This window comes from Mesocricetus auratus, unplaced genomic scaffold, assembly GCF_017639785.1.
Source record: "Mesocricetus auratus isolate SY011 unplaced genomic scaffold, BCM_Maur_2.0 Super-Scaffold_6730, whole genome shotgun sequence".
NCBI lineage: Eukaryota > Metazoa > Chordata > Mammalia > Rodentia > Cricetidae > Mesocricetus > Mesocricetus auratus.
This window is the reverse complement of record NW_024429184.1, coordinates 32,932,481-33,188,654: the sequence shown is the minus strand read 5'-3', so window position 1 is coordinate 33,188,654 and position 256,174 is coordinate 32,932,481. Positions and strand designations below refer to the sequence as shown.

Here is a 256,174-nt window from a genome sequence, read left to right as displayed (position 1 = left end):
TAGGATAGTCTTTTTATTTACTTAGAAACCTAAGACCCTTCCTAAATTCTAAGTCAATAAATGTGAGGGGAGATTCCTTTATGCAAGTTTGACATTAGAAGAAATGTTGATTCCTGGTAAAACTCATAAGGGATATGAGGCATCCATGAGAAAGGGGAAAACACATTAGCAGTTAGGTTTGGTACGTTCGTTTTAAAACCAGGTTGCTTTAAATTTTATGTCTGTACTAGGTTTTAGAGCACACGGCACACCAAAATGCTCTTTAAAGATAGCACGGTAAGTATACATTCTTTCAAAACTGTACTTTATTTAGGGAATAAATTTTTCCAGTATCTTTAACATGAATGGCATTTGATTCTGTTCGGTTGAAGCTTGAAATAGAAGAGGAGTAAAATAAAATTTGCTTCTTTTCAGGAAATCTTATCTTGAGTTTAAAGGGTCCTTGCCTCCTTCTCGATTAGCACCCATACTGGCCTTCATCCTCCAGCTCTTCAAGGACACTAGCATGGGTGTTTGCGACCTTGAGCTACTCCTTCCTGCCATCTTAAAATGTCTGGTGTTGGTCAGTGAGCTCCAAGGTTAGTCTTGGTTTTGTCAGCATTTTCTGCAGCTGTCCTTTCCCTTGGATTAATCTCATAGCTGTACATGGTGCATGGTTCCTCGTGGCTAAGGAATCAAATAGCAAACAGTAGCTGGGGTGAGGTAGGGAAAATGGTCAAATTCTGACAAATTTCAGTCTATTTTAGTTCAGGGCATTTTGGTTTTGCACCTCCTACCCCCCTTGAGGCAAGTAGTTTATTTATGGGGTAGTTTCTTTTATTAGGCTTTTTTAGTGTCTCACATGAGACTTGTCAAGTATCAGGAGATGGGAAGATTCCAGAGTGGTCACTCCTCTTATTTTCTGCTAGAATATCTAGCCATCTGGGACAGACCTCGGAGGCTTCTCTGTTTCAGTCTCATGGGCTGAGCTCCCCTTGACCGATCCCTGTGAAGTGTGATCTGCAGTCTCCACTGCAATGGGCTTTAGTAAGCTGTAGGGAATGCAGAGCAGGAGGCTGGGTTCTGTCTTGACTCCACCGTAGGCAGTCGGCGCTTTGTTCTTTGCTTTTGTGCAGAAGGGTGGGTGGGGGTGGATGGGTGGGGGCATGTGAGGGAGGGGCAGGGGTGAGTTGTTGGGAGGTGGGCTGTGTATGTGGGTAGGTAGGGTGGTGGGTAGGTGGGTGTGGGGTGGGCATGTGTATTTGGGTGGGTGGGTGGGGATGAGTCTGGGTGTTTGGGGGTAGGGATATGGGTGGATGTGTGCATGTGGGGGTGGGTGGGTTGTGTGTCTGTGTTATAACATGATTGCCTTTTAACTGCTGAATGTGGAGAGGAATCTGAGGTCAATGTCCAAAGTGGTGGTGGATAGCTCAGGTGATCTCTGGCATGTGTCTTTTCTCAGAAATGTATGCTATTTTCTAATCGACCTTTATTTCCGTGTTTGAGTCTGGGAAGAGCGATCTGTTCCATTTCCGTATCCCACTTTCACTTGGCAGGAGGACGCCCTGTGGTGGTCCAGAGAGAACGGCTCTTTAGGAACATTGCCCTTGTTACACTTGCACATGTTGAAGCGCAGAGAAAGCCTTGCATTTCATCGTTCCAGATTCCAGATTTCCTCACCCAGAGCATGGAGTTGTCATGTAGCCATGGTTTAATTATTAGAGCAGGTCAACAACTCTAAATGGGAAATTCTAGAAGTTATAGTTCATAAGTTTTCATTGTATACCATTCTGAGTAGCTTTATCCTGATTGGATTCCACCAGCTCTCAGAAAACTTGTATCTAAGGCAGAAGCAGATAAGCTCCCTTACCTATGGCAAAGCAGGTGATAGTGTTGATTATACCTGCACAGCTCTGACAATACTAAGAATCCCTGCACCGTATGAGTCATGTAAACTGAGACAGTCAAGGTGTTAGTTTAAAACGAATGTGATTACTCAGTTTCCAGACACTGCATTTAGTGGGTCCCAAACAAGAGTCACACAGCGTCAGGATCATGCTAAGTTTTCCACATGCGTTGTGCAGGTCCGTGCTGGTCAGCTTCACATTACCTTAACAAACCAGCTGAAAGTGCAAGCAGCTTGCTTGCCTCCGTTTCATAAGCTTCGTTACACGATCAGTTGACCTCCCCACTTCCCCGACATAAGTTTGTGCTGAGCTGATGATCACGGTGGGAACACCTGCAGGCAGAAACTGCTGGCCTGCGGCAGTGGGAGCCGTGGAGGAAGAGGCACGCCCTCCTCCATAGCATCCTGGGCTGGCAACCCAGCACGTAACACAGGAGCCTGCGGCACATTTAAAAACCAAGTCACAGCAGTGCTTTGGTACTGCATCTGCAAACGTGCTGCCTTAAGAATTTGGTTAAACAAATAATTAATACAAATATTTGGCTAGTTTTAAGCAAAGGAACATCATTGATTGGTCTGATTTGCTGCTTAAAGATTTATAAGGGGTGGAAGGTATGTGCCTATGAATTTAAAATCAATATACCTGTTTACAAATCCATGTCTTTAAAAAGGATCTCTTGTCTGTTTGTAATATTAGAGTGGAATGGATTTTGAATATGGACACCTTTCTGAAGGCAAAATGTATCTTCATATGTAGTAGCTCAGCTTTGAGATTCAATAGATTTTTAAACTTCTTAGGTATTCTTTAGAACAAAACAAACTCATAACTATTTCATTTTGAAAACTTACAAAAAGCATGTGCGTACTTGAAAAAAAACACCGTATTTTTCTAAATCAAGTGTGTGAGAAATAAGGATCCAGATGGTCAGTTCAGACTCACTGTGTAATGCTATCATTTCCTCCTAGTTAAAAAGCTGGCCACAGAGAACCTGCAATGCATGATAAAAACCTGCCAAGTGGGGTCAGAAGGAGAACTTGCCACCCAGCTGACTTCTCTGTTGAGGTAACTGGAAAACATGCCAACTGGCAAGGAGAGGGTTGCCAGCCATTTGACAGCCAACATGCCTTTTAAATAACTAATTATCCAAAACATAATGTGTTACTACTTGTTTACAGTGTTTCAATTATAGTGTTTGGGGCAGTGGTTTTGTTACATTGTGTTGCTTTATTGAAAAATAAAAGTGCCAAGGAAGAGTAAGTTAGCTGACTTGAAATTAATTGTGTCTTAATTGAGAAAGAATCTTGAATGTGGTTAAGAAGAAAAAGTGAGAGGCGTAAGTCCTGAAAACAGGTGTACAGACTTTGGAAATTTGCTTAGATCTGCCTTCAGGATGCTCAACTTGACCCTGGGCTTTCAACACTGAAGCTTTGGGGCACTTGGTTGGGAAACATGGACTCTGTAGAGTAGAAGATGCGCCCAGCCACACTCCCCCGCTCCGCTTTGTCCTTGTAGAGTCTTATAGGGCAGTTTCTTGTGCCACCTTTTTCTCGGGGTCTTCCCAACGTGCTTTCACTTCACACACCCCCACCTTGCCACCATTCAGTGTGTGACTTGAGGAATGTTTCTTTTATTCTGTGTTGTGTCTTCCCTCTCATCACATAATTGGCACTTGTCTGCTGTTTCCAGTTTCTTTCAGTGTATGCTAACATGCTCATGAAAATTCCAAAACCTTGGGAGGAAACATCGAATCTTTGTTACATATCATTTACTAAGTTACGTGGCTTTTATTATACTGATTGGGGAGTGTGGAAATTTTAGTGGTAAAATATATGTTTTTATTTACAAAGAATTCCTATTCATGGTGTCCCTTGTTCATTTAAAACATGTAAATATGTTATGAATAACTTTCTGTCCTGATAGCTGTATTGACTAACACAGACACATGATGCACTCAACAGTGACTAGGAAACGTGATCTTGTGTGCTGGCCTTCACTCCTCCAGCTCCAGTCTAAAGTGGACAATACCATGAGAAGCCCTTGAAATTAGATTTTTTTTTTCCTCCCACCTGGCTCTCCCTCCAATGATTTGTCTGCTGTCTGAGTGTCACCAATCTGGGCATGATGGTACACGCCTGTATTCCCAGCATTGTAGGTAGCTGAGGCAAGAACATAGGAAGTTCCAGGCCAAGCCAGACGACTCCAAAAGTTAAAAGTGGTTATAATTATATAACTGGCCCAAGAAGTTGCCTCACATTGGTTTTCTTAAGCTGCCTGTTTGACTTCCAGGCAGTTTATCCAGGACTATGGTATGCAGTACAGTTATCAAGTGTATAGCATCCTCGAGACAGTAGCAACACTGAATCAGCACATTGTCATCCACTTGATTCCTACTCTCACTCAGTCTCTGGAGGACTCAGAGCGGAAATGGGGCCTTGGCAAAAATATTGCCCAAAGGTATGTTTGATAATTGTACTATTGTGAGTATCATACAGTCAATGTTTTCTCTTTATTACAATGGCTTATTTCCCATTTAGGAAAATAGGGTATTTTCTCTTGAGATGAATAATGCTTCGGTGCTTTGACTATTGTCAGTTGTGTAATGCCTGCCCGAGTGGACAGTAGAGTAACTTTGCAGGGGGCACCCATCATTTCCATGTTCCTGCAGACATGGCCACCTCAGAGCTGCACCCCTCAGTGGTGCTGATCTTTGCAAAGCAGCGTCCTTAAGCAGAGATGGATTTCAGAGCTTCGGGTGACTTGTCATGTAAAGCCCATATTGATTATGACGTTAGCTAACTCGTAGAGTCCACCTTTGCAGTGTAGTAAATGAAAAGGCATACTCTTGCAAACACTGCTGACTTAGCTTCCGAGCACTTTTCATGGAAAGATTGGAGTCTCTTGTGGACTCCACCCAGTGACCACTGGGCAGCATGTGCTAACGTGCTAATTTTTGTGGCCATGCATGTTCACAAAGGATTGGTTCTAGAGAGTCACAATCCCGTCCGTATTTAGACTAATGAAAGAGGGTCATGGCAGAATATTTCTTAAGGCATTTCAAATGCCAAGTACTTTGTTAATGAACCATAAATTTTATTCACTGTAGACCCTGCCTCAGCCTTCCCTCTCTTCTTGCCTTGTTGGAGCCAGGCCCCAGGACTAGCATGACTTACCTGTTTCTCTACCCACATAAACCTTCTCCTTTCTGTAAAGAAAAAAATAAATCTCAAATACCACAAGTACAGAATATTAGAAACAGCATTGCATTTTCAAGCTGCTATTCCAGTAAGAAGAAGGTAAAGAAGAAACAGGGCATGTGCTGATAGTGTGGCACTGCTCTCTGTTCTGTCCGTAACACTTACTGTTCCGTGTTTTTGTCGGTGAAACATCTCCCTATTGTAATCATGCCTCCATTATCCTTAGGCAGGATGCCTTGGCACATTTGTTATAGGTGCACATTATTTCAGATGGTTAATAAGCTCTCACATAATTTAACCTTCTTCATTTTGTGTGTATGAGTCATACTAAGGACTCAATGAATTCTAGCACCTGAGTTTACTCTGTAGATGCATGAAGCACTATTTAAGTGTTGTACCAAATCTGCTAGATGGGTTAATAGACATTTACAAATACTCAAGTGAATTTTTTTTTCTTAAACAGGGAAGCATATAGCAAACTTCTGTCTCACCTCGGCCAGGTGGGACAGGATGAGAAGCAGAGACTGGGAACTGACAAAACGTGACGCTGCACTAGCTTCATGTGTGCGACGTCTGGAAAGCTGCTTTGCACCTCCCCAGCTGGGGCTGTAATTAATTGTGTAATGTCGTATCACAAATAATTTCCTTTTTACCTGTGTGTATAAAGTGTATAAATAAGGAATGAAAGCTAATTAGTAGCTATATAACAGGATCCTGGAATGTTGTAAAACTCTGCTCTATCTTGAAGAGATTTTTAACTAAATTAAAGACTTTTCAAACCAGAACAGCTTTCTGTGAATGAGTCTTCTTACCCTGTTCATACTGGTACCCTGTTTAGTTGTTGGTTTGTTCTGTTAACTTTCACACCTTTATTAGTGTTTTTGTTCATACTCCTTTTTTCCCCTCAAGTTATCTTACTGGCCTGTTCTGTTTTACTGTTCAAGGGAAAGTGAGTATCAGGATATGGGCTGTGTGTTTTCATTGTTACAAAGCAATATTAGCAAGTAAAACCTTTACAGCAGTTCTTTGTAGTAAATAAAGCTATACATAACTCTTAGGACTCATCACTGGGTCTGATTGGAGGATTAACCCATCACTTATTTTAAAGTTTTAAAAGGATGTCAACAGAAGTTATGAGGACATTCTGTAGATGGCTACATTTTTCTTTCTCTATTCATCTTCCAGAATTAAAAGGCTTATCAAGGGGGAGGAAATACAGACACTTTAGAGAAATAATTAATACTCTGGAAGCATTTGAAAACTACTAGTAAAAGAAGTCTGGTCTCTTTCTCCTCTTCTGTGTTCTCTGCCTGTCTCTCCGTCCGTCTGTCTGTCTGTCTGCCTGCCTCTCTCATGTCCCGCTCCAACACAGCCTTTTGCTCCCTCGACACCCCCAATAAACGTCTTTAAAAAGAAAGAAGTTCTCCTTGTTATTGTGACTTAGTATCTTATGACAGCTGCACACTTCACCTGATGGGCTTTGTCCTTCGTTGGCTCCTCTGTTTTCTGTCTCAGTGAGGTTGCACACTGCTTGACCTTCTGGGCCTGGTCAGGACTCATTTCTGTGGTGAACATCAGTAAACACAAGGAGTTACATCCAGTCCTGCAGTTAAAGATGTGCATTCGGTAACCCGAAGGTTTCCTAACTTCATGGACAAACAAGGTTAGAAATCGATGGGTAGTGCACGTAAAAGTGTCTGAGTAGTTTTACTTTACAGACCAGGTTACTGTGTGTTCATAACTTGAAAGAGAAGTATGTGCGGTGGTTTGACAATGTCCCCTCGGTGCTCATGTATTTGAACACTTGATCCCCAGTTGGGAGGTTTAGGAGATGTGGTCTTGATGGAGAAAGTATGTCCCTGGAAGGGGCTTTGGGGTTTAAAGATTTGCACCACCTCAGTAAGGGTTCCCTGCTTCCTCAGCGTCCTGCTCTCCTTCCATGCCTCCCCTTCACAGGCTCAGCCCTCTGGAACCATAATCCAAAATAAACTCTCTTCCTTAAGCTGCCCTTTCTCATGGTATTCACCACAGCAACAGAGAAACAGCCAATACTGTGTGCCTTTAATGTTGCTTTTTTTTTAAGTTAGAAATTATAAAAGGGATTCCAAGGTACCCCTCCCCCACCCACAAAGCTTTGTTGTTTACATGTTTTAAGTGATTTGTTTCCTTTTGGGAATTGTGGATTATTATTGTTCTAGCGTCCCCTTAGGGAAACACTTCATCCTTCTAACTCCAAAGGAAATACTGAGGCTGTAGCTCAGTTGTAGAATACTTGGCCATCACGCAGCAGGGTCCCCAGTATGTAAAAACAAAAAAGAAATGCTTTAAAAAAAAATAAAAAGTTTTTTACAATGTAGTCAGCATTGTATAGTGCTTTCCCAGTTCTAATCTGTGAAATCCAAATATGTGTTACCTTTCTAATTGGCAAATGGTGACTTTTCTCCCTAAATTAATTGTCATTACCTCCGACAAATGGCTTCATAGCAAGGGACGTCCTTTCAGTGTGTTAGTGACAGTGACTAACTGGGTACTGTCTGCTTCAGCAGCTAAAAAGCACTTTGACTTCTTGTCTTGGTTGTGAACCTAAGCTTTAAGCTCAGCCATCCTTACAGCCCAAGAGTCCTCTAAGGCAACTGAAAAAATGCTTTTAAAGGGGTTTGGTAATATAGCTCAATGCAAGAATGGTTTATGTGAGGCTGTGTGTGTCATAATATAATGTAGCATAAATTAACATGGCATATCAGAGAGAGACCAAGAGAGGTCTCCTTTTCCCAAGGTAATTTGCAAAGGTATTTTACAGATAAGGTGTCACCAGTGGCTCAGGCCTATAATTACAGAAATGGGGAAGCATGTTCGGGAGGGTCGTCACTAGTTCTCAACCAGTCTGAGCTAGAGTGAGAACCTGCCTCAAAGAGAAAAGGCAATGGAGTATGTTTTAGAGTGTGTGGTTTAGAGTCAGAAACCTGGGGAAGGGGGACATGAGAAGCTGCTACTTAGTTACATATTTAAAGCACAGGTGCTAAAAAGAATTCAGATTTGTTTTTGAAACTAACAAGTGGTGACTCCAGGTAGAGTGCTCATCCCTCAGGCATGGGGCCCTGAGTAAGAGTGTAGCCTGGGACAAGGAAGTGTGTGTGGTGTGTGTGTGTGTGTGTGTGTGTGTGTGTGTGTGTGTGTGTGTGTGTGTGTGTGTGTGTTGGGGGTGCACAGGGATGGGATGGAATCCCTGGAGCTCAGTAGCTGTAGGTACAATGAGAGACTCAAAAATGAAGGTGGAGAGCTATGTTGAAAAACGTGCCCACCTGCCTCTGGTCTTCGCACACAGATGCTATGGGAACGCAACACCATACACATGAAATGTTTCACATTTTAACAAATTTAGGTTTGTTTCAAGACACTTTTCTTCCCCTGCTGAGGATGGGGCTTTGTTTATACAGACTTATGTCTCATATTAGGTGCTTTTCTTCACTGTCCTCGCCTGTAAGATATTCAGTGACAATTCCTCACTTAGTGTTACACTCATACCTTCATCATTCCTGAGGTTTACTTGATACCTGCTTCCCCAAAGCCTGTGGAGGCTTAATGAGAATGGCCCCATGGGCTCCTTCCTGTGTTTGAACACTGGGTTCCCATCTAATGGAACTGTTTGGGAAGGACTAGGAGGGGTAGATTTTTTGGAGGAACTGTGTCACTGTGGATGGGCTCTGATGTCAGGCCCATTTTGCTTGCAGTCACATTTCCTGTGGGGATGGTCATGGATGAAGCTTCTGAAACTGGAAGGAAGCCCCCAGTTAAAGATTCATTTCAAAAGTTGCCTTGTTAATATTATCTCCTCACAGGAATAGAACAGTAATTAAGTCCGTTTTCCTTGAGGCTGCTTCCTCCACCACTCAAGGAAGCCATTCTTCTATTGTGTCCAAAGAGTTTTTCATTATCTTTGGCCTCTATGACATTTGAATCTTCCTTTCTCTTCAGTGCCCTCTCCAAGAATGCTTCCTTTTCTATATACACTGTATCTTGAGAGCATCTGCTGGACCAGCCTGACTCTATCTTAGTGTTAGAAACATTCTTACAGACTCAAAATAAGTTCACTCCTGTCTTCTGCAAAACTCAAATTTGGCCATGTCTTGACCCATTTTCTGGAATTTGACATATTCCACACCCTATTCCCTGACCTCCACCTGATAAAATGTTCTGCCAAATAATTTTGATATTAAGTTCCTAAATAATCAAAAATAATCCCCTACACTTGGAAGCCCCCTCGCCATGCAGTTTGGGGGCCAATGTAAACCACATTTTATCCTGTGTTCAATGCTTTTTTTTTTTCCCATCCTTACTTTAGGGAGACAGCCCTGTCTGACAGAAAACAAAGCTTGCTTAATTTGAGTAAAAGAATCTGGGTAATGGTCTTTACTCTGATTCAGTGGGGTTAACTCAATTTCAGGGTTATCTTTCTCTGATCTGAGTGGTAAGCTCTGATCCCTTGCTGTCTGGGCATTCTTTTAGTGGTGAACTGATCCCATGGACTCATCACCTTGTCCCTTAAATTTATGTGTAGCAGTAAGTTTTTCTCAACCTCTTTAATTCAGTGCTTTGAAATTCCAGGACAGCATGACAAGCTGCTCATGTCATCAGGGAAATGCAAATCAAAACCACTCTGAGATTGCATCTTACACTGATCAGAATGGCTAAGATCAAAAACACCAATGACAGCTTATGCTGGAGAGGATGTAGAGAAAAGAGAACACTCCTCCATTACTGGTGGGAGTGCAATCTTGTACAGCCTCTGGAAATCAGTATGACGATTTCTCAGAAAATTAGGGATCAACCTACCTCAAGACCCTGCAATTCCACTGTTAGGCATACAACCTAAAGAGGCACATTCACACCACAAAGACATTTGCTCAGCTGTGTTCATAGCAACATTATTTGTAATAGCCAGAACCGGGAAACAGCCTAGATGTCTCTCAACTGAAGAGTGGATAAAGAAAATGGTATCTTTATACAGTGGAGTACTACTCAGCGGTAAGAAACAATGACATCCTAAAATTCAGAAGAAAATGGACAGAACTAGAAAAAAACATCCTAAGTGAGGTAACCCAAAACCAGAAAGACAAAAATAGTATTTATCCACTCATAAGTGGATACCAGACATAAAGCAAAAGATACACAGCCTATAATCCATAACCCCAGAGAAGCTCTAAAAACAGATGCAAGCAGATGTAGAAATTCACAACTAACCAATGGGCCAAGCTCCTAGAGTACAATTGAAGTGAGGGAGGAGCGATAATATGAACAAAGGAGTCAAGACCATGATGGGGAAACCCGCAGAATCAGTTGACCCGAGCTAGTGAGAGGTCACTGACTCAAGTCTGACAAATGGGGAACCTGCATAAGACTGAACTATTCCCCCTTAATATAAGTAACAATGGTGTGACTGGGACAATATATGAGGCCTCTGGCAGTGGGTCCAAGATCTAACTCTAATGCACAAACTGACTTAGTGGAGCCCATTCTATATGGAGAGATAACTTGCCCAGCCTAGACACAGGGGTGTGGGGGTGGACAGGTGCCTTCGTCCTGCCTCAACTAGATGATGGGACAGATTTAGACTTCCTAGGCGAGGTCTTACCCTCTCCATGGAGCAGATGGGGAGGGGAGTAGGAGGAGAGGAAGGAGGGGGAACTAGGATTGGAATGTAAACAATAATAAAGTGTTAAAAAAAAAAAAGCAAGATGAGCAAGTCAGTAAACTGTGTTACTCCATGGCCTCTACTTGAGTTTTGCCTTGGGCTCCTGCCTTTCCCTTACCAAATAGACTACAACTATAAGCTGAAACAAACCTTTTCCCTCCCAGGTTGTTTTTGGTCATGGTGTACATCACAGCAGTAAAAAACAAACTCAGCCAGCCATGAAACTGACAGTTTCTTTCAAGTTTTTTTCTCCAGACTCAGGCCCATTCAGCTGGCCAGTGTGGTGAGTCACCCTTTTGATGAAGCTGAAAATTAATAAATTCCATCTCTATAGAAACTTAAAACAGTCAAACAGGAAGAAAAATGAGCATACTAGATATGTGAGCATTCCAGTCAAATGCCTACAAAGCATCAGATTGGGTGGGTATAAAAAATGATTGAAGGGCAATGCAGTGATGAAAATGTTTCATGAGACATTAAGATTTTGTTTCGATTTAAACTTCAATTTAATTAGCATCTAACTAGATAGTTTCCATGAGTAAGAAAAACCTGGAGAATCATCTGCAAAAAAAAAATATTGAGTTCATTTTCACTGGAAGGATTTCATAATTTTGAACATTTTTGTATCATTGTTTTCTTAAGTAAAATCAGTGGTACATGATAGTTCAGTGATGGGACTCACCAAAGTAATCCCATGAGATTATGGCAGATCTACAACGTCCCTAACCTTAAGTTCATAGCTATTGTAATATCACAGTGTAATATAGTCAGCACAAGTCATAACACTGGGACAGGTGAGCCCACCACCCTGCCAGACACAGAACTATCTATAGCACATACAACTATGCACAGTACATACTACTCCATGATAGATGACTTGGTGCTTTTTGTATTTATCCACCCCTCAGTGTTTTAGACTATATGCTTACTGAATAAAAGTTCTCAGGAAAAATTATTGTAAAACAGTGCTTTGTGACACCAGCGCCACATATATGGATGGCGTTCAGAGGCCACAAGTAGTGACTGACTACCAACCATTGTGTCAGTGATCTGCCTAAGGATGCATTTCTCAGCATACTTCCCAGTCGTTAAGTGAAGGATGATCTATTTTACTTGGTTCTCTATCTCAGCGTTTAAGAAAATAGCATGTAGCCTCATCTTGCCTGTGACCCAGTAACAGTAGCCACACCCCTTTGGGCGTGGCTTCAAGTGCAGACTGCCACAGAAAGAGGAAGGCATGAGGCATGGTCTCTCATGCTCTCTCTCTCTTGGGTCTTGGATCTGATCAGAAGGGCAAAGAAAAGGCTGCGGAGGTTCTTTATTATTTTCTGTGTAAGTTGTTCCCTAATAAAACACCCATTTATCATTTATCTTGGGTCTAGTGAACTCTTTACACCCACGCCTTCAATAGTATTTTTATGTCTCAGACTGATGTTTATTATCCTGTAGCTTCTATCAGGCCTTTCCTCAAGTTTGGTGGGTTTTGTTTAGTAGTTTTTGTTTTCTTGGTGATTTTGTTTTGTTGAGATGGGTGCTCACTGGGTGAGTTCTGGCTCACTGTGTAGCTCAGGCCTCACTTCAACTGAAAAACCCTTGCCTTAGGCACCTCCGTGGTAGGATTACAGGGTGTTCTGCACTAACTTCACCTTTTAAAATTAAGATTTCTTTTACCTTTTTTGTTGTTATACGTATGTATGTGTGTGTGTACATACATTAAATCAGAGGATAACTTGGCAGGGTCTGTTCTCTTTGTTCATGTGGGTCCCAGGGAACTAATGCAGATCTTCAAGCATGGTAAGCCTCTTTCTATTTTTAAGACATTTTGTTTTTAAATAATATGTGGACTTATTTTCATGTATTCTCACAATACTGTCTCTTTTTTTTCTCTCTTGTTAGATTTTGTTGTTGTTTCTTTTCTTGTTTGATTGTCTTGCTATGTATACCTGGGCCAGCCTTAAACATAAAATCCTCCTGCTTCAGCCCCCCCCCCCCTGGAGTGATGGACTAACAGTTGTACATCAGAATAACCACACTCAGTTTTCACAAGGTCTTTGGCAGTTAAGATTTTATATAAAACTGATATGTTTCTGTATTTTGGGAAACTCCTGAGGAAATCTGCTTTTTTCTATGTCCTACATATTCTGCACTGAGTAAAACCAAATATCTACCTTCTTGGAGTCAACTATATTGCCTAGTCAAGCAAGAGTGTGAAATGCCAGTAAAAACTATGTATTTTATTTGGTTAAAACAATCAGTCTAGGATTCTAGCAAAACAGCATATTCTTTTCTATGTTGATTAAATAAAAGAGCTGTGTTTTTACTGTGATCACCTGTATGGTGAGCTTACCTAATTTGGTACCAGATGATTATAACTGACCCATTTTATTATTTTATTTATGCGTTTGTCAAAGACAGGGTCAGAATCTGTTTCAGGCTGGCTTCTGTGAAGTCTCTTGAGAGCCAAGAGTGACCTTGAATTGTGATCCTCTGACTTTCACTTCCCAAGCAAAGTGGGATGCAAAGCATGAGCCCCACAGCTGCAATACTGCAAAAGGAACCCCAAGTCTCCTGTAAGCCAGACACACACTCTACCAACTGGGCTACAAACTCAGGCCTTACTTAGAACTGTGTCGTGCGGATAGTTACCCAGTTTGTTAGGTATTATAGATATTATTTTATATGCAGTTTATAGGTTGTTTGCATATGATAAAGGTAAAAGACAGGTGTATAAATTTTAACATATGCATTTGGCTTACATTCTGTCAGTGATTATACAATGAAAATAAAGATGAGCCACGTTACCTGGAGACAGAGTATCTGTTTTGTTCCTATTGCATTTATAATTTGTGGACAATGAAGGTTTCCATTCCACTTTTGCAGTAGCTGAAGGGGATGCTACACATATACTTTAGGCGTGAAGAAACAAGAGTATAGGAGAAACTACTGGCCAGTCCACCAAGCCGCAGCTGCCCAGGTCAGCCTGCATGACCATGCTCAGCAGGCACTTCCTCCCTGAGCCAAGCCTGCCTCTACCCCCAGAGACTGCTGACAGGGAGAGACACCTGGCCCAGAGACACCAGTGAGGAAAGGACAACACAGCAGAGTCAGCCACCTGAGCCAATGGGACCAATGGGACCTTGGGAGGGGGCATAAAGGCAGGTCTAACTTCCTTAGTAACCGAGTCTGCAGCATGCTCTGCTACTCACTGACTCCCAGTGCCTGAGTGGCTGGTGCCGCCTCTTCTCACCCCCTCCCCCAAGGGGTGTTTGAGCAGGGTAACCCACAACACAGGAAAGTACGAAAAGTGCCATAATTACAATTGAGGTGGCATTGTATTTTTAAAGATTGGGGGATTTATGGTGTCTTCCATTCTAAATGGAGAGCCATGTCCTTGCTAGCTTTTCCTTTCACAACAGAATGGTGTTGAAACTTGTTTTATGTTTTAAAGTAAAATCCTCAAGTGATGCTTAAATGCTTCAAAGTCTTTTGGTCTTATATGGAAAATAAAATACGGCCTCTAATTTGGAGGATTGAAAAATAGAAGACAAATTACTATTCAATGCTACAACTGAGTAGTACCTAGGTATATAGTTGAGTATTTTGGATGAGATTTGCTTATAATATACATGAAATATAATCTCAGATTTTTTTCCTCATTGCAGATGATTTCGAGGAAATGGATTCAATTGTGCAATCTCGTTCCTTTTTCTTTTTAGTGAAGCAGTATAATAGTTTTGATGTTGTTCTTGATTATGAAGAATATGTCCACACTCACTCTGCAAAAAGTGTACCATGAAGGCCATCAAGGAGAAACTGGTAGTTTATGCTGAATCGTTAGAAATGAATACATAAAGTCTAAGGTGTTTCAGTTGGGTAAGTTCATTTTTAAGCCATTTCCCTTCATTCAGGGTATAGGACCTGGGAACCTAACTATTTGTTTGTTGACTTATTTATTACAACATGATTTATTTAGTGGTTTCACAAGGCAAAACTGCTAGGGAGAAGATTCATATACCAACTAAAATGGTCAGTAAGTCTGAAACACTTGTTATTTGGGTCTGTGTTGCAAGAATTCAGCAGGACAGGAACGTACTTTCCTGACAGAACTTGTAAGTTTATTTCTGAAGATGCATAGGCAGGTTTTAGAAGTGTTCGCACCCCCTCTCTGCACCGACTGTTGCTGCTATCTGGAGTTGTGTTTGTTAATGTCCCTCTTCACCCTTTCTATCACTCCCTGTCCTTTAACCCAGTGACCAGGTCGTTCATGTTTTTAGAACAGTGCTTTAGGTATCTTACAACTGTGCTTAAAGTTGGCGAATTTGCTAATGTAAACAGATGGCTTTATTTGGGAGGATCATGAGTTGGAAGCCACCATCACTACAGGGCCAATGGAAGCCACCTTGAACAAAAGGAAAAGGGTTACTTTTTCCATTTGCTTCTGATGATTTAAAAAAATGCAGTTACATGAGTAGAAGAGACAATTTCTATGACATAAGCACTGCTAAAATGGCTGAACAGCCTTTTAATACAAATGACCTCAAGTCTTGGCCAAGATTAGAAAAAACAAATATGTTGCATTTATGCTAAAGTATGATTATTAAGATGATTTGTTTTATTTTTAGTCGTAAATAAAGCAACCCCCAAAACTCTAGACCAAAAAGAAACTGCATTATTAAAAGTAGTGGCAGTAAGCCAGGTTGGTTGGAACTCTAACTTTTCCAAGCCCGTTGCTCCTATCACCTCGAATAAAGTATGGCACTTGGAGCTCATGATGCTGGCCGGCCTACCCTCTTCTGAGGAACGGCAAGCTTTGAAAAATGGTACTGTGATGTTCCAGTCATAAAAGGCCAAAGTACAGGAAGGTTATGAGAAAACCGATGGCACCTGTGAAAGGTGCCTTACTAACAGTGTCACGTGATCCTGCACGGCTCTGATCAGCACAAGGATGTTTTAAAGACCCACGAAACAATACTGCCAGTAGGATGGCAGTAAGGTGCACCGCAACAAGAGTTACACATATTGTGTGTTAACATACACCGAAAAGAAGTGACGAATTCTCGACAGCTTTAGAAAATTGTTCTTTTTTTTTTTTTTTTTTTTTTTGCTAGAATTTATCACAAGTTTAGACCTGTAAAACACGACGGGGGAAGCACTGAGCACTGAGGAGGTTCCAGCCCTGTACCCAGATGCCAAGTTCTCATCTGGGCTCCTGCTGATGCTGTCAAACAGCACTGGCTTTTCAGATCGTGCCGATCCTGTGGTGAGGCACCTGAAGAGTCTGAAGGTTCGGGCATGTGAAATACGGAGCCGGAAGGAAGCAGGCTGCTATCCCATTCGAAGCAAAGGGAAGGGTAGGTCCATAGAACACCTCCTCTTTGCCTTCTCTGCTTACGTCCAATACCTACAACAAAAGAGGGCAGGGGTTACTCGAAAATCCCATATGCACAAGCAAAGACAGCCCCGGAGGCATTACTGTTTTTCTCACTGTGCACATTTGTTACTTTTCTGTTGCTGTGATAAAGTATGACCAAAAGAAATCATGCCACACAGGTGTGCCTAGAAACCAGGCTTACGGAGATATTTTCTCAATTGTGAGTCCTCGTCTAAGACAACGGTAGCTTGTGTCACGTTAACGGAAAAAAAGCGAAACAAAACAGAATAACTGACCCCTTTTCAAGTTGGCATACAAGCATAGCACTATTTAACTATATTACTTCGTTGTCAATCCTCCAGATGGCATGTTAAAACCAGTATCCTCAATATAAAACACATTCCAAACTTAGAGAGTCCTGCAGTCTTTAAAAATTCAAACACTCTAAACGTTTAGTCTCTAGGTCACAAGGAGAGTTCCTGCGGGGACATCCAGATTCTCCAGGGGAAGGGGAAATGAAAGAGATTTTGTGAGTAAACTGAGGGCAGATGGGGATGGGAACATGAGCCATCAGTTTGGGGGTCACAGGGGCTGTTGAGGGGGCCTGTTGAGGGCGCATTTCGGGGTTGGGTGGAAGCCCGGCACAGGAGGATCGATGGGGAGGACTCTAGCTTAGACTCCTAGCAATAGTGGATAAGCAGCCTGAACTGGCCATCTCCTGTGACCAGATTAGTGCCTGGCCCAATTGTCATCAGAGAGGCATCATTCAGTCACTGATGGAGGCAGATGCAGAGACCCACAGCTAAACACTGGGTGGAGTTCAGGAATCCTGCAGAGAAAGAGAGAGGAGCATAGGAGCCAGAGTGGTCAAGGACACCACAGGAAGGTGCACATAATCAGCTATAACTCAGGCTCATAGGGGCTCACAGAGACCAAACCAACAACCAGAGAGCCTGCATGAGACGGACCTAGACACTCGGCACATATGTTACAGTTCTGTAGCTTGTTCCTCTTTTGGGCTCCTAACAGTGGGAACAGGACTATCTCCAACTCTTTTACTGACTTTTGGGATCCTACTCCTCATATTGGGTTGCCTTGCCCAGCCTTAATCCGTGGGGAGGTACTTAGTCTTTCTGCACCTTGATATGCTGTGTTTCATTGATACTCATAGGAGGTCTGCCCTTTCTTGGGTGGAGATAGAAGAAGAAGGGATTGGGAGGCATGAGGGAGGGAATGGGGGAGAGGGATTAGGAGAGCAGGATGTGGGATAGGTAGAGGCTGTGATCAGCACGAAAATAAATGAATTTTAAAAATTCGTCTCAAAAAAAAATCTCACAGTTCAAAGTCTTTAAAATATCCAAAGCTTCTAAACTAGGCTCCTGTGAAACCAAAGCACAAGTTGAATACTTTCTTACTCCATGAGGGAAGAACCAGGGTGCAGCCACATTCAAATCATAGCAAGACCAAAGCCCAGCAGTGTAAACAGCTTAATGTCCGACATCTAGGACTGAAATCTTCTGGGCTCTAAATGTCTCCATTTCTCTAGCTCTGATATTTGTAGTACACACAACTTGTCTTATGGGCCCAGGCTGGCTCCATCCTACAGCTGCTGCTGTCCTTAGCAGTCACCTCATGGTACTAGCATCTCCAAAATGCTGGGGTCTCCACTGTAACTGGGCTGTAGCCTCGTCTGTGCTCTCTTAAGGGACCCTGACTCTGCCACATGGTGCTAGGCTTCACCAGTCACTTACCCCTCCAGGCCTGGGGATTCTTCTGCAACTGAGGCTGCACCTTCGCCAATGTCCTATCCTGTCCTGTCACAGGCAAAACCTCAGCTGCTCTCGATGGCCCCTTCATGCCTTCAAAACCAGTATACCACCTGAGAAACTTTTAGACATGACCCAGTTCAGCTGCCGCTATGCGATAAGCCTTCCCCTCCCCACTCTGGACCTCAGCTTCTGTTCCACCTGAGAAACTTTTAGACATGACCCAGTTCAGCTGCCGCTATGCGATAAGCCTTCCCCTCCCCACTCTGGATCTCAGCTTCTGTTTGCTGATTCTGAGGAAATCTTCAGAAGACATCATCTTGACGGTGTTGATGCTGCTCTCTTCTTAAATCAGTGTTCATTCCTCAGCTCCAGCTAAGCAGAATCAGTTTTTCTCAAAAAGCAAAGGTTCAGTTTCCTGGTTCTTGTCTTTTGTTAATCTTCATCCCCCCCTCTGCACCTGGAACAATCTCTGTCTTAGGGTTTCTACTGCTGTGATAACACACCATGACCAAAAGCAAGCTGGGGAGGGAAAGGTTGATTTCAGCTTACAACTCTTAGGTCAGACTCCATTACTGAGAGAATTAGGCCAGGGAACTGAAGCACACTAGTCATGGAGGAATGCTTGTTGCTAACTTGCTTGCTCCTATGGCTTGCTTGGCCTGCTTTCTTATGTACACCCAGACCACTAGCCCAGAGGTGAAACCACCCAGAATAGCCCGGGCTCTCCCACATCAATCAATAATTAAGAAAATACTCAATGGGCTTGCCTGCAGGCCAGTCCTACAGAGGTGTTTTCTCAATGGAGGCTCCCTCTTCTCAGATAACTGTAGCTTGTGTCAACTTGGCAAAGCAAAATGCCTTCTCATACCTCTTCTGTCTACAACTCCTTGGGTTCTCCCCTCACCCTCTGGAATGCTAACTTACCTCCTGGACTTAGACAATTGATCATATGAAAGTATGAGCTCCTTCCCAATAACCAAACCATGATTGCTATCCCTTTGCCTCCAGTGCCCTTGTTGGTTTCAACTGCTCATCCTGAAGGATCCCCTCACCTACTCCCTCTCCTTGAAGACTTGGTTATTTTTTCTGCCATCAATACAGACATAGCTGGCATGCCCTCCTCCAGCCTGCTTGCAGCCGCTTTTTAAGGATTTCAGATAGCCTAGATGAAAATAGCCACCTATTGCCTAGCATTTTCCTCCAGGGGCAAAGCCTTCCATCTTGGAAGGAAACTTCGTAGGACGTAACAGGGAAGTAAAACAACAGGATATCTTATGACAGGATAGATCCATGGAGGTGAGACAATGGGATGTTCTGTGAGAGGTGAAAACACTTTCGTCCTGAAGGGGAAGCTCTTTAAAACAGGAAGTAATCAACTCCAAATGACTTCAGGGAGGTATAGAAATGTCAAAGACTGCAGAGAGTCGCTGTCTGGCAAGCCAAGATTCAGAGATGCTCACACAAGCTGAGATGCTTAGGACTCAACCCCAGCAGCCTGGAAAAAAGAGACACACCACCCAAAATGCCTGGAAGAGTCGCAGACCAACTGAGGCACCAGCCTGTAGAGGCTGTGCAGAGAGCTCCAGGTTCCCAGCTTTTGGGAGCTGTTGCCCATGCTGGGGAGGCTTTGGCCATTTCTGTTCCTGTAAGTAACCCCTCACCACATTCCTGTAAGTAACCCTGATAAAACTAACTGGTTCACCAAGTTTGACATTGGAGTTATCCATAGTTTGGTCTGTCATTGGTTCCCTGTGTGGGGTGAGTAGATGTTTGCTCCCATTTCCTTGGAAATAGGAGATGTGAGCAACAATTACAACCCTGTTAAACCAAATAGACTCATTTGTGGGTGTCCCCTAAAACTGCAGAATTCTGAATCTCCTTATTGCCAAGAAAGGAGGAACCTTTCTTCCTCTGGGAAGAGTGCTACTTCTATATAAACCAGTCTGGAGTTGTCTGAAATACAGCTAACTATCCCCAAGCCTGAGAATCATCTGAGCTCTGCTGACATTCAAACTCTAGGGGACAGTACCCACACCGGGATGCTGGCTGCCTCATTCCTCTCCCTGATAGTCTTTGGGCCCTGCCTTCTTAGTTTCCTAGTCTAGTTTGTATACAAGAAACTGAACTCCTCTACCAAGGACACCATCAAAAGACATGGCAACAGCATCCTCCAAAGTTTCTGATACCAAAGACTGCCTCAAAAGCCTCTGCTCGGTGAGGCCCTTGTCCAGCAATGAGTAGCCACGAGCAACAACTATGCCTCCCTTTTTGCCTATCTCTGAAATGTTAACTATAGCCATGTGGTTTTGTGACATTCTACCATTTGGGTTAAACAATGACAATTCATTAAGTAAAATCATTTGTTTAGATTCTAGCACTCCCTGACCTACCGGATCCCCAGAAATAGCTGGCTACCAGAGATGTATTAGTCCCCTAATCTCCTATAAGCCACCAGGGGCTGAATGTGGAACCATTTCAGTCCTCTTTCCCTTTTGTTCCCTACAAGTAGCCCAGCCTGGAAGTGGGTTGCTGGCTCTGGTTCCTACTCTAGAGCCCCCTCTGTAGGCCTTTTCCTGAATAATGCCTGTGCTGTTCTTGAATGGCTCATTCCCTTTACGGTTCAGTTCCTTCTTGCCAAGTATTTATCAAAACCATACAAGGTTAAGTACTGCCTTCAATTTACAGAGAAGAAAACAAAAAAATTAAGGGAATTTTTTTCTCAAGGTAACTTGGTTGTACGTGCTAGCCAGTATTTTCATCCAGGGATGTAGCTCAGAAGAGGAAGGACTTAGTGCTTTTCCCCAAATGAATACATTTTTAGAAGTGAAAATGACAGTGAGGTAATCACCCTGAGAGCTTCTGGTGGTTCCCAGGGCCAACAGCGACTGCGTGTGTTAAGCAGATGTAATGTATTTAATCTGGAAAGGAGAAAGAAAGCTTTTTGGCAGATTCTCTCCAAAGCACGCCCCTGTAAACCGGCAGAAAGAAGACATGTGGGAGACGGCGGTGCCAGATTGGCAGCATATCCTCCAGCCACAAGGAAGTGAGAGTAAAGGAGGACAACAGTAGAATAATCTGGAAACAGACGAATCACCTGCCTCCTCACAGCTGCCCATATGTACTAGTCACCCCAGGTACACCAGATCAGAGTCAGGCGGCATGCCAGACACCCACCCCCATGCCCACAAAATTAATAAGAGGCCTTCTCTTTTGTATTTTGCAGGGTCTATATCCAGTGATTGTATTACTCCGGCTTCTCCACATGAATATTTAGACAGATTTATCATAAGCATCTCAGCTTCCCTCCGTCTGCACTGTCCTTATAGTGAACAGAATAGCATATTCTAACTTGGTAGTAGTTGAAATGGCTTCTCAGGTGGGTCACCTCAGGTGGGTGACCCCCACAAATGACTGCTAAATGAACCTGGATTAGAGGTCAGAGGACAGTCTGCCGAGACAAGAGTATTGACTGGTATTTTTAAAGAAAAAAAATACTTCTGAGTATTAATGAGAGAATCTCTGAACTATTTAACTATAATCTTCAGTAAATCAGTCCTGCTATTAGACTACTGGTTTATAAATTCATCTTTGATTATGAGTTATTGTGGCTTGTGACAAAAATTTAAACTTTGATAGTTTTAGAGTAGAGGATTGTCACCACCACTCTGTAATTTTCAACATGTTCTATAATTAGGAACTTAAAGTGTTTAACCAACATTTTCTCACGGTCACCATTCCTGTCTGCTATTGTCTTCCTTTCTATAGGTTATTATTCTTCCAGAAGGTACTAATAATGCTAGGGGAGTGGCCTGCTTTTAAACACTTAGCTGATACATGAAAATAAACATATCTGCAGTCAGCAGCAAAGCAGAAATATTTGAGCCTTAGTTAAGATGAGAAGGTACTCAGCAATTAGTTGCCAATAGCTGGAATGCAAGATACAGGATAGAGAAAGCTATCATGGGGGCTGGAGAGATGACTCAGAGGTTAAGAGTGCACATTGCCCTTGCAGAAGACCAGAGTTCAGTTCCCAGCATTCATATTGGGGAACTCCTATCTGTAATTCCAGATTCAAATGGATCAATGCCTCTAGCTTCTGGGAACATATGCACCCACATGCTCAGAGGCAAATATACATGCATACATATATACACATGCACAATGCACACAGTTTAAAAATAAATCTTTTAAAATGCTATTATCTGTGAAGACTTTGTTTAAAAACATCGAAGTGATAAACTGATATGGACACATCTATTAATTGTGAGGGGGTTCTTAAAACAGTCTATTGGGCTGGAGACATGGCTCAGTAGATAAAGGGCTTACCCTGCAAACACGAAGACCCATGTTAAATTCAGACTGGTGTGAAGCCAGCTGTAATTTCCGCACTTGGAAGGCAGAGATGGGATCCACCGGCATGCTGGTTTGCTAGCTAGAGTAGTCATAATTGGAGTGCCAAGCTTAGTGAGAGACCATGTCTCAATAAAGAAAGTCAAATACAATGGAGGGAGACGCCTGTGGGCAACTATAGACCTCCATACTTCACACATGCAAGTGTACCCATACATACATGTGCCTATACACATGGGAACATGTATACGCATGCACATCCACACCACACCCACACACAACAACCCACATGGTAAATGAGAATCAACTCTGCAGGTTGTCATCTGACCTCCCCATGTATACCATGGCTGCCAGGTGAATGTGCCTCCAACATACGTATGTAAATGTAAAAAGACATTAAAGAAAGAGAAAACTTTTTCTCAAAATTTTCTAATACTTTGTAGAAATAGTATGCTAGCCACAGGGATAGAGTTGCCCAGAGACTAGATTCTGTTTATCAGTATGGCTACTGAAATACAGAATGGCCTGTATTTTTTTAAGGCATGTGCTAATCTATTTCATTACATAATCTTAAAAGTAAAATGTATTCCATTAACACAAGCACTTATTAAAACTTTTAAAAATCTGTTCTTTTTTGTATTACCTTAATACTGGGGGAACTTTGGAATGTCATGTAAGTAGCTTAAAATATACGTGCACACCATCATTTCTTGAATGAGGTTTGTACGGGAATAACCAGACATTACTAATAATGAATCAGTGGATAAGCAGGATAGAGAGATGGCTCCATGTTGACTTCCAGAGCACTTGCTGCTCTTGCAGAAGACCCAGGTTTACTTCCCAGAGGGGATATGATGCCCTCTTCTGGCCTTTGTTGGAACAGCATGCATGTCGTACGAAGCCATACAAGCAGGCAAAACATGCAAAACACTCGTGCATGCAAATAAATAAAAAGTTTTGAAAAGTTTAGTGTACAAGGTAAGTGAGTCAATTCAGAAAAAACTGCTTGGGGATAAAGACAAATTATGTCACTATGAAGTGTTTCCTTGTTTTGTTTTCAAAATGTTCTGTCTTACACATTAACTTGCCAAAACAGAGGACTTGAAAAAGTTGTGAAGTATGACCACATTCTGCTCTCCTAAAACTGACATGTTGGAAGTGCTTCTTATTTTTCTCTTAGAGTTTTATCTCTTATTCATAGAACCAATCCAACATTAATGTTAGTAGCAATATACTCATGACTACGTCTTGACTTTTGCAGCTGAATGAAATTGCAAACTTAACCCCACTGTAAAAGTAATCTAATGAAGTCTTGTAGGCCACTTACAAAATAGCAGTCTGGCACCGTGGAACACTGCTGCCCAATTCAATGCTTCTCAGTTCTGAAAAGTGGGAAAGGAAACCCAAAGGGCTGAAAACTGACAAAAATGTGCCTGGGTAAAGACGAGCCACTCCTCAGGAGAAGGCGATACTTGTTGGTTATGTCCACGTGATTTGGGGACTCGCATTTTTCTACTGTGTTATTGTTTACTAGTTTTTACCGTGTTCTCTTTATTATCTTCTACTTTGGGTTTATATAAAATTCATTTCCTAGCTTGTTAAGCCATATTTGTCCCACATTCTGCTACATACTGCTTGCGTTATTATAACCCTCTGAGGCTCTTTGTTTCACTATGACTTTCAGGCCATTTATATGGCAGTATGTTTCATTATTTACAGTTATGGAGAGTTTGAAGTTTGAATTTTGTTAAGTCCAATTTACTTTCACTGTATTAGCAGTCCATAAAATAATTTTTTTAGCTCTCCCCCCCTGAACTTTATGTAAAGCATGACTGAGTTTTATGAACATAGCCTGAGTGCTAAGAAAAATGAATTCTAGCTATTCAATGTAAAGCTCGAGTCTATTCAACCAAAGATGGCAAATACAATTTTCATATCTATGTGATCTCTGAATAACAGAAATATGTAAGATCCCCAGGAAAAGCTGTGGTGAGACAAACCAAGAGGAGAACAGATGAATGACAACATGAAAATAAAGGAAAGCTATAACTAACATGATAAGCAAGTAGACATTAGCAATCTTGGAAGCAGACAACATGGATGAGATGCAGGGGAATATCCCCTTTGAGCTATAACTGAAAAATAAAAAGTTGGATTTGCCAGGTATGGTGCTGCACACCTTTAATCCCAGCACTCTGGTGGCCGACAGGCAGATCTTTAGAGTTTGAGGCCACCCTGGTCTATGTAATGAGTAGGCAAGCCAGTGCTGTAGAGTGAAACTGTATACTGTCTCAAAATAATAGTGTTAGTAATAATGATGATGGCGACGCTAGAATCATTCTGCAACTATTACAAATACTAAAACAGTCTTCAAAAGTCTTCCCACAAAGATTAGGTTAAAAATATGAATTGTGCCAGGGGGTGGTAGTGTACACCTTTAATCCCAGATGCAGAGGCAGGCGGATCTCTGCGAGTTTGAAGCCAGCCTGGTTTATAGATCAAGTGCCAGGACAGGCTCCAAAGCTGCTGCTACTACTACTATTACTACTACTACTGCTACTACTACAACACACACACGCGCACACACACACACACACACACACACACACACACACAGATATGTTAGATAAGTCAAGGCTAAGACATGTCAAAATTTTACCAGACAACACGTGGAAAAGAAAACGGGCAAGAATTACCAAGAACAGTAGGAGCTACTTATAACAACAAACTGTATCTGCTCTGAGACACCTAGCTGGCATCTTGCCAAGGCCAGGGGCCTGGTTCACTTGTGAAATGCTCGGGCTATTCTTTGGGTTGGAAACTGTCCCTTCACACTATCCATAGACTACCATTACTAGAAACCTCTGCCAGGAAGGAAGAATGCCTCTGCAGGTGACAGTTCTGAAAAGAAAATGTAATATACAAAATGCATGAAGATGGGACATTTTTAAAACAACCAGAGTGCAAAGTGGATATGGCCAAAGTTTCGTTTCTTTTTAAGTATTAAAAAAAGGGGTAAGCAATCCAAATTTCTTTATTTCTGGAATATTTTACAGATGTTTTAAAGTTTGCTCCCATCTTAGTATTTTAAAAGATTTTGATGACCATTTGGTAGGCATCATTTCTAGGATACTGGATACAGGCTGGAACTCTACACAAAGAGAGGGTCCTTGAGCCTCTTCCTGTACATTAAATATCTCCTTCTGCAGACGAATTGCAAAACATAACCTCGCTGAACCGCTTGCATAAACTTCAAAAGGAACTTCAACCACTCACCTGGATACAAGCCAGAGGCTCATTTGTCCAAATTGAATATCCACCAACTAAATATATTCTCCCATTGTGGACAGCAACTCCAGATTCATTCTGGCCTAAAGTAAAGAGAATTGAATAAAAAGAAAAAAATCCATTTCTTACATGTTTTAATTAACCCTTTTGCCACTGAGGGATACCATTTTCCCCTGTGGCATATTTGTATACACCGCAGGAATTTTGCAGCAATTAATAACTGTCTCCAGAACTAAAATGAATTAGCCGCTATTTCTCAAAGAGTGAACCTGTGTTTAGTTAGGACCAGGCCAAAATATCTCTTAACCAACACCTTACAAAATGTAGCACTACATACAGTAAGAGTAAGTTATGTAGAACCATTATTCTATATGCCGTTCGTTTATGGCAGTGGAAATTAGGGATATTTTAGATATGTAAAACATCCATTGTGTGCCGTATAGCACTTGTGCTGACAAATATAGACAAGTGCTTAACTTTAAAAAAAGGTAACAACTGCACCCTAAGGTGTGGCAGCCATGCCCTCACCCCATGTGTCAAAGGAAGACAAACAACAGCAGATGAAAGCAGAGGGAGCTGCGAGCCTTCTTCTTTACACAGTTAACGGTTTTAAGATTATAGAAGTTCCCTCAATGAGAGCAGCCTGCACAGTCCCTAGATACTGACAGGCCAAAACGATGAAAGGGTTCCCCTCCCCTCTCAAGCAGGAAGACAGGATAACTCACTACCACACATCCTTCCCTGCAGGCAAGCAGAGAGTGAGAGCCTCTTTTTTATTGATGAGCTGACACAGGATTGACTGGAGTAATAAATAAGTCGGAGGCAGAATCACAGATCCAGGGATCTAGGATCTAAGATGCCACTCTACCTGAGAGATCAGAACTTACAATAGGCCTACAAATCATTTCATTAGAAGGGGGGAGCTTGATACAAAGCCTCTAAATCCCTTGTTGTGTTCCCGGCGTGGCCTCCCAGCAGCATCTGTGAGTGGCTGAATGCCCACTCTGCATGTTAAATGTCTTCAAGAACTCCTCTAACCCGCAATTTACAGTTTGTGATTTTCCTGACCTAAAGCATCCCTGGAAGGGATGCTGCCATTGGTGGATGTTAGTCATAGGAGTTGACCAGAGAGCCAATTTCCAGCTCCATCTAGGACATCAGGGTAAGTGTGCGATTACTACACTCATTCCATCCCTTTCTGCGATGAGTAGGCTTCGATTGCTCTGCAGAGATGCACAGGGGGGATGTGTGGCCGGGAAGGCTCTAAGACACAAAGCTGTTCTAAAGTCTAATTTCTAGACTTCACACAGACACAAAATACAGCAGTGACAAATAATGACCGCCTGATCTCCCAAGAGACAAAAGAGGACAAGGTATTGAGAAGCTGAACTTGTTGGGGCTGGGGATACGGCTTAGTTGGGAGAGTGCTTGCCTAGCATACATGAAACTTTAGGTTCTGTTCCCAGCACTACATACAACTGGACATGGGAGGACAGATGAAACCCAAGTAAAAGGGAGGTGGAGGGGGGAGGATCAGAAGTTCTCTGAAGCCTTTCTGATGTACATGAGACCCTGACTTTTAAAAAGGGGGGAAAACCCTATTAACCCTTTCCCCTGCTACATGTATCAAAGTTCTCACATGAATATCAATTGACAGAAAGTGAGTTAATAAACTTCTCTTGGTCATTTGAGAACACACACAAAGGCAAAATAGAAACTAGATTTCCAGTCATCTTAAGGATCCCCATCTGTAGCAATAAATCATGCATGTCTTCCTGGGTGAAAGAAAGAGTTTGCATGATCCACTGTTCACATAATATTTAAAGATGTACTCTGGATGTCCAAGAAACAAATCTGGGGATGTTTTGAATCTCTATTCTATTTTTCATTTTATTTTTTATGTGGTTTTTGTCTGTGTGTATAGCTGTGTACTTACTACGTGTGTTCCTGGTACCCTTGGGGGGAAAGGGGGGGCTTAAGATCCCCTGGGACTTGAATTATAGCCAGTTCTGAGCTGCTACCAGGGTACTGGGTATCAAACCTGGGTCCTACAGTATTCTTAACCATCTGGTCATCTCTCCAGGCCCTATTTTTGTTTTTAAATTGCTTAACCAGAGATACTTGCCAGTCAGCAAGTTGAAATTACAGCGTGTCCACTGGTCAGTGTCAATGTTGTAAGAATCTATATGGCGCACAAGAATCCGGTCGTTATTGTAGTCTAGGTCATTGCCTCCAAGAACATAAAGCTTCCTCTGGACAGCAGCCATGGAGTGGTAGACCCTTCTCTGTAGCATGGGGCTACGGCTTATCCACTTATTCTGAAAAACAAAACAAAACAACGAACATTCAGGTACGCTTGGGTTCAAAAGACCTCACAAATAACAAAGGCAGTGTGGTGCCTCATGAGCCCTAACAATACTAATGTCTACCACATCTTATTTGCATAGTATTTATGTGGTGAAAGGTATGGGTTTCACACATGAAAACAAGAAAGAATTACATAATCCTATAATTTTCAGTAGGTTTGCATTTTAACAGGCATCTTGCATTTTATAATGCAATTTTAAAATTTCATGATACTTAGCTCATAGAAATTCCTTAAGTTTAAGCACATGGCCAGGTACAGTGTGGAAGATGGTATAATAATCAAAGCTATCTCAATTGAGACTATATAAGTAAAAATTCATGTGCAGTCTTAAGAAATCCACTGGCCACCCCACCCTCCCCACCTCCTCATCTACACAACGGGGAGGGGATAATGAAACCTGCAGGACATTCAGCTATGATTTAGAAAATGCCTCGCATGTCTAGTACATGCTCACTGTTTTAAAAATACAGAGTTTGAGGACATTAAAGGTGCACGCTTTTAATTCCAGCACTCAGGAGGTAGATGCAGGCAGATCTCTGTGAGTTCAAAGCCAACCTGGTCTACATACATACTGAATTTCAGGACAGACAGAACTACATAGTGAGATCGTGTCTCAATAAAAAGTGGGGGAGGGTAGCATATAAGCATTGAGTAATCAGGGTCCCACATAAGTTAGGGTGAAGGTAACTTTCCCATTCTTTCCAAAATTAACCTGAGATCAGAAGACAAGCTAAGATTTGGCTCAGCAACAAACTGTTTCCTTTGTATCTAAGCCCTCTCACACTTTCACACACTTAAAATGATGTCTTTTCCTAATAGGATAGCTAGGTCTAGATATATTTACTTATATTGGTAGGAGGGCAAGCTTTACATGATCATATTAAGGAATGGAGACATCTTTCATGTTTGGCTCTAGATCATCCTCAATAATAGGAATTCTAAGATCAGCCCCTCTTAACATAAGATTCCTATCTAAAATGCAATACAAATTTTAAAATTATCTGAAAAGCAACCATGGCTTTACATTTAAATCCCAACTAACCAATTGACAGACAAGTACGCCACCCAACAGATCAATAAATAAACCTAACCACTTCCTTTCTCAAAGACACTCAGCATATAGGAAGAACCTCATTTCCTTTTTGCCAAGACAAAATTGGATTTGGACCAGAAAAATCATATGATGTTTTGCATGCACAGAATTTCACCAGTTCACAAAGCTGTAAAGAAAAAGCAGACTACAAGCACAAACATGCATGTATAAACATTGGCATATAGACTATAGGCACTTGTCACTACAGGCACACACACTGTGACATCTATTCACTATAGGCACACACTGTGACATCTATTCACGACAGACACTGTGATATCTAATCACTACAGACACACTGTGATATCTACTCACTATAGACACACACTGTGACATCTATTCACGACAGACACACACTGTGACATCTATTCACGACAGACACACACTGTGACATCTATTCACGACAGACACACACTGTGACATCTACTCACTATAGACACACACTGTGACATCTATTCACGACAGACACACACTGTGACATCTATTCACGACAGACACACACTGTGACATCTACTCACCACAGGCACACACTGTGACATCTACTCACTACAGAACACACTGTGACATCTACTCACTACAGACACACTGTGACATCTAATCACCACAGGCACACACTGTGACATCTACTCACTACAGAACACACTGTGACATCTATTCACGACAGACACACACTGTGACATCTACTCACCACAGGCACACACTGTGACATCTACTCACTACAGACACACACTGTGACATCTATTCACAACAGACACACACTGTGATATCTATTCACGACAGACACACACTGTGACATCTACTCACTACAGACACACACTGTGACATCTACTCACCACAGGCACACACTGTGACATCTACTCACTACAGACACACACTGTGACATCTACTCACTACAGACACACTGTGACATCTAATCACCACAGGCACACACTGTGACATCTAATCACCACAGGCACATACTGTGACATCTATCACTATAAGCATATATTTGCTCATTTCTAATTTCTCGGGATAAACTGCAGAAAAAAGAAGTTGTTTTGTTTGAGAGGCTTATACGGTCTGGTCCCTCTGAACAATCTCCTCCATCAAATACAGTCTTTAATGCACAGCCAAAGCTAGATTTTGGACATTTTGCTAAGAAATATCTTTAGTGCATTATGCTTGGGTGAATTTTAAAATTCTGACGATGCTTATCTTGGGTGCTGTCTATTCAATAACCTATTACAGTATTAGGAATCAGTGTTTGCATTAGCAGTCCAGTCCCCTGCCACAAGACTGTAGATGCCATCTGGTTTGCAGAGCCTGCCTACATCCCCTGATTATATCCTTAGCTTCCTTCACTGCAGTGCCTTCCAGGTGAGCCGCTACCCGCTGCAAAGGCAAAGAAGCAGAGAGGCCTGGTGGGGGCATTCCTAATAAGCTGGCGTGTGAATACTAATCAGTGGTGGAGAAGCAGAGGTCACCCCAGCCTGCCTGTTGGCAGGTAGCGATGTGCTCTGTGGCAGATGGCAGGCATTATCGACTCTCCACAAAGGCCTAGAAGAGAAATAAGCACCAGGGCTGAATGATAGAGTTATTGAGATTCCGAGCAAGATGCAAGCAGATGTGATGTTTGCCAGTACCCACCGTAAACAATATGCCGGCAGAATTTTTAAAAAAGAGCATGTGTGTACAAACATGAAAGGGAACTCATTTAAGCAATGCTAATGCCGTCTTCCTCCTTAACCATGTGTGCACCAAACTCAGGCTTCTGCAATTAGTGATCCCTCCTGAGACAGCTGACCCGTGAGCATTCAGTCTCTGCAATCTACAACTTCTCATAATATCAGGAGACGCGCTTGTAAAAAGAGAAAGGCCTTCCTCAGTCAAGCCATTGTTAAAAACACAGCAGAAACTCGGGGGACACTATGCACATGCTTGTTGTGGTACCTAACCAGAGGCAGCCTACCGAAGTCAACCTGTTGTTTCATAACCAGATATTGCTATCTGGTGGATATTAAACCTCCGTGTCACACCATTTTGGGATACTGTCACAATCAAGAAATGCTTAGATATCTAAGACATGGAAATGGCAAATTTTATAATATTTTGCCCATTTGAAGATAATTTGGTAGTAGGAAAAGAGAATAAAAGCATGTCTCATTTTAGGGGAGAAGGAATTAAGTGTGCACCAGAATTGCACAGAAAGGGCCCATCTGTTAGAGGCACACCACTCCCAGACTCTTTTAGACACTTTTAATTTGTGCTTGTCCTGGGTACTATTCTAGAACACAGTTGACTATGGGAGTCAAATGACTTTATTTGATTTGAGAATAACAAGGCCATTGCTATGTTCCTTGCCCAAAATGACATCCATTCCAGAAGAACATACCTATAATCAAAATCTTCTCTACAGAATGCAACGCTCTGTGTCATTACATATAGCATGAAACTACAGGAAGTGAACTTCTGCAGAAATAATGAGAAATCAAAGGCATTCCCCTAGATACTTTCTTTTCCCAATGGATCTTAAGGTGCATTTGGGTGGCATTCCAATTAATCCTTCCCATGGAAAGCTTTCATAAGTGCATCTTAATTAAGGTGATAACTTCTTATCAAGTTCTTACCTGGTTGGGTTCATAAACCATCAGTCTGTTCTGATACTGTGCCGTGTTAGTTACTCCACCTGTAATGGAGCAGCACACGTTAGAACTTTCCAAAGTAAGTATGAACTATATTAGAGATTAGAGGACAATTAGCTACCACTGAGCATCTTTGTATGCTATCAAAGTGAAATCATGACATAATTAAGAAATTTATTATAGGGTGTGGGGGATGGAAGGAGAGTGTGGGGAGAGATGGCGGGAATTGGGGGCATGAGGAGTGATGTGGAAACCTGATGCAGTAGAAACTCCCTGGAATCTATGTAGGAGTGAACCCCACAAAGCTATCCGCCCTCGATAATACAAGTAGAAAATCTCACATGTGGCCTCAGGTGAGATGCCACAGTAAAAAGACAGGACCACCAAAAATTGGTATGAAGTTATCTTCAGATTCTGTGTATAAGGTTAAATGAATTTTATGTTTAGAAATGGTTGGCATCCCTAAGACATCTGATCCTAAATATACAACTACCTGGAAATCTAGAAATCTGAATGTGGCCCAACCCTTATAGTTGCAAGCACTGGGGACAAGGGACACTCAGCTCTTACATGCTTCTTTAATGTTTGTACTGTAAATTTTTCATTCTAGTATAAGTCTTATGATTACTCAGGAAACCTCTTAAGCAGCAGCACATAAACAAAAAGTGAGATATTTCTAAGCCATGTGATAACAGGACCATGAGGACTCAAATCCTATCTTTCTAAATACCACCCAGAGGTAGTTCCAGGTACTAGTGTAAAAGGGTTTTCTTAATAAGAATCAGAAAGACATGGTTCTTAAATATGGATTCACAATTGGATTGGCTGGAAACCTGTGGGGTTTTTCTAATTCAGAAGACACAGATAGCTGTAAGACTGACCATACAGGCTTTAGCATTTTCTTTTCTTTTTTTTTTTTTTTTTGGTTTTTCGAGACAGGGTTTCTCTGTATTGTTTTGGAGGCTATCGGTCCAGCCCAGCCTCGAACTCACAGAGATCCGCCTGCCTCTGCCTCCCGAGTGCTGGGATTAAAGGCGTGCGCCACCACCGCCCGGCTAGGCTTTAGCATTTTCTTAACTTCAGCTGCTTTCAGATGCTAGGACCTCCACTTTATTCTTAAAAATCATTTACTTTAGGTTAGGTACAGTTGTAATGACTTTCTCTGACTCTTTGAAATGTCACTTATTTTAAGACACTTGCCACTTTTAGGAAACAAGAATATCTTTTTTAAGAACCTAGATCTCTTTGAAATATCATCGAGGAAAATGATGCCCTTGTCCTCAGTTCCTAGGAGAACAGAGTCTAGTTTTGACAGACACCAACAGCAAATGCCAATGGCCTAATTACAGGGGAAAAGGTTGCAAACTGAGGAAGCTGCATGCGCTTGCCAAATCTGCCAAATCCTCTAAAGTCCTCCATTTGTTGAATCTGTGTTTCCACAGAACCGATTCTCAATGCTCATCTCCGTTGTCTTTAACTATCTTATGTCACCTAGCAATTTGTTTTTTGTTTTGACAGTCCAAATGTGTGGAGTAGGTCTCTAACATCAACTCTGTCACCAAGAATTAAGTGAACCAGAATCCATGGGATTAAAGGACAATCAGTTAATACCAACACTACTAGATACATAAGAGACTGTCATCAATCCAGGTCAATCATTTCCCTAAGCATGGCAAAAGGGATGGATCCTCAATGAATGGTGGCTAGTGTTAACTGGATAGTTACCTTTTTTAAAAAATTATGTAGCCTTCATTCATCTTTTAAAATACATATTAGTTGTACAAAATAATACACCACTTTTACAATCAACAACAGCATCACCCTCCCAGAAACAGAGAGGTGGAGATCCCTGTTCTTGACGAAAGCTTTCTCTATATTTATTGGATGTCTTATTTCTAAAATGGAGTCAAAGGAAAAGAAACCACATTCAAGAAACATGAAGTTGAAATCCCAACATAGAGTCAACTTGTACATCAAATCAGAGAACTGAATTCCCTTTTACTCCTGATCCTTGCTTCCTTTCTGATTGAAAACAATGTTGATAAATTCTCCTTTGTCATAACCACATAAGAATAAATGAATTCATTGAGACCACACATGTGCTCGAGGTCAGAACCATTGCCGGTGGTTAGGGCCATACCTACCAGATTAATGTCCAAGTCACCTCTGATCATTTCTCTAACTGACAGAAAGCAGGAAATCAAGCTCCCTCTCTCTCTCTCTCTGTCTCTCTCTCTGTCTGCCTCTCTGTCTCTCTGCCTTTGTCTCTCTCTCTGTCTCTCTGTCTCTGTCTCTGTCTCTGTCTCTGTCTCTGTCTCTGTCTCTCTCTCTCTCTCTCTTTCTCTCTCTTTTGAGACAGGGTTTCTCTGTATTGTTTTGGAGACTGTCCTAGAACTTGCTCTGCAGACCAGGCTGACCTCGAACTCACAGAGATCCACATGCCTCTGCCTCCCGAGTGCTGAGATTAAAGGCATGCCTGACCAATGCCTGGTTCTTTTTTTTTTAACAAGCTTGTTTTACATGTCAATCCCAGTTCCCTCTCCCTCTCCTCCTCTCCTGGTCCCCACTGGTCCCCTATCCCATATCCTTTCTGCTCCCCAGGGAGGGTGAGGCCTTCCATGGAGAATCTTCAACGTCTGTCATATCATTTGGAGCAGGGCCTAGACCCTGGCCCTTGTGTCTATGCTGAGAGAGTATCCCCCTGTGTGGAGTGGGCTTCCAAAGTAAAGCATCTCCACTTGTACGGATCAGAATTAAGATCTACTGCAGTAAACTCCCTACTTTGTGACTATTGGATACGTCTGTAGTACTATGTATATCAGAGTCTGCCTATCACAGACTAAATGTACCATCGGTGAACTACAATGTGGCTACCACACCTGCTCAGCTACATGGGGTACACAACTGATCACCACGCTCTTCAGAATTATTGTGCAGAAGCGTTGTTTATCCACTACCACAGATGCATTTCAACATGATTTTATTAGTCTGCACTCAATAATTAGGCGTCTTAGCATCACACAAAAATTTTCACTCACATGAAACTGTTTAGAAATGAGATATTGGATCACTAGTTGGGAATAAAAAATGAAAGTCCCAGCTAGTTATCTGCATGATTACCTCTAGGATGCGAAGACACAGGAGGTGCCTGACGAACTAGGGCTGTAACTTTTCCAAGTCAGGATTGCAAAGCGAAACCGGGGAACTGCCTCTATTGCTTTTCCTTTCGAAGTAATTTACAAATGAGCATATAAACAAATCCATTTCTTCGCAGTACAAAAAAATTTTTACAGGAAGCATCCAAGTTTTCAGCCCACATTTATTCCAAAGAGTTTCATCATTACATTCCCTTCACATTCCACTCTTCACTTTAGATTAATCTGCTAAAATGAGATGCTAAGGATTTGCATACAGATTTGACTATACAAAAATAGATATGAAATTAATAACAGTCTCTATATGTTTTAATTTCTCCTGCTCTGGAGTACCCTTGCCTGCAGCGGTATTCCTGCCTTTGAAAGTCATCAAGCTGATTTGTCTGCTCTTGGTTATGATGCCACACGCTGCTGCACTGTCCCCTGCAATCAAAGCACTCGCAAAGATAGATCCCATGCCTTCTTCTAGCCAGTATATTTTATAGATTGGCAGTTTGATCTCTCTCCCCCACCCCAGGAGGGATAATCTGCATCTTAACAGCTTTCCATAGATATTGCTGTCATTAAATATGCCATCACATATCAGCATCCATTTTTTAAAACCAAGTTTTCTCTAACTTTGAAGTGTCACCGTCAAAGTTAAGACTTCTCAGCCAAAATTGAAAATGAGCAACCTTGCCTCATACTTTTGAACTGTACCTTAAAGATATACTGCAGGTTCCCCAAAGTCAAATAAGTCTTTAAAAGCTGCCAGGAGAAATGAAAAGTTACTACACAGGCTACCACAAGTAAGAAGCGCATTCTATCATCAAGACAAGAGGAAAGCATTTTTCTTACACTTTCCTGTGCCGCTTTCCACACAACTTGTGTCAAATGGATGAATGCATACCCGAGAGGATGACAAGTGACTGCCAAACAGCCTTTGTCTCTGCTACCAAGAAATGCTAAACATTCACACAGTGTGCAGGGCAACAATAGCTTGATACTGACAGCTTCTACAAAGCAGTGGGCTTGCAAAGCTCTTCTCATGCTTTGGTTATAGTAGGTCCTTGTTTGATGCTATTTTTTTTCTTTTTCAAATAGCATTTATTTATTGGTTGATTGGGGAGAGAGGCATGAATGTGTGCTAGGGTGTGCACATGGAGATCAGAGGACCATCTGTTGAAGTAGGTTCTCTCCATCCACCATGTGAGGGCTCAGTGACCAAACTTGAGTCATTAGGCTTGGTCAGGCACCTTTACCAACTGAGTCATGTCATGGACCCTGCTTTTTTTTTCAAAACGAGAAAATATGTCTTTGATGAGTAGATGGTCCTATGCTTAAATTCGAGGAAGCCAGGCCCGTAGTTCCTAACACAGACAACGCTATGGCGCAACCGAGAACAAAATGCAAAGAGCTGTCCCTCTCCACGTTCCAAGGATGGAAAATTCTGCCTACAAACTGAGGATTGAGGGGGGAACTAGCTTGAGTTTTCTGACACGTTCCTGCTCACTCATAGTGCCACCTCCACACCAATCTAGGGGAAGAGCAGCAAGAACAGGAAAAAGATTCTATCTTTGGGAAGCCATATACCACAGTCATCCTCAGGTTCCCCACAGGCAAAATGAAGATTCTGATCTCCCTCAGAAGCTGAGATGGCTAGCATGTAAGGCATAAAAGCAGCACAGAGAGGGACATTTGCTATAATTCTGTAGCCACTGTATTAAAATTTCTTACGATTTCCATGTAAAAGACATTAAATTATTGAATGCATGTTGCAGTCTGAATGCAATTGCCTGGAATATCATTTGTTTTCCTTTGTATGCATATGTGTATACATGCTAAGTGTATGTTTGTGTGTGAAGACATGCTTTCACAAGTGTGTGGAAGCCAGGTTGTCCTCAGGTACTACCCCCTTTATTTTTACTTATTTGTCTATTTAATTTTGGTTATTCAAGACAGCCTTTCTCTGTGTAACAGCTCTGGCTGTCCTGGAACTGGCTTTGTAGACCAGGCTGGCCTGGAACTCACAGAAATCTGCCTGCGTCTGCCTCCCATGTGCTGAGTTCTGGGATTAAAGGTGTGTGCCACTATAGCCTGGAGATTGTTTTGTTTTGTTTTGTTTTGTTTTTACATAGATTCTCTGCATGACTTGAGGCACACCAAACAGGCTAGGGTCTGGCCAGCAACACCAAGGATCTGCTCAACACTGGGATGACAAATGCCTGCCTGACTCGACCTGGCTTAGTTTTCCTTGGATTCTGAGGATGGAACTCAAGTCCTCCCAAGCATTTTTCCTGCTGAGTTATCTCCCCAGTCCCATAGTTATTTTTTTTAAATAAGCAGAGTAATTGGCTACTGTACTTGGCCCATTTTCTTCTTATTTAAACACATTCCAATTTCATCCTCATAGTTTAATTACCCCGAAAATGGCGACATTAAGTATGAGCCCATATTAATCATTTTTGTAGAACTAAACTCACTATTGTCTCTTGAGAAAAGTGATACAATGGGAATAGGTACAAATAAGTTCAAAAAATCTTTTATTTTGAGACAGGATTTCATTCTGTAACCCAAGCTAACCTAGAAAATACTATGTGGCTGAGGTTGACCTTGAACTCATAGCAGCTTTTTAAGATAATCCTCATATGTGCAAATGTTGGGGTTACAGACATGACACTCACTCCATACCCAGCTAAAACAATACATTTCTATTATCTATTTTTACAAGCTACAAAACAGTCTATATTCTCATGATGCACATAATACTGTATAAAGAATTATAACTAGGCATCTTTATACTATATTGGCATGTTGAATAACATATTTAACCATGTATTAAATCAAAACTAGTGCCCCTATAGTTTCTGTCACACTGAAGAAGCTCACACAACTGGATGTACAGCGAATACACTAAAGCTTTTAAGGAGAGTCTCAAACTTACAAAGTATCTATAAAAGATGTCTGCCCTTCAAAATGTAAATGGTGTTTATGTCATCTAGAGTGAACAAGGACAAATTTACAACCTAGAAATAGGTAAACTGCCTACCATATGTTGTTTTAAATATGTGAAATCTACAAAAAATGCTATGTCAACTAGGGGAACCTGCCATTTAAAATCTCATGAAAAATTCACTGTAACACCCATTGCTCAATCTGTTCAAAGTCAGAATCCTGCCTCCAAAGAATCTGCACATTGTCAGGGGGGTTACACTCTCTAGTCAAAACCTCCATGCAACAATCTCCGGTGGCTTTGATGGTCATTTACTGGCTCTTTAATTGCCCTATCATCACCCAGATTCTTCAGCTACTCACTGTAGCTCGAAGTGTTTTACATCTCTCATGTTCTTAGAGCATGTTCTTAGGGAGTCCCACCCACCTTCCTTCACTAGTTCAGTCTCTCTGTGGTAGAGACACAAGAGATCATAAAACCAAAGGCTGCTCTTTCTGTGAGAAAAACTCTGGATTTTAGACAATGGACAGCAACAAATATTGACATTTCCGGGTACCAGCACTTTGTGTTTCATTTACTTTTAGGGATATGCCATGGAGAAGTTCTATTTATAATTTAACTGTGAAGCTAGATTCTAATACAACGCAGATTTAATTCTTATTGGCTATTCCAGCTCACTGGGAACTTTCAAGCTGACATACAAGTTATGAAGTTCCAACCTATGTGGCTTGTTGTGGGACAGATACTTCCTGGAATCCAGGGTAACAAGCCCTGCACCAGACTGGACTAGCTGGGGTGCTGGCTGCTAAGCTCTTTCCTGAAGGAACCCTTGAGCTATTCCTAGCCTGGGAACCTTTTGTCATCAGTAAATACAAAGGTATGCCTTTTCCATTTCTCTGTTCACACTACCAAAACAGAACAAAACTTCCCAACTTGGTATAGGTTTTGAAAGCTCCATGTTTAAAAGCCTGTCAGTTTCCTGATTTTTTCTCAGAACTTTTCCCAAGGCACTCTTCTTGAGCTCTCCACCCAGGCTTGGACAAGGCACAATCTCAGCAGAAGTTCTCATCAAAATCTCACTTGAATCTATCAACAAGGAAACTCCTGGTTTCTGTTCCTCACCACTGGTACTCAACTCACACCCATCATCTCTCTGAACTGGTACCTGGGCCCATCGCTATCATCTCCCTCCACTGGAACCCAGAAAGCACATCCATCATATCTCTGAAATGGTACCCGAGACCATAGATATCATCTTCCTCCATTGGTACCCAGACCTAACACCCATCATTTTCCGTTTTTGATCTTAGAGAATCTCTGTCTTCTTCATTGTCCCAGTTCCTCCTGCCCGTTCAGGACTCTATATCTGTTATGCTTTCCTTCCTTTAAACCACTCAATTTTTTTAAGCACTGGAGAATTGGTACTGGGGAATTGCTGTCAGGTTTTCCCAACCAAATGGAGCTCTCTCTTTCCTACATCTCTCCTTATTAACAAGCTTATTTAATGCACTTATATCCTTTTTAAAAAGAAAAGTCCCTCCATTGATCTGGGTTTTCTTTTTTAGCTACACTCTTTTTTTCTGAAAAAGTTTCTTTTTCCTTTCCTTTTTATCTTTCTAATCTCCTTTTCACTTCTTAAAGTCAAAAGCCATCTATAATGAAAGGAAATAAAATGTTGCTGTCGCAAGGACTGAATTATGTATGCCCCTAGAAACCATACAGTCTCTTCCCATAGGTACAAGTATAGAGCAATCCAGACAATAACTGGACTCTGACTCAGAGGTGAAATTTCAATGATACAGCGTTTGTGGGAATCACAGTGAAGCAGCCAGTGTAGCTTGTACCTGTAGTTTCTTCCTCCTCACTATAGGACCCTGTCTGCTTCTTCCCTTCATCTGAAATATCTTCCACTGACATAGTTGCCATAGAAAAATGTAGGGCAAATACTTTGGACTGTGGTACTTCTGTAGTACTGGACAAGTCTCACTCATTGTGGGCTTCTGTTAGAGCTCTTGTTGCTTCAAGATCCTCTCCTTTGCTGACCCTGGGTACCTCATACCTTAGAGGGCCCACCCAGTATCCTCCTTACTAGTGTTTCCTAACATGATACTCTTGGGCCCTTCCTAGACCATGCCTTGCTGACTGCCCATTTGTCTCCTCACGGTATTCATCACACAGTCTGTGATCTTGCATTTGCTTTGAAAAACAGAAAAATGGGTACTCTATCTAAGTCAGAGGGTCTTAAGGAATGCAGGCAAGTTCAAGTCAGTGAAGGAGAGTAGGAAAGAGGGCTACCAGGGAACAAATAGCTGAGAAGTGTCATATGCCTGGAGAATGGAACTGTGCTTGTACCAGACATACACAGATTTTCATGTCATTGTTGTTTAAACAATACACTATACTAACTATTCGCTTATTGTCTATACTGTGGTATGTGGGATAATGTGCACAGGCTTTTTGAAAATATTATGCCATCTTAAATAAGGAACGTGAACATATGAGGGATCCCCATTTCCCATTTTTCTTTTATTTTTGAGATTATAACATAATTACATAATTTCCTCCTTCTATTTCTTCCCTGACCCTCCACCCCAATCTGAAAACTTTTCTGTTGGCAGTGTGTATAACTGTGTGCATGTGTGTATGTTCTTGAGCCAATCTCCTGTGGTTACCGAAGGACAATTACACAAGAAAAGCAGAAATCTAGGTGTGTCCAGTACTGTGTCCTCGTCCTAAAAGACAAGAGGATGGATTGCTGAAGAGATTATAGGATGATGTTCAAGTGGAAAGTCATGGAGGAGGAATGAATGACAGAAAGCAGCAGGAGCTGGGCCAGTTGGGTCCAAGATGCTACTTTGATGCCCCCTTGAAATTAGTTCCTGATGTTTATATTACTTTTTGATGGGGATGTCTTCTGTACATATGCTTCTCTTATTGGCTGAGAAATAAAGCACTGTGGCCAATGAGGCAGGATGATAGGCAGGGCTAGGAGACAAAGAGAATTCTTGGAGGTGTAGAAAGAGGGCAGTCACCATGTAGGATGCCAGAGGAGTAACAAGTCCCTGGACCTTTCCCTGGTAAGATAAGACCACGTGGAAATACTTAGATTAATAGAAATGGGTCAGTAATTAAGACAGAGATAGCCAATAAGAAGCCCTAGTCATTGGCCAACAGTATTATAATTAATATAGCATCTGAGTGTTTATTTGGGGGCTCCAGGGCAGCTGTGGAATTGGGCAGGAAATTCCATAATAACTTTTGTTCCCTGGAAAGACTCCCAGCACCACTTCACCACACACTGCAACTGCCTACTAGACCCAGCATGAGGCCAATATGGTACATAGAGAAGCCAGGAACCTTGCTTCACATCTCATGATTGATAAGTTACTTCACACCAGTGAATAACTCTACACCATTGTGTTAATGTTTCACACCCCAACCACAACCCTGTCTATTCTTCACAATATTTTAAATGCAAACAAAATGATATCTGTTGCAGGTAGAGAAACACCAACATTACTTAAAAATTACCTTGTTCTAATTTTAGCAGTTAATAGAAAACCCAAAGTTCTTTCAGTAGACTTGAATAAATTAAAATGGGACAACACAGGCTTCATATAAACCCAAAGAAGGTAAAAAAACAAGCACAGTTGTTAGGAAATTAAAGAAGTGTCAACAAAGCTTCTTTTGTTGATGATACATTTAAAAGCAAACAAACTAAAGACAAAGACAGAAATTGTCTGCTCCTAGAGGGCAGCAGGTACATTTACTGAAGTAATTATTTATCTATGGCATAGCCTCACAGTATTTAGAATACTGAGTAACTGCAGTACCATTTGTCTTGCTTTCTAGTTTTAAAGTACTCATTTCATGGCTAGCTAGCATCTCACTACCTTGGTGCCATTTGATAAAAATAAACAGTTAAGTTCTGCAAGATGGGCTCAGTTCCATTTTCCTTCACACACACACCCAAAAGAATCTGCTTAGTAGTTCACATGCTATCCTGTACAACAGAGGGGACGTGTTTTAACAGAGCCACAAGATATTTAATGCTTATTTTACTTCACAAATGTGGCTTTCCAATTGAAATGGGATAGAGCATTTGTGAACTGGGTCACAGGGGCAAATGCTACAGAAGCCTTTAAAATTTGACTGTCTCTAACATCTTAAATTAAATGCTAATGAGCATATCCATCCAATCTAGCTTTCTGAATTCTCTGGTTGTCATGTTGACAAGCCATGGCCAGTTTTCAAAATACCTTGACCCCCATATGGGCAGAACAGGAAGGGGATAGAGAGGGGGCAAGCATGCTACAAATAGCAAGTCTCTGAAAACACATTCATTCTGTGTTCTGTGGAATAGAACTAAGCCTTTAAGATCCACACTCTATAATCCACACCACCCCTACCTCAGATAAAACTTGCAAAGTACCAGGGTAATGCCAGACACTCAACCCTCTTATCATTTGAAAATACTTACTTATTTGGTCAACATTAAATAATAGCTTCACACATTTTCATCTGTTCCAAGAAACCAAGCTAACATTTCCAAATAAGAGTCAGGAAGATGAAATATTCCTGTCTTCTTTTAAAGGGGCCCATAAGCAAATCCAATCAGCCCTCCCCATTCATGGTTAAATTCACAATTGATTTATTATAATCTGGGCCTGAGGAGAGAGGCAGATGACTGGCGGTATTAGGGATATCGCCGATGATTTCCTGTTCTTCCTAATTAAAGGTACCATACTCCACACAGGAAAGTGAGCTTCTCATCTCAAGTGCACAGTAGGGAGAAACAGACCTGAGAAAATTCTGATTGTTTTCATTAAATACGGTTAACACAGGCAGCATTTGTCAGTACATGGAATAAAGAAAAGGTATTTCCTTCCACAGTAGGAGTTAAGCAAAGTGAGACGGTGATAAGATACACAGTAAAGTGATGGATTTTTTTAAAAAATGGGAAGGGGAAACACATACACTTTCGCTTGATCCCAGGATGCTACATCTGGCCAGGTGTTTGAGCTTCATGAAAGGGGCATAGAGCAGTCAAGGCTTTATGACTATGTGAGGGAAAGTCAAGGATATTTTAAAAGCTAGTTTTGCAGTGCCAAGTATGACATACTTATTAAAATATTTATGTGAAATTCATACAAAATTTAGAAAGTACATTGCAAAATTTAAGAATATACTGCATTAAAAACACGTGAAACCAATTTATCAATGGAAGAGATGTAAATTGGGAGAAAATACAAACTGCATTGATTTCATAAGCCCATCCTCACTCTGTGTCCAGGGAAGTCCACACCTATTCCTGTTATTAACAAAGACTCAGTGCAGTCATTTTGAAGTTTCTTCAGCAAAGCCAGCCATAGTCCCAGTGGCTCTTTTAGTAGTTGAAATACATATTTAATGCAAAGGAAAGTCACTAATAAGTAAGACTATAAATGCATCTACACATATGCTAATTTCTAATGTTTTTACTTTGTATATAGGATGTAGATACTGGTTCTCATATATTCTCTTTGTATATTCTCAGTCCATATTTCATGCATTAGTTCATCAATTACTTCAACTCCAATATAAGACAGGCTACATCAGTGAAAAAAACTGAAGCCTCAGTCAGAGAAGCTGAGACTGCCTGTTTCCTGGGTTATCGAAGACGGTAGAGGGAAAACTGAGCAGGGCCAAAACTGACTTAATCTATGGATAATTTTGTCAAAATTGATGTTTGAAAACTGGAAATGGCTACTGGGGAAATCCAAGAGCCTTCAATTCCTAATGCAGCTGTCTCTTCTAAGTCAGAATATCGGGATTGCCCTTCAATATTTCACCTAAGGATCTTTCTATCATTGTCACATGTCTGCTGTGACACAGAAATCCAACTTCTATTTGGGTTACAAAATGGTAGCCTCCAACTGAGAGACAAGGCAACTTCTCCCCCTGAGAACAGAAAACATAGGTTGACACTATGAGACTGACAACACAGGCCATAGAGACTTCTGGACAAACACCATGACTGCCAGGAGGGAACTGGAAAAAGTCAGGATAAAAAGACTATCCATGAGTGACTGGTGGCTGAAGCTTTGTTTTGGTATACCCCGTTCACTATAGTAGTTCCTCTACTTTTTCCTTAAGCATAAGTGAACAGAGTAAAGTTAAATAGACCTTAAACTTCCTTCACAAATGGTAGGTAAGAATGGGAGAGTAAGCGGGAATGGATGACACCACTAACACAGATAACATTAATTTAATTCCTTTCTCCAATACACAGCATAGCTTATCCCTGACTGAGAGTTTATTAGGATTTTATTTCTCCTGCTTCTAACAAAATGGCTCCCAGTTGGGCAGCCAAGAGTGTAAGGAAAAGTAAAAGTCTTGGGTAAAACACTAGATGTGCAATTCACCCCACAGGTAACCAAGAGCTGACAATGCAAACAATAGAAGACTTGGTAGAAAAACAGGTGTGACGATCTCGTTAACTTTCATCCTGAATTTTTATATAACTCGTCACTCAGAAAAATCACGAGAGGTCAATTAGTTCCAATTAGTTACATTGTTCTGTATCGAGTAGGTGCTCGATAAACGATGGCTAATTAGCTAAAATAGCATCCTGAGCTCAATCGTTTGATTACTTAGGGCTACTCTCAAGGAGAGGACTTTCAAATTTAAGTCACAGCGAAAGCGCTTTTCAATAAACGCAACACAGGAGGCACGCTCTACCTGATATCCAAAGAAGACCATCAGCCACATATCCAGCGTGACACGAAAGGGATCGGTCAAAGGACTGCACAAAAGTCCATTTGTTCTTCTTGGGGCAGTACCGTTCGACCGTGGGCAGAACCTGGCGCAGTTCATTTCTGCCCCCGACTGCATAGAGGTATTCATCTATGGCGCCCAGCACAAAATGCTCTCGGCAGTTTTTCATGGGTGCTATCTCTGCCCAGGAATTACTGCGAGGGTCATAGCGACAGGCAGTCCTCACTGCACACGTCCGGCCACTGGCATGCTCCACTTCCCCTCCTGCTACAAACAGGAAGTCCCCCATGACTGCCACGCAGTGGTGACTCCTTCCCACGGGCATGGGAGCCAGCTCACTCCAGTTGGCGATGGCAGCTATGAGGGCGTTCTCCTGGTCCACCGGGTTGAAGTACCGAAGTTCCTTGACTTTACAGACCTCACGCTTCTTCCCACCAATGATATAGAGTGTGTCTGACTGGAACCGCGGTTTGGTCCTGCGGGTCTGCCACACGGGCTGTGCATAGATGCTTTGGTGGTATTCCAGGGCCTCATTGACAAGGGCAGTTGCGGTCTCGCTGGCCTGGACCAGGGGGTGGGATAGGGCAACCGTGTGGAGAGTATCCACATCCATGAGGCCAAAGCGGATGTACTGCAGGAGCTCGTCCAAATGCTGGTAATGGCAGTTGTGCTCCAGCCACCTCACAGCTAGCTGAAACAGAAGGAAGTGGCGTAAGAGAAGGGGATACCAAGCGAGGAAGAGTGGACGACAGCAACCGCACATGGCAAGTCACTGCTGTTCTTTCGGACAGCAATCAAAGCGTCTCCCACACAGCATAACACTGGAATAGGTTGGTGCCTAGGTGAGGATTTTTTTTTTCTCTACCAGCAAAGACACGGAATTCAAGGCAGTGCTGGTGGAGTGAGAGAGAGTATGTGTGTTAAGCAGCACACTCAGGGCTTATGACATCTTTTAGGATGAACAATAATTACTTTTCAAAGAACAAAAATATTGTGAAACAGCATGTCCTCTTCATCTGCACTGAAGCCCCGTCACCCAACCACCAGGAAAAACACATGGTGGGAAGAGTGATTTAGGAAAAAAAAGGCCTCCCTCCACCACTTGGTAGGTATATCAATCAGGAGGAGGCAAGACCAGATAAAGCAGCAATGCAACTTACATCGTTTTTGCCCCTGACTCTTAAATTTCACCATGAAGACTGTTGTCATTTGCAATGTAAGATTCTGGTGGTTGGTTAAGAGCCATTTCCACAAAGAGGAGATAGAAGAATTAATCTTTGTATTATGGGGACAATAGCAGAAAGCATTGCTAACTTCCTAACTAATGTGACTTGATATTTGAGTGTGTTAAACCATCCCATACACTAACATTAAACAGTATACTTAGTATATCCAGTTGACATAAATGACATTAGTAAATCCTAGCAGTATCCATATGAAACCAAGTTTCCTAGATAGTACTAAAGTGGCAGGGGAAAGGTGTTATGGGATTTCCTGGCCAGTTCTGCAGCCTCTTTTCCCCAAATGAACACTCAGAGACTTATATTATGAAACTATTGGCTGGTGGCTTGGGTTTCTTATTGGCTAGCTCTGTATTAATTATTAACCCATATGTATATATACATACACAGTCTTATCTTATGGGAGGCCTGATTCGTGTCCTATCTTCCCAGGCTTACATGATGACTTCTCTCTGCCTATACCTCCCAGAATCCTCTTCATCTGGTAGCCCCACCTTCATGCCTGGCCACTAGCCACACAGTGTTTTATTCATCAACCAATAAGACAAACATATACAGAATAGCATCTCCCATCAGAAAGGAATGATTTTGAATACTTTATTCAACTGCTTATTTGCTTTCTGTCTCATGGAACTGCAGTTGGAGTCTTTCCTCTTAGATGATGCTCAATCTGTGGAAAGACAAAGGAGGAGGTGTGCCACCCTTAGACCATTACTCCCTGGTGACATGAGCTGGGTTGGGCCTGGTATAAAGAATCCTCACAAAGTTTCTAAGGCACTGAATGATTCCAGACTGCTAGGGTTTCTCCATTCATTTGACAAACGGTTCCAAAAGGCAAAGTGCATTGTCCTCTCACCTGGAAAAAGTAAGTAGAGGGGGTGAAGCTACTTCTGTTATGCAGTGAGTACCTCTCTTAATTAACTACTGTGTAGCTAATGAAACAAACAAGCAAAAAGAAGCATGGGGTACCAATGAGGCAGAGACCACCAAGGGAAGAGAAGTAACATTTTATAGACTTTGTTAAAAATAGAAGAGTGCATTTTTATTTAAATAAGACATTAACCTGATGAAGGAAAGGCATCTTTGTATGGTAACGTTGTCAGTAATGGAAGCTGCAAGAGAAACACATCCCCTGTCTTTCACCCAGTCTGTGCCAGTCTGAAGAGCATTCTCACATGTGGCATCCTATTTCCTCTCTGTCTCAATTTTAGAGGGTTTTGAGAGATGGGGCCTCCAATTATCCCCATATGGAGGTAACTGAGTAACTCAATAAATGGCTTTTCAAAGGCTTTCAAAAGTTCTCATTAATAAAGTTACCCTACTACAAGTTGTTTATCAGGCACCAATTCTGCTACTGCTCCTAATATTAGTAGCTGCAGTAGATAGGGTTTTGGGGTGCAACAGTTTCTCAGCATTCATGCAGCTCTGCATGCCCCATGTAGAAACTACAGGAGACAGCACTGAGTAAACACAAGATAAATGCTCATGTCTCCAAAAGCCTCATTTTTAGCATGGCATGGCCTACTTAATTAGTTCTTCCTCTCTCTCCATAAATCAGTTGTTCCTAAGCCACAACCAGTCTCCCCTATCACCTCCAAACACACATTGTCTTTCTCTTCCTAGGACATTATGTCACTGTTGGGGTGAGACCTACACAAGCCTCAGCTCTGTTTGGCTTCTAGGAACTCTCAATTCAAAATGGCAAAGAACCAGTAGTCACTGGCTTTCCCTTCTCCTGCCATGGTACATAACTTTTGAAGCTTTCAATTTATCTCCCCAACACTATAAATTAATACTATACACTAGTCTGTGTACCTGTGTTAGTTTGGTTTTGAGATGATTTTTATTTCTGGATATCATTTTTATACTTTTATGATTCATTGACATTTTCAGAACTTGCAAGCATGCTATACATGAGTTTATCTAGATCAACAGGAAATGCAATATACAATAACTGCACTGATGCCAACTTCAGACCTCACTTGCATATCAGTTACCCCGTGTTCTGGTTCAGATGTAGATTCTGTCTTACTAGAGTGGTGGAGTCAGGCATCTATCTTTCTAACAAACCCAAGATGCTACACAAGCCAACAAAGTGTTCAGATATATTGTTTTTGATTTGATAAAGCTTGCCTGGGGATCAGAATGAAAAGATAGCCACACTAGTTAGCCATAGACATCAGGCAGTGGTGGCACACACCTTTAATCCCAGAACTCAGGAGACAGATACAGATGGATCTCTGTGAGCCCAAAACCACCCTGGGCTACACTGAGAGTGAGTCAGTCTAAATGAGAAGCAGAGCTCACACCTTTAATACCAGCACTCGAGAAGTATATAAGGAAGAAGCAAAGGGTCTCATTGGAGGTTCAGTTTCCAGCCACAGGGAAGACAGGATCTCCATTTCAGCCTTGGTAGAGGTAAGAGCTATTGGCTGGTTGCTTTGCTTTTCAGATCTTCTGCTTGAACCCCAATATCTCTCTGGGTTTTTATTATTCATTCTTTCCTAGCTATGCTGCATATTTTACAGATTCTATGTAGAAAAGGTTATCCTGGAAACGGGCACTTTCAAGATGGCATGACATTAAGGAAGCATACCTCATGGTGGGCTAGAACCCTACTATTTCTTCTAGCCTGCCAACATCCTATAACTTCTAGTATTTAAGTGAGAAGAAAATATAGTGTATAACCATAATCGTATCTCTCATCTTTTTGTTGAGAAAAACAGCATATACAAAAGATTGCAATTTACTTTAGGAACTCACTATCAATAATGCTTAGGAAAAATGACCAATGGGCAAGATTTTGCCCAAACCTTATGACATCATACATCATCATATTCAGGAATAACAGGGGATTCTCCTGTATGCATTCTACCTACCTCAGTTCAAACAACTCCATTAGGAACTGTCCCTTCCTAAACCACGGGAGCTTAATTCAACCTCAGCCAATATGTCTCAGCCTTGGATCTTTGATAAGGACATTGCCTGGTCCACGGTGCTATGAATATTTGCTAGATGGACAGAATTTTATTTACAGATGTTCTTAGTCTGTTTCTTCTAGTTTTCTTAGTCATCATCAGTCCTTTATTCCTTTATATTTATCTATCTACCACAGGCTCCCATTGATATATTATTATTTCTTTGTTGTTTTTTGGTTTTTTTTTTTTTTGGTTTTTACGAGACAGGGTTTCTCTGTATTGTTTCGGAGGCTATCGGTACAGCCCGGCCTCGAACTCACAGAGATCCGCCTGCCTCTGCCTCCCGAATGCTGGGATTAAAGGCATGTGCCACCACCGCCCGGCGATATATTATTATTTCATGTTTATAGCTTTCCTATAGGTGTTTATACTCTCTCCAAATCCCACATTACAGCACATTTTGGATGTATATAGCCTTTGTCTAGCCCCTTCCATGCTTGATGCTGAACACTGATATTTAAGGTTCTTGACAGAGCAAAGAAAACTATAGTCTTTTAAACTTTCAAATTAATAATGAAACTTTCATACAAGAATAAACTTTTGGTTTAAACGTCTTAATTTTACAGGTATAAACTGAATCCAGACAGGTATAAGCTAAAGCCATCTAAATTCATAGCACAAACGTTGCAACTAGAAACCCACTGTTCAAATTATACAATGTGTCTCCCTATTATACCAACTTGCCATTACTTTCTCATCAATAACCTTAAAATAGAACCCAAACAAACATACATATGGTATGTAATTTGAATAACTGCAAATGCTCCAGACAAGAAAATAAAGTATGCTTGTAAAATAAGTAGACTTTGCTCCAGACTAAGCTAGCAATATTTTTTAGCAAATCTCATGAGTCCCTTTCAAAAATAAACAGCATAAACTTAAAGACAACAAATTAAGATTTTGTGGGCAAACACTCAGGGATAGGACATGCTTTGTGTCTTTACTGATCCATGTTCTAACAGATATACCAAGTTATTCCTTATAAACTCAACTGGGATCAAAGATATATGGAAATGGAATCCTTCCCTTTGTTTTCCTCAGCATCTCTGAGATGAGCGTGCTAGTTTAGGGAGGAGAATATAGGACATGTCCACACACAATGCTGAATTCAATAACATGTAATCCTAAATTCTACATATATTGTTTTAAATAAACACATATGGTTTGCTCACATACACTTCAGAAGTATATCACATGAACAAATGTTGCATTCCTAACATCAAGTCCTTGAGTTATGTCTTTATAGATCCTGTTGGACACACTCAGAAGCTGCTGTGTTGAAATCTAAAATTCTTGGTCCTTTTTATGAAAAAGCAGATGTTTTGAAGCCCAACTCTACTTGTATATGTAGAATGTGTATGCACTATACAATTTTATACCAAAGCAATAAAAAGGTACAAATTCTTAGCCTCAGAAGTCTAGAAAATGTATTAATTATAAAGTTATCCTTAGCTCCAAAAGATACATCAGTGTGTTCATGTACAGAGAGAAGTATCTTTGCACGAAACAGGTGTGTGGGACACATGCCCTTAAAATGAAGGTTCTTGGGAGGGTGTTCATGAGGTCCTCCCCTCCCTAAGTTGCTACTGGCAGTTAATGGCAGCTAGGGGAGGAGGAGGCATTTTTCCCAGTGGTGTAGCCACTAGTAAGTTGCCAATGTCCCTGTAGATAAGTCCTCATTCACGCTCGTGCAAGGAACCCTGATTAAATGAACTGGATCACACACAAGACAAGAAGAAATGAAACTAGAAGAAGAGCAAGAAGATTAATTGACTGGAAAAGTGATAAGATGGAATAACTGGGTGAATATAATCAGCAAATGTTATTTTTTATTTTTTATTTAGAAACAATCATTTTACATATCAATCCCCCTGTTCCTTCTCCCTCCCATGCTCCTATACTCCCTATGAATCCCCCCAACCCATCACCCACCTGATTGCCAAGGACAGTGAGGCCTTCCATGGGGGATCATCAAAATCTGTCACATTATTTGGGAGGGCCTAAGCCCTCCTCATGTGTCTGGGCTGAAATAGTATCCCTCCATAGGTAATGGGCTCCTGAAGTCCATTTATGTACTAGGTATAAATACTGTTTCCACTGTTAGAGGTCCCATAGACTGCCCAGGCCTCCTAACTGGCACCTTTATCCAGAGGGTTTGATTCATTCCAATGCTGGTTCCCCAGTTTTATGACTGGAGTCTGTGTGCTCTCACTAGGTCAGGTCAGCTGGTTCTGTAGGTTTCTGCAGCATAGTCTTGACTCCTTTGCTTATCCCTCCTCCCTCTCTACAACTGGATTCCAGGAGTATGGTTCAGTGCTTAGCTGTGGGTGCCTGCTTCTCTTTCCACCAGCTACTGGATAAAGGTTCTAGGATGGCAATTAAGGTAGTCATCAATTGCATTATAGGGGAAGGGCATCAAAGGCGGCCTCTCCACTGTTGCCTAGATTCTTAGCTGGAGTCATCTTTGTGGATCTCTGGACATTTCCCTAGTGCCAGATTTCCCTTTAAACCTATACAGGCTCCTTCTATTAAGGTATCTCCTTCTTGTCCTCTTCTGTTCCTCCCCTGTCTCAGTCTTCCTGATCCCTCTTGTTCTCCTCCCCCCATCTCTTCTCTCTCTGTTTTTTTTTCCTCTTTCCCTTCCCTTTCCCCCTGTGCTCCCAATTTGCTCAGGAGTTCTTATCCCTTTCCCCTTCTTCGGATGAACATGTATTTTTCTCTTAGGGTCCTCCCTGTTTCCTGGTTTTCTATTTATGGATGAAAATATAATGAAACTTTTGGTATGTAAATAATACATGATGAAAACTTTTTTAAGATGTGAAAAAGCAGGTTGTCATGAGACGAGTGATCAAATCTTTAACAGTAAAGAGAGATAAGATCATGTCACAACATCTGAAATGATAGCCATTTGGTCTTGATCCACACATACTCTTCTCACTGAGAAAGGTATTCTTATCAGAGGAGTCAGCCATCCTCCAGCACCTACTTTGTTTTCAGCATTTGTCCTGCCCTGGCCTAAACTTGGCTGTAGATAGCCTCCTTTTTCACTGTCCATGCTGTCAGGGCACGTGACTGTGTCCTTTCCATTCAGACAGATCAGAGCACCTGGCTCTCCTTGGAGCCCAAGAGTTATCATAAAGCACACTGTGCTACCTCAGAAAGAAGTATGGAAGAACACAAGAGCCAACCCAGATGCTGACATTCACGAACCTCCCATGTTCATGGGTACATTAAAGGGCAGACCTGGCTAGTGAGTGAGAAGAGAGAACAGCTCATGCTGAACGAACAGCAATGCACTCTTTAATCATGACCACAGGAGAGAGCTCAGTGATTGTGACTGCATTAAAGCACGTTACTTTAGACACCATTTTAATGGGACTTTATTTCTGGAAAACACAGATCCTTAGTGTAACCAAATTTTAATATCGGTATAGTTTATACAGGTTAAAAATGTGGAAAGTTTCTGCAATGAAAGTAAGCCTGCATCTAGATTTTCCATACTGTATTACACAGAAGCCACCTCCTTCACATGAGTCACGTAAGGTCCACAGAGTGGCATATTAAATCACAGTAGTGACTGTCACAGAGAATGCTTATATTAATAAATAAACACAACAAACCCCGAGTTACATCTTTTTCTTTAAGACCAAATGAAAAATTGCAACTAAGAAAAAGACAGCATTCCCGTAAAACCCCAAAGCACTGGAAACTAGGGATGCCAGATCAGTGTGTTTCCTCTATTAGAACAGTGACAATGTTACCATGGAGGAGTATTAAAAATTACAACACTGCTCACTCGAGTGCTATAATTAAAACTGTGTCAACATTTTGCTTGTAAACCAGATTTTTCAAGGAAGGTTGCACATTAACCATTATAGCTGACTGCAGACACATGATGCATAGGCGATTTTTCCATCTAAGAAACATATTTCAATGGAATCAAATCTTATGAGGCCCCAGGATCATGTGCTGAAGGAAGGAGAACTCCAGCAAGTTTAAAACAAAGACTCGGCTTAGCAGATGTGATGATAATACATTCCTTCATTGTTCACTTAAAATTTTATGAAGTTGGGACATTGATAAATGCTATTATTTTCACCTTTCGCATAAAATATGTGTTCTACTAAGCATCTTTATACATACACTAGGGCTCCAAAAGCAACACCCCCTGACACAAAACATGAAACTTACCTATAGAGGAAGAAGGTACAGATCCATGCTACAGAGGCTGCAAGGGAAACCACCTCAGGCTTTCCCCAAGGCCCACACACCCACAGTTCACACAGTCAGGAGTACAAACCCCAAGTATACAAGTTGCTCTTTGGTTTAGACCCATAATACAGTAGGATATTTTAAAAAGTACTTTGTATACAGAGACAAAGAGAAAATTCAAATGAGAAAATCAACATTTAGTATTTATTGATACAGAACTGGCTACCATTTTGAGTTGATTTTTTTGAAAAGCCAATTGTAAAGAGCATCATAAATGCTGTGCCTGGCTGTAATTGTGTGACTTAAATCCAGCTCCTTTATTACATTCCTCTGATATCCGAGTCTGTTTTTTGGGGGTGGTATCATGCTGTTTTTATTAGTGTGGTTCTGTAGTACAACTAGAGATTGAGTATGTTGATGCTTCTGGCATTGCTCCTCTTGCTCAGGATTGCCTATCAATGATATTTTTGTAATTCTGTAAAGCCCAGATTAGCAATTTGAGTTAGGAGTGCAATGAATCTGTAAGTTGCTTTTGGTAGGATAGGCATGGAGGTAAGACTCCATCTTCAACCACTCATGCTGGAAAGCTGGTAACCAGATAGATAGATAGATAGATAGATAGATAGATAGATAGATAGATAGATAGAACTTTATCTATCAGCCAACACAAACATCAGTTCCAAATAGATAAAAGACCTCAGCATAAAACCTGAAATTGCTACAAGAGAAGGTAGAGAGTATACTACAACATTTACACATAAGTAAGTACTTTCTAAATTGGGACTCTGGTTGCCAGGGAAATGAGGCCAACAACTGGCAAACTGGGCGCCGTGAAACTAAAAAGTTTCTGTACAGCCATGGGAACAAGACTGCCTACCGAATGGAAGATGTCTTTGCTACCTATCTATCTGACAGAATATTATTCCCTAGAATGCACAAAAATTTCAGAAAACAAAATAAGAAAGCAAAAAAACTCTTTCAAAAGTAGACTATGGATCTTAATTTACAAAAGAAGAAACATGAATGGCTTTTAAAAGGGTTCAATATCATTAGCCATCGGAGAAAACTATAAAACATGAGATTCCACCTCACCACTGCCAGAATGTCTACTATTGGGAAATTAAATGACAACAAAGGCTGCACAGGATGTGGGGAAAGAGTAACCACTGTTGGCGAGAGTACAAAATAGTGTAGTCACTATGGAAATCAGGGTGGAGATTCAACAAAAAGTGAGAAATAAATCTAGCATACAATCCAACTATATTCCAATTCCTGGGCATACTTCCAAAGGACTCTACATCCTACTTGCTCACCTGTGTTCGTTGCTGTGACAATCATTATAGCCAGGAAATGGAATCAGATTAGATGTCCATCAACTAATAATGGATAATGAATATGTAGTACATATACACAGTGCAAATTTATTCAGCCATAAATAAAACTGAAGTTTTTAAATAGGAAAATACAGGAAACTAGGGGAAAGATATATCCAGTGAGACAAAGGATGGGAGAGAGCTAACTAAAATGAAGTGGGTATGAAAAAGTCATATTGAATCTGGTATCCTGTAATCAAGTTAAAAATATAATGTATGAAAGAAAAGAGCTGCAGCTGACACTGGGTCAGCCATTTCTCCTCATTTAGAAATGAATAAGTTGGTAATAGTATTTTATTCTTATGGGTAACTATCTCCTATGTATCAAAAATATTTTACAACAGAACTCCCCATATGTGGGATAGGCAACTAAACTTAACTGCTATACATGGTATTCACGCCATGGGTTTCCAAAGCATGAATAGTTTTCATTGATTTGTTTTCATAAAAAAAAAACTTGAGACTCTTAATTACATAATCCTGTACTCAGCAAGACATCTGAATGTGTCCCAGTATATTTCTGTTACTGTGATAAGACACTGTCCAAACTTGGGAGAAGAAAGGGTTTGCTTGGTGTATAGGTTACATCCCATCATCACAGGAAGCCAAGGCAGGAGCTAAGCAGAGACCATGGAGGAAATCTGCTTAAAGGGTTACTTCCCCTGGCTTATTTACTATCTATTTTTAATTAATTTTTATTTAAATTAAAAACAGTTGTATTTTACATACCAATGCCAGTTCCCTCTCCCTCCTGTCCTTCCATTCCACCCACCATCCCCCTACCCTACTCCCCCATTCCACTCCTCAGAGAGGGTGAGGCTTCCCATGGGAGATCATCAGAGTCTGTCATATCATTTGGGGCAAGACCTAGGGCCTCCCCTGTGTAGCTAGGCTGAGAGAGAATCCCTCCATAGAAAATGGAATTCGAAAGCACACATGCACTAGGGATAAATACTGGTTCTACTGCCAGAGGTCCCATAGACTTCCCAAGGCCCACAACTGACACCCACATTCAGGGGGTCTAGTTCAGTTTTATGCAGGTTCCCCAGCTGCCAGTCTGGAGTCCATGAGTTCCCCCTTGTTCAGGTCAGCTGTTTCTGTGGGTTTCTTCAACATTGTCTTGACCCCTTTATTCATCCCTTCTCCCTCTCTACAACTGGAATCTAGGAGTTCAGCTCAGTGCTTAGCTATGAATCTGCTTCTGCTTCCATCAGCTACAGGGTGAACGCTCTAGGATGGCATTTAAGGTAGTCATCAATCTCATTATAGGGGAAGGACATTAAAGGTAGCCTCTGCACTATAGCTTAGATTCTTAGTTGAGGTCATCTTTGTGGAATCCTGGAGATTTCCCTAATGCTAGGTTCTTGTTAAGCCCATAAGAGCTCCCTCTATTAAGGTATCTCTTTCCTTGGTCTTCTCTGTTCTTCTGTCAACTTCCTGACCCCTCATATGCCCATCAATGAGACCACCCACAATCAAGAAAATGCCTCATAGGCATGCCTGCAGGCCAATCTGATGGAGACAATTCTCCAACTTGTCCCCCCCCCAGGTAACCCGAGTTTGTGTCAGGTCAACAAAAACTAACCCGTCTAGCATATATACGTGTGAAGGCATAGGTATATAGGAGCCCACATGTAGAAACTGGTTTATAACATGGTTTTGTGAGGATTTTCAATCCCTTCCAAGAGCTTGGATCCAAATATATTAATGTATTAATAGTTACATCTCTTATATAAATTAAATTATCTTTGACTGAAGAACCAAAGACATTTTAAAATTTCAAGGTGATTACTTCAAAATGATACTTAAATAGAATTCAAGAATCAGATATTATATTTAAGGAAAATATTTAGTATGCTTTGCACATAAACTTTGCCTCCAGACTGACAAACTTCTTTGATAGTAAGACAATAAAATACAGCCAACATCACTCATGCCAGCATCACCAATATAATACTCAAAAATAAAACTTGTTCTTGCTCATCTCACATTTGACCAAAACAAATGCATAATTATTGAAGTAACATCTATAATTGACCTTCAGTATTTTTATGACAGCAAGCAGAAAGACAATAGGCATCCATCAGTCAATGAGACTGGGGAGGGCATTCTATGATACCAACTGATGACATAGTTATGTCTAAATAAGATGCTACTGTATGTCAGTATAGCATATCCCATTGGATTTAAAGGAACTTTGTGTATGGTCAATCACTAATAAGCTGTTGGAATAACCTTGAAAAATGACAGAAACCCTACTATGTCCCACAGGAAAACAATGAATGGAGAATCCTGTGTGGTCCGTCATTTACATTCTCTCCCAAGCATGCAGTGAGGACATTATCAGGGTAACATCACAGGGAATCATGGTTTTTCCCCCTTTATCACTATTTGGCACATACCCTGTGAGGTAAATGTGGCAAGATATAAAGGAATAAGGACATACAGAACAAAAACCCATTTCCAGGATGAGACTGTAGTACTTCAGGCAGATTGGAGCTTATTTTGTATATGTGAGGATTAGAGCCCCACTCCCCCTTGGGAAAAAAAACCCGACAACACAGTTTCAGCATCTGCACACTAGGATGATACCTCACATGTCACCAGGTTCTCAAGATTACAAGTGAGATAACATGTGAAAACGCTTGGTAAATTGTAACCTTTACACAATATATATATAATGCGTGCCATGGCAACCAAGGGATAGAGATATTAATGTAAATATTATTTTAAGTTCAAGACAAAGATCATCACATTCCTACTATCTTTTACATGACATAATATTGTATGATGTTGACATAAACTTTTAGGATAATTGTAGATTATAAGTGTTTCCCACGTTGTAAAGCAATATTAAATGCATGACAGTGCAACAGATGAGATACCCCTTTTGATGGTCCTATGTCACAAATGACCCAGAAATTCCATTGCAGTATTTTAAGTCACGTGGCTTTGTTGAATTATGGCCATAAAAGCATGAGTAAACAGATAACTAAAAAGCAGGAGAGAGAAAAATACTTGATTCTAGTGGTTTCTAAATAATATTTTCCCCTTTGGTTTGGGAAATATTTGAACTCTTATCCATGAGTTCTCAATCTCCTTCAATCTCATCTCATTTAACCTAGGGATAAACAAAAAACACATACAGGCCAGCTCAAGAGTTGCTGAAAACTAAAACAATAACAGCAGCAACAACAACAACAAAACAAAAACAAAAACAAAAAAAAGTTGATTGTCTGAGCTGACTACAGATTTTTGTTGTTCTGTGGATAAATGACATAATGATATAACCATGAATCTTTCCTTCAGTTTTTTTTAACTCATCGATTCCTCAGTTTCTTGAGAGGAGAAACTATGTAAGGAGAATGGACTCAATGAGAAAGATTCTGACCAGTATACATACACGAATTCTTACTTACCAATCAATTCCATGTCTACTAGTACCACACCAAGCCAAGTACCCCAAGTCTCTGCATGATATACTCATGCAACTGGAATAAAAGTGGAAAACCTTAAAGATGTGGAAGTTAGACTGTTTGGAGACAGAGATCCAGCTGCATGTATGGACCATCTTTCTATGCTGCCATTTCATTGATGTTTTAATGTTGCTGGAAAACATATATGTTATGGCTAACAAAACTGTTTAATTTGTGAACATGCCTGAGAGTGTCAAGCCTTTGAATCCCTCTTTGTGAACTGGTTCATGAACAATGATCCAACAGAAGATTCACTGGATACTTATACTCCCCAATTAAAATCAAAGTCAAATGACTCGGGGTCCATGGTCAAATGTGTGGGAACTCACAAGTGACTCAGTTTCCACCTGGAGTCTATTCTGACTTATAAGACATTAGAGTTTAACCTTGTTTGTTTTAGTCTCCTTGAAAACTGTGAGAAAGTTTTAAGCCCATGGAAAGGAACATATTATCTAACTAACAAGCTTCTGATGCCAGCCAACAGGCACATAAAGATAGGGAATGAGGCTGCTTGCTGCTAGTAGGACTCACCCAATAGACAGTGAACCTGGCTGCTCCTCGATTCAGTGCAGGGAGCTGGTTAACTGTGTTGCTCTTTGTTCTGCTTTGCCTCTGGTCTGTATGAAAGCAGGGTCTAAATTAAACTTGGAGCTGTCCAGTGTTCTGAAAGGCATGGACCAGGCAATCCTCCCGAATCTATCCTGTGTTTCGTCTGTGTTTCCTTTATCTGCCTTTTCTCAATCCTCATGCCCCTGCTCAGGTAGCCCAGCTGACTCATTGGACCAGGCACAAACACAAATGAACCTCACAGGCTCTAGCATCCAACCAAAGTCATGAGCAAAGAGATAGTCAACTCCCTCAAGTAGTGATGCTATGATGAAATGGTGCACAGAGGGTGACCAAGTTGCATGGGACTATGCACTGTGAGGAGCCAGCAAATACTCTAAAGGGGTTGGGTCAGGGAACAGGCTCCATAACATCAGATGGGAAGGGGAGACAAGACCTAAGCTGCCAATGTGTTACAAAGGCCACCCAGTGACTGCCTTCACATCTTGAATTTCAGATTCAGTATTAATGTTTAAACAGCATTATTTCACATTATTCTCTAATTTATCATTGTAGGGGAAGATAAATCCCTGTTTCAAACCTTATAACACTTGTATTATATAAAGTGATATGGTTTCATCACTATAATTATCATTGTTTTTTAAAAATACAATTTCAGAGAAGATTTGATTCAACAAATAGTTGCTCAAATAAAGGGGCTTAAGGGTGCTGAATGGAAGCTTAAAACAAGTGAATGCCAAACAAGTCTCAAATTAGGATTCAAGTGTGCAAGAATCATAATGGTTATATATATATTTTTTTTTTTGGTTTTTCGAGACAGGGTTTCTCTGTATTGTTTTGGAGCCTGTCCTGGAACTCACTCTGTAGACCAGGCTGGCCTCGAACTCACAGAGATCCGCCTGCCTCTGCTTCCTGAGTGCTGGGATTAAAGGCGTGCACCACCAACACCCAGCTATAATTTTACTTCAGAGAAAATGGCTAAGTTTAGGTGGAGATGGCCCTGAGGTGGTCCATCTGCAGTGCTCATGTGAGGAAGATGGGATATGAAAAGATGAGAGCCACTAGCTCGATGCTTTCTGAAGATCTGTGATGGAAAGGGGACTGAAGTGACTGAGTGAGTGAATATATGACAGTGACTATTCCAAGTGCTCATCTATAGGATTTGTGAGATAGGGCTATACTTAATTCCAGGGGAAACCCATGGGTGTTTGTCAAACGAGAGAACAAGGAGTCACTCTGGACATCACAGATCTATGCCTTCTCCATAAAGTCAAAATGAAGAGTACTAAATGAGGGGTATGAGTGGAAGGACACAGTCTGAGCGGGCTAAGTCAGCTTGTGGGCACAGTGGTAGGCATTTGTGGAGGGCTTCTGAGAATGTAAGTAATAATGCGTCCTAAAATCGAGACAAGTTTTCCACATTTCAATATAAAGAGGACAAAGTTTTGGGGATGTTCAGAACCCAGGAGGTCTTGGGCTAATACCAATATGAAATCATGATTTCCATTTCTTGTCAAAATAAATGGTTATGGAGCTGGACGGCAGTGGCCCACACCTTTTATCCCAGCACTTTGGAGACAGAGCCAGGCAGATTTCTGTGAGTTTGAGGCCAGCCTGGTCTATAGAGTGAGTTCTAGGACAGCCAAGGTTACACAGAAACAACTCCATCTTTAAAAAAATGGTTATGACTTGAGTCTTATTAACTTGCAGACACAGAGACTATATGTGGAGCTTTGAATGATAAATGTTCCTCATAGTCTTTGGCATTTGAATGCCTGATCCCCAGTTAGTGGCTGTTCAGGGAGGCTTAGAAAGTTGGCCTTGCTGGAGGAATCGTGTCCCTGGAGGCATGCTTTGATGTTTCAAAGGCCAAATGCCATTTCCATTGCACTCACTCTGCTGACGCTTGTAGTTGAAGATAGTGAACGTTCACTCACTCCCACTGCCATGCCCAATGTGTGACACAAAGCTTCCTCACAGTGACTGTGATAGATTCTTATTCTTTTGCAACCAGAAGCCCCAAATAAATTTGTCACAGCCACAGAAAAGTAACTAAGGCAGTCTACAAAATAAAAAGTCTCCTTTTCACAGACACCACAAAGTAACACTACAATTAAACCTCATCCCACTTTTCATAATACAAAAAAAAGCAAAAAAGTATTGATGTACTTCTGGTTGATGTACTTCTCTCCTAATTATCTTTTGTTTTCTATTGCTTAAAAGTAAGACATAACTAATCAATAATTTTGTGACACATCCCTGAGGGCTATTCTATCCATGTATTTCACTGAATGAAAGAAAAGTAATCCTTTGTTTGAATGTGATGAAGAATTTGGTAAGACCACATATATGCACGATCCTTTTCTCGTCTCCTTAAACACATGTTCTGAGCAACACTGATGCTTAAGTAAGGGCCACATTCAAATCAGAAGAGGGTTCAAAGTCTGTCTTCACTTTAGAACCTCAGATGAGACTGAATTAGTATCTAAGGATCTTCTTTACCTTTCGAACTCAGGCCCACAATATCTAACACAATCAAAATATATTTTACAAAATTCTGAGATAACTTAATGTATGACATATGTCATAGAGCTCATTAATGGAAAAATAAATTTGATTTCTGTAATAGTTATTTGCTTAAAGGAAATAAATACATAAAATCCAGAAGTAAATATTGTGAAAAGAGAATGTCTGAACTGAAGTTATAACCACTATGGTGCAGATATCTTAACATATATGTAATTGCTTTATCATCATCACCTTAGGAAATAATGTTCGGGGCTAAGTATAAATATGGCTGAGCTTGGGTACTCGGGAGATGTGCCCACACAAGATCCAGACCATAAGATTATCTGAGAGACCTGCTATGTCAGGAACCCAAGGGCAGCCTAGAAATAGAAGTAGAGGGCTTTCTCCCCCCTTTTTTGTTTGCCTCCTCTATTTTTCTTTGTAAAGGGTCTGCATAAAGCTCATTATGATATGAGCTGCCATCATATCATAATGCCTATATTTATGTACTGGACATCAACCAGGCACAAGAGCTATACAAATGAAAAAGTGAGATAGCTCAGCTGGTCAACAGCTTGCCTGGCACACAAACCTGAGGACCCCGAGGTCAATTCCTAGAACCTCTGTAAAGTAACTCAACATGGTGGCACATACTTGCTGTATCCGTGCTGGGGAGGTGCAGACAGTGGATCTCTGGACACTGGTCAGCCTGACCCAGTCAGTGAGAAGCTCTCTTGAAAATGGAGGATAGTACCTGAGGAAGAGCACTCAAGGTTGTTCTCCGGTCTCCCTCCTCTCTCTTTCTCTCTCTCTTTCCCCTTGCTCTCTCTCTCTCTCTCTCTCTCTCTCTCTCTCTCTCTCTCTCTCTCTCTCTCTCTCTCTCTCTGTCTCTGTCTCTGTCTCTGTCTCTCTCCATATACACACACATATACACACAGCTTTCTGCCCCCCCTCTCTACACATACACAGAGGTTTCTGACCTCTCTACACACACACACACACACACACACACACACACACTCACAGAGAGAGAGAGAACATTTTCTGGCCCCCCCTCTCTCTCTACACACACACACACACACACACACACACACACACACACAGAGAGAGAGAGAGAGAGAGAGAGAGAAAGAGAGAGAGAGAACATTTTCTGGCCTCTCTCTACACACACACACACACACACACACACACACACACACACAGAGAGAGAGAGAGTAAATCAGCTTTTTAATAACCTTAGCGATTCTATCTTCCTGTGTTAAACCCTCCCCATGCTTCCCAGGAAGGAGAAAGAGTAAGACGCAGGCTTCGGAGCAGGGATCTGACAAACCAGTGTGAGACAGGCCGTTGAGGGAACTGTGAAGAAAATGGAGACTTCAGCTCCAGTTCTGCTACCATTTTGACTTCATGGCATTCACTACTTCTTGTACAGGATGTGGAACTGCACAGACCACTGAGAACCAGTCCGAGCATACCCACCGCTCTGAGTTCCCCTCTGCACAATCAGAACGGAAACATTTGCTCTATTGGAAGGGAGTGATAAGGATGGATTTTAAAGTTTCCATTTTTAAGTGAAAATGAAAGAAAACTGCTTTTCTAGATGTGTTGTGCCTTTGAGCTCCATTTGAAAAAAGGGGGAAAAAGGCAGAGAATGCGGCTGTGAAGGTCACTGAGTAAAAGAACTTCCTCAGGGCACAGAATAAATTAAATCCCAAGGAAAAAATAAAATGTGATTTCCAGAGTGTGAGGCACAAACTCCAAATGACAATGATTGACAGCCAAACTATATCCGTGCAATATCCAAGACTGCACGTTCTCATTTACCTCAGTGTAGCCAGCAAGCGCCCATTAAACATCCGTCTGATGCCCAAATTAACCTTCTTGGCAAACTGAAAGAGGCACAAACTATCATAATCAACCTTTCATTATCACAGCAGCCTCTAGTTAAAGGGTCAGAATAATTGTGCCATCAGAGCCTTGATTGTTTTCAATCAACAGCCGGCTGGAGTGACAGCTCCGTGATGGAGGAGTCTGATGAAACCGCACCAGTCCTAATCAGGGCAGATGAAAGGAAGGCATGATTGGTGCAAATGAACAGTCGTGCCTCTCCTTTTCATTTACAATCTGAAATTACTCTTAAATTTGTGAGGTTTTTTTTTCCCTCCCTTATGAGCCCCACTGAAAGAATGTTTGACTTATTATGAGCTCTGACAGTGCAGAGTTATAAAACACAGGTAGGGTTATCAGCTGAGGCTTTAAGTGGGTATTCAGCATAATTCTAACAAATTCACTCTTGAAAAGCACAAAATGACTAAAAAGGCTTCCAATGACCTAACCTCTCAGTGCAGTTTGATAAAGACCCGTCTGCTCTGCTGGCATTGCAAATGCTCAGGAGAGAGGGCTGAGACCGCGCATGCTCCATCCATGTTTCTATCAGCTGCACGGCACTGGTTATTCTGCCCCAATCCTTTTTGTTCTCTGAGAACAGGAAAGAATATTAAGATCTGAAAAGACTTCATGCACCAGGGGTGTGCATCACATAGAATCCGCTGCAGTTAAGGACCTGGAGCTCCCCCTCTGGCAGCCACAAGTGGCATAGAAGAAACCAGAACTGCAAATCCAAAACTGACACCAAAAAGATATCCTGAAAAGACCGGAAGTTGTATGAAAGGGCCAGCGAAACTGGGCATTAAACAGATTTGGCGAAAACTAAACAGTATAAAGTTGCAGTTATACATGTTTCTTGTACTAACGTTCTTTAAATTTTAGTGACGAATGGAATAGCAAAAAGAAGCCTCTAGCTTCTATTTTCATCCTCGAGTTTTGCAATTAACTAGTGACTAATCATGGGAATGCTGTTTTAAGCTAAAGCTACAAAACAAAGGAAAATCTTTTAGATGGAAAATCTGTGTGTATTATTTGAACGTGCACAAGTGCACATATACACGCATGTGTGTGTGTGTGTGGTATAGATTTTGGAGGATTTTAGTTTTTTAGGATTTCAGCATCCAGGACGCTGCCCCTCTAGACTGGGATTAGCAATACTGTAAGTTGAGAGAGGAAGTTGGGGCGCTGCTTTGTGGTTAGTTTTTAACATCTCAACAAAGTAGTTTTATGCAGCACTTAGACGATTTTGTTGGCCAAACCATTCATTGCGACAACAGCATAAAAGCAAGCAATTCACAAAGTAAAAGAGAGAGTGATTAGAACAAAAGACTTGACTTTTCCATGCAAAAATTAGCAAAAAAAAAATTTCATGAGATCTAGACAGACATTATTTTGAGGTCAGCTACTATCTACAAATGTACCCTGAATATAAAAAATTCACCAAATTCTACCTTTATGTGGAAAGACTTCAAGGAAAAAAGCCCCAATCTTAGGATATCTCGATGCTTTATCCTGCTTTGGTGTTTTGAAGATAAGTTTCAAAGGAACATATCTAGCTAGTAATAGTTTAAAAATGTATTTTTCAAACTCATCCTTATTCCCACACACTTTCTTGGGGGCTCAGCGTCTTTGGCATGTCCCTACACTTGGGCACACAGGCACCACAGTGAGTGAGTTTTAGCAAAGCTAAAGGAGTTTGTTCTCTTGGTGTGTGATTGGTTTTTTAAGCCACAAACAGAAGTCATTTCGTGTACAGGCCAAATAAGGGTAATTTGGGGACAATGATTCATATCAGGTGGAAACTAGCACTTCCTTGTAGGTTCAAAAAGCATGTAGATGAAAGACAAGTCAATTTGACTAAGTACATTTCTAAGCCTCAGAACCCAAGGAATGATCCTAAAACATTACACAACCCCTTTACAGCATCCAAATCTTACACAGGATGAGGAATGCAAAGTGTATTCTTCAAGAGCCCGTTAAAATATGGTGAATCAACTCCTTTATTTAGTCTGTTGTTGGCTATGCATTAACTTCCTTCCAAAGAGTATGGACAGTGGGCAGAATGAGGGATCCCTTCCAGTTCTCATATCAAGCATCCATCTCATACCCAAGGAGAACAACATTTACTTGTGTTGACCTCTTACCTAAGCCACAACCTTTAAGAATGCAAGGTTTAGTTTTACTTTCAGCTGGAAGTGATTTCCCATTGTGATTGGATGGCTTATAGTCAATTTAGGATAATTAATGCCAAATTACATTGTAATTCACATCGAATTACAAATTAAAAGCTATATTAAGAGCAAATGAATTAATCAAAATTAATGATATTATGCTCACTTGTTTTAAAGTGTTAAAAAGATGGGTTTTCCTAAAACATTTAAATTTTAGCATACCATCCATCACTCCTTTAATTATCTGATTTCCTTGTGTTGCTAGAGAAGGTAGTGTGTGGGCATTTCAAAACAACAGGAACACACACTAAGAAGACATATATATATTCAGCCTCCAGTGAGAAGGGCTTTATTTTAGCTTGTCCTTGAACATAATGTCAGTAACTCTTATCAATACTGACTTGCAATGTTTTTTATAAACAAATGGGGAGAACGTTAGATAATTCTAATACCTACCTTTAGAAAATATAAATATCCTTTTAATTCTCCCTAATATGGAACATTTTTCTGATTATGCTTTCCTACCAGGATATTGGGATTTACTTGCAGTCCATATTATGACACTCTCATAACACAGTAGAGGTGGTTGAACCAAGATGAGGAATATTACCACAGAGACTGCACAACCCCACATGATGGACATAAAGGGAAGCTAAGAATTCTCTCTCTATATGGGTTCTTACTCTGACTGTAATCTCAGAATATTCAGTTTTCCGGGTATGTTGAGTCCAAATGTTCTCCTTCCTACACTGTAGAGATGGAATACAGAGCTCATGCAATCTAGCTAAGTACTCACCACTGACCGCACTATAACTCAATCCAAATCTCAGTCTTCATTTTAACTTTAATCAACAGTCACAGGGACAGGGGTGAAGGAAGTAGCCTATAAAGGTATTAGTATTAAAAGCAAATGCCAAGGCCCTTTCAGTCATCTCATTTAATATTCCCGAGGTTCTAGGCTACTCTACAGAGATGTTTATATGTACTCCCTCAGAATGCCAGGACCAGGAAACCACAATGGTCTGGCATGGCCAACCATCATGAATTTCATAGCCACTCAAGTGGCCTGATATAATAGATATTGTAGGAGAAGGGCCCATGAGTTCATGTATGTTGGAAAGAGACTAACACTGGTCAATACTGATAAATTAGTATGTCCTACTTCTCTTAAGCCCTGTATCTAAGCTGTCATCCAACTGTCAATTTCTGTCACATAAATGTCTGACATTTCAGTATGCTGAGCACTAAATGAAGACATCATGATTCATTATTTTCATTCCTTCCATACAGTTTCTAGTCTCAGGTAGAAACCACAGCCGGCAGACTTCTCCCAGTGTCCACTGTCACAGCAGAAATAATGGAACTTGGAGTTCTATTACTCTTCAATTTCCTCTAGGATCTCCAGTGACTCCTCCTTACCTTCTGTTCCCTCCTGCACTGCATTTCATCACTTCATATTGTGAAGAATGTAAGGGACTTCTTCACGTATCTGGAATTCTCTGTCTATTCTTCTTACCGGACCCTTCTCCAGACTCCGTTCTCTGGCAAGACCCTCAGCAACGCTTTCCTTTACCACTTTTATCAGAGTCACCTTTTGATGCTTTCCACAAAGTTGTTCAAGAAGTAGAAAGGAAAGCTGGCCAGTTACTACAGATACCTACAGCTGACTTCATTCATTATAGAGCGTGATTTGACATGGCGGATAAGACACGGAAGATGGAGGAGCTACTTTGAGGTTCTTTTTTGGTGGTGGCAGGGGACTTGGTGTATTTCAAGAGAACACAGTGAGATCTCCATTCAAACAAACTGTAAAGTGAGGTAGTTAACCACTGAACCTCATGCTTAAACTTTGGTTTACCTACTAGCTAAAATTTGGATAAAACTTGCCTCATCTACCATAACAAGTCTAAGGAGAGATCCAAACGAAATTATGTGTAAAAATTCATTAAAATATGAAGCTCTCTAGGCCTGTAAGAATTATTATTGTTGTTATTATTGATGGACTTCTGTGCCTGCCCTCAGGGTTTCTACCTCATATGAGCTTATGGTTGGGTTTTATTTTTAAATCCCTGATAACCCAGGTAGCAGCGATATTACTGCAGGCCACCAATGCATAAGTAATATTCTTCAGTCATCTTTTTCTTTCTCATAGCAGCAACAAAAACATCAGTCTGGAAACAACATGAATCACAATGAAAATTAGAAGCAGAAAACATAAATATGTCATATCTCATAAATCAACTTCTTGTTCTGTTTTGCTCAAATCTTTAAAAAAAAGAAAGAAGGAAAAAGAAAAAGAAACCATTAACTCATGGGACCAGTAGCACATGAATATAAGCAGGCTTTCTTGTAATTTCTGATAATCACCTACCCCTTACAGCTACTTGACAACACACAGCTCTGGTGCTGGGAATTAGCTGCAGTAAAGTTCCTCTGAAACGGTGGTGTCATGTGTCTCACAAAGGCAGAAAGCCCAGACAAACAACAGCAAAGTCACTAGTCAAGCTACTGGGGATGAATCCTCACAGAGAATTAGCAGCATGTAGATCAGGAGGAATGACTAAAATACACAGTAGCATCTTCAAGCACCAAGCCTGAAAACATCAGCACTACTCAGTGTCCAGCTGGGGGACCATAAAAGAAGAAGCATCCTCAGGGCTGCACTACTTGGGATGCAGAGGAGCTGCTGTTTATTTCTTTACTAACATTTAATAGAATGTAGATGACTGTATGTGGCTGGATGGAACAGTAAGCCGTTTCAGGAAGAAAATTGAGAAGGAGTGCAAATTTGATTAGCTAAGGGATTGGTGAATAAAAATACATATGAAAATCAATGTGTGAATATACCCTGCAAATGTCTAGCTGGGAAAAATATAGAAATATTATAATACTACAACTTATGCACAAGGATGCACAGGGATGCAATGAAAGATTATACTTTGGGGGTAAAATTCTCAGACTTCAGAATCTGACTCCGTTTTGATTTACCAAAATATATGTGTTTAAAATGTGAACTCTACCTGAGGAATTTTTGGACTGTATTGTCACATACACATACAACCCGACTTGTTTGATTAGGATGGTACCAGAGACCAGCAGATCTTTTCAAAGCTGTATGAGTGTAAGCAGGAGTAAGAAATGAACAAGTCATTGGGGTAACAGCAAAAGAACACTGGATGGTGTGGAATGTCCAAATAATAGCACTTCATGTTCTCCTGAAGCCAGATCATTTCAACACGCCCCAAGTGACAAGCAGTAGCGTCCACACCAGACCCAACAGTACCCAGGAAAGCAGGGCCACACTACAGCAGGCAATAAGAGTGCCCAATAGGAATTAGCCTAGCACATCTGGTCCCCAGTACCTAAGGATGAGTGAGGTATATGTCACAGAACACAGAAGAAGAATCAGCAAGATGACAGTCACAGGGCAGGAGGAGCAGCCATTCTCCTTGAACTGGGGGCATTGCTACACAGAGAACTGGAGTGGCCAACAATTTCTTCTTATCGTGTTTTTATTGCCTTAGTACTTGAGATTGGATACAGAGCCCCATGCATAACAGCAAGAATGCTACCATTGCATTAATCCAAGTTTTCCTATTGTTTAAAGCAAAGGGAAAATTTGGTGAATCTTTGTGTTTGTTACTCCTTAGTAACTTTAGGCTACTGGCCAAAATGACTAGAGTCCAAAAGTTAGAGGACATGGATTTGCAGATGTGTGCTGCAAATTTCCCATCATTGGATCCCCTGCCCCCCAAAAGCAGTAAATAAATGCTAAAGCATTCTCAAAACCGTGACTCATCATGTAAATGAGAAGCATGGTAATGTATTGTTTCACCTGTTGCTGTGTTTGAGGTCCTTACTTATCCCCGACTAGAAGTATATTTGGGTCATTTATCATCTAACAGACACAAGATGAGGCCTGTGAAAGTCATTCACACCCTCCACTATCCAACTGTGAAAGGGTAGTAGGTTTACCTTTTGGGATTACTTTTAAGGAAAATTATTAAAATGAAATGCAACGCATTGGTTCTGCGGTACAGATAAAAGCTGAATAAGAGCTTGTCAAACAAAAACCAATAAAACCCCAGCACTGCTTTTAAGGCTGCTGACCACCCTTAAAATAAAATATAATACAAAGAAATATGGGTTTTTAAGAGACCAAATTCATTTTCGATAACATGTTTTCTAAAATAAGTACAGCTTTACATAGGACTAGAAGCGTATCTTACCATCCATTCAATTTTTATATGAAGGCTTTGCTTTATTGTCATTATTCATTATTTATGGGATGCAAGAGAACAACAGGACATATACAATGTGAATATTGCAGGCACAGCCTCTGGGAGTATATAATCCCAGACAGGTGCAAACAGGATTATGGCCAGCCTCAAAGGGCTAATATGGACCTTTTAGGAGTAGGTAGGAAGTGCCTCCAACACAATGTCAATAAAGGAAGGGATAAAAGTACTATCATTAGAGAACATATAGGAAGTGTTAAAGGAAAATAAAAATCCTTCAAATGTAAAGATCACAATGAAATAAGTATTTTGAGAACTTTGAGACATAAGCACACAAAATTTTACACAAATTCTGTTTTGGGGGTGGTGTCTAATTCCTAACACTATGTCTAACACATAACAGGTGTCAAAAACATTTATTTCCCCAAGCTATCATGATCAATCTAAAAGATAGCCTTTTTTGTTTCTACTATTTTGGAGATGAAGTCCTAATTCTAAGAGCTGTGTTTATAGTTTAAAACAGTAAAAGTCCTTCCCATTGAGCGTAAGGCCTGGGGAGACTAATAGAGTTAGCAAATCTGGGCCCTGTCCTCCATGTTGAGTGACCTCAGAGGTCACAGCTGCTCAGTCAGTCTATGCTGAGGAGACCACATTCCTGGTCAGCATGGAGAGGACTGTCGAGAGAGATTTTACGAAGCCGTAAGTGCTGACCACTCCCGTGTGGGTGTGTTCATGGGTACATAGAATGTCTGAGGGATAACTAGAGCTGGGGGAGGAGACTCTCTCTCTTTGGGTTTTGGTTTCAACCTGGAGAGCAGCGTATGGACCTTTGGTTCAAGGCTTTGTTGGCTTTTTTATTGATTTCTCTTTCAATAAAGTATCATAGGACATACCTATTTTGTGTAGCTTAATATTTCTACATTATCTGGTATCAGTAATTAAGATCACCGACCCTTCCATTCCTCTGCCTCTATCCCAACTGGATGCCAGCCATCATGTGGAACTTTTCCTATCAACTGTCCTACAGAACGGATTCACATCACTCTCACCTAAGGAAAGCCAGTATGTGGCTGACCAATCAGGAAGTGTATCTTTCTGAGAAGAAAGAGAGTAAGTAACTCTTCTGGAGGAAGGGCATAGAATTATTTCACTCTAAGCTGCTCTTTTTCATATTTTTTATTACTGAAAATAGATTTTTTTATCTAATATATTTTGATTATAGTTACCCTCCCACCAACTTCCCACCCTCCCAAATCCACACCATTATTATTTGTTGTGGTTTTTGCTCTCTCTTATTGGAAAAGAAATGGGTTTCCATGTTTGACTCATTGACTTACTTTGACAATTAGGTATTGGGCATATTAAAAGTTGGCAACATGGTGAACTGACACATACAAACGTTTCATAGTAATTACTATAGTCTAACTGGCACATTCATTGCCAGCTATGTAGGACGTTCAATCCTCAGAATTTGTCTGTGAGAAGTTTTGAACCTTCTAACCAGCAGCTTCTTTGGCCAGACCTAAAGCAGAGACTTTAGGACTCTTCAGGTAGAGCTCAGCAAGAGATATTCAACAGTAACCTACTGAAACAAAGTCCAGAGTTAGTGCTAAAAGCTCTGACTTCCCTGAAAGCAAAGTAAGATGGTAAGAGATCTGCCACGTAATGCAGTGAGACCCACCGAGCTCCTAGATCCTTTGTGTTCACTTGCTCATTTTGGCCGCTGTCTTCCCTCTGTCTTTGACGCTAGTAATTTGGTGACTTTCATTTGGAACTTGAGAAAGCATACTCCTCAAAACACAAAACCAAATTGTTGAGCTATACTAAGGAGAATTTCAAACAATATACATTTAAAGGACGTTTAGGTCATAAAACATCTGAGATATGACTGTGGTTCAAATATCTCTTTCCTCTGAAAACACAATGAAGTTAACCAACTGACCAAGTAATGATTGGCTAAAGGAAGAAAATCTTTCTGGGACAGATTAAGAAATCCTGTGCAAAAGAAGAGACTTAAAGTTTAACAAGATCAAGCAGTCCGAGTATTGCAGTGAATACCTTTAATCTGTATATTTTGGAGCTCAGCAAGCGGATCTGTGAGGTCAAGGCTAGCCCCATCTATAAAGTGAGCTCCAGGCCAGCTGGGGATACATAGTCCCTACCTCCACCACGCACATCAAATGGACAAAGAAAACACAGAAACAAAGAATAATTTTGCGGAGATTTAGGAGGACCATGGATTCACAAAATGTTCACTGCAGGTTGGAGCATACTTTATCAAGGGCAGGGACAGAAAAAGAAAAAGGTAAATAAATTAGTTTTTACGGTGGGAATAATCTAATGCTTCTTATGACAGGCCTTCAGAGCCAAACTGGTAAATAATGAAAAGTAGACCTTCCTCTGAAGAACGGATTGTCCCAGATTACATTATCAGTATGTAGTGAAACAGCCACCTGGGTAAACCCATGTGTTGACTATGTCTCACCTAAACTATGTTGCACATATTAATCAAACGGCACTACCCCTCATGCGTGTTTCCATTACCCACCCTACTTTGTGCCTATTTCCTTTCTCTTCCTCAGCACCCCTTCTTCACTGTTCTTTAAGACATGGGATGGGGATTTGTCAAAGTCAATGAGCACTTTATTACAGTGAGAACGTTCTGTAATGAACAATTCAGCAGTTTAATGAGATTCTGTAGATCTGTCTCCAGCCTGTCCGTCAAGTTTCACTCCTATAAAGCACCCTGACAGTAATCCTCTGGCAGACCCAATCTTTACCCTGGGCTGAATATTAGATTCTTCCATAGTATATTGCATTACTAGTATAACCTCAGCAAAAAAAGATGAACTTAACTCTACTTGAGGCACTATAGTTGGTCTGATTTGATTTTTCTCTATTGAGTATGAGGGAATTACTTATTTACTAAGATAAAGCAAAAACAATTTCTTATTGCCCACTGAATGCCTGGATTGATAATATTTATGGGAGTCTTTTAATTCCTTTTTGGTGATCAAGTTTAAAAAGCTATCGTATTGCCTGCAGCAACCAGTTTCTAAAATTCTGTTTCATAATGCTAGTAGCCTTTAGAGAGGAAATTGTGATAGTTTCTAAGAAGACAGAATGGAATTGTCCTGGTGTTCGGATTACTGTGTTGATCTCTGGCAGTGCCTTCAACCATGCCACAATAACAGAAAGATGCCACAAGAATGGGTGGCCTCGAATCTCAATCTTGGTAGAAAAAAAAAGTACAGAATCTAGTCTGTTTCTTTTTCCTTTAATGAAGTAAAGGGATTTGGTTACCTCACGCTCTGAGCTGGCCATAGTAAATCCTGATGCTTTATATGATAGGGGAGAGCTGTGGATTATTGCAATCCCTGTACTTGCAACCACTGTCTGAATAAACATTCCCAGGGATGGCCAGGAAGCAGCAAACACGAGCACCTTCTTTTTAAATGAAGACTGTGGACTAGTGGAGGGATTTGGTTGGTATCAACAGACTTAGATTTGAAGGTGGCTCTGCTCTGTAAACTGGAGCCAAGTACAGAGCCTTCACCCTGCTTGTCAGAAGATGGAAATGGTGACAATCTCTCCTCAGGCCTCTTGTTCTGGTAAGTCAATAAGGTTTCAAATATCTGCGACCCGACTGGCCCTTGTCTCTTACTGTTTGTAATGAAAAGGACAGCTGCTGATTACAGTTCAAAGAAGAAAGCCAGGTATCAGGAACATTATACATCAGTAGAATCAGGTATTCGATGTCTCATCTAACCAGTGGTAAAACAAACAATCAAACAAAAACTAAACATAACTCCCTGAATATGCCTGGTATGTTCGGAGCTTATGGTCTCATCCACCAATGGAGCACTGAACTTTTGCTAGTATTTGTGCAAGATAGTCACTTTTCATATCATCCTTCAGGCATAGCATTCCAAGTATCAAGATGTGTAGACAATACTGTAGAATGAGATAGACAGTGAAGGGAGGAGGGGAAACAGGCTGTCTGTGCCAAAGCCTTCAGGTGCAGTATCCAAGGACAGTCACTAGGGATGAGCAGAAGAGGATTTAAATGGAATAATCAACTTTCAAACAAAAACCATCCTGCCTGCCCCCTAGACAAAACAGTGACAGGATGTGAAAAGATTCTATAGTCAGGGGAAAAGGAAGGGCTTGTAAAAGCTGCAGTGAATGCATAATGAACTAAAGAGGGAGATTTTCTTCCTCTTACTATAGTATAGGAAGAACTTTGCTTCATTTGAGTTCTAAACATCCATCTATTGCAATAAGGCAATGTTTCTCAAAGCAAAAAGGCATATTGTTGTTTTAGGGGTTGAGGGAGCAATAGAAAGGGGAATAGCAAGCAGGGAATACGTGATCTGATCTGGGAAATGGGAAACGGGGACACTAATCGGGGAATGGAAAAGGATATAAATGCAAAGGAAGGAGGGGGAAAATACCATAAGGAATCAGAAAAAGTCATAAGGAATCATACTATTAGTTCTGTCTTAAAAAACAATACAGCACATAAGTCAAGACACACACACACGTATAGTTTTAAAGTAATTTTCTCATCTGGGCTGACAATGCCCCCTCTAAGAACCAAAGAACATCTAGCAAAAGCCATGATACCAGGCATAAGAAGCCCTCTTTGGAGTGGTTGATTGAAATTGTCCAAAAGACTCCCAAAACTTATAGGACTTTTCTACTGCCCTTGGTTGCCTCCCCAGATGTGGAAGGTTAAGGCCCCTAATGCTAAAGACACCATGAACTACAAACACAGAAACTAGAGGCCCCTCAGTGGGAACTGACCTGAATACCTCCTCCTTAAGAACAAACTTTCATGGCACCGGAAGGCACTATGCACATTTCCAAAGGAGAGAAGCAACCAACAGTACTGCCCAGATACGATATTTATGAAGCACACAATGACCAGTGTGGTAAGTTAATCTTAAGGGTGCAGTTATTTATGGACACATACCTTGGTAGTAGCCAAGAACTCTCTAATAATATGTAAGATTTACTCAACAACAAGAAAATCATGCCTGGTACTGGAAACCAACACAAGGCTAGGAAAGTCACGAATCTTAAGGTGAACCTATCACCACCATTTTACTAAACCAACATAATCCCTAACTACACACTAAATATTTCTCCTTATACCTACAGATAAGTGTTTTCCTTACCCCTCATCAAGGAAACTTGTCTTCACACAAGATGGAGACCACTATAGAAAACTACAACCAATCAAAATGCAGAGTGGAGTATCCCAGTCTTGATGGATATACATTTACCAAATATTCATACACTTAATGCTCAGGGAACATTTTGGAAGAGGAGGCAGTAAGATTGTAAGAGCCACAGGATTAGGAAGCTTTTGGTAAAATGATGTCTCCTAGTAACATCAGAAGCTACATCCATATAGTCTCACCAACATGGCCACCCAGACAAGGATGACAACACACATTCCAGAGTGGAGGGAGGGGGAAAACCCACAAGGCCTCAACCCTACAAAACATGCAATCAAGGAATGCTGAGAGCAGGAAAAATTGTCTCCCCTAGGGAAGAGCACACCAAATGGTTATCCAATACCAAATGGTCAGTCCTGAAAACAAGCATACAAGTGACATTATACAGAGCAAGTGAATTGCATTTAGGAATATATATGTATATACATATACTTATATGCATGTAACCACAATTAATGGGGATAAAGCCACAGATTAGAAAGAACAAAGGGTATATGGGAGGGTGTGGGGATGGAAAAGGGAAGGGGGAAATTATGTATTTATATTATACTCTTAAAAATAAAAGAAACAAATTTCAAAAAAGTTCCAAATTCCCTAAACATGCACACTATATGCTCTTAGCAATTTTTGGAATGGATTCCAAGCCAAGTATTTTAAAAATCCCAAAGATTCCAGAATACAACAATGTTTGAACACCTGTGTTTACCCATGATCACTTATATTAATTTACCTGTTCCTTCATATCACTGACTTGTAGACAAGTCCTTCACCCAAACCAAAAACATTAAAGTTAGCAACTTTAAAACTCATTAACTAATAAGGTATCTACAAATTAGCTAAAAACTCTAGTGAAAAAGTTTATTTGAACTACTAACAACTATTTCTAAGTTTTTCTCATTAAAATATTTTTCAAAGAAATACTTAAGACTGTTTTTCCCCAAAACCCCAAATTCCTTTTGTTTCAATGGCTTAGAAATGCATTAAATTGTTTCACAATGCCTTCTTCTCATATTCAGCTTAAGACACGTTTTTGATTTCAAGAGAAGATCCCTCCCCTTTCTGCCTTACCCAGGTTTGAAGAAGCCATAGTGTTGGTCTCATCCCAAGATGAACCACAGACTGGTGGCTGTCAACCAATGACTTGCCCACCAAGGGAGCAGAACTTCAACACATCCAACAGCTAAGCCTCATCAAATAATGGTTGGTGCACCTAAGTCCTTCCCTTTCTAATCGTATCATGCTTCTCCAAGGTCAGGCAGTGTGCCCTTACCTGCCAGATCTGCTCCTCGCTCAGGGAAGTCAGGCGGTCACTCTTCAGCACCTCCTGAAGCAGGCAGTAGGGCAGCGTGAGGACATCCTCTGGGCGGCTCTTCAGGAGCTCTGAGAGATGCTTCACTAGGAAATCAATCACCGCCTTCTCCAACAAAGTGAGGTGAAAGAGGTCAGCGAGTCTGTACAGATCCAAGTAATTAAAGCTATTTAGTTCCTGGGTGCCAAAAAACATAAAAAACAAAACAAAAAAATCTCTTAGGAATCCACATAGAACATGCAAGAAATTAGGTTCACTCACTACCATTTTCATAATAGGTATGTGTTGGGGGGGGGATAGGGCCGTTAATATTAGGATCATCCTCCTATCACATGAGTTATAAGGTTCTAGGTTTTTATTCCTCCCCCAAACCCATATTCTTTTTAAAATAACTACTTTTATTTTATGTGCATTGGTGTTTTGTCTGCATGTATGTCTGTATGAGAGATCTCTCGGAACTGGAATTGCAGACAATTCTGAGCTGCCATGAATTGAACCCTGACCCTCTGGAAGAGCAGCCAGGGGTCTTAACTGCTAAGCCATCTCTCCAGGACCTAAACCCATATTCTTTTTTTTTTGTTTTGTTTTGCTTTTACGAGACAGGGTTTCTCTGTATTGTTTTGGAGGCTATCAGTCCAGCCCGGCCTCGAACTCACAGAGATCCGCCTGCCTCTGCCTCCCGAGTGCTGGGATTAAAGGCGTGCGCCACCACTGCCTGGCCCTAAACCCATATTCTTAAAGACATCTTTCAAAGGGGATTTCCTGAAAGGGTGTCCTGGTTTTTGCTGGCTGAAATGCTACTTTGCAACTTTTTGGAAGCATTTGGAAGTCTTTACCAATAAAGACTTCAATGGCTATTCTTTTTTTTTTTCAAGTCATGATGTGGATATTATTAATTATGAATGCTGTGCCTTACTTTTTTATGCTTGTCCCGCTATCTCTTTTTTTGGTAACCTTGTTCTTTTTATTTAAATTAGAAACATGCATGCTTCAAATGTCAATCCCAGCTCCCCCACTTCTCCCTCCCACCCCCACCCCCCCAACCTCCAGTCCAATCCCCACATCTTTCCCCAGGGAGGGTGAGACCTTCCTTAGGGGGATCTCCAGAGTCTGTCATTTCATCCAGGGCAGAACCTAGGCCCTTCCCCATGTGTCCAGGTTGAGAGAGCATCCCTCCATGTAGAATGGGCTCCTAAAGTTCATTTGTATGCCATGGTGAACACTAATCTACTACCCAAGGACCCAGAGATTTCTGAGGCCTCCTCACTGATACTACATTCATGGAGTCTGGATCAGTCCCCTGTTGGCCTTGTAGCCATCAGTCTGGGGTTCAAGAGCTCCCCCCTTGTCCAGTCAGCTATCTTTGTGGGTTTCACCAGCATGGTCTTGACCCCTTTGCTCATCACTCCTCCATCTCTGTCACTGGGTTCCTGTGGGTCAGTTCAGTGTTTAGCTGTGAGTATCTGTCTCTGCTTCCATCAGTCACTGGATGAAGGTTCTAGGATGTCATATAAGGTAGTCATCAACCTTATCATCAGGTAGGGGCTATTACTTAGTTTTCCAGTTGGTGTTATCCTTGTAGATCTCTGGAAATCTCACTGGTATCAGCTCTCTCCTCAAAGCTATAATGACTCCAACTATTATAGTATCTCTTATCCTAGTCTCCTCTATTCTTACCCCGACTCAACCTTCCTGCTCCCCCATGTCTTCTTCTACCCTCCTTTTATCCCCCTCTCTTTTTCCTGGTTCCATGGGGGGGGGAGAGGGAATCAATGGCTATTGTTGGTTGTCAACTTGACTACATCTGGGATTACCTAAATAGCTATGCTGCTGGACACACCTGTGAGGAATTATTAGTTAATCTGAGGTTGGAAAACCTACCTTAAATCTGAGCCCCAGCTTCTCACAGCAGCCTTCATGAAGAACAAGAAAGAAAGAAGTTTTTGCTTTCTCCCTGCTTGCCCTCACTCTCTCTCTACCCTTCATTGGCATTAGAACCCACTTCTTCAGGATTCTGTTGTATACTGAAGACCAGCTGAGACATCTAGCCTCATGGAGTGAACAACTAGTGAAATCTGGGTCTTTCTGTTGATAAATAGCCACATGGGATTTGTTGGACCACAGCATATAAGTCATTCTAATAACACACACACACACACACACACACATACACACACACACACACACACACACACACATTCTATCAGTTATCCTCTAGAGAACGCCAACTAATATAAGGATAGCCATGTATTTTACTTTGCCTTTAGCTCTTTGTCTCCTGATGGTAATAAAGAACAATTAAGTGGGTATTGAGGACCAAGCCCAAACCCAATGACACACTGATTTGTTTCTGAAACTGCAGCCTTAGTATGTCTGTACATAAAACAGCCCATCTTGTCTTAATGGAATTGAAAGACGGATTTACATGTAAATCTTAGCAAATGAGTTAATCTCACAGAAAAGACTCATGTCTTGAGTATATATCAAATCAACCAAAATCATGAACTTTGTTTTGATAGCCTTGAACATTCAGAACAGCAGTAGAATTCCCTCCTACCTGTGTCCAAAGTTTCTGCAACCATGGTCCCAAGCTTCCAGGACTCTGGGAAACTATACCCCTAAAGCTGCAGCCCCCCAGGAACTCCTCTTATTGTGCTCCTGTGAGAGTTAGGGTGGCACACACATCTGTTGACAGAAAGCTTGCCTATTTAAGTAGGATAAGGATAACGGTATGTTAGAATCCCCCTCCATTCTTACCTGTAGCTGCTGTGAGTTCATGTGTGTAACAAACAGCCCTGCTGTGTCCAGCAAATATTGTGTCACTATAGAAATCTGCTCCCCAGGCTCTTACAGCACCTCCCCACCTCTTCCATGCTGGTCACGTAGCTTTAAAGGAGGTGTATGATATAAATGTCCCATTTAGGGTTGAGCATGTCACAGTACCTTATTCTCTTCATGCTGACTAGTTGTGGTTCTCTCTGTTAATCACAATGTACTGCAAAAAAGAAACTTCTCTGATAAGACTACACCTAATACGGTAGGGCCAGGAAGGGGAGGCCCCAACTGTAAGATTCTTGATAGGTCTATTTGCTGTCAAGTTTTAAAGGACTAAATGCTTATCTTCAAAAGGCTGTTTATCAAAACAGATGACCACTGAAGTCCACTACAATGAAAATGTCCGAGAATTTATTCATGCTTTTCACTCAAAATAGCCTGATTTCTGATTTGCATTTTATCAAAGAAATATAGCAGTTACAGGACTAGCTTTTCAAGTATACTTAGTTCTTCATCATTTACTTCTTAGGACTGGTAAGGACTAGGCTGTCGGGAGAGGACAGGAGAATCTAGTCCACTTCAGGACATGTATATGGGATGGAGTACATCTTGGAACAAGCTCATCTAATTTGGGACCCTGAGAAATATTTTGGTGCCCCACAGTATCACTCTGTTATTCTTCTGAAACCTGCTGTTCAACTATTGCAGGGGTGGCAGGATTCTGATTCAGTGACCAGTATCATGGCACAAAGAGGAGAGTGGGTAGGAGCAGAAACACCTGCAGGGCAAATGTGATGGGCACGGGGCCAGTGAAGAAAGCATGGATTGGACATGAAATGGCAATCGAGTACACTTCACCAGGGGGTCTCTGTATCTTTACACACCCAGTCTGGGTTTCCTCTAATTCCAAGCCCACTGCTTAAAAACAGTCCACTTCAAAAGTACATATAATTTAAAAATTATCTTAATGAGGGGCTTAAATAACTGTTCTTTTCTTTTTATTTAATTTTTGTACAATAAAATTTGATGTGGGAAGTCCTGTGATTATGTCAATAAAGCACTGTTGAGCCAATAGGAATCTAGATAGGTGGGACTAGGAGTCCAGGAGGACTCTGGGAAGGAGAAACACAGGGAGTCGAGATGTAATGCCATGGGGTAAGAAGCCCAGAAACTTCTCCGGTAAGAGATATACTTAGATTAACAATTATGGGGTAATTACTTAAGTCAGAGCTAGCCAGTAAGAAACAAGCAAGGCCAACAGCTTCATAAATAATATAGCCTCCTGTGTGTTTATTTGGGACTGGTGCGGCTCTGGAACCAGGCTGGCGGGAAGGCTTCTCTCAAGGAAAAAAGCTTCTCTTTACAATAATTTGATAATGTTTTTCCCTTACTCCTCCTAGATCCTTCCCATCTCCCTACTCAACCAATTCCTGTTAACCTCTCTACCTGCCTTCCTTCCCTCCCTCCTTCCCTCCCTCCCTCCCTCCGTCTCCCTCCCTCTCTCCCTCCCTTCTTCTCTCTAAATATGAAAAACAATTTTGCTGTTTACTTTTACCTTCTTTCATCGCAGCATATGTGTAGTTTGAACACATGTATATGAATGCTTGCCTGTTTGTAGGCACATGTATGTTTGTGACTGAGTGTGTATGTAGGTGTGTATGCATATGGAGGCTCAGAGATAATGCTGGGGATCATCCTGCATCACAATTGTATCTTATTCACAAAAGCAGTTCTCTCCCGAAGAAACCCTTAACTCACCAATATGCTGAGTGTCCCCAATCGTCTTGCTCTGAGATCCCAGCTTTGCTTTCTAAGGCTGGGATTACAGGCAGGCTGCCATACCCATCTGATATCTATGTGGGTTCTAGAAATCCAAACTTCAGTCAGTACTCATGCTTGCCTGGAGAGCACTTTAACCACTAAGTCATCTCCCCAGTCCCTTTGAAGAATTTTGCAGGTGTATATGTGGGTATTGCATGTGTATGTTCATGTGGGTGTATTCATGCATGTGTGTACAAGCACGTGTGTGCATGTATGTGTATGCTTGGGAAGGCCAGATGCTCATGTTATGTGTTTTATTTGATCTGTCTCCTCCTTATTTTTTGAGATAGGGTTTTTGCTGTAGCTGGAACTCATTAGTGTGGAAAGACTGTCCAGCCACTGAGTTCTAGGGATCCACCTGTCTTCCCTACAACACTGGAGTTACAGGTATGCACTGCCATGCCCAGTTTTTATCTGGGTGCTGGGGTACAAATTCAGATCCTCTGTCTTGCATAGTAAACACATTATAGCTGAGCCATCTTCTCACCCCCACTTCATTTCCTTAAAGGTGGTTATTTAATCTTCCTCAGGACCGCACTAGTAAAAATCCAAGAATGATGTGCCCAGAATGACTGAGTGGTTAACAGGAAGGCCATCGTACCTGTCTATGTATGAAAGAAACTACAGTTTTGAGATAAAGTTACCCTGAGCTCCATCTTTTCATTACTCCTTAAAAACAATGTCCCTAAATCTCCAGTGCTTCCTCGCTATTTCAGAAGCTTCTGTTTGCCTCATCAGACATAATTTGCATCTCTGTACTTCAACTGTGTGCAGTGGGAAGTTGAGGAGAATGGAGAACCCACCTCCCTGAGACCATGATGCCATAGCACACACCCCGCCTATTGGGGCAGACAGGATCTATGAGCCCTAAGGAAAGCCACGAATAAGTTCATCATGCAGAGATGATCACTATCAGTGCATGTGCATGCATATGTACACACGCACACACACACACACACACACACACAAGCACACACGCTGATATTATAGCTTTATAAAAAGAAATTGCTTACATGTCAAAAAATACTTGTATTCAAGGCATGATACCACAGACACCGAGGCAACTCAGGACAATAGGGATGGACAGGTCCCCATAGTCATACAGATATGGTATTGCTGATAGGAAATGTAGGCCATCACCACACTGCCACTGCTCACCATATAAGAATGAAAAAAAATATAACTCATAGAGCTCTCAGGGAGACACTTTTTGAAAAGCATTTCCCACAAACTGGGCTCATGCAAAGTACAGGGCAGATTGGGCCTTGTGAGAACAGAGCCAGGAAAATTAAAAACAAAAAAAAAAAACAGCATGGCTTTTTATCTAGAAACCCAAGTTCATCACTGTGGGGAGTGGAGGAAGCTATAAATGTGTGAAGTCCTGAGTGATTATGTGTTCTTGACATGAGGCAGTCATAGAAAGGACCTTAGCCTTACACCCATGGGAAAACAGCAACACCACTTCATAGTGATATCAAAGCCTTCCTCTTGACCATATGAAGTTGTTGACAGTGTATATGATGGAAAATGTCCACCATAGGTCTCCCAGCCCCGGGTGTTTACAGCCTGCGGGCTGCTCCCCTACACAGACTGCTCCTACTGAGATTAGCTAACCATGTTAACTCAATCATACTGTATGCCCAGAGCCCTTGTTTATTTATATGAATAAGCATGCCTCCCTGTCCGGCTGTAGGCAACAACCTCAGCTCTCTGTTTACTTGTATACTATAAGCACACTAAGCTTCTGGTATGTGATGATTTCTCAGATGGATAACCCCATCTACTGGATCCCAGCTTTTGATGGGAGATGTTATTCTGTATATGTTTCTCTTATTGATTGATAAAGAAAACACTTTTGGGCCAATGGCCAATGAGGCAGGAAGACAGGCAGGACTAGGAGAGGAGGAGAAGTCTAGGAAAGGTAGGCAAGAGAGCCCGCCAGACCAGTTGCCACCATGTAGCAGAGGAAAGAGTAAGAGGTCCAGACCCTTCTCCAGTAAGATAAGACCACATGGATTAATAGAAAATAGGTTAATAATTATGACAGAGCTAGTCAGTAAGAAGCCCTAGCATCAGCCAACAGCTTTGTAATATAGCATCCGTGTGTTCATTTGGGGCTGAAGCAGCAGTGGGGCCTAGCTGGGACAAACAAAACAAAACAAAACAAAAAAACCCTCATGTTACAAGCTTTACTGTGGGTCTGTGTGTCTCTGGGTTAGTGATTTCTTCACTCCCTCACCTCACCAGACAGGTCTATCCCTGGGGCCATGCTGAGAGGGGCACATCATTGAGACATGAAGGGCAAAGTGAAGAACAGGGCCTCTCTAGATATCCAATACTTGAAATACTGTACCAGTACATTAGGGAAGAAAGAAGATGCCAGCATACAAAGTAAAAAGAAGAAGAAAAATTGAGTGCTGAATTCATAGCTTAATGGTTGTTCTTTAACCTATATTCCTATCCAAGCCATGCTCCTTAGCCCAGAATCCATTTTCTCACCTGATGGGGGAAGTCCTTCTGTATATATGCTATCCTACTGGTTAACTAAATAAAGCACTGTTGGCTAATAGGGAAGCAAGATAGGTGGAACTAGGAGTCAAGGAGGGTTCTGGGAAACAAAGGCACGGTCAGTCATGATGTAGGACGCTAGAGAAGTAAAAGGTACGGACCCTTTTTTCCAGTAAGAGAAGCAGTTATGGGTTAATAATTAAGTCAGAACTAGCCAATAAGAAACCAAGCAAACTGCCAACAGCTTCATAATTAATATAGCATCCTGTATGTTATTTGGGGTCTAAACCAGTGACAGGACCCAGATGGCTCGTGGGAAGAGCATTTGTTACACTCACCAGCTCTAAGAGGGCATCTCAGAACTATCCACCCCACAGCCGATTGTACTAACAGGTCCAAACTCAACCTCTTTCCTGTAGAGCTTGCTTCTTCTCTGTATTCTTTTTCTTAAACAATTTTAGATTTACTTTGTTTTATGTGTGGGAAAGTCTGTGCACTGCATGCAAGCAGTGCCCCCAGGAGTCAGAAGAGAATGTGGGATCTCCTAAAACTAGACTTATAACTGAACCCAGGTACTCTACAAGAGCAGCAAGTACTTGCAACTGCTGAATCAACTGTCAGCTCTTCTCTGCCCTCTTTTGGAGAACGCTCACATTTAGATTTCTGCATCAGGAGCCCTCACACTGACCTATATTCTTCTCTCATATCTAGTCAATTGCCCAATCCTATCTGTTCTTCCTCATTAGCATTTCTTTTATGTCCCTTATCGTCTCTTGTCTGGACTTCTGGAACTGTCAAAAATTACCATTCCTGCCTCTGGTATCAAATTCTCAATTTTTCCTTTATGTAAGAATCTGACCATAGCACAAACTGTTTAAAACTCAGTAATTATATATGTATGTATGTATGTATGTATATATATATACATGTAATACCCCATTGTATTAATGTATGACATTGTCCAAGAATAAGTAAATGACATTTTAAAACAACAAAATATTTAGATATATACTTAATAACAAATGATAAAGGCGATGTAAGTAAAACTATAAGACATAAAAACAAACTTAAATACACATCTCTTATGCTTAGGTAAGAATTCAACATTTGGAATATCAGTTCTTCCTAATTTACCAACTAAATACAAACAAAATTAAAACACCACCAAAGATGGAGAGGATTTGACCTCAGCCCTACAATGCCTCAATTTCAGCAGAAATTAGCCAGAACTAAAGTTTATGTCCATAAATCCTACTCTCTAACAAGTGTTCCATAAAATCATTTCTTTTTTTTTTTATAAAAAGCTCAGTTACTTTTAAAAGCTCAGTAACAGATTTCCATTTGCTTGCAGGAAAAGAAATAAACTAAAACTCAAGACACTGCACTGTCTTCCATGGCCTGGGTCCTGCTGAGTTTCTCCTCCTGTAAAGTGTCATCACTAACCAGACTGGCTTGGATCCAGCTGTGACAGCCTCCTACACATTCACAACAAAAGGGAAAAACAGGACAGGCACTGTAATACACTGCAACAAAAGGCAGCAAAGCACCAGTCCTTGTAGAGTGCAGTCTTCTGGAAGACCTGCCTGTCTGTCTGACTGTCATCTATCCCCTTATAAATGAAAAACTGTAACTGAGGTAAATTCCACAAAAGACGGCCCATGAGGATAAATGGCTATAGTAGCTGTTTGACCTGGAATGAAAGTTACTAAGGGTTTACTGAGAACATGGAGCTGATAGCTGAAAATACTGACTTAGTTTTTTGCTTTATTTTGCTTTGTCTGTTTGTTTGTTTTGAGACAGGTCTCTATGTAACTTTGTAGACCAGGCTGGCCTCGAACTCACAGAGATCTGCCTGCCTCTGCCTCCCACGTGCTGGGATTAAAGGCATGCACCACCAACGCCCAGCGATTTTTTTACCTTTTAAGATATATATTTTATTTTATTAATTTATAGTGTGTGTGTGTGTGTGTGTGTGCCCACAAGTGCATAGATGTGCACACAAGTGGCAAGTTATACGGAGATAAGAAGTCAATTGGTGGGAGTTGTTTCCTCTCCTTAAATCACGTGCGTCCCAGGGATCAATCTCAAGGAATCAGGCTTGCAGCAAGTGCCTTTAGCAGCTGAGCCATCACACCAGCTCAAACTGTCTTTCAAGTAAGAATTGTCTCCTTATTTGTTGGCCTCGCCATAACCAATTAAGTCACGAAACCTGTATTTTAGAATGTGATGGCACTGAAACCACAGGAACGATGTTCTAGACTTGGGAAGCAGCAGGTGCTAATTTGTTATAAATAAGGAATACAGATTCCTTTCTTTTTGCCCGAGCATCATACCCAGCATGTCCCTGTTTCCATGTGATGATGCCCTATCACATTATTCTATTTTGTCTGTTCTCCTGTCATACTCAATAACACCTATAGTTATCTTCTACATTTACCTGTATTCATGTGTGCATGTTTCTTCTCTCCAGCCCCCAGTAAATTAGTCCTTTGGGGAGATGACCTGCCAGCCTTGACTACTGTTCTATTCCAAATGTCAGGAACATGCAGAACGAGTGAATGAATGAATGAATGAATGAATGATGGAAAATCTCACTTTACATTTTCAATTTCCCTGGTTCAGGCTAAATTGATCACATCCTCTTTAGGCTTCTGCCCTCCCCCAACCCACTGCAGATTTCCAGAGAGTATCTGAAGTACCTGTTACAACTCTATATCCCTTCACACATGCAAGATCCTCGGTGGCAAGAGTGATGCATAATTTCTCATGTATCCTGGCTTCCACCATGGAACAGGTAGGTGGTCAACACGTGAGTTTAATGAAGAAAGTCCAAAAGATTTTTTGTTTACTTATAATCAAGAGGATAAAATATCCTACCTTTTCAACCTGTCCAGCTAATTCTCAACTTCATCCAAAGCAGGTCGGTCACTTTTTCACAATTCATTGGTGTCCCTAATCTTACCATTTTGCTTTCTGTCCCTTGTTTCTTTTTCTTCCTTTTATTTTTTGAGACAAGTTTTCACTCTGCAGCCCAGGCTGGCCTGGAAATCACTATGTAGCCCATACTATGTAGCCTTGAGCTCATGACAATTTTCCTACCTCAGACTCTCAAGTGCTTTGGAAAACAGCTGTCAGCTACCACACTCAGCCTCATGCAAAATGGCATGCAAAATGCAAAACAACAAAGCCAGTGGTCACTCCATTTTCCAGGAAGACAACTTGTTAATAACAACTCAGGTTGACACTCCTAGAAAATACAATGTAAGTACAGGTACCCACAATGGACAAGCAGGACACAAGCATTCTTCTCTGAGAAAAAAAAGTATTTTAATAAACCCCAAATTTCTTTTTTTATTTAGAAACAATCTTATTTTACATATCAATCCCAGTTCCCTCTCCTCCCCCATCCTCCCATGACCCCCACTGATCCTCCCAACTCACCCCCCCTATCCACTCCCCAGGGCTGATGAGACCTTCCATGGGGGACCATCAAAATCTGTCACATCATTTGGGGCAGGGCCTAGGCACTTGCCCGTGTATCTAGGCTGAGAGAGTATTGCTCCCTGGGGAATGGGCTCCCAAAGTCCATTTGCGCACTAGGGATAAATACTGGTTCCACTGTCAGAGGCCCCATAGATTGCCCAGGCCTCCTAACTGGCACCCACATTCAGTGGGCTTTGTTTGGTCCAGTGCTGGTTCCTTAGTTTTATGGCTGGGATTTCTGTGCTCTCACTTGGTTGGGTCAGCTATGTCTGTGAAACCCCAAATTTCTTTTTTTAAATGTATTTTTCTTTTTAAATTTAAATTAGAAACAAGCTTGCTTAACATGTCAATTCCAGCTCCCTCTCCCTCCCCTCCTCCCCCACCAGCTGCCCCCCTAAATCCCCCACCCAATCCCCACTCCACTCTTCAGGGTGGATGAGACCTTCCATGGGGGATCATCAAAATCTGTCATCATCCAGGACAGGGCCTAGGTGCTCCCCCCATGTGTCCAGACTGAGAGAGCATCCCTCCATGTAGAATGAGCTCCCAAAATCCATTCAGATGCCAGGGATAAATACTGATCTAGTTCCTGAGGCCCCAAAGATTGCCAAGGCCTCCTGAATGACACCCATGTTCAGGGGGTCTGGATGAGTCCCATGCTGGCCTCTTAGCCATCAGTGTGGGGTCCATGAGCTCCCCCTTGTTCAGGTCAGCTGTTTCTGTGGAAACCCCAAATTTCATTCAATCCAAGAAAGAATGATTTCTTCATCAACTGACTACTTGGACCAAGAGAATTTTGACACTTTCCAAGCCACCTTAACTATGAGATTGTGTCCATTCTCTTATGTTCTGTGGCCTTAAAGAATCAGAGAGTGCAGGTGGAGGCAGAGGTTTGAGTGGAAATCACAGCTCAGCTATGAGAAAGTATCTTTCTTTCCCTCCTGCAAAGGCTTGATTTCTGTCACACTGTTTCCCACTTGAAATTTAGTTCTTATTCAGAATTATAGTGCACACACTGTTGTTCTTCAGGGGATATTTTTAAATAATATTTATTTTTCTTTCATTCAGGGATATTTGGTTTCTTTTTTCCCTTCTACTTGTGTCTTATGATATGGATGACAAGTTAAATTACAGAACAGCCACAAAATGTGTCCCCAACAACTGTACTAGCTATAGGATAAATGCTACTTTTTCACTTTCAATAATTCATAAAAAACTTACATATTTCCCACATTTGTACTTTTTGTATGGTTTATTCCTGTGAGATCCTTAAAAGAATTATTCTTGAGATTAACTTGGGTAAGTCATAAGGAAAAATAAAACCACAAAAAAGCTAAACACACCCTTACTTTGGGTTACAGTCAATATAATTATCCCTTCAAGGCCAAATGTTCATATGGTTAAGACACGGGTGGGAGGAAGAAGTGGGCCTGGGTGTCTATTTGACCCTGCTGCTTTCCTACTGTCTTCCCAAAACAGGGAAGACAATGCGAGGATGGCCATCTTGGCCTCAGTGATGTCCTTCCATGGATCTCATGTAATGGTGTAAGTGGCTAAAATTTTCCAATGCATTTCTTTGTATTTCAACTAAGCCGATAATGATGATTATGTAACAATTCCGGTCTATAATTTAAAGTAGCTGTGAACTTATCCCTCAGATAATGCCATCTAAGAGTCACTTGCATTCCACTGATCTTAGATGGCAAAAAATATGAAATCTTATATCTAGAGTCTGTATTTTCATGGACCATGAGCCACAGCCCAGCTCCTATGTGCCCAAAGGGTCAACTGCAATACAACCAGCCAGTCATGACCCACGTTTCAAAAACAGTCTATCGAGTTTCAGCTACTCTGATGGCCCCTTGGCCTGTCAGTAGCTCCTTGTCCATCCAGCTCTGCAGTGTAATCATACCCCTGACACAGGAATTATATAAAAGAAGGGTAACATTTGTTAGAGTGTGATCATGCCTACTGTGTTCTTTCTATCCCAAAAGAAATGATAGATATGCTTTCACTTGGTAGTAGGAAACCTGATTGACACAGCATCTGAATAATGGCTACTTGTCTTCTTCTCTCATTTAGTTCTAAGATGGTCACTGGCTTGTGAAAGAAAAATAAGCATCAACAACACATGCAATCAGTGTGAAAACTAAGACTTGTACTGAGGATAATATTAAATATTTCTCAAGGTTAAAGTAAATAGAAGTACCACTTTTGATTTCCAGAATTTCACCTCTAAGATGGGCAAATTGAATAATATTTCAGATAAATTTTTCTATGTTAAAAGAAAGGCCACACTGGGTATCAAATCAAGAAAGTACAAAATTACTAAAAGCTATTCCAAATAGCCCAATATTCTATGTAAAACCAATATGGCCTGTTTGGCAGTTATGTTAACTCAAAGTGAAATTAAGACATGTTGTCAGCTGCTTATTGAGACCAAGTGCCAAGTATTATACAGGAAGGAGGTTACCTCTTTATAAATCTACTTTACATTGAAAATACACTGTATATTTAATTGCCAAAGCTCATAGCTCTGTATCAGTGGTCTGAAGACGTGGGTTGTTTGCCTTAGAGATGGTGAGACTAACTGGGAGCTGTAGCTTGACACCACTGTACAGCATCTCTAGAGCTCATCACAACACAGATGGCTAACCTCAGGAAAAGCTCAACACATAAAGCATGCCTCATCTGCAGGTGTGTCACTCCTACTCTATTGTAAAGCTGAGAATCAAATCACCATAAGTCAGGAATCACCTTCAGCAGAATGCAACTCTTACATTTTAGGATCTGCAAATCCTACAATATCCTAGTCATCATTGTTCTTCTGATTGGTTGTAACTGAAGAGTATTTGTTGTATTGTCAATGAAAAAAAAAACAGTAAGTTGTGAGGCATATCCATGACTGCCATGGAAGAAGGAACAGCTTTGTTATAGATATGACTTAATGATTGAGAAAGATATTCTCAAATGCCTGACCTAAACTCAAGAAATTATCTCATGGTACTATGTAGGTAACAGTTTTCAAATAATAAGAGTAGAATGCCCACCTATGATAGAAAGACTGATAGCTACAGGGCATCTTGGATCTTCTGATCTGGCCCATGTCAAATTATTTTCTCTCTCTCCAAAATGTTGAAAGAGAATCTGATTTTTCTTGGTTTTAATGTTAATTAGAAAAATCCAGTGTCCATAGTGTTAGCCAGAACTAACAACACACAGTCTTAAACAGGGACGAATTCTCTCATAATTTTCCTTCACCCCAAATGATGACTGTTTGCAAAGCTTTTGAAGACTGAAACAACAGGCTACAAGGCTTGTAAAGCCAGTCTTCAGTTTAAATATTCTTCTCATGCAGGCCACCCAGATCTGATTGACTCCTTCCTTTGGGATGGCAAAGCACTCCTGCTTGGATGACTGCTTCTTTTCTGACCTTTCTGGCACTAGCTGCCCACATCACTGGACCTTTCCCTCAGGTGCAGTCGGTGTCGTTAACTCTTTATACCTTCTTTGTGCTTCACAAAGCCCCTACGGGCTAAGTTTTAATTGATGGAAGGGAAGTAAAACAATGTATCTGTAAAAATTTAGCCTTTACGGATTTGGTTTCTTTGTTCACAGTAAAAACAGACTCTCCTGCCTACAGATATTGAAATATTTAATAAAGAATTTAAAGATAATTTACCAAATGCTAACTAAATGTACTAAATAGATTAACATTCAAACAATTAGGTAACAGAACACAGAGTGAATATTAGCTAAATATGGCATCCTAGACACAGAAAAAAAACACTCCTAGATATGTTCACAACTGCTATTTGCAAGCTTCCATTAAAAATGGATACACTTCCATGTTGTTCTGGATGACTCAAAAAATATTGTAGTTCAAATGATTGTGGACACTTACTTGGGTTTCTACCTTTTTATTTCCCGTCTTTTTCATGTGATCAAAATGGCACTAATGCCATCTTTAGTTCAGAATTGTAATAAAAGTACATGATTTAAAGTTGGACCTCTTAGATGATCCCAGTCAGTGGACAACCTCTCAAGTCAAAATTTCATATCTAAAGACTAGGAAAAGTGATAAGGCCTTCTGGATATGTGACGAGGGTTCTGAAAACACAACATGTACAGCCACATTTGCAGAGTGGAGTCTAAACACACAATAGTTGGGGTAACTGTTAGTAGTGCTTCAACAAGAGCTTTGCCTGGTCTTCCAATTTGACTCACTGACTGGGTGAAAGGCAGGAAATGCCGAGCACTGAACAAAACTTTGTTTTTCTATAAGGATCATCAAAAATCACAGCTCTCAGGTTAAAAAATCATTATTTTTTCTTGTATGTATAAATACTTTACTGGTACTTGCTTACAAAGCAACACTGCTGAGTCTGTCTGCTTCTCTGAGGTCTAACTAATAGTGGGTGGCTTTTTTGTTTCCCTTTCCATTTCTTGTTTGGATATCAATCAAAATCCTGTCCTGTTTTGGAAGATCCTCCATTTCCCAGGCAACTACATATAGATCTCCAACATGATACCTGCCTGCTTTTGGGGGCTTGCCTTTCTCTCTTCCTGTTCTCCATGCCGCTCTTCCCTGAAATTGTCCAGCTTACCTTGTCTCTTGTTTTCCATTCAAGTTTTAATAAAATGGTCCTTGAGCTTAAAAAGAGAGAGAGAGAGAGAAACTAACTTCAGAGATAAATGAGAAGAACAGACTGAGACAGTATAGTGGACTGCAAACATGTGTCTGCTACTATAATATACTCTGGCTTCTCAGGAAGAAAAGGCACATTGAGAAATTCAAGGATGGGGGAGCTGCATTTCTTTATGACCTTATTTGAAAGATAAAGTCCTTGGGGAAATACAATTTATTCAGATTATCAAGACCCTGCTGTGCAAATCTACAGTCTGAGAGCACACTATGGAGATCAAAAAATATTTACTTTATTCTGTGGGGTATAAAAGCTTTTAATGAATGCATAATTAAGACAAAAAAGTGTATACAGCGTTAGAAATTCCACGGCTAAGCCAAGCCATTAATATCCAAGGCACTATACCCAGTTGTGACTCCACCTGTTTCCTATTTGGATTACAACCTACATATAAATCAAGATATTACGTGACTACCCAACCCAGTGCAGTAGGAAAGGACTGTACTTCAAGAGTCAAGGAAGCAACATAAAGGGAACTAGCATGCATATGTGGTGAGGGGCTAAAACAGGTTAAAACAAACTTAACAGATAAAAACAGCCCAACTTTTAGTAGCCTTCGAATGAATCATGCAGGGAAATAAATTATCATGTTTATCATGTACATAAAGGGACTATGAGTTTTATCAATACCACATTTGGAGTAGATAGGATGAAGTCAGATTATAAAGGAAGAAAACAAACATTCCATTGGCCATATAGACCACTTAATTATGATGTGATAAAATGAGCCCAAGTATGTTATGTGTATAAATATATATGTGAATAAATATATGTGGGTGTGTAAATACATATATATATACACACACAAGTGTAGATATTTCTGTATAGCCTTAAGAAATTATATATTCATATGCTAATACAAATATGTATTTTATATACTTTGATTAAATAAAAACAAAGTATTAGCAGCAATTCAAAAATCACAAGAAGAAAAAAATCACATGTTCTAATTCTGGCAGTTTTAGAAGACATATTTAAATATATTTGTGCTTTATAATAGAAGAATTCTACAATTAGGTTACTGGTACATTTTCATAATCAATTGTATGCATAATATCTAAAGCTCATGAATAATTTTATATTGTTCTTTGGGAAAGTGTCTTAGTAAGCTAGAATTCTAGTAGGGAGGGGCACAGAAATATAGCCATAATCAAGTACTAATAATTCTGGCCTCCGTCACCATGAGCCCGAAACATGTTGCATGCCAAGAAGCTAGGGTATTAAGAACTCAAAAGACGACAACAGAAAAACCAGCCCATGTAAAAGGCATGTAAAAGGGGGTTTGAACTAAGTTTTAAGGAAATGTATAAAATTCCTTAAGATGACAGCACAGTAAGTTGTCATAAATAAATAAATAAGGTTAAAGTGATAGGAAGTTTTATAACAGACACAGAATTTGTCTGTCAAACTAAGAGGAATGAACATTATACCAGAGGGTACAGAGGACCAACAAGTAGTAAATGATTTTAAGCAAGAGTACAATATAATCAGTTTGTTATTTGAAAATAAAGTTAATGAATTGAAAATTATTCTTTAAAATCAATCAAACAGAATATTGGAGAAAGAGCTGAAGCAACAGTCAAGTCCATCAATTTGTAAGAAGTTTCCTTAATCGGGAAGTAACAAGGACCTGGGTTAAGACAGTGCTACAGGAATAGAAAAGAGAGAGAATGAGAAACTGAACAGTGTATGTGTGAAAGTGACATTGCACACTGGCCATGGGGAGGGAAGATCCTAGGGTTACTCCTGGTCTCTGGCATGACTTCCACTAGAACACCATCCGAATGTCCAGAAGAATGAACCCAGGAGACAGAGATGACAAAGTACACCATCCTTGGGACTCAGTAAGAGAGAGTGCAGAAAGGAGGCGAGAATGAGGAAGGCCAGAAGCTAGTTTGCAACTGGAAGATAGACAGCTGTATGAAATTTTAGGGAAAGAAACTATTTTGGAGATTAAAAACAGATGTTCATCATTGTTGTGGTGATAATCACAGGCAGGCAGCAGGGCTAAACTATTTCAGGAGAGTCTGAGAGAAATAATGTAGACCTCAATGATGTCAGTGCCAACCAGAAGACAAGTAGCACATTTGAGAACAAAGAGGCCAAATAAATAGTTGAGCGAGAATCAGAAAGTCACAGAGCAGTCTAAGAATTCTAATTTGGCTAAGTAAAGGCATATGAAGTAAAAATACCCCTGGGGGAGTGGCTTCTCCTGATAACCTAAATTTCTAAAGACCAGGGTTTCTGGTTGGGGTAACTAAAAGAATGATACTGTCTTAACAGCATGGTAAAGAGCAAGCATGTGGGGTTGACTGAAGACAACTGAGACCTGCATGCGGGGTACCCAGTGGAACTGTACGTGGGGTATCCAGGGGAGCTACATGTGGGGTATCCAGGGAATTGCACATGGGGTATCCAGGAGAACTGCACATGGGGTATCCAGGGGGACTGCACATAGGGTATCCAGGGGAAGTGCATATGGGGTATCCAGGAGAACTACACATGGGGTATCCAGGGGAGCTGCATGTGGGGTATCCAGGGAACTGCACATATGGTACCCAGTGTAACTGCACATAGGGTATCGAGGGGAACTGCACATGGGGTATCCAGGGGAACTGCACATGGGGTACCCAGTGGAACTTCACATGGGGTGAACAGTGGAACTGTACGTGGGGTATCCAGGGGAACTGCACATGGGGTACCCAGTGGAACTGCACATGGGGTACCCAGTGGAACTGCACATGGGGTATCCAGGGGAACTGCACATGGGGTATCCAGGGGAACTGCACATGGGGTATCCAGGGGAACTGCACATGGGGTATCCAGGGGAACTGCACATGGGGTATCCAGGGGAACTGCACATGGGGTATCCAGGGGAACTGCACATAGGGTATCCAGGGGAACTGCACATAGGGTATCCAGGGGAAGTGCATATGGGGTATCAAGGGGAACTGCTAACAGAACACATGTCTGGAGATGAGATGCAGAGACCCCCACAGTAGGAAAGACAACTGTAGTGCACAGAAGAGATGGATCACATGCAGTGTTGCCATCCTCCGGACAATGGGGGAAAGAGAGACTGTTAAGGATCTGAAAAAGAAGGAGGGGAACTAGGGGAGAGGAAAGGGACATGCAGGAGGGAACACAGAGGCTCGTGACTAGATATCATGAAAAACTCAGTGCACAAAGAGCAAAAGCACAGGCACCACCATCCGTTTTGCAGTGAAGGGAAGACAAGGGCTGTTGTACTGACAGGAGATGAAGAAAAATTTCTCCCTCCTTTTTGGTAGAGAGATTGGCACCACGGGCAACACAGAAGACAAAGGGTATGATGATGAACTGAAGTGAGTTTCAAAGAAGAGGGCATGCATCTCACTGAGTAGAAATATTTACAGTTGGAAGATGGAACAAGAGCGAGTGTCTCAAACGGAACACGGATTTCATTCGGACAACCCCTAATTTCAAGTAGTAATAATGGGAGAAAGTGAGATACATATTTGATTGTTTCATTTGTTGATTCTGAATTATAGCTACATAAAATATTGGAAGAATTTTTTATTTTTTGAGAAAAAATACATGAATAAAATCAGAGTTTTTGCAGGACGTGGTAGGGGGGTGTTCTGGTTTTGTTTGTCACCTAGCTTAAGGTGAAAACTACAGATATTAGAAAAATCCTTCAAGATACCTTCCCTCTCTTTAAAACTCACAGAGAAGATACAATGAACCCCAGAGTACTCAAATAACAAATTAGAATGCTCAAATAACTCTCCCAGCAGATAGCATGCCTTAGGGCTGTCATTTGCTGGCATCCTTCAGTATGGGCTTGGAGAATGAAAGCCAACACAACAGCATATGAAAAATAATTATTTCAGACTCAAAGTGGCCACTGAAGGTCTTATGATGCATTTCTAGAGCCAAATATGGATGATATTTGGCAAATATGGTAATCTGGATTACTTGTGCTAGGTGGCAAATATCCTTGATTAGAAAAAACAATTAGAAGTTGGCTATGACTTGGGGTTGATACATTGCTAGCCTTCCTGGTTATTTTCACTGAAAAAGAATCCATAAGATTAAGTTATTTGCATTATATTTTCTAAAATTTATACTTAAAATGCTCCTAACACAAAGGTATCATCTCAAGGGAAGCCAAACACAAAGGTATCAGCTCAAGGGAAGCAGGGAATGGCATGCAGTTAGTGCATTGGATTATGGCTGTATTAAATATATATGTGGGTATAATCATTTGTCTTCTCTAATAGAAAAAAATAGCTCAGTGTTAGAGAAAAATGAATATGGGTTATACCTTTTCAACCTTGAGGACAAATTATTTTATACAAAATACCCACTATGTATTTAGGTAATGCAGCTAATTTAATAATTAAATTTAAGATAATATATTATTTAGAAGACACAGCCTCCAATAAGTCATTGTTGCATTATTTAGTTTAAAAAATAATAATCCATTATAATAGTGTAAAATATATAAGCTCCTTACTGTCGGGTTCAGTCACTGTAGGAAGTATTTCCAATGGAACAAAATGTATTCAGTAGGTAAAAGTAATAGAAAGCTGCTTATACAATTTTCACACTATTATTTAGCATATTAATATTAAAAAGCAGATAAAAATTACTGAAATGAGGTTAACTTTTGTCCCCTCGACACATACTGAGTTCATGCAATATGGAGGAAGGGAGAGGAAATCTGAAATCGGTGGAAGGTGAGATCCTGGGTCTTGTACCCAGGTCAAAAGCAGGGAAAGGCATTTTCTAAGCACACTGAACCCTGTGGAGGATGACTCAAAACTGCTTGAAGAGACTACCAGTCCTGGAGATGATGTCTCTGAGATCAGTGCTTCCTGGTGTTGGGACTAGAAAAATCTTTTCTTAAAAGAGAAACGGGGGGGTGGGGGGGAGGGCACGGGAGGAGGGGAGGGAATGGGAGAGGGACCTGGAACTGACTTGTGAAGCAACCTCGTTTCTTATCTAAATTTAAACTGGAAAATAAAATATATATAAAAAAAGAGAAACCCTAAGACTGCTATTTATAAAAGCAGGAACGAAATTACCCAGAAATCTCCCCCAAAACTCTCATGAGAGAATAAAATTGTTTAAATCTTTGTATTCTCATCAAAGACAGAAAATGCCCAATTCTCTGTGTAGTCCATTAAGTGTACAACTACATGAAGCTGAAGGATAATGGATAAGCACGTACATGGGATGAGATGGAGGATGGGGAGGGGTGTTGCCATCTCTTCAGGTTAGTTCTCAGCTGTCCAAAGACCAGTAGCAAGAATCTAGATTATCCAAGTATGAGTACTGTACAGAGAGCACCGTCAGGCTGAGTAAGTGTCTCATGTAATATTTGCAAAAGCAGAAAACAAAACAAGAAACAAACACCCTGTATGTTTCCTGACAGAGATAAAAATGCTCTGCCTAAGGCCCTTGAGTCCTCTCCTCTCGGAACCCAGAAGCATGTCTCCTCTTGCAGGTCACGTCTTCCACATAAAAGTGCTAAACTAATGCCGCTTAATGACAAATTAATGTCCATGAATAAAAAATACACCTCTAATAGCATAGAGTAATTTGCCATTACAATATCATCATTGGACATGCCCCTGGTTTAATACGATGTATTTAATTCATAACCTAATGAGTGATATATAAAAAGAAGGAGATGAACCCTGCAATTACATTTATGTGAGTCTGTCACCTTATTTGTAAAACCTTAGAGTCATTTACATTCAAATTAGAACAAATGAGTGATTTCACAAAGTGCGGTGATAAATGACCATAGAAGCCCAAGACAAAACTGCATTTCCTGGGAGCATATTAACAGTTTCCTATTATTTGTTAAAAATTACAATGCATATTGCCCAGTGTGGTGTGAATAATGACTTTTTTACTGATTGGGTCAGAAGACTAATATGTAGCAAAATAAATAATTTTTCTTTCCATTTTCCCCCTGATTTCTGCTTTAAATGAATTACTGAATTTTGGTGGATCCACACTGCCACCTGCTGCCTACAAAAAGATATTAGCAGTCTGTTCCATCCATTGCTTTGGTGGTTTTATTGGAAAATGCTACAGGATGCTCTTTTTAGTAATGCATTTTAGTTGCATGTCATTATAAAAGCTGTGATGCCTGGTGAAGCAAAGGTCACTGCCATTAATTGGGCAATGGAATGTATCACTTTAGTGAGAGTCACGACTCTTACAGAGTTCTTTCCCTTCAGAAAGCTGATGACAAAAGATGGCACCCTTGGCAAAGCATGTTGCTCCTAATGGCTCAATTTCAGGGGCACAACGCGGATCCAACAGTTAACATGCCTGATCTATGGCATTCTTGACAGAGGAAAGTGTGTGTGTGTGTGTGTGTGTGTGTGGTTGGGGGTGTTTCTCCATCCCAACCATAAGGGCACAGATGAAAGAGAACTAAAGCCTTTGCCTGCTACTGGGGATCTCCTATTACCAGGACTTCTCTTATTGCAATGTGAATAACAGCTGACTTAGGATCCTGCAAAAGACAGCTTGGCTGGACAACAGTGGGCCCAGCCGTGGAGATAAGAATAAAGAATTTTGTAGATAAACTAGTATCCTGAGACATACCAACAGGTAGCCAGTGGACATTTCTAAGTGAAATCAACATTTTAGTTCTGAATTTAAATCCATTCCATCTGTAAAAAGAAAGCAACACCACTTTAACTGAAAGGGCTACTGGGCAGAGTGGCAATGTGAGTCTTTACAAAACCAACAGGCCCTCTCCAAATGCTGACTCCCTGGTAAAGATAATGATACTCAAGAGAATATGGCTAGAAACAAGAAGCCCGTTTAGGAGAAACTCATTCAGCAAGAATGCTGCGTGTCTAACGAAAGGCAATAGCTTCCGTGAACAACACGCAAATTTATATAAGCAAGCAGAAAAATAGCACCCCAGAGCAGGTTGTAACACAGGAAGTTTGAACTACTGATGTGGTATTTAGGTGGGAAAACTCCAACAAGGCACTCTCTGGGAGTCCATAGGCCACTCCTGCCAGAGAAGCATGTGGGCTAACTACAGACCTTTACCAGTCCCTCTATTCCTCTAAGACCAATCCCCCAGTGCAGTCCCCAGTTCTGCAGCAAAAACACCTGTGGCAGCCTTCCTGTAAACTAGCGGATCCCACAACCTTCCCTCCTGACATCCCTCTCCACATTCATTGCTTTGTCCCAGCCCCAACTCTAGCTGGCCACTCCTGCCAGGAAAACAGGTAGATAATTGTAGATTGTCATCTCTCCTTCTGCCCCTCCAAATCAACCCCCCCCCCCAGTCTCATGCACATCAGTGTAGCGGCAGAACACCTGTTGCGGCTTCCCTTCCCACCTGAGCACATCTCCAGTGGATCCCACAGATCTTCCCCTCCTAGCGACCCCCCCTGAATCCTTACTCTATTCCAGCCCTCAACTCCTACAGACACTCCCTGGGAGCCCATAGGAGCAGGTAGACTGACTGCAGATCTTCCTGTCTCCCTCTGCTCCTCCAAATCCAATCCCCCAATCTCATTCCCAGCAATGCAGCAGCAGAACATATCTAAACTCCAAGAAAGAAATCATCTCATGGTAAAAGCATGGAAAAAGAAATTCTAAGCTAACAGGCCCAAGAACCAAGCTGGTGTGTCAATCTTAATATCTAACAAAATAGACTTCAAACCAAAACAAATCAGAAGAGATAGGGAAGGATACTACATACTCATCAATGGAAAAATTCACCAAGAGGACATTACAATTTTTAATATCTATGTCTCAAATGCAAGGGCACTCATGTTTGTAAAGGAAATGCTACTAAAGCTTAAATCATACATTGACCCTCAATACCATACTCTCACCAATGGACATTTCATTCATACAAAAACTAAACAGAGAAATAATGGAACTAACAGATTTTATGACTCAAATGGCCCTAATAGATATCTACAGAACATTTCACCCAATCACAAGAAAATGTACTTTCTTCTTAGCATCTCATAGAACTTTCTCCAAACCTGAAATATACTTGGACACAAAGCAAATCTCAACAGATATAAGAACATTGAAGTAAAACTCTGAAATCTATCACACCCACTATGGATTAAAGCTGGATATCAAGAGTGACAGAAAAAAAAGCCCACAAACTCACAGAAACTGAACAAATTTGTTCTGATGAAAAATGGGTCAAGAAAGAACTTAAAGACTTTCAAGAATTCGATGAAAATGAATAAAAAACACTCAAATTTATGGTATATCATGAACGCTGTCTAAAAGGCAAAACTAAGTGACTACATTAAAATATGGAGAGATCTCATAGTAACAACGGCACATCTGAATACTTTAGAACAACAACAATCAAACCCCAAAAATGTAAATGGTAAGAAAGAAAGAACAGAATTCATGCCTGAAATCCATCAAATTGAAACAAACAAATGAAACAAAGACTTAGTTCTTGGATAAAAATCAGTAAATAGTATTTATTGGACAATAAATACTATTTATTATTTTACAATATATGGCCTTATTGAAATTAACTAAGAAGTGTAGATGGAAGATCCAAGTTGACAAAAATTAGAAATGAAAGGGTGAATATAACAATAGATACCGAGGAAATCCATAAGGGCATACTTTAAAAACCTACCCTCCACCAAATTAGAAAAACTAAAAGAAATGGATAAATTCCTCAATACATACCAGTTACAAAAGTTAAATCACAATCATATACGCAATTTAAACAGACTAATTAAATAAAAACAGTCATTAAAATATCCCAACCAATAAGCCCAGAGTCAGATGTTTAGCACAGAATTATATCAGACTTTCAAATAAGAGTCATTGCCAATATCCTTCAAATATTCCACAAGACAGAAACAGAAGGAACATTGCCCAACTCATTTTACATGGTCACAGTTACCCTGATACCCAAACCATATAGAGACCTAACAAAGAGAACTGCAGACCAAATTCCCTCATGAACATACATGCAAAAATGCTTACAAACTAAATCCAAGGACACATTAAAATGATCACTCACCATGATTGAGTAGGCTTCATTGCAGGGATTTAGGAATGGTTCAACATATGTAAACAAATATATATATATGATATAAATATAAACAAACCGAGAGACAAAAACCACATGATCATAATCATTAGATGCAAAAAAGGTTTTTGACAAAATCCAACACCGTTTCATGATAAAAGTCCTGGAGAGACAAGGGATACAGTTGTATACCATAAGACAACAAAGTCAGTTTATGGGAAGCCTATAACCAATATCAACTTAAATGGGGAGAAACTCAAAGTAATTGCATGCAAATAAGAAGAAAGCAAGGTTGTTCACTCTCTCCAAACCTATTCAATATAGTACTTGAAGTCTTAGCTAGGACAATAAAACAACCAAAGGAAATCAAAAGGATACAAATTGGAAAAGAATAAGTCAAGGTATCTTTACTTACAGATGATATGGTAGTATATATAAGTGACCCTAGCAGTTCCACTGGGAAACCCCTACAGCAGATAAACACCTTCAGTAAAGGAGTTAGATACAAAATCAACTCACAAAAATCAGTAGCCTTTCTATACACAAAGGACAAATGACCTGTGGAAGAAATCAGAGAGACAACACCTTTCACAATAGCTTCAAATAATATAAAATACCTTGGGATATCTCTAATCAGGCAAGTGAAAGAATTGTATGATAAAAACTTAATGTGACTGAAGAAATTAAAGAAAATATCAGAACATAGAAAGATCTCCCATTCTCATGGATAAGTATAATTAAAATAATAAAAACAGTCATCCTGCTAAAATCAATCTACAGATTCAATGCAATTCCCATTAAAATTCCAATACAATTCTTCACAGATCTTGAAAGGACAATTTTCATGTCCATAAGGAAATAAAAAGAAAAATCTAAGACAGCTAAAACAATTCTGAACAATAAAAGAACTGTAGGAGTTAGGAGTATCTCCAATTTCAAGCAGTACTTTTATAAAGCTATAGTAATAAAAATAGTAACAAAAAGAGAATATTGGCCCCCAAACAGACATGCTCATCAAGGGAATCAAACTGAGGACACAGAAATCCACCCACCTATGGACACCTGATTTTTAACAAATGGTGCTGGTCAAAATGGATACAAATAAATCTATACTTATCATTTTGTACAAAACTCAACTCCAAATGGACCAAAACCCTCAATATAAAACCATACACACTGAGCCTGACAGAAAGAAGGTGGAGAATGGCCTTGAAGTCATTGGTACATGTAGAGTTCTAAACATAAAACCATTAGCACAGGCGCTAAGATCAGGAATTTAAAAATGGGCATCACAAAACTGAAAAGCTTCTACACAGCAAAGCACACTATCACTTGAACTATACATCTGATAAAGCACTAATACACAAAACACAACGAACCCAAGAATCTAGACATCAAGAAAACAAATAGCCCAATTTAAAAATGGGGTACAGATCTAGATAGAGAGTTCTCAAAGAGGAAACTCAAAATGTCTGAGAAACACTCATGGAAATGTTCAACAACCTTGGCCATCAGATAAATATAAATCAACACTACTTTTAGATTCTAACTTATACCTGTCAGAATGGCTAATGTCAACAAAACAATAAAACAAGCCCACACTATGATCTCAAAGCATCCCTTTTCTTCTCTGGGAGTGGGGGTGGGATGGGCATTAGGATGGGGGCAGAGCAGCAGCATCCAAATATCAGAAGTTATGGAGGTATCTGCTAATGGTTGAGGAGGCTGAGGAGCTTCTCAAATGTTCTCTTGGACAGTTTAAAATAAGAACTAGATAAAAATGAGCTCCTAGAGGAGTCATCTGCCTTTCACCAAAGAAACAAGAGAAATTTAAGAACAACAAAATAATAGCAGACATCACTGTGGCAATAATTTTCAAAAGCCCCATTAGACAAAGTCTCCAACAAGGATAGCAAAGACATTACCATTGGTAACAGAGCACAACTTCTTTGTACATTGTAAACATTGGGTAGATTTCGTTTATAAGAGTAAAACCCTTTTTATATATTCAACTCAAAGATTCTATATGACATTAAAAATCAGGTGAGCAACACTGCCAAAAAGTGATGATATCTAAGCCTACATACAAATAATATACTACAAAAGCAGGTTAGCCCAATCCCGAGAGTAGCAATATATATATATGAATATATATTATATATATATATATCGGAAAGAGTGAAGTACTGCTGTTTCTACAGACGCAGGGTGTGGGCTCGCATCCACTCGTTTTCCTCCTACAAGTTCAACATCTTGTAATAATCACTAATAACAAGGCAGGGTCAGACAATAGAAGGAAAGGACAACATCTGTGAAAACTGAGTTTCAACTACCATTAACTTCTTTTTTTTTTTTTTTTTTGGTTTTTTTGAGACAGGGTTTCTCTGTGGCTTTGGAGGCTGTCCTGGAACTCCCTTGGTAGTCCAGGCTGGTCTCGAACTCACAGAGATCTGCCTGCCTCTGCCTCCCGAGTGCTGGGACTAAAGGTGTGCACCACCAACGCCCGGCCCTCAACCACCTTTAAAAAGTCTGAGGAGGGGAGGGAAATGGAGAGGGACCTGGAACTGACTTGTGAAGCAACCTTGTTTCTAATCTGAATTTAAACTAAAAAAAAAGTCTGACTAATAACTTTTCACAAAATGTAACTTCATTCAAACTGCACTTTGACCTCCATAACATAAATGGAAGAGCTCAGCTACAAAGTACAAAGTGACATAGGTCTCAACAAATTCATCTGACAGGGCAAGAGAAATGCACATACACTTCTAGTGTTCATCTGGAATTTTCATCTATAAAAAAACAGGTAGAAATATACACACATTATTTGCAAGAGGCATGATAATCTATGTCTACATATAATCCTCAACAGTTATACTACTATAGCTAAATCTCTACGTTTCAGAGTATTATCTGCCATGGGAAAGTGGATCCAGAGGTACTTCCTAAAGTTCAAGTAGTAGTATTTGATGTAGAAATGTCAAATAAAAATAATTCCAATTTCAAAGTCAACCACACATTCTGAAATCTTGTAACCTTTCTAAATGATTCCCGTTGGCTACTAACAGAATGAATTTAGAAACAGCTCTCCCATACCACCCAAAACAATTGAGAGGAAAAGGAAAGAAAGCCAGATAAAAATAGTTGAACATTTATTGTTAAGTTAAATGTGTTGAGATAATGATGAAAACTGAAAATACTGTATTCTTCTTTAGGCAAACATGGCTGATATTCCTCACACTGTCATGGAGAGAAGGGCTGGTTCCTGTTTCCCAGGTTTGTCAGGAAAAAACAACAGAAAAGAGAATTCAAATGAGAAAGAGCTTTGGCAATTCCATAATGGGTAGCAGAGGAAAACGAGAAAGGGCCCATTTACAGCACATTTAGACAAATTTAGAAGTAGAGAAAATTATTACAAAGGATAACAAAGTAATTGGATAGGAATATAAGATTCTTCACACTAATATGCACAAAGATACTAGAATAAATATGTAGATTCATTATTTTAATTACTTTTTATTATATTGTAGTAAACAGAAGGGGAAGTGAGGCCAGGGAACAAATGAGAAAAATCCTAAAATATAAATTAATACTTAGGTCTGAAAGATGATTGAGTTGGTAAATGTGTTTGCCGCTAAGTCTGATGACCTAAACTGGTGTCCTAGGATGTCCATGGTGTAAGGGAACAAGTGACATTCATAGATTGTCCTCTAGCCTCTCTACACACTTGCTGTTTGTGCATGTGAGCATGTACACACACACACACACACACACACACACACACGAGTATAATTTTTCTGTCATTGGGCCTCAGTTGGTAGGGGACAAGGGAATGTGAAAGGACAATTAGTAGATGTAAGCATACATACCTGGATGAGATAGTGGGAACACAAATTGAGAAGCTCCAACAGCTGTAGGTGACTGCCAGCTGCTAACACATCCTGGATCACTCCTGGCTCCAACAAAATCTGTTTGTGTTGTTTTAAAAAAGAGAAAGCAATCAGCTACATTGAAAATGGACATGGTGTTGCTTAGTGTACAAATGGTACAAATGCACCATACTGCATTTAAACTGCTACTCTACAGAACTTATTTGAACTAAAACCGTGGCCATGGAAGCCAGTCCCTGACTTGTTCCCTAACTATCAAAAGATGCCCCTCTCTCAAACACTCTCTCAAACAGAATTCTTTGATCTTTACATGAGCCAACAACTTTTCCTACATCCAAGACTTTGCTTAGTTCCTTCATTTTTGTAAGAAAATGTGAACATTTTCAAAGAACAAAGAACACAGTAGCCTCTTAACATTCATTTTGTAATGTGCTCATTAAATAAACAATAAATCAGTTCTAATTTTTCAGGATATTTCAGACTCTTCAGTTCATCACAGTTTACTGAGCAGGTGTTTTAGGACAGGGCACTTGCATCTCCTCTGGCTACAGGGAGTGGGCAGGTACTATGAGTGTGGGCGGGTATTGTGAGTGTGAGTATGGGTGTGTTTTATGAGGGTGGGTGGGTATTGTGGGTGTGAGTATGGGTGTGTTTTATGAGGGTGGGTGGGTATTGTGGGTGTGAGTATGGGTGTGTTTTATGAGGGTGGGCAGGTATTGTGAGTGTGAGTATGGGTGTGTTTTATGAGGGTGGGTGGGTATTGTGAGTGTGAGTATGGGTGTGTTTCATAAGAGTGGGCGGGTATTGTGAGTGTGAGTATGAGAGTGGGCAGGTATTGTGAGTGTGAGTATGGGTGTGTTTTATGAGGGTGGGCGGGTATTGTGAGTGTGAGTATGGGTGTGTTTCATGAGAGTGGGCGGGTATTGTGAGTGTGAATATGGGTGTGTTTTATGAGGGTGGGCGGGTATTGTGAGAGTGACCAGGTACTGTGAGAATTGGTGGGCATTATTACATATGTATTATTACACTTATAAGCCCAGCATAAACACAAACTTTTATCTTCATTTTTAAGTTTTGTTTCCTAGTGTTCTTTTTATTTAAAATATAACTATCATTTTCATGAAACAGCGAGCCTCTCAAACGGAAGGGAACAGCTCGAGTATCTGGAGACACCAATTATCTACTTTCTGGTTAAGCCCAACTATTTGACTGTGGCTACCAGCCCACTGAAAAAGGTCAAAGACACAGCATGATGAGAACTTTCACTCCAGCATGCGGCTGAGAGCTACAAAGAGGCCTTTAGTGCTGTTATCAGCTCAGTCATTCACAGTCTAGCCACTGGACAGCTATGTCTTCAAACCCACTGGCAATTCACGGCCATGTCTACATGGGAGCAGTTAGCAAAGGCGAGTGCACTCTGTCTCCAAATGAGGCCATCCATCTCTTTTCTCTGGATCACCATTTTCCTCCACTCCCCAAACCATTCTCATTCCCAGTCTCTATGCTTGGGCTGAAGACCTTTCTCTCCTCTCTGCTTACTCTGTAATCCTGTGGCTTTAATGCCATTTATATGCTTTTGGTGAATAAAGCCTGTCTGGGGGTCAGAGAATGGAGCTTGCCAATAGCTAACCATAGAGGTCTGGAGGTCAGTACAGACAGACAGGAAGTGAGATGGCTGGGCAGAGATAAGATCACTCGCTCTCTTGTCTACTGAGAAGCTTAGGAGGTAAGGTATGCTGTGGCTTGCTCCTTCTCTCTGATCTCTCAGCATATTCCTCTATATCTGACTCTGGCCTTTTATTATTTAGACCAATTAAGAACTCCTTTTACATATGCTGATGCCACACCAACATGTTTCTGTCTCCACACCCCAGTCCCTCATATACCACTATGAGAAATGAAGTCCTGAGTGAATGTGTATCGTTGACATTGGTAGGGCCATGCCAAAGACACCTTTATGTCTCATACCAATGGAAGAGACAAAGTCTTCCCAGGGGAGGCTCTGAGACATGGCAAAGCCTTCCTGGGGTCCAAGTACAATTGTTAATAAATGATTGACCGGTGTGTACAAAGACTACCAGCCAAAGCTTCCTGCTCTCAGATGATCCTGCCTCCTAGTTCCGCTGTATAAAAGAAACCTGCCTACTTGATTCATATTATCAACCAAGTCAGTTCTCTCTACCTGGGTCATCCTTCCTCGAGGTATATGCTTGGTTCTTTACATCCTATCTTCTAGTCTTCTGCCTAAACTGGGATTCTGGCCCCGTGACAAAGTTGATACCTTCCATTGGAGTGAGCACAGTCCTCTGTATCCCACCTTCCCAAGTGTCTATGTGTCTGTCTTTTCTTCATTCTCTTGCTTCCAAGTTAGGTCAATCCCTCAAGCTGGGTAGAGCCTGGCATCCAACTTCCTCCTCAGTATGGCCTCTTGGCTGTCTAGAGGGCTGCTCCAACCACAGCCATTCCACAGACTGGACTTTTCATCTTTCTACCACTCACCACCCACTCCTTTTATAATCCTGCCATCTCAGCAAATAATCTAACAGCTATTTAGAAAAATCCCAGAATCACTCTTCTTCTTTAAAAAATATGATTATTGTTTGATAATTTTATACACATATATAATGTGTCCGGGTCATACCCACCACCCAGTTCTCAATGCCACCACTTCCCCCTCCACACTCTTCCACCCCCATTCTCCAGACAAGACCCTTACCACTATCAAGTCATTTTCTTTTGTTCTCCTTGTTTTCTATGTGAACCATTGAGATTAACCAGAGCTGCCTGCACACATGGGTGTCAAGCGATGCACCAAAGCATGTATAACTCATCAGATGCTGTAACATTGAAATCTATAACTCTCCTCCCCAGAAGCTATCAGCTGCCAACAGCTCTCTGGGGAGGATCCTGGACCCATGAGCTCCTCTCTCATCCGTGAATTGAATATTGGCATTAGTCTGGTTTTGTTGTTGGTGGTTGGTTGGTTGGTTTTTGTATGCCCTGTGCAAGGAACCTAAGCTGCTGAGTTCATGTGGGGAGTGTCCATCTCTTACATTCTTTTTTCCCATTTTCCATGATGTTTACTGAACATGGAGAGACATGGATGCTCTAAGAGAGCTGAGTACTCATCAATCACTCACATTCTTATCACCGTGACCATCATGAGTCTGCATTAACTGTGTTTCCTTCGAAGAGATGCTGCTGTGACCCTGGTGGAGGGCAGCACGAGTCAGAACCACCCTGGAATCCTCTTGTTTTCCCCCTATCTCTCATCCCACCTACGAACACTCCTGTGGGCTCTGTCATCACAACAGCTCCAGAGGCTATACAGTCACGCTCACTACCTTCTATTATGTAAGCGTCACTGGTCAGAGCCTGCAGTTGAGCCCTGCTGCATTTGGTACCCAACGGCTCTGACATCTTTTTCCAATGAATTGGTGCTTGGGTAGCAATCAGTGGAGGCCAAATCCTTGTGCTCCACAGTATAGTGAACTTGACAACTTCCTGAAGAACTGACAGATAAAACTCTTTAAAATGAAGGGTCCTCAGGGACCTGGAACTGACTTGTGAAGCAACCTCGTTTCTTATCTAAATTTAAACTGGAAAATAAAATAAAAATAAAAAAATGAAGGGTCCTCAAACACGCACATTTATAGTAGACAGCTCTCTAGTTTTTCCTCTTTGCTGTGACAAGACACTGACCAAACCCAACTCCAGATCCTTCAGAAAAACGATAGTCATCACTATTCACTCTGGCATTCTGCCAGACTGAGTAGTGCTTGAGCTCAACCTACAGGAAGGGAGAGAAGTCCCCTGAAAGCTGAGGGCACCCTGTTATAGAGGGAGCTATTCTGTCTGACTGGACACATCTCTAGCATTCAGAATTCTAGAGGAATTTAGCTCACATGAAGACATGGAGATGTGCACAAGACAAAGGGATAAAGAAAATGCAAGACATATATGATCAAGTGTGTGCTCTGGAATCCTGAGTCAAAGGGAAACAGTTCTCAAAGAAGCCAACATGGACTGTAGACCTCACTGGTTCACGATGCAAAAGAGCTGAGGCATCTCTCAATTTGTAAAAAGGTTTTGAAGCCATCAAGGGTGTGTATAGGTAGGACCAAGTACTTCTTTTTGGAGACAAAACTATGGGGCATTCTATTCCCCATGAGCCACCCACACCAGACCTCAAGGTAAGATGTAAGGAAGTTGTGCTTGCATGTGAGGAGCTAGGCAGCGCTATCTGGTGTGAAGGACAATCCTATAATTCAAGTTCAAGGAGGTGAACAAAGATGCTCTTACCCCTCATCCCAAATGCGGAAACTGCTCTCTCTCATTCTTGCTAACTAAATAAGTAACCAATGGCTGTGACCAGGGTAACAAGGATGCGGGAGTTGATGAAGGCCTGAGAAAATGTGACATGTTAATATGGGCATAGCCGTGTCAAGGATACCAGTGCCTCAGCCCCATGGGAGTGGCTAGGCCCTTCACAGTGAGGCTCAGGGGGATGGCAGAGCCTTCCTATAGTCCGAGTGGGAATTTTGGCAATGTGTGCAATAAACAAGAGACAGTAGCTTCTTCCTCCTGGATGATGCCAACTGGATTTCTGGCCTCCAGAGACTTATTACCAAGACTAGCTGGTGTATTGTGCATGGAAAAGTGCTGAAGTTCCCGACTTCTGCTGCACAGCAGGTTTGCTCCATTGGAGCAAGTGCATCCCGTCTGACCCCAGCTTTTCTGTAGGCGTGTCTGCTCTTTCTTCATTCCTTCCTCACCCCAGTGGGGTTTCCAGGACATAGCCTCACAGGCTGTGGTGCTGTACTGATGGTGTGACAAAATACTAGCATTTAAGTCTACAAGCTCAGGAGAAGGTGACAGATTCCTGAAACATTCTGACATAGGAATCCAGCCATAAAATTGTACAACTGCCTTCCTGGCAGGAGGGATTCTGGGATGTTTTGTCCAGCTATCTCATCTGGTTGGTAACATGAGCGTCATTGGTTATTCGGGGCTGATTATCACCACTTCTGAGGGATGCCTCCTAAACTGAGAGAAGGCTTGTGTGCCTGTTCTTGTGGTATCTCAAGATACTAGAACAAAAACATTGGGAATCAGGGAGAGTATGGAGCTTGTGGTAAAATTCTGCACAGAGCATGGCATTCACCAATCAAGAAGCACTGGGGGAGTGGGGCTGGGCCCGACATGTAGAAGCAGTGGCTAGCACCCAAACTCCATGTTGTTTCTGTCTGTCCCGTCAGCTCATTCTCTTGGGCCATCAGACATCCGTCACCCCTGCCACCCTCATTTTTACCTTGCTTCCCAGATAAGCTCTTAGTAATGAATGTCTTCAATGCCTATGGAAAGTTTCAGTATGACCTTCTTTCTCTCTGTGAATGACTGAGTTGGTTATCTTAAAAAATGTGTCTTGGGTTCCTCAAGGTATGTCCTCATTACTTGTTTAGGAGGCTGTCAGTTAACTTACTTCAGATTTCGTGGATAGAGCAGGCTAGTGGTGTGATGTCATTAAACCCAGACCACTAAGGTTTGCAAATGCATCCATAAAAACAATCACCTTCTAAGCACAAGAACTAATGCAACTAAAGTTAGATGTGGTCTAATATCATTTATGAGAATAATGACACTTCCTCTTTACACGTTTGAAAATCATTATTTCATATGGTCTACAGAAATTACAAATTATCACAATCTGAGCTTATACGCCATCAGGTAAACTGAACAAAAGTAGCATAAATAAATTTACTAGTCAGATATTTAGGATATATGAAGACTTTTGCATGAAACATTTCTGTATAAAACAAGATTTACTTTAGTTCACTAAAGACTGTTTATCCACAAGGTGGCGCCCGTGTTTCAAGCAAAATGATTTTTCTGTTGTTACCTTTATCAGACATGCTCTATTTTAAAGAAGAAAATATAATTAAGTATTTGAAGGTAACAAAGTCTAGGGATTTACTTTCTAAGCAACCCTCAGTGTCCTATGAGAGTTGGCAATACTCTATACCTCAACTTTTTTTTAGGATGTACATGCATCACACTATGTTGGGATTAATGGAGGGGTAAACAGGGTAAATACTGGAACACAGTGCTTAAGTAAAGTGAAGAGAGCCCAGTAGGATTGTGATATTGTGGGCATCCAGTGGGCACATGATTCTGTAGAAGCAATGGCCAGGAATGCCTGATTTAATTGAAAAATCCAGCAGAGGGATATGAAAAAACTTGGTCTTTTCACAGTATAGAGAGAAAACTCCATTTTCTTCTAGCCCCTTCATCATTAGAATGAGGCTGGAATTTCAAGGCCCTGAGATTAATAGTATTGCCAGGTAGTCGTTTCCAACACAATTTTCTTCATTATGTTTAAATTAATAAGATGCATTATTTAACAGAATGTAAAGATAAATTATACATACTTACTTCACCTTTACAAATGTGGCTAATTATTTGAAAAAGCAGAATACATTTTATGATAGTTTCTAACTGTAAGGAAAAGAAGCAGTTGTAGCAAATTAAAATATAATAAAACATGAAGGTCATTATAGGTTAAAAGGAAACCTAAATTAATTATTAAGACCTACTTATAACCAGTGTTCTTTCAAGGGTGATGAAAATGGTAGACTCCATCCCTCACAGCTTTATCATGGAGCTGAGAGTCTCCATAACAGAGCCAGATCCATAACATAGCAGCAGCTTCTCCACAACAGAGCCAGCTCTGTAACATGGGGGCAAACCCAGAGAGAAAACACTGACTTTCATCAGCAGACATGTTGAAGATGGAAGATCTCTGAGACAACGAACAGGGTCAATGGCAGTTTTTTAATGTTTTTTTTAAACTTTCTTAAATGTGTGTGGGTATTTTGTCTGCATGTGCATCTGTTCACCATGTTCATGCTGCAGAGGCCAGAAGAGGGCATCAGATCATCTGGCACTGGAGTTGCAGATGGGTGTGAGCTACCATGTGAGTGCTGAAAACCAGACCTGGGTCCTCTGGAAAGCAGTCAATGTTCTTGACTGATGAATCTCTTCAGCCCCTTTGGCACCAATTTTCAAGTGCAGGGGTGATTCAAAAATGTCATTTCTGGGTGTTGAATGGAGAGAGAAGATTGAGCTGAATGCAGATAATTAAGATATGGTGCAACTAATACAAAGACAGCATACACACAGAATTGTGTCGAGGGAGTTTAGGACTGAAGATGCCTCATTTCATAAAAGATGTCAGAGGAATGAGCCCCAGTGTGAACAGGAATCATTAGTACACAATTCTATGTTCATTTGGGGAATTCCTTGCATAAGCTTTGTAAAGCTTTGTAATGGAGATAAGATTCAGCTTTGGAGTCTGAGAAGAAAAGTCATTGGCATTTTTCTATCTAACATCATCTCATAAAGAAATATATGATTGACTGCTACATATTTCCACAGGGTTTACAGAAGGAATAAACCAAATTACATGCTTAGAAAAATGATTGGCATAGTTTTTAGAGTAAAAAACGCTTCTATTTTTAATTTCATGAAATGCACATTTAATTTTACCTCTAGTGCTGACATATTGCTTGCTATCTTTGGGATGGCATGTGGCTATTTCATTTATGCCATCTATCCTTCCTGTATCACTTCTTGCCTTTCAGTTGTGAGGATGAGGCAAGGTAATCCACTCATTCATCAGCAAGTCTTCTTTAACCCCAGCATTCTAGGTATCTTTCTAGACTCTGTGGAGATGACCATAGCTACAGAGGCTATTGGCTGAATGAGTTCCCACAACAGCTTCCTGCATAACCATGAGTGCCAGGTTCAGCCTGGTATGCTATACAGAGAAACCCTGTCACCAAAAAACAAAACAAGATGACAACAACAACAAACCCCCAACTTTTACTAGAATGCTGAAGATGGAAGCCTTCAGACATGAGAAAGGATATGTAATAGATGAGTAAAACTGAGGAAAAAATGGGTTTGTGTAATACTTTTTTGCCAATGAGAAAGTTCTTTACTCTCTCTTTAAAGTCTGAGTAACAAAGTGTGTTTGTGTGCTGTGGGAATAACACAGTAGAAAGTGAGGGCTGAAGAGACAGATGTGAAGATCACAGGAAAGAGGACTGAGTGAGGATCAGGGCTCAGAGCTCAGAGCCTAGGCTGGGAGATCCACCCTTGACCATTCAGGGATGTGCATCTTCCACAGAGAAAGAGGGAAACACAGAGTAGAAACAAACACAGGTGATGGGGGATGTCCTTCTGTGCCTGTGTTTGTCTTATTTGTTGATGAATAAAACACTGCCAATAGAGGCAGGAAGATAGGCGGTACTAGGAGAAGAGGAGAATTCTGGGAAAGGCAGGGAGAGAGAGAGAGAGAGAGAGAGAGAGAGAGAGAGAGAGAGAGAGAGAGAGAGAGAGAGAGAGAGAGAGAGCATGGAGAGACACCATGTACCCACCAAAGGAGTAACAGGTCTGAACATTCTCTATGAATGTACATAGATTTAAAGAAGTGGATTAATAATTAAGATAGAGCTAGCCAATAAGAAGCCCTATCAATAGGCCAACATATGTATAATTAATACAGCATCTGTGTGCTTATTTGGGGCTAAAGAACAATGGGACCTGGTGGGACAGGAAAACTCCAGCAACACACAGCGATGTCTGAGGATATGATGATGGGTAGACCCTGTCTAAATCCCCACAGGAGGGGACTTTTCCCCACCAAGTATGCTGGAGGAAAGGTGGTTATGGCAGTTTGAAAATATGGAAGGAGTGAGAAACTTGCCAATAAAAGAAGCAGGGCAGACATATTTCAGAACAGATTGGCACTGCCTGGCAAGGATGATGCTGAGATTTAGATCATGGATCTGAAGTACTGACCTTCGGCTACAGTCAACAAGAGTTGATTCTCACCACTGGATCCTCAGATGGTGTCACAAGTGGAGATCAAGCCTGGTTGTTGGGTCAGTGACTGGTTCTTTATGTTGTGCCAAACTTCTGACACATGCAGGCAGTAAGGATGCATGGCTGTGGTCTGGCCCTCAAGAACTGTTCCTACTCAGTCACCACAGGGCAGATGGCCACTTTTTCTCCCCTCAAAACCATGATGGCTAGTGTCTGACATTTAAAGCTGTGCTCTGGAAGGGACTACACCTCAATTACTCAGTCTTTCATTTGAATTCGTGCAGTTCTGTGGGTACTGAACTCCCAGGGTATCTCCTTACAGTCCACATGACACACAGTTCAAAGTGCTACCATTCCATTTCTCTAAAAATACAACAATACATCAATCTGTGGCTGCCAATCACAGTTTCATGTATTCTTTTGTGTTTAATTTATGAATTATTTTTGGACTTTTCAGTTTAAAAGTTTGGGGATTTTTGTTCTGTTTCTACATCCCAACTAAAGTTTCCCCTCCCACCTCTCCTCCCAGTTCCTCTCCTCCCTACGTCTCCTGTCCCTCCCCTTCTACATCCATTCCTCCTCATTTGTTTTTCTTCAGATACAGGCAGACCTCCCATGGATGTTAGTTAGCCATGATGTATCAATTTGCAGTGAGACTAGGCACATCCTTTTCTATTAAGGCTGGAGGAGATATTTGAAAAGTACTCAGCGTAATTTTCCCTTCAGTGCATCGCTAATATTTAGTTGGTTCTTAATACATAGTAGGTGGTCATTGAGTATTTGCTGAATTAATGAATTTCATTTTGAGAGCAAACTATTAAGAGACAGTTCTTATGTTATACAAAGGAAACAAGATATTCAGCAATTAATGTAGGACATCCAAATTAATGCCTTCATTCAAATGTTCTTCATGTTATTCTGCTCGAATGGAATATCTATTTGCAAAATAAGTCTTCCCACAAGCTTTACTGGAGTGCTGTGGATACAGCTCAGTAGAAGAGCATTTATCTAGCATGTACAAAGTCCGGGGTTCGATCTCCATCACTGGAGAAATAGCTAGCCACCTGTGCACTGTACTAGTCATCAGAAAAACCATATATATTTTGCTGTCCTGGTGAATGTGTGTGTGTGTGTGTGTGTGTGTGTCTGTGTCTGTGTCTGTGTGTCTGTGTGTGTGTGTGTGTGTGTGTAATTAGGATGGCAAAATACATATACTGACTACCCTGTACAAATACTAAACGCTTCCAGCAGAGGGCTCAAGGACTCCATTTTTAGGAAAACATTGTAAAACTTGTGCTGTCACAGTAGCCTTCTTTGGTTAAAAATTGTCTGAGGGGGCAGTTCTTCCTTCTGGTCACAGAATGACACATGTCCAAGTTCACTTAAAAATAATTCAAATAAAAAACGGAATTACGTTATTTATCTGTTCAGTATTTACAGATAGGCATACTTAATTCCAGAAAAGGCCCTCAAGTAAATTATAGCCATGTGTGTTTTGTTTCTTTTTATTTTGTTACTTAAGTTTTTAAAAGGCAGGAAGTCACTGTGTAGCTTAGGTTAGCCTCAATGCACTATGTAGCTACAATTGATCTTGAAGTTGGGATCCTCCTACCTCACCCTTCAGAGTGCTGGTATTACAGGCAGACATACTCATATCTAGCTTATGTAACCATTTAAATATCAGGAACATAAATAAGTTTTAGAAAACCAGAAGTTGAAAGCAATATAAGGTCAGAAAAGAATATTAGTAAATAAATGTTATAAATAATGCAATAAACAACACGTTACACGCACGCAATCACCGTACTCCTACACCTGGGTTTCAAAACTAAACAGAGAATTGAAGAGATGGCTTGGAGGCTAAAGTACTTTCTTCAGCAGCCTGAGGGCCTGAATTCAGATCCTGAGCACCTGTGTTTAGGATGGGTGTGGCCATGTGCCTGTATCACTTCTTATGAGGCAGAAACAGGTAGACCCTTCCCCACCCATCAAAGGAAGGGGAAGCTTGCTGGTGAGAAAGTCTAGCCAATTGGGGATCTCTATGCTCATTGAGAGAAGCTGTTTAAAAAAACGAAGTTTGATGGACATGATAGGGGAAGACACTGCCCTCTACATGCTCAGGCGTGGGTAGGAGTATCCTCACACACATACACTACATATACGTGCACTCACACTAATACAACAATATAACATCAAATGGTGAAAACGCTATAAACGATTCTGTTTCCTTTGGGCCCAGAGATCTGCAGGAAAATTACCTGCAGATATTAAGGTCATTGAATGTTTTTCTTGGTGATGCCTTAAAAACACATCAGAAGCAAAAAATAAAACATACAAAACAATACTTAGAACCCAAGTAATGCTTTCTTTTATACATATATATATTTATATATTATTTTTAAATTTAAATTAGAAACAAAGTTGCTTCACATGTCAATTCCAGGTCCCTCCCCTCCTCCTGTGCCTTCCCACCAACCCCCCCAATATCCCCTCATTTCCCCAGGGAGGGTGAGGCCTTCCATGGGGGTGTCCATAGTCTGTAATTTCATCCAGGGCAGGGCCTAGACCTTCCCCCCAAGAGTTCAGGATGAGACTACACCTCTCATTGTTGGATGGAAGTCCAATTGTATATCCAGGATAAATAACTGATCTACTACCCAAGGCTCAATAGATTACCTAGGCCTCCTCACTGACACCCACATTCAGGGGGTCTTGATCAGTCCCATGCTGGATTCCCAGACATCAGTCTGGGATTCAAGAGCTAACCCTTGTCAGGTCAGCTGTTTCTCGGGGTTAAACCAGTCCAGTCTTAATCCCTTTGACCATCAGTCTTCCCTCTCTGTCACTGGATTTCTTGAGTTCAGCTCAGTGCTTAGCCGTGGGAGTCTGCCTCTTCTTCCATCAGCCACTGAATGAAGGTTCTGTTTTTCCCAGACTCTCTGGCCATAGGATTGTAGGCTGGCACTCCCCAGATCAATGTCTAAAATCCATATATGAGAGAGTACATGCCATGGTTCTCTTTTTGTGACTGTGTTACCTCGCTCAGGATGGTTTCTTCTAGTGTCATCCATTTGCCTGCAAATTTCAGGATTCCATTGTTTTTTTTTGCTGAATAGTAATCCATTGTGTAAATGTACCACATTTTCTCTATCCACTCTTTGGTTGAGGGACATCTAGGTTGCTTCCAAGTTCTGACTATTACAAATAATGCTGCTATGAACATAGTGGAACAGACAACCTTGTTGTATAAATGGGCACCTTTTGGATATATGCCTAAGAGTGGAGGTGCTGGATCTTGTGGTAGGTTTATTCCCATTTTTCTGAGGAATCTCCATACTGATTTCCAAAGTAGCTGTACAAGTTGGCACTCCCACCAGCAGTGGAGGAGTGTTCCCCTTTCACCACATCCTCTCCAGCATGAATTGTCGTTGGTGTTTTTGATTTTAGCCATTCTAACAGGAGTGAGATGGTATTTTCCTGGCTTGATCTCAGTATACAATCTGAAATATGAACAGTATTTCTTAAAGGAGTCTCTCCCTCTGTAGGGAACAACTAGGAAACTTGCATGGACATCTGCAGTCATCCAGAAAGGATGCCAGATGTCAGGCTATGCAAAGAGCAGCCAGCCACCAAGAATTCCCCTACAGTTCGGTACTGAGATGCCCTGCAGTAACATACATGCAAATAAGGTTCTATTTATAAAGATGAAAGTCCAAAATATAACTCTAACATGACAGTACGCTCGTTTTTCCAGTTTTATTACAGTAAAAGATGAATGGAAACAACCTTAATGTCTTTGTCTTGGAGTTTTCCTGAGAGCTACTCACTATTTACAGCAGTATAGTGCCAAGGATATGCTCCGGTATGTGTGCTCCCAATAAAACACTCATGTATTGTTATGCCTCTCCCCCAAAAAATCAACAAATGAGGAAGTGACACACCAAATGTTAAAAAAAAGTTTCTTTTTGTTACAAGCTGCAGCTCGGATTCTGTCCATTCCGTGAACAAGTAGAATGCTGCTTTTTGGCTGAGGGGGAAGGGAAGGTTCAAAAGACTAGATGTCTTGAGATTACAAAGCTTTCATGGTTACATAAGATGAAACAATAACTGCGTGTTTCAGGCAGGGTGCAAGTAAGCAGGATGCTGTAAAGGAAGTAAATTTGTGAATTATCTCCAGGGCCAGGGACTTTCACAACTGTGAATTAATAGCTATCTGATCTTCTTCAGGACAGAGAAATGTTAACACAGCTGAGATGTGTTATCTGTTCCCAGGCCCCTGTACCCAGCTCTTTGTTTAGCCTTATCTGTGGGGCTACCTTTTTGGGAACTCAGAGAGGCTTAACAGTTTTTCTTTTCCCATTTGGGCTTTTAGAGTCTAAGTTATTAGACTTTTATTAGTTTTTCTATTTCAGTATCAGTCAGTGATCCCAGACACGGTCAAGCCACCTGTACATGTAGACAAGCATTTCACCATCTCTGGGAAAAATTACTCCCAACTATGCATGTATGTATTGACTTCATTCTTAAAATAAAATTCTTTCTTCAGACTCATCCTTTACTATGGTCATGTCAATTCATTGGAGTTCAGAGTAATTGATATAGGTTAGTTGTATTATGTAAGAATTTCATTCCAAGATAGAAAAGGCTTTCTCATATTATCTGATAAATGAGGCTGAGAATTGAAAATTCAGACAACACTTTCTAAAAATGGACTGATATGTGAACGTTTTACTGGTAACACACATACCTGAGCAGATCCCTGGCTGTATACTATTATAAAGTAGTGAATAGCTCTCAGTAAAATGCCAAGGCAATGGGGCTTCTGCTCATCTTTCATTAACACTGGAAACTATAAAAATTAAAATAATGATAAAAAAGACCCTGCAGCTCTTGAGAAACCTTCCTGCTTGTATTTTTCTCCTCAACAGACATTTCAAAAGAGCTATTGAGCCACAGGCTGGATGGCACTTTCATTTTTTTACCTGAACAAAGGAAAGTTTGTTACTTTAGTAAGCCGAAATCTATTATGAAAATGAATGAACTTCCAAGACTTGCCGAGAAATAAATGACTAACTTTCCATTCAGAAAATTTCAGCTATGATCCTGGTTACAGCCACCACTCAAAAACTTCAATTATCAAGAAAAAACAGGTACAATGGCTTCTGTTTAAAAATACTTCAAACAGAGGTAGAGTGGCATCTTGCCTTGCCAGTGAACTTGTAGTGGTGGCCACATCCTTTGGGCATGGATTTAGGTGCAGATGTGACCCCTTTAAAGGCAGAGGAGCTGCTGCAGGTGTGTACTCTCTTGGATCATGAAGAGGGTCGGAAGGGCGGAAGTCTTCTGGAGCAGGAAGGCCGTGGCATCTCTACACAGAGGCATTGTCCTACCTATTGCAGTGCAGATGTGCACTTGGGACTTTCTGCTGAAACACTCAAGAGGAGTAAGCATGCAGAAGTGGAAACACACCCTGAGTAAACAAGTGCATGGATCTACCTTTGTGAGTTCCTAGATAACAAAATATTTCTATGTTGGATTATGTCAGCAAACAAAACAAAACAAAAACGGTTGCTTCTTCTGACAATAGAACTATCATGAAGAGCAGGGGAAATAGTTAGTTTTGGTTCCCTGTGCTGGCAGTGGGTTCTGGAGCTACAGAGAGCTGCAAGCAGAGTGAAGAGAATACAGGGAGCAAACCCAGATCATGTAACGATGGCAGATTAGAAACGCTGTGGGCTGCACCCATGCTGGTCATCACATATGATTTCAGATATTGGGAGCCTCTGAGTACCAGTAATGGGTGTGTTCCATGTCAGAGCTCAAGCACCTTGGACCACAATGGGTTCCTGAAGGCAGAGCTGAGGTGGAAAAGGACTACTAGATGCTGTGGACATACTCAGACCCATTTTGTTTTCATTAAATGGCTGGGTTTAGCCATTTCTCAATATTCGTACTTAAAACATGACCATTGTTCAAGGGATTTCTGAAAGCAAACTTCTGGAAGATTTGGAGCCCCCCCCCCCACCCTTCTGCCTTGCCTCCTCACAACAGGGCAAACGTCTAAGAAATCTCTGAAGTACCTCTAAACTAAGCCCGGGTCTGCGCAGAGAGCTCTGACATCATTCTACATCCTATCTTCAACACAAGGCACCTTTCAAGTCACCTTTGTGCCTACTTGTGAGTCAGCCTCATCACATGAATGGTAAACACCTGGCCTTCTGTGAGTTATTATCATAAACATCTAAATCAAATCTGGGGGTGGAGGGAAATTCTGTTTCATTGGAATGGCTCTGAGACTTTTTTTAGAAACCAAAGCTTATCCCTACATCCCTTACCCTCTACTTCCTCACCCCACATAATCCTCCTGTTGCAGCTTCCCCTTCCTTCATCTCTTTATAACACTGTATTCTGTTTTCCCTTCCTTGGAAGATTCCCTCCTCCTCCTCCTCACCTGGTCCCTAAGTAGATACCTAACGTAATCTATTTAAAGCTTTTGGAGGCCCTCCCACACTGAGTAAGCAACAAGTAAGAGTACCCCTTCGCCTGCATCCTCACCAGCATCTACTGTCATTTGCTTTATTGATTTTGGCCATTCTGTGTGGAGTAAGATAAAAATATAAAGGTAGTTTTAATTTACATTTTGCAAAAGGTTAAGGATGTTGAACGTTTTAAAAGTATTTCACAGCCATTTGTGTTTTGCCCTTTGAAAACTCTGTTTTGTTCCATGCCCTATTTTTTTTTAAATTCTGCAGTTTGTTTTCTTGATTTTCAGGGTTTTTTTTTAGTTCTTTATATATTCTATATAATAAACTTAAATCACATCTATAATTTGTATAAAAGATTTTTCCTATTGTGCAGGCAACCACTTTGCTTGAATGATGGTGTGTCCTTTGCTGTATAGAAGCATTTAGCTTTATAAGGTCACATTTATTAATTAACAATGTCTTAATACTTGAGCTACCAAGATCCTGCTCAAAAAATCCTTTCTTTTACCAATGAGTTCAAGTATATCTTCTATTTTTCCATTGCCAGAATAAGGGTATTAGATCCTATGTTGAGGTTCTTGCTTCATTTGAAGCAATTTTATGTGGTGTGAGAAATACGAATATAATTTATTTTCCTACATGCAGCTATTCAGTTTGATCAGCACCACTTGTTGAAGATGATGTCTTTTCTACAGTGTGCATTTTTGCCTCTTTGTGAAAAAAAATCTGATGTGGACTTATGTTCAGATCTTCATTGTATTCCATTGATCAACATATCTGTTTTTACGTATATGGAAACAGAAGCTTCCTAAAACACATAAATACACACACACACACATACACACACACTTATAAGGAGTTGAAAGGGAGCTACCATATAATGGAGGGAGCTAATAACCAACTAGACATTATATGCTATCAAATAAAACGCCCAATGCTAGGAATGGGCTGTATCTTATTGTGATATTGGAAAATGGCATTCCATTGATTCCCCAAACATTACAGACTATTGTTAATGTACCTGGCCGTCCTCCACAACTTAATGAAAAGACAATATTGCTGAAAATTTTATATATTTTTTTTCAATTGGAAACCTTACCCCCCTACTGGTTAGCATTCATAATGCTGGAAGGTACTATACATGCTATTAGAAGAGAAGAGTAATTATCAATCTCACCTAGCTACAGACTCTTTGAACTACAATAAGTACCTGCCTGCAAGATATGCCCACCGGTATAATTAGTGGCACAAATGGTTTGGAAGTAATCAGACAGAGTTTAAAGTGAATTTAAGGCCTATTCCATTAGATGGATCCCATACCTGACAATATTAATGAGTTCAAGAACCCGAGACTAGATAGGTCATAGGCCTAGGGGAAACCTACTACTATTATTCTGCCAAATGAACAGGGAAGTAAAATAACTCCTGATGTCATATTTTTATACTGATAGGTCAATGCATTGTTCAGTCTTCATCAGTGAAGCTTCATCTTGTAGCATATAGTATTAATAAAGAAAATCATAACCATCAAATAACATGCAGAAAATAAGAGGATTCGAAATACTCAGCCCCCAAAATCACAACCTTCCCCATCAAGTGTCAGGAGCCAATGCAGAAGAAGCTGCCAGAAAGATTGTAAGAGCCAGAGGTAGTGGACGACTCCAAGAAATGGCACTTCCAGATACAATATGGCAGAAGCACAAAATTATTAAATATAATACAGAGCAGGGTCCAAGTCAGGCGTAATCAGCCAACACAAATTGTACTTCATGGGTTTTTCTTTCTTTCTTCTTCCTTCTTTTCTTTTTCTTTCTTTGTTTTTTTCTTTCTTTTTTTTTTTTTTGGAGTGAGAACATGAAGTTAGGTGGATAGGGAAAAAGTCATGGGCCTGGGGATAGTTTGGGAAAGGATGGAATATAATAAAAAATAAAGTTTATAAAATTAGGAAAAAATAAATAATTTATTTAAAAGCAGAAAAATAAATCAATGGAAAAAAACTGGAAAAGTAGAGAAAAAATTCAAAAAAGGACATCAATGTATTGGTTCTGCCTACTGATCTGGAAGCTAATCTCCAAAGTGTAACCATGGTTACTTCCTCATCTGAAAGCATCCCAGACATTAATATACTGGAGAAGTGGCTCTGCAGCTGTGAAAGTAGAAAGTACAGTGTGAGAACATTCTGACCTTGACCCACACAGATACTTAGTAAACGAAAAGATGGGCATGGAAAAGAAACCTCCTCTACAGCTGACCCAGCCACAAAAAGAGTTTTTCCGTGCAACTCCATTTCCTGTACACCAATTCCTCTCCATGAGGAGCAGGTAGGCATTGAGCATACACATACACACTCACACACACACATGCATACACACACACACACACTCAAGTGTGCACAAAACAGGTTGGGGTCTTTACAGCATTCTCATTTTCAAACAGCAAATCAATCAGCCAAGGCTGACTGCTTCATATACACATTGAGAAAATACAAACTCCCATGGGCATATAGCATCTAAAAGCACAGCAGAGGCTTTTGGAAGGGGTGGACACAGTCTCTGAAACATGACTGAATGTGAAAGGACTGAAAACTGAGAAAGCTTACGATTCCACTTCTTTCTATAATAAAAGGGGAAAACTCCCCAGAGGTAAACCACAAGGATTTTTTTTAAATAGTCAAGAAAGAAAAAAAATAATTGGCTGACAGGACTCAAACTTTCTCCTAAAGCTTCTGTGTAGAAAAATCTATTATGTGAGAAATGCAGCCTGGAAAGGATTAAAGTGAGGAGAAAATGACTATTTTCCACAAATTATAAATACTCTCCTTTAGAAGGTGGCTTTCCGGCTGCATGCTGAAGATCCTGGGACACAGCTAAGATGGTTCCAGGGCCTTCTACCCTCCGGGTGTCTGCAGGCATTGTTAGGTGAATACAAGGTCTTGAAATTAAAACACCAAACTACTACTGAATAATCTTCACGCTGTTCCCTACAGACACATTTTAGCAAATTTCCTTCTAGATTGTTTTATGTGCTACTACCAGGGTAAGGCTCTTGAGCAAATCTGATGGAGACTTTTTTCCATACCAAGTGACACATTACCCCTGAAGGAATCGCCCATGAGAAAGCAGATCCAATTAAGACTGCTGACACTCTGCTGCCCGATGCTCAGGTCTCTAGAGAATAGTACTCTGTTGTGGAGAATAAATGTAGTTCCAGGCAAAATAAAGTGCTACATCTACATATCTCCCAGCTGGGATCCTGCTCAGCAGGCCATCTACAGTGGTATCAAGGTCTACTACATGGCAGGAACTGTCATCAATACCCTGCATATGTTTGAATAAGACACACACACACACACACTCATGCAAACTTATAAGAACCGAATGAAAATCAGAAAAAAGCCTTCAATACATAAAAAAATAGAAACTAAGGAAGATTTTCCTTTGATATTCAACTCTTATCTGTGCGAATAATTTTGTATAATTGCCAGTATATGTAAGAACATTTTTCATTTGCAAAAATATCACATTTTTTTATTTCTGAAAGACTTACACATGGTAAAAGTTGCAGAATATTTCCTCATGCATATGACACTAAAGCACTCTCTGGGTCAGAGAAAAGCAATTAAGATGTGTGTCCCTAAAACACACTCTTTCCTGAACTCAAAAAGCCAAGGGCTAGAATCTCAGTTACTAAAGAGAAGAGAAAGGTCATATCAACACTATTTTTGTTCTTTAGATGCTGATACAACTGGCTCATAGCAGACAAAGTTAGCAACATTCACACGTGGAGTGGTTGAAAGAAGACTGAAGCATGGCATTTCTCCTACTTTGGGCTTCTAAAGCTTCTTGAGCAGGTTATGAGTGATACAGCAGGAAACAGAGAGCTCCCCGGAAATAAGACTAAAACTAGCCATCCTCCAGACAGTGTAACATGCCATTCCTTGCCACACGTCACGGCCAGGGTGCTGAACAGGAAACCTGCAGCCCTGAGTTCTACTTGCTTATACCCTGGTGCTAAGCTACTTAGTTCCTAGAGGTTATCCTGAAGCATTGAGTCAGTTGTCTTACTTCCCAGAATTCTTTTCTTCATAAGGTAGTTTTGGTGTCACGTGCTCCTCCTCCTCATCTATCTGTCCATTTTCCTGTTGCCTGCCTGTCTGTCTTACAGCAGTCAGGACTAAGATGCAGAATCTCCTGTTGCCCTCATCTTTCCCATGCCTCTTGTGAAACATGACAAGTGTTTCCTGGAGGAGACCAGGGAAGAGGAACGCTGTTCTTGTATTAGCAGGGTATGTGAAAGCCAGCACTTGGGTTCATTATTCCTCCTTCTATGGCAGATCTTTCCAGCAACAGTCTCCAGAACAAGGCTGGCTCCCCAATGAAGTGCCACTTGTTACTTCTGTCCCATCTCTGCCTCTGCTGCAACCACAGCAAATGTCTGTGGCTGTGCAGGGATACCCCAGGGCTGCAACATATCCTGTGCCTGGTCCAAGCAATTCAGGAGCAGTGTGTAGACAGAGAAGAATACTTTCTAATGAGTGCCAAGACAAATATAAGCTGGTAGAGCATGTGGTGGTGATGACATAGGAATCATACACACATGTGCAGGGGAGCTATAAGCATTGATGGAAATTTCGACTTTTCTTCAACACTTCCTGGATGAAATCTGTGGGACGATTTTAAGAAGGCTGTACTTTAGAACTGTGTGTAGGAGGAACACACACGCACTGTTGCTCTTAGCAGGATTCATTCATCACTCCCACTCTGTACTCCAAACTTCTCTGCAAGATAGCAGTGATTTTCAGACACTTAGAATACTTGTATTTTATACTATGCTTACTACAACCAGCTAAACGTATAATCAACTGTCAGTGTGTATACGGGTGTATTTGTATGTGTGTCTGTATTCCTCCTACACACAGCTCTATGGCATATATATACATACATACATACATACATACATACATACATACTGGTTAAAAACGATATTGAAAGTCCATAATGATCAGTAATAATGAAGAAACTGAAAAGCTATGCTTTCATTTATAGTACTACATTCCAGATTCTTCTTTGCCAAATGCTAATTTCAACTCCACAGTAAGAGAGGGCATCTTTGCACACTTTCCAAATATGCTATGATGCATTGTTTTGCTATCATCTGTATCCCTGTTTCAAGGCAAAATGTATTTATTACAAAGTCATTCTATGAGAGAGGTCTCACTAAGTAACCCTGAATGGCCTGGAATTTGCAATATAGGCAAGAGTGACCTCAAACTCACAGATATCCACCTGCATTTGCCTTCTGAGTGCTGGGATTAAAGTCATAGGCCACCATATCTGACTATAAAGTCCTTTTGATGCTTAAGAAGTCAAAGTTCTGCCAGGCAATGGTGGCACCCATCTTTAATCCCAGCACTCAGGAGGCAGAGGCACATAGATCTCTGAGAGTTTGAGGCCAGCCTGGTCAACAAAGCAAGTTACAGGACAGTCAGAGCTGTTGCACAGAGAAACCTGTCAAAAAAAAAAAGCGCCACAATTCTATCATTCTATCCCATCTTTCAATTTATAGCAGAGTAATGACATGGGAAAATAATGAAAACTTCAGCCTCACTGACACAGGTAGTACCCCTATCCAACCACCCCCACACACACACACACACACACACACACACACACACACACACACACACACCAGTCTAAGGAAATGGAGTTGTTTTCAAACATCTCCAGGTACTTCTGTGCCTCTTTAAACAAGATGACAAGATGAAACAGATGTGACATGCCTCTTTCTTGATGGCATTCAGAAAGAGCCAACAGACTTGGAACTAGGAAGGGGTTTCAACACCTAGGTCAAAATACACAGGGGGAAGATTGTATTCAGTCCATTGCACCACCTGGATCTTGCTGTTTGTTTTGAGACAGGATCTCTAGATTTAGTCCTAGCTATGCTGGAATTTACTGTGCAGATCAAGCTGGCCTAAACCTCAGGGTTCCTCCTGCTTCTGCCTGAAATTAAGGGCTGACACCACCATGCCCAGGGATCTTGCTGCCTTTTAAGACAAATCACCACATTCCTTAAAATTGTTTTACAAATTAGGTCAAAGAACACCAATAAAGTGCCTAGAGTTGTGCTCTGGCTGCTTCACAGAGTTCCATGAGAGAGACATTAGTTCCTTCCTGCCCTGTCAGGACACATTTGAATAGCCAAGTTGATGGCTCCAGCCTCAGTATCTCTGCGAACACTCTCCAGAAGAGGCCTCTGAGAAAGGATAAACACAAGTCTACGATAGGTCTAGAGTCTTGTTTTCTTTTCCCTGTTAAAAAAATGTCATTGTATTTACTACATATTTTTTTTTCTATTACTGTGACAAATTCCTTGGCCAAAAGTAACTTGGAGAGGAAAAGCCTTATTCATCTTACAGTTTACAGCCATCATTGAGGGAAGTCAGATTAGGAAATCAGACAAGGCGTCTGGAAGTAGGAAATGAAGCAGAGACCATGGAGGAATGCTGCTTACTGGTTTTCTTGCTCTCCATGGCTCACTCAACCTGCCTCTTTATACTACCCGGAAGCATCCACTCAGAGGTGGTACCACCCTAATGCACTAGGCCTTCTGATATTAATCATTAATCAAGAAAGTACCCTGGCAGAACAATCTGAAGGAGGCATGTTTTCAATTAAAATTCACTCTTCCCAAATAATTTTAGTTTGTGTGAAGTTGACAAAATTAACCACTACAATTGATCCCTTGTCAGTTTGATACAAACACTCATTCATCACTGTTGAACCCTGACCTTTTCCTCATTTCTCCCTCAAAACACAGTATAACTTTACAAGTTTTATAAACTTTCCAAAGGTCAAAGAGTAGTACCACTTTAAAATTTCAGTCTTTTCAAAGTATTTATCTCTTTCTAACTCCAAAGTGTCTTAACTCTGGGTAAAATAAAAAGTAACTTACATATTTACTTCCAAGAGAGAAAATAGAGGGCACAGTAGCAATCAGACCAAAGTAAAACCAAACTCCAGGAGTGTAAATCCAATCCTGTAGCTCAGTGCCCAAGATCTTGGACTCCTCCGACTCTTCTGAGCTCCAGCGAACTTGGACAGCTACACCACTCTGGGTCCACCATCCATTTCACACATAGCTTGTCTTACAGGCTCAGGCAAGCTCCACTCCACACCTTCCATGTCCTTGCTGGTCATCCCACAGTATTACCATCCCAAACACTCAGGAGTCGTCACTACAATTGAGGCCGAATAGTCTCCTGGCCTCTCTTCAGGGACTCTGACCCTGCCACACAGTGCCAAGTCTCACTTTCTCTACATGAAGTATGGGTTATTGATTGCACATAATAGACAACGTAGATATGACAATGGTGTTAAGAGATAAAGGTACACATGAAATAATTTAGAACTAATATATTGATTTACATATGTAAACCCAAAATCATAAAATATATTATTTACTAATCTCACTAAAAAATACTTGGCAACTCTGTACTATAACGGCCTGCCTTAATTTCCTAAGCTAACCCTGAATTTTCATACACCATTCTCTTTTTTCCTTTGTTACTTTTACTCAATGTATGGTGATTTTGCTTCTTCTATTTTATTCTAAATGTCAGATTTGTCTTAGTTATTCTAAGACATACATTTTAACCTATACTGGATTCAGAAAAAGATTAAATAATAGAAGACTTAATTTTTTTTTACATATATGAGTATTTTGCCTGCATGTCTGTGCACCACTTATATACCTGGTGCCCATGGAGACCAGGAGGCAGTACTGGATCCCCTAGGACTAGAGTTACAGATGGTTGTGAGTTGCCATGTGGGTGCTGGGAATTGAACCTGGGTCCTCTAGAAGAGCACCTGGAGCTCCTACCTGCTGAACCACTTCTAATCCCAAATATCATACATCATATAAAGAAAACTCAGAGGAAAAGCAAACCTTCCAACATTCTTCAAGAACCAAATACCACCTTATCTGTGAAATGTAGTGCTGGTGGTCCCTGGTGACCTTGTCCCCCCACTTCTGTTTGTGTCTTCTGCTTCTGGCAGAACTCCCAAATCTTCTTGAGACTTTAATATTGTTGTGCTAGATCATTTATGTCAACTTGACACAAGCTACAGTCACCTGAGAGGAGGGAAGCTCACTGGGAAAATGCCTGTACAAGATCAGGTTATAGGCAAGCCTGTAGGGCATTTTACTAATTAGTGTTTGATATAGGAGGGCCCAGCCCATTGTGGGAGGTTCCACCCCAGGACTTGTGGTCCTGAGTTCTATGAGGAACAGGACAAACAAGCCATGGAGAACAATCCAGTAAGCAGCAGTCCTCCACATCAGCTCCCAACTATGTTCCTACCCTATTTGGATTCCTGGCCTGACTGCTTTCTGTGATAGAACAGAGTGATATGGAAGAATGAGGAAAATAAACCCTTTCCTCCTCAAGTTACCTTGGGTTGTGGTGTTTCACCGCACCAATCTGCCTAATTGGTACCAGGAGTAGGGTATTTAAATGGTAGACCTGGTCGTGTAGTTTTAGGAAGACTGTAGATAGACTTTGGGATTTCTGGTTGGGAAAGCTATTGAGTGCTGAGAGTTCAGTAAACTACTCTGTGGGAGCTTGAAAGATAAGAGTATTTGAAGGTGGGGTGTTAATGAGTTTACTAGACCCAAGATAAATGATAAATGGGTGTTTTATTGGGGAACAACATACACAGATAACAATAAAGAATCATCATGGCATTCTTGCTGCAGAAGATGTAGTCTCATGGCTTTAGCTCCTCCAGCATGTCTTGCTCTCTGCACCTCCCGGCAATTTCTCTTACTCTTCTTTTCTTCTTTCCAGCATTCTCAATTTGGTTCTCCCACCTAACCTGATTCTGTTCAGCTATTGGGTAGTTGGCTTCTTCATTAAACCAATCAAAGTAATACATATTTACCATGTACAAAAGGATTATTCCCCCACAATTTTGAAGTTTTAGAGACTGTATTTTTAGAGAGACTATATTTAAAAAGAAACTGGATATATTAAATTCGTTGAATTTTTAAAGTGTCTGAATTTGTATTTATAAGTTTGTAGTATGTTTTGTATTGTGATACTTATTAATATGAAATCTTTCTGATAAATTAACAAAGGAAGGTTATTGTTAAATAGTGTGTGTCAAGCGATAAGAGGTCAGTTTTGCTGGCTAAATTTAAGGTCAACTTGACACAAGTTATAGTCATCTAAGAGAAGGGAACCACAACTAAGAAAATGACTCCATAAGATCAGGCTGTAGGCAAGCATGTAGGGCATTTTCTTATTTAGTGATTGATGGGGGAAGGACACAGTCAATTGTGAATAGTTCTACTCCTGGGCTTTCCCTGACTTCTATAAGAAAACAGGCTGAGTAACTCATGGACAGTAAGCCAGTAAGCAGCATTATTCCACAGCCTCTGCGTCAGCTCCTTCCTCCAGGTTCCTGCCCTGTTTGAGTTCCTGGCATGACTGCCTTCTATGATGAACAGTGATGTAGACAGAAAGCCAAATAAGTATTTTCCTCCTCAACTTGCTTTTCGTTATGGTGTTTCATTACACCAATAGTAACCCTAAGACAACTGTTTTCATTGTTTACTTTGTAGATATGGGTCTTGTTCACACTACCACTAGACTACAGCTCTTGCACTATTTTGCTCTTGTTTTTCAGACAGGAAAGCCATAACTGAGTCACTGAGCTTAAGTGATAACAAGAATTCAACTAGCTGCAATTATTTTCTGTATGGCAGTTATTTTAACCATGAAAAAACAATCTTAGCATGCACATAGTTCCGATTAAATATCGTGTTAACTGGATAACATTAAAAATCAAATGACTTCACTCACTTTTCCATTACTTGAATTATAAAATTAGGTAGACGTATATTTTTTAAACATTAAAATGACCAAGATAGAAAGGCACTAACCCTCATCCATTGAGGATAATTTCTTTTGGTTAGGCACAGTCAGTAAACAAAGCTGCTCATGTTATATTTGGCACCATACCTGTCCTGTGTATGCAAACTCCAGAGCCTGCTTTAAGCCCAGGCTGGTCACACCATGTAAATTTACTTCATCAGCTCCACTTTCCACCATACAAAGACTGAACATTGCCTGAAACGTGGAAAGAAAAAAAGAGACAAGACTGAATTATGAGATCTAAAGAGCAAGAAGGATAATGTCCTAGGGAAACTGGGAAATAGAGGTTTTCAGTTAAAACGTAATTTTGGTTTCTGAAACACTTTGACAAAGCTTCATTTGCACAAACCTCTGAATTTACCTGATAGTCAAACAGTTACAGTAACATACACACACACACACACCAAGTATCTCTTACCACACTCATTCCAGGCAATAGTATCTAGGCTCACTGACCTTATTTTCTGTATCTGGGATCAAATGGTGGCCATCTTGAACATTCTGCCCAATGAATGCAAGAGTCAGGTCTTTGCTGATGTCATTGTCTTTGTGATCTTGTTTCTGGATACCCATCAAATACTCCTTGCTTTTTTCTGTTTCAGTTACCAACAGCCAAATATAACTTGACAATTTCCATATAGAATACCAAAAACAAACCATCCATAAGTTTTAAATTCTGCACAATAGCAGGATGAAATCTGCAATGTACACCCCTTTGGTCACTGCATCCATGTTGTATGCTCTACCCACTCATTAGTCACCGAGGAGCCATTACAGACATCAGATCAGTTGGCATGGGATCACAGACCAGCCTAACCCAGGTTGTAACATCTTGACTAATATCATCAATCTGTATCACATCATTCAAGCAACTATATCATCTCACATTACAAGAAAGATAACTTCAGAACAATAAAACATATTGAGGGGTGGCATAGGCACATTATTTTTATTATCTAATTTAACATCAGATATTGTTTTAAGCTCTTATTATACCTAACTTACAGAGCAAACTTTTCATGGTTTATATGAGAAAAATAAAAAAAAATATACTCGGTTTAGCACTATATATGACTTCAAGCATCTGCTCACAGTTCTTTTGAATATGTTCTCCACAGATAAAGGAAGACTAACTTATATACAAATGAAAGGAGATCTGCATCCAAAAGGGGAATCAGCATATGCATGCCCACCACAGCATTATTCATAATTTAGAAGGCATGGAAACAACCTAAGAACTCATGAATACATATTCACATGCATCCATGCTAAAGGAAACTATTCAGACTTGGAATGCAAGGAAATCTCATTTTACACTGCCTAAAGGATATAGTACTAAGAGAATAAACAAAAGACAGACAATAAAAAGGCCTCACTCATATGTGGAAATTCTAATAGTCAAACCTAGGTGCAGAGGGCAGAATGTGTTGCCAACGGCGAGATGAAAGGAAAATGGGAAGACAGGACTAAAACAAAAAATACAAAGTTGCACTTACCCAAGATGCAAAGGTTCTAAGGACCAGATACACAACAATGTGACCACAGTTAACAATGATGTATTGAATCACGAAGATTTATCAGAAATTTAAGTGGACTCACTCAAAGAGAGGGGAGAGAAAGGAAAAAAGACCTGAGCGAGAAGAAAAAAATTGGGTAGAGAGGAGGTGGGAAGAGAATAGTAATAACTGCATGAACTCGCCAGGCGGTGGTGGTGCATGCCTTTAATCCCAGCACTCGGGAGGCAGAGGCAGGCGGATCTCTGTGAGTTCGAGGCCAGGCTAGACTGACAGCCTCCAAAACAATGCAGAGAAACCTTGTCTCGTAAAAACCAAAATAATAATAATAATAATAATAATAACTGCATGAACTGATAAATGGGTCATTAGCTTGACTGTGACAACTCCCCAATGTGCAAATCTATGAGTATATCATTTTGTACCCTTGTAATATATGTATACTTTATTTTTCAATAAAACTGAAAGGGGAACCTAACTATTGCCATCCCATTGCTCTCAAGGTGGTGGAGCATGGTGCAGAGGGACAACCTAAATATGAACACTTGAACCTGAATTTGGGCAAGCACTTAATGTCTCAGTCAGCTCTCTCATCTGAAGAATGGGACTAAAACCTGTATCCATTTTATGGGGGCAGGGGTAGAAGGACGGCTGAGTGGTTAAGAGAATGTACTGCCTCAGATCCTCCAAGTACAACCCCCATTCCCATCCTTACCTCTGCAGCAGGCAATCTGCTAAGGCTTCCCCTTCCCCTCTCCCCTGTCTCCAGAGGATCACACAGATCCTCCCTCCTATAGTGAAAACTTTAAAAGTCCTTTGCTTTTACATTTTTTGCTCAGAGTTCAAAAAAGGAACTACAAATAAGCGAGGGGACTAAAATCTGAGGGAAAAGGGATTTGCACTCACAGACAGTTGCTGCTCTGCATGTTCCTATATTTTTCTCCTGCTCTCTTTCTCTCTTGTTCTCCTTCCTCATCTCTCTGTTTCTCTCTCTCTCTCTCTTTCTCCCCAGTTCTTGGGGGTACAGGTGTATATGCATTTACAACAGTAATTCTTTTTGCAATACAACGTGAGGCTTGAGTTTCCCAGGGCAGCAAGGCAGATAAGATTTACACACAGAGCAATAAACTAAAACTGCTAGGAGAAACTTTTTTTTAAAGATTACTACGTATACAGCGTTCTACCTGCATGTATGCATACACACTAGAAGAGGGAACTAGATTTCATTATAGATGATTGTGAGCCACCTTATGATTTCTGGGAATTGAACTCAGGACCTCTGGAGGAGCAGCCAGTGCTCTTAACCTCTGAGTCATCTCTCCAGTCCTAGGAAAAACTTTTAGCATCAATTGCTTAGGGCCGTATGTCAAGGAGAGGGTCTAAGTTTAATTTGCACAAGAAATAAAACCTGGCCCTTCCAGTGCTCTGGCCTCAGTGGTGGCACAAGCCTTCAGGAAAGTTTACTTTTCCCTGAGAATGAGCAAAAGGGCTGATTCCCTTTGTCTTTATCTGCTCAGGGGAAACAGAAGGGAATAGTAAATCTCTGAGCTATGATCTTGAGTTAATAAAACAAGAAGTTCGAGAACCTTTTAGTGCAGGATTAGTTTAGGTTATTGTTTCTCAATCTGCCAGTGAGGTAAAACCTGGGCATGCTTATTTTTTCTATCCACCTAGGTCTCTATGAATCAACAGCTTTGAGCATGTAGTAATTCTATGCCCTTGGGTATCCAGAGATGTCTTAGATGAAATACTTTTGTTGGGAAGTAAACATTGACCAAATGCCTGTCCATAAGGATAACTGCAGGAAGGCAGATCTCTGCCTTCACAATGGAGAAGAGAACAAGGACTGGATAGTGGGGAAACAGGCCTCACACATAACTAAGAGATGTAATCAGTAAAATTGGACCTGGTAATGGAGAACAGGTTTTGCACATAGCTAGGGAGTAGAATCAGTAAACTACAAATGCATGGGAGAATTTGCTTCCAGGAAATGATCAGATAGTGCTGAACTGTGGGAAGTAAATCCCAAGTTTGTAGTAGAAAGGAATACACTACAGAAAGAATCTACAGCAAGAAACAAGTCAATTCATTCACAAGACTATAACACCAAATACAACTTTTGTATTGGTTTTATCCATCAGGAGAATTCTTAATTCTTCTGAGTTGTCTCATGATATGAAGCTATATAATTACTGTATGATTTTGCAGCTTGTAGCACTCCTAACTTCCTCCCCCCCCCCATCCCCACCCATTAAAAGTAAGCTCCCAGCTCCCAACTCCAGCAGACATTCCCTGGAAAGCCTCAGAGCACTCCTGCCAGGGAAGCAGGGAGGCAGGGAGGCTAGCTATAGACCTTCACCCCTCAGCTCCTCCCAATCCAAACCTCCCAGTCTTATTCCCCAGCTGTGGAACAGACCACCTCCAGCAGCATCTTTTCCTACCCTACATCTGAGTGTATCACACAGATCTTTCCCTGCAAACTTCCTCCCCCCTAGCTCATTGCTCTGTCCTGACCCTCAACTCTAACAGGCTTTCTCTGGGAACACATGGGCCACTTTAGCCAGCAAAGCAGGTGGACTAACTGCAGATCTTCAACTCCGCCTCCATTCCACCAAGTGCAATCCCATATCTCATTTCAACCTCCATAGCTAACCAACTACTGTGACTCTCCGCACTCTCTGCCCCAATCCCAAGATGGGTCTAAGCAAATCCTGGTGGAACACCCTGCTTTCCTTCTTCCTGGGAACCCACTCAGCCTCTGCAACCTACCAAATACCCATTCCTAAGTGAAAGTTTCCAATACCTAGAAACACATTTTACCTAGACCCCTCCCCTTATGAACATATCTATCAGGATCCCAGAAGAATTGTCCTAATATTCAACACATAGCTATCAAACTCTCCTAAAAACCAGAGAGGAAACAGAAACCAAGAAGCAAAACACTCACCCAACAAAGACAAGACCACATTTTGGCACCTAGAATTACAATCTTCTCAAACCCTGATGCCTAGACAGCAGCATAAAAACACAACCAATAGTAGCCAGGACAATATGTCTTTAGTGGAGCCTAGGACCCCTGTCACAGCAAGTCCTGAGTATTGCAGCATAGCTGAAGCACAAGACAAAGACCACAATCAATCTTTATGAAAAGGATAGAGGTCCTTAAAGAGAAAGTGAATAAATCTCTTAAGGAATTCTATGAAAACACAGTCAAAGAAAACCAATAAAACTATTCAAGACCTGAAAGTGGAAATAGACTCAGTAGAGAAAACCCAAACTGAGGGAAATCAGGAAACAAAAATTTAGAAACTTGAACAGGAACCTCAGAGTCAAGCTTCCAGCAGAAAACAACAAATGGAAAAAAGAATCTCCAGCATTGAAGACATGATAGAATAAATGGAAACCTCACTCAAAGAAAATGTTAAATCTGAAAAACTCTTACCACAAAACATCCAGGAAATCTGGGAAACTATGAAAAGACCAAACCTAAGAATAATAGGAATGGAGGAAGGAGAAGAAACACAGGTCAAAGGCACACAATCACTTGATTAGGTTGCATATAACTTCAGTCAGTAGGTCAGACATTTTCTTGTAGCCTCCATGGACACCTGTGCTCATGTGTGTGTGTGTGTGTGCACGTGCACACACACACACACACACACACACACAATTAAAGACAATGATAATTTTAACTGTATTTGTTTAATGAACTTGATGACTACAAGCTAGTAGTGCATAAGCCACTCAGAATACTGCCTTAAATATGACAAGTTCTTAGTAAAACATATTTTGTAATAACAAAGAAGCAGTATCAGGTTCCCTTTCCATATTTCCTAGAGAAAATAATACAACAAGAGAATACTGGAAACCCAGTGCTGCTATAGATTAAAAGGAAAAACTAAGAGAGCTACCTTCCTTCAGAGCTTATAGATTTGGTTATGTATTTTAAGCAGATAGTCTAACATACTGTCTTAGCCAGGGTTCCTATTGCTGTGATGAAACATCATGACCAAAAGCAACTTGGTAGGGAAAAGCTTTATTTAGCTTATACTTCCACATCAAAGGAAGTTAGGACAGGAATTTAAGCAAGACAGGAAACTGGAGGGAGGAGCTAAGTGCTACTTACTGGTTTGCTCAACATGGTTTGCTAGGCCTACATTCTTATAGAATCTAGGACCAAAAGCCCAGGGATGGCCCATCCACAATGAGTTGAGCCCTACTCCATCAATCACTAATTAAGAAAATGCACTACCGCTGGATCTTATGGAGGCATTTTTCTCAACTGAGGTCCCATACTTTCAGATAACTCTAGAATGTGCCAAGTTGACATAAGACCAGTCAGCACAAGTAGAAATAGAAATTGTTATTATAACCCAGACAGATTGATCTACTCTTCCATGTGACCCCTTTCCTTTGAACTGAATCAAGAGATGAGAAACAATGCTCCCACCCCTCACCAAGCATGTTTAAAATTTCTGTACTGGCTGTGAGCCTTCATTTTTGTCACATTCTCCTATGGAGTTACCATTTTGCTACCCTATCACCACATTTAGAAATTTAATATTATTTCTACTCTAACATCACAGCACATCATCTTTGAAGTTCAGAATCAACTGTGGCAGCAGACAATCAAGACTCGGTAGGTAGAGGTAATAGCATCACTGAGAACTCAGGGCAAGTCTTGGACTACATAATGAGTTCTCTCAAGATAAAGGAAAGTCGTTTAATGTTACATATTTATCAAACTAAAAAATATGTTACTACTAAATCAAGGTCAACATTTTAAGTTTGATACATTTTGAAAGTACTGAAATTAGGAAACCCATCATCAGACACCACTAACACAAGGAAGAACATGCTACTGGACCCAGAGAACCTCAGCTGCCCAGATGAGTTGAGTTTATGAAATGGTGCCTACAGACCAGCTAATTTGTTGGACAAAGGTCCTACAAATTAGGGCTGATGTTCTTGAAAAGGTGAACTGCAGTGTGTGTGAAAACAGGCACTGTGTCTTCCTTAATGTGCCCCCTCTACAGGAAAGGCTAGCACTGATGCCTACAATAAACATAGGTAAATGAATGAACAAAGATGTTTCTCAAAAACTACACACAAATGATCTACTGTTACTATTTGAAAACAAGGAGAATTTGTTCTAACAAAATATTTCTACCTGTTAGATATGGACATATAAAATTATACTTGTTAGAAAGAACATCTACCATAAGCTAAACACTTCAAGCAAGTTCAAAGTTAGACATTTAGAGACAACACACACACACACACACACACACACACACACACACACACACACACACACACACACACACACAAACATATGGCCAGAACATTCTGCCAATTCCTGGGAGGCTGTTCTGCTGAGAAGTAAGAAAACACAGCTCAGACTCTTGTTTGGTTCACACTGTCTTGTGTCTGGGAGAGCCTTGGCCAGGATGAGATTTACAGTCTTCACAGTTTACACTTGGCTGGTAATGTGCTGCCAACACTACAAATCTTTGTAATTGAAAACCCATTTTTGTGGAAATGCGGTCAACTTGCAGTTCCTACCACAGAGGAAGCTGTGGATGTATGATGCATTATTTTTTCTTTATCCATATGGAAATGACACAAATTGAGTTCTAAAATCATGGTCCATGAATTAAGCTGGCCTGGATCATGCTGGTTGTCATTCAACCACAGGATGAACTGCAACCACACCAAAGTGAGCACATAAGGCCTCAAAGACTGACAGAAACTGACATCTTCACTGGTTAATAAGATTGCAGGTGACAGATGTGCTGGCATGCCATACTCAGAGTTGCAGAAATAGGATGGTAAACTATGAAGCTTTGGGTTAACACTGAATATGGGTAGGGCATACTAGCAGTCTAAATAATATCATGGGCAAAATAAGTGAATTGTTGCAGGGACAGATTCATACCTGGCCTTTTATGATTGAAGGTAAACATCGTGTTTCAGGAAGCCATTAAAAAGAGGACCCTTTGATAAGTACAGCAGATAGCCTGGGCCTTGGCATCTTCCACATGCCCTGTGCTACATAAGTAGCCCACAATCTTTGCCACAGATAGGAGATGTTGCTAAGGTTTGAACTAACTTCTAAATCAAAAATATTAAACACCATTATACACCTTTATCAATTTAATGCTGCCATCAGAGTTTATTGCATTCTGATATTAGCTCATATACAGAATGTTTAGCAAACCCCAGTGAATGAGACCATTCACTTAATTCCATCAGTGTCTTTCTGTTCTTTGGGGGGGGCACAACCCCTGAACACAGCTGCTCTGTACTATTTACTTCTTTTGTCTCACAAATGTAGTAACCCAAACCATCTGGGGAGTGTCACTGACTCAAGAGTGAGGGTATTCTGTGGGAAGACTTTTTTTCCCTGCATTTATAACCATTTTAGGTTTTCTCTTAATAGTAAAGTCATGCTCTCAGGGAACAGGACACTATAGGGAAACTAAAACAGTAAAATTATAATACTATAAATATCTTTTGTAAGCCATCATGGAAATACCAATTTCCTCTTACCTCAAGTATACAGAGCAAAGAAAAAAATTTATGGTGACCACTACACAGTCAAACAATGCAGAAAACAAGTGACCATCCATGACTGACATGTCTACAACACTACCTCTGCACCAAGGCTCAGTGATCACAATGGATGATGAGGTGGAAAGACTGTGAGAGCTAAGGGAGCAGGACGTTTTCTGTGAGCCTGTCTCTGAGGAATGTCAGACAAGCTATACCAGGAAGTCTCACCAACACAGCTGCATAATTATGACTTGAATAAGGGCAATGGACATGCTAACATGGAAGACGGAGATCTCATAGGAGCCCCAACCCTAGACAAAGGGCTAAAGACAACTAAGGAATGCTGACAATGGGAGAAACAGTATCCCCTAGGGAAGATCTCCCTCAACTGGTTAACCATTACCAAGTGATCACTCCTGAAATCATATGCATACAAGGAACATATGATCTGAATAGGTTGTATTTACATATTTAGGAAAATACAGATAGCAACAGTTAAAGTAAAAGAGATCATAAATTTGAGAGAGAGCAAAGGGGGTCATACGGGAAGGGTTGGAGCAAAATGGAAGGGGAAAACTATATAGCTATGTTTTAAAATGATTTAAATAAGTCAAAAAAGAAAACTCCATCTTACAAGTTAAAAAATCACCCCCCACACTGGTTTTCTTAACACCTTCAAACATGTTGCTGGTTTAGCTAAAGGAAGAGCTGTGCACTGAAGCTTTGTTCTGGCACAGATGTTTTCTAGAATAGTGGCGGTAGTTCGTCTGCAACCCAAACACCGCTGTGGCTCATCCTGTGCTCTTTAAGGTTATCTTCCTCTCCAGAAGAGTAGAAAATAAATTCTAAAGGAGAAAATAACAGGATGGAAAAACTACACACCAAACTGAATTTCCTTAGCTAACATTAACATAAATGTGAAAGCCAAAATCTACTGCCTACCACAGAGATAGGCAAACCTTTGAAGGAAAGTATTTACCCATGACAGCTGCCACTCATTCTAGAGGATGATGCAGTGTTGGGCCACTTTCTGTCATGCCTTGTACTTTGTTGCTTCTGTCACCTTCTAGTCCCTGCTTAGCTGAGAATGGGAGCTCAGTACTCTCTTGCCTGTCATCTAATCCTCCTCTTGAGAACACTTCCCTGCTCAGAGACCTTACAGGCTGTCTCCAGATGGTTGCCTGCTTTACAAAGCTTTCTGTGGTTTCCTGGGTTTCCCACATGGAGACTGTCCTAAAGCAGTTGGTATGAAGGTATCCTGAGACTGTGATACAGAGACTGCATGAATTTGGAAAGCCAGTAGAAGGGCAGACATTTCTGAGATAATAATAACATCCTAAAGGCTGAAAACTAGAGAATGATTAGAGCAAATGAGCAAACACAATAGAGGATTCTATACTGAAGAACACAGACAGGAATCCAGGGGAAACCTGTAACAGAAAACAGGCTATACACAAACTATCAGAGCTGTTCTGGTTGTGTTTAGGAATCATAGCAAAACCAACTTCTCTCTAAGAAGTGGACTTCTTATATCCTTTAGTGTGTTGCCTGCTGAATGTTTGTTTCTCATTGATGAGCTAGCCTAGATTGAACTTGAACTCCAGATCCTCCCGTTCCAAACTTCAGGTGCATCACCAATCCCAGAAGGATCTAAAAGCCAGGGGTGAGAGAGAAGGCTCAGAAGTTGAGTGTTGACTGCTCTTTTGGAAGATTCAGGTTCAGTTCCAACATCTACAAAAAGTGGCTCATCACCATCTGTAATTCCAATCTCAGAGATTGGCCTCCATGGGCATTGCATGCAAATGGCACACAGATATATACACAGGCAAAACACCCAAATATATAAAAAATAATAAATGTAATTTTTGTCAAACATAGTAGATACTTCACAGGCTGCTGGTTTTTACTACTGCAGATATGGTCTCAGAATTATTGCCATTGGAGTCACCATTGAGCCTGTTAAAAGTGGGTCCCACCCCACACCTACTGAATGGGAAGTTATATTTTAGTGACAAACCTCACACATATGAATGTTTCAGAAGCGCACACACACAGCCAGTGCCCACCCCTTCATCACTTCTTGCATGTCTGTGTATTTGAAGTTTTAAGATGCCCAATGACCTTGCACGAGAAGTATTTGTAAAACCTTGAGTATATCAACCATATTTGCTGTCCTGATAGCTTTCTCCTATAGTACCAGTGCATTTACAGACATTTCTGCTTATTAGCCTGTCAAATGTCTACTGATAGTTTGCAGGTTTCCCCCTATGTAAAACAACAAACAAAAACCAGTTAACTGAATTCTGAGTCATCCTTGAAATCCTGTTGCCCAAATTTCAGCAAGTGAAACTCATCCCTAGATGAAGAAATAAAAGTTATTGAGAGAGAGAGAGAGAGAGAGAGAGAGAGAGAGAGAGAGAGAGAGAGAGAGAGAGAGAGAGCGCAAGTTCCAGCTGGTTTTTTGAAAGTGATCATCGAATGATCTTGAATGGGATAGAGATCAAAGTCTTCAGGCAAACACTTTACACTACCACTTTCCCCCTACTCCTGTGGGTTGATTTTCTCTGGTGGGTTTCCATCTTTTCATATTTTCCTGAAGAGGAATTTCAAGTGGTTGCCTCAGAGCTGCTTTCACACAAACGACTTGAAATATAACATTGAAACTGAAAACATAAAATCTTGAAGCAGTTAGAGCTTGCTTTGAAGAGTGGTAAGGAGTTTCTTGTATCTTCAATCTGATATCAGCAATGGTTTCCTGGAGCACAGCAGAAAACTGAGACCACACCTAACCCTCATAGTCTGGTTAGTATTTAGCCATGAGATCGATAATGCAAATAACTAAGGACCAGGAGCAAACAGGCATTAAAACATAGCTTAGCCTGGAAGTCATAATGCCACCTGCAAAAACTCATTGGGTTTACAGAAAATTTTTAAGAAAGATTGTTGTTGAATTCTAACTTTAACGCATAGTGGTCTGATAAGATACATGGAGTTATTCCAATTTTTTTATACCCATTGAGGTTTGCTATGTTACCAAGGCCCCACGTGGTGCTTGAGAAAAATATTATTTTGTATTTGGATGGAATGTTCTATAGATGTCTGTTAAACCCAATTAGATCATAACTTCTTTTAGTTCCTTTGCATCTTTGTTAAGTTTCTGTCTGGTAGTCCTGTCTAGTGGTGAGAGTGGGGTGATGAAGTCTCCCACTATAAGTATGTGACGTGTTATATGTGATTTGAATTTTAGTAATGTTTCTTTTATGAACATGGATGCCTTTGTATTTAGGGTATAGATATTAAGAACTGAGACTTCATCTTGGTGGATTTCTCCTGTGATGAGTATGAAATAACCTCTTTCATCTCTTTTGATTGATTTTAGTTTAAAGTCTAATTTGTTTCTTGGGTCCATTTGATTGGAAAATCTTTTCCCAACCCTTAACTCTGAGATGATGTCTATCTTTGAGGCTGAGGTGTGTTTCTTGTATGCAGCAGAAGGATGGATTCTGTCTTCGAATCCATTCTGCCAGTCTGTGTCTTTTTATGGACAAATTAAGACCATTAGTATTGAGGGATATTAATGACCATTGCTTGCTCATTATTGTTTATTTTGGAATGGTTGTTGTTGATGGAATTGTATGTGGATTTCCACTCTTTTTCTTTTGGCTGTTGGCAAAGTGGAACTATCTATTGCTTATGTTTTTCTGGTTGTAGTTAACTTCCTTGGGTTGGAATTTTCCTTCCAGAACTTTCTGTAGGGCTGGGTTAGTGAATACATATTCTTTAAATCTGATTTTGTCATGGAATATCTTGTTTTCTCCATCTATAGTGATTGAAAGCTTTGCTGGGTATAATAGTCTGGGCTGGCATCTGTAGTCTCTTAGTGTTGGTAGAATATCTATCCAGGACCTTCTGGCTTTCAGAATTTCCATGAAGAAGTCAGGTGTAATTCTGATAGGTTTGCCTTCATACGTTACTTGGTCTTTTTCCTTAGCTGCTCTTAATATTCTTTCTTTATTCTGTATGTTTGGGGTCTTGATTATTATGTGGCGAGGGGATTTTTTTTTTTTGGTCCACTCTATTTGGTGTTCTGTAAGCTTCTTGTACTTTCATTGGCATGTCTTTCTTTAGGTTGGGAAAGTTTTCTTCTATAATTTTGTTGAATATGTTCTCTGCCCCTTTGAGGTGGTTTTCTTCACCTTGTTCTCTACCTATTATTCTTAGGTTTGGTCTTTTCACAGTGTCCCACATTTCCTGGATATTTTGTGTTAGGGATTTGTTGGACTTAAGATTTTCTTTGGTTAATGAATCTATTTCTCCTAGTATATCTTCAACACCTGAGATTCTCTCTTCCATCTCTTGTATTCTGTTGGTTATGCTTGCATCTGTAGTACCTGATTGTTTGCCCCATTTTTCTATTTCCAGCATCCCTTCAGACTGTGTTTTCTTTATTGTCTCTATTTCAGCTTCCAACCCTTGCACTGTTTGAATTGTTTCTTGCAATTTTTGCTTTGTCTTTTCCTCCATTTTTGCATGTTTTGGATTTTTTTGGTTTGTTTTTTCTTCTATTTCTTGAATTTTTTGTTTTTTTTTTCTTCTATCTCTTTAAGGGATTTTCCCATATTCTCTTTGGGGGCCTCTATCATTTTCATGAAGTTGTTTTTAAAATCATTCTCTTCTGTTTCATTTGCATTGGAATGTTTGATTATTGCTGGTGTAGAATCTCTAGACTCTGGAGGAGTCATATTTGCTTTTCTGTTGCTGAATGTGTTTATGTATTGTCTCCTTCCCATCCCTTCTTCCAGTGGATGCAGAAAGAGCCTCTTCCTCACCTGGTGAGTAGGGGACCAGGGTTCCCTTTCGGTGGGTACAAGCAAGTCCAATAATCTGGTAGTTGTCTTCCTGGTCCTACACCTGGTCCTCTGGATGGAAAGGAGACTAGGATGCTGGGGTGCATTGGGTCCAGCTAGGGTGGGAGTTGCAGTGGCAGTTCCCAGGCACTGGAATGCGGACCTGAAACAGTCCCCAGTTTACCTGGTCCTGTGGTTGAAGAAGAAGACCAAGACCAGGATGCTGGGGTGAATTTGCTCCTGCTGGAGAGGGGGGACTCAGTGGCAGTCCTCAGGCACTGTAATGCAGGCCTGGAAATAGTCCCCAGTTTACCTGGTCCCATGGGTGGAGAAGAAGACCAGGAAGCTGGGGTACCTTGGCTTCCGCCAGGCTCAACCTTCTTTCTTAAGAACCCAGGAGCACCAACCCAGGTATGGACCACTAACAATGGACTCCCTGCTCCTATCAATCACTAAGAAAATACCCCACAGGTTTGTCTACAGCCATATTTTACAGAGGCATTTTCTCATTTGAGACTGCCTCTTCTCCTCAAGCATGTGTCAAGTTGACATAAAAGGAGCTAGTATACTGGAGAATAGCCTTGAAGTCATTGCCTCAGGCCAAGACATTCTGAACAGAACAGCATTAGCACAGGCACTAACAAATATTTAATAAATGGGACATCATGAAACTGGAAAGCTTCTGCATGGTGAAGGGCAAATCGGCAACCTACAGAATGGGAGATGATTTTCATTGAATTTTATAAGATTTTATAATTGACTGATTTCTCAAAATTTATACATAAGTACATTTTGTATTTGCATATGCATCAGACATATTGGTTTCCTTTTTCATTGAGTGAAATAAACTTTTTCAATAGTTAGGAATATGGCTAAGCAGGTAAGGGCTGCTGAGTTCAGTTCTCAGAAGCTACATGGTGGGAGGAGGGAACTGTGTTCCACAAATTGTTCTCTGGCCTCCACACATGTTCTGTGTCATGTAGCCCCCACCCCATACACACCACACACTGAATAAATGAATGAAAAAAAATAAATCTAATTTTAGAAATTACTAAAATGAAATAACTTCTCCTGGTTACTATATTACCTCATTTAAATACAAGGGAACTGAAAATATGAGAAATTTAGTGAATAGCCCATGGCAAGAAAGGCAGTAAGCAGTAGAATCAAGATGTAAACACACACACTTTACCATTACTCTCCACTTTTGTTTCTCTCGAGAAGAATAAACGTATTTTCTAGGAAAGTCATGGGCTTTTGCATTCAAAGTGAAACAGACATATGGGCGTTTAGATGCATGGACGTCTTCTCCTTTGTTTCTTCCATCCATAGCTGATATCTGAAGGGTAAGTCCTCACTGCTTGCTTGATCACTGCATTATTGCTGCCTATTACTGAATCTCACAGAAGCTGATTCCACAAACTGTGGCAGAGTCAAAGAATATGTCATAGGTGGGTTATGAACACAGCATAATAAGAATGATTTGATATAAAATCTCTCATCACTTTAAATTCAAATATTTCTGAATGAGAAGAATACTGATAATTCAATTTTTTAGGAATCCAGGCATGGAAGCCCAGAATGCAATCAGCATCAGATGGGCCAATTAAATGCAATTGATTCAACAAGCAGCTGGATCATCCCACTGTGTGGACAATTCATTCAGTTTTTACAAAGACGGTAAGCAAAATTGCAGCATATCTACAGATCCCAGTAACTATTCATCAGGTTCACATGGTCTCCCTGCTTTTCCCTCATTTATAAAACATCTGTGTTCAGTCAATAGTTAATTTTAATGTTTTAAGATTTCAACAGCTTCATTACCCTTTGAACTTATTATTCAGACCAAGCTGACATCATGTGTACACATAAGATCAACAAGAGTGAAATTTTTATTGTAACTAAAACTAACCATGAAAGTTATAATTTGGAAAGCATTAAAAAGAAAGCAAAAAAAATCTTTCTACACACATATTGAAGCAAATACACCTAAAGGACTTAGCACAATAGCTTTGCATAGTGCAAATGATGCTAATGTTAGCTAGGATGATTGCTTCATAAGTATTTTTCCTGGCTTTGTATTTTTAAATTGCATGTAAATGAATCAGTTCAAATAAAGGAATAACACATACAGACCAGAGTTCACCAGTCTCCATTCAGCATAATGAATACATGGATCCATAAGAATAACAATGAAAATAATAGTCATCATGCTCAACTGGAAACAATTTCTCTGGCACTGATCCAAATAATTCAAAAGAGGAATACAACGATATCCTTGACTTTTCTATATTAAAGGGAAGGGATACTTGGACACTATCACTGTCACTATTAACTGATACCAACACCTTGAATGACAAAAAATCATTCCATTTTTAATGAATGTCCTCCATTTAAGTAAATCATGAAGCTATTATCTTTAAAACTAAACCAATACCACACATGGGCATCATAGTTTCTTCCAAAAGCAATCTGAAATCATCCTTCCCATAGTGTTCCCACTGCATGGTGTATCCACAGAGACACACCTGGAATCATCCTCCCACAACATTCCCACTGCACGGTGTATCTACAGAGACACACCTGGAATCATCCTTCCATAGTGTTCCCACTGCATGGTGTATCTACAGAGACACACCTGAAATCATCCTTCCCATAGTGTTCCCACTGCACGGTGTATCTACAGAGACACACCTGGAATCATCCTTCCCATAGGGTTCCCACTGCATGGTGTTTTCACAGAGACATACCAGGAATCATCCTTCCCATAGGGTTCCCACTGCATGGTGTTTTCACAGAGACACACCTGAAATCATCCTTCCCATAGGGTTCCCACTGCATGGTGTAGCCACAGCAGCAGATATTAAGCTGCTAATTGTCAGCCAAGCCATTAGTGCTTATCTGATGCTCATAAAGTGTGAAAGTTGGTAACAGGATAGCTAAATAATGTCACATGATCGCTTAATTTGGCTTTCCTGAATGACAAGGCCATAATTAATGGTAATGCTTTTTTTCTCTCATGGCTAAATTGAAAAGAGGTCTCTTCTTGGTAGATACACTGATAAACCATCAGACACAAATTGCAGAATGCTAACTTTGAATCATAAACAACAGTCTATCATGACTTAGGTGGGAAAATTAGTACAGTTATGGTTTTTATTTATTTAGTTGTTAACGTTTAAAGATCCTTAGAATTATATGTATGTGGAAAATTATTTGACACATACTTTAAGAAAAGTCAACAGTAGCCAGGTGGTGGTAGTGCGGGCCTTTAATCCCAGCACTCTGGAGGAAGAGGTGGGTGGATCTCTGAGTTCAAGGCTAGTCTGTACGATGGAGTTTCTGTCCCGCAGCTGATTGGTCCCAAATAAATACACAGAGACTTACATTAATTATAAACTGCTTGGCTAATGGTTCAGGCTTCTTATTGGCTAGCTTTCTCTTAATTATTACCCCTTTTCTATTAATCTAAGTATTTCCACGTGGTCTTATCTTACTGGAGAAGGGTCTGGAACTGTTACTCTTTCTGTGACTACATGGCCTCTCTTTTGAGGCCTCTCTGCCTCCTCTCCCCAGAATTCTCCTCATCTGATAGCCCCACCTATTCTTCCTGCCTGGCTACTGGCCAATCAGTGTTTTCTACTCATCAACCAATAAGAGAAACATATACACAGAAGGACATCCCCCATCACCAGGCTAATCTACAGACAGTCCAAGACAATCAGGGCTACGCAGAGAAATTCTGTCTCAAAAAAAAAAAACAAAAGAAAAAATAAACAGCAGCATTTTAATTCTCTTTTCTAAACCAGTATCTGCTGTTTGCAAAGGGACCCAAACTGGAAAGAAGCCAAAGATTCAAGGGCATTGGAGTTTCAACTGAACAGGCGCTGATTTGGTCTGCCCCTAACCATCTCCTGGTTTCAGATAACAAATTGGCCAACTTGCTCCAACGAATCAGAAAGTATCTGCTGAGTTATGAGTTCTGAAATATTTTTAGCAGTACACAGCCATTATGAAATCTAAGAAGTTCTACATGAGACATAGATACAGTGAACATTTCCCTGGGATTTAGTCTTCTGCCTCAGCAAAGCCATATTCTCACATGGAGAAAGAAACAATATGTGAATATGGTCTTCAAAAATCTCATGAACACTGCACCGAATATCCAAAAAGACAAGTCCTGGGCTCATCTCCTTTGTAAGATGCCTTGCTAATTTGCTACCATACATAACAGTATTTCATACCAGGACCCATTCTGTTATTTGCTCTGATGATCTATTTAGCAAACAAAGCAGGACAACGAAGAGGGGTTGAAAATCTGGGCTAAGGAGCCCGGGATTCCAGGGTTTTCATGTAAGCTAGATGCCTCCTTTTTATTGAATCTTCGCTGGACATGGGGGCTTATTACTAAATTGTTGAGTTAACACCAGATGCAACTGACTTGATTCTCAAGGTGCATCATTTTCTCTTTTTGCCTTAGTAGATTATAAACATTGGGAATACTGGAAAATGAATGCAAATTCTGAGTGGAGGCATTTGTTGAACTTATTTCAAAAGATTAAATAAATTTTTATTGAGTGTTAAAGCTATTTATTAAATATTACTTTATCCATCCATAGAATCAAAAGGCCTCAACTACTGGTTCTCTCTTTTTAGAACCGATGAGGGTGCATGTATGTATTGAGGGAGGGGATCAGAGACTTTCCTATTAATAACAAAAATATCCAGCACTGGTGCAAATTTTTATCCTTTTGTATGTACTGTTACTGTATCAGTAGATTATAAAAGTAACAGAGAAGATACTGCCAAGTCACTTTACAAGGAAACTATTCTGAGTTGCCCAACTACTTCTGAGCATGTGGTCTAAGTATATCAACCAATTTTCCCCTCTTCTGGTATCAATCAATTGTAAAGAGCTTTTTGGTTAGGATTTATTTTATTTTCTTTTTTAAAGAGAGAAATAGCATGTAGTTGGGTGGGAGGTCTGGCAGGGGTTTAGAGAGGAAAAATAATAAATAAATTATATGCAACATTTACATAATAGATATACAATAAAATATATTGTAAGAAAACATTAAAAAAAAACAAAACAAGCAAAAATATCAAAGAAACCAAATTTTTAAAAAACTGGTGTGAGCTCCCTTCCAACACCATTTGACAAATTAATACTAACGACACTAAAGCCTCAGCTAACACTAGGCCCTCGGGTCTCCTGATAACCAACTGTTGGAACAGACAGATATTGGAATCTATGTCATCTGCAATGCAACAAGTGACTTTGCACACTCTCTGTTTGTAAAAACTGAAAGAGTTACTCCCCTCAGGAAGATCTGAAATTTATTTTAGGAGCACTCACCACAGTTCACTTATTCCCAGTTAGTGGAAGCAAGTGTTCTTTTCACACAAAATGCCATGTCATGGGGTTTCTGCTATTTAGGGCTACAACAGTTCCTGACAAACACCATTTGGGGACACACCAGTCTCTGTATTCCTGAGTTGTTAGAGTTTGGATGTGGAATGTAGCTCAGAGGTTCGTGTGGATGGTGTTAAGAGAAGCTTTTTCTTTTGCTAGCCGCTTTGGTTTATCCCCCCGCCAGTCGCCTGGGCTCTGCCGCGCCAGCCTGGTTCTAGATCCGCATGAGTCCCAAATAAACACACAGGAGGCTATATTAATTATGAAGCTGTTGGCCTTGTTTGTCTCTTACTGGCTAGCTCTGCCTTAAGTAATTACCCCATAATTGTTAATCTAAGTATGTTTCTTACCGGAGAATAGTTCCCGGCGTCCTACCCCCATGGCGTCACATGTTGACTCTCTTGTCTTTCTCCTTCCCAGAATCCTCCTGGACTCCTAGCCCCACCTATCTAGATTCCTATTGGCCAGCAGTAATTTATTGACATATACACAGGACTTCCCCAACAGATGGTTCGGTCCTCAGTGCAGCAGTGCTCAGGTGTGGGCCTTTGAAATGGGATGGATAATGATGGCTCCAGGTTTATAAATGCATTGATCCATTGATATATTCACATCTAAATCAAACAGTGAGGTGACAGCAAGTGAGAGGTGGTGCCTGGTGGGGGGGAAGTAGGTTACTGGGAAGAAACACACTGTCTCCAGGCCCTTCCTCTCTCCCTTTTATTATATAATCCCAAACTCATGATGCTCTGCTCAAATCAGGCCCCAGACATAGAGCCAGCTGACCATGAATTGAACCTGAATAACTACCTTTCACTCTTTGAAACTAACTGACTTGCTTTGGTTATTTTGTCACCATGATGGAAAGCTGACCAACATGCACACAAAGTAGAAATGTTAAAATGGGGCCACCCACCCTCAGAACCTCCCCACTCTCTTGGTTCCCACAGACACAATCCTCCAGCATCCTTTCACTTCTGCCCTTGTTGATGTGTCCCCACCCTCTGTTAGAGTACAGGCTATACCAGCCAGAAGAGCAGCAGGCGAACTCAGGTGGAGACTCACTGCTAAAAAATGCCATGCCAGTCACCAGAAGTCCAGGTAGTCTTCTGGCCCATGGACCTCCTCCACGCCCTCTGTAACCCCTCCCCCCTGACACTATCCCTAGTTCTACCTCTCCTCTTCATTTCTGTGCCCCAACCCCAACTTGGGTGGAGAGTCCCTGGTGAACCACGGGCTAGGGCACCAGAACACCAGGTAGGCTACCCTGCCATGGCCCTCTTCACTCTCTCTGTATTCCCCTCCCTTGACAGTTTCCTCAATCTCCCCTCTCCTCCTTCTCCTTTGCCCAGCCACCAACTCAGGTAGAGATCCCCTGCTCCACAAGAGGTCAGACCACCACAAAAATTCCAGTCCCCAACCTGGGAGACAAAGTCCTATTCAAGCATTTGTCACACAGACCAGAAGACCAGAGAAGAAATAGAAACCAAGGAACAAACTATCCATCTAGCAAAGACAAACTCAGAAACTGGCACCTAGACCTATAATCACCCCAAACCCAGATGCCTAGATGCCAGGGTAAGCACACAATCAACAATAGTCAAGGCAATATGGCACCACCAGAGCCCAGCAAGCCATGAATATTACAACACAGCTGAAACACAAGATAAAGACCTTAAAACCTGTCTTATGAAGATGACAGAGGTCCCTAAAGAGGAAGTGAATAAATCCCTTAAAGAAAGCAAGGGAAAAAATGAACTGGAGGAAATTAATACATTCTTTAAAGAAAGCCAAGAAGAAGAAAACAAAGAGTTAAAAGAAATGCATTAAAAAGATCTAAAAAAGGAAATAGAAGCAATAAAGAAAACACAAATTGAGGGAATTCTGGAAATAAAAAATCTAGGTAAGTGAACAGGAACTACAGAGGCAATCTTCACCAAAAGAATATAAGATATGGAAAAAAGAATCTTAGAAGTTGAAGATATGATAGAAGAAATAGAAACATCAATCAAGGAAATTAGTAAATCTAAAAAATTCCTAACATAAAAGAAATCGAAGAAGAAGAAGAAGAATAGTTCAAAGGCCAAAAAATATTTTCAACAAAATCATAGAAGAAAGACTACTATACTCAACAAAATTTCCAATCACTACAGATGTAAAACAATAGATATTCCATGATAAAGTCAAATTTACATATCAGTTCACAAATCCAGTCCAACAGAAGGTACTAGAAGAAAAACTCTAACTCAAGGAAATTAATGACGCCCATGAAAACACAGTAAATAAATATTTCCACACCAGCAAAACCAAAACAAGTAAAGTGCACGCGTGCACACACACACACACACACACACACACACACACACACGGAGAGAGAGAGAGAGAACTACCACTACCAACAACAAAATAACAGGGATTAACAATCACTGGTCAATGAACACCTTGATTTAAAAAAAAATAAGACTAACAGAATGGATGCAAAAGAAGGATCTGTCCTTCTGCTGCATATAAGAAACAACCTCAACATCAAAGATAGGACATCACCTCAGAGTGAGAGGTAGGAATAGATTTTCCAAGCAAATGGACCTAAGAAGCAGGCTGGTATAGTCATTATGATAGCTAACAAAATAGACTATAAACAAAAATTAATCAAAGGAGATAAGGAAGTATACTTCATACTTATCACAGGAAAAACCCGCCAAGATGACATTTCAATTCTTAACATTTATGCCCAAAACACAAAAGCACACACATTTGTAAAAGGAACATAACTAGAGCTTAAAACACACGTTGAACCTCACATACTGATAGTGGGAGACTCAAGTATCCCAATTTTATCCATGGACAGGTCATGTAAAACAAGAAACAAACATACAAACAAAATACTGGAGGCTAACAGATACTATAAAACAAATGGGCCTAACAGATATCTATAGATTATTTCATCCTAACATGAAAAAATATACCTTCTTCTCAACACCTCATGGAAATTTCTCCAAAATTGACCACATACTCAGTCAAAAAGCAAGTTCCAACCTATACATGAAAAATATGGAATAACTCCCCATATTCTTTTAGACCGCCACAAATTAAAACCTACAAACCCATGGAAACTGAACATGAATGACCACTGACTCAAGAAAGAAATAATGAAAAAAAATTAAAGACTTCCTAGAATTTAATGAAAATGAACACACAACATATCCAAACTTATAGAACACAATGAAAGTGTTGCTAAGAGTAAAAGTTCATTCCACTAAGTGCATATATATCTATATATATCTTGGAACTTGGAGAAATTTCATCCCAGCAAATTAATAGCACACCTCAAAGCTCTAGGAAAAAAAATAGTAAGCATATCCAAGAGGAGTGATGGAAAGAAATAACCAAACTGAGGACTAAAATCAATAAAACAGAGCAATACAAAGAATCAATGAAACAAAGAGTTAGTTCTTTGAGAAAATCAACAAGAGAGACAAACCTTTATCCAACCTATGTGAAAGAGAGATAATATCCAAATTAACAACATCAGAAATGAAAAAGGGGGCATAACAACAGACACCAAGGAAATATAAATAGGCATTAGGTCAATTAAAAACCTGTACTCCAAAATCCCAGGATAGCCAAAACCACCCTTTATAATAAATGAACTTCCGGAGGCTTCATCATCCCTGATTTCAAGTTCTACTCTAGAGCTATAGTAATGAAAACAGCTTGATGTTGGCACAAAAATAGACAGGTAGACCAATGAAATATAGTTAAAGACCCTGATATTAAATGACACACCTATGAACACCTGATTTTTAACAAAGAAGCTAAAATTATATAATGGAAAAAAGAAAGCATCTTCAACAGATGGTGCTGGCAGAACTGGATGCTGACATGTAGAAGATTTCAAATAGATCCATATCTATAGCCATGAACAAAACTTAAGTCCAAATGAATCAAAGACTAAATCCAGCCACACTGAACCTCTTAGAAGGGAAAGTGGGAAGTACTCTTGAACGAATTGGTACAGGAGACCACTTCCTGAACATAACACCAGTTGCACAGACACTGAGATCGACAATTAATAAATGTGATCTCCTGAAACTGAGAAGCTTCTGTAAGGCAAATGACACAGTCAACAAGACAAAATAGCAGCACACAAAATGAGAAAAGATCTTCTCCAACCCCACATCTGACAGAGGGCTGATTTCCAAAATATACAAAGAACTCAAGAAGCTAGTCACCAAAACACCAAATAATCCTATTAAAAAGTTCGGTACAGAACTAAATAGAAAATTCTCAATGGAGGAATCTCAAAAGACTGAAAGACACTTAAGAATTGCTCAATATCCCTAGCCATAAGGGAAATGCAAATCAAAACAACTCTGAGATATGATCTTACTCCTGTCAGAATTACTAAAATCAAAAACACCAATGACAGTTTATGCTGGAGAGGATGTGGAGAAAGGGGAACACTCCTCCACTGCTGGTAGGAGTGCAATCTTATACAGCAGGTAGGAAGGACAGAGAAGTACTCCTCGGTTCTTTGTATTTCTCTGTATAAATGTTCCCCAATAAGCATCGATTTATCATTTGTCTTAAGTCTAGTGAAATCATTACACCCCCTCCTTCAGTTAGATAAAAAGCTAAAAGTGTATATTCAGCAGAAATAACGAGTCAGGCAAAGATTGTCTCTTAACTCAGTGGACACTTTTCTCCCAGTGTGCATGTTAAGTATCAGGTAACCAGGCAACCTAGTAAACAACAGAGGAATGCAGGAAAGTAGCTTTTGATCTGCTTGCTGTCTGCACTTTTGTAATGGCTTCCTGCTAGGAGAATAATTTAGCATCAATTGCTTAGGGCTGAAAGTCAAAAAATGATCTAAATTTAATTTCCACAAGAAACTGAACTTGGCCCTTCCGGTGCTCTGGCTTCAGTGGCAGCCCAGGCCTTCAGAAAAGTTTGCTTTTTCATGAGGATGAGCAAATGGGCTGATTACCTTTGTTGTTCTCAGGGGAAACACAAGCAGTAAATCTCTGAGCTGAGATCTTGGGTTAATAAACTGGGATGAAGGTGAATACAAGAAGTTTGAGAATCTTTTAGTGCGGGGATAGTTTAGGGTATTCTGTTCTATCTGCCAGTGACGTAAAACTAGTGAATGCTGTTTTTTTCTGTCTGGGCAGCTATGAATCTACAGCTTTGGGCATGTAGTAATTTCACATCCTTTGATACCTGGAAATGTCTTAGATGGAATGCTTTTGCTTAGGTCCTAAACACTGACCAAAGTCTGTCAATAAGAATAATTGCAGGAAAGCAGAGCTCTGCAATTACATAGGAGACAGAAACAATGGCCTGATAGTGGGAAACAGGTCTCACACATAGCTAAGGAAAGTAATCAGTAAACTGGTACCAGTTAATGGAGAACAAGTTTCACACATACCTAAGGAATTTAATTAGTAAACTCCAAATGCATGAGAGAAATTATGTCTAGTAAATGTTCAGATACCATTGAACTGTGGGAAGTAAATCCCAAGTTTGTTACAGAAGGGAATAAGCTAGTAGAAGGATCTGTCACAAGAAACAGTCAATTCATTCACAAGACTGAATTGGTTTAATCCTTCAGAAGAATTCTTAATTTATATGTGTTGGTCTTATGAAACGAGGCTGATTAATTACTGTGACCTTTCAGCTTTTTAGCATATAACATATAATGACTCAGGATATACATTACCATTCCAAATGTAGGGAAGGGAGAATAGTGAGGAAATACTGGACCAGAGCAAGACCAAACACTAGCTGGGCAAACACCAAATTGCATCTTCTTGTCTGATGTGGAAATACTCTTCAGATCTCCAACTCCATCCGGGTTTGTTGACTGCAACACACTTCTTTCTCTTGGACTGGTTCCACTCCCTATTGGCAGCTTTGCTTAGCTGGTATCCCATGACTCTGGCTTCTCTCACATCTTATGGTCTCTAAGGTGATTCAGGTTTCAACTTCACAGCTTCATCCAATGGCCTCTCTGGGTCTCCATTCAGGGACACATTCCTAGCCTCAGCAGCGTTTCTTTGATGTGGAGGCAAATTACATAAACCATTCTTCTATCCTTAACTCTAACGCCAGAACCATGTGGCCAAAGCTGCCAAGTTCTGCTACTTGCTGGGGCTGGAACATGCCCCCCTCATTCAATTGCCTCTTCATCAGCCATCTGTCTTCCACTGCCTAAATTTGGCTGTCCTGAAACTTACTCTGTAGATCAGGCTGACCTCAAACTCAGAGATCTGCCAGCCTGCCTTCCAAGTGCTGGGATTAAAGGCATGCATCACCACACTGGGCTCTAAGCTTTTCTTGAGTTCCTTTTCACAAGTTGGAAATTTAGCTATGTTGGATCTTGACCACTGCTAAAAGGTCTATACATTTACTAACAACTCAAACTTGCTGAGATACACTAATAAAAATGTATTCAAAGTGATTTTTTAATCCAAAATTAAAATTAAACTTCAGAGTTGGTACAACCTGATCCCTTGGCTGTATAAATGCTAGAATAAAATTTATGTGAAGTTTTCAGAAAAGGGATATTGATGGTACAAGGAGACTCCATGTATATCTTAGAGTTTCTTCTCTGTGACAAAACACCATGACCAAGACAAATGATAGCATTTAATTAACCTTATGGTTTCAGAAGGTTAGAGTCCATGATGATAGAGCAAAGACAAGGTAACAGGAACAGCTGAGAGCTCACATTTTGATCCACAAACAGGAGGCAAACAATCATACTAGGAATGGCACCAGTCTTAGCAATGTTCAAAGAAAATAAAACATTTTGATAGTTTAAAATTTTCACTGGTATTTTAAAGCAACTTTGTCACTCAATATGTAAAAAGCGCACACCTTTCTCTTAATTATATACTTTTGAGATTTGCTTTCACCAAAAATAAGCTTTGCGGCATACAATTAATCATTATCAATACACTCAGCAAGACTGTCTATTCAAGCGAAACAGCCTGCTTTTAGAGGACTTGGCCACCATCCCAGCTTCCTTGGGTCCACAGAGGTATCAACACCCCCAGGCATCAGAAAGCTGTCTAAACAGCACGACACCTCACCTGCCTCACCATCATCCCTTCCTATTTCCTCAGCTTTTATAAAAAACAAAAGGGAGGGACACTAGAAGCCTGGTGTGCCTCCAACCTCCCCTCAGGGACTCAGAACTGCAGCCATGGCATCACCAGCTGCTGTAGCCTTTAAAATGGCCCTGCCACCAGACCACTCTCTAGGTCTGTTGGTCTTGGTCTCGGTCTCGGTCTCGGTCTCTCTCTCTCTCTCTCTTTCATTATATCTCTCTCTCATTCTATCTATCTATCTATCTATCTATCTATCTATCTATCTATCTCTCTATCTATCTATCTATCTATCTATCTCTCCCTCACCCTGAGATGGCCTTTCATGACCCCACAATAAATCTCTTACATAAGATCTGTTATATAGTGTGATCTCTGTAGAATTCCAAGCTCTGATCTACCAAGGTTCACTGCTACATAAACTCTAACACCTCTGCCATGAAATATATTAGCACATTTTATTTTGAAAAGTAAATTAAAATTTTTCCTTGTAAAAAAAAAAAGAAGGCTGTGTATTAACCATTAAGACATACATCATTGATTTCATTTCTTTAGGTTTTTTTTCCTAGATGATTTACCAAAGAGTTCACAGCATCCATGCCTGCATCTTACAGCTGCCTTCACTTCTGGCTTCAGGAATCCAATGCTCTCTTCTGGCTCCACAGGCATGCACATACATGTATTGACAATTATAAATAAAAATAAAAATTTAAAGGTTAACAAAAACAGAGGCCTGTGATGGGGGATGTCCTTCTGCATATATGTTTCTCTTATTGGTTGGTGAATAAAACACTGTTTGGCCAATAGAGTCAGGAAGATAGGTGGGACTAGCAGATGAGGAGAATTCTGGGAAAGTAGGCAGAGAGAGACAGTGAGGAGACGCCATGTAGCTGAGGAAGGAATAACTGGTCTGGACCCTTCTCCAGTAAGATAAGACCATGTGGAAATACACAGATTTATAGAAACGGGTTAATAATTAAGACAGAGATAGCCAATAAGAAGCCCTAGCCATCAGCCAACAATTTTATAATTAATATAGTGTCCGTGTGTTTATTTGAGGCTGAAATGGCAGCAGGACCTGGCAGGACAAGAACCTCCACAACAGGACTGTGCCTTTCATTCTTCTGGGTACTTTCATTAACTCTAAACAATAAGTGTTATTTCTTCCCCGGTTGTAGAAAGGTTTGAAGGCATTTGTGTATTTCCTGCTAACATTAGAACCAAAAGACAATATCCAAACACACCTTAGAAGACTTGCTTTCCTTAGGATAGAACCTTTGTGATTGTTTCTTCCTTCATATACAGAAGACCATGAGGAAAAATAAGAGATTAGCTCTTCTATGTTGTGCGGATCAGTTTTCATCCACCTGATACAAACTACAGTCACCCAGGAAGAGAAAACCTCACTTAAGAAATTGTTTCCATCAGTTTTGCCTGTAGGCAAGTCTGTGGTATTTTGGGTAATTAATGGTTGACTGTGGACAGTTGTCACAACTAGGAAGGTGGTTCTATGTTGCATAAAAAAAGTTAGGACAAGAGGGCAAGCAGGTAAGCAGCACTCTTTCATGGCTTCTGCTTTAGTTCCTGCCTCCAGGTTCCTGCCTGCCTTGACTTCTTGTCCTAACATTCTCAGTGATGGTCTATAAAGTACCAGATGACATGAACTCTTTTCTACCCAAGTTGTTTTTAGTCAGTATTTTATCACTATAACAAAAACCAAAGGAGAACACAGAGCTAATAACATAAACTATACAATTAGAATAACTAAGAAAATTATTATTTCTAGGTATGTTTGTGAATAATAGTAACATTTGAATAGTTAAAACTGAGTGCAGCAAATTGTCCTATGTAATTGTGTGAGACTTTCCCAGTGGGTTGAAGGTATGGGCCACATAAAAGGCTGAATAAGAAAAAATTATTTCTGTGATAAGCTGGACTACTGTGCATTTACCTTAGAACTCAGATTTGGTCTGGACTGTAAACTACTGGCTTCCTCCTTCTTCCCCAGACTTCTCACTTATACAACAACTATACCATCAGTTTCTCCTAGCTATCCAGTTTGTCCCTGCAGAATGAGGGATTCCTTAACCTCTATAGCCATATAAATCACTATGGGAAGTCTATGTGTCTGTCTCTTGATCTACCTACATACATTCTATTGATTTTGCTTTGGAACACTCAGACTAAAGAGTGTTCTACTTATTACTCTTGGAACATCATCATTACTATTACTGTACTGGACATTATATAATACAACCTAAGCATGCTCCTGAATGACAGTGATGCTCTATAGTGGAAAAGCCGTCATCTCTAGATATCTCCTCTTGATCTGAAAACATCCTCTCTTGTGTTTCTTAGAATTCCTCTTCTGTGAAACCAACACCGAGAGGACTAAAGCTGTCAGTTCTTCAAGGAGACATTGTTTGGTTGGAACACCCAGCTTGCCCCTGCATGATCCAGACAGCTCCCCCTCTCTCCCTCCCTCCCTTTCCCTCTCCCCTCTCTTCCTCTCTCTCTACAAACCCCACCCACTCAGAGATTCCTAAAAAAGGAAAAATACTAAAGGAGCCCAGTTCTGCATTCTTGGAAACTACTGCAGCTTCCTCCCCTGAAGATGCCAGCAACCCAAGTCCCAGCCTAAAGTGCTCAACTTTGACCATCCTTGTGCACAATCCTAGCTTGTGGCAGACATGTCATTACTCCTCACCTACAAACCATAAAGTCTCCCTGTGGGCACATCTTCTCCTATCTCTATCTCTGGCACTGGAGACCTGCCTAGGAGTTGCTTTGCTCAAATAAACCTGTTATACTTTTTCAACTTGGCTTGATCTGGCTTACTGCATCAGTAATAGCAGAACATCTATTAGATATGCTATTAGATATTTTATTTCATTTAATTAACATTATTTCATTTATTTTACATACCGACCACAGTTTCCCCTCTGTCTTCTCCTCCTATTTCCTTCCCCACAAACACTCCCATCTACCCCTCATCATCCCCTTCTCCACTGCCTGACTTAGAAAGGGGCATGACTCCCATGGCTTGAACAAAGCAAGGCACATCAATTTGAGGTTGGACCAAGCTTCTCCAACTGTATCAAGACAGGGCAAGGTAATCCAGCATGTGGAACAGGTTACCAAAACCCAGCAAGGGCCAAGGACAGGCCCTGATCTCACTGTTAGAAGTCTTATAGAGAGACCAAGCTACACAACTGTCACACACATGATCCCATGTCATACTTCATTTTTTAATTTAAGTTAGAAACAAGTTTGTTTCACATGTCAATCCCAGCTTCCTCTCCCTCCTCTCCTCCCCATCCCTCCCCACCAGGTCCCTCAGCCCCCCCCAATCTCCACCCAGATTCCCAGAGAGTGAGGCATGTACATTGGTAATGTAAATTTATCCACTGTTGTCTATCTGTTCACTCATATCATCCTCAAGCTCTTGATAACTACTTTCTTTCCTTGCCCAACAGTTTTCCTTTTCCAAAATGTCGTATATTTAGGATTTTAGAACACAGTCTATAGCCTGGCTTCTTTTCCTTAATATGAACTTAAGGGACATCTTAGACTTCACAACTTCATAATATCACTGAGTAACATTCCATGAAGTAACATTCCAAATATAGTTTCTGTATTTGTCCAATGAACTATATCATGGTGGTTCTGTATTTGGGTAAAATGTAAAATTCAAATAAGGAGAATGAAAAGAAAAACAACAATGTGTGTGTCTAATAATACTGGATAATACTGTTAGGAATTAGAAGAGGAAATTACTTAAAAATGTCATTTGACATCTACAAAATGGCAAAAACATTTTCAATAGAAATTTCAGTCCCACCATGAGCTATCTAATAATGAACTTATAAACTATTTCTAAAAATGGAATGCCCATGTCAAAATGCACATTCCCTCAGGACCTCATCAGGGCTCCACCAACTCCCTACAAACCACTTAATAGGAAACCATGACCAGTTTATCAAACAGTGCATAGTTTATAGTATAAGAATACTAACTACGGAGTACTATTCAGCAGAAAAAAAAAACAATGGAATCCTGAAATTTGCAAGCAAATGGATGGCACTAGAAGAAACCATCCTGAGTGAGGTAACCTAGTCACAAAAAGGCAAACATGGTATGTACTCTCTCATATATGGATTTTAGATATGGATCAGGGGAGTGCCAGTCTACAATCCCACTGTCAGAGAGTCTGGGGAACAGAACCTTCAACCAATGACTGATGGAAGCAGAAGCAGATACCCACAGCTAAACACTGAGAGGAACTCAAGGAACCCAGTGACAGAGAGGGAGGACTGATGAGTATAGGGATCAAGACTGGGCTGGTTTAGCCCACAGAAACAGCTGACCTGAACAAGGGGGAGCTCTTGGACCCCAGACTGATGACTAAGAATCCAGCATGGGACTAATCCAGACCCCCTGAATGTGGGTGTCTGTGAGGAGGCCTAGGCAATCTGTGGCACCTTGGGTAGTAGATCAGTATTTATCCCTGGCATACAAATGGACTTTGAGTGCCCATCCCCTAATGAGAGATGCTTTCTCAGCCTGGACTCTTAGGGGAGGGCCTAGGCCCTGCCCTGGATGAAATGACAGACTCTGAACACCTCCCATGGATGGCCTCACCCTCCCTGGGAAAAGCAGTGGGGATTGGGGGAGGGGAGCTGGTGAGGTTGGTGGGAGGGTATAGGAGGAAGGGAGGGAGAGAGAGAAGGAGAGGGAGCTGAGATTGACATGTGAAGCAACCTTGTTTCTAATTTAAATTTAAAAATAAAAAAAGACAAAACAAAAGAATACTAACGAGATGCCTTTGTGATCAATATGTGAAGCCAGCTGTCAGAGAAATGAAAGAATAAGCACACAAGCATTATAAACTGCTACGGTAGCACAGCATTCAGAATTCAGAACTGCTTATTTGACCTCCAGAAAAATAATGAGTCATGGAACAGGCTACTGAAGAAATGACTGCATAAAACACTGAGCCATTTGGGATTTAATTTCAGTGACATTTTGTCACTCAAACAGCTACAGGATAAATGTTTTGCTAGTTAAAACAACAGGAGATACATATTTAAAAAGTATTCAAAACAGGGCTGGGTTAGTTTACTAATGTCTTTCTTAATTTTTTTCTTAAAGGGAAGATCCTAGAAGTAACTTACAGTTAGCTAAAATGGAACTTTTCAAACCTGTCCTAATCAGAATGTGGGATGCTTCTGCAGCACAAATGAGCAGCTAGCTATCACGCCACTGACTCCAGGTACTCACTGCTTAGAACATGGCTGCGAGAAAGCTGTGGCGCGGTGACTGAATGAGAAACAAAAAGAGATGATTAGCTGGTCTTTAACATTCATGTAGCATCTGCTAGTTTATAAGTCTATTTGTTCTCAACTAATTTTCTTTGTAAACTAAAAGATAGTTTATCAAAAGTACATTGAAAATTCCCTGAAGGAACAAACCATGAATAAAGACAGAAGGCATCCAGCTTGGGAGCTAGATACAAAATAACTGCCTATGCTATATTCTTTTTTATCCTTAGCATAGTAAACATTATCTGTCTGCACATTCTTTGTGATGACTGAACAGTGAGCAGTACAGATGCTGCAATGACTACTCCCACCCTTTCTGTAAGCAGTACTATGAGCATTAAGTCGTCAATGGATACTGTCTTAGGAGATAAGACAGATAAATACACAAATAGACCATATGTCTAAATGCATATATACATAATTGTATATATAAATCTATTTACATATATAGATATCATTGCCTGAGGGCAGGGCAGCATCCAACAGCACAGGGCTTGAAGGGAATCCATGGAGTCAGTGGGTACTACAAGTTTTTTATCTAAGGGGGTAAGGGGAAAGACACATATTTTCTTGATTTCCTTCAGACCTTTTCTTTATTCTTCTTTTACATTCTCTATTCTTTATTTTCTTGGAGATTTCCTTCTCTCATTCTTGATGTTTTCCTTCTAACTCTATCTTTATTCTTGTTTTTTTTAACTCCTTCTAACTCTCTCATTCCTGATGTTTTCCTTCTAACTCATTTTAACTGTTCTTTCCCTTACAGTTTATATACCCCAGCAAAATCTTCCAATCAATATTGAAATTATAAAGTTGTTACATTCTGTTTTTCAAGTGAATGGTTATAATGAATGCAAGTAAAAAACAGCACATTTTCCATACCCCTTAACATGACTAAACATTTTACATATTACAGGTGAAAAACAAATTATCCCAACAACCCAGGAACATTCATATTCAAGCTATTTGATATAGATTAACAGAGGTAAGCAAGCAAGACATTCTTTTACTGGCGGGCTGCATTTTACGATTACAAAGAAAGGACCAATTACTTTATTACTTATCTTGAATGGTAATCTTATAAGGAATCTTAAAGGAATCATAAACCTAGACTTTTATATATGAAAAAGGATCTGTTGGCTCTAATTTAAATCTTTAGTGTGCATACCCACTCATCGATGGTTTTTATATCAGGAGATTGAGGATAAAAATGGGTACAAAGAATTACTAATCACCTTTGGTCATCAGCCAACCCTAACAAGAAAGCCATGTCACCTAATATAACTGGACTGCTTTGTTCTTGCTCCCTGACCTTAGCGAGTCCCTCACTTAACTATGTGCCTTTCTAAAACTTTAGATTGTCTTCTGGGGTTTTCACCTCAAAGCTTTTAAACAAAAACATCTTAGTCTAACTTAGCTATTTTCAAAGCTTTGTTTCAGCTATGATGCACTGTGAAACCTGTGAACACATTTCCCAACATTAAGGTTAATAGAATTTAAGATAGCTGGGCTACTGGGACTCAATTGTTTTTCTTAATCATTAACCTGAGCCACAGTCTATGTGGCTCCTCAATAGAAACTCATGTCTTCTAGCTGTGTGGCACTTCCTTGATTTATTTTTTATCATCAAAACTCTATTTAAACTAACCTTATTGTTATCAGTCATACAGTACAGCTTAGGAAGAAATCATCTTCATAATAGTCTATAGGTAAAAATGCCCAGTAGAACTGGATGTTTCCATGAAATAGACATACTACATTACCAGCAGTGGGGATCTACCCACACCTCTTCACACCATCCCAGACACCAAGGAAAAACGGCAGCAGCAAACATTTAAAGGCACAGCAGAAACAAAAGACATTCTGAAGTCTGTGGTCTCAGGGTCTTGTCTGGGATTCTCCTCCTGATGGGCTGACACCTAGAACTTCAATTGCCACCTGCTGTTCCTGTGACAAGGACACAGGCATATAGATTCATGATAGAAACACACATATTCACGTGCAAGGAAGTTCTTCAGAGGGTACTGGTGAGTGACTACAGGCTCAAAACAGCAAGACACTGTTTTGATCAGATTTCAATAGAGAAAATGAAGATAGAGGATCTATGATGTCTTTGGCACTGCAGTGGGATCTGGGGATGCCAACAATATAGTAGAAAGTATAACCTTGGCCCCACCCCTAACAGAAGACTTAAAGAAACATCTGTATACAAAAAGCCTTCTTCTATTATTCTTTCAATGGCATAGTTTCCTTGAAAATGCTATGGCCACTCTTTCCCCAGCTTCCTCCATACCTCAGACTTATGGACAGCATTAACATCCCTTATTCCTACTACCCAGATACCCAAGCATTAGGCCTTGAGTCTTATTCTGGAATTTCTCCTCCCTTTTCCCATCTGTAAATAGGACTTGTTGATTCCACCTCTTCCTAACCATGCTTTAGAGAGATTTTTATCTATCAGCCATATACTTCTCCCTGAGTTCTTAGTACAACCATTTTAGCTATACTTGAAGCCCCTGGTAGGCATTATTTACATTTGAACGTCTCTTTTCTTTATTTTTAAATGAACAGGATATTAGTACCCATTAACACAGACAACATATCAATGAAATACGTTGATCCACATAAATCTTTGAGAACATGTGTGAAGAGCACAGCAAATCCTCACCCATGGCAGTCAAATTTATTATCACTGCAACTGACTGGCAATACCTGAAGGCACATGGGATAAAACAAAATAAAGCAAATGCAAATCCAAACCCTTAAGCTGTGGTATTGATTATATTATACTTGAATATATTATATTATCTGTCCACCTGCCTGTGTCTCCCATCTGACTATGAATTCACTCACTGTCTAGAAAATAACAGGCTTATAACAAATGTTTATTGAATTTAAAAATTCTAATTATGCCTTATATTCTCATTTAGTCATAATTTATGCCATTTGCTCCAATAATGAGTGGGGAACATAGTTACAAAAACACATGGAATAAAGACCTTTTTTCCAATATTATGGATTTTTGTCCTTTTCTCAAACCTGAAAACTATGTAGTATATTCAGGCTCTAATGGACAAAAGATGTTCAAATATTTAACTTTCTACAATATCCTATTTGAATCATTTCATTAACACATACATGGAGTTATGTTAGGAAGTCAAGACATACACCTCCTTGGCCAGAAAATGTATGTGTTTGTGAATTTGGATATGTAAGATAAAGATAGCAAATTTAAAACAGTATACAGAACCCACAAATGTTCCATAACCCACAGAATGGCCCACCCAGGATTGTCCACCCAGTGCCCCATGATCTGACCTGACCTATGAACTCTTTGGGTCAGAGGAACTTCCAAGAGGAAAGAATTAACAGGTGACTCATGCTCACTCATTCCACACATCATGCATGTACACACACACACACACACACACACACACACACACACACACACGCACAGAGGATCACAAGCCTCTGGCTGACTTGTCTTGTTACCTCTGATTCAATATTTCCCAATTCAGTTGTATTCAACAATACCTTTAATGACTTCACTACATTGGCCAGTCACAGTCCTTCTCCACGATACTACTGATCAAATGTACATAATCTTTAATTCCTTGAAGGAAACAAGCTAAATTTTAAATTGAGAAGTGGGAGGCTTTATAAGTTCAGTAACATGGCAGAGGAGAGTCAGCATAGAGCTTCATGAGAGTTATCAGTCATGCCGGTTACTATAAACCTTGGAATAGGAGTAAACTGTAAGCAGGGGGTTAGGAATCCAAAGCTAAGAAGTGCAAAGCCCTGAGATGAAACAGAATGTGCCGGCACTGGATTAACCGATGGGAGAAGCGAGGGGTTGTGGACAGTACTGTGAGTATGTGAAGGCTGACCCTAACCCTGAGTGGGAATGCCCACTCACTGTACAGCCCTGCACAAATGTTTGGAAAGGAGTAGCCAGAGAAGGAGAAAAGTCAGATGGCTACTAAGCAACAAGGAAGTGGGTTTCAAATTCAGAAAACGCAAAGATGGAAGAGGATGAAACCAAGCTATTCTGACCCATCAATCACGGAGCCTGTAAGCAGCTGAGCCCCACCCGCCCCCCAAAAAGAGCTGACCTTTCTTCCCACTAACACCCAGGTATAGCATGGGCAGCCACTACTAGTCAATGAAACAAGCGAAATAGCTGAATTTTATTGAAACTGTGCCGAGTGTGAGATCCTACATGCTGTGTTTTCTCCCTGCCACTGAATCTCTGCACCAAGCCATCCTGAGGCCTGTGCTTGAGGTCAGCAGCTGACTTAAGAAAAACACACATCCACAGAAGCATGTCTGCCCATGTTTATCACAGCACAGCAGATGAAGAGGAGGAACCCAGCAACTATTAATTGAAGTAGAACCTTCTATTTGCTAAGCACTGTAGAAAACAACTGTGCAGTCCCTACTGAAGGACCAGAACTCAGACAGGCTCCTCAGCTCATCCATTTCATCTTCCCAATGCCACTTTACCCTTTCCTAGAAGATCTCCCGCTGTAATTTAGTTTTGTTTGACAAACACCACGCTGTGCCTACTACACCACTGACATGAAATGTAATTTTTAAGTTGTTTTTAAAGTCACCATGCTGTGCCTACTACACCACTGACATGAAATGTAATTTTTAAGTTATTTTTAAAGTCACCATTTCTTGACTCAACAATGTTTCTTATACTTCCTTTTCAAATGTTAATGATCACAGGGAGTCAAAATACTTTGTAACTGGTCATTTGTTATTCATGTTTCAAGCAAGAAAATCTGTTGTTAACTCGCGGGCCAACACCACAGAACAGTTTACACCACAGTGTGTTCCTGCTGGCTCCTACAGTTTCATATTTTATGAATCAGAACAAGAAGTATTTTAGCTTCAGAACCATGCACTAGTATAGAGTATAAAAGTCTAGTTTATAGCAAAGTATTTATTTAATTTCATAGAATTCTATTAGAAGAAAAATGCATGACTAATACATATTTACTATATATACATTTAATATTTACTATCTTAAGAATTGAATTATGGGTGAATTTCTTTGAAAATTAGGGAACGTTGCTTCATTCACTTAGTAAACTTACTGAGCACTTACAAAGTATGAGGCATACTTACATTATTGCAAGAGTAACAGAAGTTAATAAGGGCAGCAAACCACTATATCTAGGTATTCCAATGTACAACATAAAGTACAGGAGCAAACAATTCTAATTTAGCGAGTTGTGGGAAGCAGTTCTTCATGAGTCTCCTAAATTTCTGTATATATTCCGAATGAAACAATGTTCTAGTTCACTCTCTACTGCTGTGAAAAAACAAACAACAAAACAAAACAACAACAAACCTGACCGAATTCAACTTTTATCACTAAGAGAAGCCAGGGAAGGCACTCGAAGAAGAAACTGGAGCACAGGTATAAAGGAACATTGCATACTGGTTTGTTTGCTCAGCCGTACTTTCATATTCCACGCAGGACCATCTGCCCAGAGGAGACACAACCCCCAATAGACTGAACCCTTCCACATCCACCGTTAATTAAGAAAATGCCCTTTAGACATACCTACAGGCAATCTCATGGCAGCATGTTCTCAAATGAACTTTCTCTTCCCAGATGACTCCAGCTTTCATCAAGTTGACAAAAAATTGACTAGGACAATAGCCATCCTTTATCTAATTCTCCTTTCAGGGGTGCTTGTATACCAAACAGCCTTGGAAGTATCACAGTCTGGAGCAAAAGGAAGGTTTGCCTACAAACACAGACTATCTCTTACTGGGGAGGTGGGTGGGAGTTATGCAGGGGATTCCTGTCTCAGCCTTTCCCATTCTGCAATTACAAGAGGCTGTTACCCACCTGGCTTTTCACGGGTGTTGAGGATCCAAACTCTGGGCCTCATACCTTCCTGATTATATGGCAAGCACTTTTCCCACCGAGTCATCTCCCCAGCTTGCCTTCAACGACTCTGTATCACTGCTACTTCGCAACTGAATGCAATTGATACTATATCTTATACGGGAAAAAGAGGATTCTTATTACTAATATAAAATACCAATCATCCGCTGGACTGAAGACCTCTGTTGATTTCTGTATTATTTAAAGATTTTTGAAAAGGAATGTTTTATATTACTTCTTGGTTTGTTTGTTTGTTTTTTTTGAGATTATAATTACAACATTTTTCCCCTTCCTTTTGCTCCCTTCAAACCCTCCCGTATACCCTCCTTTCTGTTTCAAATTCATGGCCTCGTTTAAATTAATTGTTCTTATATGCATACATGTATATGTATATACATATATATTCATAATATAATCTTCTCAATCTATATATTACTTATATTTTTTTCAGAGTTGACCATTTAGTAATAGATAACCAATTGATATGTTTACTCCTGGGAAAGACTATTTCCCAAAAGTGATTTTTTTTTTTTGTTTTTGCATTATAGTTAAATTTTTTATACTCCTGCTTATTACAATTCAGACTGCTATGAGTCATAAATTTTCTCTTATACTGATTCTGGGAGTGGTCAAGGGGTTTTCTTGGCTAATGGTAGACCAGTATACACTGATTTTATATTTCAAAAATGTTACTTAGGCATTGCTGTGGTTTGAATGAGAATGGGTTCATATATGTGAATGCTTAGTCAACAGAGAGGGACACTATTTGAGAAGACCAGAAGGTGCGACCTTGTTGGAGGAAGGGTGTCACTGGGGATGGGATTTGAGGTTTCAAAAGCCTATGGATTAGAATGTAGCTCTCAGTTACTGCTCTAGTACAACATGCCTGCCATGCCTGTTGCCATGCTGGACTAAACCCCTGAAACTATAAGCAAGTCCCCAATTAAATGCTTTCTTTTATAAGAGCTACCATGGTCATGATGTCTGTTCACAGAAAGAGAACAGTGACTAAGATAGTCATTAATCAACAAGTAACATCTAAAAGAAAACAAGAAAAATTTAAATAAGGGTCTGGAGAGGTGGTTCAGCACCCACATGGCAGCTTAACTCCAGGTCCAGGGGGTCCAGCCCCTTCTTCTGGCCTGCATGGGCATCAAGTACACATGCAGTAGACTTTACAGGCAATGCACTAATATACATACTTAAAATACTCTTTTAAATTAACTTAATGTATAGTCAGACGTTAATCTCATCTCCAGCTAACAATTACTAATATTTTCTCTTTGTTACCCATATAAAAAGTTAAAGAGAATATTTGCTTAGAATTAAACACAGATAAAAATTAGAAGACTCAAGAAGGTGAAAATGACCCCCCTGCAAGGCCTGTTATAATCTGTGGGGGTTAAACTGGGGACAGTAGGAGTACAGATATTCTAAGAGGGTGGTTAGTGCAGGAAAGCACTAGTTACAGCCACAAAGCAGAGCAGAACAGAGTCCAAGGTCTATTCTTGAGAAACAAAATAAAAAGAAAAATACAACTCGCCAAAACCTGTGGGGTACAATTGAAGAAACTCTATGGGAGAAGTTCATATCTCTAAGTGCTTTCATTAAAAATTAGAGAACTACCAGTAAATTACTTAATGATATATCACAGGATATAAAAACAGGCTAAACCCCAAATTAGTAATCAAATGAAATAACAAAGATGAATGCAGAAATTCAAGAAATGGAAAAACTATACAAAGAATCAATGACAGGGTTGAAGAGATGGATCACTGATTAAGAGGATATACTCTGCTTGCAGAGAAATCTTGTTCCCAGTACAGAGGAACTTTCTGCCCTGCCCAGTCCCCAAAGCTTTTAGTCCCAAATAAACACAAGGAGGTTTGTATTAATTATAAATTGTCTGGCCAATGGCTCAGGCTTCTTATTCTCTCTCTCTCTCTCTCTCTCTCTCTCTCTCTCTTAATTATTAACCCATTTCGATTAATCTGTGTATCTCCACGTGGTCTCAGCTTGCTGGTGATGCCTGGGCCTCATGCTTTCTCGACAGCTTCATGGCATCTCCATGATTTTGCTTTCTCTGTCCCTGTTTGGATTTCCCACCTGGATAAATACTGCCTGTCCATTGACCGAAACAGCTTTATTCATCAATCATAAGAGAAACATATATTCATAGCATACAGAAGGATATTCCCCATCATCTCAGCACTCATTCCAGGAAGTTCACAACTACCTGCAACTTAAACTCCAGGAGATCTGACACCCTTTATTACCTCTGCCAACACCCATAGGTGCATGAGCACACACATACACACAAATAAAAATATTCTTTTAAAAAGCAGCAACAAAACAGAGCTAATTCTTCAAAACTACAACTGATAAATCCTTAGCCAAGATAGCACATAAAAAGATCCAATTTTATAAAATTGGAGACAGCAGAGATGGCATTACCAGATATTGGTGAAATTAAAAAGATTATTAAGGCATACTTAGAAAAGTTACATTTCAATATATTATAAATTTCTAGGCACATATGCCTTACCAACATTAAGCTCAGAGGATATTAGTTATTTAAGTGGATCTGTAATAAAGAACAAGATTGCCCTAGTTAGCCTTCTATTGTGATAAACTAGTAACCAAAACTAACTTGGGGTATGAAAGGGATTATTAGGCTTACAAGATACAGAGTATGACTGAGGCATGCACAGGCAGGAACATGAAGCAGGAACTACAGAGGAACACTCACTATGGTTTGCTTATACATCCCAGGGGTTGGCACTACCCACAATGCAATGAGCCTCCCCACATCAATCATTAATCAAGAAAATATTTCCACAGATGCGTGGACAGGCCAATCTGAGGGACACAATTTCTCAACTGAGGTTTCTGTTTTTTCTGGTGACTCTAATTTATGTCAAGTTGACAAAAGAAACCAGCACAAAGACCAATATACTAGTAAATGTCTCCCAACTGAAAAAAAAAAGCCCAAGCCAGATGAATACCCAACTGAAGTCTACCAATGCTTCTAAACCAATTCCACAACATAAAGTAATTAATACTGCCAAACTCATTTTTTATCCAAGTTTTATGCACACACCTATACTGGAAAGGACACAGGAGAAAAAAAGAAATTATAGGCCAATCTCCCAGTGAATATAGACGCACAAATTCTCAACAAAATATCTGTAAATCCAACTCAACTACACATCAAAAACATCATTCACCAGGATATGTGGAATTAATTCCATGCAAGGATAGTTTAATGTATGAAAATCAGGAAGTATAATACAGCACATTAATACACTTGAGGATAGAAAGTACAGGATCATCTTTTTGTTTGTTTGTTTTTTGTTTTGGTTTTATGAGACAGGGTTTCTCTGTATTGTTTTGGAGGCTGTCGGTCCAGCCTGGCCTTGAACTCACAGAGATCTGCCTGCTTCTGCCTCCTGAGTGCTGGGATTAAAGGCGTGCGCCACAACCACCTGGCACATGATCATCTTAATAGATATGGGAAAGGCCTTTGATAAAAGTGCCTTGGTAAATATCCCTAGACCATGAAACCATTAAAGAAACTAGCAATACAATAAACATCTGGTAACATAATACATGTAATACATACCAAAAAAAAACCCTCTATAACCTGTATAACATTACAGTCAAAGCATTTCTAGTAAAATCAAAAATGTGACATTGGTCTCAACTCTTCTCACATTTTACCCCAATATAGTCCTTGAAACAAATAATAGGGGAAAATATAAATGGAAAGATGAAAGTGAAATTGTCCCTAATTATAGACAATAACTGTTCATAAATAAGGGACCCAAAGTTGTACTAGGAAATTTTTAGAACTGAAAAATTCCATTCAGAAAATTAATGGGGTATAAAAAATCAGTAGCTTTTAAAGCATCTCCACTTATAAGTGCTTTATAAAGAAATAAATAGATAAATAAATAAATAACCCAGGGATAAACCTAAACAAGGAACCAAGAGTTTCCCTATAGTGGAAAAAATTAAACACTGAAGAAATTGAAGAAAATGAAAAGATCAACAGGAGAATGAGGCTCACAGAAGCAACTAAGCAGGGCTCCTAAGGGCTCACAGAGACTGAAGCAGCAGTCACAGAGCCTGCATGGGGCGGCACAGGCTCCTCTACTTACACACTGCATGGGGCTGCACTAGGTCCTCTACTTACACACTGCATGAGACTACACTAGCTCCTCTACTTACACACTGCATGGGGCTGCACTAGGTCCTCTACTTACACACTGCATGGGGCTGCACACGCTCCTCTACTTACACACTGCATGGGGCTGCACTAGCTCCTCTACTTACACACTGCATGAGACTACACTAGCTCCTCTATTTACACACTGCATGGGGCTGTACTAGCTCCTCTACATACATACTGCAGTTGTTTAGCTTGGGGTTTTTGTGGGACTCCTAAAAATGGGAGCAGGAGCTGTCTCTGACTCTTTTGCCTGCTCTTACAACCCTTTTCCTCTTACTGGGTTGTGCCATCCGGCCTTGATATGAGGATTTATGCCAAATCTCATTGCAACTCGTTATGCCATGTTTGGTTAATATTTCTGGGAAGGCTGCTCTTTTTCTGAAGGGAGGAATGGACTGGAGAAGAGAAGAGGTGGGGGTGGTGTACTAGGAGGAATGGAAGGAAGGCAAACTGTGGCCAGAATGTAATGTATGAAAGAATGAAAAACATTCTAAGAAAGAAAAAAAAGAGATGAAAAGGTCGCTAATGCTCATTGATTAGCAAGATTAATATTTCAAAAATGGCTATATCATTAAAGGTGACCTACAGATTCAAGAAAATCTCCATTAACATGTCAATGACATTTTTCCCAGAAATTGAAAGCATACTGAAGGCCATATAGAGCACAAATGATCCCAGACAGCCAACAATCCTGAGCAAAAACAACACTACGTGAAGAAGTACATGTAGCAGAAGCCCCGATTAAAGTCTACTGCAAAACTATTGTAGCAAAAATAGCAATATCACTGCCTCAAAAACAAACATGCAGATCAGTGGACTAGAGCAGAGGACTTAGTCTCTTTTCCTATCGCCCTGATTAAATATTCTCAGGAAAGAAACTTAAGGAAAAAGAGGTTTATTTTAGCTCCCAGTTCAAGGGATCATGGTAGGTCAATTGGGGTAGCGAGATCTCCACATAGTCAGTCACTGTCTGAAGGACAGCCTTGAATGCTACTCTAGGGCTAAGCTTGCTGTCTCTATTTTATACAAGGTTCTCCTCCCAGGAAATGATCCTTCTCACAATTAAGGTGGTTCTTCTCTAAAAGGCATGTCCAGAGACCCACCTCTAGAATCTGTCAACACGAAAAAGTTCCCATTAGTAAAAGCACACTTACAGCTACTTGACATTTGACAAAATTGCCTAACTATACACTGGAAAATGTATAGTAAATGATTCTGGGAGAATTGGATATCCTTATATGGAAGTATGAAGCTGCATGCCTATCCCTCGCCCCGCATGAAAGTCAACCCTGTGGTAACATATAGTATTTATGATTTATTAAAGTTTTCCTGAGGATTCAGAAAGCAAAGCCAGCCTCAAGCTATAGAGATCAAGCAGTAGTGATACACACCTTTAATCCCAGCGGCCACAGAGCTAGGCAGTGGTGGTACACACTTTTAATCCCAGGACTCAGGATTAAGAGGTAGATGATCTCTGTTAGTTCAAGGCCACACTGACAACACAAAGTTGATCCAGTCCTAAAACAAACAGTTCACACAAAGGTGATCACATGCCTTTAATCCTAGCACTAGGGAGGTGGGGTTAGAAGGATATGGCTGGGCAGAGAAAAGAATATAAGGAGGAAGAGATGGGAATTCAGAGCCTTTGTTTCTGAGGATTCATGGAGACAGGATTGTCATTTCAGCTGGGTAGAGGCAAGATCTACTGTGTTGGATGACTTGCTTCTCTGATTGTCAATGGCCTTAATAAATCATAAGTAATAGATCATCACACAACCTCAAAAGACCCAAAGGTCTGAAACTCTGAAACAGTTAGAAAAAAACCAAGGGAACACTCTATGACACAGATATCACATTTCTGAAAAAGACATCAACTGCTCAGAAATTTATCGGGAAAATAAGATTTTATTCAATTAAAAAGCATACAGCAAAGGAAAAAGCTTGCTGAAAAAGCCTACAGAATAAGAGGAAAATCTTTGCTAGCTATACATCTGACAGAAAGTTAATACCTAGAAAAAATATATATATAACTCAAAAATATAAAAAACACAATAGATAAGTGGTTAATGAATAGTTCATTTTCAAAAGAGAAATTGCAACATGCTCATGCAAGTTAAAATCACTTTGAGATACATCTCAAAGTGGGGTTTAGTGGTAAATGTCTTTAATCCCTAGTACACAGGAGACAGAGATAGGTTGCTCTCTGTGAGTTCAAGGCCAGCCTGGTCTACAACATGCATTTCTGGACAGCTAGGACTGCTTAAAGAGACTCTTTCTAAAATAAAAGCAAATGAACAAAAAACAGTAGCTGGGGATGATGTGGGAAAAAGGAGACCCCTACATGGGGCTAGCCACTCTGACAATTAGCATGGCATTCCTCAAAAATTTAGAAATAGGGTATGAATCAACTATACAACTTCTAGATATATACTCAGAGGACTCTAAGTAAACATACCACAGAGATGCCTGCACGTACACCCTTATTGCAGCACTAATCACAACAGCCAAGTCATAGAACCTGCCATGATGTCTCTCAGGGAATAAATAAAATATTGTGTGTATGTACAATGGAGTTTTATTCAGCAATAAGAATTAAATTATCTTATTTGCTAGAAAGTGAATAATCATACTGGAGGTTATCACATTAAGCAAAATAAGCCAGATGCAGAAAAACAAATACTCTGTTTTCTCTTATTTGTAGGTCCTAGAATTTTTCATAGATGCACAAAACCACATACTGATAGGAAAACAGAAGGGAGACGAGGCTCAGGGAGACCACTGGGAGGGGTAAATGAGAAGGAGAACTCAGGGGAAGGAACAGGAAGGAGATGAATATGGTGGAAATACATGATATATTTGAAAGAGACTTCCTTTATGAACACATGAACAATGAAAACATGCCAGCTTAAAAAAGAAGAGGAGGAGGAAGAAATGGAGGAGGAGGAATAAAGGTGAGGTTGTAATGATTTCGCTAAACCAAAGATAAATGAAAAATGGATGTTTATTAGGGAACAATTACACAGAAAAATACAAAGAACTGTGGCTAATCCATCAGAAAGACCAAGGGAAGGAAAGCCATGCCTCAAGCTTCCTTCCTTTTCCTTCTGTCTGCCTGAAGGCACACCCGAAGGGGTGTGGCCCCCATTACAGGCTCACAGAGCAGCCGCCTACAGAGGAGGGAACTGAAAAATGGCTCAACAGGTAAAGGACCTTGCTGTACAAGTCTGGAAACCTGAATTTGATCTCCAGAACCCACCTAAAGGTGGAAGGACGGAGAGAATCAACTCTACAAAGTTGTCTTCTGATGTTCACAGACAAACGGTGGCATGTACTCCCACACTTATGCACACACATGTACACATACAGACACCACGCAATGGTAATATCTTTTTCCCATGTGTGTGTGTGTGTGTGTGTGTGTGTGTGTTATGCATACATGCTTGCATGTATATGGGAACACGTGTGTGGAGGATGTCAGCAATCTTCTTCAACTACTCCAATACTTTATTCTCTTAGGTAAGGTCTGTCAATCACATCAGAGCTGCTAGAAATGCCTGGTCTCACTAACCACTTCCTCAGGATCTTTGGTCTCTGCCCTCCCCTCCAAGGCTGGAATGTCAGGCAGGCCATACTCTAGCAGCAATGTGGGTTTCAGGGATCTGAATTCCATCCAGTAATCATACTTGTATGGTTTGTGGAGGCCCATAAAAATGGTTTTGATTCATCTTTTTTTTTTTTTTTTTTTTTTTTTTTGGTTTTTCGAGACAGGGTTTCTCTGTGGTTTTGGAGGCTGTCCTGTAACTAGCTCTTGTAGACCAGGCTGGCCTCGAACTCACAGAGATCCACCTGCCTCTGCCTCCCAAGTGCGTTTTGCTTCATCTTGACTTGAGGTCAGAGAGTTCAAAACTATCCTCACTCTTCCAAGGTTAAAGTCATAAGACCTAAAGGTCTAAGGCATCGCTACTGTAGGATGTTTGGTCTTAGGCATAGATGTCTTATATAAATAACAAGAGACTTGGTCTGAGGTGTGGTTACTCTTAACCCTTAAGGCCAGATAATGAGATATTTAGTCTAAGGCATGCTTACCAAATGTTTGGAGAATTAAGAATTAAGTCTTTTGCCATTTTCCCCTTTTAGGTTGGGGTGTATAAGAACGTTGAAGAAGAAACTTGGGGCATTCAGTATTCACTGGATTGCCCGCCTCATTCTATTCTGTGTCTCTGTCTTTTCTTAGCATCTTTACCTGCCCATTCTCAATCCACACTCCCCTCTCAGGTATGAACCTGGCAAGTCGGCTGGATCTGACTGAAGCCCCACAAAGACAGGCTACAACAATGGTTGTTCTTTAACTACTGAGATACCTCCTCAGACCCCCAAATAATAGGTTTCTTAAACTTAAAAAAAAATCAGACAAGGATTTCATTTCCAGATATGCAAGTTAAGAACTATGTTTATTACTTATTTACGTTATGAATTCCAATTACTTAATCTCTGAGATTCAGTTTCCTTATATGTAAAAAACGACAAGCTTTCATAGCATCTGCATGCACGTGTACAAGCTGATCGTGTGAAGATGAAAAGAAATGTAAAAGACCTCATGCTTTCAGGTTTGTATCACCACACACCGCTCACAGCCGGAGACCACATTCCAAGTTCTAGCAGAAAAGAACCATATCTTCAAATGTCACCCATGTCACTGCCACACCATTCAGTGCTTGCTTGCAAAATACCAAACGCATTAGTCAGACGCCAAGGGAGGTCAGCTTCCCATTGCAGGCACCCAGCCCAGGCCAGTGAGTGTTCCAAAAGGCCCCTGACAAAAATCTGTCCAGGAAGGAACATAGGTTGTCAACACTTACAACTCTGCAGACCATCATGTGATTGACTTAAAGCCCAGGCAAGGTCAGGAAACACCTTTAGTATTGACATCCGAAGACAAACACACCCACCTTTACTTACCCGGAAGTAGTCACTGCAGGCCGCAAGGACGGCCTTGTGAGCATGGAATTTCTGTTCCTCAGCAATCAGGGTCACATCACAGAGAATGCCATCACTTCTTTGCTGGTTCAGTGCTGCGAGGACAGTGTCGTTGTGGGATTCTGAGTGGCACAGCCTCTGGCCCGTCAGCATTTCTTGAATACTAAAACGGAGAGCAAGGAAGCCCTGTTTACTCCTTTCACCAGCCCTGCTTTCCAGGTTCTCTCTGACCCTTTCAACCTTGGGGAGGGCACTTGGGACTCCAGTGCACAGTGAGTTTGACCTTTCTGTTCTCAGCTCTACCCTCTAAGCGTGGTCTGTTTGCTTGCCTTTCGTCTGACTCTTCTTTGCCCTGTCTTTGAGACTCTTTCTCTTGTCAGCTCACCTGTTTCTGAGGCTTAAATTTGTGAATGTCTACATGAGTCTGTGGACCTATGAGGCTGCTTCTAAGCCCCTATTTCTTTACTGTGCGGGTACATGCAAAACCTTGCCAGATGTACATGTGCAGGTGAGTATTCCCCGTGTGTGTGTGTGTGTGTGTGTGTGTGTGTGTGTGTGTAGACAGGGAGACTCTTACTACTTTGTAAGCTCCCTCTCTAACTCCAGCCTTCCTCAGCTTCAAATTTACCATGTGTCTCCCTAGGATACAAAACCCTGAATAAATAAATATAAGGAAACGGAGCAAATGTTGGTTGGGAGCAAAAGAGCTGCAAATGACCTCCCCTAATCCAAAGCAGTTAAACCACAGATGCCCAGGAAACTTAGGAAACTATACACCACCCAAAGAATGCTGAAAAAAATCAATTTGCAATAAATGGTAGTATAAACCTATAATTCCAGCACTCAGGACCCTCTGAGGCAGGAGGATTTGAAGATCAAGGCCATCTTTGGCTATAGAGTAAGTTAGAGACCAACTGAGCTACATGAGAGTTATCTCATGAAAAAAAAAGTATCCTTTGTAAATGAAAAAGAAAATTAAAAGTTAAAAGCTTAGATTGCCAAAAAGTTCTCCATATTACTTTAAAATCTCAGGAACAGGTACTGGGCTCTGACTAGCGAGCTATGTCACTATTAAGTTACTCCCAGGGGATGAGAAGAGTGTCAAGCCCTGTTTCTAAACAGTGAACTCCTTTGAAAGCTGAGTAAAAAGACCCAAGGACAGCTGAACATGATTTCTCCATACCTGACAATTCCCTGACCAGTTCTAGCATGAAAAGTTGTTATTCAGAGGCAACAACATTGCTGGCAGCCTTACCTACACTGTTGGCTTATTTGGTAGGACACGACCATGCCTGTGACAACTGACTGGTAAACTATAGTTGAATGAAAATCTCTACCTTAACATTAACCAACTTTTTCCTGTGAAGAGACAGTGTAGTCAGCAAGGTTTAGCCAATATTTCCCACTGGAAAGCATCAGAAATGGAAGAACTATGGAAAGAAAATTACTTGACAGGAAGTGAAGCTATAGCAAGCTCCTGTAGGAAGAAGGTGGGGAGGATTATTTTCAGTAGACAGTGGCAGTGGTGGCCGAGTCTGAAATCCTCAGGGCTGTTGAATATTCATGTGTGGCTCCAGAGATAGGCAGGCTTTTAAAAGTCACATTCGGAAACACAAACAGATCTTTATGGAAATCTCTATGTAAAGCCTAGGATGGAGATTAACTAGCATCATTAAGTAAAAGAATGGGGAAAAGAAACAGAAATGCGGTATCAGCAAAGCAGAACATGATGGTAGCCTGAAGTATCTTTCCTAAAACGATGACCTTTTTCCAGTTAGCAAACCTGTATTGCTTACAGGGTTCAGCCAATTATCCGGCATGATTCATAATTATTAATTATAATTAACAATTTACTCTTCCTAGTAACCCGAGGAGAAGGTACTATTGGTACAATGGTTTTGTGGATAAGAATACCACAATTCCAAGATTGTGGATTTTAAAAACCTAACCTTAAGAACACAATGATTTTTCCTGATTTTTTTTAAAAGATAATCGGTGCTGGAAAGATGGCGCCGCTGTTAAAGGTAGGGTCACAACCAAAAGCAAAAGGTACTCTATAAGAAAGATCCCCAAAAATTATGCCCAAGGTGACAAAAATTTCAAAAATCCCCTACTAATTTTATGTCATACATAATTAATCTGAAAATCAACCTTTAGAGTAATATGTGAAAACCCAATGGCATACTATGTAATCATGCTTCAAGACCATTTTCCTATGTACCAACAGAAAATGGATTCTTAGTGTTATAACTTTACAAACTGCATTTAAAACTTTCATAACTTCCTTTCTCCTCTTTCATGTTGCCATAAATGTATTTTGAAATTGCATTTGTAGTGGAATAAGAACATACTAAAATAACCACCTTAAAGCATTTCCTTACTTGCAAATCTGGCACATGTCATTCATTATTAAGCCTGAATCAGTATTTGTACTTAGATATCTGTTGAATGTGAATAATTCTTGGCAGCGGAAGAGCAACTGTGAATTGCAATTGGCAGAGACTGGAGGGCTGAGCTTTAAAACAATAGTGATGACTCCTTGGCTGCACAGACTCAATAGCTCAGCTTGAAACAGTCAGGCTTTAGAAACACCATAAGCTGATATTTAAGACAACACTTGGCAGAAGACCCCAAATATTTAGAACCAATATGCTATGAGTTCTTAAAACCCAGAAATAAACACTTTGAGATTTGGCAAGAAACAAAGTCCCACTAATCAACAAGTACCAACAAGTCGGCATTGTATTCTCAGAGTAGCTAGCTTCCCACTCTTCTGATACAAAGCTGTGGAAGACCTTGCCTCTGTGAACATGATGTCACAGCTGCCCACAGCACAGAGGGATCAGGCTCACTTCACCTGGCTGATAATCAGACATTGGGAGCAGCATGAATCACAGACCACAGTGTACCACACTGAATCTAAGGTGGGATGCAGATGGAGACCTGCCACTAGCTCCCTCTGCCCTCAGAACAAATGTCAAATCAGCAACCTCACCCTCCAGGTCAGAGCAATGTCCTTCACTACTGGGAAACAAAGAAACAAGAAAAAAAAACTGTTTGAAAAACTTTCCAAAGTACTGGGAAAATATTTGATTAAGGATCTACATTTCTCAAGGGGAATGCAGATTTAAGAATCTTCTTAAAATTGGAGAGATTCTCCCATGAAAGAAATAGTACCCCCTCAAATTCACAGCTAGCACAAAGTACCCTTTTCTCTGGGGGTGGGGAGCAAGAGTTGGATTGCCAAAACAGTGGCCATTGAGTGGCTGCTGAGCACTCTATACAGGTTAGTATAAGTTGAGATTTACTGTTAGTGTAAAACAATATTAGATATCAAAACTGATATGAAACGGGAACCCAAAATATCTCATTACTACTTGTATATTGAGCACGTGTTTAAATTATGACTTATGACACAGTGATTTATGTGAAATCCATAACTAACATTAACCAGAGCTGTTTCTTTGTTCCTCATTCTAAGATATATCTATTTCAAAGTACATACACTTCCTACTGTGATTCCCTTTCCAAGCCCACAGTTCACAGGAGCCCTATAAGAGTGCCAGGTGCCTCCCATCAGGCTACCAGGGTGGACACTATTCCTGCATCTCACAGGGCTGACCCAGGTGCCTGGCATGACAGCAGGAAACACAGACTCTCTCAGGAGCAGACTGGTCTCTAGTAATACCAGGGAGTGAGTGAGCGCTAGACTGGTCACGTGCCAGCATCTAACCATGGGGAGATTCACGCATGAGGTCTCAGGGATGAGTATGCCTTATGACTCAGAGCCTGCAACTTTCATTCTGGAGCTGATCACAGAAACCAATAAATTAAATGCAGAACATGCTTCCAAGCTGTTCATCTGAACCTCCACTTTACTGCAAATGGTTACTGGGTGCATACTGTTAATGCTCAAATCACAGAAAACCCCGGGGGCTTATTTTCATATATTCCCTTAACTGAATTCAGGCAGATTTTTTAAGATGTAATAAAACAACTCTACAGCTACACATTTTGCCTTTCAAATTTAAAAGTTCTCTGGAGTTCTATTTTAATGATTTTCTAGTACTTAACAAGGTCAAAATATCTTTACAAATTAATAGGAAAAGAATGCTATTTACTTATGTGGACAGGCTGCACAAAGATCCCATAATGGATTTTTTTCTTAGTTTTATATAATACTTTATGAATTTTCAAAAGTGGATGCTAGAAATAAAAATAGCCATAAAATAATAAGCAAAGGTTAAATCTTATCAAACAATTAGGAAATATTAAGACTATGAAGAAAGGAGCTTAATCATAAATGAATAGCTCTCTATACCCCTTATCTCATTCATATCTACAACAAATATTTATTCAGCATTATCATTCTAAATACTAGAAATAAAATACCAAATAAATGAAATGTAGTAGCAGCCACCACAGAATATTCAGTCTATCAAGACAGTGACACAGTGATTCCCAACTTTCTAATGCTTGACCCTTAAAAACAGTTCCTCATATTGTGGTGACCTCCAACCATAAAATTATTTTTGTTGCTACTTCATAACTGCAATTTTGCTACTGTTATTGATTGCAATGTAAATATCTGTGTTTCCCCATGGTCTTAGTGGCCCCTGTGAAAAAGTCATTCCACCCCCAAAAGGGTCTCTACCACTGCACTAAGTGATCTCACCCTCCAAAAGGAGAAATATCCAAGATGCAAACTGAAGGTGGATGAGCTCCCACACAGATACAAAGAAAGTGTCTGTGGGAAAAGAGAAGCACCAATTTTGGCCTGTGTCAGCAGGGAGCACGGCCCTGGCATATAACAATTGTTGAGAGCTACCTGAGCCCTGGACTGAAACACCAAGATAGTTTCAGAGAGGTGAACAAATCTGAAAGCTATTCAGGGAAGAGAGAGAGTTGGAAGCTTTGGTGACAGTTAGATATAGATATGGAAACAGTTTCTCAAGAACATGTTCATATTACTGGTTTATAAAACTTGATATCCCAATAGTAGGGTACCTGGGAAAGAAGAAAATGATGAACTCTGAAGCCTTAATCTAATTAATCTTATCAAGAAAAAGCATGGGGAATGTTAAGTTTGAGTGGTCTTAAAGGCTTCCAAAGGGAGATGTCAAAAACACAGCTTGATTCATAGCTTTGGAGCTCAGACAGCGGTGTTGCATAAGAAGAGAAACCTATGAATCATGTTTTCAGAGGGGCCAACAGAGCATGACCATCTCAAGAACACACTTGAGGTACAGCTGGTAAAAACTGCTAAGATGGATAAAGAGATCTAAAGCAAACAGAAGGAAAACATGGCTTAGTTGGCCTTTTGAGTGGCAGGAAATAGGAACACCAGAAACGGAAAATTCGGTGCAATTTTGGGCTTGTTAGATGTAAAGATGTTTGTGAACTGTCATTGGACAACACAGATTATTCAGTTCTTCAAATGAGTGATTTCTTAGGCAAATGCCACACACACACACACACACACACACACACACACACGCACACACACCAACAACACCACCAACAAACAATTAAAAACCAAGAATGGAAGAAGTTAAGGGTTGAGCAAAGTTACAGAATTTAAAATGGTTAAGAAGGGAACATAGCAATAAAAGGAGTCCCAACCATATTCTGCTAGCTCATAGACCAATGCTCTGCTACTCAGACATCACCAGAGAAGACTCTTCCTACAGTACATGGGAACAAATACAGAGACTCACAGACAGACAATATGTATAAAGTGAGAGACCTTGGACCACTCACACCTAAATGGTATGTCTCCATCAAATATTTCCCTCAGAACTCAGGGAAACCCACCAAAGAGGAGGTGGAATGATTTTAAGAACCAGAGGGCATGGAGGACATCAAGGAAACAAGGCCTTCTAGACACCTAAATACAGCAGGACCATCGTACATATGAAATCACAGAGATGGGGACAGCACGCATAAGGCATACACATATCTGTGCCAGATGGGGTCCCAGTGCTGGGAGAAGTGACAGTTGTGATCCTGAATCCAGAAACTATCTCCAATTGATGACCACTTGCAAAGGGAAAATGTTTTCTCCAAGAGACTTTCACTGGGGATACAAACCACTCTTATGAGTATGGCCCCATGCCCAACAATAGATGGCCAACACAAAAGGAACTCAATGACATCTGTGGAGGGTTTTTTTTTGTTTCATAATGTTTTCTTTTTAACCTTGTAGGTCCTTTGCGTATGTACTATGGCTTCTGGTTTTGTGCTTTAATGGAATTCTTGTGTATATAAACATTTGTGTGTCTGGATCTATATGTGATTCTTGTGCTGTTATTTTTGTTCTGCGTTTGTTTTCTTTTGTCCTATTCTGGTTTTTTTTCCACTGAAAATTACAAACTTCAACTAGATTGAATCAGAATCTATATCATTTACTTTGTGGGTAATTACAGATGCATTCATTGTTTTAATAATTTCTTGTTTTAATTTTTAAAATAATGTTTATTTTATATACCAATCCCAGTTCCCTCTCCCTCCCATCCTCCCACTCCCCCCCACCATCTTCCCATCCGACCCCCATCTACTCCGCAGAGAAGATGAGGCCTCCAATGGGGGATCATCAAAATCAACCACATCATTTGGGGCAGGATCCAAACCCTCACCCTGTATCTAGGCTGAGCAAGGTACAGCCACTTTGAATATCAGTATGGCAGTTTCTCAGAAAATTGGGAATCAATCTACCTCAAGACCCAGCAATACCACTCTTGGGCATATACCCAAAGGATACACACTCAACCCACAAGGATATTTGTTCAACTATGTTCATAGTAGCATTATTTGTAATAGCCAGAACCTGGAAGGAATCTAGATCCCGCTCAACATTGACAATGTGGTACATTTACACAATAGAGTACTACTCATCAGGAAAAAGACAATGACATCTTGAAATTCTCAGGCAAATGGATAGAACTAGAAGAAACCATCCTAAGTGAGGTAAGTCAGACACAGAAAGACAAACGTGGTATGTACTCACTAATAAGCAGATATTAGTCAGAAAGCAAAGAATAACCAGCTTACAATCTCAACCCCTGAGAAGCTAGGAAACAGAGAGGACCCTAAGTGGGACTACATGGACACCCCCCCAATCAGAGAAGGAAAATGGACAAGATCTCCTGAATAAATTTGGAGCATGGGGAGGGGGAAGGGCAGTAGGAAAGAGAGGAGGGGAGAAGGGGAGTGGGGGAAGAGAACATGAGAAATCAGGAAGGTAGAGTTGGAGGAAGAACAGAGAGGGAGAGCAAGGAAAGAGACTTGGCAAAGGGAATCATTACATAGTTAACAAGAAACCTGGCACCAGGGAAATGTCCTTCAAGGATGACCCCTAAGCAATAGCGGAGAGGCTACCTTAAATGCCCTTCCCCTATAATGAGATTGATTACTACCTTAAATGCTATCATAGAGCCTTCCTTCATCAGGTAGCTGATGGAAACAGAAGCAGAGACCTATAGCTAAGCACTGAGCCGAACTCCTGAAGTCCAGTTGTAGAGAGGGAGGAGTGATGAGCAAATGGGTCTGGACTATGCTATGCGAACCCACAGAAACAGCTGACCTGAACAAGGGGGAGCTCATAGATTCCAGACTGATAGCTGAGAGCCAGCACAGGATCAACCCAGACCCCCTGAATGTGGGTGTCAGTAGGGGGGCCTGGGTAGTCTATGGGGCCTCTGGCAGTGGATCAGTATTTATCCATAGTGCATGAACTGGCTTTTTGGAGCCCATTCCTAATGGAGGAATTGCTTAGTCTGGTTTGTTTTTATTTTATTTATTATTACTCCTAGATGCCTATTCTAATAAAAGTGGGAAGATCTAGGAGCAATTGGAGGAGGAGAAAATATAATCAAAATATATTGTGTAAAAATGTTATTTTCCATAAAATAAACAGTAAAAGAATAAGGAAGAGGAGGAGAAGGAGGAGGAGGGGAGGAGGAGGAGGAGGACTGAGGAAAAGGAAACAGTTGGTAGAAGTGGAAAGTAGCTATGCTAGTAGATGAGACACAGCCATAAGGTCAACTGACAGCCCTAGTAAAATAGGCAAACTTCCAGGTCAGGAAATGAATTCACAGTGAGAGCAAAGCAGCTAAGAGAGTGATTTCAGAAATGAAGTGACTGCTGGCAATAACAGGATCCGTGGTGTGGCTGCGTCAGTGTGTGGCTGGGTGGAAAGACACGCTATCTGCAGAAAAGCATGCCTAGGACCCAAGGGCTGTGAAGCTGGGCAGATCCTCCATAAATGGTCTGTGCTGAGGAGGAAGGCACAGCAAAATTCATGGTCTTGTTGCAACGGTTCCCAATGGCATGATGGAAGGGTGAGGGAAGGGGAGACGGGGTTCTGGGTGGGGGCAGAGAAGGAGATGGCTACACCACAGAAAACATGGAAATGGGATGGTAACTACCATAAATGGCTGACTCAGATAAGAAACCCACTTGAGAGCACACACTGATTCTGGCGTAAAGGAAACAATGATTTGTCTGAGGTGGTGCCATATAAATGCCACAGTCCTCACATACTGGCTGGGTACCAGATCTAACACAGGGCTTTAAGGCCATGGTATTGACTACATTCTGAGTGTGGTGCTTTGAAAGAAAATGCCACCAAATGGAGTGGCATTAGGAGATGTGGCCTTGTTGGTGGAAGTATATCACTGTGTGAGTGGGATTTGAGGTCTCATTTGCTCAAGTGTCCCTCAGTGTGACAGTCAGTCGGCTTCCTGTTACCTGCAATATGTAGGACTCTCAGCTCTAGCACTGAATCTGCCTGTACACTGCCATGCTCCCTATCATGATGATAATGGACTGAACCTCTGAAACTGTAAGCAGGCCACCCCAATTACAGGTTGTCCTTATAAGTGTTGCTTTGGTCATGGTGTCTCTTTACAGCAGTAAAAACCTTAACTAAACCACTGAAATAGCTTTGGTTTTTGCTCTGAAGGCCTCTAAACATCCACTGTACCCTCTCCCTGATGATAAGAAATACTTGTAGCCCTTGAACAACATGCCCTAATCCCCCATGCTTATTTATCTCTCTCTTTTTTAAATTTTAATATATGTATTTATTTTACATCTTGCCCACAGCTTCCCCTGCCTCCTCTCCTCCCACTTCTCCCCTCTCCTCTACTCCCTACCTCAATCTGCTCCCCTCCTTCAGTATTCATTCAGAAAGGGGCAGGCCTCCCATGGGCATCAGCAAAGCATGGCATATTAAGCTGCCCTAAGACCAAGCGCCTCCCCGTGTATTCAAGCTGGGCAAGGCAATCCAGCAGGAGAAATAGGTTCCCAAGAGCAGCCAAGGCACCAGGGACAGCCCCTGCTCCCATTACCAAAAGTACAACAACGAGACAAAGCTACACAACTGTCACATACATGCAGAGGGCTTAGGTTAGTCCCATGCAGTCTCCCTGGTTGTTGATTCAGACTCTGTGAGTTCCCATGAGCCAGGCTAGTAGCTGTGGGTTTTCCTGAGATGTTCCTGGACATCCCCCACCCTGTCCCTGAGCACACACTCCGCTTCTACAATCCCTCCTCCCTCTCTTTAACAGGACGCCCAGAGCTCGGCCCAATGTTTGGCCCTGGGTCTGTGAATTTGCCTCCATAAGTTCCTGGAGAAAGGCTCTCTGATGACAACCTGGGCTGGGGGAGTGGGGATCGGTAGTCACAAATCAGATCACAGGGCATGGCCAGCTCAGGCTATGTATCCACTGCTGCCAGGAGTCTTAGCTGGGGCCATGCTTGCAGACTCCCTAGGAGTTTTCCTTACATTAGGCTTCTGCCTGACCTCATAACACCCCCCATCCCAGTCATCTTTTACAGTACTCTCCCCCTCTATCCACCCCCAACCACCCCCAACCAGCCCACCCACCCCCAGTCCACCCAGATCTCTTCTATTTCCCTTCCCAGGGAGACCCATGAGCCCACCCCCCACCCCCAGAACTCTTCTTGTTACCTAGTCTTTCTGAGTCTGTGAATTGTAGCATGTTATCCTTTACTTCACAGCTAATATCCACTTATGAGTGAGTACATGCCATGTCTCTCTCTTAATCTTTCTTCTGAAGACCTTTTGACTGCTTCCCCGGGAACTGATGGCTTGCCTCTTGGCGGAATGGATGAAAAGTGCTGTCTCCCTGGCTGCCTCTCTGAGTTTTAGGATGTGAAGTTTCCTTCTGCCTGAGTGCATTTCCTAGCTCACTCTATCCTTTGGCTCATGATTCTTTTCTAGGCTTGATCAAGAGATCTCAGTGATTCATCCTTGTTCCAAATGCCCAAATCACAAGAATTACGACTGTTTTGTTTATTCAGTCAGATTGTGGTCAGTTCCTGCTGGGAGCTCAGTGCTGCTGTCTGACTAGTTTAAGCCTCACTAGACTGAGCAAGGGCACTGTCCTTCAGTGTGTACCTGAGACAGCGTTCCGAAGGCATTTTTCAGCTGGGTCCTCAGAGTCAGGTTTAGAAGTTTCCAGAAGAATCCGCAAGCATTCCAGCTGCATTAAAAAGGACAAAGAAGAAAACTAAAGTGAGACAAATGCAAAGAACATTCTAGGAGTTCACGACACTGATGCTTCAAATCACAAAGGAGAGGTTTGGAGAACATGAATGCTGGCGTTCATCATCCCCTCCACCATGTTCCTTTAACATGCTCTTGATGTTTTTAAACGTTCAGACTTTTTACATTATTAGAGATGCAAGCAGAGGAAGTGAGCTATGTTTGAAACCTGATAATGCCTGATTAAAGATTAAAACAAAAAAACACCAAATGACCATCGGAAACAATTAAGATTTTATGAAATACAACTACAGTGATCTGAACGACAGATACCTGTCCGTGGAAATACAGGTTTCCTTCCAAACATGATTAGTGAAATCAAGTTGAAACCAAGTACCTGTTGGGTAAATATACACAGAAAGAAACTTCTCTGCTCAAGGAGATAGATTCTGAAAACTCATCGAAAAATCAGCACACGGAGAGGATGGAAGTGAGGAGGGGATGGAAATGTCTCTCATGGTAGCTTCACGGTTAGCATACGAGAGCAGATGTACTTGTCAGGCTTGGCGCTCCTTGGCTGTGCACAACTCTCAACAGTCCTTACTGCCCACCCTTGCCTTTGTATTTACTCAGTGATGTAACTCTAAGCAGAAAAATAAATTATTTGAAGAGTCTGGGACCTGGTCCATGACTGCAGTTTACAGCACTCACTCGAGAGTCTAGCTCACATTCTGTAATGCACCCAAGTGACAACATTAATTATAATCTGAATAAGCTAAATAGGCTTCCTTCTGTCTCAATTTCATTTCGAAAAGCAGCCATAATAGGGTAAAAGGAATGCATATGAAAGGGATGTATTAAACTGTGCCTGTTTCTTCTGGCTTTATAATAAAATATTTGTAATCTGACTAAAATACAGCATTCATCATATTATAAAGAAACCTGCAATTGGTTTGAAGTGCTTAATGTGACACATTGTTTAAGTAGTCCATTACTGAATATTGAGCTGTTCCTAGCATTTATGTCACACAGCTCACCTTTTAGTTCTTTTTTTTTCTTTTAATTGTTAGAAAACTTGTTTCTAATGTAAGTTCTGACAAGGATTAAGGCAAGCATCACTCTCACTTGCTCCTTCAGGGGTGAGCAGCACAGGCGGCCAGAAGAATTCTAGACACATTGTCTAATCAGCTGGGAGACCTGCTTAGCAACTATTCCTGCTACAGCTCCCCTCAGAATGTGGGCTGTAAGTTCTATGGTATGATATCAAATGTAAACATAGGTTACCACTTGAGCTTTGAAACGGGGAAGAGTATCTACTACAGATGAGAAAAAAAAAACCTTACTCTTTTGAAAAATCCTGTTTTTTAAAATACTTCTGGTGGAGAAAATAATTTTTAGAGGTTACAGTAACTCACCATCAAAAAATATATCTAACTTTATACGTTTCAAACAGTAATGGAAAAAAATCATAAAATGAATTCAATTCCCTGCTAGAGACATTTACTGTTTGTAAGTCAACACAGTAAATTAGTTCTCCAAAACTATGTAATTATGATCTCCTATATCTTACATAATTTAAATAGATGAACAAAACTTTTAAACGTGAGTCAAAATGGGTTAAAGATGTATCATGACAGAAAACATTTTCTCGGTATTTCCAATTAATATAATTTTTTTACTTGATATACATGTAATATATTGGTATAAAATAGGATTTACAGGCACATACATTTGTTTTATGAACAGTTTCACAGACAGATAGGATGGTGTGCCAGAAGTGACATGTCCACAGCTTCTTTCTGCTTTTCCCATGCTTCCAACCTGGATTCCTTCCTATCTATGGCTCTTAACTTCCCCATGACCTGCAGAGACCTTGATCAATCTCGTGTCTCCTTCTTTAGAACTGGCCAGCTTGGTGGAATATCAGGAAGGAGAGCCATATAAAAACAGGGAGCTGTTGTTCCTCGGATACCCAGTTCTCCGTAATTACTTGCCACATACACTAAGGCACAGCAGCACAACCTTTGGTGTGATGTTTAGTTGGAAGCACAAGAATAGGCTCCCCTTGTTTGAACTGAGAGCTGTCACTTTGGAGGGCTCTTAACTGTGGCCATCTGTCACTTTGTGAGGCCTCAGTGATGGGGATGTCCTTCTGTATGTATGGGTCTCTTATTGATTGATGAATAAAACAGTTTGGCCAATAGAGGCAGGAAGATAGGTGAGGCTAGAAGATGAGGAGAATATTGGGGAGAGAGGCTAGAAAGAGACAACATGTAGGCTCCAAAGAAGTAAACGGGTCCGGGCACTCTCAGGTAAGCCAAGACCACATGGAAATAGGTTTATGGAAATGGGTTAATAATTAAGACAGAGCTAGCCAATAAGAAGCCCCAGATATTGGCCAACAGTTTATAAATTAATATGTCTCTGTATTTGGGGCGGAAGGAGACCTGGCAGGAAAGAAACTCCAGCAACACCACAGGAATAAAGAAAGTGCTCTCCTGACCCTTCTCTAGTCAGGCTTCTCTGAGTTCTTTGCTCAGGTAGGTGCTTCCTTCACATCTGTCTCTTCAAGAGCTTTGCGATCAAGCACTGGACACATAAGAGTTTTTGATGAACAGAGGATTCACTGATGTCACAGTAATTCAAAGGAGAAAATATGCTCATAAAAAGTAGTCAAGAAAGTGTGTATTAAAATTCTGGTGTCCTTTAATCAGTTTCTCAGCTTGGCTTCCCTGGATTTCAGAAGGATAAAGTGAATTTTCCTCTGCAGTGCAGTTATTATACATGAGCAAGACAGTGAAATGTATCAGAATTTTCCACTGTAAGAATAGACATCATCAACACATGGATTATAGTGAGCTAAGAGTGGCTAAGAACCAGCAGCCACAGAACAAGCTCTAAAAATAGGGCCGGTGTTTTCCCTTTTTGAAGGAAATTTCCATTCAGAGACTGACTTGTCACCGGGTCTCAGTTAGCATTGATGTGCTAAGTTCCTTTATGACAATACAAATGTTGAGTTAGTCAGTGATCTTCTCACATGATGAGTGTGCTGATGAATTTTTACTTTTGTTTCACATTTTGCTAATGTAACTAATGTCAAATACTAATCGTTTCTTATTTCATCTTAATCCATAATAGTTTGAAAGGAGAAAAAAATCTGAGTGGAAGATCACAAATACACTTTTAACCACTGCCAAGTTACTTGTAATGATGTCAATGCTGGGAAAATAGCTCTTCTATTTTATTGTTTAAGGAATAATGGCAATAAAATATCTGTTCATGTAGACATACTTCTAAAACGTATTTTTAATCTGAGGTCACTAGAATCCATGGATGTCGAACCCACAGATAAGAGAGAACTGCCTACAACAACACAAGTAGGGAGAAGTGAAATCAGGTCTCCAATCCAGCATACTACACACCGAGCTCACATTTTCAACCACAGCTAGCAATAAAAATGGTGCAGTGTCCAGGACACAGTTACCCTAAGGTGTTGAAGAGCCTCAAGGCAGAAGAGTTAATAGTTATGGCTAGCCAATTTTTATGTCAGCTTCGCTCAGGCTAAAGTCACTTGGGAAGAAGGATCCTCAATTAAGAAAATGCTCATAACCAGATTGGCCTGTGTGCAAGTCTCTGAGCATTTTCCTCCTGGATCATTGATGTGGGAGGGCCCAGCTCATAGTGGGTGATGCCACCCCTGAGAAGGTGGTCCTGTGTGCCATAAGAAGGCGGGCTGAGTAAGTCACAAGAAGGAAGCCATGGGTAAACAGCATTCCTGTATGGTCTCTGTATCGGCTCCTACCTCAAGGTTCTAGCCTCCACTTCCTGCCCCGACGTCCCTGGATGATGGGATAAACCTTTTCCTCTCTAAGTTGATTTGGTCCTGGTGTTTTATCACAGCAATGGAAACCCCAACTAAGACACAAGACAGCATCATCTTATTACAGAAAAGGTTTCCTGCCATTTATGGTTCCTGAAGTTAATAAAGGAACATTTTCAACCACTACAAGGAAATCAGAACAAGCCTAAACGCTCTCAGTCCTGATCTATACAGGACAGGGATTATAGCCACCAGCTGTCTCCCAGGGAGCCCACACCAATTCATATGTGGAGCTTCTAACCTCTAATACCTCAGCGATTAGACTTTTAAGGATGTAATTAAAATGAAAGGTCACAAGTGGGCACTAATCCAATTGTGTCTGCACATACACACACAAAAACTTTGGGCACAATTGATTGTTCTGTAGCAATCTCCTGGAAGATTAAAAACTGTCTTAGAGGAAAGCTCCCTAAGACTCAGGATATTCTAGAGGGAGGGGAAACGTCTACCCTGTAGAGAAGCTCTTTATTTATTTTTATTTAAATTAGAAACAAGCTTGCTTGACATGTCAATCCCAACTCTCTCCCTCCCTTCCTCCCCTGCCTCCCCGACCAGTGCTCCCAACCCCCCACCCCATCCCCATTCTGCACCCCAGGGAGGGTGAGGCCTTCCATGGGGAATCTTCAAAGTCTGCCATATCATCCCGGGCAGGGTCTAGGACCTTCCCAATGTGTCCAGGCTGAAAGACCATCCCTCCATGTGGAATGGGTCTCCCAAAGTCCATTTGTACGCCAGGGATAAATACTGATCTACTACCAGAGGTCCCACAGATTGCCAAGGCCTCCTCACTGACACCCACATTCAGGGGGTCTGGATCAGTCCCATACTGGTCTCTCAATCACCAGTTTGGGGTCTCTTTAAACTCAACAAGTAAACAACAGAGTCCTAAAAGTCCCTAAAACTAAGCAGATTCCTGCAGGCTCCTCCCTCCCCAAGCAAAAAAAGCAGAGAGAATTTATGAGACACACTCACACCAGCCAAGCAGCCTGAAAGAAGCTCAGACAGACCGAGCCACCAAAAAAAGATCCTGCAGCCAGATGAGTCTCCTGACACTTGTGCAGTGTGCTCAGGTTTCCAGCTTTCATGAACTGTCTGTGCTGGGATGGGCTGGTAATACAGCTGCCTGAGTCATGTCTGTTCCTATATGTAATCCACTCCAGTGAAAACTCATTGGTTTCCCCCATTTGGACTTCAGTGGCAATCATTACTTGTTGGTCTCACCCTTTCCTCTTTCTGCTTCCATCTGCACCTAAAGCCATGCCCAAAGGGGTGTGGCCACTATTACAGGTTCACAGGCAAGATGCCACTAAACTCTACCAGGTTGCCACCTTGCCATCAAACTCTGCTCTGTGATTAAAATCAGCCTGACCTTTAGCCATTTCTGCCAAGTCCCCCCAGTTTGCTTCAAATTACCATGGCTATATTATAGGCTATACCAAACCCAATGACTGCATTGTCTTCAGGTCCATGACAATTTATTGACTATTGACCCCCATCGGAATATCTGCCTCCTGCTTTTGCTTTTTCTAATCAGTGCTCATATTTCTTTGAGAAATTAAAACATACCACTTTCCACAGAAACTCCCTCCAGGAAGTTTCTTAGAGTCCTATGCACAGTGTAATTTTGGAGTGCGTGTGGACTTGTGTCACTTAAGGTGGGCTTTGAGACTTCAAAACCCATGACAGGCTCAGTCCCTGACACTACAGATCAGGATATAAAACTTCTCAGCTACTTCTCCACTGCATGCTGCCATGTTCCCTACCATGATGATAATGGATTAACCACCTCAGAAACTGTAAGCAAGCCCTGAATTAAACTCTTTTTTTATAGAACTGTCTTGAACATAGTGTCTCTTCACAGCAATAGAACAGTGACTAAGAAAGAAGTTGGTTCTAGGGACTGAGGTATTTCTGTGACAGGCCTGACCATGCTATTTGTTGGACGAATATGGAAGACTTTAGGATTCGGGATTAGAAAAGTGGTTGGATGGTTTAAGCATAACTTAATAGGCCATCCTAGTAGGAGCATGATAGAGAGTACTGAGGGTAATATGTAATGAGGGAGCCTAGCTCAAGATCTTTCAGAGGGGAAGACTATTAGTAAATAGCCTAGAGATCATTCCTGTAATGTTTTGGTAAAGATTGTAGCTGGTCTTTGCCATGAATCTGCCTGTGGCTAAACTGAAGAGTTTTGAATTAATAGTGTTGTTGGTTGTTGAGAGAAGCCCCTTCCTAGCCAGTTGCTTGGCTCCCTCCCCCATCCCCCAGCCAGTCGCCTGGGCTCTGCGGCATTGTAGTCCCCAAATAACACACAAGACGCTGTATTAATTATGAAGCTGTTGGCCTTGCTTGTTTCTTACTGGCTAGCTCTGACTTAAGTATTTATCCCATAATTGTTAATCTAAGTATTTTTCTTACCAGAGAAGTTTCCGGGCTTCTTATCTCTATGGTGGTTACATCTTGACTCCCTGTGTTTCTCCTACCCAGAGTCCTCTTCGACTCCTAGTCCCACCTATCTTGCTTCCCTATTGACCAACAGTACTTTATTGACATATACACAGGACTTTCCCAACAGTTGGCAAAGGAGATTTCAAAACAGCCTTATATTGACTCTGTCATGTGGTTATTAGTAATCACTTATGCAGATTTATACTAAAAAGGAGCAAGCTGACAAAAAGAAAGATAACATAAACTATTTGAGGAGAAAACGATCATCTGGAAGCACAATGGAGCTAAGTCCTGTTCTCAAGGAGATAAAAAGTTTAATTAAAGGAAAGCCTAACATTAAATGGGATAAAGGGAGTGATAACCTCAGGGCAAGACCCCACTCAGTTAGGCTTCCAACTTGTGAAAAGGAACTAAAAGAAAGCTTAAGCAGTGAAGGAACCCATCAACAACAAAAAAGGCTGATGCAAATGTAATTGAAAGACGGGACCAAGTTGCAGCCCCATCAAGCAGCAGAACTTGGCAGCTTTGATTATACAGTTCTGGCTTTAGAATCAAGGACACACAAAAGGGGTTGTGGAATTTCCCTCTGCAGCTCAAGCAAGTCATTAAGGCCAAGCATGTGTCAGAGTTGAACCTGTATGGAGGCCCAGAGAGGCCACTGCATGAAGCATGAAGGTGAAGCCTGGATTGCCTTGGAGACTGCAAGATGTTGGAGATACAACAGACTTGGGACACCTGCCAAAGAGAGTTACTAACAGGGAGTGGAAGCAGCACTACAGAGAGAAGTACACTTCAGTCAACAAAGCTGAATGGAGTTGGAGATCTGAAGAGGCCGTTGATATCAGACATGGAGATGCAGAGTTTAGAGTTTGCCTTGCTGGCTTTTAGTCCCACTTTGATCCAGTATTTCCCCATTTGATGGAACATGGTCCAGGAATGGAGTTGTGTGAGGAGAATTCAGAGTAGTTATGATAAAACTCCAAGAAAACAAGACAAGAGTCTCGTGACCTCAGTTTCTTCAAAACATGGAACTGTTCTTGGAATGTGTTTTTATGCCCCTCCCAGTTGTATCTGATAGGAATGAGTGTGCTTTATATTATTCATTACAACTGGATATTTTTATTTTTTATATGCACCTATGTAAAAACATGTTTTTGCCGTGTGCAGCTTGATTGCCACATGTGGCTTGCCTGCCCTTGTGACTGTGCATTTTACTCATGTGATTCCTCTTAATCCTGGTGTATAAGTTGTCCTATGTTCTGGATAAAGTTGGCTAGCTATTGCTGAGACTTTAATCTGCCTCATTTTTGTGCTCTGCTCTTCCAGATCCCACTGCCTATAGAGCACTAAACACTCACTATGCTCCCTTTTCCCCCTTTTGAAATGGCCATGTATGATGGGGGATGTCCTTCTGCATATATGTTTCTCTTATTGGTGGATGAATAAAACACTGTATGGCCAATGGCCAGGCAGGGAGGATAAGCAGGACTATGAGACCAGGAGAGGGCAGGTAAAGGCATGCAAAGAGGCGCCAATGGAGTAACAGGTCCATGAATTATCCGGTAAGCAAAGACCACGTGGAAATACATAGATTAATAGAAATGGGTTAATAATTAAGACAGAGCTAGCCAATAAGAAGCCCTAACCATCGACCAATAGTTTTATAATTAATATAGTGTTTATGTGCTTATTTTGGACTAAATGACTGTAGGACCAAGCAGGACAAGAAAATCCAGCAACATATGCATGTTCTGTGCTACTTACTGTGTGTTGGAAGCATGTGACTTTCTTTTTTCTTTTGATTTTACAGGGGGATGGAATAAACTTATTGCCTTGAATCTCAGAATAGATTTTGAACTTTGGACTTTTAAGCAGTGTTGAGGCTGGGATAGACTATGGGGACTTTGAATATTGGCCTGAATGCAGTTTTGCATTGTGATGAGCTACAAGGTTATGGGGGCCAGGGAGTGGAATGTGGTGGTTTGAATGAGACTGGTCCCCACAGGTTCATATATCTGAATGTTTGAACACCAGGGAGTAGCACTGTTTGAAAAAATTAGTAGGATTTGCAGCAGGTGTGGTCTTGTTGGAGGAAGTCTGAGTTTGTCATTGGGGGTGGGCTTTAAGGCTTCAAAAACTCTCTCTCACTCTCTCTCTCTCTCTGTCTCTCTCTGTCTCTCTCTCTCTCTCTCTCTCCCTCCCTCCCTCCCTCCCTCTCTCTGAGTTTTGACCACCTGCTTCTCTGCCTGTCTTCCAATCAGGATATAAAGTTCTCAGCTACTTTGCCAGCACCATGCATGCCACCATGCTTCCCGCCATGATGATAATGGACTAACCTCTCAAACATTAAGCGAGCTCTGAATTAAATGATAAGAGTTGCCCTATCATGGTGTCTCTTCACAGCGAAAGTCATCAGTGAACTGGCACCTCCGACTTCCCTCCTGCTGTTGTGCTTTGCCATCTTCAGCATCATCCCCTGGCACAGTCTACAGGTGCGCCCTTCCGTCTTGACCTGTCGGGGCCCTGGTAACCGCCCCCTTTACTGTCTACAGGTGCACCCTTCCGTCTCGACCTGTCCTGTCGGGGCCCTGGTAACCGCCCCCTTTACTGCTCAGAACTTTCTTGCCATCTCCTTTTGGGGGGTCAATAAGGTGTTTTGATAGGTGGTAACCATCCTGCATATTTCCACGGTCACTTATCTGCTCTCCTCTACACGTTCCAATAGCACCTGTACCACATTCAACAGTACCATCCTTTATAATTCCCAGATCTGCTATACTATCTCAGCCTCCTTTGGCTCATAAGCCTGGTCCTACCAGTGAGATCTTAAGTGGAGTGATCACTCATTCCAGACAGCCACAGTTTTGACAGCTGTCCCAGTCATACTCCATTGCTTTACTTGAGCTTGTCAGGTAAATTACTGAGTGATTCTGTTTACACTGGCAGGATACACACCTATATGTCCATAATTCTTAAGTATTTTTCAGGAACTAATATTATTGTAGGAAAAAAATCCTCAAAGCGAAAACAATAAAAGTATAGTGTAGCTCCATCGATGAATAGAAAACATGAGATGATCTGCAGCGTGAACCATAGTGTTTCCATTTATATTATGAAATCCGTTAGTTAAATGAAGTGCTATACTACATATACAAAATTTCTTCAAGGAGAAAACATCAAGCCATCCTAACGCATGTTGGAGACTTGGAGTCAAATGAAAATCTGCCATGCGAGGAGCTCTTCCAGCTGTGTGAGCACACCCCTCTTTAGCTCTGACTTTAATTTTTAGCTTCATCACATTCTATGAATAGAAACACCAAATGCTTGGATCAGTTACACAGTCTTGTCAAAATAACCTAACCTGCAATTATAACATCCGGAGGTGCTTTTCTCAAATGTTCCATGAATACTTCTTTATTAAGGAATTTTGTATAGCTCATTTGCCCCTTAAAACTAAACTCAGTTACCCACCCCCTAAATCTTTACATATGGAAATATGTAAGACTTGTGCATTTTACTAGTAGATATATAAATTATTTGTAAGATAGCTAATATATTCCTGAGCTACATGACACAGGATGTACTTCATAAATATAATTATTTTGTTTCATTAAAAACTCTGAATAAAACAGTTCTTAGACAGTACAGACCCATTCCCACTGATCATTGGAAACCTTCCAACTAAGAGAAAATACATAGAGTTCCCTAACTTCTGATTATAATGTCTCCAAATACAATTTTAAAATAAAGAGTTTTAATGCTAGATTTTAAAACATGGATTTCTCCCTCATCAAAGATTTACTAAGTATTTAATATGCTTCCAGTATCTTCTACACAAGGTATAATTAGACACTCAAGAAAAATAAAAAACAATGCCTCCTTTTAAGAGTCTACAAACTACAAGGTAAGGTAGGCCATTCACATTTGCAGTTATCCAAACAGCATAAGATATTTGGCATTTCCTTCATTGTACAATTTCTTTTCATTTTGATTTTTATAAAATTAGAGCTGTACCTTGAAAACATGAATTAATATGGCCCCACCTCTGTACTTGGAGAAGCCAAAGCATGGCTTGCCTCTATGCTACAATAGGAAATGCTGTTGTTCACAGGAGTGGTTAGTACTTGTGCTTTCCATTTAATTATTACAACAAATCAAGAGTCTTTTGGTAGCGAGGGGAATTTGAGCTTGGCAAACAAAATGCTGTAGGTGGAAGGCTGCTGGCTTATATCACTCTTGCAAAAGGAAATTTATCCACAACAGTGCTGAGCAAAGGTAACCATAGAAGCACTGAAGGATGCAGGGAGAGAAGATGGCTTCTCAGCTAAGGACACCATGCTCTGAAATAGGAAGCCTGAGTTACAGCCCTGTGAAATGAAGATCCTGTATGATTTGGAAATGCGCTGCAGTATCCTCATAAGAAAAGTGGTTCTTGGAAATAAACTGCCTGTTATATATCTTAGTGCCTATGTTGCTTCTGTAACCTTCATGGAGTTTATTTCTCTAAACCCTATTTTCTAAAGAGTAAAATGATATATAATGGGAACTCAATAAGAGGTTCTAGTTTAAGATGGCAGATTAAGTACCCGTTCATTAAAATGCTTATACTGATTGTGACACACAATCTGATTCTGGGAATGTTAAATTAAAACAAATGTTTCTTCATACTTTTCTTGAAGAAATTACAGCACAGTCACCATAATAGAGATATCTTAAAACAACAATGAACATACAATTTCAACAAGAACAAGAAATAAAAGCCATACAAATTATTGAAACTGGGTACATAATAAGTGACTCAGTAAAACCATGGAAAATCAGTTCTAACCTGGCAATGGAGATACAAAGAAAAAAAAACTCCAATTTCTATCAAGGAAAAAAAAATATATGATTAACGGGGAATGTCCTTCTGTATATATGTTTTTCTTATTGGTTGACGAATAAAACACTGTTTGGCCAATGAGGTAGGAAGATAGGTGGGATAAGGAGAAAAGGAGAATTCTGGGAAAGGCAGGCAGAGGAAGACCATGCACAGTGACCATGTAAGGGCTGGGAATAAAGGACACACCAGGCATTCTCCGGTAAGATAAAACCAAATGGAAATACTTAGATTAACAGAAATGGGTTTATAATAAAGACAGAGCTAGCCAATAAGAAACCCTATCCATTGGCCAACAATTTATAATTAATATAGCATCTGTGTGTTTTTTGGGGACTGAAGCAGCTGTTGGACCTGGAGGGACTAAAGAAACCTGTAACATATGACTCAGGACATGATGATACTAGAATGAGGTTCAAGCCCTATGTGGTGATGTAATGATCTGGAGACTCTTCTGGGATGCTACTATACAGTATGCTATTTCATCCATGGTTCAAGAACAGGCCAGAAAAACTAGAAGTTCCCATTTCATACATAGCTCTTGCCTTTTCTGACTTCCTGTTCTGGAGTTAGCATAGAGAAGTTCCCTGGCCTCATCTTAAGATCTTCATCATCCAAAAGGATCCCAACTCTTACCCAAGAGTAGGGAATGATGAAAGAGAAAGGTATTACTGTGCTTCTGCATTGAATGTATGACCCTCAGTCATGCCCTGCTTATACAGTTACATTTAAGTATAGTGGTCCATGCTTCAGTCACATCTGTAGAATGAACGATCCATAAACGCCCAAAGGAATAGCTTCATGGGCCTTCAGAATGAGAAGTTCCTAGAGGACTACACTCCAGAGAGCATAGGGAAGCTTATTTGTACTCCTCCTGTACACACCTTAACCTGTGTAGTCATCATCTGTAGCTTTTCTAATAAACTAATAAGTGCCAGTGTCTGACTGAGCCGTGATCCACTGGGCAAATGCAATGATTTGGAGGGAGGAAAGGGAAGGGGAAAATGATGTAACTATATTATAAGCTCAAAAGTCAAAAATATACATATATGTTTTTGAAAAGTTAGGGAGGTAGGGGAGAGTGAATCGGAAAGGAGTTAGAGGAAGGGCTGAATATAATGAAATACACTGTGAGAAATTCTCAAAGAACTAAATTTTATCTTTTAAAGGAAGAAGAGAACTTCCTTCTCTGATGTCTACCATGGGAGGATACAAGCAGACCTCCATCTGCATGCCAGATCTGCCAGCATTTAGTTTTAGGACTTCCCAGCCTCGAGAATTTTGAGGGAGAATTATTTGTGTCTGAGCAACTCAGTCTATGGCAATTTGTTACTGAAGCCAAAACTGGCTGGGGCAGTTTAAAATGGGAAAACTAGGGGGAAATGTGTTTTAGAACAGACCATCTAAGGGCCTTTTCTGTACTTTGTCTCCTGCCTGCCTGGAATAGCAGATTCTTGCTCTTAGAAGAAAATGGAGGAAGGTGATGGGGATGTCCTTCTGTATATATGTTTCTCTTATTGGTTAATGAATAAAACACTGTTCAGCCAATGAGGCAGAAAGATAGGTGGGTCTAGGAGACAAGGAAAATTCTGGGAAAGGTAGGCAGAGTAGACCACCAAAGGAGTAACAGGTCCATACCCTTCTCTGGTAAGATAAGACCATGTGGAAATACTTAGATTAATAGAAATGGGTTAATAATTAAGACAGAGCTAGCCAATAAGAAGCCCTAGTCATTGGCCAACAGATTTATAACTAATACAGCGTCTGATTGTTTATTTGGGGCTCAAGGGTCATGGGACCAGTAGGGAAAGAAAGTTCAAGCAACAGGATGGTATCTCCAGGCTGTGAGACATAGGCATAATGGAGGGTACACATGTCATCTGGAAGACAAAGGGAGAAAGTGAAAGTTTTCAAAGCCCTGTGGGGACTCTAAGCTCTCAGGTCTCACTCAGCTTCCAGTGTGCCCACTGCACTGAGAACTCAGATTATTCACAAGGATAAACAAACACAATTCAACTCGATCGCTTTGCATGAAGACCCTGAGTAAACAACTGCTATCCCCACTCCCACGCCTCACTCCATCCTGTCATCCCTGTGTGTTCAAAACAGTTTTCTTGTCCTTTGAATCTGAATAAATACCCAAGGGTCAATGAAAGTTTCAAATAGACACACAGAGAGACAGTGATAGAGAAACAGAGACAGAGGCCGAGAAAGAACACAATAAAATCATCAAAGAAACAGGATAAAATGTTTTTGAAAAGATAAAGAAAACTAAATATCTATTTCTAGGGTGGGAGTAAAAGTCAGTGGCAGAGCTCTTGGTTCAAGCTCCAATAGTTCAAAACAAATAAATAACCAATGTAGAGTTTTATACACAAATCAATTTAAAAAACAATAAAGTTGTTTCCCTCTTGCGAAGTACACATTTATCTCTAAAAGCATTGTTTTCCAGGAAATTACTAAAGGATGTTTTCCATCTAAAAAAGGCAATATTCTTGAAGAATGGAAAGACAAAAGACATGATTTAGGGAACCAGAAATTGGACAGGAGAAAGGTCAGAGGCAATCTTTAGTAGAAGACTTGAAAAGAACGCCCCAACACATACTGAGGAAGAAAACCGCACTAGAATAGTCCAGGGATTTCTGGGCACGCCCTCCAGAGGTAACTGGAAAAACTGATGTGAAAACTGAAAATCACACAGGAAAGACAAGTATTTGTGACAGATTACAGACAGTCTTTAGACAAGTGTAGCCTAAACAGAGGCTAAGAGAAGTATGGAAAACCTGACACGACCAATATAGTAGAGTACCTAAGTCTAGAGAATAGGGGTGTAATAGACTCATTCATCTGTATATTGTACTTCTTCATAGAAAATCTATAGACCTAACACAAAGAAATCAAAGAACATATAACTTGTACCATAAGCGTGTTACTGGGGAACCGCAATGTAAATATCTAAAGAAACAGAAAAACGAATTACATATAGCTACTTCTTATACTACTTTCCCACATAGAGAGAATTATCTGACTCTTGAAATCATGTGAACATAATTCTGTCAAAAACGAAACTAAATTTAAAAAGTACCTAACAATTCTCAGACTATATAATTCAATTAGATGAATTATATTTGATGCAATTCACAAGGCACATAAATAAATGAGATACCCCAAAGAGCGCATTGTTTCTGGAACACATATTAAGTATTATCTTGATGATAATAAGATTACAGCAATGATGATGAACTGGCAGGTATCATCCCTTTTGGCTGGATAGAGGCCCACACTCTATCAGTCTCTGTTTCCTCCCTAATACTGTTTTGCACAGCTAGACACTGTCTTGCACAATGGCTAAAGCTTGAAAGGGTGACTGTAGAGAAATCAGTCCCAATATCCCTCAAGCTTCTTTGGTACCTACTCAAAGAGACCTTGAACTTGACACAAAGCAATGTAATACATTTTTTTCCCTGTTACTGTTCCCAGAGGATGCTAAATTAGTTACTGACATCAACAAAACCATAGCTCAAGTTCATGTGTGTGTGAGGCCACAGGTGGTAAGTCTTGCAGACCCATCCTGTTTCATTTGCCTGAACCAAATTTGACCTCCTTTACAGACTTCAGAAGCCTCCTGTAAACACACGCAGAAGTCTACATCTGACTGTAACTTTTTGTGGTATTAATGAAAATTATAAAATAAATTTTATATTTAAATTATAAATCAGACCATTTTAGGCTTATACTATGTCACAGTAATTTTTCTTTTACTTTTTAAATTTTTATTGAAAATAATTATTTTCAGACAATATATTCTGATCATGGTTTTCTTTCCCCCAAACTCCTCCCAGATCCTACCCATTCAGGTAACCCTGTGACCTCCTTCTCTCTCTTTCTTTAAAAGCAAATAGGCAAACAAAGCAGAATATTTAAAAAAACAGAAATATAAAACCAAAAATTGGAAACCATAATATATAAGCAAAAGACCAGTAAGATAAAAAATGCCAAACAAAGGAATATGAGACAAAAGGTCTACAAAAATACCATTGAGTTTATTGTGTGTTGGCCCACTATGTCTGGGCCTGAGGCCTATCCTTAAGTATGGTTTATAAACTCAGTGAAATGGCATGAAGAAAACTATTTTTCCTTTATAGCAAATATCAATTGGAGATAGCTTCTTGGTTTGGGGTGGGAGCTCATGTCTACTCCCATTCCTCCCTCTCAGCACTGGGGCTGCTTGAACCTGTGCAAGCCCAGTGCATGCTGCCATAGTGTCTGAGAGTTCATGTATGGGTCACTGAAATTTTAAACTACTTCTAAGGTGGGAAGAGCATTTGTGCTATAGAGCTTTACATTCAGGACTCCAGGACAGCTCCTTCCAAAAGTCTACACAATATAAGTTGCATTTTCCCACCTCCCCATTGTTACCTCATGGATACATGATATTATAGAATCCCAAGTAAAGTATGAGGAGTGCATGAAATGGCCTTGTCACCGACTCACTAGCTTTATCAGTCACTATGACATATTGAATTGTTTATCACTATTTGACTGACGCTCCAGGACTGACAGGCCTGAGCTGTCTGTCACCTGTTTGGGATAGCCTCTGGAAGCTTAGTGCAGGAAGCCTCAGAGTCCTCTAGCTCATAGAGGTTCTCAGCTTGGGTGATTAATTGGAGTATTTTATAACCTACTCTGCCTGGCCAGGGTTAAGAAACTTACTAAAAGATCATTTAGTACTAAACATACTTTACACATAGAACTTCTAAAACTATGAACAGCGAGTGAATGACTGAAAGTCTAGATTTAGTGATCAATCCTTTGCCTAGGAATTTGACTAGGGCACTGCCATCCTCAATTTGTGTAATAGGCATTTTTCTCCTGGATTCTACAAAGTACCTTACAAAAGCAACATAAGGAAGGAGGGATTCATTCTGACTCACAGTTCAAGAATGTAGTCCTTCATTGCTGGAGAATCAAGAAGTCAGGAGCTTAGGGTAGTTGGTCACATTGTGTCCAAAGTCAAGAAACAGAGGGAGATGAATACTAATATTAGGTTTTTGTTTTCTCAGTATTAGACCACAGGTTATGGAATGTTGTTGTCCAAAGTCATGGGGGCAGTTCCAACCTCAATTAACCTTATCTAGGAAGTCCCTCACAGATGTATGGCTTCTCTCAAAGCTAACTGACTGTTAATATCAATCATCCATCACAACTGTGTATGTCTGCTTTTATACTGCAACAGAGTTGAACAGCTTAAGATACATTAGATCCTTAAACTACAAAGCTTAAGATACCATTTGATCCTTTACTGAAAAGGTTGCAAAACCTTGATATAAGCCACACAGAAACCTTTCCTGTTTTTCTTGATCTAATTGTCCACCTAGCGACATCACTAACTAACATCAACAGTATGGTGTTTTGAAAGAAAATGTTCTCCATAGGGAGCGGCATGATTGGGAGGTTGGAGAGATGTGGCCTTGTGAGAGGAAGTATGTCACTGTGGGCATGAGTTTTAATGTCTCATATGCTCAAGCTACACCCTGTATGGAACACAGTTCACTTCCTGTTACCTGTGGATCAAGATGTAGAACTCTCAGCTCCTACTCCAGGACGATGTTTTTCCGAACACCATCATGTCCCACCATGATGATAAAGGACTAAACCTCTGAAACTGTGAGCTTCTGAATTAAATGTTTTCCTTCATAAGAGTTGCCATGGTCATGGTGTGTCTTCACTGCAATAGAAACCCTAACCCTAACAAATAGTTACAGTGAAGAAGAAACTGTTAATCTGTATTAAACCTATCTAATCACTTATGCTATCTTACACTTTTCATATTGCAAACATGCTAATTCTCTCAGACAAAATACGTGCTTTTCTGTGAAAACAAGACATTTGTTGGCTGCATTGAAAATTACTGTAAGTAACCACACACCAACCACACATTCATTCATGAACTCACAAGCTCATTCCTTCATTCTGCATTTAAATAATACTATGCCATGAATGTACATAAAGGAGTAAGATTTAAAAGATTTTGCAACGCAAATGCCTGGCCTTTTATTTTATTAGCATGACAACTGATAAAAGGTGTCATTCAAACTGCAATTTTCCTTTTAATAAAAAGGTTTAAGGTAGAAGAAAGGGCTTGGGCATGAGGTTGAATTCCTTTAACTGGGTTGAACTATATGTTAAATGACATAGTAACTGAATTAAAGGGACAGGACCACCTGCCACTTAGCCCTATGCTACAATGAGGTTGTTTCCTAGAGGGCTTGCCATAAATGTACTGGGCACAAATTGTTCTTATTTGTACAACTCACAGACCTTTTACCACCAATGCAGAAATTCCAGACACCTTCAAATGCACATTTCCCTCTCTGAGAAAAGGCACCCTAAATCCTTTATAAGATATCTACATAATTGTAACAACCTCAAGGGAGAAAACCATTGAAAATCTGTTTCACTTTTCTTTTAAAGTATCACCACTTTAAAGCCTTGACCTAAGGCCCAGCCCTTGATGCCTGAAGGAGGTCCTCACTCAAGAGGAGCACTATAAAAGGGCATGGGGAAAAGCTACTCCAGAAAGAGAGATAGCCCCTAGAGAGGCAGAGCCTCTGAGGAAACTTTCCTATACTGTGGAGGTACATTTAGCCAGTTGGTGCTGCTATTTTTATTTTTTCCAATGTAAACTCTAACTTTTAAAAAAAGGACAAAATCCAAAAATAAGCCCCATAAAACCTCATTTTTGTCAAAAATAACTGTAGGTGGGCCCTCAGTTGAGACAATATCACAATTTTTCTTCTCGTAAAATAAGTAAACAGCAACATGATGATAATGGGCTCACCCCCTCTGAAACTGTCAGCAATTTCCTTTATAAATTGCCCTGGTATCTCCTCACAACAGTAGAGAAATAGTAAAACACCAGTTGCATACTGAGTTTCTTCTCCTCAGCTGTAGCATACTACTAATACCTTTGAAAAATATTCAAATTTAGGGGAAAATAAAACGGGTAAAGTTGTACTTCTGGATCACAATAGCAATTACAATAGGACTTTTTTTCCCTTTATTTTCTTTCCCTACATCTAGGACTGAATCTAGTGTCTCAAAGCAGCTAGTCAGGTACTCTGTGACTGAAATTACCCACGGTCCTGTTTTTACTTTTTATTTTGAGGCATAGTATCATTAAGGCATCTAGCCTGGCTTTGAAACTGAGAATCTTCCTGCTTCGGAAGCTTAGATGACAATGCAGAAATCACTCCTTTCAGGAGAAGACTTTCAGGATAAGTATGCCATAAAACTAAGTAAAAGATGCCATTAGCAATTTACATAACTCCGCTATGATGCAGTCAAGTAGAAAATGTTATTTTTAAAAAAGCAAAATTAGCAAATACCATTTCAGTCAACATTGTGTGAAAAAATGGAGGAAACAGCATAAATGGACCCAAAGACCATGAATCTGAGGGAACCAGTAATGACAAGTATAAACAACTGTAAAAGGATACTGGAAAGAATGATAGAAGACTATTACCTTAAATGAGTAATGGAGACGGGACTCCAGCAAAGGGAACAACATGAAATTTTAGGAATATTCATCTGTTTGGAAATATCTACAACTCCTAACACGCATCACTCCATCTAGCACATGCAATTTAAAACACAGTAGACATTGACTCCTTTCTCATAGCAATTACACTCTAGGAGGCAGAAACAGCATAAAGACACAGGGTACAAAGAATGGATGGCAGTGGGTGCTAGCAAAGAAGTAAAAAAGTATCAGAAGATTGAGCCACTCAATGGACACTCAGTTTTAGGAGTCAGGCTCTGAAGAAACCGAGTTTTAAGATATCAATTATGCAGCCATCAAAATACTAAAGAATAGCCCCCAAGGTAGAGACAAGAATGTTTTCCACATTGTGTCTTCTGACGAGAAATGTTTTCAATTGCGTGACTTTTTGGCATGAGTCAGAAGAGGAGGAGGAAAAGAGTAGAGTCTGTCTTTGTGGATCAGTCAATAGGCTAGGGTGAGTTTGATGTGTGAGGTGATGAATCTCAGGAGTGTGCGGGTGTCTGAGAGAATAAAAGGCTGTCAAATCCATGTTTGATATTTCACAATGACTAAAGTAGCGTTCTTCCCACATCCATGCACAAGTCTATATAGCCAAGATATTTTTGCACTTTGTTATGGCCTGTATATAAAACTGCTGAATACTAGTAAACAAATCAGTCACTTTTTTACAGGAAAACAAACACACTAAAAAAATCTGTGTGTAATTATGGCTTTGGCAATTGTGTACTATGACAGAAAAGCAGAATGGCCTACAGAAGCACACAACTATACAACAACAAATTCTGTGAATCTTGGGAATTACATGATGTTGTGACTGATTTTTGGTGTTGTTTTGAGATATGGCATCATCAGTGCTATACAAGGAAATAAACATTTGTTCAGACACTGGCCCACTGGCCAAGAACTACATCCATAGGTCTGCACTGTCTGGAAGGGTCTGCACAAAAAACTCTGCAGGTATGTCTGAACCCTATAGAACCTGACAGGATTCCTGCCAAAACCCTGAAGTTTAATGGCTTTCCAGATCTTTGGAGTTGTAAGTTTTATAACATTATGGTGATCAATGGAACATCATAACCCACTCAGCTATGCAAAGAACTGACTCAGCTATGCAAAATCCACTACAAGCACAAAAAACAGGCAAATCCATACACTGGGATGAAGCAATAATATTTTAAAAATAAACAAATAAAAGTAAAGTCATGGGAGCTCCATCAAATCTCCCATGAAACTAGTTCCCAAGTTAAAATAAAAAAAAAAAATATGTAGAGTAGTTGTCGATGAGAAACACCTACAGTTTTAGTCTGGTAGAACTATTCAATACAGGGCAGAAGTCATACCCTTTAATTATCTATAAGAGGCATCATATTGTTGTTGCACCTAACAACTTAGAACAAAGGAAAATCATTTTTAAGGATTGTTTTCTCTTTTTTAAAGATGTATTTATTTATTAAGTATAAGTGTTCTGTCTGAATGTGTGCCTGCAGGCCAGGAGAGGGCATCAGATCTCATCATGGATGGTTGTGAGCCATCCTGTAGTTGCCGGGAATTGAACTCAGGACCTCTGGAAGAGCAACTAGTGCTCTTAACCACTAGGCTATCTCTCCAGTCCCTTACAATCATTCTTCCAATGAAGAAAAGTCCTGTTAGGCCATTAAACAATTTCCTTCCTGCCATAGTTGATTCCTCTGATGAAGAATAGGTCCCGAAGACTATGCTGAAAAAAAAAACAGTCCTGTAACATCTTCTCCTGTGTGTCAAGCTATATTCTGTATCCTGTCACCTAGAGGATTTGGAAGGCATTAGAAAATCAAGGACAAATCTAACACAATCCTTAAAACTGGAAGTCATATAAGTTCTGCAGGTCATTTCACCTTTCCAAAACAACATTTCATTCTCCTTAAGAGTAAAACAATTTTCCCAATACTTCCATTGAAACTAAATTAAACAGTAAATTTGCAGGTACATTCTAAAGTATAAGGTACAATAAAAGTATAGCACATCATCAACCATTTTAGTACTATACAAAGCATTGTCACTCAGATCTTTTCATAACTTGGTAACTCTAAGACAATTAACTTCTCCTAAACTGGCATTCCTTAAGATCTTACAACATGAGTCTGTTTGTAAAGGAGTTTTAAAATGTTTAAACTCGCCAGGCAGTGGTGGCACAAGCCTTTAATCCCAGTTCTCAAGGAGGCAGTGGCAGGAGTGAATCTCTGTGAGTTCAAGGACAGCCTGGTCTACACAGTGAGTTCCAGGACAGCTGGGGCTACACAGAGAAACCCTGTCTCAGGAAAAAAAATGTTAAAACTCTAAGAAGTTCACCATCCCCAAGTAGCATTGTTTTATCCAGATGATGTGAATAAAATAAGAGCAAAATTAGTTCATGGTTGTCGAGGCCAGTTTAAAAAATGTCTATTATTCTGACATCTTGAATTCATGCATGCCTCACAGGTAACATTTTCAATTATTGTTGGCATGATCAGTAATCACAGGGATCTGATTCCAGCTGCTTCCACCTTTGATATAACCATGAGCAACAGCCTAGAGGACAGCAGCTGACAGGGATGGAGTACAGCGGGGGGTCAAATTAATGCTGGGAGTGTGCAACCTTGCAGGGAACCGCTTAAGTCAGGGATACATACTGTAAAAATAAGACCACAGACTGAGAGAGAATTAAAGTCCTCAGAGTTTGGTACAATATAAAGTACTTTATGAACACAAAAATGGCTTTCAAGTCTAGATTTGAAGAAGCAAGTTAAATAAATCATATAACGTTCTTTGGGTAATTATAAGAAGCCATCAACATTCCTACAGATATGGCATTTCCCTTCCCTAGATGACTGTTGTAAGTACCAGTGCATATGGCCAGGGAAAAAGCAAGGAAAAACAAAGTACTTAATTGTCAAAAGAAAGGATGTAGATTTATGAAACATAGTTGTGGGAGACACAGTCAGGCCTATACAGTCAAAGAGGAGCAAGCAAAGAAAGCCATGCCTGAGACCTGTATCTACACTACAACTCATTTCCCAATGAAGTCAATTTGTGTCTTGGATTTTTGTGACTTCTGAAAAAAAGAAAAGGTATGCAACTCAATCAGTCTGTGGTGGGGCTCCTTATATTTATAGCTCAAGTGAAATTATATTGGTAGCCAACAAGAACAGGGAAATAGGTATCAGTCACTGTGTGCTCAAGAATTTTCCTTGGCAGAATAGCAAAAACTTCTCCTTTCAGGTAAACAGAAAATCATTTTACCTCTGCAAATGATACCAAGAGACTCAACCTTTCAAAAGTCAATTCTAGAATAGAGATAACACATTTATCAGAAGCCAAGTCCATTCTAAGTAATACAATGGCCCACACAATCATCTACTCCAAAATAAACAAGGAGTGTGTGTGTGTGTGTGTGTGTGTGTGTAGTAGTAGTAGTAGTAGTAGTAGTAGTAGTAGTAGTAGTAGGGTACGTAAACAAACATCTATTGCAGGTATATAAATATGTACAGTTATGTGACATGTGTATACATGTATGAATGTATGTACATTCACACATAGAACAAATATGGACTGCTGGTACATTTGTTCTCTTGCTTCTTTGGTTTCTATTTTTGCTCAAATCCCTCCTCTAAATGTCTAGTGCTGAGAGATTCCTTAATTTTTAACTAAGACAAGTGGGCAAGAGAGAGGTCTACAGAGGTAGGTGATGGGGGATGTCCTTCTGTATATATGTTACTCTTAATAGTTGAACAGAGGCAGGAAGATAGGCAGGACTAGGAAATGAGGAGAATTCTGGGAAAGGTAGACAGAGAGACACCTTGAAGAGATGCCATGTAGCTGAGGAAGGAGTAACAGGTCTGGACCCTTCTCTGGTAAGATAAGACCATGTGGAAATACTTAGATTAATAGAAATGGGTTAATAATTAAGAGAGAGCTATGCAGTAAGAAGCCCTAGCCATCAGCCAACAATTTTATAATTAATGTAGCATCTCTGTGTGTTTGTTTGGGACTGAAGTGATGGGACCTGGCAGGACAAAAACAAAAAAACAAAAAACTCTAGCAACGGGTAGGTGTTAAGAATAGATGAGGAATTCTAAAATAAGACAAAAATTGGGGGGAAAAAAGGCCAAACATAAATTGTTTAATACAGGAAATGAGTACCAAGAATCTGTCCCTCAATCTGACTGGGAGGGAACTAAGTAAGTTGCGGGTTGGACTTATACATAGCAACCGGTATATCTGGAAAGGACAGTGAGGATAGCACATTGTCGGGAAAATACCACATGGGGTGACAAGGACAAATGCAGCTAGGTAACCTCAGGCTGCCAAAGGCAGCAGGGTTTACTGTCACCATGGAGTTACTGCTGATGGGAAAGCTGGAAAGTGCTCAACTAAAATGTTTTAGGAAGATCTCTCAGACCATGGTACCCAGAGCCACACAGAGCAAAAGGCTCTAGCCTGGAATCTATGAGCAGACACACCTCACTCTTTTCTGAACCCTGACGCATCATGCATTGTATGCAGGAATGAAGATCTGTGCAGCTTATCTGATTGTCATTGTTCTCCCACTTAACCTCCATCATACCTATAAACAACACAGGAAAATGAGTTCAGGGGAAGAAAGCACTGCTTGTTGTCCTTGAACTCCATTCTAGTTAGGGTTGCTATTGCTGTGATGAAACACCATGACCAAAAGCAAGTTGGTAGGAAGGGGTTTATTTGGCTTACACATTCACTTCACAGTCCATCACCGAAGAAAGTCAGGACAGGGACTCAGGCAGGGCTGCAAAATGAAGGCAGGAGCTGATGCCAACAGGCTTGCTCCTCGTGGCTTGCTCAGTCTTCCTCCCTTTCTTTCCTTCCTTCCTTCCTTCCTTCCTTTCATCCCTCTCTCTCCCTCTCCCTCTCTCTTTGGTTATTTATTTCTTATTGATTCTTTGAGAAATTCACATCATTCACCCCAGTCCCATTCATCTCCTAGTCCCTCTAAATCTGCCCCTCCTTCTTTTGGTGTCCCCTCTTTCCAAAGGAAAGCTAAAAAAGAATAAAGATAAGATAAAAATCAACAATAAGAAAGAAAAACACTCCACTCCATCTTCCCACCTCTCCATCACTTCTTCATCCATCTTAGTGGCATTGGGCACTGCTGTGTATCATGCAGAAGACCCTTTTGTCTAAACAGCTTTACTTGCAAATCATTGTGTAATGAGTTGTTGGTGAGGTCCAAGGCCTCTGACTTTGGTACACCATCAATACTGGACCCTCACTGACATTCCTCTCCAATAGCCTGCTGTTGCCCTGAGTCATGGAGATCCTCAAACTATGGTTCCACAGGATCAGACCCTTCACATGTTCCAGGAGATCATAGATGGTATAGATGTTGGGGTGGCCTGCTACAAGCCCTAGATGTGTGCCTGGGTGGCAGCTGACTTGCTCAGCTCTTCCAGGTTCCTGGTGAGAGCTTGGGCAAGCTTTCCCAAGTGTGTGGGGCTAGTTCTCCTATTAGGGGGAGAGATCGGCTTTCCGGGGCTGGGGTCATCATGGTCCATTATCCATGGGTTCAGGGCCAGGAAGGTTCAGACTCAGCTCTCCTGTTGGGGGGATCACTCTGGGCAGTGAGGTGTGGGATCAACTTAGAAGGGCTCTTGTACTTCAACAAATGGTTTGCATGGCCTTTGTGGTAACATGGGCAACAGATATCCTCACAGACCCTAGCTGCTATAGGAGCATGGACCCAGGTGTGGTTATGGCAGCAGGTTGGTTATGGGAGATGTCATTCTGTAAATATATTTTTCTTATTGGTTGATGAATAAAACACTGTGGCCAATAGGACAGCAAGATAGATGGGTCTAAGAGATGTGGAGGATTCTGGGAAGTGTAGGCAGAAAGTAGTCATGTGATTCCCAGGAAGAGAAGATGCGAATGAGCCGGTCTTGGGTAAGAGAAGACTATGTAGAAATACATAGATTAATAGAAATGGGTTAGTAATTAAGACAGAGTTAGCCAATAAGTCATTGACCAACAGTTTCATAGTTAATAAAAGTCTCTGAGTGTTCATTTGGTGCTGATGTGGTTGTAGGACCAGGCTGGTGGGAAAGAGTTATCATAACAGGTTGGGGCCATTTGTCACCCTGGCCTCGGGTGGCAGGGCAGACCTCTCAGATCTGGATGGGTCCAGCAGCAGACTGGCCCAAGGATGGCACCATGCAAAATGGGCTGGGCCCTCTTCCAAGAATTGATAATTAAGAAAATGCCTCACAGGCCTGCCCACAGCCTCATCTTATGGAGGCATTTCCTCAGTTGTGGGTCCCTCCTTTCTCGTGACTCTAACTTGTGTCAAGTAACATAAAACCAGCCAGCACAAGGTCTTCTCACTGCTTGTGTGGGGCAGATGAGCAGGTGGCAGATTCGAGGAAAGCAGCAGCTATGTGACACCAGCTGAGTCATCAGGCTCCCAAAGCCAAGCCTCTACTTTTCTCTTTTGGAAGGTACTGTAAATAGGGGCTTCCATAGATTATAAAAATATGGCTACCGTATCCAAGTTTTACCTGAACTGTCTTGTAACAATCACCTTATATCAAACCTTTTGTGCTTAATACAATCAATCTCTCCAATTTGACTAAAATGTATTTACATCAGTTGGGACACTTGGGACAGAATTAATTAGATTAAGTATGGCCAATTATTATTTGTGTGTGTGTGAACAAGATTCATTCTTTTACAAGTTTCTTTGTTGATTTTGGGGGAATTTCACATCATGCACCCTAATCCTGCTCATCTCCCAGTCTCTCCATTTCTGTACCCTCCTCAACCCTGTAGCATCCCCCCAAAATTAATTAAAAATAAACAAAAAAAGAAACCCCACTTCACTCCTCAGTCTTTCCAACACTTCTTCATTCATCCTTGTAGCATCAGGAGCCATGTGTCATGAAATAAACCCTTTTATCCAATCAGCCCCACCCACAAAATATTCATTGAATTGAGTCGTTAGTCTAGTTCAAGGTCCTGGCATACCATTATCAAAGGACCCTTGCTGAATTCCTCTCGGATATCTTGCTGTTGCCTGAGTCATGGATCCAGCAGTTACCCTTCTACAGGACCAGTCCCTTCATGCACTCCAGTAGATCATAGATGGGGTAGATGTTAGAATGGGCTAACCCAAAGCCCAGGATTGGGTGTCTGGGTGGTAACTGAGCTGGCCAGTCTAGGCCACTAGGCCCACCCCCTCAGGTGAGGGGCAGAGCCAGCTCTCCTAGGCCCATGCCATCAGGGCCAGCACTCCCATGTCCATGGTGAGGGATGGGGCTAGCTCTCCCATGAGGGGAGGGGTCAGCACTCCAGCTGCAATGTCTAGTAAAGTTCCAAGGTCAGTGAAAGACAGGGCTGGCTTAGCTCTGCTCTGCCCATGGATTTCAACAAAAGTGTTTTCTATGAATATCATCATAGACCCCAGCTGCAGCAGGAACATGGATCCAGACACTTTCTCAGCAGCAGATGAGGCACAGATGCCACCATGATCCAGGTGGCAGCACAGGCCACCCAGATAAGTATGGCCCAGGTATTGGCAAGGCCCTCAGACAGCAACATGGTCTCAGGTGTCTGTTCAGACTCCACGCATCTGTTCAACCTCCAGTGGCAACAGGAGCCATGGACACGATGACCCAGACCCTGGCTGCTTTGGGCCATGTACCCAGACATGACCCAGCAGCAGCAGTCTGGGCCAGGATGATACCATGGCCCTGTGTGGCAGTACATGGACCTAGAGGCAGAATGACCCTCAGACACCAACATAGCCACGGGTTTCATCCCAGACCCCAAGCATCCATGTGGCCTTTGGTGATACCACAGGCCAAGGATATCAATGCAACTCCGGCTGTGGGAGGACCACAGACCCAGACATGGTCCTCATCAGCAGAAGTCTGACTAATTCTTCATGATGACAACAACAGACTTTAGTAAGAATTATATAGGCTATCCCCCAATACAATAAATATCCAAGGCAACCTTTGAATTCTTGATTTCTTGTCTCCATTTCCTACATGCTGGGATCACGGGTGTTAATGTTAAGCCTGGTTAAGAATCTTAGTATTTCTTAAATGAAATATCAAAATTCATGTTTCACCACTTTCCTAAATGTAAGACCAATTAGTTGGTATAGGCTAATATTTAATATCAACCCTAACAGAGGTTGAAACGCAAAGGAAACATACTTCTGTCACCATCTCTCTTTTCCATTCAAAGCAGTTCTGGCTTTCTGGATCTTACACTTAAATTTGTTATTGGAACATATATCTGTTCCACATGAACCATAGAAACTTGGCTTTAAATGCATTTCCAGAGATATTTATGGACTGAAATGTCCACCTTGTAGGGAAAGCACTGAAAAAGACTTGAAACTTCTCCCACTAAAGTCCAAAGGAAGAAAAGACATGGAGGAAAGACTAATGTCCTATCAGTGGCTATCCAAAAGAGATCCTAAGGTGTTAACTATCTCAGGTTTCCAGGTGGCTTCTTGCCCTGAAGTACACTCCATTTTAATTGTACACTTCCATTTTTGATTACACATTCCACACCACCTATTAGGCTTTCCCTTCTTTGCATTTCAACAATCTGCCCATGCTGACACTAAGCTTACTGTTGCTTAGATGGTGGACGGCTACAGACATCCTATTGTGATAGCCTCATCTCTACTGTTCTGTGAGACTATCCAGACAAGAAACCCCTTTTACCTGACTTCATGAGGCACATCCATAAAGTTTTGTGAGACAGAGAGAGAGAGAGAGAGAGAGAGAGAGAGAGAGAGAGAGAGAGAGGATGCTATTCATAGACCATGTTTCACTGCAAAGCCCACCATGCAAGAGACATCTCACCTTCCTGTTTCCTGCAATTCAGCTCGATTTCAATTCTGCTAGTCAGGAAGTTTGCCTTCTGAAGGGTTGCTCAATGCAGGGTACCAGCAAGTTTCTGGGACTTAGGTGGTGTTACAGTAAGGGGAGCAGAGCTTCAGGTCACCTCTGACCTCCCAGTCAGTCACCCACGCATACCTATCATTCCTGACACTGAACGCAAGTCTTCTCCAGTCTCAAGCTGGCATGGTTCTGGTGGCATCCTATGGCACTATACACTTGAAATGATTTGATGGTTTGGCTAAGCATTCAAGCCTCTTTGTTTCCTTCCTTTTCCTCAGGGTATTTACTTGCTCAGTTATTTTGTTCATTCCTCATCCCTACAACTCTCTGAGATTCAATTTCACTGCATCTTCTGTCCCTCGGCAATTTCAATCCCAATCAAAAACTCTCTCACGGGCTTACAGTCTATGTGCTATAAACACACACTATCTCTTGTTAGACAGCTTCTGGTGAACATTTTAAAGACAGCTCATATCCAGTACTACTTTAACCACACAGTTGTGGGCATCAATACTCTCCTATACAAGTATACCTCCACCTGTGCAGGCATAGAGGATCATCAGACTTCTCTCCTTTTCCCCACTATTAAACTGCTCACCAAACCCTGAAACTTTCACCTCCTAACTAGTCATTAAACAATTACCTTCTCTCCTCTACGCCTACCTCTCTGGGTTAGGTAGCTACCAGTCTGTATGATCTAACCCTGAGCAGTGGACTCTTATATTACTCAGTGCTCTCCCGCAGGCAGAAGCCACCATTGGGCTCCCTGATTAGTTCCTCCACGGTGACTCTTCACTGCAGTTTAGGAAACAAGGTCTGCACTTGCTGCCCTCTTCCTTTCCCCTCGTAACCTCTCACATCTTTCAGACCCCTGGTCCCATGTGACATAATACCATGAGCCTCTCCTCAGCATTCAATGTCAGTGTCATTTTTCCCTTATGTGTGAGCTATTTTGAAGAAGCAACAGCAGCCCAGAAACGCTTCTCTAATTTTTGTGGTGACATGAGAACAGGGTCACATGGCCAACAAACGGGGTTTGGCCTCTTAACTCACAGACGTCACAGTACTACTGACTGAATACTGGCAATAGCAGAGGCAGGTCCAAAAAACATCTCACCTCTGTTCTGTCACAGCCAACCTCTGAGTATCACCAGCTGCTTCACAGCCATTCCAATCAGGCACGCTGTTAGAGAGGGTGGAAGCTACACACAGGTAAAGCCTACTGACTATATAAGAGCTCTAGATCCCAAACTGGATCCCGGTAACAGCTGCGCAACTTGACCCATTTGCTGAGAATTGCTAGGTTGAACTATGTGCAATGAGGGTTCTTGGACACGTATAAAAATTGCAAGCCTGCTTTTTAAAAAGTGATGAAAGTTGTGAAGAAAAGTCAGCAGAGAAAGGTGTAAGTAGAAAGTGGCCTTGGGCAAAGACCTCAAGGTGAGGCTGAGTCCAGGGGTGGACAGATGACGGTGAAGCTGAGGGGACATTGTGCTATGACCCACAGGTTCTAAGGGAAATGGTGGGCTAGCATCTAAGCAAGGGACAAACGATGTAGATAATACTGGTTCTTGGGATGCAGTCTGTCACCGTTTCTGACAGTGAAATAACAAAACTTTACTCGGGTATCAGAGACCCATTTCAGCAAGTGATGACGCTTACCAGAGCCAAGGAATGGCGGTGGGAAGCCATGATAAATGGTCACACTCTATGTACATGCCAAGGGCACTGCCAAGAGAATTGCTCAAATAATAGGATCTAAGATGTAAAGCATAAGACAAAAGATATCCAAGGTTTATTTATTCTGGATGTGAGGCATAACCACCTAAAGATGGGAAAGAGCTGGATGAAGTAGATTGGGGGGGGGCATCTATTGCAAGTATAGGGATTTTACTACTAAGTTATTTATCTGTTGATTTTGGTGCCTTTCTTTTAAATAACACCTTCATGAGCTGAACATGGCAACACACATCTTTAATTAATCCCAGAACTCAGGGGGCAGAGACAGGCAGATCTCTGTGAGTTCCAGGCCACCCTGACCTGCATAGTGAGTTCCAGGCCATCTAGAGTTACATCGTAAGATCCTATCTCAAAAACAAAAACAAAACAAAGCAAGACCACTTTCCCTATAGAGTAAGCTTCCTTCTGACATTCATTAAGTGCTTTAGGAAAATGAATGGCCATGTAAAATGTAGAAATACTCATTTAAACCCTTATTTTTTTTCTTGTCATGGGACTGCTAAGTCCCTTCCTTTCTTGTAATTCCTTGTATCTATAATGATGTTAGACTTAATATGCCTGGAAAGGTCTCACTGTCGGTTCAAGAAAAATTAAATATGCAGTGACATCGAATGGCAGCTTCTCATCCTTCAGCAATTTTGTTAAAGGGGGTGGCAATGCTGGGAAAGGGGTCAGTGAATGGCGGAATATGCCTGAAACCCCACAGAGGAACACTTTGAGCAACATGAGAAAAAGTACCAGGTTCAGGATTAATCTGTTTTGTGATTTGCTTCTCAGGAGAAAGACATGATGAAGACAGGAAGGTTAAATGGTCTTCTTTTCCGTTAGTTTTAATCGCACCTACTGCCATGTCAGGGTGCAAAATAGAATCCCTTCTTGCACTTCTAAGTGCATGCATGTGTTCCATTCTCTCTTATTTATTCAGCGCATTTGGCCACTGGGCTCCCTCTGTGTGGTCATTATTATTAATGCGCAAGTTAGAAATACACATTAGCCTCGGCAGCTGTGCCCACGGACATTACTTCCTATAATTTGGTCCAGATGGCCAAAAGGATGATTTGAGCAGAACGGTTGCTGCTGATCACCTAATGAGAATGCAGTCTTGAAATCACTGATGTAAATGATGGTTCTCGTTTGTTCTCTCTCACTGCCTCTTCAGTTCTCCTTCTGCTGCCCTTGCCACAAAGGCAAGAACCCAGCCTACATTCCATGCGTGCCATTTCACCTGGTGTTTTAGAACGGAAAAGTAACTTAGGAGAAAAACAATTCCAGGTCTGAAATGGTGAAGCCCCTGTCAGAACAGTTTTCCTTCAATTAAAAACAAAAACAAAAACAAACAAACAAAAAAAACACCAGTAAGCATTAAAACTTTCCTGTGAGACTAGTTCAGTTTGTTTACACTTCTCTCAATACAATGAAACTCTCCACAGTAGCTGGAATAATGATTCAGTTCCCAGGGACAAATACACATGTGACATCACACTTTCCTTTCTTTTTTTTTTTTTAATTAATATTTTCTTTATTTTCCATTTTAAATTTAGATAAGAAACAAGGTTGCTTCACACTTTCCTTTCATAGCCACACTCTGGAAAGTTCCAGGAGCCAAGATTTCATCAAGCATATGCTTGCTAATTTCTGTGGATGTCTGAAATTCATTTCCTTTCATGGGTCACTCAACAGCAAAGACTCTTTATCTTCTTAGTTGCATATCAGTACTTAACAATTCCGTATCTCCTCAAAAACGTGATTATTCAAAATGCATGTTTTGAAGCATCCATGAAAAAAAAAAGCAAACTACAATCTGGGAACTGAAAACCCTGCTCCCAAGATGCTGTTGTATCTATACTAGTCCACACCTGTTACTCAATGACTCATAACACTTCATCCACTGTAGAGATAACGCTCTCCATCTGGCTTATATAACGCTATATAATCATCATCCATGCAATAAAACCAAAATAGAAACAGAGTAAAAGCCATCTGATTTTATCACATACAGAAATGTACATTTCAAAAAACCAATGTAATCACCATCCAGATAACTTAATGATGTTTACATGAGTGCTCCCTGCAGCGATCTCTCTACTAAGTTGTTCAGAAATTTGAGTAGAGAAATAGTAACATGTTTCACAGTGAAGATGTTAATGACACTTCATAACTTCAGATCCCATGGGCACCTGGCTAGTACCGGCTTCCTGAGTATCCAAAGAGCTATGTGACTGGCTTAGCCTATTTTTGTTAAGTTGGAATGACCAGGAAACAGAGAGCCAGATTGGGTAAGAGAAAGAAACAAGCATGTACACAAGTCTTGCACCAGCTCAAGTCACCCCAAATCTCCGGACTGATAGCTGAGGTCATCATGAAGTCCCACCCCTAGCTGAGGGGCTATTGGCCATTGATAGCTCCTGGGGGAGGGAAAGTCGGATTATCTTAGGAATGAAGTCCCTCAGAAGCCACCCATACTCTAGTAGATGGCCCTGTACCCAAGCACACACAAGCAGTACAAAGTGGACTTGGCGGCTTAAAGCAGGAAAGCATATGAAGTTGGGAAGGTAAAGCAGTCAGGGGATGCGGGGAGGCAGGTGTTGGAGTGGGAAGGAATGAAGGGTAGATTTCCTCAAAACACATCTTATGTGTGTGTGAAATTCTCAAACAGTAAAGAAACAGAAGCTGAGGGGGTGCAAGTTGCCACACCCAACAGTGTCTCCCAAGTTAGACCTGTGGGTAGAACCATGTGAAGTGTTTTCAATATACAAATGATTCTATACCAATACAGATTCTGGCACAATGGATATAGAAGATCGAGGGGCCTTGCTTGAATACAGTATTGGGTAATTGTGAAGGTCAGTCTGGTCCCAAACATTACGCTGGACTTCTTTGTAGAACAGTGATAAATACAAAATTATCTAAAGCAATGACCAGTCAGATACAGTGACAGAGCACTTTTAGCATAAAAAGTATGTATAGGCTTATTCCTATAAGCAATAGTGGGAAAATGGCATGACTTTTCATTATTCCAATAAAGAAGAAACAGGGATGCTTACTCCAAGTCTCCTTACTTCTCTAGACTATCCCAAATGTGCTCACCCCAGCCTCTCTGCTCTCCCAAAACACAAGCAGCAGGACTCTGTGGTCTCTGTCCAGGCACCCAAGCAACCACAGATGGGGATGCCTATAGGCACATAAATGCCTTGTTAATGTGGCCCTGCCCTCTGGAAACCTTGACAATCCGCCCATAAATGAAGCACAAACCCAATGACCAGCACTGACAGGATACCACAAAGCAGAATAAGAAACTGACAGCCCTGAGAAGGATGGAGAGGTCAGACGAAGGAAATTTACCACAAAGTAGAACTGTGATACCAAGAGTCACAAATCAGAATTTCAGTAGAAAGCCACGTTACACACTAGATAGCAAAGCTCAGACTGCGTTGTGAGTTTCTCAGATGGCATTTCATCGACTAAGAAATCCCATCTGTAGCTGACAGTAAATACGCTCAAGAAATGAGAAAACGCTATGACTTAAAGCCAAAGCCAATACGCCATGCCCAAATAAAACCAGATTGTAGGTAATTAATATTCTCATCGACGAGATACCCAAAATTACTTAGGCTTTGAAATCTTAAACTAAAGTTAAAAAAGAAAAAGAAAAACAATCATCCATGTCAGTTCAAAGGCATCATACTAGTAAAGACTAAGGAGTATACTAGGCTAAAGGGTTATTTGCTTACATTGATGTCACTGACTATCCTGAGAACAGCATTTTCAAGTTCCCTTCCACGGAACACCAAACCAGATTGATACCTCAATTTTAAACCTAAATTTCCAAGGCAAGAATCATAGTTGTCTCCTAGAATGGAACTGAAAACAAGCCCACTATCTTTATTTACATTAGGCTTTTTTCTTAATATTATTTTATAATTTTGGTGATTTGTGTATCTGACATAGAAGACACATGCATTCCTGACTCCTACATGCTTAACCACAATCCTCCCCCGAACTGTAATTAACACATATTTTTAAAAAACATATTTGCCAGGCATGGTTGCACACACTTTTAATCCCAGTTCTTGGGAGGCAGAGGCATGCAGATCTCTGTGAGTGAATTCTGGGTCAGTCTGGTCTACCTTGTAAGTTTCAGGCCAGCCAGGACTACATAATGAGACTCTGTGTCAACAAAGGGAAAAAAAACATAGGTTTACAAAGAGGCCATAAAGAATTTTGGTTATCTTTGCCAAAAGTTGTATACTTACTTTTAAATGTATTTATATTATGTGAGTAAGTGTCTTGTCTACATGTATGTAAGTGTACCAGGTCCATGTCTGATGCCCTCAGAGGCTGGAAGGTGTCAGATCTCCTGAAACTACAGTTAAATAGTTGTGATCTATTTTGTAGGTACTGTGAATCAAACCTAGGTCCTCTGCAAGAACAAGAAGCATTTTTAATCACCTTTCTCCAGCCCCTTTATTTTTATCTTTGAAACAGAGTCTTTGTATCCCAGATCATCTCAAAGTCACTACCTAGGCAAGGATGATCTTAACTTCTGATATCCCTGCCTCTGAAGTGTGGGATCCCATTACCTATTTAAGTGTCACAGAGGATTGAACCCAGGGCAACAAGTTAAACGAGCATCCTACCAACTATGCAAAGTCTTCGGTCCCAAATAGTCTTTTGTTAGTTTGTTTTTCAAGACAGGGTTTCTCTTTGTAGCCCTGGCTGTCCTGGAACTAGCTCTGCAGACCAGGCTGCCCTCAAACTCACAGAGATCCACCTCCCTCTGCCTCCCAAGTTCTGGGATTAAAGGTGTGCATTACCACCACTCAACTTCAAGTAATCATTCTTATCATTAACAATTTTCTTACTTTTCTCAGTTTAGCTTGTAAACTAATGTTACTTAAAATTGCTCCAAAACATGCGCGAATGAAACTGTAACATTTGTAAAATCCTGAAATAAATGAATACATACACACCAGGTCAGGCAAAGCATGTGTGACACAAGAAATAATCTCTTCTTTGGAGACAAGCTTCATAATCCACTCACTAAGTCATGGACACAATTTATTGCTAAGGGCGACTTCCTTCAAGGCAGTAACCTTGGAAAAATCAAGACACACTGGCCCCATTTGCATCCCTGGATCAACAAGACCCAAATGAGGTGTAAACTACAGAAAAATTAGCCTGCCACCTTCAAGGATGAGGGATTCCTGGCTGAGGCGTTTTGGGAAGAAAGTGGTAATACACAGAGAATGGCAGATTTGACCAGAAAGCATTGCCTGTGAGAACAGTAGTCCTGAGACTCAAAAGAAAATTTGAGGACCTCTTTTCTTTGAACTGGAAAATTTTTGACCTTTTCATAAATTTTACATAATTTAGCCTGAAAGGAAATTTCTAGTTGTCTAGAAAATTGTAAACAACTAGAGCCCAACTGGCTGACAGTCCAAGAGATCTATACCCACCAGGTATTTCTGGGCTTTTACAGATGGGGACCTATCGAGAGCTCTTACACTAGTGGTACCCACTGAAGGAAAAACTGACCTTCCCTGTTTTTCCCAGGGGATCAGGATGTAGCTAGAGGAGCTCTACAACAGAGGGTCAGTCACTTCACTGTGTAGAAAGGATGAAACCATTAACTAAGCCCCTTTCCCTAGGAGGTCACTGACCCAGCTACTCTCCCACAGATGGCACTCACCCCAGGTTAAACCATTCCTTACGGGGTGTGTGAAGCTTAAGAGCATCCCACTTGAATCTGAAGAGAGACTGGTAGAGGAAGGACAAGCATTGGCAAAGGAAAGGAATTAATAAGTACTTGCTTCGTGTTGGATATTTCACTGCATATTGCACAATTTGAGAACAGCCCTGTGAGGTTCTTTACAGAAGTATTCTTTAGAATCCAACTGTTGGGAATTTAATCCTTAACACACTTAAGGTGGAACCTTCAGGAGATAATTAGGATAAAATGAGATTATGAGATGAGGAATCTTATGATTGCATTAGCATGCATATATATATATATAACATCAGAAGAGACCTTGGAACTAGTGTCTAGTGTCCTTGCTCTGCCACACCATATGATGACCTCGCTCTGCCATGACACGATGGATGCAGCAGGAAGGGCTGGATTTTGGATTAGGTTGGCCTTCCTAACCTCTAAAACCATTAGTCAAAGAAAGCATGATTCTTTGTACATCACTTACTCTGCTATATTCCATTATAGCAATGAAAATAAAAAGATTAGGGTAATTTGCAATCTAGGTGATAGAAATCCCATTACACATTCCAAAATGAGACCCAGAAGGGATGGCACTTGATTGTGAATCTCAGAGCCAAAAAAGTATCAGATTTAGTATTCAGATCCAGACTTGGAGACGGTGTGCTGGTTGTGTCTGTCTTCCTCGAGCTTTCAATAGTCAGACTAAAATAATAAATAATACAGCTTCCTAGTAATGATTTTAAATGAGGTATCAGAATTTGTCATAAAAAAATTGTAGAAAGCCTCCTCCATCGCTCTTATTGTCTGTGCCATTAGCATCAAATGTGTTCCCACTGAAGCAATCAGTTAGGATGGGACTACTTATTCCATCAATATCCTGCGTGACAAATTGGTTGTTCCATCGGGGTGGGGATGAGAGGGGGGTGGTCCTGCTTCTACTGGGATTGGCTCATCTGAGATGTAAAACGGAATATATTATGCCTCAAATAAATATGTAGGGGAACATTGAGAATCCATTAAAAACTGCCAAAGATTTCCTTTCGTCCTTTAAAAACAGTCTTATCAGGCTGGGGATTTCAACCTTATGGAGGAGAAAGCTATTTTAGACAGATGTGCATCCCCTGATGCTTTCTCCATATGTAGACCTAACCTGCTTCCAAGTCCGGTTTGTAAAACTGCTACTTTATTATACATTCTTTTAAAGACTTCACCAAAACTTGGAGTGCCGTGTGTCTAAATCAAGATAAATGCATCAATGCATTACACTGTGCTTAAGAAACAGTCCAGGAGCAACAGCAGCAATAATAACAACCAGGAGAAAGATCAGCACTTCCTCCAGCTTGGCAAATCTTACACAACAGCGTTTGCAAGGCAGGTCCAGGATATAAAGGACCCAGTTAGAAATGCCAAAACAGGAAAAAGATGAATGAAACTAATTCAATCTGTTAATTCCCAATAAGGGGAAGGAAGATGGTCTGGGGTAAATTTGGAAAACAGGCTCTGCAAACTGAAAGAGATGTCGAAACCAGAGCAGGGAGAGAAACACAGCTCAAGCTATTTCCACTCTCACCAAAAAGCCCAGTTAACTAAGGTGCTTTGTGAGATTTGTTCCTAATATTTTCCTTTCCTTGACAAATGCATCTACAAAGGGAAACTGATCCCATGGGTTCATACTGTCCTTTACGGGAATCAAAGTCCCTCCAACTTACACTGAATTCCCGTCCCTTGTGCAAGACTTCTAGCTTTAAATGACACTGTTTCATTTCACCCTGTTAGCACGTGCCATCATTCCCACGGGTAGCTCTCCGAGTCAGTCATTGATAGAGAGCTTCAATCCAAGTGCAATTTGCACACACTCACTTATCTTCCAGGTCTCCATCTGAGTGCTCTACAATGATGATCCGACCAGGGTCCAATAGGTATTTACTTGTCACAAAAGGTTTCCTTCTACATTTGGCCATACCTTTTCGAATGGCTCTTCTAATCCTTGTGGAAAAACAGGAACAAAGAGGCTCTCGTTTCTCCTTTCGTGTCCCACAGATGAGCTGTGACTTTATCCAAAATACATTGAAGATTAAGGTCTTTATATGAAGGGCTTGGGAGAAGGGCCAGCCAGTAAGTAAGTGCTTGCTTTGCACAAGCATAAGGACCGAAGTCCAGATCCTTGAACACTCGTGGTAAAAAGAAAAGTCATAGCAACACTCATACAATCCCACTGGAGAGGTGGAAATAGGAGGAACTTTGGGGCTTGCCATGAAGCTAGCCTTTCTGAACTGCTAAGCTAGAAGTTCAGTGACAAACCTTGTCTCAAAAAAATATGGTGGATGGGGAGTGATAGAGGAAGGCCTCTGACCTACATGTATATACCTACAGTCTTACACCCACACCTACACACACGCACACACACTTTTATCTGCAAAAGTATCCAAATCTGTGATTTTCCTGGAAGAAAACATTGGATTTCATTACCTAATTACCAGAATCTCTCATTCCATTTATGAAAAAACAATCTGCTTATTTGTCCACTTCTTCTGAATTCACATAAAATATCTGTGCATCTCTTTTTTTTTTCTTTTTTTTTTTTCTTTTTGGTTTTTACGAGACAGGGTTTCTCTGTGTTGTTTTGGAGGCTGTCGGTCTAGCCTGGCCTCGAACTCACAGCGATCTTGCCTCTGCCTCCCGAGTGTTGAGATTAAAGGCCCACCACCAGGCATCTTTTACTTAGTTCATTAAGAACTCCATACCATGCGATGATCAAATTCACCCTGTTTTCACCAACTCCTTCCGGGTCCCACCTTTCCTACTTACCCAACTTTGTATCCTCTTATTTAAAAAAAAAAATCCATCAAATCAGTTCATGCCCCCATACACACTTGGGCAGGGAAGCAATATCACAAGGAGAAAACAGGCACCAGCCACTCAATGTAAAAAATACAGATGTAGCCTAACAGTTGACCGGGACTGACTGTGTCAGATCCACAGACAGCACAATGCTTGACTCGTCCTTTGCCTTCAGGGCTTTCACAGAAGTGGGTACTGTACACTCTGGGTTGTCTTCCAAATCTGCAACTCCTCTTCCATCCCAGCTCCCTCCTCTTGTGACATTCGATCTCGGTCACGTGTTCCTCCATTCAGCTTTCACCAACCCTTCATCTCCAGTGAGCTCATCACTATCTGCTCTTCCTAACATTGTCCTCTAACTCATCTTTTCAATTTAACGATCTGGCAGAGCCTCTCACCTTTCAATAGTTCAAAAGGTCTGCATTTATGTAAACAAATCCAGCCGTCAACTCTAGAACCCACCCCTCTCCTATAGAAGGACTTGTCTAATCTCCACAATCAGGATTTTTTTTTAATAAAAAGCTTCTCCATGTCTGCGCTTCAGTGGAATTCTGTGTGAGGGTGAGCTGATGCCGTGGATCAAGCCTAGGGCTTTAAGCATGCCAGTCACTCCATTATTGAGACAAATTCCCATCCTGAAATAGTGCAGTTAGTTCTATTGTACACTTAACACAAACCTGTCTCAATTGTATAATTATGTATATTTATTTCTATAATCTCCACTAGGTAACTAGGAAGGAAAGGAGAGCAAAGTGAAGAGAGTTAATGTTTTAAATTTTTCTTTTATTTTTCTGGTTTCATATTCTTCATCTATAAAATGGAAATAAGACACTACCTTATAAAAACATTGTAAATCCAGCATAAGACTGATGCAAAGCAGCTTGTACATATAAGGGGGTTCAAAGTATTGCCTCTGGGAGCAAAATTAATTTGTGTTCTGAATCCTCAAGAAGAATAGAAATCTCCAAGGGACTCAAGACTTTGTTACAACATCCTTTGGCATCTTGCAGTATTCTGTGATGGGTTTTAACTAATTACTTAATGTCTTAATAGCAAGTATGTCTTAAAATCCTCACAATGCTGTTTTTTTTTTTAGTTAAGATTTTATTTTACCCCTTCCTGCAATGAGAAGCACAGAGGATTTTTGCACAGATCTCTACAAATGCAAAGTCTGTGGATGCTTGTCCCTTATGCCATGGTATTTGCATACAGCCTATACATATGCTTTGTATATTTTAAATACCTCTAAATATTTCTAGCACCTAATGTAATCCCAGCACACGGTTGCTATACTGCATTGACTCGTGAACACAGACAAGGAAAGGAGTCTTGCAGGTTCAGTACATACATCATTTTCTTCCCAAATAAGTGCAATATGAAGTCGTCTCATGGCACCTGTGGATACAGACCGGCCTATCATATTCAACTGACTTTCTCTTATCCCTGTGTCAAGAAAGGAACAGGCCAGGGATTTAAGACATTCCAAGCTAGAAATGCTTTTGTTTCACCATATTCAGAATTTTTAGCATACGATCCCTCTATGCTCCTGATCTTCTCTGAGGCACTACCCTCAGAGGTGGAAGAAACCTCAGAAACAAACCTGGACCTGTCGATTTAAGAACGGATGCAGAAAGCCTGGTGTGGCGGAGCACACACCTTTGATTCCAGCACTGAGGCAGGTGTGTGAGTTCGAAGCCAGCCTGCTTTACAGAATGAGTTCCAGGACTCCCAGAGCTATATAGAGAAACCCTGTCTCAAAAAGGATAAATGCAGAGCCTTTATCAAAGACCTTAAAATGCCTGGTCACCTGGTGACTATCACCACAAATGTACTAATTCATATCACAGAACTGGGTAAGATCCTAGTAATTAAGGACTAGGGCCAACAGGACACAGATGGCCCAGATACAAATTTAATGTGGTCCTCACAGATTTCTTTTTGTTTTTCATTAAGGATACCTTCACATTAAAAACATTCCAGAGACTTCTGCTTTCCTTGAAAATCTGGCACATTATCACCACCTGGCCTTGTCCTCTTCCTAATCTTAACTGGCAGCCCCCCAAAAACATTCATGGAAAAAGCTTGGATCCAAATAAGGTTCTGATCTTCTATGAAGTTTGACTCTTGGGTCACTCACCGGTACTTTGAGAGCAATGGTTTGACTTTATAGTGACTGTGAGGATCCAGGAAGAAATGAATGGAAAGTGCCTGCTAGACTCGGTCAAGTGTTCACCATCATTATTCATTTCCTGTGCTCTGTGAGTCTCACAAACCCCTTTGCCTGTTATCCGTCATTATTTGGCTTCCTCTTCATGACGTTACTATGTCATTTGACATAGTTCATTATGTAAATTAAAGAATGCTGTGTGCTTCCCTTATCCCACTTAACCGGGGGTAGGAAAAATGGACAGATTTTTTAAAAAGCAAAGTGAATTGGTGAATGCCACTGGATCTTTACTAAGCCATTCTATTTGTGACAAAAGAATGAAATTAGTGCAAAGTGTAATTACTGCAGTGCCAATATCTTCAGGTTCACCCAGTGAACACCTGGGGAGGAAAAGGAAAAAAAAATCAACCCTAGTCAGTCCAAGTGTTAAGGGCTCCTGTGAGATCCGGTTTCTGATGTCTTTCATGGGCCTCATTTTAGGAAAGGGTTCTTCAGTACTTAAGAAAACAAAATTTTAACATGAGCTCTGAAGGCTGAGATTCTGGGACAGTATGACAGGGCAAAAAAAAAAAAAAACAACTCTATTTCCATCAAGATATAGACTGGATGTACAACTCCTAATGAATCGATTAAGTTGGAAGATGGATTTTCACAAATAGGCAGAGGAGGTGACAACAGCCCTAAAATAGAGCTGCAGTGGACACAGAAACGTCACAAAAGCGTATGTCGTGAATGCCATCCACACAGTTACCTCAGAAATTAGCAAGCGTCGCTACTGTTCTGCTCACTTTACAAGAGAAGAGCTTCCCGGTGTGGGGCCACAATAAAAATCATCTGCCTTACTGTTAATTTAATATAAGTGAGATGCAAAACAGAAGTGGAAACGAGGGAAAGGCGGGTTTTACATTGGAGTCTGCTTTCTTAAGATGGCCAAAACAGGAGTAAATTACAATAAAAGGCACAATTCGCCGAAAAACTCATCTGATGAGTCTTTTTAAAAACGCATATCGTATTGTACAATACCACTTTTTTAAGTTGAGTGAAACCATTGTCTGAATACAAATTAACTACTACCAAATTGCCACAAGGTCTTCAATGTACCCGTTATTTTTTAAAAAAAAATCAAAACAAATAGGATTTAAGAAACCGTTTTTTTTTCTAATATATGTCCCAAGGCTAATGTTTAAGCAAGTCTCCTTGGTAACCAGGAAGCATAGTGCATACTGGCTTGGGGGAGGGTGTTGCAACTCTAGGTTGATAGAATAAGTAACCCGAGTAGTAATTTCTCCCGCTAGACGACGCCAGGAGAGGCTGCACCCCCTAAAATCGCAACTCCAGGTCTCTCCGGGTCTGGCGCACCCGCAGCCTCCCACCCTCTCCCTTGGATCTGCAGACACTAATCCCGAACCCTTCACCGGGAGAGAGACTGGCTTACCCGATGCGGGAGGAGCAGTCTGCTGGGCTTGATACCCAAGGGGGCCGGCGGGCGCCTGGCTCTCTCCGAGGCACAATGGCTCTGCTTTGCCCTCGACTCTGGGCTCAGGGAAAACTGCAGCAGCTCGGTCTGCCCGGCCGGCCGGAGCTGCAGCGGTGATGATCGGGCGCTCTGGCTGGTGTGTGGATGCGAGCCTGTGTGCGCGCTAGCCGGCGCGCTCCCGAACTCCCGCGGGGAAACTGTGTCCCCAGAACGAGGAAGCCAGGCAGCCCCGCAGGTGGCGCGTGCAGCCGGACCCCGCTCTCCCCTCCCCGCCGCCGGCCGCCAGCCGCCCCTCGCAGCCGCTCCGCCCTCCTGCCGCTGCGCGCTCCCGCCCCGCCGCGGCCGCCCGCGACACGCGCGCTCCCCGGAAGTCCCCCTCTCCGCGCTCCCGCACCTGAGCCGCCCGCCACGGGTCACACGCACAACCTGCAGCCCCAGCAGGCCTCTGCCACTACACGCCCGACTGCTGGGTGACGCTGCTAGGTCGTGGTCACAGCTTCCGAGGCTGGAAGCCACTGCGCTTGCAGGTGCTACTGTCCCCACCCACCCAGCGGAGTGCCTTCCCTGTCCCCGACCTACTTGTTCAGATACCCTAGCCCTCCGAGGGCCTGCAGTGGCCTTCTGAGAATTCACGTTAACGTACCTTGGAGAACAAGTGTTCAGCAACTTTTTGAGAAACCACAGCGGGCACAGGTAGTCATGTCCTGAGCCTGAGAGAAGAAGGAGAGTATTTGATCACCACTAATTAGCACTGTAAGTATTGACACCGCTGTTGAATTAGGGCTTGGCATCCTCGCTGGTCACTGTGTCTCTCCTCTGAGTATGCTGAGAAACTAACTCCCTTTTAAGGTAAATGGTTCATTTTAATAGGCAGCACTGCACCTGTGAGTTGGAACCCTTGGTACAATGTGAAGTCAAACCGCAGGAGTGGTACACCTGACACCGGAGAGAAACACTTAGTAGATGTGAGCGATTTAAACTGCTGCAAGATTTAAAATGTACCCAGGAATTCCAAAAGGTGGTAAGGTTTATGTTCTTCCATACAATGGAGCTAGGCAGAGGCCTTGGTCAGTTTGGGGCGCTCTTAACATCCTCGTTATTCTCAAACCAATGGTACAGCGATCGTTTTCCACTTTTAGACCCACGAAATCTTTTAAGACGCATTTGGCCTCCGGAGACCAGTCTGTTTCGGTGCTCGATTTTGGTATGAGGACTTCGGACGCTGACTCAGCGCTCCTTTGACACCAGGCTAGGTGCAGAGAAAAGAATTACAGCTAACTGCAAAGAAGGGCCGTGCTACGCTCTAGAATATTTCGTAACCAACTGGCTTTTCATTTTATTCATTTTATCCTGGAAGAAGCATTCTGAACCCCCAAATATTGACAATGATGTCAGGAGATAAAGAAAGTACTCTCCTTCATTCAGCCTTCTGGAAAGGCAGACTTCCTGGTATCGTGACTCTGCCTCCAGGGCCCCTAAACTACAGATGCAGGAGGTGGGCTGTGCTTGTACCCACTGAGGCAGAAATCCCATCATCCATTGATCTCTGCATGGTGCCCCACTGTGTTTTCCGGTGGTGGACTCCAGTTGCTGTAAAGAGATTGCTTCTCTGTTGAGGGGTGATACTGACGCTTATTTGTAGGTTAGGATAAAATTTTTAATGTAGTTAAGAAATTATTCTGGCCTGGCAAAGCGGTGGCAGCAGATCATCTTCTAAGACCTATGACCTCACCAGCCCCAGGAACTTGGCTAGGTGAGTGGGTCCCTACTGGTGTCATACAGGGAAGGAGCCACACAAACGAAAAGAATGAAGTCCCAGTGCAGATTGACTTCGTCAACCTGGATCAGACTACAGAAAGTCTAATAGCAGGTGGTTTATTCTCAGTGTCTTTAAACCCAGTACAATTTGAAAAACAAGAAGAAGAGGAGGAGGAGGAGAAGGAGGAGGAGGAGGAAGAGGAAGAGGAAGAAGAACAGATTGCTGAGCTGTCAGTCATTTCCAATTCTCAACTTTCTGAATGGAAGACCACGTTTTTCATCTTTCCCATCGGAAAGACAATCCGTGTGCTTCGCATTCCTAGTTTCTTGGAGATCTGTGGGCTTGATGACTTGATGTTATGCTTCCAACAGCAATGTTTCTGCTACAGGCCTGATTTTCCTCCTGTTGAATGTACCTTAAGTCCAAGTAGACAGTTGTTGGTTACCAACAACATGTGAGTACCACTTACTGTATTGTTATGCATATCTTGCCATTGATGGTCATCGTTGAGGCTCCTAGGTATCACTGCTAGGCAGGACTAGTAATTGCTTTCCTCCCTTGGAAGCTACCATAGTGCTTTCTGATACGATCAAAGCTAGACCATGAAAAGGAGGCTTTGAGATTAGATGGAGCTCAAATCACCCTGTGCAGTGTCTTCAGCAACCTCTGAGAGGCAACCATTGGCAACGCCGACAGTGTATATTGTTCTGGGAACCACCTGGACTACCCTGACCAATCACTTGAAAGGAGGGATCCCATGCCTGCTATTGGGAGTTTCTTTTAGTGTATGGTCCTTATGCAGAGTGTGGTCAGAGAGCCCAAGAGGCAAACTCCTAGAGCCTAGAACCTAGACAAAGAATTACAGGAGGCTGAGGACTCCTGGGAAGAGAATTAAAGTCTCCCAGGGATAAGCCCCCCAATTAGTTACTAATACAAAGTGGCCATATCTGAAACCCTGTACCCACAAAAAAACAAAACCAGACTCAGCAGGTGGCATTTATGCATTTGTGCATATATATTTGATGTGTAATGATAATAAACAAAGAAAAAGATGGTGTCAATGTGCGAGTAGTGACATAGGATGGGTTGGAGGGAGGAAAAGGAAAGGGGTAAGTGATATAATTATATCTTAATTTAAAATCTGTTAAACAGGGATACACAGAGAAAGCCCATCTTGAAAAACAAAACATAAATAAAATGTATTAAAATAATAATAAATTTAAAGACAATGTACACACAAGTGCTAAGCATTTCAATAAGCATTTGTATGCTGTGCTTTTTAAGATTTTTTTGTAATTAAAACATCCCCTTAAAAGTCCTCAAGTATTCCTCACTACAAGGAACTACACTGACCACTTTAAATCAGCTGGAGTGACTAGACTATTTGTTTAGAATAAATAAAAAGTATCATTAAATATAATTAAATAGTAGAAGCAAGGGCAGAGTACACACACACAAGAAAAGAATCTATATGTCACCAGCTCCGCTCACTGCTTGTATGAATATGGAAGCAGTCCTTACATCCTCACTGGGTAACTATTGCCTCCAGCTCATCACTGTCTCTCTTATACTAGTATAACGTGTCACATGAAGAGGCTTGATAAGTGTTGTTTACCGTCACATATATGTTGAAGGTTAAATAAGAAAGTGTATGTAAATGCTTAATAAAATGAATGGCTCAGAAGACAATTTTCCCTAGTGACTCTTTGTGTGTTTACTTAATAGTATTTTTTTCTTTTTGGCTTTTTGAGACAGGGTTTCTCTGTGTAGCTTTAGAGCCTGTCCTGGAACTCGATCTGTAGACCAGGTTGACCTCAAACTCCCAGAGATCCACCTGTTTCTGTCTCCCTAGTGCTAGGATTAAAGGCATGTGCCACCACTGCTGGGCATTATTTAATAGTATTTTTTAAACTTTTTATTTTTATAGGACAATCAATGCATGTTGCATAGCTACCAAAACTCAATACAAGCATATTTTTCAGTTTACTTAGTTTAAAGAGATTCTAGATATCATTTCCCCCCAAAACCATTAAATACCATCTTCATTCTTGTTAAGAAAATAGCTAAAAGCCAGGCCGGGTGGCTCATGCCTTTAATCCCAGCCCCTAGGAGGCATAGGCAGGTGGATCTCTGGGAGTTCAAGGCCAGCCTGGTCTACAAAATGAGTTTTAGGACCGCCAAAACTACACATAGAAACCCTGTCTTCAAAAACAAAAACAAACAAACAAACAAAAAAAGAAAATAGCTAAAGCCAGGCATAGTGACACACCCATAATGTCAGTACTTGCAAAGTTGAAGCAAGAGAACCAGAGGTTTGAGGTCATCTTGGGCTAGTGAAACCATCTGAAAAAGAAGGAGGGGGAGGAGAAGACAGGAAGGAGGAGAAAGAAGAGAAGAGGGGAGGGGAAGAAGAAGAGGGGGAGAAGAAGGGAGAAGAGAGGAGAGGAGAGATGCTAAAAGAACGCTTTCTAAGAGATGCTCTTTGGAATGCTAGTCATTTGTCCCACAAGCAGACTTGCTTTTCTTTCATTCCTTTAGAATTAGAATGTATTGGCATTGCACTCAAGGTAAAGGTAGACTGCTTCTGTTGCAATTTAGCGATGCTATGAAAGGTGAACTGAAGGAGAAATATGAAGCCTAAGTCCTTCAGCAGCAAGCAAAGGAAATTACTTCCCTAAAGTTGAGCAAAGGGAATTTCAGGAAAGGTTATGAAGAGCTTGAAAACTGGTGGCAGGCATCCCTAGGTCACAAGTGTGGGAAGTCAGCAAGATTTGGATATGCCCAAAAAGGACAGAAAAGTGACAGCAGAATAATCAGAAGGGCAGCACCATTGCTGAAGTGGGTGGACACCATCTATATGCTCTCCATACTCCACATTCGGATTCTTGCGTCCACTCGTCCTCACTTAGAACCTTAGCCTGGCCCTCCAGCAGCTAGGGTGGAAGCTCTGATCATAGCTCCAAGAGTTAAGAAAGAAAAGTAGAGACTCGGGTGTCGAGAAAATAAAACAGGAGAACAAGTAGTGGATTAGAGGGGCCGGAAGCCCAGAGAGCTGGACCCCTGTCCCTGTGGCATATTAAGGACTGGGGTTTTGAGGAACGTTATTTCACACTAAGGAATGCTAAAAAACCGTATTTCACTCTCCCTGGTGTCCTAGCATTTTGTTGAGTTTGAACCACAAATTTTTCCACTTTATTCTTATACTCCATACATTTTTATGGATGGCATTTTATATTTCCATTTATGTATCGTCCACTTGCCAGAGAACAAGATACAGCATACCATAATACGTTATCATAAACTTTCTTGCAATCTGTGTTTTAACAGCTGTGTGAGAATCAGAAAGTCAGAATTATCTGTGGACAGATCAAATTTCACTTCAAAGCTATGTCATAGTGGAGAACTGTGTCAAAGTTCTGTATTCAACCACAGAGTGACTGCCTCTTGGAACCACTTTTCTCACAGCAATAGAGGAGGTGTCTTTCTTAGAACCAGACTTCTGTCATGAGGATTTAACAATCAATGAGCCATATTTCTGATAACTGAACTTCTGCATAGAACAGAGCAATACTAATGACAAAACCAGAATTGATGTTTGGCTGACATTTTTTAGTTTTGAAATAGAGTATTCAAAGCAACTCTTGTCAACTTCTTTCCACACTTGCAGGCACATTTTGTAACTAATTCATCCTATGTATAAAGATCCAAAATCACTCAAGACTGGCTATTCCAAGACAAATGTGTTTCTGCTAAAATATTTTATGTTTCTATTTTTCCTGGCACCAAATGCCATTCATTGTTTCCAGACCAATTTAGCACCATCAGGTAGACATGGCAATGAAAAATTTAAAAATACTTTCATTAATATACTAACTAGGTGCAAACAAAACATGAGAGGGAGTCTCAGTCATTACGAAAGCAAGTAAGATTTTAAAATTATACAATTCCACCTACAAGATTAGCAAAGATAAAAAAGACAGTATTATTCTTTGAATATAAAATATCCTCACTGTCTCATGTGTTGAAGACTGAGTATCCAGCTGGTAGTGCTATTTCAGGAGGTTCTGGAAGCTTCCGTAGATCGGGCCTACCTCTAGAGGGAAGGCTGGTGAAGGCCTATCCATGGAGTGTGTCTTGTCCTGGGCACCATCCTTCTCCCTGTCCTTGGATACACTAGGTGAGCAGCTCCGGCTCCTCCATGTCCCACCCTGACCATGCTCTACTTGCCAGAGCCCAGAAACAGCACAGATAGCTGAACATGGACCAAAACCTCTAAACCCATAAGATGAAAGAAAAATCTTCCTTTTTTAATAAGATGTATGTATCTGGGAGAGGGGGCGACTGTCTGAGAAAGTCAGAAAAGAGCCTCGGGCTCCCTGAAGCTAGAATTACAGCAGTAGTTAGTGAGCCTCTGGATGTGGGTTCTGGAAAGTGAAAGGTCTTGGAAAGAACAGTATGTGCTCTTAACCACTGAGCCATCTCTTCCACTCCAATCCTTGCTATTGGAAATGGTTTGTGTTGAGTATTTTGTCACTGCAACTGGAAACTAACAACATGGCAATATGCAATACTAAGGGGAATATGCTTAAATATAACTGTTTAAGAATGCAAATAGGAACACACATTTCATAGGACAGTTTGCCAATATTCACATTAAAAGTATTTTAAAATGCATGTAATTTTTGATCCTGCAACTTTGCCTCTAAGAATTATCCTAAAGGAAAAGCACAAAGACTTGCATAAAATATTCATGAAAACTTAGAAATATTCGAGATGGACCTTAGTCTTGGATATAAAGAAGTAGAAGATGGAGGTGGTGAAGAATTAGAGGTCCATGACTGAACAATGAAGAGGAACAAAATGGCTTACCTTAGACCAACTGTGTGAATAATAAATAGCTATGTAGAAAACAAAGGGACGTCTTTTCACACTATCTTCATGAATATGTCAGTACATTTTTAGATTAAAGCTGAATGGACATAATGCAATTTAGGGTTAAATATGATCTTGTATAAACACAGAAGAAGGGAAAGAATGAAGGGGTTAAATGAATAACTGTGTTTTCGTATTTAACTGGTTCGGAAAGAAACAGGCAGATGTCAGTCTTGTTCCAGCGTCTCACCTACATAAAGCTATGAGAGCCTTCCCTGTCACCGCATTACCGTTGGCACTATACTATTCTCAGACTCGGGCAAATCCCCAGGCCCCTCACTAATGGTAGGTTTAGGATGAGCCCATCTCAACACACACTGGGATCCTCTCTTGCAGGATGCTAGACTGTGGTGGGATGCCAGTGGGAAGGAAAGCTAAGACGCTCTCCAGCACAGAGGACAAGTTGTACTGGACTGAATGAAGGTGAGGGTGACACAGCACAGTGCTCACAGAGCAGATGGTATCTGTAATGCCAGTGCTGTTCCTGCCAAGGACTCTTGACTTGGGCTTTGTCTGGCAGCGGAGACTTCAGTCCTTTATGAAGTTGTTTGTGTCTTCCCCATAATCCAACACAAAGAAGCCTCTCCAGTATTGTCAGTTAACAGGCTTTATTCTCCCTTTCTCCATGTGTTCATTTCTGAAGCAGCTTTTTATTTTTTCTGGGAACACAAGTCCTTGCTTTTCCTCTGAGGCCTCGCTTTTGAAATTCAGTTGAGAGGCAGGTGTGATTTGTTTGCTTGCTCTGATATGTTACCAGTCCTCTCTGATGCCATCCCTCTGCTGACATTGAGTTTTTTGAAATGCCTACTACTACTTAACATTGTCATGTTCTAGCCAACTAACCTCTCTGGCTTTGTATACGGGATTTAATAACTAACATACTTTAATATTACTACTTTTGATAAATAAGGGGGTGCTTTATTGGATGAATTAATATTAAGGTTCTTAGAATTGAAGAACTGGCAAGAGAAATCCAAATATCTAAGCTTTTTAGGGACCAGGAATGTTAATAACTTCACTGCATTAAGACTTGAGATCCCAGGAGCATCTCTTGGACCCAAAACATAGTAAGAAAACAACTTGAGTCCTTTCCTGGAACTTACATGATGGAAGAACAGAATTGTCCTTTGATCTCTACTCATGAGTTGTAACACACACATACGCGCACACACACACACACCAATGTGCACACACAGAAATAAATACATATGTGAAAATAATTGTGTATGTACAAAAATGACTTTCAAAAGTGAAAAAAAAACAAGAAAGAAACCCTTGTTTTGCACAGAGGCAATAGGAAAGGTGCTCTGAGGGCAAGAGGCTAAATATCAAATGCTCCAACTTGTGAAAATGCAAATCCATTTAAAAGGAGAGTCTAAACTGAGAGTGTTTATGGAGAAGTTACCTGCTGAAAATAAAACACCAAAAGGACTATTTCCCCAAGGCAAGCACAGAGCGACCACTGCAACTGTAGTTCAAGTGAGCTGGCTATACAGCTCAAGCTAGCAGATTTGGAAGCACTCTGCATGGTGCTAGTTTTAGGGGCCTGAAATACAAAAGTGACAAGTCGTATAGCGTTGCACCAAGGTTTTAGAAGGTCATTAAGCCTGGCAATATATGGCAGGGTCAAAATACCTATAAAGATATATTTAGATGCCACTTTATAAAACTGATGAAGCCCAGGTTGCAGCAATTCCAAGATGCTAGAGGTGCTACCACCATGGGACATCTGGGAGGAAGGCTACATGTGGAGAGGAACCTGGCCAAGAGAGAAGGTGTGAGCGCTACAGGCAGCAGATCTGGAAGCACAGGACTCCCCAACCTTTCTGTAGCCCAGACATCATGAGCCCCAAGTGCCAAAATGAGTCTATGCTATTGACAGTTTCCTTTCCCTGTTGGGTTTTGGTCTGATCTTTCTTTCCTATGCCCCATTCCTGTTTTGCAATGGGAATGTTTATTCTGTGATATTGTGCATTGGGAGTGTGTAACTTGTGTTTGATTATACAGGGTTAGGACATTGCCTGAATATCCAGAGATACTTTGGGCTTTAGAATTTTGAACAATATTGAGACTACTAAAGGCTATGAGGACTTTTAGAGGTACATTAAATGAATTTTGCACTTTGAAATAAAAATGATACTTCAGGATATGGGATAGAATGTCATCATCTGAAATGATGTGTTTGGTGGCTAGGGAGATGGCTCAGTTAGCAAAGCGCATGTCACACAAGTATGAAAACCTGAGTTTGTCTCCCTACCACCAACATGAAAACCTGGGCTTAATAGTCAGGGTTCTCTAGCAGCAACAGAATTTATAAAATGAATCTGTGTGTGTGTGTCTCTGTGTGTGTCTCTGGTGGTCTTCAGTATAGACTGGAATCCCAAAGAAGTCGTCTCCAATGTCAGTGAAGGAATGGACGAACTAGCAAGGTGCGAGCAAGCAGGCAAAGAGCAAAAGCTTCCTTCTTCTGTGTCCTTATATAGACTTCCAGCAGATGGTGTGGCCCAGACACACGCTAAATGCATATCTTCCCTTCTCAAGATCTGAATTAAAGACGTGTGTCTTCCTGCCTCAAAAGTCTGAACTAGAATTGAATTCACCCCCTTCAAGCCAAGCAAAAAAATCTCTCATAGGGGTGCCTCAATTTCTGCATTGTAGTTCATTCCAGTTGTAGGCAAGTTGACAAACAATAATAGCCATCACACTGGGCTTGATAGCATGTGCCTGTAATCCAAAAACTGGAGGGGTATAAACACAACTTGTCTCAGGAGCTTGCTGGATCCATGTTCAGTGAGAGACCCCGCCTCTAAAAGAGGCAGACACCTGATGTTGATTTCTGAGAAATGCCCACACACATAGATGTGCTTCACAACATCACATACATACATGTAACACACACACACACACACACACACACACACAAACTAAAACAAAGATAATGTGATGGTGAATCTTCACTGACAACTCGATGAGATTTAGAACCACAGTGGAAATACCGTTCTGGGTGAGTCTATAAGGTGTTTAGCTGAGCAAGGAAGATCTCTCCTGAATATGGCGGCACAACCCATGACTGGAGTCTGGGCTGAACAGAAAGGAGGACAAGCACCAAGCACAGTCATTGATCTCTTCCTGACTTCTGACTTGTGAACCCATGAGATCAGCTGCCTCCTAATCTTGCCAGCATACCTTCCCTGCTGCAACAGACTGTACACCTACGCTGTGAGGCTAAATGCACCTTTCCATCTTCAGTTGTGTTTGTGATAGCAACAAGAAAAGTAACTAAGGCATTCCTTTAAACTTTTTCCTTTTCTTAAGTGTAGCACTGTCTTGCTTGTGACCTGTAACAGTGGCCACACCCTTTGGCCATGGCTTTAGGCAGCCAGAAGCAGAAAGAGAAGCATGAGGTATGGTCTTTCTCTGGTGGACTCTTGATCGGAAGGACAGAGAAACGCTCTCGTGATTTTTTTACTATTATCTGTGTAAGTGTTCCCCAATAAACACCCATTTATCATTTATCTTGGGTCTAGTGAAATCTTTACACCATATCCTTCACTTATGTCTGCCTCCCCATTATTGCTTCAAATCACCTGAAGTCAACTCCTTTATTCTAAATCCAATTAATGATATCCCTTTCATGGCATAAACCTTCTTGCAAAATCACAAGTAACTTCCTTAATGTCAATATATCTCCTGGGCTTTAAAATTATTTCTCTTATGTTTAGGCCACCTATCTTGGAATTAAAGTTGAACACCTGGCAACATATCAAAATTTTAGTTTCTAATCTTAGAACAATCTGTGTGGGTTCAATTTGCACCGAAAGTTCATTCCTATTCTATGATAATATAATGTAGAGTAATGCAATTGATGCTTTGAAAGTTCTAGCCTCAACATAGTAATGTATTAACTTAAGGATGCTATTAAGAAAAAAATCCTTTGTTAACTTTTTCATTCATTAATTAAAATCTAACTAATGTTTCCCAGGTCACATCAATCTAGAGATAAAAAAAAAACTAGGTCATAAGGACTGTCGAGAATAACACAACCGGGCGGTGGTGGCGCACGCCTTTAGTCCCAGCACTCGGGAGGCAGAGGCAGGCAGATCGCTGTGAGTTCGAGGCCGGGCTGGACCGATAGCCTCCAAACCAATATAGAGAAACCCTGTCTCGTAAAAACCAAAGGAAAAAAAATGCTAAGAGAATAACACAACCATCTCTCAAGTCTGTCTGCTTAGCAGAAGCTACCAATCCTAGCTTTCTCAATTTTTTATTTCAAATTTAAAGGCATTTTATGAATGAGCTCTACTACCTTTACCCACCAATTCTTGGAAGCACAAGAGACAGTTTTCTCCCTACAAAAACAATGAGCCTCCGTGGTGCTTTTCTCTTTTCATTTACTTTTACATTTGTTGCTAATAATTCCTTCTAGGAGGTGGTCATTGCCTTTTCTGTGACTGAAAAGGGGTGCTCCTGGCATCCCGAGGGAAGATCCAGGCATGTAGCTATAAGTCCTTCAGCACCCAGGATGTCCCTAACTGCCCTTAATGGGAAACTCACTAATTCCCACTTCTCAGTAAAACAGACCTGCAGTTGAGAAACTATTCCAAATACAACCCTGAGTCTCAGAGAGCTGGATCAGAACTGGAGATCTTCTGTCCTGAAATCACAGGTCATCGGCAGTTTTTAAATTAATCATGCTCTTCCTCCCTAATTGCCCTCGGGGTAATGCTTTTCTGCTTGAAATCTCTTTAACCGTTATATTTATTAGTCCCCGTTGCACGGAGACCTGTTCTAGCAGTCTTCCTGACAAACCCAGGCGTAGTGAACAGTGGAGGGGACCCTGTTGAGGCTCCTTCTGAGTCCCCACAGAAATTAAGATGCAAGTGTCTTCCTAACAAGGAGTGTAATGGCCATTAGGGGGGCTTTTACTGTGAGCTGAAACTGAGCTTAATACACCAACCCACACCCACCATAGCTTAGAAGCACAGGCCATTTCATTGTGGAGAGTCAGGTTCCGCTGTATGACCAAGGGGCTAATGTGGAGTGCTATTTCATGCCCCTGCAAGCAATGTAAAAAGAGTATAGACATGTGTATCACTAGCCCAGGAGATGGAAATTAAAACGCTAAGTGAACTGTAGCCTTGTGAATTGGAAATCACACATAGCACCACTATAAATCAGAGGACAGCAAACGCTTTTGTATACAGGAAGAAACATCTTGGGACATGAAGCCATCATTCCGGGCAGCAGAGAAAAAGGAAAGCAAGGAGAGAAGAAAGTTCTTGCCTCCTGAGACAGTCCAGAGCCGGTTGCTAGCATTTGGTTTCATTTCAACAAATTTGTCATTTTCTGTTTAAGTTTGGCTCACTTGGATTTGATCATTTCTGACATATGCTAACAAATTAGTCTTCAAACTCCTTTTAATTCAGTTGGGCAATTTGGCAACATTAAAAATAAATGCTAAGTTCCACATGGTTTCTCCTAGGGCTCTTGTCATGTTTTTGCTCTAGAAGGAGTTCATGATTGCTCATTTCACAGCAGCTAAAGAGACTGCTCATTCAGGTGCTGTCTGTTTTCTGGAGGGTTATGTCATCATATGCTGCTTTCAAATGGAAGAACAGAGTAAACCTGCACTGCAAAACTGTAAAGAAAGAAAACAGAAATGGGTTATGACCTGATTCATAAATTCTGTAAAAGAGGAAGAATTTTTATATTCACAGCAGCTAAAGAGACTGCTCATTCAAGTGTTGTCTGTTTTCTGGAGGGTTATGTCATCATATGCTGCTTTCAAATGGAAGAACAGAGTAAACCTGCACTGCAAAACCGTAAAGAAAGAAAACAGAAATGGTTCATGACCTGATTTATAAATTCTGTAAAAGAGGAAGAATTTTTATACTGCGTCTTTCTCTTTAATTTATTTATATAATACTTTACTTAATATTTACTTACTTACTTACTTACTTGTGAGCTTCCTATAGTAAACTGATGAGAAACTATTAGCAGGGGGAATTCCGTATGTATTGTATATAATGTTATTGTTTTAATGTTTATGTGAACAGATGTCTTGCTCCAGGAGTGGAGCACCAGTGAAGTAGTTAGATCATAGGGGAGAATGAATCATACGGGTGACAATTTTTGAAAATGTGATAAGATAAAGGACGAAGTATTGAGACAGTAAATTGTGGGGGAAGGATAAATATTTAGAAGAAACTAATAGAAGATAAGGTGTAAGGATTCAGGCATTATGCTGGTCTGCCCCTGTCACCTTGAAGAATGCATTCAGGCAGTACCCTGGTCAGCCCAGGGTTCCATGGTTGCATAGTCTCCGTGGTTGCAAAGGACCCCTTTAAAAGAAAGACCCCACCCACCCACTTATGCTCTCTTTCCCATTCCTCTCTTTCCCGCTCTCTTTCCCACTGTTCCCCTGGGCTCCCTCTTCTCTTCTGGCCTCTCTCTGTCTCTGTGCCTCCTTAACTCTTTTCTCTTTCCTCCCCCTGGCTCTCCTTTCTAATAAAACTTTTCACTGCCTGGCATGTTTGTCCCTCCACTTCGGTCAACCTCGGCCCACATGGAATCTGTCAGGGTACCCTTGTGCTTTATCACAACATAAGGTTTATTCTCTTTGTAGAAATCTCAGCAATGACTCTGTGTCTAGCAGTAAGGTCTGTCTTCCTCCTCTGGGAGAAGCAGAATCGTCTTCACATGTCCTGCTTTCAGAAGGTGGAGTGTGAAGATCCCTTTCTGAGTCTGCTGCTCCACGACCCAAAGTCTGACCAATACACACTCAAGTAATCCTTACAACAAAGTGGCTTCCAGTGGAGTACCTTGTTCTGAATCCTTCATAACAAACCTGGAATCGTCTGTGTCTGGTACTTTTCAGATTGCCCAACATTGTAAACTCTCGCGCAATGCAGTTCTAAGACCATTACCCATTTCTCTTTCCTTTGTGAGTAAATGAAGGCTTACCATTCTGCTTAGTTGACTAGAAGTATTATATGGGACTCATAATCTCCAAGTATCAATAGAATGAGTTCCTTTGTGGGTCTCTAGGAGATGTTGTTTCTGTTTGCCAGCTTTCAAAGCTTGCTCACATTGCTTTGCTAATAGACCGGTCCTATGTTTTCACACCCAGAAACGTTGCATCAAGTCACTCTCATACTATTGTCTCCCAGATTGGCTCTTCTGTCTCTTCTTTTTCTTATACTTTTAATTATATTTAGCTCCTGAATGGTCCAGGATGATATCTTCACCTTTCTCAATACATTTTCTCAATCAAACCTGAATTTTAGCAAAGCCTTTTCCACTAACACCTGCCCTTCTATTTTAAAGTCAACAGATCAGCAACATTAACTCCGTTTGTAACTTAACTTTTCCTTTGTCGGAGGGTAACTATCTTGGTTATTTTTTTGTTGTTGTTTTGTTTTGTTTGTCAACTTGACACAAGTTATCTGAGACATGGGAACTACAACCTAGAAACTGCATCCATAGTATCTGCCTGCGTACAAGACTATGGGAGCATTTTCTTGATTGATGGTTGATGAGAGACATCTGAGACCTTTGTGGGTGGTGCCACCTCTGGACTGATGGCTCTTGGGTGTGTAAGTAAGCAGGCTGAGGAAGCCATGAGGGGTAAGTCAGTAAATAGTGACCCTCCATGGCCTTTGCATTAACTCCTGCCTCCAGGTTCCGGCCCTGACTTCTTCCTCAAGTCATGGACCTCGAAGTGAAAGCATAAGGCAAATAAACCCCTCCTCAAGCTGCTTTTCATGATGGTGTTCCATCACAGCGAGCGATGGAAACCCTAACTAAGATGGTAATGTATTCACACACTGAAGGATTAAAATGCAACACAGGTACCTGCCCACCACACCCTCCTCCATAGGAGAATACAGTGTCAGGCCTGCTTTTCTTTTTTTTTATCACTTTTTATTTTAATTTTAAATAGCTTGTTTTACATGTCAATCCCAGTTCCCTCTCCCTCCCCTCCTCCCACACTCCCCATCCCCCCCAGCCTCCCACCCTATTGCCAATTCCTTCCACATAGGGGATATCTAGAGTCTGTCATTTCACTCAGGGTAGGGTCCAGGCACTCCCCTAAGAGTCCAGGCTAAGAGAGTATCCCTCTTTGTGCTATGGGCACACGATGACTGTTTGTATTCCAGGGATAGACACTGATCCACTGCTCAGGGCCCCATAGGTTGCCCAGGTCAGGCCTGCTTTTCTGTGAAGACATTCCTATGTGCTGAGTCTACCATACATTTCAAGGGAATTATGCGATCCAAGTCACTCTCAAAACTGCTGCTCTGTGCCAGAATTGCTTTCTAGTCATGAGTAGTTAACTCTCATTTCCCAATGATGCATGATTTCCCATGGAAATAAAGCCCACATCCTCTATTCTCTGTCCCATATATAGACAGTGGTGAGCTGCAGCCAGCAGCTGTACTGTTTACTAAAAGTTATTAGTAAAATTTCAGGAATTTGGCAACATCAGGCTGGAATGAATCAAAGTAAGACTATTTAGACTGAGAAAATGGTTAAATACTGTAAAGAAGGCTTTTCCTCTGGGAATCACTGAACCTGCTATTAAACAATTTTGAGCATACCATAGGGTATATATAATTTGAAAGTCAGTGTGTATTGTCTATCTGGGCTTATGTGACATTTCAAACACAGTGTTTGGTTGCTGAAAGTGGTGTTTGTCTCGCAAAAAAATATCAGGACTAAATAGATGACAATTTAATGCAGTTGGTCCTGCTCTTCAGTAGAATGTACTGGATATATTTACTTGGTGGAGTTGACCCCTGGGCACTGGGTAGGCATGCTAAAAAGGATTTTTTTTTTAATTTTATTTTCCAGTTTAAATTTAGATAAGAAACAAGGTTGCTTCACAAGTCAGTTCCAGGTCCCTCTCCCTTTCCCTCCCCTCCCGTGCCCTCCCCCCAACCCCCCCCATTATCCCCTCATTCCCCCAGGGAGGGTGAGGCCCTCCATGGGGGTGTCCATAGTCTGTCATTCATATAGGGCAGGGCCTAGACCCTTCCCCAAGAGTTCAGGGTGAGAGTGCACCTCACATTGTTCTATGGGAGTCCAAAGTCCATGTGTATACTTGGGATGGGTACTGATCTGCTGCCCAAGGCTCAATAGATTACCTAGGCCTCCTCACTGACACCCAGATTCAGGGGGTCTTGATCAGTCCCATGCTGGATTCCCAGGCTGATGCCTGGGATTCAAGAGTTAACCTTTGTCTCTTCAGCTGTTTCTGGGGGTTAAACCAGCCCAGTCTTAATCCCTTTGATCATCAGTCCTCCCTCTCTGTTACTGGCTTTCTTGAGTTCAGCTCAGTACTTAACCAAGGGAGTCTGCCTCTTCTTCAATCAGCCACTAAATGAAGTTTCTGTTTCCCAGACCCTCTGGCCATAGGATTGTAGGCTGGCACTCCCCAGATCTATGTCTAAAATCCATATATGAGAGAGTACATGCCATGTTTCTCTTTTTATGACTGGGTTACCTCACTCCGGATGGTTTCTTCTAGTGTCATCCATTTGCTTGCGAATCTCATGATTCCATTGTTTTTTTCTGCTGAATAGTACTCCATTGTGTAAATGTACCACATGTTCTCTATCCACTCTTCGGGACATCTAGGTTGCTTCCAAGTTCTGGCTATTACAAATAATGCTGCTATCAACATAGTGGAACAGACAACCTTGTTGTATGAATGGGCACTTTTTGGATATATGCCTAAGAGTGGAGTTGCTGGGTCTTGTGGTAGGTTTATTCCCATTTTTCTGAGGAATCTCCATACTGATTTCCAAAGTGGCTGAACCAGTTGGCACTCCCACCAGCAACGGAGGAGTGTCCCCCTTCCACCACATCCTTTCCAGCATAAATTGTCATTGGTGTTTTTGATTTTAGCCATTCTGACAGGAGTGAGATGGTATCTCAGAGTTGTTTTGATTGCATTTCCCGGATGGCTAAGGATGTTGAGCACTTTCTCAAGTGCCTCTCAGCCATTTTAGACTCCTCTATTGAAAACTCTCTATTTAGTTCTGCAGCCCACTTTTTAATTGGGTCCTTTGATGTTTTGGAGACTTGCTTCTTGAGTTCTTTGTAAATTTTGGAGATCAACCCTCTGTCAGATGTGGGATTAGTGAATATTTTTTCCCATTCTGTGGGCTGCCTTTTTGTCTTGCTGACTGTGTCCTTTGCCTTACAGAAGCTTCTCAGTTTCAGTAGGTCCCACTAATTAATTGTTGATCTCACTGTCTGTGCTACTGGTGTTATGTTCAGGAAGCTGTCTCCTGTACCAATTCGTTCAAGGGTACCACCCACTTTCTCTTCTAAGAGGTTCAGTGTGGCTGGATTTATGTTGAGGTCTTTGATCCATTTGGACTTAAGTTTTGTGCATGGCGATAAACATGGATCGATCCGCATTCTTCTACATGCCAGTCTCCAGTTATGCCAGCACCATTTGTTGAAGATGCTTTCTTTATTCCATTGTATATTTTTAGCTTCTTTGTCAAAGATCAGATGTTCGTACGTGTGTGGGCTAATACCCGGGTTTTCAATTCGATTCCATTGGTCTACCTGTCTATTTTTGTGCCAATACCAAGCTGTTTTCAGGACTATAGCTCTATAATAGAGCTTGAGGTCAGGGATGGTGATGCCTCCGGACGTTGCCTTGTTGAACAGGGTTGTTTTGGCTATCCTGGGTCTTTTGTTTTTCCATACAAAATTGATTATTGTTCTTTCAAGGTCTGTGAAGAATTGTGCTGGGATTTTAATGGGGGTTGCATTGAATCTGTAGATTGCTTTTGGCAGGATTGCCATTTTTACTACATTGATCCTACCTATCCAAGAGCATGGGAGGTCTTTCCATTTTCTGAGGGCTTCTTTAATTTCTTTCTTGAAGATTCAAAGTTCTTACGACACAGGTCTTTCACTTGTTTGGTTAGCGTTACCCCAAGGTATTTTATGCTGTTTGTGGCAATTGTAAAGGGTGATGTTTCTCTGATTTCTTTTTCAGCCCTTTTATCATCTGTATATAGTAGGGCTACTGATTTTCTTGAGTTGATCTGGTAGCCTGCCACTTTGCTGAAGGTGTTAATCAGCTGTAAGAGTTCCCTGGTAGAGTTCTTTGGGTCATTGATGTAAACTATCATATCGTCTGCAAACAGTGAAAGTTTGACCTCTTCCTTCCCAATTTGTATCCCCTTGATCCCCGTTTGTTGTCGTATGGCAATAGCTAGAACTTCAAGTACCATGTTGAAAAGGTATGGAGAGAGTGGACAGCCTTGTTTTGTTCCTGATTTTAGAGGAATTGCGTTGAGTTTCTGTCCATTTAGTTTGATGTTGGCTGTTGGTTTACTGTATATAGCTTTTATTATGTTTAAGTATGTCCCTGTTATCCCAGATCTCTCCAAGACCTTTATCATGAAGGGGTGTTGGATTTTGTCAAAGGCTGCTAAAAAGGCATTTTTATTGGTATTTCATAATCTTAGCAGGATTATATGAGTTCTGGATTTAGCTAGCGGTGGAATACTTTTTCTAGCAAGAGTGAGGCCCTAGATTAGGCCTCTAGAACCCACTCCCTGCAGAAAAAAAAGACAAAATGCAAAGTTACACATAGCCAAACATGCTTGGGTGAGGGTTCATGTGCTTTAGAATTGGTCGAGGAAGTAGATAATTATTCAACCAACAGAAAGTTTGAGTTTGTACTAGGAATATAGAAAATCACCATTAAAATGATAGCTATGGTTATGTACAAGGCAAGGTACCTTGATGGGAAGTGTGTGTGCAGGAAGTAAGGATAAAAAGATGAGAAAAATCTCTATATTGTAGGGGAACTGGTTCAAGGAATTACTTAGGGGTGCACTTTATTGAGATTTACTGCATCAGGCAGTAAGTTCTAGATACAGTGGCATAACCCAAGCCCAATGTATTAATAACATTTACTCAATATCATCCATGTTTCGGCCCAAATCAGATGACTTTAGACACATTTTATTGCATTTACTACTTAAGGCCTCTCACAAGGAGGGAACAGGAGTTAGCTATCTTCAAGGATAATGGACAGAAAAGCATTTCAGTTAAGATTTCTATTGCTATGATTAAAGACCATGACCAAAAGTAGTTTGCAGGGAAAAGGGTTTAGGTTCAGTGTCCAGGTAACAACAGTTCATATACCCAGGGAAGTCAGGGTAGGAACTCCAGTAGGGCAGGAGGCAGAGACTTATGGAGAGGCTATGGAAGAGTACTGTTTACTGGTTTGCTCCCCATGGCCTGCTCAGCCTGTTTTCTTGTAGCACCAAAGACCACCAGCTCAGGGTAGCCCTGCCCACAGTAAGCAGGTCCCTCTCATGTCAACCACCAATCACAAAATGCACCATAGATTTACCCACAGGCCAATCTGGTGTGGACATTTTCTCAATCACTGCTCCCTCTTCCAAAATGACTCTTGCTTGTATCTGGTCTGCACAAGGAGACAGTCTGGGGAATGTCAAAAATAAATAGGGAGCCTGGGGGAAGACAGGTGGGTGTTGGGAAGAAGGGAAGTTTACTTGGCTGAGGATATAAATGGAGGCAGCTGAAATGTGGATGCTACTGTGGTGATATATGACTTATGTATTTATTAAAGCTTGCCTGATGATTAGGAAAGCAAAGTCAGTCCCAAGCTATAGCGATCACACAGTGGTGGTACACATCTTTAATCCCAGGGCTCAGGATTAAGAGGTAGGCAGATCTCTGTTAGTTCAAGAATACACTGAGCTACATGAATATATCCAGTCCTAAAGAGAAACAGATCACACAAAGATGATCTCAGCACTTGGGATCCCACACCTTTAATCCCAAGACTCATGAAAGGTATTTAAGACAGGAACAGGGTCTCAGAGCTGGCATGCATTCTCCAGCCACATTGGAGATAGGAAGAAATTGAAGTCTCAGGAGTCTCTAGTCACATTGAGGATAGAAGTCTGGGATTTCAGTTGAGGTTTGGTGGAGCCAGGATTGCCTTTCAGCCTGAGGTAAAGGTGAGAGCTAGTGGCAGGCTGCTTTGCTTTTCTGATCTTCAGCTTGAAACTTGAAGCCCAGTATCTGTCTCTGGGTCGTTTTTTATTCATTTTATAAGCTGCAATGAAAGCACTTACTATAATATGAAGGATTTGGGGGTATCATCATGACTATCATGGAAAAGATCCACATGAGGTAAGAATGAAACTCAGATTAAGCCCAACTTTAGGAACCAGTGTTGGACTAAAACTTCTGGAGTCTGATACCAAGCAGTTTATTTTCTACACATTTAAGCACAGTGATGCACTGGGGAAAACGTTTCTCCAGGACAGTTACCACAGCAAACCTTTAGGCGTGGTCACATCAAAACTCCCCTGCAAAGTGCATCTCTTCAGCAAAGCACCTGCGACCTTTGCCACAAGAATAGGTTCTATTGACTGCTAAACAATGCTCAGGACAAAAGCCTAGGGAAGAAGGGTTTGTAATAAGCATAATAACAAACTCTTTTGCAAAGTCCATGAGATCACTTTCGTGAGGATGGGTTCTGGTTCCTGGCCATCCAGGCACTGGCAGGTATAGGCTCCCTTTCCTGTCAGGGGCCTCAAGTTGGACCAGTCATTGGTTGGCCACTCCCACAAGTTCTGTGCCACCATTACCCCAACATAATCTTGCAGGAAGGACAGATTATAGGTCAAGTGTTTTGTGACTGGGCTGCACCCTGTCCCACTGCTAGGAGCCTGGTTATAGAAGATGGCCAGTTCAGGCCTGGTATCTCTCATCACCAGGGAGTCTTCACTAGTGTCTAGTAGATTCAGGGAGTTTCCACTGCATTAGCTTTCTGCATCACTCCCTAAATGCTCCCCAGATGAAGTCTTCTCTCCCAGAACTTTCTTCCTGTTTCCATCTTCATCCTCCTCCAGTCCACCCACAAAATCTATTTCACCTTTCCAGGGAGACTGATGTCCGTCCCTGTCCCCCCATCCCCCTCCTCCCGCCATTAAACCTTCCTTATTACTTAGCCTCTCTAGGTGTGTGAATGGTAGCATGATTATACTTTACAGCTAATGTCTAATTATGTTTGTCTTTCTGGGTCTGGGTTACCTCACTCAGGATGATATTTTTATTTCTGTTTTCTAGTTTTGTCTGCAAATTTCATGATGTTGTTTTGTTTTTGTTTTTTTTAACAACTGAGTAATATTTCATTGTGTAAATGTACATTCTTTGGTTAAGGGTCATCTAAGTTGTCTCCAGTTTTGGGTGCTTATGAATAAAGCTGCAATGAACATGGTTGATCAAGTGTCCTGGTGACAGGATGAAGCATAATTTGGAACTGGGTCTTGGGGTAGACAGAGTCACAGTTTTCTGAGGAATGGCCACATTGATATTCATATTAGCTGTATAAGTTTGCACTCCCACCAGCAATGGAGGAGTGGTCCCCTTGCTCCACATCCTCTCCAGCATAAATTGTTGTTTGTGTTTTTGATTTGAGCCATTCTGACAGGAATAATACGGAATCTCAAAGTAGTTTTGATTCATATTTCCCTGATGGCTGAGAGTGCTGAACATTTTTGTTTTTCAACCATTTTGAGATTCTTCTATTGAGAATTCTGTTTAGATTTGTAGCCCAATTTTTAATCGAATTACTTGGTTTGTTGATATCTAGTTTCTTGAGTTCTTTATATATTTTTGGATATTAGCCCTCTGTCTGATGTGGAGTTGTCTTTTCCCATTATGTAGGCTGCCACTTTTACTGAATGGCAATGTCCTTTGCCTTAAAGAAGCTTTTCAGATTTATAAGGTCCCATTTATTGATTTTTATTCTTAGTACCTGTGCTGTTTGTATTGAGGAAGTTGTCTCCTGAGCCAATAAGTTCAAGGCTATTCCCCACTTTCTCTTCTATTAGGTTCAGTGTATCTGGTTTTATGTTAACATCTTTTATTCACTTGAACTTGAATTTTGTATGGGGTGATAGATATGAATGTATTTGCATTCTTCCACATGCAGATATGTCAGTTAGACCAGTATCATTTGTTGAAGATACTTTTATTTTTCCATTGTGTATTTCTGGCTTCTTAATCAAAAATCAGGTGTATATAGGTTTGTGGATTTATCCTTGGGTCTTTGATTCAATTGTCTTAATCAATATATCCATTTTTTTTCTTTTTTCGTCAATACCATATAGCTTGTTTATATTACTATAGCTCTGTAGTATGGCTTGAACATACCTCCACATGTTCTTTTATTGGACAGGATTGTTTTGGCTATCCTTGGTTTTTTGTTTTTGTTTTTTCATATGAAGTTGAATACTTTTCTTTCAAGGTCTGTAAAGAACTGTGGTGGAATTTTGGTGAGGATTACATTGAATATGTAGACCTTTTTTGGTGACATGGTCATTTTTACTATGTTAACTCTGACAATCCATGAGCATGGGAGATCTCTCCATCTTCTGATATTTTTTTCTGATTTCTTTCTTCAAAGACTTGACATTCTTGTCATATGGGTCTTTCACTTTCTTGGTTAGAGTTGCACCAAAATATTTTATATTATTTGTGGCTATTGTGAAGGGTGTTGCTTCCCTGATTTCTTCCTCAGTTTCTTTATTGTTTGTATATGGGAGGGCTGCTGTTGTTTGGTTTTTTTTTAGTTAATTTTGTGTCCAGCCACTTTGCTGGAAGTGTTTATCAGCTGTAGGAGTAACCTGGTAGAATTTTGGGTGTTGCTTATAAAAACTATCCTATCAGCAGCAAATAATAATATTTTGACTTCTTCCTTTCCAATTTGTATCCATTTGATCTCCTTTGGTTGTCTTATTGCTTCCACTAGGACATCAATTACTATATTGAATAGATATGGACAGAGTGGACAGCTTTGTCGTGATCCAGATTTTAGTGGAATTGCTTTGATTTTCTCTCCATTAAATTTTATGTTGGCTATAGGCTTATTGTAAATTGCCTTTATTGTGTTCCAGTATATCCCTGTACCCTTACTTTTTCCAATTCTTTCATGAAGGGTTGTTGAATTTTCTCAAAGGCTTTTTCAGTATGTAATGAGATGTTCATGTGGTTTTTTTTTCTTTTTAGTTTATATGTTTGGTTACATTGACAGATTTTCATATGTTGAATCATTCCTGCATTCCTGGGATGAAGCCTACATATTCATGGTGGATGATGTTCTTGATGTGTTCTTGTATTCGGTTTCCAAGTGTTTTATTGGGTATTTTCACATGTACATTCTTAAGGGAACTTGGTTTGCAATTCTTTTAGTTGGATCTCTATATAGTTTGGGTGTCAGGGTAACTGTGACCTCATAAAATAAATTAAGCAATGTTCCTTCTATTTCTATCTTGTGGAATGCTTGAGGGATATTGGCATTAACTCTTCTTTGAAAATCTTTTATAATTCTGCACTAAAACCATCTAAGCCTAACTTGTTTTGCTTGGGAAACTTTTAATGACAGTTTCTGTGTAAGCGTTTCAGACAGATCTGGATGGGACAGGTATTCTGGCACTCAGGACTCACAGAATATTGAGTGTTACACAGCTCAGATGGAAATGTATCCTGGAGCTCAGGAGCCAAGGACTACCACAGGTTGCAGTAAGCTTAGCTGCTTACAGCCCTGCCTCAGGGAAAGGCTTCCCAGTGTATTGGCTCCACTCTGCTCTGACAGGAGAGGGTCTTCCAACTGGGGATGCTTGCCCAGTGTAGTAGTTGTGCTCCTGTTTCCAGGGTGACGTTGCTACAGTTCAGCTCTGCTCCCAGAGAGTGGAGAGCCTAGTGTAACAACTCTGCTCTGCCAAGGGAAGGTTTCCTGGGCAGAAGTGTTACAGCCCTGCTCGCTCTGCTCTGCCCAGGGTCGCCTCTGCTCCCTCCTAACCCCCCACTCCCATCCTCCACCCCCCGCAAAAGAAGATCTTCACCCAAAGCTGGTCAAAGGGGTTTATTAGAAGGAAGCAGCTGGACCAGCCAAGCTGAACATACACAGAGTTTATATAGGTATTCTTGGGGGCAGGGGAAGTTTTTCCAGGGTAGGGATTGGTCCGATTTCAATGCTGAACTCAGATTGGCTAGAGCTCCTGTCCAATGATTGGCTAGTTTTCTGCACAGGATTAGGGTCATATTTGGCTCTGGTTTCAGGGCCAAAGTGTGTTTCTTTCTCTGGTCATTTTTAGCCTTTTGGCTCCAATTTTAGGGGCAGGGTGCATTTCTGTCACTGACTCTGATTCTAGGGACCAAGTGTGTTCCTTTGGCACTGGTTTCAGGGTCAGGGTACATTTCTTTGGTTCTGGTTTCAAGGCCAAAATGTATTTCTTTGACTCTGCTCAGGGTATGTTTCTTTGACTGGTCCATTGTTTCCTTAGGGGTTATAGATCTATTTATATTGTTTATAGAATCTTGACTTAACTTTGGTAAGTGGTATCTATCAAGAAAATTATTCATTTCTTTTATATTTTCAAATTTTGTGGAATACAGGTTTTTAAAGTATGACCCAATAGTTCTTTGGATTTCCTTGGTGTCTGTTGTTTTGTCCCCCTTTTCATTTCTGATTTTGTTAATTTGCATATTCTCTAGAGACTTTTAGTTTTTTGGATAAGTGTTTGCCTATCTTGTTGGTTTCCTCAAAGAATCAACTCTTTGTTTCATTGATTCTTTTTATTGTTTTCTTTGTTTCTATTTTATTGATTTCAGCCCTGAGTTTGATTGTTTCCTGCTGTCTACTCCTTGTAGGGAGAGGTCTACATACCTGTTGTGCTGACCACACCCGTTTGGGTGTGTTTACAGGTACTTAGAACATATGGGGGATAAAAAGAGCTAGGGAGAGGAGACTCTCTTTCTTTGGGTTCCAGTTGTGGCTTAGAGAACAGCATGTGGACCTTTGGTTCTCGGTTTTCTTGACTTCTCACATAAGTGATTTCTCTCTCAATAAAATATCATAGGACATCCCTAATTTGTGTATCTTAGTATTTATGCATTAACTCCTATTTGATGTACTTGCTTCTTTTTGTTATAGAGCTCTCAGATGTGCTGTTAAGCTAGTTGTATGAGGTTTCTATAAATTCTTTATGTAAGCACTTAGTGCCACAGAAATGTTCTATGACGCAAGGTGGACGATAGAAGACACTTCCCTGCAGTTTGGGATAAATGAACTGACAACTTTTAGCTCAATAGGCATGTTCAGCATGCTAGGGGAATAGGCATCAAGGGTCAGGTCAGCCTTGAACTGTCCATGCAGCTTAAAAGCAATAGCCAGGCCACATCCTCTTCTAGGAGGGAAGGATACTGGAGCCAGAGCAGAGCTGCAACACTGTAGGAGGAAACCTGGTGCCAGATACAGCTATAATGTAATTTTCACTAAAGTATGTCTTTTGGAAACTACTAGAAACAACTGGGATTATCTCTTAGGGCTCAGGAACAACCGTGGTATGGCAAAGGCTTTACTTGATGGTTATTGTCAGTGTGGTGATCTCACCTGCCCTTTTCTCTGAGGCACTGGAAGTCCTGGAACCCAAGTGGCATCTTTCAATTGGGTGACTGGAACAAGAAGCAGTGTCCAGAGTAACTGGTGGCAGTACTGAATGCTGCAGAGGTGGGCTAGGCATCGCAGGGAAGGCTTGTGGGCACTTCTCTTTTAAAAATTATTTTCTCATATGAGATATCCTAACTATAGTTTCTCCTCCCTCTACTCCTCCAAATTCTTCCCCACCTGCCCTCCCATCCGGATCCACTCCCTTTCTGTCTCTCATTAGAGAAGAACAGGCTTCTAAGAGGAAACAACCAAACATGGCTTGTTTCTAGCAGTGAAATATAAGGGAAGAAAAGAAAATGATGCCAACAGACATAACATGAACTTGAGTTGTATATGTCAGTGTCACCTATAAGGAAAGAGTCCTATACTTGTGAATTGCAAGAATACATTTTGTCACAATTACTAAACAGTACTACCAAAACCAATCTACAGAGTCAATGCAATTTCAATCGGTGCCTTTATTAGTAAAAATGAACAAAGGGCTCAATATTAACGCTAGCCTGAGGCATCCTGTGTTGTCTCTCCTGATTCTACCTGCTTGACTTCCAACCTTTAGAGTAAGATTATATGATCAGCTGAAGGAAGACAGCATCTGAAGACACCCACTGGGATCAGGGGTTCCTCAGGTCAGGAGAGGTCCTGATAACCCTTCTTGATCTCAAAGTAACATGGATAGGAAGTACGGTGCCTGAAGCTCCAGTGCCAGCAAAGTGCTTAGACATCTCTATAACTCACTGATGGAAAGAAGTGTTTCATGGAACATTTTTTTGTTTTTTATTAATTAATTGATTAATCAATTTTTGCCCGGTCTAATGACAGTTTCTCCTCTCTCCCTTCTCTCTTCCCAGTCCCTCTCCCCAGTTTCTCCCTTCCTCCACATCTACTCCCTCTCCCTCCCTTTAGAAAAAGGCAGGCCTTCCATGTATATCAGCCAGCCATGGGATATCAAGTTGCAATTGACTAGGTGCCTCCTCTCCTGTTAATGGTGGATGAGGCAACCCACTAGGAGGAAAGGGTCCCAAGAGTAGGCAACAGAGTCAGAGACAGCCCCAGCTCCCTCTACCAGAGAAAAGACCAAGCCACACAACAGCAACATATATGCAGAGGGCCAAAAATCAGTCTCATGTAAGTTCCCTGGTTGACAATTCAGTCTCTGTGAGCTCCCATGAACTCAGGTAAGTTGATTCTTCTTGGAGAATTTTCCAGGTATCTCTTTACCACAGAACTAAAACTGGCTGAGGTCTGCCTCCCTTCAAAGGCAGGAGCAGGGTTTGCCTGGTCTGTATCCAGGGTAGTAGCCAGGAGAGCAAGATCCAGGTGTGGATCCTGACTTTAAACCATCATAGTCTCACTCAAAAGACAATGCCCTAATGAATATCAGGCTACACTGACCATACCACCTACATTGGTAGGAGCAAATAATGGATTGAATGGGGTTGTTTACTGCCTTAGGTAAGAAGTTAATTCAGTCCTATTTCTCTTCATTAAGAAGAAAAGACACTACAAAATTTCATCAAAGAATAATTTATTTAGAAATAAATAAGTTTTAAAACAATGAGAACATGTTACAGGTTGAATTGTATTGTCCCCACTGTCCTATGTCAAAATCTTAACTCTCAGCACACGACTATAAACTGGGACATTAGAGATGGAATTAGTTCAGGTGAGGCTGTTGTGGAGCAGAGCAAGTGCCCTTGAATAAGTGTAACTAGTACTCTTCAAAAGGGGAAATTTCGACATAGTCATACACAGACGAAGGAGAATTCCTTTTGAAGATGAAGGTGGATGGGAAGGGCTTCTGTAAGCCAGGGAAAGGCCAGGCTTACCTGCAAACTACACAAAACAAAGCAAGAAACGTTACTCTGAACATAGTGCTCACACTCCACCAAAACTCCCAGATTGAAATCCTAACCTACAATGTGATAACACAAGAAATCATGGAGTATTTAGGATGGCTTAAATAAAGAGGGTTTCTGTTCCGCCTGGTCCTTTAGCCAATTAGCCCCAAATAAGCACACAGAGACATTAATTATTAAACTGTTGGCTGATGGCTCCGGCTTCTTACTGGCTAGCTCTCTCTTAATTATTAACCCATAACTAATAATCTATGTATTTCTACATGGTCTTTTCTTACCGGAGAAGGCTTCAGTATGTTATTCCTTCAGTGACTACTTGGTGCCTCTCCCTGGTGGCTTTTCTCTGTGTCCTCTCCCCAGCCTTCTTGTTTGGTCGCTCCACCTATACTTTCTGCCTGCTACTGGCCAATCAGTGTTTTATTCATCAACCAATAAGAGGATGAAATATTTATGAATGGGATCAGTGTCTGATGAAAAAGCAACCTCAGAGAGCTCCCTCATTCTGTCATGGGCAGACAGGAATTTTCTGATTCTGTAACTCAGAAGAGAGGAAATTGTCAGAATCTGACCACACTAGCATGGTTAACCTTACTTTTTGCCTTCCAGAACTGAAAAGCAGCAACAATAACCTTCCTGTAGTGTGGAATGGCATCGTATGGCACAGTATGTTGTCTATGGTATTTTAATAGCAGTCTAACCTAACTAAGACAAAGACAGAACAGTTTCCTTCAGAGTTCTCACAAGAAAGTCATCCTGATAGGCCCTTGTGGTTATGTCTCCCCTCCAGAACTGTTAAGGCATCCAACTTATGGTACCCATTTAAAACGGTCCCAGAACAAGAATGCAGGATGTCAACATGCTTGATCTACAAGGCATTGGCCTTAAAATATATCTAAAATATAGTTGTATCCTATGTTGTTCATAAAAACAACCAGTATTTTATAATAAATCATCCATGCTGTGTGAACAATGCTATTTAAAATACCAATTTTTACCTATGGACAGTACAGGATAGAGAGTCTAAGCTTGGGGCTCTTCTAGCTTTACAGTTCTGTGTCAACAACCTGTGTGCCAAAACTAATTGCCTCATGGTAATCCAGATTAAAGTAATATTTCTATCAGTACCAAGGATTTATCTAAAAAGCTTAAGAGCTTGAATGTGGGCACACAGCAGATTTGAAGAGTAAATCAGTGATTTCCATTAAGATGTGATTTTTAAAAATAAAAATTGTGAACGTGCATTTTATTATCAGCAACATTATTTAGTAAGCATGTATTGTTTGCAACTCTCAGAATGAAATGCTCTGGAAATATTGAGGCAAGTGTCACCAGTATAAGCCTGCAGGAATTAAGTGTAGTTGGTGAAGGGCCCAGACCCTCACCCAGGCCCCTGCTTTAGCAGCCATGACAAGCTGCAGAAAAGACCCAGCAAAATGAAGGCCTCTGACTCAGCACATGTTGCTGAGTTTCCTGCCTTCTGACCTTGCCAGAACTGTCCCAGTCACCAGGGACCAATCAGAAGTTAGCTGGCAGGCTCTGGACATGCTTTATGGTAACAGTGGCATGCAGAACATAGCAATCTCCCTGGAAGGACCTATAGGCCATAGCAACCAGTAGAGCAATCAACTCAGGGCAGGTTATCCAAGCCTGGAAGTGCACCAATCCTGAATCTGTTGCAGACCCCTAGACACCCCCTCCTGCTTGTCTCCTACATGTTTGGGAAAATGTGAAGTATAAAGTCCTCTAAATCTATTTCAAAACTACCACCCATCTTAATAATAATTGTGCAGTTCTAATAGAACGCCATTGCTATCATTCTATTTTCTAACCTTTAATGCCTCCAAGTGATTATCCCTTTACAATACGCACACCCTTCCACACTCTCCTGAATT

General features: G+C 40.9%; 2 protein-coding genes across 9 annotated transcripts in view; one reads left to right on the top strand and one right to left on the bottom strand.

Moving 5' to 3' along the window:
- Positions 1-5,865, top strand: part of Mms22l (MMS22 like, DNA repair protein) — a 124,167-nt gene extending 118,302 nt beyond the window's left edge. Inside the window, exons 22-25 of the mRNA XM_040740717.1 lie at positions 415-578; positions 2,852-2,948; positions 4,173-4,340; positions 5,544-5,865. Of these exons, the coding sequence (XP_040596651.1) occupies positions 415-578; positions 2,852-2,948; positions 4,173-4,340; positions 5,544-5,625 (511 nt within the window). The 3' untranslated portion in view covers positions 5,626-5,865. The remainder of the gene's footprint in view (positions 1-414; positions 579-2,851; positions 2,949-4,172; positions 4,341-5,543) is intronic.
- A 6,792-nt stretch (positions 5,866-12,657) lies between these two features.
- Positions 12,658-227,872, bottom strand: Klhl32 (kelch like family member 32). 8 transcript variants are annotated; one of them, XM_040740693.1, is made up of 11 exons: positions 227,850-227,872; positions 185,508-185,592; positions 175,067-175,247; positions 129,303-129,410; positions 103,887-103,985; positions 75,640-75,855; positions 44,440-45,166; positions 31,618-31,676; positions 27,676-27,868; positions 25,539-25,633; positions 12,658-16,173 (listed from the first exon to the last, which is right to left on the bottom strand). In XM_040740693.1, the coding sequence occupies exons 2-11, from the start codon at positions 185,528-185,530 to the stop codon at positions 16,012-16,014; spliced, it is 1,863 nt and encodes a 620-aa protein (XP_040596627.1). In that variant the 5' UTR covers positions 185,531-185,592; positions 227,850-227,872; the 3' UTR covers positions 12,658-16,011. The 8 variants fall into 8 exon arrangements, 7 of the variants coding, with proteins under 7 accessions (XP_040596627.1, XP_040596621.1, XP_040596616.1 ...); XM_040740687.1 differs by lacking the exon at positions 227,850-227,872 and adding an exon at positions 227,601-227,621; XM_040740682.1 differs by lacking the exon at positions 227,850-227,872 and adding an exon at positions 227,165-227,475.
- Between the last annotated feature and the right edge of the window lie 28,302 nt (positions 227,873-256,174).

Excerpts from the sequence above, each read along its gene's own strand:
- Klhl32 (XM_040740693.1), bottom strand. The coding sequence starts at position 185,530 with ATGCCTTCGGAACGCTGTCTCAG. Across the intron at positions 129,411-175,066 it reads CCTGCAGTGACTACTTCCGG|GCAATGTTCAGTCTTTGTAT; the intron begins GTAAGTAAAGGT and ends TCCACGTTTCAG. Across the intron at positions 16,174-25,538 it reads AGCCTCTGGCTTGTATCCAG|GTATTGGACGTAAGCAGAGA; the intron begins GTGAGTGGTTGA and ends CTTTTGTTGTAG.